The 242,967-nt window shown below is 40.4% G+C and overlaps 1 protein-coding gene across 4 annotated transcripts; it reads right to left on the reverse strand.

The window, feature by feature from the left end:
- Nucleotides 1-9,522: 9,522 nt before the first annotated feature.
- On the reverse strand, nucleotides 9,523-215,097 carry LOC125451272 (coiled-coil domain-containing protein 171-like). 4 transcript variants are annotated; one of them, XM_048528221.2, is made up of 25 exons: nucleotides 214,777-215,097; nucleotides 207,479-207,668; nucleotides 206,804-206,948; nucleotides 202,250-202,424; nucleotides 200,362-200,552; nucleotides 182,466-182,612; nucleotides 178,568-178,660; nucleotides 176,482-176,642; nucleotides 175,868-176,006; nucleotides 173,233-173,335; nucleotides 167,520-167,626; nucleotides 152,682-152,771; nucleotides 150,845-151,045; nucleotides 148,351-148,518; nucleotides 135,314-135,502; nucleotides 119,068-119,563; nucleotides 115,118-115,234; nucleotides 95,758-95,984; nucleotides 91,587-91,775; nucleotides 89,786-89,977; nucleotides 72,000-72,145; nucleotides 69,432-69,486; nucleotides 45,638-45,769; nucleotides 38,079-38,231; nucleotides 9,523-12,471 (listed from the first exon to the last, which is right to left on the reverse strand). In XM_048528221.2, the coding sequence occupies exons 2-25, from the start codon at nucleotides 207,637-207,639 to the stop codon at nucleotides 12,220-12,222; spliced, it is 4,029 nt and encodes a 1,342-aa protein (XP_048384178.2). In that variant the 5' UTR covers nucleotides 207,640-207,668; nucleotides 214,777-215,097; the 3' UTR covers nucleotides 9,523-12,219. The 4 variants fall into 4 exon arrangements, with proteins under 4 accessions (XP_048384178.2, XP_048384179.2, XP_048384177.2 ...); XM_048528222.2 differs by having other exon boundaries at nucleotides 214,756-215,097; XM_048528220.2 differs by lacking the exon at nucleotides 214,777-215,097 and adding an exon at nucleotides 208,016-208,122.
- Nucleotides 215,098-242,967: the final 27,870 nt, after the last annotated feature.

The following is a 242,967-nucleotide window of genomic DNA, read 5'->3' on the forward strand; positions in this document are numbered from 1 at the left end:
CCGAGCTGGTTGGGTCCTAAAGGACAGAGCACTCGACTGGATCTGCAGCAGGTGATGAGGAAACCAATAAGAGGGCAACATGTAATTGATCTCATCCTTACCAACCTGTTGGCTGCAGACGTATCTGTCCATGACGATATCGGTATGAGGGACCACCATACAATCTTAGTGGAGACAAGTCCTGCTTTCACACTGAGAAAAACCTCCTGCGTGTTTTGTGGCAATATTACTGTGAAAAATGGGACAGACTTCAAACATTAGCAATTCAAGAGCATCCATGAGGTGCTGTGAACTATTAGTGGTACTGGGATTGTACTCCTGCACACTCTGCAACCTCAAGGCCTGGCATATCCTCCATGTAATCATTACCATCAAGCCAGGGGATTAACCTGATTCAATGGAGAGTGCAGGAGGGCAGCCCAAGGCATGCCTACAAATGAGGCATCAACCTGATAAAGCTACCAAACAAAGCTATTTGCATGCCAAACAGCAAGTGATGGACAGACTTAAGCAAACCCATATCTAATGGATCAAATCTAAGCTCTGCTATCCTGCCACATCCAGACTTAAATGGTGGTGGACAATTAAACAACTCACTCGAGGAGGAGACTCCATAAATATCTCCATCTTCAAAGATGGAAGAGCCCAATACATCACTGCAAAAGATAAGGTTGAAGCATTTGTAACAATCTTCAGCAGGAAGTGTCAAGTGTCATCTTGGCCTCCTCCAGCATCACAGGTACCAATCTTCGCCAATTTGATTCCATGTGCTATCAAGAAATGGTTGGAGACACCGGAAACTGTAAAGACTCTGGGCTCTGACAACATTTTGGCAACAGTACTGAAAACGTGCACTCCAGGACTTACCATTCCCCTAGCCCAACTCTTCCAGTCCAGTTACAACACCGCCATCTCCCCGACAACGTGGAAAATTACTCAGGTATGTCAGGTATGTAAAAAGCAGAACAACTCCAACCCAGCCATTTACCACCCTATCTACTCTCAATCATTAGTATCACAAGTAAATTGATGGAAAGTGCAATCAAACAGCAACTACTCTGCAATAACCTGCTCAGTGATCCACAGTTTGGGTTCTGCCAGGGCCATTCAACTCCTGATCTCATTACAGCCTTGGTTCAAACATGAACAAAAGAGCTTAACTTCAGAGGTGAGGTGACAGTGACAGAATTTGACACCAAGGCCACACTTGAATGAGTGTGGCATCAAAGAATCCTGTCAAAACTGGAATCAATGCATATCCGAGGTCAAACTCTGCAGGTAGGAATCATACCTGGCTTGTTGGAAGGTGGTTGTGGTCGTTGGAGGTCAGCTGCAGGAGTTCCTCAGGGTAGTGTCCTGTGCTCAACTGTCTTCAGCTACTTCATCAATGAACTTCCCTTCAGCATAAGGTCAGAAGTCAGGATGTTCACCAATGATTACACAATATTTAGCACTATTTACGATTTCTCAAATACTGATGCAATCCATTTTCAAATACAACCGATCTGGACAATATTCAGGCTTAGGCTGACAAGCGACAAGCACCACACAAACGCCAGGCAATGACCATTGCCAATAAGAGACAAACTTACCATGGCCCCTTGACATTCAATGGTGTTACCATCACTGAGTCTCCCACTATCAACATCCTTGGGGTCACCATTGACCAGAAAGTCAACTGGGCTAGCCACATAAACACAGTGGCTAACAGCAGGTCAGAGGCTAGGAGTACTGCAATGAGTAACTCATCACTTGACTCCTCAGAGGCTATCCATTATCTACAAGGCACAAGTGTAATGGACACACCCCACACTTGCCTTGATGAGAATTGCTCCAACAGCATTCAAGAAACTCGATACCATCCAGGACAAAGTGGTTTGCTTGATTGGCACCACATCCACAAACATCCTAAAACATCCACTCTCTCTACCATTGACACGCAATGCTGCTACTATCTACAAGAAATACTGCAGAAATTCATCAAAGATCCTCAGACAGCACCCTTCAAACCACTACCACTTCCATCTAAAAAGACAAAGACAGCCAGTACATGGAAACACCACCACCCGCAAGTTCCCGACCAAGAGATTCACCATCCTCAGTTGGAAATATATCGCTGTTCCTACACGGTTGCCAGGTCAAAATCCTGGAATTCCCTCCCTAACAGCACTGTGGGTTAACCTACAGCATGTAGGCTAAAGTGGTTCAAGAATGAAGCTCACCACCACCTTCTAAAGGGCAACTAGAGCTAGTCAGGCTGCCCAGCCAGGGATGCTCAAGTCCTATGACTGAATTTTAAAAAAGTATGCCAATAGTTAGATTGGGTGAAGTGTTCCTCTAACAGTCAAAAGGCTGAGGGTTAATTGAAATAATTCAGTTTCATAGATAATTGTCAGGTAAATATATACAGATATGTGGTGCAAAACTGAGTAAATGTAGCTAAGGTTCAGATCAGTTACAGTCTAATTAAATGACAAAACAGATTTGTGAAGTTGAATGGTAAGGACGACATAAATATTTGTTATAGTGGAAGCCACATATGGACAAATGGCCATCAGATTGAAAGAAATAGAAGTATATATTGCGATAAAGTGGGTAAAGACTTGTGGTGACATAGACTAGTGGGGTTGAATTCTGTTGCTGCACTGTGAAATCTGACCTGAAATTGCTTTTATAACATTGCTTTAGACCACAGCAAAACTCTGATGGCCCGCTCCGCTTTGTTGGCAGGCTGTTGCCAATGATACTGAACAGCTTGATAAAATGGATGAAACATGACAGGGCAGGTCAGCAGTAACACAAAATAACATGTAATTCAATTTCAAAACCAGACTAATGTAAGATACCTGGATAATTTTCCACATGTCACCAGTACTGCTATGTGTTCTATCAAGGAACCATTCACATGTTGCGAAGTAAGACTTCACTGATCCAAGACTAAATGGCACTTCATACTTTCTCTTTTAACATTAAAAACATCTTTTCTTTGCCATTTATGTGATATGACATGTATAGATTGACTGTTTCCAAATAAAAATTCTTTTTCCAAGCAGGCATTTCTGATTTCCAGTCATACTACAAAGATTTGGGAGTGTATTATATATTCTGGCACTTTTAAAATTCACCGACAGTTCAAGGTTTTAATTTTATTTTACATTTGATTTATGCAGTTTGTCAAAGCCACAATTCAGTTTTAATAATCTCTTCAAAACAGTCAAAAGATAATTTTCAGAAACCACGTAAAAGTTATCTTTTAATTCTGAATCAACACAAAATATACTGTTCCAATTCAAATCACTAAAACAATTGAAAAGGTCTTCTTTGTTAATGTGCACTCTCACAAATCAATATGGATGTACAATAAGATGTTGGTATCATAATCTAAGCTCTTAATAATTTAACTACAATCTGCTAAACCACAAACACATTTCATGAAACCAAGGCTTTTTCCCTCTCTCCCTAAATTACATTCTCATGTCTGTGTTTCATTGAGACTTGAGTGTACATTCTGAATGAAATACAAGACAGCAAAGCACCAGGCCAGAATGGGTAATTCGGTACATTGATAAAAATTGGAATGTATAGAAACTGCTGATGTAGAGAAAAATGAAGGCTGATAATGCTGGCTTAGTGATTTATTGTGACCAAATTAGTGGCACCATCCCGTGAAACTATGCATGAAGCATAACCTTAACGCTATCTCGATGACAGAGAAAAAGGAAGTAGAATAAAAATTTGTATCGATCTGCCGATTGGAGCAAGCTGCAAATATGAAAGCAATGACTTCACTGATGTCATTTGAAGGAAGAAACACAGTAAGTGAATTGCCTGTATGTTTAAAAAAACTTTGGGATCCATTTAAAGCTTCTTCCCTTTCATGAATGTTGGAATATTTTACAAGAGCCACAACTATCTGGCTTGTTCCTGTTAATGCACTACGTGCTACTGCTTAATCTTCAGTGGCAACATAGAGACCATAATGCATAGAGACCAGATTGCTAGAGATTTATGGTTCAAACTCCCAACAAAATTTTCTTGTTTTTATGACTATCTCTGACACTTAACTATGGTTATTTAGTTGTTCCAACATAAAATGCTTGGCATCAATAATGCTAATTAGTTTATTCCATTAATTTTGCAGAGAAGCTGAACTCTCTTAATGATGATATTCAAGTGCTATTGCTTGCAAAGAAGCACACTTGGGGAAAGATGCAAATAATTGTCAAGCCCTTAGTGTCACGTGACTGACATGAGATGATGAGGTCAACTCCTAACAAGTAAGTTACTGTGGTTTGCCACTTTAAATATGCAGTTAATTGAAATGAATGACTTTCAAAATCAAACATGCTTGATCACAGATCTGTAATGTAAGACATTTTGCCTCTCAAGCCTGTTCCATCATACAACAAAAGCACACCTGATTTGATTGTGCCTTTAACTCCTGTCCACTGGAACTTTCAGCTGTCTTGTATCTCAAAAAAATCTGTTCAACTTAGCATTGAACGTATGACTCCACTCATTTCTGGGACAATGATTACCAAAGATTTATAGCACTCAGACAAGAAATTTCTCTTAAGGTAAGAGGCCCCTTACACTATAGCTCCTATTTCTGGATTTGCCAACAAGGGGAAACATCCTCTTAGCAATGACCTTGTCAAATGTTGTCAAGATACCCTTTGTGTTTTGAAGATGGAGATGCATTCAAGAGGTTTATATTTGTGCTAATTCTTTCTCCCCACAATGAGTTCCCAGTTCAGATACTCAATGGGTGAGGTTCAGCCAGATGGGACGGAAGGAATTCCGGTCAGTGGAATACCGACACAATCTCAATGTGGAGGCCATTGATGCGATTCACACATAAGATGTACCATACAGGAGAGAAACAAAGGACTGAATTTAATGCTTTCCCTCCTGGTGCCCTGCCGTCACCAAGGTAACTTTAGAGACAGGTGGACATTTAACTGAGTTGGCGGGCGCTAAATAAAATTTCTTGCCTCTAGCCTGAGGTAAATTCAGAGTCACACTTCCTGCCCTGCTACCCTGAGTGGCCAAGGTCTAATTCCATTGTCACTGCTATTCAAGTACTGGTAGGATGGTCCAAAAACAAACTCTGGGATATTTACTGGTGGACTGCTGGGTAGAGGGAGAGAGTCTCTAGTTCAATAGGCACCCAACCTCTCTAACTGGGACCTGGTGGAAAAAAATCTTCACCTTGCAGCCTACACCCATCTCCATACTTTATGGCTCACTTCTCACCTTTTACACTTTTGGACTAGGGCCCCTCAGGGGTCCTAGAACACTAGTGGGTGCATTACAAACAGCTGTCTTTGTTCCCAGTGACACTGTGTAAAGAAGAGCTGCTCAAATTGCTTGAAGCTCTAAAACCTTGCCCTGAAATACTTCTAAAAAACATTCCCATCACAGATGCTAAAATGGTATCAGTGATAATGGGAACTGCAGATGCTGGAGAATCCAAGATAATAAAATGTGAGGCTGGATGAACACAGCAGGCCCAGCAGCATCTCAGGAGGACAAAAGCTGACGTTTCGGGCCTAGACCCTACATCAGAGAGGGGGATGGGGTGAGGGCTCTGGAATAAATAAATTCAATATTAAACAGAGGTTCCCCTGCATATCTGCCAATGTGGTATACTGTATCCATTGAACCCGGTGTGGCCTCCTCTACATTGGGGAAACCAAGCGGAGGCTTGGGGACCGCTTTGCAGAACACCTCCGCTCGGTTCGCAATAAACAACTGCACCTCACAGTCGCGAACCATTTCAACTCCCCTTCCCATTCTTTAGATGACATGTCCATCATGGGCCTCCTGCAGTGCCACAATGATGCCACCCGAAGGTTGCAGGAACAGCAACTCATATTCTGCTTGGGAACCCTGCAGCCCAATGGTATCAATGTGCACTTCACCAGCTTCAAAATCTCCCCTTCCCCCACCGCATCCCTAAACCAGCCCAGTTCGTCCCCTCCCCCCACTGCACCACACAACCAGCCCAGCTCTTCCCCTCCACCCACTGCATCCCAAAACCAGTCCAGCCTGTCTCTGCCTCCCTAACCTGTTCTTCCTCTCACCCATCCCTTCCTCCCACCCCAAGCTGCACCTCCACCTCCTACCTACTAACCTCATCCCACCTCCATGACCTGTCCATCTTCCCTGGACTGATCTATCCCCTCCCTACCTCCCCACCTATACTCTCCTCTCCACCTATCTTCTTTTCTCTTCATCTTCGGTCCGCCTCCCCCTCACCCCATCCCCCTCTCTGAAGAAGGGTCTAGGCCCGAAACGTCAGCTTTTGTGCTCCTGAGATGCTGCTGGGCCTGCTGTGTTCATCCAGCCTCACATTATCACAGATGCTAAAATGATTGGTTTACACATATTTTTGAACATGGGCATATTTGTAATTCTCCAGTCTACTGGTACCATCCCTTATCTAAGATATAAAGATTAAACCGAGTAACTCTGCAATTTGCAAACTTGGTTTCCTCAGATGCATCTCATCCAGTCCAAGTGATTGATTAACTTTAATAACAGACTATATTTATAGTACCTCGGCATCAAGGCTGCATTCACCCATATGGCATCAAGTTTCCTGAGTAAATCTTGAATCAACAGGTTCAGGGAACAAAATCTCCACTGTTTGGAGTCATACCTGCACATAGGAAGACGATTGCGGTTGCTGGAGGTCAGTCATCTCAGCTCCAGGACATCACTGTAGAACTTCCTTAGAGTAGTGTCTTAGGCCGAACCACCTTCAGCTGTTTCATCGATGACTTTCCCTCCAATATAAGGTCAGAAGTGAGGATGTTCATCGATAATTGCACAATGTTCAGCGCCATTCACAAATCCTCAAATACTGACGCAGTCCACGTTTCCAATGCAACAAGGTCTGAATAATATCCAGGCTTGGGCTTACAATTGACAACTAACGTTTGTGCATCAAAAATGCCAGGCAACGACCATCTCTAATAAGAGACAAGCTAATCCCTACCCCTTGACATTCAATGATGTTGCCATCACAAACTCCCAGCTATCAACATCTTGGGAATTATTGATGTCTATTAACTCTACTGGACTCACCACATAAATACAGTGGCCACATGAGCAGGAACACTGCAGTAAATAACTCACCTCCTGACTCCTCAAAACCTGTCCAATTGCTACGAGGCATAAGCCAGGAGTGTGATGGAATACTCCCCAGATTCCTGGATGGGTGTAGTTCCAACAACATTCAAGAAGCTGGACACTACCCAGGTCAAAGCAACTGCTTCATTTGCACCACATTCACAAACATCCACTTGCTCCACCACCAACTCTAGGACACCACAGTGTACTATGTACAAGTTGTACTGCAGAAATTCACCAAACATACTCAAACAGCACCTTCCAAACTGACTATCACTTCAAACTGGAAGGACAAGGGCAGCGGATACATGGAAACACCACCACTTGCAAGCTCTATACTCATGAAGACAGCCTCAACTGTGATTGTGTGTCCATGTTGTGTTACTGTGCCCTCACCATAGTGTTCTGTATCTGTAAAATCTTCCTTACTGTCCTGTTTTGACACCATCACTTTGATAACTTGTTATGATCTTTCTACCTTAATTAGTTTGTATAATTTTGGATTAATTGTTTCTTTGCTTAGACCTCTTATAGCTCTTGGTTTGTCTCCAGCACTGCCTTATTTTTGATTTTTTGTAATTATCTCCCTGGCTCAATTAATTCAATTATATGTCATCCCTTCACTTGCTTTTCAGCTATTGACAATTTATTCACACCATCTGGCACTTTTGATCACATGCAAAGATTTATTATTCAGTCTGTTGACACTCCACCCATAACATTTGTGTGATCTTTTGATCTCTGTGCTCAATAAATTCTGTGCTTCTCTTCTTTTCACCTGACAAAGGTGCAGCATACCGAAAACTTGTGATTTCAAATAAATCTGTTGGATTATAACTTGGTGTCATGTGACTTCTGACCTTGTCCTTCCTAAAGGGCATTTTGGGTTAACTGACAGCATGTGGACTACCACAGTTCAGGAAGGAAGCTCACCACCACCTTCTCAAGAGCAAACAGGGCCAGATAATAAATACCAGAAAGTTAGCGATACCCACGGCCATCGAAAGAACAATGAAAAATTTCCTTTTCATCAATTTTTAGCCCATCTAGGGTCTCATCTACCTCCTCTTTCATTATGACTTCACCGCATGTTCTTTCATGGTCAAGGTAATAGTTATGAAACATTCAACTGCTTTTTCTGTCGTCTTTTTAAAGCCATTGCATCCAGCAGAATGACTAATTGCACATTTCAGACAGATAGAACTTGAGATCTAAGTGCTTTGTTTACATCGGTTTTCTGCCAGATTAACAGCAGAATCTCAGGTTTTTGTTCTGCTGAAGGATTTAATAAGCAATTAGCTAGTAGGGCAGGCAATTTTATCTAACACACAAAAAGAATAAATTTGGAGGATTCAAACAGAGTACAAAGAGATGGTAGATAATCAAATAGATAACAATTACTAAGGTTACTAATTTAAATTTCAAACAAATATGTTCCAAAATAATGCACAAATGAAATGATGGCTCGATCACCTTAAATCAATGTCATGACATGGCAAAGTCTGAATATCCGACAATGAACTGAAATTTTCTACCTTTCCTATGTCCCACATTGAAAGATTTATACAGCATTTATAATGTTTATGTCAGCTTAATAATTATTCAAGGAAGGACACCTTAGCTAAAGTGGTGAGTTGCACCTGTACAGAAACTTGACTGACTGTGCGAAAGTTCAAGTATGGAGGCAGCAAGGACTGCAGATACTGGAAGCCAGAGTTAATAGATGTGAAGTTGGAAAAGCGGAGGTCGGACAGCGTCCGAGGAGCAGGAAAGTCAACATTTCAAGTGCAGAGGGAAAGGTCCTGTGACTCATCTAGCACCACCAGCAAAGGATGGAGAGTAGTGTTTTGATTTGCATGCAGCAGAACACCTACACCTCAGGAGTTCCTTTCACCATCACCTCAATCACTTGCCTATTCAGCCTTAGAAACATTTGTTGATAGGCTAAGTTGTCTTTTAGTGCCCTGCTTTGTAGTGATCCTCCCCACCCTATTGATTATCTTCATTCCTTTAAGTTTAATTTACACATAATTTTCTCCTTCAAATTATTCCGAACATTTGACAGGAATTGCTCCCACAGATTTCCTGCTGAGAATATGATTTTGATCGTGATTATGGTTTCAATCCAAAATAATGGGTTGAGTTGAGATGGTAAAGTGGTATTACCATTGTTATTTAATCTGCTACCCTGTTGTTAGGGACTGCTGGTACTCAATGTGTAAAAATGACAATCATTCACAAATATCAGCACTGAAATGTAAAAATACCATGGTAGAGAATATTGACTGTAGTCCAGACATATGATAAAATAATTCACAGCTGCAATAAAACTTACAAAACATGAATTTTATATGGACAGCAACTTGAATTTTTTAATAAATAAAACACTCAGCACATTTCAACCATCATTGATGATAGCAAGCAAAGTATATAATGACATATTTACACAGATAAAGAAAACCAACCAAACCAATCACTGAATGAAAACAGGATAAATGCAAATTCTATAAATTAAATCAAAAGCAACTTGAGGATTTTTTAAATAAGATTTTAACACAATAATTAGAAATCCCGTAGACAAACAGGTTTCAAAATGATTATTTACTAGTCTGTGATTTAGTTTGGAAAACAGGAAATACCACTTATTTTATTGTTACTTTCTACTTGCTAGACCTGGATATCGAACCAAAATGCAAACTGAAAGTAATACTGAATTGGCCCATTTGTTAATTCATAAGCCTCACCAGTGGTCTCCGGCTGGCCAGAAACAACTGGCCAATCATAGATCTGCATCTTCTGGTTCCTAAAAAAAAAGTCAAGTTCTACACCTCAGAAGATCTAATTCTTTCTCATTTGCTTTTCACAGGTTTGGAGTCAGAGGTAAGGATGGGATTGGCATCGTGAGTCACACACTTGTCCTTTATCTGTGCCTCCTTTCAACCCAGATTAGGGCAAATGGAGTCCCCAATTTGACTTTCTCCCTTGCTAGATATAGATAATTGGGGAGGCAGCATATTGGAGGTCCTTTAAAGATTACTAAGTGATCACTTTAGGAGATGAATTGCTGATGAGTTGAGAAAAGCCCTAATGAACCATTTTGCCCAGGACTTAATTCATAAAGCAGAGAAATATCCGTCCAGGGTCAACTTGTGCAATTACTTCCCCTCGTTTTCATCTCCAGGGAGGGGAAAATTGTACCTCATTTTACCTGTTTTACTACACAGCCAATCTTTTGTTTGATGGTCAAGCCTGTTTTAAACTGCAAGAAAATATTTTGCATAAAACATTTCTCACAATATTTCAATAATTTAATGAGAAATACTGTATTGTATCAATGAGAAGACATTGATTTAAAAAAAAACGATTGTTCCAAAAATCAAAGACCAATTTAATTTCATGGTGCTCTCAGTGACTGTGTCTAAGAGCACAATATGACTCAACTGTTTAAATAAGTTTTCAAAAAGAAATCTTACAAATTCTTCATAGAGGTCCAGACGAAGTAATGCTTGCAACCAAGGGGTTAAAGACATTAACCAATAACAGTAACCCATTACACAAGGGACTATATACTGATGACCAAATGAATATCACTTCATAAATTGCAAACACCTAAAGGCTTTTCAAAGATGTTGCCAGAACCTGCCTTGTGGTTAACACTCAGCTCCTTCCTGCCTGACCTATTATTTGATATTTGACCAGTTGGTTGCAAGACACTTGCTCTTTCGAGCTGAAATGTCACAGGGGCTTCATGTCAACTCCCTGACATCTTGGCCTGACATGAGCCTTTTACTTGTGTGTGTTACAAAGCAGAAAATGCAGGGTAAAAGCTACCGTTCCAATACAGTGCCTGTGTTTGTTTTTGATGGGGGTGGGGAAGAGGGGATGTGTGGAGTAGGGGTTAATCAACTATGAGATTTGAAAATTCTTGTTTCTATGTTTTTCTTCTTTATTTAATCTCCCAATATTTAGGGTTGCTCCCATTTCTGGTTTGATGCTTCAATATATTCTCTATCAGATGTGGTACGTGGATAGGTTGAAAATTAAGAGGTATATTATCACTTCAATGAAAATGAATGGCGAACTGTACATGCTTGTTATGAAAGAAGGTGAACCCAGTGACATGGTTTTACTGTGTTATAACACTCCACATCTGGTACTAAAGTGTCTAAATTCAGAATCGGAGTTCTGCAGTGCCAGTCAGCATCTGGTGCATGACTCGGGTTCAGTGTGATTATCTTAACTGCAATGGTTCCAGGCCACTAAGCCAGTTTCTCTGTGCACAAAGGCCAAAGTAGCAATTACTTCAAAAAGTCTGCAAACATATTAAATGGATTAGTTGTAACAGTGACAGTCATTTAGGAACTGACCTTGCACAGTACATAAACATGTCATCTCCATTCCTCTCAGTACAGTTGTTTCACCTTTCCTTATCAGACAATAACTGATAAAGGGATGAGATTGAGGGTCTGTGGGGACCAGATCCAACAGTTAACTCCGTACATTCAACTAGGCAATGCTATCATCATGTAGCTTGGTGAGAGGCAATCTGACCTTCTCACATTGACCAGGAGTGACATTATTGTGTTGAGAAAAACCAGTCACATCATTTCTGCTCTGCACAACCTGTTTAAAGTTTGCAACTAAATGCTTGTCTTCAGTTCAGTTGACAAGAGAGAAGAGGGGGCTCAGTGAACCATGGCAGGGCTGCCATGAAATGACAGGAATCATTGGTATACATTTCAAATAGCTTTAGTGATCCTATTAAAGTGCTGCATCCTACTTTGAAACAGACATGTATAAAAACCTTTGATAGATAGAGACTGAAATGGTTTATTGATTTTAAGCCTATGCAAAATTACTTAAAATGTGTCACTCTTTTGCATTTAAAATACAGATATTCAATAATAAAATGAAAATTAAACATAAATAAGTAAGAGATGATCTGTTTAACCATACATACAAGCTCAAAAAAGGTTTTCAATCAATTATTCTAACACATTAATACAAGGTTGCTTATAATTGCCGTCATTTCAAAAGAGGTGATGTTTACTTAATTCAGCCAACTGCAAAAAAAAATAGACTTTACAACTGTAATCTAAATGTACTATGGAAACCATCATGTTCTGTTTTCAAGGATCCAGTGGAGTGACTAACACGCAGAGAGGATGAAGAGTAGGAAAGTGGTCTGTTTTTCCGTGGAGTGTCTCTCAGAAAACTGTATGAGTTCTCCATTTCTGGCTGCAAGGGGGCAAATTCCTGGCCGTTCCTCTTCTCTTGTGATAAGATCATTTTAGATGGGCAGGTGTATGGTTGATCTAAATGCGTTCCAATGGACTGAATTAATAAGAAAATGGGAGGCATGGGGTGGGATATGAGGATGGAGAGGTGGGCGAAGAAAGAAAAGGAAGGGGAAACACACAAGATTTAAACATATTGTATGAATGGTGCAGTTATGAATCTAGGTGTTTGCTTTCTTCTATGCAAATCTATTCTTCCCACAGAAGAAAAAAGTAAATTAACCATTTTGTACAACATGGGACCATTTACAAAAAAGATAGAAAATGCAAGCACAGAAAGTGACTAGAATGCTATGTAAATTAAGAACCTGCTACAGTAAACACTGATTTTCCAAAACGAGAACCCTAAATATCTGATCTCAAATCCATATCCTTCTGCAATAATGGGAAAGAGATGAGGAATGTCTACCTGACTGATAGTCATCACAACAATGTTATGATCAAGTCTCAGAAGATAACATACATTAGGTGTGAACTTCCTTACAACTCTCCCAACACACTAGCAAAACTGCAGTATAAAATGTGATTTTCTGCTGAAACTCCTGCAAAGGTTCACTGGAACAGCAGGAAAAGCATGAAGCAAATGTACTCCAGCTTTAGATTCCCCATTAAATTCACAAGTATTATTAAGTGTGCCTTTTAAACAACATTTTTGAATGGATTCCCGATAAAGCTACCTAAACCAGATTTATTCTGATTTTGGCCAATGAATAAAGAAGCAGCATCTGCAACAGTTGAAAGGGGGGTTGGGGGCGGGGGCGGGGAATGGAGTTTTAACCTGCTTTGAACCGTTTCCAAATAGATTTAGAGCTCCTGTGTGTGATAAATGAAACTTCCCCAACAGGAGACATCAAGGTAAAAAGCTGGGAGGCATAATTCAGAGTTAAAGGGGAATGTTTCTCCATCTGTTGGCAGGAATTTTTCCAAGGAGTATAATTTCTACAAGCTTTGCAGAGAGGCATTCAGTATACGTTCTCTTTTCACAGAAAATTTGAGCTCAGATCACTCTATCCAGTCAGACTGCCATCAGTGCAAATGAAAATACTTTAAATACAAGATTAATAAATAAAAACAATTTTAATCATGCTGTTTTCAGTAACATCTGCAAAATTATACCAAAACCTCTTTACAAAGTTTGTTTCTCCTTACCGAAAAAATTACCTCCATTCCATTTAAGTTCAATACTTATTAGATTACAAAAATATTCCCTGGTTCTTTTCCAAGTGGTACAATTTGGCCTCTACAGAAACAGTTACCTTGGGCTCTGGAAAAATAAGTTCCAAGACTTTTCCCCCACTATGTAAAATGGAAGATGTTAAGCTGAACAAAGAAAGTACAAACATAACAGTACAGTTCCAGATCCCCGCATATTCCTATACATACACTCAGTATACATTTCAACCATTCTGGCATACTTCTCTGTTATGACAAGATCGATGAGCTTGAAGTTGACATTATTATGTGTACTGAAAATTTGCCAGATTTCATCTAGGGAATAAAATTTTTTCAGTAAATACAAGAGCAAATAATTCAAAAAACAAGTCACATCTAAATATACCTGGTTTTCTTTAAGACTTGTTTCTCAACTTGATTTAAATGTTTTTAAATAATTCTGTTCTTTCTCCTTTATCACAGCACTGAAGTCACTGAAGTTCTCTTTCCTTCATTGAACTAGTTTTTGAATTGCATTTTACTGTCAGAACATTCTTTTCACATCAAATAATAAGAAGGGAGAAATTGGACCATTCACCATCAATGAAAAGCAATCTCTGCATTAGTGAGAGGGGTTGATTGCAGGCACATCTTAGCTGAAGATAACTTGTCAAATTTATTTTGATCTGATTTGTCTTCCAGACAGATTTGTGCAGGTAACATTCTGTTTAAGAAGACATTATTGCATGCAGAAATGAAATGCATGTCTCGAACATTCGTAGGAGGCTATACAAGGAATCTCCAACATGTATTACAAGTCAGACCTATCTATTCACTTCACCATGATGAATTCACACAGATGTTTAAGTCTAAATCAGCTGACGATTCAACTCAGCAGATTTCTTCATAATCAGATGTGCAACGTGATCCTTTCTGCCCCTCTGGGACAGTGACATAGTAAGTGGAGAGGCCGCAACAATTTCTATACTTTCTATACTAATTGAAATATACTATATTTCAATTGTCTACGTTTGCTGGCAGTAATTATTCAGATCTTGAATCCTTCTTTCCACAAGCATTTCCATTGTCAGACACAACGTTTCTGAATGCCAGTTAACAACTCCCATCATGTCAAAGTGAGAAATAGATGATTAAAATTTCACGTTAAACTTTTTCAGCTACTAATTGTTAAACCAGATTCTTCACGAGGAACAAGATCGAAAACAATGTTAAACTCCTTTGCATGGTTCACACATTGCCAGAATCTATGGTTTTGTCTCCAGGGTTCTAACATTTTTCACCACAGTTTGTGTTCCAAGTTAAAATGAAGCTGTGCAAACCACAACGTGCAAATTTTAAATAACATTAGAAGTTAATTGATGTAATTTACCGTGAAATGGTAAACATTCACACAAGAATTAAAGTTCCAAAATCTTAAAACTGTTTTTACTTTGTTTCTATAACTAATGGTATACTTTTAAACATTTCTATTGTCTGCTCGTTCTGTACTTGTTTTCTCTTTTTCCCACTAGAATAGGTGTGAAAACAGTTTATCTCTGTACAATTCTTTAATCTGGATTGGGCAGCTCTGACCATGGCTTTAAAATCAAGGAATACAGATTTTCCATCGCAGAATAATAAAAATATCACATGACGTGAATCACTAAACGAGTATAAGAAGTGTTACATATTTTACAATTTTATTCTGCAGTCATCTGTAAATTGCAATATTTAAGCGATATGAATTTAAGATTAGTCTTTTTATAGGATATGAGATGATTTTTACCATAAATTATGTTATCTGACTAACCACGACATCAACTGGTGATACATGACTGCAAGAAATGACGTTACTTCTATTGAGACTAATTGGAGAATTATATCGTCAAGCAACCTTCTCATACCAACTGATTCTTGTTGCTGCTTGATATACCTCTCGCAATAACATAAAAGCTAAAAAACTTTTAAAACAAAATGTAAAGTATGGTTGAGCTTTGTCACAGGATCAACAGAAATTATTTTTACTAGTTGATTATAAAAATTGGTCTATCAAAATGCAAACATAAATATGTTGTGTTTCTCTAGTACTAATTTTTGTAACTCTGATCATCCATTCAACACCAAAAACCTGGTCATTCCAGAAATTCATGAAGTCTCTTACAAATTTCTTTTCCATGAACACCTTTTTAAGAAATATTTAAATTGGTTTGGTATTTAGATGAGATCACAGCAAAAATACAAGATATAAAACTTCAAAGCAGAAATTTATTCAAAACTTGATCTAATTCCATAATTTTTGGAAAAATGCTGCACTTTCTTTCTTGTTGTTGAAACAAAGCTCATTATAAATTTTCTAAAAAGTTATCATTCAATAAGATTTGTTTAATTGTTAAGTGACCAAAATGAATGTGCTACTGAATAGAATATTTTCCACTTTGCAACAAGGCATATTATGAAGCATCCCCAGGTCAGATATGACAAATAATATAGATTATCCTAAATTGAATCTAAATCATGGACTTTAACAAAAATATTCATTAAACACACCACTCCAAATTATCTATTTGCAAATTACCAAGTAGAAATATTGAACTGGGAGCACATTTAATAGTATACTTGTGCTAAAGGCACAATTTATGTAGGAATAGATAGTGAAATTCCCATCAGAGGCCTTAGTAGCCATTAAGAGATTTTGGGCAAAATTTGTTTTTGACATTGGAGTGGAAATTGATGATAGCTATTTCATATTACACCCAGAATTATTTTCCACTGGCACATAACGGAGTGTTAATTTTCAATTGTCCATGGAAATCAAAGACCAAATCCACCCATCTGGTTGAAGTAGAATTGTTTGCAAACAATTCTGGTGCTGGCAGATGAGAGGAGAGTCTCTCTTATAGTGGACCTAAAACAGGAAAGGCTACATAATTTGACAAGTCGTTTACTTTTCAACTGACAAAAAGGAATGTTTAAAATTCATTGGATTTGGCTGTACTAATGCAAGTATATATCAATGACAATGAACCCAATAATTTGGCAAATTGAAATGAAAGATTTTTTTAAAAACAAAATCGCATTTAAGGAAGGGCATTCTTTGTACTGTAGTAAGCTGCAGTGCAGTTTAGATCTTAGCATTGCTTTGTAAAACAGAAATTCCCTTTACATTATTAGCCTTGGTGAAATACTGACTTAACATGTTACTACTTGGGTCATTAAAATGTTATTAGATTTGTAAATCTTTTCAAAAGCCCTCTTCATGTAGATTTTTAATATTATACTGTTTTATAGCTTGTAGCTATCTGTAATTCAAACTTTTTAAAAAATGCTCCATGGTTTATTATTTTAAGTGCTGTATAATGAGTTGAAGCAAATTTCCTGTAGTTTAAGATGCAAATTTTAATCAATAAAAGAGGATTGCATTTTTAAACTTATTTTTCCAATTTAGTAGAATCAACTAATATCCTATTTGATATTATAAATCTGTCTACAAATTTGCATTTCATCCAGCATATTTTTTTTTAATTTAATGGTGAATTTTGCAAAATTAGAATTATTAGTCAAATATTTAATTTAAAGAATGGTTGAATATAACTATTTATACAGTGGACCTTTGGGCTGTTTCAAGTAGAGAAAATACTTCTCTATTTTGTCCCATTTTAGCATTAAATTAAATGCATTCTTTTTCACTGAAAAGATTTAGTTACTGGTTTGGTGCTGTAAGAAAATAATTTATTTCTAGAAGTTTACATCATCAGGTATTGCTAGTCCTAGTGTAAATAGTTGAGTGGACAACATATTTCATTCATCATATGAACCCAGAATGTATTAAGTACATTTATTTGTATCATCTGACTCAATTATTTTGGTATGTAACAATATAGTTTAAAATTCTCCTTTCCATCAACCTGCCTATTTAAAATTTCACAGTACATTTTGCATAAGCAAAATGTTAGTAATAATACCAATGAAAATAGCTATATAAACCAAAGTGCCAACTAATCAGGTCTTTTTTTTCACTAATTCTAAAGGCAAAATTGTACAAATAAATAATTTTGCAGTTGTTTCACTACACTGTATTATGGTTGGCAGGTACTATAATATGTACGAAGACAATGTCAAGAATATATTAATAGATTACACCGTTTAAGAATCAATAGCTGATTTCCAAGTTTCAAAATGTAGCAAGTGGAGAAATTATTTATTTTTCACATAGATCCCTATTCATATTCTACTGAATAGCATATGATCTCATTCCACTGATATAAGGAACATTGAAATGCTTTGTCCAATCATTTGAATGCTGGAACTTTGAAGAACAGAAGTAAGAGTAACAATAGTTGACATATACAGTGTGAAAGCAGAGGTGTCTGCATGCAATAAGGCTAAATTCTGACACTAAACCACATTTCAGTTCTCTAACAGTGCTATAGTCCATATGAACTTTGTGACAGGCCTCTGTCTCCTCAGACACACTTGACTGGCTCTCACTGACATTCAACTGTCAGCTAGCATCCCTTTACCATGCCCCTAACATGCTCTACAGCTTCACCCAATTAACTCGCTTTCACATGACATTGCAGCAAAGAGCTTCATAATAGGTGGTCAAGGTGCAAGGCGCTCGTCTGGCCTCTGACTGTTCACTCAAAGCAAGTAGTTTAACTACCTTACTTCTGCTTGTTCATGGTGAATAGAAAGTATGGCCCTATACAAATCGCTTTCTTTTCATTTTCAAAAGGTCTTATCTAATACAGAATGGCACTAAAATGTAAATCTGTCAAATAAATCATTGTAATCAAACATAGGCAAACATTGTAAATTTTGGGTAAAATAAAAATCTCAAGTGTTTTTAGATTATAATTCATGGCTTCAATAAACCCAAGGGATTAATCACCTTAACATAGTTATTGAGTAGATTGTTAATTCATAAGCAGTTAAACCAATTCCTAATTAGGACTCCATTTAAAAATTCACCTTCAGACTTGCAAAATACCACTGACTGAATCCAGTGGGATGCAAAAGTTCATGGAGTTTATTAACATTCCATGGCAAAAGCTTAACTGAAATCGGTAAAGTTAAACATCATTACAACGTCCGAAGATCAACTGTATAATGAAGACAAAATCTGGTCAAACACTGATTTGATCTGTTACTTTGAAGCAAAATTCTTGATTAGAAATTTGAAGAATTGGACAATCTTAAAAAAAATCTATTTACATTTTTGGGAAGGAACATAGCTTGTAGCATTTCCTTCCTTTCTCTCAAAATGTTCTTCCATTTCGTCATGAAGATATTGCGAGACACTGGAGTATGGGCTGTGAACACGAGCAATCTCACCAAAGTTCCCATTGTTCTTGGGTGACTCTTGACAGCAAATAACATGCGACTATTTGACTGAAATAAGCATCGTACTGAAATCTGGTCTCGTTAGATTAGTTCACTTTACACACATTGTCATTAAGTATGGAAACAGATCCTTCAATCCAACCAGTCCACGCTGACAATGTTGCCAAACTAAACTGGTCTCACCCACCTAGACTCAGACCACATATCCCTCCAAATCCTTCCTTTTCATAAACTTATCCAAATGTCTTTTAAATGCTGTAACTGTATCACATCCTCTGGCAGTTCATTCCACACACAAACCATTTCATGTGTAAAAACGTTGCCCCTCACTTCCTTTTGAAGTCTTTTCCCTCTCATCTTAAAAGATGCCATCTAGTTTTGAACTACCCCACCCTAGGGAAAAGGTCATTGTCATTCACCTTATCTATGTCCCTCATGATTTTACAAATCTCATTAAAGTCACCTCCTCTAACCTCCTACGCTCCAGTAAAAAAAAGTCCCAGTCTTTCCAACCTATTTTTATACCTCAAACCCTCCATTCCAAGTAACATTCTGGTAAAGCTTTTCTGAACCCTCTCCAGTTTAATAATATCCTTCCTATAACAGGGCAAACGGAGCTGCACGCAATACTCAAGAAGAGGTCTTAGAAGAGGCCTCACCAGTGAAACGTACAACCTCAACATGACATCCCAACTCCTGTACTCAAAGGTCTGAGCTGTGAAAGCAAGCATGTTAAACACCTTCTATATCATCCTGTCTAGCTGTGACTCAAACTTCAAACAATTATGTACCTGAACCCCTAGGTCTCTCTGTTCCACAACACTACCCAGGACACTGGCATTAATTGTATAAATTCTGTCTTTGTTTGTATTACCAAAATGCAATCCTCACATTTATCCAAATTAAACTTCATCTGTTACTCCTCATCTCATTGACCCAAGTGAAAAAGATATTTTTGTAATCCGACATAACTTTCTTCACTGTCCACTATACCACTGATTTTAGTGTCATCTGCAAACTTACTAACCATGCCTCTTATACTCTCACCCAAATCATTTATATAAATGACATACAAAAGTGGGCCCAGCACTGATCCACGTGGAGCACTGCTGGTCACAAGCCTCCAGTCCAAAAACAACCTTTCACTATGACCCTCTGACCCATACCATAAAGCCAATTTTGTATCCAATTGGCAAACTGACCCCGAATCTCATGTGATCTAATGTTACGAATTAGTTTATTATGTTGAACCTTGTCAAAGGCTTTACTAAGGTCCAAGGAAACAACATCTACTGTTCTTTCCAGTAGTGGACCTTGGATAGCAGTCAGGAATAGAAACTTTCCTTAGTCCAGGCTAGGCAATACAGGAATTACTTGCCCTGCCCTATTATGAAGTAGTTCAGATTAATCAATTCACTCTAGATCAGTGTCCAACTTTGGAAGTTCCATCTGTAGGATTCTGTTTTGTACAATGTATGATACATACAATGTCTTCAAATAGAATTTTAGGGAATTTTCTTTGTTTGAGGCACTAATATACGTAAAAGAACATATGTCACAACATCCTTGATCTCTTAGTAAGTAATCCCCTTTAAGATTTTTGGAATAGTCAAGCTATCACTAACAGCCTTAAATACAGTTTGAAAGAGCTGGGCTGTGAAATTACAGTTGCAAAACTCTTCATCTCATTTGGAAAAATAACTCTCTAGATATAACATTTACAATGTAATTTGTACTTTTAGTGAATTTTCATCCTGATTAAGGGAGGAATTTTAATGGTAGCAAAAGGATCATTTTTCCATTCTGGGCACTATCGTCTGTAGTAAGCATTCCTAGGCCTGATACATCAGAGCTTAGATGAAGCTCAAAACTGTTCCTGGCAACGTGACTTAAAAATCCAACTCAACTCAGAAATTCCCATTTTTAAATGGTAGTGCTGTTTCAAGGTTAGCTCATAACAATCAAAATGCTGTGGATTCAAGAAGCTTAAATCAACATTGTTTTCACAGCTGTAATTAAGTCACCTAATCAGAAGCACATTTGACAGAACAGGTCTTGGAAATCACACACTACAATTACTTATTGTCCAGACAGCTGATAGTCATACAAGTGGAATAGTGCAGGTAAATGTAAATGAGGTTAGGAAAACAGTTGAAATTAAACAGTTCTCCTTTCCCATTTATTAATATTAAAGTGACAAGAACCAGCATTCACATTTCCTGCCCTTTTGCTGAGTCACCATTTCCCCAGTGACAGCTTTATGCAGGGAGGTGGGGATGGGCCAAAGTCAATAGATGAGCTGGCTATATGTGTGTTCCAGTTGTAAATTGTGCAAGTGACGAGTGAAAAAAACTAACACAGGATGTAGGCGATGCCCAGAAATGTTATTTAAAATAAAGCTTTTTTTTTACTTTTGGTAAATACGTCATGTTTAAAATAATAAACTACAACTGAACTCTTTGAAACTAGAAACAATCCTTATTTTCTAAAAGCTTAAGCTGCTTACAACATGGAACAAAAATTTTCCTTTTCATTCTAAGGAAGTATGAAAACAGACAGCACCGATGTCCCTACTGCAGCAAATTTTCAATTGCAAGTATATGTTTCCACTGTACATTTATACCACACCAAAACACTCATACTATACTCTACTAAAATATGAGGGATGCACAAGGCAACATTATCCTCACCTCTCTTACTTTGATTAATATGCCGTTTATCAGACCAAGGCATTGTGCTCAAAAAGATGAGATTACTGTTTTGGTTGGGGGGAAAAGAGGTTTTGTGACCTCCTTGAACAGTGTCACTACTGCAGGTTTGGCAGGCAGCCTACCTCTTCCTCCAGCTTTTACAGGAATGCTCAGCTTGATTTAATCAAGAATGGGCAAGTGACCAAGTAACGAACACTGGGGCAGGTTCAACTCTGCAAATACCACAGTACCAAGAACTCAAGCAAAGAAAGGAAAAAAAAATACACCACAGTGGAACAGAACCATATTGTCACAATTTGAATACCTTTAAAATGGATTGGAGAAAAATACAGATAATAAAAATGTGTCCATTACTGAAGAGAATATTTCCTTCTCTGGTTAGACCCCTACTGAGTTATTCAAGCTTTAAAACCTGCATTCAATTCTTATTGACAAGCTCCTGGGGGAAAGTATTTGCATTTTATCTACCTACATTCTTAGCCATTGTGTTTGCTCAGAACGTTGTTTCCACACTAACTATTTTTGCAAGTTATTTACAATTGGGCACAAGAACATGTACATCTCAAGAGCATTTGCCCTAGTAGATTATCATCCACATCATCTATTCAGTCACAAAACAAACTCAGTGATATCATTCACTACTATCAGACATGGGACTCAGCATTGGGTTCCACAAATTAACCTATTTTATTACAAATCCAGAGGTACCTTCCAAATTTCTCCAACTTAGCATTTCACAGCATCTCTTTCATGGATTACAACTGTGAAATATTATCACCTGATAAAAAAAGTTATCTACTCTTAATACACTCTGGGTGATTTGTTCACAATTACAAGCAGCAGCATATTGCTCAGAATGGACTGAAATGCCATATTATGCCAACCTTGACATTGGGGCAACATAAGATGTCTTTGAAATTGTATACCTTAATGTCATTACCTAACAGTACAAGAAAAGATTTTGTCCTAATAGCACAGTGGAAACACTGTAACAATCCATGGGGCTGGTGCAATCGACTGTCATTCACAGATGGTTAATTTATTATGTAGTTCAGCTGCAGCAGCAAATATGCAAGGCCGTAGGATCTAAGGTAGGCTATTCAGCCCATCAAGTCTGCACCACTGTTCAATGAGGTCATGACTGATATCCCTCAGTGCCACTTTCCTGCCTGATCCCTATAACCTTTGATTATCCTGCAGATTAAAAATGTCTATCTCAGCCTTAAATATATTTAATGACCCAGCATCTACAGCCGTCTGGAAAAGAATGCCACAGATTCACTTCCCTCAGAGAAGAAATTCCTTCTTATCTCATAAATGTACAACCCTTTATTCTCTGATTATGACCTCTGGTCCTGGACTCTCTCAGAAGGAGAAACAAACTTTTCATATCTACCCTATCGAGTCCCTTATGAATCTTGCAAGTTACATTAAGGTTGCTCTCATTTGCTGAATTCCAACAGGTACAGGCCCAATATGTTAAGCGTCGGCTTGTAAAATACTCCCTTCATATCTGCATGTCTCATGTCTCCAATGCCAGCATACGTTTCCTTAGAGGCTCAAAACTATTCACAGTATTCCATCTGTGGTCTGACTACTGCCTTGTACAATTACAGAGAATCTTCCTTATTTACTATTCCATCCCCTTTGAAATAAAGGCCAACATTCCATTTGCCTTCCCATTGAACTTGGATGCTAGCTTTTTGTGATTCATGCACAAGGACTCCCAAATCCCTCTGCGCTGTAGCTTGCTGTAGTATTTCTCCATTAAAATAACATTCAGCTCCTCTACTCTTGCAGCTGAAGTGCATAACCTCACAGTTACCCATTTTACATTTCATCTGCCAAGCTTTTGCCTATCCTCTTGCAGACTCCTTGTGTCATCTGCAACACTTGCCATTCCACCAATTTTGCATCATCTGCAAACTTGGCAATAGTAAATTCAAGAGATAACACGGCGTAGAGCTGGACGAACACAGTAGGCCAAGTAGCATCATAGGAGCAGGAAAGCTGACATTTCAGGCCTAGAGTCTTCAGAAACGTCAGCTTTCCTGCTCCTCTGATGCTGCTTGGCCTGCTGTGTTCATCCAGCTCTACACCTTGTTATCTCAGATTCTCCAGCATCTGCAGTTCCTACTATCGCTGAAACAATAGTAAATTCACTTTCCTCACCAAAGTCATTAGTACATTCTGTAAATAATTATAAGAATTTAAACAGATCCAGCTGAAGTGGAGGGAAGAGTGAAGAGACATAGGGGCCACAGAACATTCAACACAAAAGGAGACAATAAGAATGGGAGGTGAGTTATGAATCACAGTCAGAGCTTGCATGTCACTTGCACAAACATAAAGTTGGAACCTTGCCACACTGATTCAAAAATCAACTGTGCAATATGGTCTCAATGTAAGAAACGGTGCCTCCAAAATGGAAGGAGTAAGTTACTCCTTTTATCCCCCAAGGGAACGGAATGTGAGGCCCTCTACCAAGCTAGTCATCATGACTGTAGTGATTAAACAATGATATTCATCTGCTTTCAATTCATAGCTAAACTGAAAGTCAACATTCGTCAGAGCATCCAAATCTGAAATGCACTTATGAAGGAATCATTAGAAGTGCATTATACACACTGATTGTTACTTTGTGATCTTTGAGATCGACAATGGAAAAAGGCACTTTCTATAACAACATCACCTTCCCAATTGGCCAAGGGATAGGTCCAATGAAGGCAAACCAACAACATTACAATGCCCACATTCTCAAGTACAAAAGGAAACCTGCTAGGACATCACTACCAAGGTAGGTACGGGAGAGTGGGTATTGCTGATCAAATGGTGTCCTCCTGGCAGTTGCCTTATGCTGTGGAAACATGGACAATTTGTTGACTGGCCTTACAGGAGGTAATCCATAGCAGGTCTGGCAGCATCTGTGAAGGGAAAAACAGAGTTAACTTTTCGGGTCCAGTGACCCTTCCTCAGAACTGAGGAAGGGTCACTGGACCCGAAACATTAACTCTGTTTTGTCCTTCACAGATGCTGCCAGACCTGCTGAGTTTTTCCAACAACTTTGTTTTTATTCCAGATTTACAGCATTCACAGTTCTTTCGGTTTTTATCAGATAATCATACCTCACTCTAAACTCTTTGTCAGAGTACTTCATTTGGGTCTTTCAAATGGCTACACACTGCCCTCTCTGAGGATAGCACTCAGCTTCGTTGCCAAATATGTCAGGGTTCAGGCATGCCAAAAATAACAGACGTGTAAACTCTCAAGTGTCTTTTCATTTGTCTGCTTCAGTTTATAAAAAAACGATTAAGGTAAATCTAGCTGTTCTTCTGGCAGTGCTGATAATTTGAAGAAACAGATGCAAAAGACAGCAGAGGATACAACTTCTCCAGGCCCAACATAAACAACAACTTCCCATAGTTAGGAGATAGTTAGGACTGCAGATGGTGGAAGACAGAGTTGATAAAATGTGGAGCTGGAGGAGTGCAACAGGTCAGGCAGCATCCATAAGACCATGAGACATAGGAGTGGAAGTAAGGCCATTGGGCCCATCGGGTCCACTCCACCATTTAAATCATGGCTGATGGGCATTTCAACTCCACTTCCCTGCACTGTCCCCATAGCCCTTGATTCCTTGTGAGATCAAGAATTTATCAATCTCTGCCTTGAAGGCATCTTACGTCCTGGCCACCACTGCACTCAGTGGCAATGAATTCCACAAGCCCACCACTCTCTGGCTGAAGAAATGTCTCCTCATTTCCGTTTTAAATTTACCCCCTCTAATTCTAAGGCTGTGCCCACGTGTCCAGGTCTCCCCGCCTAACAGAAGCAACTTCCCAGTGTTCACCCTTTCTAAGCTATACATTATCTTGTAAGTTTCTATTAGATCTCCCCTCAACCTTCTAAACTCTAATAAATACAATCCCAGGATCCTTAGCCCTTCATCATACGTTAAACCTACCATTCCAGGGATCATCCGTGAGAATGTCTGCTGGACACGCTCCCGGGCCAGTATGTCCTTCCTGAGGTGTGGGGCCCAAAATTGGACACAGTGTTCTAAATGGGGTCTAACTGGAGCTTTAGAAAGTCTCAGAACCACATCACTGCTTTTATATTCCAACCCTCTTGAGATAAACGACAACATTACATTCACTTTCTTAATCACAGACTCTACCTGCAAGTTAACTTTTAGAGAATCCTGGACCAACGCTCCCAGATCCCTTTGTACTTCTGCTTTACGAATTTTCTCACCGTTTAGGAAATAGTCCATGCCTGCATTCTTTTCTTCCAAAGTGCGAAACCTCGCATTTGCTCACGTTGAATTTCATCAGCCATTTCCTGGACCACTCTCCTAAACAGTCTAAATCTTTCTGCAGCTTCCCCACCTCCTCAGTAGTACCTGCTTGTCCACCTATCTTTGTATCATCGGCAAACTTCGCCAGAATGCCTCCAGTCCCTTCATTCAGATCATTAATATATAAGGTGAACAGCTGCGGCCCCAACACTGAAGCCTTTGGGACACCACTCGTCAGCGGTTGCCATTCCCAAAAAAAGAGCCTTTTATCCCAACTCTCTGCCTTCTGTCAGACAGCCAATCCTCAATCCAAGCCTGCAGCTCACCTCAAACACAATGGGCCCTCACCTTGCTCAGCAGCCTCCCGTGAGGCACCTTATCAAAGGCCTTTTAGAAGTCTAGATAGATAACATCTACTGGGTTTTCCTGGTCTGACATACTTGTTACCTCTTCAAAGAATTCTAACAGATTTGTCAGGCACAACCTCCCCTTACTAAATCCATGCGGACTTGGATCCAAGGAACAGGAAAGTTGATGTTTTGGGTCTGGACCCTTCATTAGGATTGGGGAGGGGAAAGGGAGCTCAGAAATAAATAGAGGAGGGGGACTGGGGCTGCATGAAGGTAGGTGATATGGTGATAGATGGATGCAGATCGGGAGTTGTAGAGATTAGTCAATGGGAATGGTGGAGCGGATAGATGAGAAGGAAGATAGACAGTTTGTATCAAGTCAAAGAGGTGGGGATGAGATGGAAGGCTAAACATGGGATGAGGCTGGGGATAAAGAGATTTTGAAACTGGTAAACTCTACATTGAAGCCATTGGGCTGTAAGGTCCTGAGATAGAATATAAGGTGTTGCTCCTCCAGTTTACATGAGGCCTCATTTTGACAGTGGTGGCGGCCCGGGATGGACATGTCACCAAGGGAGTGGGATGGGGAGTTGAAGTGGCTGGCAACAGAAAGGTGGTGTTGATTGGAGTGTACCGAGTGCAGGTGCTCCGTAAATCAATTACCAAGTCTGTGCTTGGTCTTCCCAATATAGAGGAGACCACATCAGGATCCACAAATGCAATACACCAGGTTAGAAGACGTACAGGTGAATCTCTGTCTGGTGTGGAGTGCTTGTTTGGGGCCTTGGACAGAGGTGAGAGAAGAGGTGTTGGGGCTGGTGTAGCACTTCCTGCGGTTGCAGCGAAAAGTTCCGGCTGTGGTTGGGAAGGTTGGTGGGGTGTGTGGAGCTGACGAGGGAGTTGCAGAGTGAGCAGTCACTATGGAAAGCTGATAAAGGTGGGGAAGGAAGTATCTTTTTTGTGGTGGGGCAGATTGCAGGTGGTGAAAATGGTGGAGGGTGATATGGTGGGTTTGGAGATTGATGGGGTGGTATGCGAGGACCAGGGGACTCTATTCTTGTAATTGTTGGGGGGAGGAGTTTTGAGGGCAGAAGGAAGGGAAATGCAGGAGATACGGTTGAGGGCATTCTGAAACACAGAGGGAAATTATGGTCCGTGAATTTGGACAACACCTAGGATGTCCAGGAGTGGAAAGCTTCATCCTGGCAGCAGATGTAGTGGACGCGGAGGAATTGGGACTACGGGATTGCATTTTTGCGAGAGGGTGGGTGAGAGGACGTGTAGTTGTGGTAGCTGTAGAAGTCAGTGAGCTTGAAGTGGATGTCAGTGATGAGTCGATTGCCAAAGGTTAAGACGGAGAGGTCCAGAAAGGGGAGGGAGGTGTCAGAAATGGTCCAGGGTAAATTTGAGGTCGGGATGAAAGGTGTTAGTAAAATGGATGAACTGTTCAAGCTCCACGTGGGATCACGAGGCAGTGCTGACACAATCATCAATGTAGTGGAGGAAGAGGTGAGGGATGGTGCCAGTGTAGATGCTCAACAAATTGTCCATATTTCCGTTGCAAACCTTTCCACGTATCCTATGAAGAAGCAGGTATAGCTCAGATCCATGGGGTGCCCATAGCCACCCCCATAACTTGAAGAAAGTAGGAAAAGTCAAAGGAAAGATTGTTTAGGGTGAGGACTAGTTCCAGGAGAGGAAGAAATGGAGGGTTTCTAGGCCCTCCTCATGGCGTATACAGGTGTACAGAGACTGAATGTCTACGGTGAAGATGAGGTTGGGGGCCAAGGAATTGAGTCTTGGTGAGGGTGGAAGGCATGGGTTGTGTCCCATACGTAGGTGGGGAGTTCCTGGACCAGAAGGGAAAGAATGGGATTGAACAAATGAGTTCAGTGGAGCAGGAGTAGGCAGAGACGATGTATCAACCGAAGAAGTCAGGTTTATGAATTTTGGGTAGGAGATAGAACGGACAGTGTGGGTTTGGGGAACTAACAGGTTGGAAGCTGTGAACGAGTGATCTCCTGAGGTGATGAAGTTATTGGTCTCCTGGGGGACGATCGTTTGGTGATCAGGGGTGGGGTCATAACTGATGGGTTAGTAGGTGGTGGTATTGGAGAGTTGGCGTCTGGCCTCAGCAATTACAGGTCAATTTGCCATACTACCACTGCATCCCCCTTATCAGCAGGCGAAGTTGGGGTTGGAGTGGAGGGAGCGGAGGGCTGCATGTTCCGATGGGTAGAGGGGTGGAGAGATGAAGGCAATCAATGTCGTGACCGCAGGTGGAGATGAAGAGGACAAGGGAGGGGAGGAGAACAATGGGTGGTGTCCAGGAAGATGGGGTTTGTTGGAGGCTGGAGAAGGGGTCTGCAGAGGGTGTGTTGGATTTCCATTCAAAGAAATAGGTGCGGAGGTGGCAGAAAAAGAGTTTGACATCCAGATGTGTGTGGAATTCGTTGATGTGTGGGCATAGGGGAATGAAGAGTGGGAATGAACGTGTTCTCTGCGGAGGTCTGACCATTCGTCTTCAGTAGGGATGGTGAAAACCCGGTAAGGCTTGGGTCTGGGGCTCTATATTGGCGAGACCAATTGCAGACTTGGGAACCGATTCGCGGAGCATCTGTGCTTGGTACGTTCCAATCAACACCACCTTCTGGTTGCTAGCCATTTCAACTCCTCCTCCTTTGGTGACATGTCCATCCTGGGCCTCCTTCACTGCCAAAATGAGGCTACGTGTAAAGTGGAGGAGAAACATCTTATATTCTGCCTCAGGAGATTACAGCTCAATGGCCTCAACGTAGAGATCACCAGTTTCAAAATCTCCTCATCCCCAGCCTCATCCCATGTCCAGCCCTTCCTCTCATCCCCACCTCCTTGACCTGATACAACGTGTCCATCTTCCTTCTCACCTATCCTATCCACCCTTCCCACTGACCAATCCCTACAACCCTCTACCTGCATCCACCTATCACCATCCCACCTACCTTCACATAGCCCCAGCACTCCTCCCCTACTTATTTCTGAGCTCCCTTCCCCAGGCCCAAACTTCCTCCATTTATTCCTGAGCTTCCATCCCCCTCCCCAGCTCTGACTCCCCAGGGTTGGCTTTCCTGCTCCCCTGATACTGGCTGACCAGCTCCACATTTTAGAGAACTGCTCTTAGCTGCTGCACGGCATCCAAATTGAGAAGTCGAAGAACAAGACCCACCACACAGATTGAGAGCTCTATTGTGTCATAGTACCTTCAGACAGAGCAGCTATCTGCAAATGACTGAGGTACAGTGCAAAGGAGACTAAGGGTGGCTGGAGCTATCTTTCCATTCCTATGCCAATGGCTGAGTGATCCTTGTGCCTACAAGGAATCTGTGGCAATCCTATCCTGGCAGCCCTCAGGGTTACAAGTCACCTTAAAGAATTTTGTAAGTGAGTCATTAGAGAGCAACATTGGAATTTTGTCACATTTTACAGTCCTGTACTCGCTTGTGTACCCTGCAAGTTAATGTAATATTTGCCACAGTCTACCTATTCATCTCATTACTTCATCACACAGCTAGTCGGACACTGGTGACATTATTGGCTTTCCATAGGTTCAGGGTGCAATTGATCGTACAAAGCCTTAAGAGCATTCCATCACCATCCAATAGTGTTCATGAACAGAAAAGGATTCCACTCCCACACAGCAAAGGCAAAACACCGACCAGACACTTTCTGTAGTTGAGGTTCCAATGTCCGAACTGGTCAGGTAGTTCCGTGTAGTTTTGCCCAGGCAGGGCATCCCACATCACAGTGATGTGTTGCTGGAATAGGCAGGTAAGGGGTGGACATGCTAGGTAAGGTGATGGTGCAGAATTGAGAGAATTACCCGAGGAGGAAGATGATGCTGAGAAGATAGAAGAAAATCTTCAAATCAACAGAACAAGAAACTGGTGCCCAATTGACTAAGGTCACAAAATGGAATTTCAAAGTGAATGGCCCAAAAGTATTACTTCTTTTGTGCTGTTACCATAAACTTAAAAAGTGTCTAAAACTGGTGAAGGCATATTTGTACCTGAAAGTAATCTTGTAACTAATAAGGACAAGTAAATGTTTAGGTTAGCTCTCTGAAACTCAATCTATACTTGTAATTATCTTATAATTAATAAGTTAAAAGAGTACATCCCAAAATCTCACACCTGTACCATTAAAGTGCTCTCAGAATTTTTTTTCTTAACTTCCCTCTCACTCAATCTAGATGCAGGCCCAATTCCTGCAGCTGTGCTATGATCAAGCAACTTTGAAGTCTTGTGTGGTTGGCCCTAGCAGCATTCAGCCTAGAGGGTACTGACCTGTTGAGAGTCTCCTGCTGCACCTTCTCTGACTTCACCTTTTAAAAGGATTGGACAGGCAAGAGGTACAGGGGAATGGCACATCTAGAGTACCTGAAGAATAAGCTGCCAGGGTGCCTATCCATCTTTCCTCTTCCTTACTGGTAGTTGTTCCTTAAGGTTATTTGAAGGGAAGTTGAATCCCTTATTTCGCGCCGCCCTTGCATTGTCATCGATGCTGAGTACCCCGACCTAAAGTGCTGAAGAATGTGTCTGAGTCAATATATAGTGGTCCTGGCTCTCCAAGGCTGTTGCCAATTCTTCCATGAAGACAGTCAGATGCTCAAATGCTGGAGCCAACACAGTTATGAGAAAATGGAAGCATAATTCCATTTTATATTCTACCTATCTGACACAAGCGCCTGATGTCCCACACGTATTGCTGGGCAGGTTGACTATGCCACTTATGGCTGAGCAGGTACCTTGTCTCTAATAATTCTTAGGGTGCTGGAAACTGGGGCATTTCTTCCTCCAGTAGATGTGGACATGTATCAGGGATGTGTTGAATAGATTGTGCCGCCTCAATCTACTCCAGGGAGATTACCCACTGATATACCCTCTCTCCCTATTTATTCCAGTTCCCTCCCCCCATCCCCCTCTCTGATGAAGGGTCTAGGCCCGAAACGTCAGCTTTTGTGCTCCTGAGATGCTGCTTGGCCTGCTGTGTTCATCCAGCCTCACATTTTATTACCCACTGATATAGTAGTCTTTGTGCTGGTGGATACTGCTCCTCCTCTTAAGGTTCACAGTCGCCCTTATCAGAAATGGCATTGTCATAGCAGCAATCAGCCAAAGGCTTCTGTTTAGCTGATAACCAAGAAGCCAGGTTAGTGCTTCCAGCACAAGAAAGAATTGGTTAGTGAAGATAGAGAAAAGCCTATGTGCAGAAATATATTAAGTTTGATTCTCTCCCAAATGAAATAGAGCACAGCATTGCTCGCTGGATTGGTGGCGCATTGGTATGTTCCTGTCACCACTGGAATGGCCCTGAGCTTCTCCAGTTAGTTCGAAGATTCTTTCCTCAGAGGGAATGAGGAAACTGATGTCTACTAAAACGCCCATAGGTCTTGGCGCTCCTAACTTGGTTACAGGCCAATATCTCGAGTAATAAGATCAAGAGAAGGTTGAATATGATGATACAATGAGTACTGTAACATTTTGCAAGTACGCAAAATGGTGAGAATGAGTAGGAAGTGCTATGGGCATTAAGAAGGCTAGTAGTTTGAGAGAATAAAGTGTGGGAGAGCCTATCTGTAAGCATGATGCAAGTGATGCTGAAGCTGAATCCTGGTGGAGAGATGGATGTGTAAAGAGATTGCACATCCATGATAAAAAAGGAGGTGCTGGAGAGTGCAAACTGGAAATTCTGAAACTGGCGTAAAGCATCAGAAGAATCACAGATTCGTGGGCAGGGCCTGAACATGGGGGAAAAGACTGGAGTCAAGGTAGGAAGACTAGAAAGATGGTCTCAGGACTCTCCTTTCTTCCTGGAGCAAAGACCTGAACCATCCCCATCCACCACTTTCCTTCACTTGAGTGAGCTGGTCCTTGATCTCAACAACTTTTCTTTTAACTCTTCTCATTTTCTTCAGGTGAGAGGAATGGCCATGGGCACCCACATGAGCACCAGTTAAGCCTGTTTCTTCATGGGGTATATAGAGCATTCCTTGTTCTAGTCCTATTCCAGACCCCACCCACAACTCTTTCTCAGATATATCAATTATATCGTCAGTGCTACTTCCCTCTCTCATCCTGTTTTATCTCTGACTCCTCCCTTCCTCAATCTCTGTTTCCATTTCTACAAACCCACCTACTCTCTCACTACCTGGACTACACATCCTCACACGCTGTTTTCCATAAAGAAGCCATTCTGTTCCCTCAGTTCCTCTGTCTCTGTTGCATATGTTCAGATGATGCCAACTTCGATAAGGGAGTCTTCAAAATGTAAACGTTCCACCTCAACCAAGGATTCCCCAGCACTATTGTCAACAGGGCCCTCAAATGGGTCCAACCCATCTCCACCACTTCTGCCCTCACCCTCTTCTTCTCTCCTGCAATAGTGACAGGTTTTCTCTTGTCCTTACCTACCATCCCACCAGCATCCACATTCAAAAGATCATCAGGCACTATTTCCACCATTACCAGCAAGATGCCACCAACAGACACATATTCCCGTCCCCTCCCTTGTCCGCCTTTCAGAGGGTCTCTTCTCTCCAGGACACAATGATCCACAGTTCCTTCACACCCAACAAGCCCCCACAGCCCCACGGCACTTTCCCTTGCAACCACCAAAGATGTAACTCCTGCCCAATTACCTCCTCCTTCCCCAGTATCCAAGGCCTAAATATACCTTCCAGGTGAAGCAGCACTTTACCTGCATGTCATACAATCTAGTCTACTGCATTTGCTGCTCACAATATAGTCTCCTCTACATTGGGAAAACAAAACGTAGACTGGGTGACCGCTTTGTAGAACATCTACGTTCTGCCCATAAAAAAGACCCTGACTTCCAGTTACCTGCCACACCAACACATCACCTTGTTCCCTTGCCAACACCTGTCTCAGGCTTGCTGTAGTGTTCTATTTGATGCTCAACTCAGCACAAGCTGGAAGAACAACACCTTATTTTCCACTTGGACACCCTGCAGTCCTCTCAACTCGATATCGAGTTCAATAATTTTAGGTCCTTAATTATCCTATTTCCTAGCCCCCAATCCCACACACCAGGCGTTGTTATCACACAGTCTGCCATTACACATTACCTATTGTTAGTCACTAACAGTCCCCATTAACAGCTATTCACCCCCCCCCCCAACCAGATTGATGTCCACTCCTTTATCTAACCAACTGTTGTTCTCTCTCTTTGGGTTCTATCCCCACCTATCGTTTACTCCTTAAGCTCTCCCCCACCCTGCTGTCATGACTCTTGTTGTTAGTTGATCAACCCTATGACAAGTGCTCACCTGAGCTAAAAACCCACTCCACGCCATGGACAGGACCAATGTCATCTACAAGATCCCCTGCAGAGACTGCGAGAAACACTCAGACAAACAGGAAGGAAACTAACAACAAGAGTACACGAACATCAACTGGCTACAAAAAGACATGACCAATACTCACTCATCTCAATCCACATGGACAAGGAGAATCACAACTTTGACTGGGACAACACCAAGATCCTGGGATAGGCTAGGCAGAGACAAGCATGAGAATTCCTGGAAGCATGGCACTCCACGAAGCAGGCTATTAATAAACACTTTGAACTCGACCCCATTTACATTCCACTACAGAGGAAACCCGAAAGTCAGGCAATCCATCACAATGTACCCCAGCGTTTAAAAACCAGGCGGAAAAACACACCGACACTTCATCAGAGGCTGCACTGAGGATGTTATCAAGCGTGGTAATGAAACGTCTGAAGAACAACAAACCAGCTCGGCGAGCCAACCAACCTCAACATGGGTCTACTGTGGCTGGGTTTGATGGACTACTTTCCAACTGCCATCTTAAAACAGAACTAACAGTCCATTGTTTCCCAAAATAGTGAAAAGAAACACAACTCTCTATCAATTATTTTGAATAATTGGCCTGAATGTTAGGAAAACATCAAGACATAATTCATCCATTGCATTAAAGTGTTATGAGAATATTTCAGAGATTATTACATCAAAGATTCAAATGCAATGGAAGCACGAAACTTGTGGCATTTAGGATTACAAAGTTTCATCTACTGGATTTGAGGCTTTTTGTGTGACTACCCAATTTAACTGATATTAGCTACTTGTCAGCCTGGGATTATTTTTGCTGGTACAGATATCTTAAGATAGTGATATTCTGGGAAAATATTAACCAAGAACTCTCCAGGTTGAGTTGGATGCCTAGCTAAGTGAATAATGCTACTGTTTTGAAGATATCTGATCTCTTTGATGGTATGCTTCCACATTTTAGGTTCTATGTATAGGCCGACATGATGCCCTTACTTTGTGCACATAAACAAGGTTTCAAATATAAGATTTTGTCCTTTTCTCATAATCTAAGTTCTTCAATAGCTTCTATGCTTCTTTTTACTGGTTCCTGCTACAAACCCTACTGGTAAGTAACCTGAGCACCTTTGATCCTGAGACTTGCAAAAAGCTTCTTACTCCTGAACACTGAATGCTTAATTTTATTATAAACTAACCTGACATCTTCATCATAAAACCTGCAGATCTTACAAAGGTAATCGACGATGCAGTTTTCTTCCCTCCTAACTTCTTGGAAATATTAGTAAAATGTACACGGCACAAAATTGTATAAGCAACTGACCCTGTAGACTATTACACAAAAAGCCTATCCACTGAGGGTCATCAACTATATCTCCAGAACTAAATATTCTGTAAATCCCAAACGAAATTTGGCTACCACAGATATAAATTGCTCTGGTCTCCTTGTATGGAATGCCATTTTTCTTAACTGCTGGAAAGGGAAACAATTGGTTGTGGGGTGAGAAGAGACCTTCTTCTTCAGAAATTAATTGCTGAGGTGGTGGAAAGAGGACAAATATCTTTCCAGGGCCAACTGCCCAATTATTTACACCTCTTTCCACTTCTTTGCACCTCCAGTGAGGGGAAAATAAAACCCAAAGAATTTAGAATAGAAATATATTAAACAAACCTGTGCTCCTCATGTCTTGATCTTATCAAGATATAGGGAGGATAATAAAACAAGAATATTTGTGCATTCTCAAAGTCTAAAAATGCTAAATAGCATTTTTACTTCAAATCACAACATTGCAGTCCCTTGTTGCAGATGAAATTGTTTTTACTTTAACCAATTTATCAATAAAGTGCTTAAAACTGTTGTATCTACTGATTCTGAAGTTAGCATCTGCATTTCGACTTTAAAATTCTCATCCCTACTTTCAGATGTGATTTGGTGCCAAAATTCTGTTTGATAACACTCATGTTAAGTACCTTGGTTCATTTTACTACATTAAAACTGCAAAATAAATGAAAGGTTTGTTGCACTACTCGATGCAAAAATCCACATTATGCGCTCTCATTCTGCAAAGGACTTCTTGATGCTAGCCATAAATTTGGTTCTTTAGTTGTTTGAATCTGTGTCCTTTTGTAATATTTTCCTTTTTCTTTGATCATGATCATAAAATAGAATAAATTTCCAAAGGCCTGTAGCTACAAACTTACAGAAAGCTACTACTAAGCAAAGCAAAGCAAAAAAAAAAATTTGTAAGTACTAGATGTGAACAGCATGCTTAAAATTAATTTTCACACCATGAAATATTTATTATTTGCAAACTAATAGTTTGAAATAGAATTTTCAATATACCAAAATAGTGCATTGAAGTTGCCTCACAAAGCACAATTTTTATGAACATCCCTAATTCCCGTTCAGATTCTAATAGCTGATTTCATTTTATCTGTATACCTCAGTAAAGTATACCCCATAGAATTCTCTTAGCAACCAAACTAACCAATTAACTGGTCTTATTTTACATCCAAGATGACAAAATCAGCAATTTTCTCCATCCGAAAATGTCATTTTAAATGGCATTAATCTTAATCCAGTTAATATTTAATCTTGAACAAATCCATTCCATTTCATTTTCTAACTAATTTTTGGATCTAAGATTGAAAACCTTGTACTTATTTCGAAAACAGGAAATACACTGACCCAGATGATTTTGCAGTAGTAATGATAGCGACACCCTCAGCATTCACTGTAATTACCCCACTGAAGCTGTCAGCAACTTCTATAGTCTGCAGAATAATACAGAAATCTAGAAGCTGCTGTCAATGGATTTACATTATTCCAGAAAATGCGTTGTTGAGGCATCCTAGGCTCCACTTAATGAAAATCAATTGATTTGATAAAAACACCCGCTGTTGCTTAAAAAAGTTAAACCTTATTGAATGCTTTATGAACTTCAAATTTACTGTTAAAGACCCTCACTGACCCTGAAAAGTTATTTTTGTATTTGTAAATGCCAAATTTTTCCGTAACAACATTAAATTCAACTTTTTTTAAAAAAAATAAACTTCCATGACAAAAGGTTACCTATCTTTAATTTAGCTTCTACATTCATCCAGTTATAATCATTTAATTGAATATTTTCAGATAACAAATTTAATGAATATTAACTTTGTGATTTTGTTGTATAAAAGTTTTAATTTGACTGGCTGCTTAACATTACTGCTTCAGCTGAAGACCTCTTGTCCTTTGACAGAGTAAAATGGTGGTGTAGAAAAGTAAAATGCTGCAGATATTGCTAGATCTCTGTTGTCAGCTTTATTGTGAGGTCAACAGTGAGCATTATGAGACCAGCAGACAACTGGTCTATCCAAGATCAGGCAGTTAAAGCTAAACGTATCTCGTAGTGGATTCCTCTAACAAGCATTAGGTTGCTCATTTGCACAAAGGACTGAAGGTTTGCTTTGGGTGTAGTTGCAACACGCCTAAGTTTTCTTCAGTTTTTAGTAATATGGCGGTCTTCCCACTTCTGGCATGTGGTGAGCATGCACTTCCTACTAGTATAATTTGAGGCATTGGAAGTTTTTAAATGTAGCTACATTAGCAAATTTCATGCTGACTTAATTATTAAGGACCTAACAAACAGAATTTTCTCCAGATAATATGGCGTGAAGCTAGATGAACACAGCAGGCCAAGTAGCATCAGAGGAGCAGGCAAGTTGATGTTTTGGGTCGAGAAGAAGGGTCTCGACCCGAAACGTCAACTTTCCTGTTCCTCTGATGCTGCTTAGCCTGCTGTGTTCATCCAGCTTCACACCTTGTTATCTCAGATTCTCCAGCATCGGCAGTTCCTACTACCTGTGTAATAATTTTCTCCAGAATGGTTGTTTAATAAGTGATGAAAGTGCAATGGAAAACGTCCATGCATTTTTAGGGCAGCACAGTGGCTTGGTGGTTAGCACTGCAGCCTCACACGCTAGGGACCTGGCGTGATTCCAGCCTCAGGCAACTGTCTGTGTGGAGTTTGCACATTCTCCCTGTGTCTGCATGGGTTTCCTCTGGGTGCTCCAGTTTCCTCTCGCAGTTCAAAGATAACGCAGTTTAGGCAGATTGGCGATGCTAAATTGACCATAGTGCCCAGGGTGGGAAATGCAGGGATAGGGTAGAGTGTGGGTCTGGGTGGGATTCTCTTTGGAGGGTCAGTGTAGATTCAATGGGCCAAATGGCCTGGTTCACACTGTAGGGATTCTATGAAATTTTTTACTGTGGTAATCAAAATTAATGTCTTTTCACAGTATATATATTAATGATAAACCAAAATATATTTTGTTGAAGTCCAAAATGGCTGCAATATACACAAGTATTTGCTTATATTATAGAAAGTGATAGTCATCATACATCTGCTGCTGACAACTTAGGGGTGACCTACCTGCAAAGCATTATGTGTGAAAACAGACACTTACTGGAACTAAGCCATTATTTTCACGCAGGCACGCAGTCTGAAGTTCTGATTTGAGAGCTGCAATGTGTTTTTGATGTGAAGTGATTTCTGTTTCCAGAGCAGTAACCCTGGAGCTAGCCAGCTGGTAAATGTCCATGAAAGTCTGGGTTAAATTCTAGTGAAACAGAACAAAAATAAGACACAGGTAATTATCAACAATGACTAAGCTCATGCAGAAATATGTCACAAAGCATTTGATAAAGCACATTTTTAGCATTTTTTTATTGATAAGATAGAGTTTGAAAAATAATTTGACTGTTAGTTCCAAGTTTTAAACAACTCTATTTTGCAAATATCCTTCACATTGATTATATCACAATTCTTTTCAGCAAAGCACTCTATTTGTTGAGGTATGTGCTTATAATGTACAACACACAACATAGCATTATGGTGTAGGAATGTCAGGAGTCAAGATCCTGTAACTTTCTGACAGCAAAACTGTTATAACCGACAACATTATACTGTGACAAAAGTGTCTACCTGAACATTTTAATATGATGTCTTATCCTGTCGGTGAACCACACAGTAAAATAATTTTTCCTCATCATTTATAAGCTTGGTAAATTATTAGTTTTAAAGTGGCATACAGATATCAGAGCATAGCCTGACTACACCATGTCAAAAAATAGGAAATAAAATTCTGTTTATGTGTATTATGGAGAACTGCTGTCCCAACTGTATACTATTGATCGGGCAAGATAATAAAGTTAACTGCAGAAGCGAGTCAAAATGGTACAGTAGTGCTGGTAACTTTATATCCACTCATTACTATAATACAGTTGGGACTAATGGAGTTCTTCATAACAGGTGAACTATATTTCGCTCTTCAAAGAATTGTTTTCCCTTTGGAACTTTTCTACTTCCCAGCAAAAATTATTTTCCAAAGCTTTCTAAGTACAGTACAGTACAGTACCCCCGACTGTGCTAATTAGAGACTGCTCCAGCTTTGGTGCTTCTGTATTTGAAATCATGTACCATCACCTGAGGTAAAATTAGTCCAGATAATAAGTACATGTTGTATCGCCATACAACTGGCACTCTTTTGATATATACAGATCAAAATCATTAAAAGGAATGTTTATGCAACCTTAAGCTGGGAACACAGCTAATATAATGATTACACATGGAAACAGAAATTCCTCACAAGTTGGAATGTTATTTTATCAAGTATCATGTACAACATTAGACCACGAATGAAGAAAAACAAAGCATTATATTCAACAACAGAAGGGAAACCTTTACTGATGTGACTTAATGATAAAAATACATAGACAAAATAATCAATAGCTATTGTCTTAAAACAAGTTATTCAACAAAATAGTAATTTCATACAGCAGTGCATTCAATGATTAAATAGATTATAAATGCCAAAGCTTCTCCTTATCCCAATCACCATCTTAGTAAAACTCTTCTGTACTTTCACTATGCTCATGGCATGTTTTGTAAGGTGTGGTGTCCCGTGTTGAATGCATTACTTCAGCTAAGACCTAAATAATATTTTATAAAATCTTCTTCGCTTTTGTATTCTATTAATAAAGTCCAAAATTTCACTCTCGAAAAATTTAATATTCAACTTGTTCTGCCATCTTCATAGATTTATGTACATACACCCCAGTGTCTCTGTTTCAGCAACTGCTTTTAAATTATACCATTTGATTCATTATGTGTATCTCTATTCTTCCTGCCAAGAGTGTCACTTGACATGGTGTTGAATGTCATGTGCCTAGTTTCTGTCCAACTGACAAGCTCCTGAAGTCTGTTACTACCCTCATACTTATTCACTGCATTTCTGATTTTTATCCGTCTATAAATTTTAAAATGTCCTGTATGTCCAGTCCATGCATAGTTGCCAAATGAGCAACGGTTCCAATCTTGCTCCTGAAAAATCCACTGTATATGCTTCCATTTTTTTAAACCACTGCTCTGTTTCTTTTTGTCCCCTATTTGATTTTTTATTCAGCCTACAAATGTCCCTTAACCTCATGGGCTTCAATGTGTGTACGTTGAAGATCTAGTTTGCCGAAATGTTCACTGTATCAGTTCATTGCTGGCATATGGAGGGTTTGTACAAACGTGCTGATAACATTGGTTGGACCACCTAGCTCAAGAGGGTCAGTCATCAATCCCTCTCTCTCAAACAGCTGTGGCATGTTTGATTTCTTCATAATGAAAGCATAATTCACACTCCCTCACCATGCCAACAGCCTTGCACAGAGAAGAATGACATACATACACAAGAGTAGATTCTTTTTCACATATTCACAGGGTAATAGGCTTTATGTATAAATTTTCTGAAGTATGCTGTTGGTGGCACACAGACATTCACAGCTGATGCCACTGTGTAGTAACACAGAGAAAACAGCAGTGAGGAACTGGTGCTGCACAGCCAATTATTGTTCTTGATTATTGCTGTATCTTATGTAAATGGGGATACATTGTAACACACAGCTTTGTTTATTTATTTAGTAAAGTATATAAAGTATTTATATAGTAAAGTTCTACAGTAAAGTGAACAGCTCCTGGATGATTTGAGATCCATGTGATCTAAAACTCAAAAGCAGCAGTGACTTTCAATGCCGCTGCCAACAGAAGTTTATGGTTATCTACCCTGCAAACCTCTTTAGACCACGCTGCACATCTCAGTTGAAGCCATTTTTACTCTACTCATATAGCTGGCAATGACAGAACGGTCGCTCCAAATACAGACAGTGGAGACATGACATGTTGGTAATGTCACAGCACTAGTAATCTAAAATCCCAGGCTAATGTTCCAGTAACACGTTTTGAAAATGGTGAAATTTGAATTCAATAATATTCTGGAATAAAAAGTTAGCCTTAAGGCAACCATGTAACTATTAGTTCATTAATGTCCTTTAGGGCAGAAAATCTGCCATCACCACCTGGGCTGGCCTACACTTGATTCCAGACCCAAATAATGTAGTTGACTATGGGGAGAGGCTGAACTGGCTGGTGTTATTTTCTCTTGGGCTTATGGAGGTTGAGGGGTGACCTTATACAGGTTTGAAAAATCATGAGAAGTATAGAAAGGGTGAGTAAGGGGAAAAAAAGTCATTGCTTTTGAAGCCCTTTGTACTCCCAAAGTACATTCTGCTAAAAGGTAAAAATGGTAAATGCCAATTTATTGCATGTGCCACTTCAAATATTTGGCTGACAAGCATACATTTATTTCTTGCCTGCACAAAAGTCAGAGCAGCTACAGATCAAGCAGCAGTAGGAGATAAACAAACATTAGTACCAGAAGACAGGCACAAAATACAACTGGCTTGTACCGTTGAACTTATAAGTATAATGGAAATCATGCAAGTGATTGCTAGGTGGCATCTGGTGGTTGGTGGCTACTGATGACTCCTGCTATCTGGGTATTAATTGTGACTGGCTGATGGTTCCTATTGTCCCTTTGCTAGCTAGTTAGCTGGATTCAGCTACTTACTGGATAAAGTCAATAATGCAGCAGTAAAGGGTGACATGTATGTTTTGCTTTTGCAAAATGTTGAACTGTAAACACATCATCAAATATCTCCGTAAATATAAATGACATAATCCAAAATGTAATTTTACATTGATAATCATCTCTTTTGTGTGCTCTCGTGTCAACTGAAAATAATTCTGAGATGTAGAGCATACCATCTTCAAAAATGATCACATCACAACCGATACTTCTCTTACTAATGGGCACAGAATCCTTGTACCTAAATTGACAACTTCGACATTCTATTCGCCTTTCTCATGTTTGTAGTAATTCTGCAAAATTTTTGTCATCTGTGCAATTAAAGACACCAGTTCTCAGTTCCAATAAAGACATATTCACTTTTTGATTGCTATTCCTTGACAAATAATTTTGCATCTTTTTTAATATTGACCATTAACAAGATAAATTAGCCTTTTGAATTGTACTGATTAATTCATTTTTGGAGGGGAGGAGTACTCAAAGCAGAAATGACTATGAAAATTGGCATTCACTCTGCTTCGTTAAAACTATCAAAGACAGCATGTACATTCCAATAGCTTTAAAAATGTATTTTACTTTGAAATAATTTTAATTAAATGCACCATAATTGCATAGATTACAATGTTTCAAATTAGTCTATTTTCAAAAATTGCATGCCTATTTCTTTCTAACAAAATGGAGAGAATAACTCCCTTAAAAAACCTGTTCAAAGGAAATAAGAGGTATGAAACCACTCAGATTTTTTAAAAAACATTAATTAAAGAGTCACCATATTTATTGATGTCCCATCCAGGGTCCAAAACTGTAGAAAAAAAAATGGTAAGCAGAGATACGGTGCATTGAAACTTTTTGAATCTTTCCTAATTCAGTACACCAGATTTTCTTTATAATGAAGATTCGTTGCCACTTAACCAGTGGAGATGAGAGGCCAAGTTTACTTGTCGAACTATTGTTTGACAAAATTGCAAACTGTGCAACCAGGGAATGAAAACTGGAGAGACAAGGTCAAAATGCGTACATTTCAATACAAATAGTGGAGAATATACAGAACTTACTTCACAAAGAGCAGTTTTCTACTTCAATAGCAAGCTGAAGAGATTCTATTGGTAGATTAAGGAATTATGTAACACGAAAATGACTTGTGCAGGTAATGATTGGGGTTTGTAGAGGTAATGATTAGCAGCTGCTGGCTGCCCAGTCTTTGACTGGAAGATGCATCTAAACAATTTTTTGGAGGGGGACCGGAGGCATCTCAGTCAATCTAAGGAAGACGAAGGCATGTCTACTACAAGTTTAATTGAATTTAACCTGACAAATGTGAGGTGATGCATTTTGGAAGGTCAAATACAGACAAAAATTATACAGTCAATGGCAGAACCCTTACTAGTATCGATAGGCAGAAGGATCTAGGTATACAGGTCCACAGATCATTGAAGGTAGCAGTATAGGTAGACAAAGTGGTACAAAAAGGCTAATGGCATGCTTGCTTTTGTTGGAAGGGTCACTGAGTATAAAGAATAGACAAGTTATGCTGCAGCTTTATAAAACGTTAGTTAGGTCACACTTGGAATATTGCATACAGTTCTGGTCACCACACTACAAGGAGAATGTGGATGCTTTGGAGTGGGTACATATAAAGTTTACCAGGATATTGTCTGGTGTGGGATATTTTGACTGTGAAGGAGGTTGGCCTGTTTTCACTGGACGCAGGAGTTTGAGGGACGACCTATTAGAAGTTTATAAGATTGTGAATGGCATGGATAGAGTGGAAAATATGAGGCTTTCTCCCCCAGGTTGGAGGAGTCAATTATTAGGGGACACAGGTTCAAGGTGCGAGGGTGGAAGTTTAAAAGAGATGTCTGAGGCACGTTTTTCACACAAAGGGTGACGAGTGCCTGGAAGGCATTGCCAGGGATGGTGGTGGAAGCAAACATAATAGAAGCATTCAAAAAATACCTGGATAAATATATGAATAAGAAGGGAATAGAGGGATACGGATCCTGTAAGTGAAGACAGTTTTAGTATGGTAAGGCAAAAATGTGGCAACGCAGGCTTGGAGGACTGAAGGGCCTGTTCTCATGCTTCATTGTTCTTTAATAAGTTTGTGAATGGGACAAGAAGCCTACCTGATACTGGCAACTATATGACCAAGGAGGCCCTCTGCTATATGTCTGCAAATGGAGGTCCATCTGATATAGGTTTGTATATGGGCACAAGGACTATTTTGTATGGAACTGTAAATCAGAAGGAGAAACTAGCAAAACTGGTGGATGAGACATTGTGGTCTCACTCATTGTGAATATTTCAAAATGGAGTTTAATACTACCAATACACTCTCTTCCAAGCATTCCTGAGATATTACTTTTCTTACTCTGGGAATTGGCGAGAGGCTTATCTGATACAGGTGTGTAAATGGTGGAGAGGAACATCTGATATGACACTGTAGCCAAGTTAAAGGCTGTCTCTTACAAGTATGTAAATAAATGAAGGGACTGATTGATACAGGTCTGTGAATATGTGAGAGACCTGACTAGCACACATCTGTAAGTGGGCAAAGAGTTTGCTCGCTTATGGCGAGTGAGCATCTGCAAAAACACGAAGTTGCATCTATGCTCAGATGCAATTTTGAGGTATTTTACTAGTGGTGCACATTTTGTGTCCACACTATTTCCAGTAAGTTAAACAGTGGCTCTTTGCAGACACAACTGGAGATTGCTCAAACAAAAAAGTCGTCTCAGGAATCATTTAACTCTTTTTAATTAACTGGACCCCAGAGCAGAAGTTCTCCAAAGCCTTCTACCTGCTGAAACTAGACAGTGTGTATAAAGCCTGGCACCCTGAGTTTACCAGTAGTTTGTTGACCTTGGAATGGTTCGGGCATAATGCCAACACAAATTGACAGACTGTGCCCCCATGGTAAGTTTCAAATACTGGGATCAGCCAGATCATCCACAATGTTTTCATAACATGGAAATGAAAAGACCAATAATGAAATTTTCTCCAAATAGTTTTTGTTATGAGTGTTTGCTACATTAGATGATCTGTGATCTGGTCATGGTGCTGTGGTCATGATAATTCAAACCAGGCAGTTTGGAAAACACGCTATGACATTAACGTTTTTACAAAAAAAAGGAAGACCAGTTGGGTATGAACACATTCTTGTACTTACCAGTCTATTAATTTAACAAGTGGTGATAATAATTAAACAAAGTAGGTTGCTCATATCCTTGATTATATGATTGTTAAGGCAATTTCATGTCATTATTTAACACACTTTTGCCATTACCCATCTCTCCACTGGGGTTATAGGTTTACAGTTGATTTAAAATGTTTTCAAATGTTCAATCAGCACCTCTTTCATTCACTTTTTTTAAAAATCGTATTCAATCATAATTGAAAATTGCTAATAATTGATTATATATATAAATTTTAAATTCGGTGATCCTGTACAGAACTAAGCACCATGGTGTAATTACTGGGAGATTTGCAGGATCTCAACATTTTTCAAACTAACATTCACTAACTTATACAGCTGTGTAAATTTCCTGAGCCAATGGACAATCACAGAATTCTCTAAAAGCAAATAACCTGTTCATGAACTATTTAAAACATGCAATACATGATACAGTAATACTATGTATGTCTGATTTTTTCTCTCCTGATATTTTTCTTCACAATTTTCTGGTACAAGGTAGTAGGGTAAACTGTGTGTGTCACAGGCACATTTATATTAAGGTTGCTTTTTCTCAGTGTTCACAAATATTATATTCCAGCTTGATAACAGCGGTAGTTTTCATATTCATGGCAGCATTTCCAGTAACTGCTTTTGCTTAAATTACCATGCAGAATAGGGCAAATCAGGGTCAGTTTATGTCAGCTACTTCAATCTGGGAACTTCATCAGCCTTTGTTTCAAGGCATTATGCAAAGAAAACTGACATTAAGGGAGCTTTAACTGACAGCAAATGAAATCAATCAGTGAATCACTAAGCCATAATAAACAATCAGCTCCTGAGTTTGAGATTAACTCTATGCTCTGCAACAGACCCTAACCTGGAATGAAGCAACCTCGAGTCCATCCTTCGGCCCCTTTGCTTCGAAGGTCTCCAGCTGCAATTTGGGTAGCTGCAGGGTGAAGTCATTTTTTGCTGTCACAGACCATGACAGTGTGATCTGATCTCTGACCTGAGGAAGAGAAAACAGCATCAATGGTAATTCCCCTTCAGACACATTAACTAGGATGAACTGGGTCCCCTTGAGCCCGCTGAGTGGACTTGCATTGATCGCTGGGCCTGAAATCCATGAATAAATTTAAGACTAATTGATTTTTTGTTGCAAATAAATCAGTAATTCAGAACAGCCACTGAGAATTTTAAAAAGACAGTGCAGTATTATCTGACTGAATTATTTTTTAAAGTTGCTAGGAGTCCTTCTCAAGTCACTAGAATAGTTTTCTCAAACCCTTGAGCAGTTAAATTCTTATGACCAAGTCTACAACAAGCTTTTCAAAGCACTGTGGTTAAAGCAGTCTCTAGGCCATGTCCTTGCATGTAAAAATCTTGTACAGTAAAACATTAAAGACAAGCACAAGTTATGCACACACAGTAACTGGTTTTGATCTTGAAGCGTAAAATAAGCAAGCTGTTTGTATCACACTGCCACCCTGTGGAAAAATACTCTTTTTCATTAAATTATCCAATGTAATATTCTTGTAACCTTGGTAAGATGACTATTTTAAAAAGAAACGATAAGACTAATTGAAAACTCAATGAAGTTGTAATTTGCTGCTTTTTGCACTTTGGCATTCAGACTTAAAAATTTGGTGAGCCTTTTGAATAAATTACGCTTGACTAATTTGAATGCAAAGTATATACATCTTTGAAAATGTAAGTTGTAGTTCATAGCCTAGTCCAACATGAAAACAAAATACATCTGGACAAAGGCAACAATTATTCATTTTGTAATAGACTTAAAGGTACATTTTCCTGACTAATGTTATTTGGTATACTCAGTAAAAATAGATGCTTAATACTGAAATACTGCTGATGAAAAATAGAAATCTAGTACTGTTGATGTTAGCAGCCAATGAATATATTGGCATGAATTAGCAATGTGTTGATGTTCACAGCTTTGTAGCACTTAGCTTTAACTTACATCAAAATTAATTTTGCTCTGTATTATTCAACAGAATTGCAGACTTCATGTTCATCACTGTTTCTTCATGAAAGTCTTTCATGTTGCAATTTTAGAAAGAAATTTGTGACTTTCGTCTGTACTAAAAGCATCAGGTACATTCAAGCTAATGAGATCTATTCAAAAGAATTGCCTTTGCATCAGAGAGATGTACAAAATTATTAATTCTACTGTTAAATGTCAGCAATAAAAAAAATAGAAAGTCAGAAAAATGTGACAGATTTCAAAGTTGCCTGATCCTAGAGAAAGTAAGCAATATTACAGCCATTTTAGAGAAGATAGACGACCATATAAACTACAAACATACACATTTGAAATTTACAAATACGTTTCAAAGACTTTAATATGTAAAACCTAAAATCCGTACACATGATAATGATGTTTAAACAATCTAAAGGGACTTTTACCAGAAAAGCAACACTGCTTGAAAATAATTCCAATCTATACAAGTGCTCATTGGAATTGTTAAAGAAAATCAAGAATTCTGCTTGGATGTAAATTAGACCAACAAAATTACACAGCATCAGACATAGGAGACTTTGTTGCTCTTGCAAAAATGCAAATTTGTACTAATATGAGGATTTTGATTGTAGGAATACAACTTTTTTACTGTACAAATGATATATAACAGCTCTACCTATGCTCATCAACATTATGACACCTCACCGTAGTGTTATGTGAGAATATTGGAGCATGGGCCTTAGCTTTATTTTTTTGATAATGCATACCTTACTCTCATAATGCCCTTACTAGTACTTTGGTACAATATAAAATCCTGTCTCTTGTCAATTATTGAAAATGCTCGAAAGATATATATATATATATATAAAAACACCAGATCACAGAACTGATGGGTCAGAACTTTCCAGTCATCTTCAATATCCTTCCCTATGCTCACTACTTACATCACATTTACAAGGAAATGTGTGGTATTTGGAAACAAATTTCTGGAACATATCACATGCAATGGTGTTTTTAGCCTAACATTTGACTTAAAAGCTCTTCAGCTTTTAAATGAATGAAAATTATTGTTCAATTTATTCGACTGCCAATTCATTCTCTCCGCAAAGTTAAAAAATAATTTAAAATAATTTTAATCAAATTGTTTACACTGGAACAAAGCATAATGCTCATAGCTTGTCATGTTCCAGAAATGTTTGAATTAAAATACACTCTCCATTGCAGATATAAGGCATTGCCTTAAAATATTCCCAATCATATCAAAACTGTTTCTTCAACTGTGAATATGAGCCCTTGTACAATACTAAAAAATTGAGGCACAAGTGCTTTTTAAAAATTTATTCTTTCACTTGATGTGGATGCCACTGGCAAGGCCAGTATTTGAGTTTGAGTTTGACTTACTGTTGACACAAGTACCAAGATACAGTGAAAAGTGATGTTTTGCGTACTATACAAACAGATCATGCCATACAAAGTGCATCAGGGTAGCAGAATAGAGTGCAGAATACAATGTTACAGGTACTGTGAGAAGGTGTACAGAAAGAGAGATCGACATCAACATTCGAGAGGTTCATTGAAAAGTCTGTTAAAAGTAGGGAAGAAGCTGTTCTTGAATCTGTCAGTATGTGTATGCCAACTTCTTCATCCTCTGCTTGATAGAAGAGGGTGGAAGAAAGTATAACTGGGGTAGGAGGGATCTTTGATTATATTAGTTACTTTGCCAAGCCAGCAGGAAGTATAAATGGATTCAAAGAAAGGAAGGCTGGTTCATGTGATAGACTGGGCTGTGTTCCTGATTTTCTAAAGTTTCTTGTAGTCTTGGAAAGAGCACTTGCCACACCACACTGTGATGCATCCAGATAGGATGCTTTCTAGGATGGATCTTTAAAAATTGGTCAGAGACTTTGTGGGCATGCTGAATTTCCTTAGCCTCCTGAGGAAGTAAAGGCATTATTGTGTTTTTGTGACCATGGCATTGATGTAGATCGTCCAGGACAGGTTGTTGGTGATCATCATTCCCAGAAACTTGATGCTCTTGACCATCTCTACCTCAGCAGATAGTAGCATGCCCTCAACTATGATTGCTGAAGTGACCAGCTCCTTTGTCTTGCTGACATTTTGGAGAGATTGTCTTTTCACTACACCGCTAAGCACTCAATTTCTTTCCTGTACTCTGGCTTGTTGTTTTTTAAGACCCGACCTACTTCAGTGGTGTTGTCAACAAACTGTAATTGGAGTTGGGGTGAAGTTTGGCCACACAGTCGTGAGTGTGTAAGGAGTACAGTAGGGGGCTGAGTATGCGATGTTGCAGATGTTGAAAATTATCACAGAAGATGCGCTGTTGTCTATTCTGAATGATTGCAATCTATGGGTGAGGAACTCAAGGATCCAGTGCATAGGAGGGAGTCTAGACCTAGGTCTTGGAGTTTGGAAATAAGTTTGTTTGGAATTATGGTGTTGAAAGCGGATCTGTAGTCAATAAGTAGGACCTGATGTAGGTATCCTCATTATCCAGATGAGTGTAGGGCCAGGGAGATAGCGTTTGGTGTAGATCTGTTGCAATAGTAGGCAAATTGTAAAGGATCAAGGCAATCTGGTAGGCTAGAGGTGATGATGCCCATCCTCTAATGCTTTTGAACTGAGCAACTTAACTGCTCTCTGAAACCCTTGGCAAGAGTCATTAATATGGATCTGGAGTCACATGTAGGCCAGACTAGGTAAAGATGGCAGATTTCCTTTCCCTAAAGGACACTTAGGACAAGTGATGATATTTTCGTGGTCATCATCATGAATTTTATTAGAGACAAAAAAAACTGCAGATGCTGGAATCCAAGGTGGACAAAAATGAGGCTGGAAGAACACAGCCGGCCAGGCAACATCTGGAGGAAAGAAACAGTTAATGTTTGGGCTATTACAAATATCAGGTGTACATTCCAGATTTTATTATTGCATTTTGAAAAGAATCCATTAGCTCCAGTGCTGAGGTTAAAACTTACAACTTCAATGCATTTACCTGGGCCTCTGGATTTCTAATTAATTGGCCTTACCACTATTCAAAATACTTGAATGAATAATTACAAAAGAGAAGACTCATCTAGGATTGTCCATTTTGTACTCAAAGTATTCCTAATTTTATGCAGAGAAATAGCATCTTAAAAATATGCATTAATTTTCTCAGATGCCAAAAGGTATGCAGGTTGGAATTATTTTCCTGCATGTTTTCTCCATGTACAGAGATGTACAGGCTGTCATTTTAGATAATGGGATTAGAATTGAAAATGTGGAAGCGTACCATAAACACGTTGCGGATTCTGAATCCAATTAAATTAACCATGTTTGAGATGCAGGATTTTATTGGCCTAGGACATATTTAGACTCAATAGCATGCACTTTAATATGCATTCAAAATAAGCTGAAATAGTTTAAGAGTTAATATTATAGTAAGAATTTTATGATGGTAAATATCAAATAGCAAACTAGAAACAGAAATTACATTTTAATCAATAGCCACAAGCTTTAAATATTGTATGTTATTGAACTACCATCAGAAAAGCAAAACTCTGGCTCTCTCAGAAATCTTTAAGCTCTCTCATTGAGCGCCATCTAAAAAGGTACCATAGCATTATTAGCTAATTTTCCTGACATAAAGATTCAACAAACAAAGAATTCCTGACTAAAGAATAGCGGAAAAGATGCAGATCATTCCGGAAGACACATCCTGGCTGTAGTTTTGAGCATCTAAGCTTTAATGTATTTTTCTTATTACTTGGTTTATATAAGTTGGACTTGTATTTATTGGAACAGCATGCCATTGGAATTTTGTTCTGTTCAGGAATAGTAGTTGTTAAGGGGAATTGTTCAGTTTGCTAGTAGGTCTGTAAATTTGTTCACTATTAGAGTTAGATAAATGAATTGTTACTTGTTGCTCGTTGCTTTTTGAGTGAGTATTAGGGAGCTCATTTCATTTAACTGTCCCCTCTGCAACAGACTGGGGGCTCGAATTCAGAGTCTGGCCAGTTTGTGTACAGGATCTGAATAGATTAGGCCAGATTTGAACCGATTTGGGGTACGAAAGGTGCAAGCAGATTTAAACAGACTTGGGGATTAGTGTCCTAGATATTTAAATAAAACTTAGGTGAGAAGTCAAAGATCTGTTTAATTTGGTCAAATGAAAAGTGGGCGAAATGGCTTTTAATATTGCTAAAGAGGTTCTGAAGCTTGAGGATGCTTTCCAAATTTGTTAAGAAAGTTTAGAAGGACAGAGGAAAGATATACTTTAGGCTTAGCAAACAGGCTACATTTTGGTTTAACTAGGGATAAAGAGGAAAGCTGAAATTATAATGGCATTAACCAAGCATTTAGGTAAACCAGAGAAACAGTCAAGTGCAGTGGAATTGGAAAAAAATAAATTGCAAATGTGGCAGCTGGAGTTAGAGAATTAAAGGAAGGAGAGAGTGTTTGAATTACAGTTGAAAGCAGATTCCTAGCTAAGGCAGAAGAAAAGGGAAAATGTTTGAGTTGGAAAAGATGAAGTTGGAACTTGAAACAAAAAGACTTCAAATAACAGGAGGTAAAAGTACAAGACAGACGTGATGATCAACAAACCCTTCGTAGCCACCAGCCTGCTTGGAATATTTATATATATGTCCAAACAATGCCAAAATTTGATGAAAAAGATATGAGAAATTGGCTAAACAGATGAACCAGCCAGAGGATAAGTAGGTAATGTTAATTCAGACCAGTTGGTAGGCAGGGCTAGCAAGGTGTTTGCAGAGCTATCAGATGACGTTTCAAGAGAATATGAAGAAGTAAAACAGGCTATTTTGAGTGCCTACAAATTGCTACCAGAAGCATATAGACAACAGTTCCGAAACATAGAGAAAGAACCAGGTCAGACTTAAGTCAAGTTTGATAGCGCTAAACATAGCAATTTTGATAGATGGGTGAGAGCATTAAAGATAGAAAAGATATATGAGAATCTTGGAGATATTATTCTGCTGGAAGAGTTCAAAAACTTACTTCTGAAGATGATAAAATCTCATGTTGAGGAACAGAAGTAGAGCAAAATAAGATGAGCTGAAGAGATGGCAGACGACTACGCATTAATGCATAAATTGAAATCTAGCTTCCAACAGCAATGTAATTTCGTGACAGATGTAAATTAGGAAAAGGGAGGTCCTTCAATGGAAGGCAAAAAGTAAATCACACTGGTAACAGTTTACTACATGTGAGAAAAGAAAACCAAGAGAGTGAAAAAGGATGAAAAGTCTCAGGTGTTTCCACTGTAGTAGAAGGGAACATGTAAAGTCACAGTGCTGGTGGGATTAAGAGAGGCACTGGGGAAAATGTAGTAAAAGAGGATAAACTAGCAAGGGTAGTTGAGGCAGTGAAGAAAATCCCAAGAGAAATCAAGGAGCTGCAGGAGAGTGCACAGTCTGGTCATGGGCTGGATAGTAAGAGACTGCCCAATCTCTTCAAAGGCCTCACCTCTGTGAGTAAGGTTTACTCAGGAAGAAAAAGGGGAGAAAGTAAAGATATTAAAATATTGAGGGGTATTGGAGCTGGTCTGTCTCTAATTGTAAGAGATGAAGGTATTTGCACTCCTTCTAAAATGTTACCTGAGACAGTGATAATCTGTGGAATAAACGGAGACAGATTTAGCGTTTCTCAGTGTAAGATAAGGCTAGAAAGACCAATCAAGACTGGGGAAGTGACAGTGGGAATGTTTGAATGAGTGTCCATTCCAGGAATATAGTTTGTTCCATGAAATAACCTGGTAATCTCAAAGGTGGGAGTGACACCTCTTGTAGTGGAGAAGCTGAAGGAAAACTAGAGCACTGAAGAGTTAAAAGAAATACACTCTGGAATTTTTCCGGACTGTGTGGTACCAAGATTCCACAACCATAAGTTAAAGAAAGTGGGGAAAACCAAAGACAAAGACAAAAGAGATGAGGTCCAGTTATCTGACAATTTGTTTGATGAGATGGTAAAGGAAGAACCTAAGCAAGTAGAGAATCAGGCATTTGCTAAGCATAATGGATCTGTCTACCAGATTTCCAGAAGCAATTCCATTACAGGACGACAAGGCAAAATGGTTATGGAAGAGTTGCTTGCTGTATTTACCATTGATGCACTATCCACGGAGATTCAAATCAGACCAAGGGTCCAATTTTACTGCCAAATTATTTAAGGCAGCTTAGGCATCCAGCGCTTTAAATCAAGTATATACCATCCTGAATCCCTGGGAGCTTTGGAAAGGTGGTATCAGACCCTAAAGACCATGCTGAGGGCTTGTTACCAGGTGTTACGATGGGTGAATGGCCAAACCCCTCTGATAATTAAACTAAAACACAAGTCCTGATATGTTATGACAGGAGTCGAGGTTTCCCTCTAATAATTACCCCCAAAACACCCAGAGAAGTGCATCTTTCCCATCATAATCTATTAAAACGGAGGTTAAAAGAAAGACAATTCTTGATCTCCACTTTACAAGCAACAAGAATCAATTTCTTTATTTAACCCAACAATGAACAAAGTAACAAAGTTACTAACAAACCAACAATTTCCCCTTAGACTACTAACTACTCCCCAACTAGTCTAAATTCTACTGAAATACCGTTTAAATAAAGATAACTCTCACAAATATAAACCTAATTAATGAGACGCAGACTGTTTTCTGAAATATTCTGTTGTCTTTGGTATCTTCAAAAACACCTTTCTTCTGTTAATTCTGCTGTCAGGGGTGTTTTATCTCTATAACGTATTCAATCAGGACATTGAGGGCTTGAGTTATTGGAAGGTCAATGCCATGACTAATTCAGACTCGTACCCAATTCCAAGGCTGGAAGACTGTGTGGAAAAAAGTTGGACAAGCCATTTACATCACAAAGTTTGACATATTACGTGGTTACTAGCAAGAGCCTTTGTTGGAGACAATGAAAGAAGTTTCTGCTTTTCTAAATCAAATTTAAAGTAATGCCCTTTTAGCCACACCAAATTTCCTGAAACCATTTAAAGTCACTATTGATGCCAGCGATATAGGGGTCGGAGCTGTGTTGTTACAGGAGGATGATTGTGGAATTCAAAGGCCAATCAGTTATTTTTCAAAGGAACCCAATATCCACCAGAGAAAATATTCAACCAGTGAAAAGGGATTATTGAGTTTGGTATTGGCCTTACAACATTTAAATGTTTATGTTGCAAACAATATATCAGACGGTTGTGTAGTTTACTGATCAAAACCCTTGGGCATTTTGGAAAGATTTAAGGACAACAACACCAGATTATTTCATTGGAGCCTTATGATACAAGCATTTAATTTATAGGTTGTACATGTTGTAGGTCATGAAAATGTTATTGCAGATACATTATAGAAGGTTTAAAAAAGTGTGTATGAGATAGAAATGGTAATGTTCAATGTTATACATGTATGTAGAATAAGTATTAAATGAGTAACTCTAGATTAATGTATTATAGATTTAGTAATAATGGTGTTAAGATTTAGTAAAAATGAAGCCATCTTTTCATAATGATGTTTTGTTTTCTTAAGTAGAGAGATGTTGTGAAGTTGGGTAGAGTACTTGCGAATTAGAAGGCAGGATGTTAGAATTTGTTAAAAAATGATAGCCGCAAGGGGGAGGGGGAAGAGAAAGAGTGTGCCTCCCTAAAAGACGGGATGTGCTTTCCTAAGCTTGGAGACATTAAAAAAATGTCTACAAGCAGCTGCAGATGCACAGACAGTTCTGAAATTGAAACATATGTATCAAATGGCTGTGTAGTTGGCAACCTAGGCTTGTTTTCCTGTTAAGACAACTAGCTTGAATATCAGCCAGTTAATTTAAACAGGCCCTAGATAGCAAAACCTAATTAAATTTAAATCTGATGGTGTTGACAACCTAGGACCAATTCTGTTAAAAGAAAATTGACAGGTCACCAAGGGTATATAAGAAGAGGTTTTTTAAAATCAGGTGTGCGTGATCTGCCATCAGAAGAGCAAAACTCTGGCTCTCACCAATATCTTTAAGCTCTCTGATTAAGAACTATCTAAAAGGTACCATGCCACTCTTAGCTAATATTCCTGACTCAAGGATTCCTTAAAAATATTTCTGACTGAAGAATTCTGGAAGATGCATCCTGAATGTAGTTTTGAGATTTTTTATTTTTCTTATTACTGTGCTTCATTTGAATGGCATGCCATTAGAATTTTGTTCTGTTCAGGAATAATTAGTAGTGAAGGGGGAATTGTTTGATTTGTTAGTAAGTCTGTTAATTTGTTCACTGTTGAAGTCAGATAAATAAATTGTTAATTGTTGCTTATAAACTGAGTATCAGGGACTTCTTTCATTTAACCTTCCCTTTATAACAGGGAACTGTTATATACTTAGACAAGTATAAGTTATAAGTTATAACAAGTATCTGTTATAAAGGCAGATTTTTCCCATTTCCTTTAGCAGATTACAAGGCAAGGCAAGGCAAGTTTCTCAGTGTGATTCCATTTTAATTATCAGTGGGGTTTGATCTCCTCTCTGTAACAGCTCCACTAGACCAAACCAGCTTGAACGCAAATTGTAGCCTGGCTCAGTACTGTGTCATGGGGGAGGGAAAATGCTCAACAATGCAGGAAGATGAATAAACTTCCGCACTCTGCAAGGTTAAATGGCACCATCTCTCTGCTTAGTCTTCTTACCAAGGCCCATGGATTTATACTCTTACTACTGCATGTATTATATCTACTCAACAATCTCTTGCTTCCAAACTGCCCACCCATGCAGACCTTCTTACTGACTCACTGGGGATGTCTCACCACATCTGTTCATACATCACCACTAACTATCCTTCCATCATACACAATCCCTCCCTTTGTCTCATTACTGGAAAAATTGGCCCACTCCCCATATTACTCCCCTTTCACTTTTCACACATAGCCATTTTCTTAAAGTACATGCAGCGTGTTTGCCATGTAAACTGCTTGCACATGCACATGTGACATGGAATAGCACAGTTCTGCCCAGTGACATATTCCCCCCTTGACTGTATAGTGTTCCCCATCATTAAAACTGCTTGCCTGGCCATCTGATATAAAAGACGAGATTAGCCACAGAGGTTACAGCCTCTAACTAGGCACTAAAGACCCTGTGCACTATTTGCGGAAGTGGAGGTGCAGTGATAATGTCACTTGACTAGTATTCCAGTGACCCCAGGTCAATGCTCTGGGTGATCATAGGTGTGAATCCCAGTATGACAGGCATTGAAATTTGAGAAGATATATATAAGAAGGTGGCCTAATGACAACCACATAACCATAGCCAATTGTCATAAAAACCCACCTGATTTATCGACGTCCTTCGGCTGTCCTGATTTGGCTTACAAGTTACTCTAGACCCATAGAAATGTGGTTCACTTTTAACTGCCCTATGGGCAATTAGAGAAAGGCAATAAACACTATCTAGCAAGGCACACATCCCATGAACGAATATTAAAAAAAAGCAATGTGACTCTCATTGTAGTTCATAAGTCAGTGCTGACGTCAGTGAGACTGCTAAAAAAAAAGCAGGCTAAGAGCCATAAGATGCACCCTGTCTAATGCATGAGATCATGTCAAATGACCTGGAAGAAGTATGAGGGTTTTGGATGTTCCTGAGGTCCAAGGATTTTAAGAGCTGAAGTGTTGCGATAGATGGTTTGAGAGTAGGCTTAATGTCATGAGGCTGGTGGTTTGCCAGATCCAATGTCTGTAGATGAAGGGTTGTAGACGATGAAGGCCATGCAAAATGCAGAGATTTCATTGTAAAGCAGCTGTGGATGATGACTGGGACTAGGGATCGGTGAGCTGCAGGTGCCTGGTCTGATTTACATAACAAACATTTGCAACATCTAAATTCTTGGGGATGCAGACAAGAATTGGAAGTCTTATATAAATAAGACAAGTTATGGATTTAAATGAGATGAAAACGCACAGAAATAGGTAGTTGCTTTCAATGCTGGGAAGAAATCAAAAAACATTTTCTCAATGTCAAGAATCTGATCTTGTTAAATTCTTTCCATGGCAAACACACTGCACACGCTTCAAGCAAATGTGTGTAAAGCAAAGAGGAGTACTCTGGAGAGTTGCCAAATTTTCCAGCAATGAAACAAAGGGAGGGGTCGAAAATTCGACTTATTGCAGGGTAATTTTGATATCAAAAGTAAAGGGGAACATCCTGGAAAAGGCTCACCTTTTCTGAACATATGTTAGCATTCTTTTTGCCTAAATAACTGTTTATATGTTTTCCCCTGTGCAAGTTAGCACATCTGTGCTTGTTTATAATCCAATAATGAGAAAAGAAAACACCTTTGTTGCATAGGTGAGAATTTTACAGGACAGTTTAGTTTTAGAGCATAGATCTTAAAAAAGTACAGCACAGCAGGGTCATCATGGAATGTCTTGTTGCTGAAGCACGGCTAAGTTTGGGCGATGTTATGTAGCTGCTTTTAAATACTCTTTTTCTGCTTTACCCAATACTGCCCTGGTATCGATGTGTTGAGCCGCTTAGCAATACAGGGGTCATTGATGAAGAAAAATAGCAGGACAAGAGGGCAGTTAGTGAGAATGGAAAGGAGAGATATCTAAGTGGTGCTCATCATTACTTAAAAATGCAATTCTAAAATCCAATTTTAGAAAACAATGTTACTTGTAGAAAAAGTGACCGTTTTCACAGCATATTTTATAAAATAAATTAGTTTTCCTCTTTTATCATAAAACATAATCCTTTCTATTCTGGGTTTTAACTTTCGGAATTGGAATTTCAGATGTCCCCTGTTGTTCAAGTCCCAGCAATTATTTTGGCTGAGTAGATACATTCAAGATAGAAATACTGTGATGCAATTTTTATGGAAATACTGGGTCTTGAGCAAACTGGTTATCCATGCTCCGGGTTGGACACAAGGCATTTGTGGGTGTAGGGGAGCACATCCCTTAGGAGGTTATTGGACCAGCATACATACAAATTTTTTGCTGGTAACAATTATCACAAAAATAAATGCATTCAGCAAGGGCCTCCTCATCTTTAACTCTGTAGTAAATGTATAATTAAATATTAAAATACTTCTGAAAAAATCTTTCTTTAGCCTTTTTAACAGAAATTCAGGCTGATAAAAGGAAAAACTAAATTAAAGTGCTCAGATTTTATCAACATCAAACCACAAGTGATTTCTTTTGCAGTCTCCATCTCATAGCTACAGTCAATAGATCTAAATATTTTACTGCACCCTGGCCAATTTATTGTTTGATGTTTAAAAACTCACCAAAAATCAAAGAAAATTCATTAAATCAGAGCCCTCCAATGACTTGCAATCATTTTTGAAAGTTGAGTTTAACTGCAATATTGATAATTCTCTTTTTTCTGTGACAACAGCCACTAGGGAAATGTTTGGTGTCAGAATACAAAAGAAGATTGCCAATTACAGCAGAGAACAATGTACATATGACACGAAAGACCAAACAGTGTGGTATTCTAGACTGTCTTTCTGTCAATAATATCTGATTCACTACTCCTCTCTCCCTGCTTACTGATCCCCACCCAAAATAGATATTCTTTTTTCCCTTTTTCTACAATAATACCATATGGCTTTGCATTAGAATTCATTCATTATATGAAGTTGAGCTTTGCTTTGATACACAGCATTGGCGAAACTTATAGGCACCAACTTCTGTCACATTGAACAATGCATTTGTTCAGCATATTAGTAACTACGTGTTGTAAAGAGAACATATGTAACAGAATACTTCAGTTACGAAGCATTTTTGGTAGGATGACCAGAGAAAATGCTATTACAATGCGTAAACAAATGCTATTGCCAATGTTAAGCAGTGCGTTGAATTTACTGCATGTACATTTTAGTGCCAGATCTTCAATCATATTTGTGGATCTTAACGTACTTTTCCATCATTAAGCTGAAACAAATTCCTGAGATGGGACTAATTTTGGCCAAAATTGAACTTGATTTGTATGGGTGTATAATATTATCGAAATCATATTGTGCATTTCTAATGAGATGACAATTGTGACAGGAACTGAAGCAAACTTTATATCATGATAACTATAAGAATATACTCTGTGCTTATGGTATTGTGGGCTAAAACTATTACGGACTTTAAAATTGCTTCTAGAAATAGATCACACTATGTATTACTATGGAATAAGGGAAAAATCTTTGTTACTAAAATGCAATTTTGTCATTTCTGTATTGTGCATTCTGCTTTGCCAGATGAATAAAAATGCTACCACACATCTAACTGAACCTTTAACTTGACCAGTTAAACAAAAGTTACAATATCTTTATAACTTTTAAGATAATTTTTCCCCATTATAGGGAAACTATAAAAATTTTTAAACTGATAAAACTGCGGATGCTTTAAATCAGAAAAACAGAACAAAAAACTGAAGTTACTGGAAAAGCTCAGAAGGTCTGGCAATGTTTGTGAAGAAAAAAAAAATCAGAGTTAACGTATTAGGTTCAGTTCTGAGGAAGGGTCACTGGACCGGAAATGTCACCGCTGATGTTTTTCTTCACAGATGCTGCCAGATCCTGCTGAGCTTTTCCAGCAACTATAAAAATTTACTTGACCAATTAATATTTTTTATTACAAGAAAGAGAAGAAACATACAGAAAATCACTGACTATTTCTTATAGTATCTTCTGATACTATAATCTAAATACTTCAATCACTTTAAACCTTTTAAAAGCTTTAAGGGCTCGTATTTTAAATTACAAACTCAACAAGATTATCTTCGCTTCTAAAAGCGAAGAATGTTGCTGAAACATTACAGGATTAAAGTTGAAATTCTGCAAAATGTTTAATTGATAAATTCTATGATACAAGAGTTCATTTTAAGTGATCAATATCAGATTTTGGCCAAGCACTGAAGAAGGAACAACAATCTATCTCCATACTCAAGTGCCGTGTGGCTTAGGAGTTGAACCTGAAGTGCCTGTGCTCCCAGGGTGTCGCAAAACTTATAATTCTTGGTGACAAGTAAATGCTGACAGAATAAACTTGATGAACAATAAAAAGCAGACTCCAGCATACTTTGAATTTCTAAATAAGAGGCTGAGAATGAGGTCCGACTTATTGAGCTGATGTATTTGAAAGCCAGATCTACATGAACTAATCAGTGGTCCACAACTTAAAGTGACTATTGTAAATATAAAAGTCAACCAGTCTTTACAAAAATATTCTGGAACTGCAAAGTACAAGTGTGCACTTTACCAGTCCACATATAAACCCATGGCTCACAGTTAACCAACTTTTCAACCGTTCCTCCATCCTGATGGTTGCTTTCTTCAATCACACCCACTTCCAATCATTGAAATATAGCAGCCCACAATCGAAGTAGGCTTTTGCCAGTCAAAAGTGCGAGTGATGAAATCCAGTATTAGTTTAGCCTGGAGGCCACCCATTCAAGTGCATCACAATTCAAATATTGCACTCAGGAGTTCTTAAAAGCACACTAATCTTGCTATCATTTTTGATTTTTATTGTACAGAACTGTATTTGCAATGGTTAGCTTGCTTAATTTTTGTGCATCAATTTTTCCTCCATGACCACTACTCTTGATTTTTCATCCTATTGTTCTCCTCTGAAGATCTCCCCCACCAACAACCCCACAAACAGAGACACGCACGAGAATTCCTAGAGGCATGGCATTCCAACCGGAACTCCATCAACAAACACATTGATTTGGAGCCAATCTACCATCCCCTGAGAAAAAGAACAGGAAATGACATCACCAACCCAAGGAAACCTAAACAGATAAATAGAAAGCTGGACATAACACCAGCGCTTCACCGGAGGCTCACTGATGATGTTACCTAGAATGGTGACTGATTATCTGGGAACGAACCTTACAGCTCAGTGAACCAGCTTACATCCGGAACAAAACAAAGACCCACTCTTTTGTGGACTGAGAGGAGGACAGCGTGACTCTGTTGGAGGTGGAAGGAAGATGCCGGGTTGGCTGTGCATCCTTACAACTGGTGGATCTTAATGCTGGCTTCGGCCTAACGCTGGTTCAGGGGAGCAGCCAACCTGCAACGATGGCTACGGCGAGTGCTCGTGCCCCGGGTCAGGGGGTCCGGAACACCAACCGCGTTTCCGTGAAGAAGGTGGATGAAGGTGCACCTGTGGACCGCACCTTCTTCATGAAGAGGGTCCTGTTGAACTGTTGTGGGTTCACTGCTGCGGACATTTACTGCCTGCAGGATTTCCCTGGAGGAGGTTTTTACGATGTAACCTTCAGGAGTGCCAAGCTTTGCGAGCGCTTCCTGGAGGTTTTCAAGGAGAAAGGAGGTGAGGGCCCCCCTCTCTGTACTGACTGCTGTCCCGCTGTTCGTGATGCCGGTGCAGAGGAGCCGTATGGTGACTGTACACATGTACAACCCGCATGTGCCAGCAGTTATGTCCTGATGTTCCTCGGAAGGTACGTGAAGGTGGAAGGGGACCTAACCAACATCATGGGCCCCTTCGGGATCTGGACCAGTAAGAGGCAGGTCAGGATGACGCTGAGGACGGGCATGGATGGGAACATCGTACACCCACCGTCCAGCTTCGCGATCGGCGGGAGCAAGGGCTACCTGACCTACGCAGGGCAACCTAAAGTCTGCCATGCCTGTGGTAGGTCAGGACATGTGGCGGCCGATTGCAAAGCCACCATCTGCAGGGAGGAGGGACACCTTGCATAGGATTGCCCAAAAGAAAAAAGGTGACGAAACGTCTGAAAACTAACCTTCCAGCTCAGCGAGCAAACTCACATCCAGAAACTCCCATTACCTCTTTCTCCCATTCCCCCCAACTTGACAACAAATTATTCCTTATAAGTGTAGGATGGTAACAGAACTTCAGAACTGGGGCATCTCCATTGACATGGAATTTCTGTAATTTCATATGCTGCAATGGTCTGATGAATGCAGAGATACTCAACATTCCTTTACTTTCAAAGATCTCTTGAATGTGCTCTGTCGAAACTTACATTCCAATGAAAGCCAGGCAAGAAAATGTTAGTCAAACCTAGAATTTAAATTCCAGGACTGTAGTTGCTAGGCCACGTCTCAATTAATTCTAATTTTCACATATTAGGTAGCCTGACTGGCTTGTTTTATAATCAATTATTATTTTACAAATAAATAGTGGTCCTTAAAAGGAGCTCTAATGAAATATTCAAGTGAACATGATTTGAATTTACCAGCCAATATAACAGTATTTCCATTGCTAAACAGATAAGGGAAGAGAAAAAAGTAGTAAATTACACTGCCTGGAGCACTGTAATCCTTATGCTCCGCATGGATTTAGCCTCAAAGTCCACACTACAAATGGGAACAACTGCACATTTGCGATCTAAGAATTCGCATGCAACATCCCAAGGCCATGTTTATGATACCACATGAGACTACTTCCCATTAAACATGTACACTGCTTGGTGCTGTGCCTACTTGGTACTTTGTTTACTAAAGCTTTAAAAAGTAACAATTTAGTATTGGCCAAATGATAAACACGATCTTTGCACTAATGCAGCTGCTCAATCAACAAATTATTATTATGACACTGGCATCCCATTACTAAAAATCTAGCTTTACTTTTGAGGCTGTTGCTAAATCATTGTTTCAAAGAAGATGGGGTGTTTGAGCACATTAGTTAATCGTAACAAGTAGAAATTCTCTTGCTCTCTTTTTGGACTAACATAGACTGGTATCGTTGCTATGTTTTAAATAACACAGAATTCCTTCATCTCTTGATTGCTCAAGATCAATCAATGCCACAGACAAGGGTTCGATTCCACCCTCAGGCAACTGTCTGTGTGGAGTTTGGACATTCTCCTCATGTCTGCATGGGTTTCCTTCAAGTGCTCCGGTTTCCTCCCACAGTCCAAAGATGTGCAGGATAGGTGGACTGACCATGCTAAATTGTCTATAGTGTCCAGGGGTGTGAAAGTTAGGTGGATTAGCCATGGAGAATGCAGGGATAAGGTAGGGGGTGGGTCTGGGTGGGATGGTCTTCAGAGGGTTAGTGTGGAGTCAATGGGCCAAATGGCCTGCTTCCACACTGTACAGATTCTATGGAAAAAAAACGTAATTCTCTCCACAATCTTTAAAACCACACGAGTGAGAATCAATAAATTTGTAAGAAGGAACGTAATTAAATGCAGCCAATGAGTTTCTGTTCAGTTCAAATTATACAAGAGTAAAATAACAAGCTGCATTGACATAAGTTAGATTGAAATACGACTCTCACTAAATTTCACTTAATATTGAAAAGCCATGATGTGGAGATGCTGGTGTTGGACTCGTGTGGACACTAGGTTTTAGACCAACAGGTTTATTTGAAATCACAAGCTTTCAGAGCAAATAAACCTGTTGGACTATAACCTGGTGTCATCTGACTTCTGATATGACAAAGCTGAAATTTACAAAGGTGATGATCTGGACCATACATAGTATTGGCAAATGTAATAATTTAAGTGATTTGAGCCACAACTTGTCAGGTGGGTGCACAACTTAGAAACTAAAAAAAATAGGTTTGGAGATTAGGAGAATGAGAGATGATTTTATTGAAATATACACAATCATGAGGGGACTTAATAGGGCAGATACCAGAAGGATATGTTACAGTGACAGGATTGGACAGAGTCGGTATGGATTTATGAAACAGAAACCACGCTTGACAAATCTACTGAAATTTTTAAAGTATGTAACCAGCAGATATGCTGTAGTTTATTTGGACTTTCGGAAGGCTTTTAATAGGGTCAAACAAAAGAGCTATGCACATAAAATCAAAGCACTTGGGATTGGGGGCAGCGCACTGATATGTATGGGGAAATGGTTGGCAGACTAGTTTGAAACAAAGAGTACAAATAAACATGTCATTTTCTGAGTGGCAGCCAGGGACTGGTGGCATACCACAGGGTTTAATCCTTGGACCAGCTATTTGCTATCTATATATATTCATATATACACATACACAGTATTAATTTATATGTTAATGATTCAATATTTCCAAGCTCATTGACAACACAAAAGCTGGGTGAGAGGGTGAATTGTAAAGGGGATACACAGTGATTTGGAGAAGTTGAAAGAGTGGGCAAATGCATGACAGATGAAATAAAACGTAGATAAATGTGCCAGTATCACTTCTGTAGCAAAAACAGGGATATGGCAGATTATGCAAACAGTGGCAAATTTGGAAAACGGATTTGCAATGAGACCTGCGTGTCCTTGTACAATAGTCATTAAAAGTAAGCAAGCAGGTGCAGCAGGCAGCGAAGAAGGCAAATGGTATACTGGCCTTCAAAGCAACAGAATTCGAGTAGAGGAGCAGGGATGTCATGCTGTAAGTATACAGGGCCTTGTTGAGACCACACCTGCAATACTGTATGCGGCTTTGGTCTTCTTATCTAAAGAATGACGTACTGGCCATGGAGGAAGTGCAACAAAAGTTCACGAGACTGATTCTTGGGATGATACTTCTGATAATACAAAAACTGGCTCACTTAAGACTATATTCACTGGAGTTTAGAAGAATGAGGTTGGATCTCATAGAAAGCTACAAAATTGTAAGCGAACTAGACAGAATAAATAGAGAAAGGATGCTTCCAATAATGGGTAGTCCAAAATCAGGGTCACAGTTTAAGCGTACAGGGTAGGCTATTTAGAACTGAGAATGAGAAGAAATTTCTTCATCCAGATAGTGCTGAGCCCGTGGAATTCTCTCTCTGCCAAAGAAAATGTTTCTGGCAAAGATACTGGATGTTTTCCAGGTGGAGTTATTTATTGTCCTTAGGGCTGAAGGGATCAAAGATATGGGAGAAAGTGGAAAGCGGGTAGAGTTGGATAATCAGCCATGGTCGTATTAAATGACAGAGCAGATTTGAAGGGCTGAACAGCCAAATGCTCCCATTTTCTACATTTCTTCCTGTGAACATCAGAACTAGGTGACACAATTTGAGAGTAACAGATCTCCCCTTTTTGTCTCAGAGGATAGTTAATCTGCGGAATTATATCACCCAGAAAGCAGTGGAGGCTGGGTCATTGAATTTATTCAGGCTGAAGTCAATAGAGCTTTGATAGAAAAAAAAGAGCGTCATGGATGATTGGGTGGCAGACAGAAAGGTAGAATTTAGGTTTCAGTCAGATGAGTACGTAGGAGATGATCTTACTGAACAGCACAGCAGGGTCAAAAGGTTGAAATGGCTTACACATGCTCACAAGTCCTACGTTTCTATGCTCCCAAACTTCCAGGTAAGCTGAAATATTAGAAAATTCCAGCAATAATGAAGTATTCGTCACTTCTATTCTGCATTAGGCAGTCTTTCTTGAACTTCAGACAGGGGTATTACAGTACAACAGGCAGAATGATTGTTGAGCCTTTCTCCAGGAAACTAAATTATTGGATATATAAGTACATGCAAGAGTAAGCTGCTTTGCTAAGTGAATATAGAGTCTGCTACTCAAAATTACTAACATTACAGCGTCAAGATTTCTGGTGAGCTATACTATGAAATGACTACTGAGTTTAGATAAAGGGCAGAACATCAGGCTTGCCTATCTTTAACAATTTGAAGTAGAAAAATATTGTTAAATACAGTGATAGCATTTTTTAAACTTTGTTCCCCATTACTACATTCAAGATGTAACAATGGGCCCCAATAATACTGACAATATTACTGCCCTGCATATCCAAGCATTCCTCAAATAATTCAAGTAATTTAAATTGTTTTCTTCAGTGAGATGAGGGCATGACTGCATGTTGTAAGATTGACCCAAGACATTGTGTACTACCCAGCTGTTCTGTAAAAGCACAGCTTTGATCCATCAAGGTTTTTCCAATCTCTCTGCAGTTAAAAAATCCTAATTTTAATTTGAGTAGGTCAGAATGACATGAAGCAAAGCAACTAATGACACACTGTACAGTACAGCTGTTTGATTATGACAAGCTACTTTAAATATCTAACACCTGCATATCTCAGCAATTGATTATCAGAAAAATGTTCGCAACGTAAATTAGCCCTATCTTCCCAGATTGTTAGCCTTGACATGATCTAAGCAAAGTCAATTTTTAGTTGGCTTGACTTGCTCTCTGTCACAAGGATTCTATTTGTCTTTGCTACAGAAAATTAGCTTTACAATTATACACAAATATAATGATTACCGTACTAGGTTGCAGTATATTTAAGATGATGGCATTCAAAACAGGCTTTAAGCTGTGTCAAATGCATTTTCTCAAGCACTGAAAAAGTTGTGATGTTTTTGTAGCTATCATTTTTTCCCCATCATAGGCTCTGCTAATTTGTTAATGATTCCTTCCTCCTTCCTGGCAATTCTCTCAAGCAAACTAGATCATTTACATAATTTTCAGTGTTGATCTTAAGTTCATACCTAAATATACTGTTCTTAAAACTGCTCATTTTCACTTTTACATTTTCTGCCTCTGGCTCAACACAGAGGACTATCTTGTAAAGTTCCTATGTTGCAGCCAGAAATGGTTATTTCAACACTTTCCTAACTGATGTCCATATTTCCCTCCTTCATCAACTCCATACAGTGTCTAAATCTCTATGTATCACGTATTAAGCTGAAATGTCAATCAACCTTATCTTCACCAGTTTTCACTGGCTCCCCTTTAACAGATGTATTAATTTCCCTCCACTGTCTTTGTAAACTCGCCAATCTTTATAACCCTGTACCAACCAGATGCCAACTATTATCACAGTATTGTACATCTTGTGAAGAACTGTAAACAGGCACGAATGGCTTTCATTGGAAAAAAGGATTTTGGATTTTCCCTGTATGCACAGGATGCTGAACCTTTGGACTGTATAAATTCTACCTTAGAGCACTCCAGAAACAGTAGTTAGCATTATATGAATGAATTTAAACTATTCAATTGAACATGTAATGCATCATAAATACAAAAGCTATAAACAAGAGGAAAGGCAAAATTCAGGAGTTGCAGCTGGAACTTTCACCGTCAAAGTATGATGGCATTTGGGTATTCCACTTATTTCCAAAAGGAAATCATTTTCCTGAAAATGTCAAATTGATTTGCATACTTGTCATAGGAAAGCCTAGACAGAAACCATTTACCTTCCAGTTATAATTAGTCTTATAGTGCCTTGATTAAATCTGAAAGAACTGCACATGTTGTATAAATCAGAAACAAAAAGAAAAATTGCTTGAAAAGCTCAGCAGGTTCGACAGTATCTGTGAAGCAAAATCAGAGTTAATGTTTCGGGCCCAGTGATTCTTCCTCAGAACCATTCTCAAGTTCGATGAGGTCATGGCTGATCTGCGGCCTTACTCCATATATTGGACTTTTCTTTCAATAGAATCCCCACAGTACTGAATGGCCACTTTCTGCAAATCAAGTCCACACTGACTGTCCAAAAAGCATCTCACCCAGACCTAGCCCCTACCCTATTCCAGTATTTTCACATTTACCATGGCTAATCCATCTAGCCTGCACATCCTTGGACACCATGTACAATTTAGCATGGCCAACACACCTAACCTGCACATCTTTGGACTGTGGGTGGCAATTGGAGAACCCAGCAGAAACCCATGTGCAAACTCACACAGTCACCTAAGGCTGGAATTGAACCTAGGTCCCTAGTGCTGTGAGACAACAGGACTAACCATTGAGCCACCATGCCATCTATATCTTTGGCCCCTATCCCTTAACAACTGATCTAGCATCAACTGTCATTTGGGGAACAAAGGTCCAAACCTCTACCACCGTTTGCATATAAGAGTGCTTCTCAACATCTTTCCTGTAAGGTTGGATGCTAATTTTTAGACTATGTCCCCTAGTTCTAGAATCCCCAATCAGTGGAAATAGTTTATTTTTATCTACCTTACCTTTTCTTCTTAAGATCTTGAAGGTATACATAATAGGGATTGAAAATTAGAATTCCCTTGAAAGAACCATTTGAAGCTAGCTTTCTAAGCAGGGAACATTGATACCAAATCATTCTATATGTAGAGAAAACACCACTTTGGTTTTCAGAACCAAATCTGCAGGCATTGACCTCAGTTAACATGAACACTACTGTTACTTGGAATCAACTCCCAACGTCATCCATGATTTGATAAGTAAACCGTATTTGTTCATTACTGTTTACAAAGCACATTGTAGCACTCGCTAAATGTGCAACTACGGAACAACTGGAATTAAAGAAAGCGCCCCCATCCATCAGAAGAACCTTCAGTTGTATTAATTTGATTTAATAATCTGTCTCTGACATATATTCATGAAATCTTTTGATTACATCATGCCATGAATGATGTGATTGAATTTTACTATTATCCATCGACCTGATCATTGACAGATCTAGTACTTTATCATTCACTTTTAGATTGTGGGTGTTGCTGACTAGGCCAGCATTTGTTGCTCATTTCTACATGTTAATTCAAAGGAAGGGGAGAGAAAGAGGACTCTTAAAAGCAATGATTTCAATGACAGGAGTGATCTTAAAGCGTGGAGTTCATTAACTTTTCTCTGGAGAGTAATCACGGAGGAAAGGAAGATTGCCAAATTTGAAATTTTGCTGTTCATTCCTTTTGTTTGTCTGGGAGATCAAATGAGATAGAAATTCGACTGTTAGTACAAAAATGTAATTTTTATGCCCAGATTATACTTCAAAACAATATTCAGAAGGAAGACTTCATTTTTGGAATTTATACAACTCACATTAAAGCTGTTTAGTAGCTAATTATACTTTTGAAATCTTATATAGTTTCCTAAATAATAGCGCAGAGCTTCCTCTGTTTCTGGTGTCACCCAGACTTCACTGAGTTGTCATGGAAATTCTGTCAGCACAGATACAATGTTTTCCATTGTTTATTACCTGTGAATATTTAATCGATACAATACTTGTCCTATACACTTGGAAAACTGTGATGAGTCTGAAGTTAAATCTAAATAAACTCAATGAAATATTCAAGTGTTTGACCCTTTGCCTTCCTTTATGAATTTTCCAGCATCAAGACATCATTTGTTATTGTTTGTTGTATTGTTACAATATAAAACATTTTTCTACAATACAGCTATCAGAAATATCATTTCTAGCACTCCTGATTTGGGTTTTTACCCAGACAGATACTGTTCCAATAATGGATTTAACACAACTAACCTAAACTCAGAACAACACATTTTACTCCACTAGTATGACATTTTACTTCCCACACCATGCACTCTCACCCCTGTTCTGAGGCTAATTAATTCCAAGTTATGGAAAGTTTCTTTTGGTGGCTTCGCATCTGTAACTGACTGAGCAGTGGTTGCCCAAAATCATGCTCCTTAGGGGGCTTCATGATCAAGAGAAGAGATACTTAATTTTGTGATAATTGGCTTCAAAACAGCCAGAAGGATGTGAGGCATGGGAAAAGAAAGGTACTCTCGTGAAGCATGGGTGTTTTTGGATATTGGTTGAAGTCAAAATTGGAAGCTGTGTAAGTAGACTATCCTGAACTGAAACCTAGGTCCTGGGTATAAAGGAAATCCCAAAAATTATCTCATGAAACTGTTCTGTGAAATGCACTGTCAGTCTACAATGTTTCTCTTTTTTTAAATATAAGAACAAAGTATCATCTACCCGATATGTATTTGTTTGCTTTGTAAACTGTGTCAACAGTAAGCAATAAATTTAAAATAAATTTACACTACCTGCTTCAGGGTATCATCCACTCCTCTCATGTATCTAATCACGTTTTCTCTGTCTCTGTATGCAAAAAAAATTTCATCCAAATATGAATGTAAGGAAAAATCTCAATTTGAAGTTATTCCAATGGAGTAATAAATAGCTTATAACAAAGACATCATAATGCTGAAAAATGCCATACTATTGAATTTAGAGAAAATAGTAGAGTTTTGTGCATTGAATGTATAAATGATTACTTTAATAACACATGATCGTAGGCCATCTTAAATTTCAACTTAGTGCAGTAAGATTTCAGTACATTATCTGTACAATTACAAAGTTATGTCATGAATAATATGCACTTAAGAAGTATCAATGTATTAAAATGCCTAAAATTCTAAAGCAAAACCAACTCAAATATACATGCGTCTTATGTAAAACATAATTAATAGTTTGCAAAATTATACTATGAGTAGCAACTTCTTAAACAAACAAATGCGACAAAATTCCCTATCAATAAGAAGAATGATTAGAACATAGAGAACATAGAACAGTACAGCACAGAACAGGCCCTTCAGCCCACAATGTTGTGCCGACCATTGATCCTCATGGATGCACCCTCAAATTTCTGTGACCATATGCATGTCCAGCAGTCTCTTAAATGACCCCAATGACCTTGCTTCCACAACTGCTGCTGGCAACGCATTCCATGCTCTCACAACTCTCTGCGTAAAGAACCTGCCTCTGACATCCCCTCTATACTTTCCACCAACCAGCTTAAAACTATGACCCCTCGTGCTAGCCATTTCTGCCCTGGGAAATAGTCTCTGGCTATCGACTCTATCTATGCCTCTCATTATCTTGTATACCTCAATTAGGTCCCCTCTCCTCCTCCTTTTCTCCAATGAAAAGAGACCGAGCTCAGTCAACCTCTCTTCATAAGATAAGCCCTCCAGTCCAGGCAGCATCCTGGTAAACCTCCTCTGAACCCTCTCCAAAGCATCCACATCTTTCCTATAATAGGGCGCCCAGAACTGGACGCAGTATTCCAAGTGCGGTCTAACCAAAGTTTTATAGAGCTGCAACAAGATCTCACGACTCTTAAACTCAATGCCCCTGTTAATGAAAGCCAAAACACCATATGCTTTCTTAACAACCCTGTCCACCCTGATTAGTTTTTAAACACCTGGGTTACCAGATTCATAAAATAATTTTCAACAATCTTTATGGCCCAAAAGAATCTATGATAAAAGAACAATCTGGCCTTGATTTAACAGGGCAGCTTTTGTTTTCAGTGGCCTTGTCACACATTTAAAAAATTGTGAATAATACCTAAAGTTTCAAAGAAGACTCATCATACAAAAAATACTGAACATTTATCTGTGCATTAATGAGACAATCACATTCATCATCTGCATCCTTACATATCTTGTCCATACGTCTTTTAAAACAACCTCAGCCTCTTTCAAATGGCTATATCCATTTAACAGGAGGCTTAATTATTTGTATTTCTGAAAGACTGCTTTTACCTTGTTCTAATACCATTCTGAATTGGAGCACTGTTGACACAACAGCAAGTGTGTTTACACAGTAACTGACATTTGTTGTGTAATTGAGTTACTTTATCCCTACAAAGCTTTAGGAATTTATTTTACTTAAAGTGATTGGATTATATTTTTAATTGACAAAGGACACATCACAATTATTGAAACATATAACTAAAGCCACAAATATACAATTACATTTAAATAGTTCGTTATTGTTTACTTTTTGCTAGGAATAAAAATGTAAATGAATATTAAGTGCTCCTTCAAATACAGATACAACATCCAAAGTTCATGTGCTGCAGTACCATGAAACAGCCACCCCAATTTAATTGTCACTAGCCAGGTAAGCAAATGGAATTTGGAGGCTATAATTGCGGTGGGCAGAACAACGGCCAGCATTAGACTTGTGGGGACTGGGAATGCAATCTTGTTCCTCAGTGGCCCTCAAAAGTTCAACATGTACTTCTGAAGCTTCAATTCCAAAGAAATTTATTGAGCAAACACAGTAGGCCATGTCCAACTTAAATTGGCAATCCAGAGTTCTATTCGTACCACTGGAGCTCTGATTTCCAAATATGAAAAAGGATTTGGTCATCAGAAAAAAACGGGTTTTGGACACCAGGCAGGTGGGCTGTTCAAATGGAGTTAATCACTGCTTTGGTGTTAATAATGAGGACAATGCAATTGACAACATTACAAGGCTGGTATCATACGCAAAAATCAACCACTGTGTATTTTAACAAAGTAAAGAACATTAACTGCTGAAGATATATGCAATAAAGCACCTTGTATCACCAATGGATCACCATTTGATTCAATAAATAAGGCTACCTTTGAAGGTCACAATTCTGCAAGGTTGCAGTTTCAGAGATCCTTTCAATGGAAACGACCACTGAATTTATAATTCTCAAATGTGGATTCCACCATGTTTTAAACTTTACCCTCATTATTTGACTAAAACCCTGAGTACCTGGATTGATCCTAGCTTATTTCAGTATGCGCCTGCATCACCCCCACCCACCACCACCACAAAAGTTCCATGCTCACTTTGCTGCCTTGCAGAGGGCATTTTCTGCATCATGGATGCTCTCCTCAAGTTGATGTTTGTCCTGCTCCAGCTGGGCTAGATTTTTGTTCAGCTGACGTAAAGATTGATCTTTTCTTCTTAGCTCCATGTTTGCTTCTGAGAGACTCTGAAACAGGCAGAACAAGCCATGAGATCACTTTAATTTCTCATATTGAAAAATGTTCCTAGATAAAGTCCAGGCAAAAATGACAAAAACCACATCTTCACAATATTAAGAAGCTTAAATATCTTGAACATACAAGTGCTTCTGGATTAGAACCAAAAGCGATTTTTAAAGAAATATGCATATTGTCAAATTTTAACCAAAATATGGTAAGGAATAAAGAATTACTGAATTCATGTTTCCCTGAACAAGACTTTATTAAAGACTTCTTTACTATTCCACAGGTGACAAGGTCTTTGGAAGGTAAAGCATCATAATTTTCACTAACGAACTCTTCAGCTGAAGAAAAAAATTAACACAAATTCCCCTACTCTTCAAGAGTTCAGAATTAGACCACTGAAGTTGAATTATTTAAAACATGGTTTGTCCAGCTACTAAAATGTAATCAATGCTAACACACAAATTGATGTCTCCTCAGGTCACCAAGTACTTGGACTGGTATGCAATTGTGAAAAGTGTTATAAAATGGAAAGTGATTGGGCTGTGCCAACAGAGAAAATTCAATATATGTAAAACCTGATCTCAACTTTAAACGAAAGAGTGCAAAAAGGGGAGAAGTATTATTCTGTGGAGATGGCCTCTGTGTGGGGACATGGGGGGAACAAAAAACAAACATTTTCTATCTGCACACCTAGATAAAGAATCGAATCTGAAAAACAGTTTTCAAAAAATACAGCAAAATGAATTATGCTGGTATTGCGAAAAAAAGTCGAGCTTTGATGCATGTATTTTGAAATTATTTCAAAAGACAGTTACTTTAAAATAAACTTGTGAATTCAGTATATTCTAAAAGTGGCTATCTAATTTTTTGACTCTTCTGGTAGGCTGATTTCTTTCATTGCCAGAGTAGGAAACAGCAATGGGAGAATACAGCTGAAATTAGTCTGCTAATCATAAACAACCTTAGGAATCATAGAAAGCTTACAGCACAGAAGAGGGCCACTCAGCTTGTTGAGTACAAGTGGTCTCTGCAAAAGCGGTTCTGTAGAAATGCCCTCCGGCCCTTTTTCCCATAATTCTACATTTTAAAATATTCTTCAGGTGTTTATCCAATTATCTTTTGAAAACCATGATTGAATCTGTCTTCATCATCCCACATGCTGTGTATTCTATACCCTAAACATAGAATGCCTAAAAGAATACATTATCATGTCACCTGTAGTTCTTCAGCCAGTCAACTTAAAGCTGATCTTTAGACACTATTCCTCCCATGTATTAAAATTTTAATCAAGCAAATTTTCTGCTATTGCAAACAATTCTATAATGATGCCAGAATAATGATTATAACATATATCAACCTCCGTCCACCCTCACATTTCAACTACTGCAGCTAAATACAGAAGGAGTATTTTCCAGAAGTGGAATGATAATGCCATTCTTGAATCGGTCAAATTGTTTTGGAGGTCAAAACTTGTATAGTCTGGATTCTAACTAACCAATAAAAATGAGAAACATCATTAAAGTGCTTGAAGAAATTACAACAACATTAAAGCTACCAAATACTACCATATCTTGTTGATCTAATTATCTTTAGCATCCTACCAGTACATTCCCTTTTGCATTGCTTCGGTGAATAAACCAGTCCACAGCTCCAAATTAAATCTCCATTAACTACAGGAACCAAAATAAAGTCACTAAAAATGCATCAAATCAGTAAAACGTACAAAACCCAATGCCTTTATGTTCCTGAAACTTTCAGATCACGATTTTGATTTATCTCACTTGTCAGTGACCTCTAGGGGACTGCAAAGCAAAACAAAAACAAACTTACCAAATAACCCCCCCAAGAAGAAATCACCAAAAAGGTTTCACTTTTTGTAACTTGTACATTAACATAAATCCGAATTAACATAAATAAACATGAAATGACAGGTGAATGAAACTTCAAATAAAAGATTTTACTTTAAAACAGTTGATACATCAAAGATATATGTCTTACAGGGCAAGCATCCACATCATTTCTCACAAAACAAAATGCTGTTCTTTATTCACAACAGATAGATTAGGAGTTCAATTGGCAAAGTCTTCATCTTTGATCTTCGTGGATATGATTATTATCAGCAAAATACACTTTTATGAATTTTCTCTCGTTTGGGCCACAAAAGACCTAATGGTGTATTTTTCTAGAGTTCCTTTTCAACAAACCTACAATGGGTCAGGTCATTATTTGACCAATTCTGGAAAAACGCCAGCACTGTAGCATCATAAGGGTGTGTACACGGTGGCTCAGTGGTTAGCACTGCAGCCTCACAGCACCAGGGGCCTGGGTTCACTTCCATCCTTGGGTAACTGTCCGTGCGGAGTTTGCACATTCTCCCAGTGTCTGCGTGGGTTTCCTCCAGGTGCTCCGGTTTCTTCCCACAGTCCAAAGATGTGCAGGCGAGGTGGGTTGGCCATGCTAAATTGCCCGTAGTGTTCAGGGGTGTGTGGGTTATAGGGGGATGGGTCTAGGTGGGATGCTCCAAGGGGTGATGTGGACTTGTTGGGCCAAAGGGTCCGTTTCCACACCGTGGGGGTTCTAATCTAATCTAATTTTTAAGATATTCACATATCTATCCAAGTTTTAAACCTTTTCAGCGAGTTTACACAGTATCTCTAAGAGCACCTACCTCTCAAACAGAAAAACTAATCTCTACAGTGATTTGTGTCCTCTTGTGATAGCTCTTGTGTTCCATTTCTGTTCTTCTCTGCTTTGCATGTCTTTCTTTGGTGCACTGATCACCTTCACCCTCCAGCTTCTCTGCTTTGTGTTATCAAATACATACCCACTTTCTCAAAGGATCATATGGACCAGTTATTTATTCTTAATTAACAAAATAATAACTGATCAATTTACCATTAAAGCAGATTCTTAAGTTCTTTTCATATATTTTTAAAAATGATTACAGACTTCATAGACATCATTTAAAAATTACAAACTTCTTGAAACCCTCCGTGGATAAAGGCTGGTGCAGCCATCAAACTAGTACAAAAACTGGTTTTGGAAAAGTTAGCATGAATAAATCTAAGAATATTGCTATATTAATCAAATTTATGGTAGTAATTCTTCAATGAAAGGGAATTTGGCCCATTAAAAAGTAAAGTGAATGACATCCATTCTAAAGTGGTAAATTAATTGTAAAACCAAGTGCTGTAGTTGCTTATATCCAGCTTCACATCCACTTACTTGTCGCATGCATGACTTTAAAATGGTAAAAATTGTACTTGCTATAATTTTCCTCCAAAGGTAATCAGGTTTCGTTGTACATACAATGCAATAAACCTTCCCAAAGCAAACAACTGCTGATGATTTGATTCAAATGTGTGTGTAGAGAGCAGAGCAAAATAAACTGGATGTCATATGAACACATGAATTAGGAGCAGAAGTCGCCTGCTCAGCTCATCCAGCCTGCTCCACTTTTTGACAAGTGTATGGCTGATTTGTTTGTGTTTTGAATTCCATATTCCCACCTATCCTGATAACCTTTGATTCCCTTGCCCAACGCCTCTCCTTTAAAAATATTAATGACCCTGTATCTCTCACCTTCTGAGGTACAGTGTTCTAAGATCATACAACCCTCAAGAAAAAAAATGTAATTCCTGTCCTGAAAGTACAGACCCTAAATTTTTAAACAATGTCATCTTGTCCTGGATGCAAACACCCATGATGAACAGTTAAGAAATGCATTGGGTTTATTTCTTTTTGCACATTTATTTCATCCTTACCCAATTATTGCATAATTCAAATGTTCTACTAAATTCTACTTACTTTGTGGACAAAGGCATTATGATTCAACAGCTACATACATTTTTATTCATTTGTGGGATGTAGATATTGTTCCAGAGCAGTATTTATTCCCCTTCCCAAAAGTCCTTGAGAGGTAGTGATGAGTTGCCTTCTTGAACCACTGCATCTAGGTGGTTTAGCTGTGACCACAGTGCTGTTAGTAAGGGAATTCAATCATATTGACTCAACAATAGTGAACAAAATGGCATTTAGGTTCAAATTATAGTGGTGCATGGCTTGGAGGGAAACTTGCTTGTGGCGATGTTCTTATGTTTCTGATGACCTTCCACTTCTAGGAGGTAGAGGTTGCAATTTTTGATAGTGCTTTCAATTTTTTTGTTTAAATTGTATTTAAATCAGGAATTTTTAAAATTGTATTTCAATCAATGAATGCGAGGAGATTTGGGATTATGCCATCTACTCAGGTCCTGTCAGCAAATGATCTTTTGCTCAGTCTAGAATTTTATCATCTAGAATTATTACCTAAACAACAATGTTCAAAAATGAGAAGGGCTGACACATTGCTACCTGTTAAAATCAGGAACCAGATGGCATGAAACTGTTAAATAAAATATTGAAAAGTGATTAAACACTTATGAAAATATGCAAGAATTAATTATTGAGGAAAAGGAAAGAATATTATTAAGAATATTTTACAGGATTGTTTTTAAACTAATAATTTACGAACATGCTTCCATTTATTGTCACCAAATCTGTTAGAAACTATATTTCTTTTGTTGGTGAATGAATAATGCTTTGAAAACATTTTGTATGTAAAAAATACTTAAGCATTAGATTTCCATCACAGTACTGTCACTCTGCAAATATCCCCAACTATTGCAACTGAATTTTAGATTTTGTAGACGTCTTTGAAGGTATTAGCCCCGTTACAGCCAGAATTCTTTTTTTAATTCAAATTATCAATCCAAACCTGTAATAATCCCTCTGATTTAAAGGGTTTGAGTCTTGCCTTTATTGCTTGGCATTATGCATCACAGATGTGCAGTCAGTAAAACTGGGCTGCGAGGATCACACTTCTTTTACAGAACCTATCTGGCACTTCTCTATTCAACCTTCACTAATGAAAAATCAAGCAAATTCTGCTAACCTGCATATGGTGGGTACTGTGTGATTTTATTTTGATCCCTTCCTGGGCAAACAAAAAAAAATGTGTAGTTAATTTTTTGTTTTATATGAGTTTAAAACTGGTAGCCTGCAAGAATTTGGCACGGCTTCAGTATGGAGATACTGATGGATCTGAGGCAACAAGTTGTGATTCCAGAAAAAAATGTTGCAAACAGCATTTGTGATGATGGAAAAGGAAACCATTCAAAAGTACAGAAATCTCAGCTAGTAAGCCAGATAAACGTGCAGTTAATCAACATAAGGAACAAACTACAATTTATCATGCTGCAATTCAATGTGAAATTTTCAAAATCTTGCTTTAAAGGTTCAATACATTGGTAAGAGCCACAGGCCTCTCTTAGTCTGCAACTTTTATAGGTAATATCTGTTGCTTTGTAGTCAAGCTATAATATTTCTTAATAATAAATGTTTCCAAAATTTGCAGTGTTTTGCTTTCCTGTCACAGTGGTAATTTCTGACAGGAGTACTTGATCTAGATCGCGCTACAACCTTGTTCCAAACACAGAGTGAATGATCACATATATCCCACGCTATCATATCAGGAAATAGTTAAGTCCTTTTAGTTCATAAATATTTCTGTTCAACAGTTTTCAGAATTCTCTCAAATATTTGATATACTATTACAATTAGATAGCAAGCTACTATCACCCTCTAGTATTTGCTGGATGTAAATTTTCTAAATATTTCAATCTAGTTTAGAAATCTATTCCACCTTAATTTTTCAGTTTTCAACAACATTACAAATTTATGGGCAATTCTACTCATGTCTGACAGGAAAAGGAAGATAAAAGAACAGTGTAACAAGTGCATCATGATAAATGACAAAGCATACTAGCATGCACCAGAAGATATGAATACAATTGTCACCTGGAACAAACTAATGAAGTTGGTCAACTGGCTATTGCTGTGGTTTAAGGGGCCACACAAAGGCCGTGGTGGCTACCTCCATAGAGGTCCAGATATATCCAGTGCTCAAGAGGGGAAGAGGTCTGGTAATGCCAAGTTCCTGCTCATCATTGGTGCTAGAAGCCATGGTCTGGCATTCTTTATCAATGACACAGTGAGAATATCAGCGGAGTGAACATATATGCCAAAAGAGCAGCTGCCAGAACTACTCACAATCTGAGTTTTCCCACAAACAGTAGCAGATATAACAGTTGACTATTAATTATTTTGTTTATTATCAGTGGGCAATGCTGTGAGATACCATTTAATAATTTTAGGAGTTAACCTTTTTTTCCAACTCAGGCATCTTCCAACAAAATGAACATATGGTCCTTTGAGCCTGCTCTGCCAAACAACAAGATCATGGCTGATCTGATTTTAACTTCAGCTCAACATTTTTACATAACCCTGATAATCTTTTGTCTCCTTGATAATCAAAAAGCTATTTCCCTCTGCTTTAAAAATATTCAAAGATTCAGCGTTCATTGTCTTTTGATGAAGGATATTTCAAAGTCTCAAAAATCAGAGAAAAGCTGTTTCCTCATCTCCGTCTTAAATGAGTAAAACCTTATTTTTAAACCGTGACCCCTAGTTCTAGATTCTCCCACAAAGAAAACCATTTTGTGACACCCACCTGTTCAAGTACCCTCAGAATCTTTATGTTTCTACTAAATTATTCCTGATTCTTCTAACCATTAGAGGATAAAGGCCTAGCCTGTCTAGCTTTTCTTCATAAGGCAATCCATTCATTCCTGGTATTAGTTTAGGAAACCTTCTCTGAACTGCTTTCAACACATGAACATCTTTCCGTGAGTATAGTGACCAATACCATGTTCAGTACTCCAGGCACATTCTCACCAATACCATGTATAAATGAAGCATTACCTCCCCACTCTTCCATCCAATTCCCCCTTTTTTTTTAAGACATTCTATTAACTTTCCTGATTATTTGCTGTACCTGCATTCTAACCTGCAATTTATACAATTGCACACCTAGCCTTCTCACTATTTGGGTAATACCTTTTTTGCTGCCAAAATAGTCAATTTCACACTTTGACACGTTGTAGTCCATTTGCCAGATCTTTGCCCATCCACTTATTTTATCCACACCCCTTCATACAGCCTTCTTCATAACTCATTTTCCCACCTATCTTTGTATCATCAGCAAAATTAGCTACCACACCTTCAGTCCCCTCATCTGAATCATTTACATAAATTGTAAAAGTTGAGGTCCAGCTCCTACCCATGTAGTAAACCACACATGATACCCTGCCAGACTAAAAACAGACCCATTTAGTCCTCCTGTTCTAGCCAATCTTCTGTACATGCCAAAATGCTATCTCCTATAACCTGAGCTTTTATTATCTGCAATCACCTTTGATGCGGCACTTTATCAAATGCAAAAATATTTTGAATTTAATTCTTAGCACTTTCAGAGTTTGCCAAAGTGAATTAAATTGTCAATAGCTCCTAGAAACCAGAAGTCAGCTTAACCAGTTTTAAAAACATTATTTATTCAAAATCTTAGTCTCAGGAAAAGCAGACAAAGGAATAATTCACCAATAAATAATCCAACCAACCCACCCAAATATGAATTTATTTTAAAATAAGTTGTTGAATAATTTATCTCTCTGACCGAATCCCACAGCGACTCATTGTCTAATCACAAAAAGAAAGTCTTTAATATGATCTTCCAAGTCCTCAGAATACAATTTAAGCTCCTCATTTCCCCTCATTCATTTGGGAACTTGTCAAAACAGATTCCAATTAAGAGTTAAAAACAGTTAAGAGAATAGTGCATGTATAACACAAGATAAACTACATTAAAAAGTAAGACTGTTAGAGGTTGGAAATTTTACTCTTCCTCTCATCTCCCATTTCTTTTGGATGGTGCTACATTAATACATAAAAATTAGTAGGTCTAATGTATAGTAAAGAAATGGGGCTGTTGCATGCAACTTTCTTGAAAGTTACGGTTTCATTTCAACTTTGTGCTAAAAAAAATTGTTTTCACATAATGTGGATAAGTAATGAGATCACTATCAATCTATCACTTCATAGAAATACATTTTTTCCAGGGTGTTTTTGGAAAATGGCCATTTACCTCTATAACTCTAATTTCTTGCAGTTCTACAATTCTGAGTTAGCTGTGCTGCTTTGATTCTGGTCTCTTATGCATCCACAATTTTATTTGCTCCACTACCCTTTAAAGGGAAGGCAATGACCAAGGGATACTAACACTAGACTTCTAATCCAGAAACTCAGCCAATGCTTGGAGGAGCCTGGATCAAATCATAGCATGGCAGATGGTGCAATTTGAATTCAATAAAAAAAATCTGGAAATAATAGTCTAATGATGATCAAGAAACCATTGTCAATTGTTAGAAAAGCTCACCTGGTTAACTAATGCCATTTAGGGAAGGCAAGCTGTCAGCCTTTCCTGGTCTGGCCCACATGTGGCTCAGGACCCCAGCAATGTGATTAACTCTCAACTGCCCTCTAGGCAATTTAGTTTAGGCAATAAATGCTGGCCTAGACAGAGATGACCTCATCTCCTGAGAGAAGGGAAGGCCATGCTTTCGGTTATCGCAGCCTAACGCTCTAGAACTTCCTCTCTGTTTCACTCCCTCCTCCTTTAAGAAGTTTATTGAAAGCTACCTCTATGACCAGGTTCTCTTTATCACTGCAATATTCCTTCATGCAAACAAATGTCAAACCTCGTTAGCTCTTCCATGAAATGCATTGCGCACTAAATGTATGAGGTAGCCTATTCAAATCTTTGGAAGTATCCAGTGATAATTACATATGCTGCAAGAGTAATTACACTTGGGCCAGAAAGAGAAGTTGGGCAACCTCCACATTCCACCATTTTAAAAACCAATGGGGTACATTCAAATATATTTTCAAGGCTCAGCTAAAAAGAATTTTGGTCTATAAAGCAGCTAATGGTTACAGGGGACAGGCAGTGAAGTGAAGGCCACAATCAGATTCACCACAATGTTGTTGAATAGTGGGGCCAGTCCAAAATGCACTAATATTCCTGTCCTATTTCTTATGATCAAAAATGTCCAGAACAATCCTGTCACATCTTTTCTCTATGGATCTGAAGATGTTGTATTTTAATATCTGCTTTCATTTATTAAATATATTGATTTGATAACCTAAGGTGCATTTCCAGGTTGCTGCTTAAAAATGGTGAACAGCCAATCATACTTCTTTAAACTACCAAAAGGCAGCACTTACAACAACCACAAACACAGGAAAACCACACAACCAACTAGGTGTCAATCACTAACCATCACACGTAACAGATTAGAGTTTCTGATTTTAAGCTTGAATTGCAACTCTTCCAGTTTCGGTGCTGCAACACCTTTTAGTGAACAAATCATTCAATTTTAGATTTTTTGACATTTTCTGACATTTTCATTCTTGTTAAAATAAGATTTATCAGGGCAAAACAATTGTTTTTGAAAATCATGACTAAATTGCAATAAAATGTGCGGTTAAGCTTTTATTTTAATCCAGCAATGCATCTCACAAATCCCCATCTATAAAAAAAAATCTCCTAGTGTATTAGAGTTGCATCAGTCTTTCATCAGAAATTCTTGTGGCTTGTCCAAGTAACGATAATTCAGTATCAATCTACTGCCAGGGGAACCAGTTTCTTGATTCTGTAAATTTTCTCAAAATATCTGAACCAAGTAGGAAAGTTGATGTTTCGATCAGGACCATTTATGGCGAGGGGGAAGGGAGCTGGGAAATAAATAGAGGGAGGAGAGTTGGGTCTAGGGGAAGGTAAGTGGGATGATTCTGCCTGGCCAAATGTGTTAACTCTGACTTCAGCACCTAGAGTCCTTGCTATTTCTGAACCAAGGAGGATCTCAATAAGACAGCATTCTGATTTTGCTGAAGAAAATAGTTCCAGATTATCTGTAAGAAAGGATTTCTTGGCCAGCAAATTTCGCAGATTCCAAAAATGTCATCAATAAACTCCAAAAGAAATTGTGCAGACTCTGCAAGCATTGAGACAATACAAGCAAGATTGAAACAGTGTCACTTCTTTTGATAACTTTTATCCATGCAATGATAAATTATGACTTCTATCACTTCAGTAATAGTGCAGGTACAGGTTATTATCCCTCAGGGCAGATATCCAGAATTCCTGCTAAAGGTTTCTTTGTTACTCAGGAAGCCTCTACCAACCTGCTCAAATGCGGATTTTTTTAAAAATATGCCTGTAAAATCTGCACACTCATTTACACTATCTGCACATCTGAAAGGACACTTGTATCAAACATCTGGCATTTCTGTTAACATCATGACTCCATAAAGTATCTTTCATCTGGCAAGTATCTAGAAGCAATTAAATGAAAAAAATCTCCAAATCAGATTGCCCAAGTACCGTTCCCTCTTCTAGACTGAGACAAACACATATTTACATGCAGGATTTAAAATAAAGTGATTAAATTAATATAATTAAGCATTAAACTCCTCTTCCTGAAGTGGATAAGACATTTTTGAACTCTTTCATATGTTAGATTACGACAATTTGCATAACATGCTCATTAATCATATAACTTCTTCCCCTTGACTGTTATTATTGTGCGCTAAAACTTTTCATAGTGACTGATAATATGCCTGTGCAAAACTGACAGCAACATTTAAAGACTTCCTCTACTCACTAAGCCACATCATATGCTTTACACTGGCCTAATTAGACCCCTTGACAAACTTAAAGATTCTGAAATTTTTAACCTTGTAACTGAAAGTTGCTGCCTAGCTTCATGCAACAAAATAATGGGAGGTCATTGGATACCCACTAATTTCTAACAAGCGTGAGTTCATGGTCCTTCTCGAGTATGTGATGGTCTGATATCCAGCAAGCACTGCAGGAGAGAATAGGATAAATCAAGTTTAATAACTCGGCTCCTAATTGTTCCCTCAATGCTCAACTCTAATTACTCAGAGAACTCTCTCGACTGTCACCTGATATTAAGTTGTTGAAAGCTGAGCGTGGAACAGTGAGATAATCAATAAACATTTAGTGGGCAAAGGGATGAAGATCCTGTTTTACAGTGGGAACTTGCAGCACCCAAAGCCCTTCTGCTAATGATAAAGCCTATGGGATAACCCGACTGATTGCAAAGCAATAATCCAAAGCACTGTTTTAAGGTTCTGAGACCTTCTGGTAATTGTAAACTAGAAAGGAAAGGGTGAAGACGGTCATCCTAATTACAGCCCACTTTCATACATTTCACACATTAGCAAAGACAGGCCAATTAGGTAGAGAAAAAGATAAGGAAAGTTTTATTTGTATACTAATTAAACCCTGATGAAATTAAACTAAAAATGTACTGCATGGTAATTGTTTGTCTGAGATGAGTCAATATAGTACACTCGTTTGGACTGCATACAGTATTGGAATGCCACAGCTCAATCAAAGATAATACAATCACACCAAGAACCACAAAAAATTAAGCTAACCATGTAAATTCAGCGTGTTACATTTTTTGCCTTATTTGCGGAATTATAATCACAGCAGAGAAAGCTATCTATCATACCAGGGCTAATCATGTGGAGAAAAAGATGAGAAAATAACTAAGTATAATTCCATGTAACATTTACTTTTCAAAATTGAGTTTCAACTATGAAAAATGTGGTCATCTGAACCACAATTTTAGTGATGTTCCAAAACACCCCTTCAATGTAAAGTCAGGTTAATCATGTTTCTGTGAATTTATGAAAATGCTGATAGCTTAGTCAAATTAGGTGGTTTAATATTTCAAATCATGCTAAATATTAGGTGAGAACAGGTTCGTGTTGCTTCGAACCATCTTTGAAATTAACACGAGCAGCCCTAAGGCATATCAGAAATTCTAACTTCCGACCAGTATGTCTTGATTGCACAGAACTATAATATTGGAGTGAAATGATAAGACAAGATGAAAGTTATAATTTTAATGAAGCAATACGTTGCATTCGACATAAAGTCAAATCTAGAAGAATGGATAGCCCAGAGGTTTAGTACATTGTTTTTTGACCTCTAAGGCCTAGGTTAGAGTCCTGTGCACAAAAGTAAAACAAAAAGTCCTTGTTCTATTCTGGACTCCAGTATAAGAGTTTTTAAACACTCTGCACCAAGTTTCTGGATTGAACCAAAAACACAAGAAAAGTGCAAAAATGAGCATTCCAACTCGATGCTTTCTTAACACATTTTCATTGTTGATTTTACCATCTTTTCAGCATCAGCAAGATATCAAAAGAACAATTAAGTGTTCTGGTATTAAAGCTGCATTAAAGACTTTTTTTATTTATCAGTGTCACTATAATCAGCTGCACTGTTAAATTAATCAGTACAAAGTTTCAGGAAAAATAAACAGTTAAGTTATAAAACTGCTGGTCTCACTACACCAAGACTCTAATGATGAAAATAGCCACAAATTATCAGACTATTGAAATAATTCTGGGTGAGTTTTATAAACTTACAAATAATTAGATCAATAGTTGTCATAAAAAGAGTAGAATTAGGGAGAGAGATTTTCTGGGAGATCTTTCTAGGTCATGCAGGCCTTTTCAATGTTATTCATGCAAAATGAGCAAAATCAACACAAAAACAAAAAGAAAGAATTTTAAAGTGCAAATCTCCTCAAACACAAATTAAGAAGACTCCACAATCTTTTTCCCTAGTTTAAAATTTGTGCTGGAAGGCAGCCCTGCCCAGAAAGCTGGTCCTGCCCCCAGCTGAATTAATCACCAAGGCAAGTTTCCACTAATTATGCCCATTTGCAGGCCAACAAAAAGGCTCTTAAAATCAAGGATTTATTTTCTTTTAGCTGAAAAGGCATCTCTTAAATGCACTTAAATAGTAACAAACATACAATATACTAATTAACTTGTAGATATAAATTAACTAAATTGGTAAATGATTACATTTAAAAAGCTGAAGTTACTTTTTTGCCAAAGATAAGGACTTTTAATTGGAGTGTTAACTGCATCACCTGTGAACAACTTTATTTGAAACACAAAGTAACTTTAGCTTTTTAAATGTAATCATTTACCAATTTAGTTAATTTATTTTTAGGCTGTATTAGTAAAAAAAACACATCAGGCTATCACAACTGCAAATGCACTTGGAGCAGAAACTTGTGTAAAACATTCAAACTGAGAAACCAGTGCACTTGAGCACAAGTTCCCAGTTACACCCAAAATATAAACTCTACCCCTTCAAGTGCAAATGGCCTTTTATCCATTTCCTCAGGGTTTCTACTGAAATTTTGCTAAATTTACAAGAGGTTAGAAAATTGCAAAAATTCTGTCTTCAGACATTTTGAACACCAACTTGTTCTGAACTCAAGCTTTAAAATAGCAAATTACATAAACAAGTATGTGTATTTTCAAAGTACTACTGCCAATTCCTAATTTTTCATTCTGGATTATAGCAAGTCTAGCAAACTAAAATAAAATATAATAAGTGTTTTGCTTCTGTACCTACATGCATTTCAGAACACTGAAATCATTGTCAATGGAAACTCCCCAGTTTAATTGTTACAGTTCTTTAGGGTTGTGTACATTTATTTCAGAGCAATTAAAGTGGTTGACAAAGCCTTTGAGTGCAAGTCTCAGCATTATTGGCTAAGTGCAATGAATGATATGCCACTGAATCAGACAGATAAGAAACACCATGCTGAGTTAATCAATATTAAGCAGCAGTTGGGCACCACAGCTGGTCTCCATATCCCAGAGCAGAAAAAGAAATCAAAAAGGTTTCTTTTGTTTGCTGTCCAGTAGCTGGAAAATGCAGGTTTGCAGCTTTCAATCGAGGACAAATCGGAGCTTAACTGTACCATCAGCTGCTGAATGGACAGCAGATAACAATTGTCCAAGTGCAGACATCAAGCACAGACACTTGAATGAAGCAATGGAAGGATGCCAGCACCACAGATCTTTGCAAATTGAGTGTCAGCATCTTCAGGAGTTTAATAGCTAAGTGGGAGTGAATTGGGAGTGTTGTGGGGCAGGGGGAGGTAGAATTGGCTGTGGGGGCGGCAGGGAGGTTGGTGGGTAGGGAGGATGGTGGGAGCTGTGGGGCATATAGGAAGTTGGAAATATGGGAGGCATGTACCAGGCATTGTATAGAGAGTGAGGTGTGAAGTGCGAGTGGAAAGTGAACAAAATGTGGGAAATGGGAGATAGCATATGTATGGAGTTAAAAATGGGAGGGCAGGTACAGGAGTGAGGTAAGTGTAGGAGTGGACTGAAAGTAAAGAGGAGTGAGAAAAGGGAGACAACATGACAAATAAGTCGTAAGTGGGTGATGAAAGGGGAAGAAAAGGTAGATGACAGAGGTGAAAAAGCAAAAAACTTAACTGAGGAAACAACAGTATTCAGTAACAAGATTTTATAGCAACAATGTACTATATGTGAAAGATTAGCGACAGTTGCACCCTGAGAAAACAGTGACACAACAGCTCTTGTTGGCTGTAAAATCAAAGAGGCTATCCCACAGTGCACTGTTAAATCTGAAGGTCATCTCCAGAGAAAACAAATCCATGTAGCTCTTCATCAAAAGATGATCTTTGCACTTCACAGTACTCTGTGGGATGTCCTGCTTCTTCTTCCCCATTAAGTCTTAAAAAGTCTGGTTAAGCAGAAACTATATGTAACCAATGCAAGCATTATAAAGCAGCAATCTACAAACAAAAAAAAACAGCATAAGGCAAAACAGATCTTAAAAGCATAATCCATGAATTAATCAAGAAAAACAAAATATTTACAAAGCAGAATTTTTTAATTGCATTTTGAATGAAAGAGGGCTTGAAAATATTACCCTGAAGGGTACAGTATGCAACATTCAGACAATGATTGCTTCTAATCACAAAATACAACTAGTTTCAAGCTGCTCAAATTTTATTCAGTGAGCCACTGAGCCATACTGACCAGGAAAATCTCAAATTTGACCACTGGTCTATATCAGCCAATCTTAATCACATAAACTGGACTTCTAGTGCTAATAAAATAAAAACAGAAAACACTAGAGAAATTCAGAACGCTGGCAGCATCCATGGAGAAAGAAACAGCTAACATTTTGAATCCAATAACTCTGTTTCTGTCGCCACATTTGCTATCAAACCTGCTGAGTTCCTCCAGCATTCAGGGTCGATGCATTGTTTCGGAGTGAGACAAGTGGAAAGCTTCCAGGGTTCTGAGTTTTGATCTTTACTCACACTCTGCTACTGGCCAAGCTCCAGTGTGAACACTGTAAAGATACAGGAATGTGCTTCACCACAGTGAGAACTTTGCCAAAATTCATATTGTGAATGAGGTAAAACACTGGAGATTGACACTTGAATGTACCTCAGCGTTAAATCTACACTTAAAACTGTAGAAAGGTTATGGCACATACAATCTCTCTGTGCAGGGTGAAGAACACCTGAGGGTGGGTCACTGAATCTAAAACTTTAAGTCTGATTTTTCTCCACAGATGCTGCCAGACCTGCTGTGTTTTTCCAGCAATTTTTATTTTTGTCTTTCTTTCTACTTTATCTTACCCTATATGCTTCTGGATAGCTAAACAGCTTAAAAATGGCAGTACCAGTGTTTTTCTTTTTGGGGACATGTTTACACTACTCTCAGAATCTTTTTTGATTGCCTCCCACCTATTTGTTATTGAATTTCTCTCAAACACCTTTACTCCAAGTCCACTTTCAGCAGATCACTGCTCAGCTTCATAAAATTTGTCTTCCCCGAATGTGGAACTTTTACTTCAGCTCTATCTTTGTTGTTTTCTACAATGTGCTAAATTTAACTGTACCACAATTACCATCCGCAAAAGTGTCACCCATTTTTCCTTCAATCGCCTGCCCAGAACTGTTCTGAGGAAGGGTCACTGGAGCCGAAATGTTAGCTGATTTTTTTCTTCACAGACGATGACAGTCCTGCTGAATTTTTCCAGCAATGTCTATTTTTGTAGCTTAGAGGGAACATTGACTCTCAGCTTTTTCTTATTCCACTCATTATCCTGCCTGAGTATTTCACGTCCAGGGATGTTGAGCTGCTATCTTAAATCAGGTTTCTAATAATAGCAATAATATTATGCTCTTGTGATTATCTGTGGCCTCAGCACATCAGCTATGTATGCTTTTCTCATTGTCTTTAGTTCAAATCCTTACCAGCAGCAACAGCAAATCTCCGTGTTGATACTTGTTCCCGTTCTGTTGAGGATTACAGGCCCCATATTCCCCAGAATTAGTCCTAATGCCTCAGAAATCTGACGCCCACCCTCTTACACTAGCTTTCAAGCCACATGTTCAATTTTCCTACTTTCTGTGCAGGTGAATGGATTAAGATAAAAACACAGGCAAATGAAAAATTCAGAAGTTAAAGCCCAAAAGAAATTTTAGACACAAATCAAGATGGCAGGGATATTTTTATCATCATGTCCAGGCAGTATAAATTCCTGGGCATTATTTTAATATGATCAATGGCCTATCCTTCCCAACTTCATTGCAATTCAAGAAGCCAGACTTCATAGCCTCACAACTTTGAAGGTGAAAGGAGACATGTATTTTTTACTGTGCAGTTGCATCTTCCATTTGGATTTTTAATTGCATGACAATCTCTTTGCTTTAGCCAAGATAATTGAAAGGTCTGCTTTCTTCATGCTTCCCTGGAATCCCTATTGAAAAGGCCGACAGAAAGAAGGGAGCAACTATTCTCCAAAAAGAACGAAATATCCCCAAGCATCCGCATGACACTGGTCTAAATAAAAGTCTAAAGTGGTGGTTAGAAGATTCCATGCAGACAGCATCATACTCAGAACATGTTCAATACAGTAAGGTTCAATCAAATCACATAAGCAGCTGGGAATTCAGAATGAAGTCAGATACATTTACATCATCACTCCCTTAAACCCCAAATACAGCTAGCAATGTGAGAAATCAATTCTGAAAACACTCATGAGAATGCAATAGAAGATGTAGTCATCAGTATAAACAGTATCCTTCAGGATTTTCAGTTTTTGAAAGACAGCATATGATGATGATGATCTTTCACAATACAACACTCCCATGTCCCCAATTTCTGCAACAGCTCTTTAATATTCTAAACATAATCCCCTCTTCCCTTACAACCTACAACTTATTTCTCATATTTCTATTTAATCACTTGCTCGTCCTATCTTGACTCTTTCCACTTCTTAGCATTTACACAATATGCACAAGTCCATACATCAATTGCTATTTACCACATTTACAGGTTTCTTTTGCTGTCAAAGATCATATCTGTAGTGATCATAATGAGGTCAGCCATCCCTGATTGGAGCTGTTAATCTGGTCCAATCAGGGAGCCCTAGCTGACGTATTAAAAAGGATAAGTATCAGAGATATTGACACACTGATGCTGAATGAGGCAATACCAAAGTTAAGTACTGTTCATGTGTAAATAAAGGGTAACTTGGCGATGGTAGACCAGCGTCTGTTCAATTATTATTATATAAGACAGAATGACTATTCTTTTCCTGAAACAATTTTTTAAAGTTTGAAATGAATTTTTTGTGCTTCTTTAATTTGTAGCCCTGTAAAGAAAAAGCTAATAGCTGAATCATACAGATCTCAACATTTATGAGGGAATTGGAGACACCACATTTACACAATAGACTGTCTTATTGTTAGAAGAGTTAATTGGAAAATAAGATAAAGATTGTTGTACGGAAGTGGTAATCTGCTTACTTTTACAGCCTCAGATAGGGTCTGATCTTTTTCTGCTTCTTCATTGGAATGTAGTTCCAGTTGTAATCCCAATTCTTGCATCTGATGTGCTTGTTCATTTAATAGCAGTTGGGCCTGCTGTTCTCTGAGCAAGGCATTATTTAGCTCTTCGCAAATACTCCCAAATCTCTCAAATGGAACCATCTTCTGGGTCTACATGAATACATTATCGAAATAGTCTTTGAAAAAATGTTAAATGGATTGGTGCTTATTCGAACTTTACATGATAAACTGTTTGTATTGATAAACTCTTTCTGATTTTAATACTGTGCTTCATTTGTAAAAGTGTTGGTTAATTTGTCTTTAGTGAAGAATTTATTAGCTAATCATTGCCATCAAATTAATCCTAAAGACTGAGTTTTAACAATTCTTTGTTGTGAGCGCGGAGCATGGAGAGTGGATGTAAATCAGATGGAAATCATTCACAATATCTATAGGCATACATTTTCCACCAGGATTCATTGATTATTGATCAAAACACCCCTTCCATAGGGTAGAAATGCAGAAGGCAAATTATAAAATTTCTACAACAATCTCAGCCAATTTCTCCAATATCAGGTAACAAACCCAGGATTATCTTCATCATAATAGACATGATCAACATAATGAATTATCAGAAGATTAACATCCATTTGTGGCTCAAAATAGTTTCAAGGACAGACCTAATTTTGTCCTTAATTATTTTCAACGTAAAAGTTATGAAAGATATAGATAAAGCTAATGCCCTTAAACAAGATCAAGAATTTCATAAATCATGTGCATCACCAATGGATACAGCAGTTTAGGAGTTATTTTATAATATGAATTTTAAAAAAAACAGGTTCAAATGCAAACATGGCAACTTGAGAATTTGGATTTCATTTCAACCATCTGGAAGTTTGAAAAATGACAGCATTATCAAATATGTCTATATACCTGGCTGATTCTTGTAAATATTCAATTAGTCTGACTAATTATGCACCATCCTAAACTAAAGTCTTTTAACTTAAAGAACCACGATTCTACTCAGAAACCAGTAAAACAGGGAAAAAAGTATAATGAATGTGTGATTTGATACAGTCATCATTCATAGTATCATAATTTTTATGGTTAGTATACCAGGATAAAGCTTATACGATGGATTGTTATACTAGTTCAAATACAATCCCTATTTCAGTAAGAAATGTATATTGTTTTCAAGGTACAGTACACAAAGTCTCCTTGGATAAGCATATGGATGATGATGGGATAGTGTAGGGGGAGGGGCTTAGATTAGTTCGCAGGTCGGTGCAACATCGAGGGCCGAAGGGCCTGTTCTGTTGTATGTTCTACATATATATCATCTTGCATAACCTATTCAATGAGTTCATGTAGTAACTTTTACAATAAATGAGACGAAAATTACCTTGCATCTATTATTTAGCAGACTCCTAAAATCTCTTCATGAAACTTAAAAACCAATAAACGTGCACCATTCAGGAGATATTTTCATTAAATCAATGGTTACTTTTAATGTTTTTATTAATCCAACCTAGTTTTCTTTTGGCTTTACACTAAATTTGACAAATAAAACTAACACAGTCTGTTGGCTTATGCCGATAAGTAAGTTAGTACAAATGGCATGAAGATCTTAATGCCATCAAAAATACTGAGTTACATAATGCAAACAATTTTTAAGGAGTTCAGTGCTGACTGCTGGAAAATGCCCAGCAGGATTTTGTTTTTATTTAACATGAGATTTAAAAAAAAGGTCCAATAATGAACAAAATAAAGAACTGTTCACCTTCATAGACTGCTGGAGGTCATTTAGCTGCTTTTCAAGGGTGTGGGTCTTCCCACTTTCTCTTTTCAGTTCATTCATGCAGTTTTTGAGTTGTGTAAGCTCCAAACGCAACGAGCGACGTTCAACTTCTGCTGCATGTAACCTCTGAGTAAATTCAAGGATCTGTTTCTTCAATATTTCTACACATTGCTGATTGAGAACATTGCATTAGAAAATAAGTGTGTTTATTTTTTGTTATACTGTTTTAAAAAAGTAAAATCATGAAAAATAAAAACAGAAGTTGACTGGACTGTGCTAGACTTGCATAACGGAAATTAATTACATCCATTATATAAACTTTAGATCTACATAAGTTCCAGTATCCTGAAAACTTGAACTTTCTTATGAGTCAAATTAAGGCTAGCTGAGTATTTAATGCTGATAAATCTGAATTCAATCTTGCTGAATAATTATGCTTAAGTTAATGACTAACCTTCATAAAGTAAAAGGTTTTATTCTATAACCAATTAGGCACATCCTACAGAAGAAGGATTTTCATCACCTCAGGGGACCTCCCACCCACAGCCTCCAACCTCATTGTTCCCCAACCCCGCACGGCCCGTTTCTATCTCCTTCCCAAAATCCACAAACCTGCCTGCCCTGGTCGACCCATCGTCTCAGCCTGCACCTGCCCCACCGAACTCATCTCCACCTATCTGGACTCCATTTTCTCCCCTTTGGTCCAGGAACTCCCCACCTACGTCCATGACACCATCCATGCCCTCCACCTCCTCCAGGACTTCCAATTCCCTGGCCCCCAACACCTCATTTTCACCATGGACGTCCAGTCCCTATACACCTGCATTCCGCATGCAGATGGCCTCAAGGCCCTCCGCTTCTTCCTGTCCCACAGGCCCGACCAGTCCCCCTCCACCGACACTCTCATCCGCCTAGCTGAACTCGTCCTCACCCTCAACAACTTCTCTTTTGACTCCTCCCACTTCCTACAGACTAAGGGGGTGGCCATGGGCACCCGCATGGGCCCCAGCTATGCCTGCCTCTTTGTAGGCTACGTGGAACAGTCCCTCTTCCGCACCTACACAGGCCCCAAACCCCACCTCTTCCTCCGGTACATAGATGACTGTATCGGCGCCGCCTCTTGCTCCCCAGAGGAGCTCGAACAGTTCATCCACTTCACCAACACCTTCCACCCCAACCTTCAGTTCACCTGGGCCATCTCCAGCACATCCCTCACCGTCCTGGACCTCTCAGTCTCCATCTCAGGCAACCAGCTTGTAACTGATGTCCATTTCAAGCCCACCGACTCCCACAGCTACCTAGAATACACCTCCGCCCACCCAGCCTCCTGCAAAAATTCCATCCCCTATTCCCAATTCCTCCGCCTCCGCCGCATCTGCTCCCACGATAAGACATTCCACTCCCGCACATCCCAGATGTCCAAGTTATTCAAGGACCGCAACTTCCCCCCACAGTGATCGAGAACGCCCTTGACCGCGTCTCCCATATTTCCCGCAACGCATCCCTCACACCCCGCCCCCGCCACAACCGCCCTAAGAGGATCCCCCTCGTTCTCACACACCACCCTACCAACCTCCAGATACAACGCATCATCCTCTGACACTTTCGCCATTTACAATCCGACCCCACCACCCAAGACATTTTTCCATCCCCACCCCTGTCTGCTTTCCGGAGAGACCACTCTCTCCGTGACTCCCTTGTTCGCTCCACACTGCCCTCCAACCCCACCACACCCGGCACCTTCCCCTGCACCCGCAGGAAGTGCTACACTTGCCCCCACACCTCCTCCCTCACCCCCATCCCAGGCCCCAAGATGACCTTCCATATCAAGCAGATGTTCACCTGCACATCTGCCAATGTGGTATACTGCATCCAATGTACCCGGTGCGGCTTCCTCTACATTGGGGAAACCAAGCGGAGGCTTGGAGACCGCTTTGCAGAACACCTCCGCTCAGTTCGCAACAAACAACTGCACCTCCCAGTCGCAAACCATTTCCACTCCCCCTCCCATTCTCTAGATGACATGTCCATCATGGGCCTCCTGCACTGCCACAATGATGCCACCCGAAGGTTGCAGGAACAGCAACTCATATTCCGCCTGGGAACCCTGCAGCCTAATGGTATCAATGTGGACTTCACCAGTTTCAAGATCTCCCCTTCCCCAACTGCATCCCTAAACCAGCCCAGTTCGTCCACTCCCCCCATTGCACCACACAACCAGCCCAGCTCTTCCCCCCCACCCACTGCATCCCAAAACCAGTCCAACCTGTCTCTGCCTCCCTAACTGGTTCTTCCTCTCACCCATCCCTTCCTCCCACCCCAAGCCGCACCCCCATCTACCCACTAACCTCATCCCACCTCCTTGACCTGTCCGTCTTCCCTGGACTGACCTATCCCCTCCCTACCTCCCCACCTATACTCTCTCCACCTATCTTCTTTACTCTCCATCTTCGGTCCGCCTCCCCCTCTCTCCCTATTTATTCCAGTTCCCTCTCCCCATCCCCCTCTCTGATGAAGGGTCTAGGCCCGAAACGTCAGCTTTTGTGCTCCTGAGATGCTGCTTGGCCTGCTGTGTTCATCCAGCCTCACATTTCATTATCTTTTTATCAGTAGTATAGTGTTTCTATTGCAGAGTATGATGCCTCAATGAAACGTAGGAGAGTGCACTGGAAGTGTTTAGCCACAAAAATATTAGTTCATATATTCTGATTGCTAGATAATTGTTGGAGGAATACAGACTGTTGTTGGGACTCCTCAGGATCCTAGGCTTTACTGAGTCTATGGGAATTGGCAGGGAAATTGCAGACAACGCAATTCCCCTTTACCTGGACTGTTCCAAAAGAATCCATTAAATATAAAAAACACGTCAGGGTTGTGCATCCCTTAAGTTAATAAATTTCTTAGGAAATGTTGGATGATTGAAAATTTAGTTTAACTCCTATGTGATTATTAGGCTGACTCCTCCGCTTTACCATGAGAAATCCTCCACCAACCCCTTAGACACCCCACCTCCCTGACAACCATACATCTCCCCTCCCCACTCCCTCCAGATCCCAGAAAACAAAATTCCACCGCTGAACCCAACACCCCACCTTACCTGCTAGCCTTGACATCCCACCCTTACCGCCTTACCATTCCTGGTGTATCAAACCCCCTTATACTCCTCACCACCCCACCCTTCCCAAAATCCTGCCCCACTCCAGCCCCCAACTCCCTAATTTGCCTGCAGCACTCCCATCACGTACCTGGCTAGGGCACTAATCATCTGGAACCCTTAACCACACTTATTGTAGGTACTTTCACAGCAACTGTCAATGTCTCTGGTTGTGCTGCAGGACATTTAAACCACAGAACACGTCACATCGGCTCCTTCACATCGGACTGTGGTCTGAAATCCCCATCTATACCATGGTACAGAGGATCCATGTGGATTTTAGACATGTTCCTCATTTCTAAAGGACCCAGGTTAGGATGCCAGCCCAAAAAGTAAAGTTCAGTACCAATGGCAAAAAAAAACAGAACTAACTAGAAATCTGACTACAATTGTCATTCCTCTCATTATCCGATTAGTTAATTTATGACTTTTAAAGCAAAGTTTAGATTTAGTATACTCAAATTTAAAACCTGTTCTACCACATTGAGGTTGAGTTTTTCTCTTCATTTTGTTGTGCAAGTCTACATACAAATTGCAGCAAAATGTATGGTGCTAATCCACAGGTAGTTCAACTTTTAATGATTCAATCACAGGAAAATGGATTAAAGTAAATGGACCAAGTGCAGGGGTGAGGCAGGGAACAAGCAAAATGGATTAATTAATTAATTGATTTTATACGTGATAGTTCTATGAATGAATAAAAGCATAGCACTATTTGTACTATTAGCACATAAAAATTCAATAATTTGACTGATTGGAAATCACTATTTCTTAATAAATTCCAACATTTTAAATACTTAAGTCAAAAATCTCAAAATAATATTGAGACATCTGAAAAGAAGCACTTCAACTGATTTAAGCATTGAACAAGTTTAAAATATTGCTGTCTACATTATTTAACTAAAACAAAATTGTGCATTGTTAGACTTTAGCTTCAACAATATTCATAAAAATGATTGATTTGGTTAAACTGCTCAATAACAGAACTATTGACAATACCTTTATAGGCAATGTAACCTGTAGTCCTTCTTTCCCTGCTTTGGCATTGGCTTTACACAGTCCATCACCCAGTATTTGGACTAATGATTTTTTGTTCCCATATTCAAAGTGTCTATTACACCATAATGGAATATTTTCCATTTCCACACTTAGCCTGTCCATGAGTTTTGAAAAGGAAATCTTGGCTGCATTTTCCATTGAACAGGTTGAAAGATGATGATTTGTGTCTAGATGGAGAAATGACAAAAGCTTGTAAATCACTATGCTTTCATTTAATTCTTTATTTTATTTGAAAGTGTATTTAGATAGTCCAATCAAATACTGAAAATTGACAAATAATGTATTTCACTTAGAAATGCCTAATTCCATCAACTATCCCAATCCTTGGTACTATGATAGTTACCTCCAAGTTAAGATGTAACTTATAGATAACACAGTGTGGAAGGGTCCCATCCTCAAAACGTCAGCTTTCCTGTACCTCTGATGCTGCCTGGCCTGCTGCGTTCCTCCAGATACACACTGTATTATCTCGGACTCCAGCACTGACAGTTCTTACTATCTCTAAGATGTAACTTACCTTTTTGTTCCAATACAATTAGAACTTTATGACTCGCACCATTACTTATTTCCCTAATGGGAGTCTGGTAACTATCCTTCTCATATGATGGTTTTATGGCCTCAGCACAACAAACATGCTCTACATATTGCTAGTTTTGTCAGGTTTATAATTAATAAATGTGTTTCAAATAGATAAATGAAATTATCATGTGTTACTGTGTCCCATAAACTCTGCATTTTCAACTACCTTTGGCAATTAAGATATGTCTTTTCCCCCTTTTACAGGTCTGTGTTCCACAGAAAATCCTAATCCATCTGTTGTGATCACTATTTTAAAATATAGACATAATTAAGGCTTATATGTTCCATAGCACTGAAGGGGAGAAGCAGGTTGTGAAACAGTGTGTAGAGCTGTCATACCAGAGTAAAACTGAGTTGCATAATATGAGGTTTGAAATGAATACCAACCTGCTTGCCAAAAGTGAGTGATTAAAGAAGCAAACTCATCAAATTTACTAATTATTGTATTCAATATTATAGGGTTGATGAAACAAGGTATGATTGTTTCTTGCAGGGACTGTAAATGTGTGGTTACAATTCAACTTGAAGAACTGATATTAATATGGTTACACGTACAGAGATTGTGATGGTGAAGTTAAAGGCATTTTTTTCCATTAGCACAGGTGACAAGAACCACAGGTATAGATTTAAAGTAAGAGGTAGAAGCTGAGAGATGTTGAAGAGAAATTGTTTCACTTAGAGGGTGGTGGAATTCTGGAACTCGCTGTTCAAAAAAAGCAGGGTGTTGAGTCAGAAACTATCATATTATTTAAGTAATGTTAAGATATTCACTTACATTGCAACATGCTCCACAGCTATGGGCCAAAAGTTGGAAAATGGGATCTGGTTTGTCAGATCATTGTTGACTGACATAGATGTGATGGGTTGAATGGCCTCCTTCTGTGCTGCACACATCCAGGAGTATTCTGTCGCTTATAAAATAGTTCAACCTATATTGCCACACCTTCACTGTTGGTGGATAAAAATCCTAGAACTCCCTCACAGTACTGTATCAGACTGACACCAGTGGTTCAAAAAGATATCTCATCACTACCTTCTCAAGAGCTGGGCAACAAATGCTGGAATTGCTAGCAAGGCCCACAGCCCATGAAAGAATAAATAAAATGGTCCACCCACAGAAAATAATCTCTAGTTCCTTTTTGAAAGGATAATAGATTGAAATGAGCTCTTTTTTATACTGAAAATAACAGTTACATAAACAGAGAAAGAAATAGGAGAGCTGCAGGATATTTTACTAAAAGGATCAGAAATAATGTTGTTCCAAAACCAGGGAAAAGCCAATACACCTAATCAAGCAGAGCCACAGAATTAATTCCCTTTGGGATGTTGACATGAATGATGTAATAAACAAGTAGTATTTTTCACTTTAAAAAAAAACAGAAAAACGTGTTGTGATTGCTTTTACCTGTTGCACTGGTTAGATCTTAAGTTCTGGGACTACATGGTTCTCAAATATTTGTCTCCTGGCTTGATTTGGATAATTATTACATTCCTTGAGAAAGGTAGTATGATCAGACTTTAGAAATATTTTTGTGCTACCTGTTCATTAGCTGCATGGATTTTAAAAAATGTCTATTTTATTATATGCATTAAAAGCCTCTGTTTAAATGATTTCCAGTAACATGTAACATCAAATTCAAGTAACCCAAGTATTGGTGAAACACTAGCTCCCACCTAATGGTCATTGTCTGCATTACAGTTGAAATTGAAATAGTATTTTCTTCTTGTAAGCCAACATCAGTAGACGTTGTTTGGCAAGAAAATAGTACTAGAGTAGAATTTCCCAAATTGCACAACATAGTTTAGCATTATGCTTCAATTTTGACGCAATAATTTGGCCAATGCTGTATGATACAGGTCATATGCAATTCAATTACACCATAACAGGAAAAGATGCATGTGAAACAGCTGCCAAAACTGAGCCATATCTCCTTAACCTTTGCGATAATTTAACAGATCATTTGATGCTCTTACAATCATCGGGTAAAAAGTACCGTAAAGTTACATGAAAGGACTTTGGATATGACTAAGCCAAAAGCGCAACAAAAGGTTTCTGGTATCATCCTTCCATAAAGAAAGTATCATAACACCATTGCTGAAATATAATTTCTAAATATGCTTCAGACATATATTTCAGCCCTGCTCAGTCATATTCTCAACTCTAAATTTCACAATTTCATAGCAATTGCTACACCCTTATTATGTATAGAATTGACTGCCTATAATATTTAAAACCATTTGTAAAACTCAGCATTGTGAACCACAATACATTAAACAGGTCTTGAGAATACATGCTGCTCCAGGCATTTTGGACCTCTATTCACATTACCTCACTTAAACTTCAGAAGCAGTCAGTCAATGAGAGAGTGAGAGAGTGAAAAGATGCAGAGACAGAAAATATTATGTGACAAGCATTGTTTTAATATTGTACAGGTTGTGATGGTACATGCAAACAGTACTACATTTCAGTTCATGGCATTTAAAACTACAGCATTTAAAAATGAACCTTACACTAGAGCTACAGATAACCACCATTGTAAACCAGAGCCTGACAAACATGCAGGTTCGTTTACAGACTATGCCCGATTGCTGAAAGTGCATTCAGCAAGGTATATCTTCAGTCTCTCTGATGTCAACTTCATTCCTTTTTTTGTGGGCTACTGTCGAATTATCATCATGCACACTGACTGGTAATAATTCCCGTCGATTTAAATTAGGTCTATGATTTTTTTAATGCAATAAATCAATAAAGAAATTAAGGATTTTGTAGATAAGGCAGAAATGTAGAATACAGGAGTATCAGATCAGCCATGAGCTCACTGAATTGCAGAGCAGACTCACTGGGCCGAATGGCTTACTTCTGCTTGTATGTCTTATGGACTTAAATTCATCAGAGAAAGTATGAATGTTTAAAGCTAATTTTTTTTTAAACTTTGCATTGCAAATAAAAGTAAAGTTCTATATAATTGCAAGAGATTTACAAAAAAAATTCTACAGGTAAAATGGCCAATATTTATCTGTGTGAAGATTTACGGGACATTGACAGTCATGAAGGTCTCAACTGTTGCTAATGTGGTGCTTGTGTAATTTATGTTGGCTAAATTTATGATGCTTGCATTCAAAAAGCAGATTCAATCGTTCTTTTCTCATTCATGATGTTTTTGGGCATTGCTAGTAAGAACAATCCCATCCTAACAATGCTTTAGAAGGTGGTGAAAGCTAGGTATGTCATGGAGTCATACAGCACGAAAACAGACTGTTTGGTCCAACTTGTCCATGCCAATAAAGTTTCTCAAACTAAACTAGTCCCATTTGCCTATATTTGACCCATATCCCCCTAAACCTTTCCTTTTCACATTTCTGTCCAAATGTCTTCTAAACGTTGTGACAGTACCTGTACCTACCACTTCATCTAGCAGTTCACTCCACAAACAAACCACTGTGTGAGAATGTTGCCCCTCAGATCCCTTTTAAATCTTTCTCCTCTCACCTTAAACCTGTGCCCTCTAGTTCTGAACTCCCCTACCCTACGGGAAAGGCCTTTGCTATTCACCTTATCTAATGATTTCATAAATCTATAAGGTCACACTGAACCTCGTATGCTCCAGAGAGAGAAGTCTCAGCCTATCTAGCCTCTCCCTGTGACTCAAACCCTCCAGACTCATTCTTGTAAATTCTTTTCTGAATCTTCAATGTAATAATATCCTTCCTATAGCAGGGTGGCCAGAACTAAACTCAGTACTTCAATTGTGACCGCACAAATATCCTGTACAACCATAATATAACGTTGCAACTCCTATACTCAACAGTCCGAGCAATGAAGGCAAGCATAAAAATGCCTTCTTTACCACTCTGTCTACCTGTGACGTAATTTTCAAGGAACTATGTACCTGAACCCCTAGGTCCCTCTGTTTGATAACGCTCCCTAATGCCCTACCACTGACTGTGTATATCTTGCCCTGATTTGTCTTACCAAAATCCAACACTTCTCATTTAACTAAATTAAACTCCATTTGCCAGTCCTTAGACAATTGGTCCAACTGATCAAAATCCTTTTGTAATCTTAGATAACCTTCGTGTATGATACCACTAATTATGGTGCCATCCACAAACTATCTAACCATGTTTCCTACATTCTCATCCAAATCGTTTATTTAAATGACAAACAACAGTGGACCCAGCACCGATCCCTGGGAAACATTGCTGATCATAGGCCTCCAGTCCGAAGAACAACCCTCTAACAACACCCTCTGGCTTGTACAATCAAGCCAATTTTGCATCCAATTGGTAAGCTCTCCCTGAATCCCATGTGATTTAACTTTACTAATTAGTCTACCACACAGAACCTTGTTAAAGGCTTCACTAAAGCCCACCTAGGTAAAGTCTACCACTCTGCCTTCATCTATCTTCTTGGTCACATCCTCAAAAAAACTTAAGTGTGTAAGACAGGATTTCAAAGGCACAAAGCCATGTTGTCTATCCCTAGACATCAAGGTGTAGAGCTGGATGAACACAGCAGGCTAATGCTGCTTAGCCTGCTGTGTTCCTCTACACGTTGTTATCTCAGTTTCTCCAGCATCTGCAGTTCCTACTATCTCTGTCTATCCCTAATAGTCCTTGCCTCTCCAAATGCATGTAAATCCTGTGTCTCAGAGTCCCCTGCAACAACTTACAAACCACTGACGTCAGACTCACTGGTCTCTCAATCCCAGTCCTCTCCTTGCAGCCTCTCAAATAAAGGGACCACATTAGCCATCCTCTAGTCTTTCGGCACTTCACCCATGGCTGCAGATGATACAAATATCGCTGCTAGGGGTCCTGTAATTATTTTCCCAAGCTCCCCAATGTACCGCAGTGAACTTGATCAGGTCTTGGAGATTTATCTATGCTTATGCTTTTTAAGATCTCCAGCACCTCCTGTTCCATCAAGTGGACTGTTTTCAAGACATCAATATTTATTTCCCCGCATTCCCTAGCTTCCATGCCTTCCTCCACTGTAAATATTGATGTGAAATATTCATTTAGTATCTCTCCTATCTCCTCTAGTTCCCCACATAGATGACCTTCTTAATCTTTAAGGGACCCTATTCTGTCCAATAGTTGTTCTTTTAACCTTAATGTACTTGTAGAATCTCTTTGGACTATCATTATATGAGATAGCCTTGGCAGTTAAGATTACCTTTTCTCCCCTCCTGATTTCCCTCTTAAGAATATCCCTACTCACCTTATACTTTTCAACAGATTCACTTGATCCCAGTTGCTGACATATGTTTCCTTAACGTATTCTTGACCAGGGCCTCCGCCACTCCTACTAGTCTTACTGTTCACTCCAACAGGAACATACAGCCTCTGAGCTCTTGCTATCTCACTTTTGAAAGCCTACCATTTGGCTGAGACTATATAATGAATATGTTCCCACAGTGCTGTTAGTTAGTATGTTCCAAATTTTGACCTGGTACCTGTGAAATTCCAATTAAGAATAGTTTATGGCTTGAGGGGGAACTTGCAGGCAGTGGCATGCCCATGTACTTGCAGCCGTTTTTGTTCTAGGCCAAACAGACTCCTCGTTTGGAAGGTGCAGTTGAAGAAGCTTAAGGTAGTTTCTGCCGTGTATTGTGCAGATAAGTACTGTTGTCATTCTGCACAGCTGATAAGGAAAGAGTGAAATTTAATGTGGTGGTCCATCAGAGGGCTTCTTAGTTCTTAACAGTGTTGAGTTCCACACTGTAGGGAATCTAATCTAATCAATGGTGCTTCATTCCTATAGGCAAGAGAATATTCCATCATATTCAACATGAATAGCCCTTTGCAAGAAGCAGGTTATTCATCACATGATCCACAGCCTCTGGTCTGTTCTTGCAATTGCAATATTCACAAAGCTAGTCTGGTTAAGCTCCTAATCAACAGGATACTGATGGTGGGTGGAGGCTTTTATGTGTTGGTGTGATGGGGTGGGGTGGGGGTGGGGTTTGGTATTTAGCTAACCATCACAACGCCACTGAAAAATCAAGAAAAGATGGTTGCAATTTCCTTTCTTGGAGATAGTTATTGCCTGACACCTAAGTGGCAAGTATTATTCAAGTCATGAATCAGCATTCACGCAGCATGGACTGTTTCACTATCTGACGAGTTGAAAATGAAACTGAACACTGTTGTCACTGTGGCTTAATTCCATTTCAGTCAAATAGTGTGGTGGCTATGCCGATGGACTGACAATCCAGAGGTCGTATTAGTGGTCCACAGAACATGATATAAAACCAATAATGGTGATAGACTGGAACAACAAATAAAGGGGACTTGGGTATACTTGGACATTGGTTAGACAGGTGGTATTAGTTGCAGGTTTAGTCACTTTGATCCTCTCTGAGCTCAGAAGGACATGCCTGGATCTGCACCAGTCATACCTGAAGATGAGGTGTCAACTTGATGTACTGCTTGCATGCCAAACAGCATAGGCAGCAAGTGATTGACAGAGTTAAATGATCCCACAACCAATGGATTAGATCTGAACTCTGCAGTCCTGCCACATCCAGTTGTGAATGGTAGTGGATGATTAAACTCACTGGAGGAGGAAGCTCTACAAAGATTTCCATAATCAATAATAGAAAAGCCCAGCATGTCTGAGAAAAAGATAATAGTAAAATTCATAGTAAACTTTAGCCAGAAGTGTCGAGTGGATGATCCATCTCAGCCTCCTCCAGTGGTCCTTAGCATTACAGATACTAGTCTTCAGCCAATTCGATTCAGTCATTGTCATATCAAGAAATAGTTCGAGACACTGAATACCACAAGGACTACGGGTCCTGGAAACATTCTGGCAATACTACAGAAGACTTGTGCTATAGAACTTGCTGCTCTTCTAGCCAGTCATAGACTCTGATTATTCAGTTTTGCCATGAAAATTCGACAGATCTTGGCAGTCTCCAGGGCGCAAAAAGGTGTAATGCATGTACAATTTATTATTGCCTATACAAAACCACGTGTATGTTTTAATATTTTTGCTTCCAGCACATAGAAATACATCCCACTATGAGTCCAACTCAATCTTAAATTGGTTTTTGATGTAATTCTTAACACAGTGTGGATTATTTAATAAATGATGTCCACTGGCAGAATCTCATCTAATGATGAACGTACTGTTCTAGGGCATGCAACATGGTCTGGTTGAGCATAATTTGCTCACACTGCCATGTATCACATCTTATACAACCACCAGTTTAGACCCTGAACAGTGTCCAATCTACCTTATATTTGCCTGGCAGGGGAGAAGAGTCTTGAAAATTAAGCAACAATTCTGATGCCCCTGCTCTATAGCAAACCCACGAGTATTTTTCACTTTACTAAACATGTTACTGCTGTCAAGCCAAAAAGAGCAATGTGATACGAGTTTTGGTGCTGGTGTGATGCTAGGTATATAGGCCATACAGTCTCGCTAGAAGGCTGTTATCAAGCCACAGGTTATGTAAATTTGTACTTACATTATATGACGTTTTAAAAAAAAAAGTTGTAGACTGTCTATCTCTTCTGCATTCCAATGGTAACAGTAAGATCAATTAGAATCTACGTGCTTAGGCTATGAACTAAAAGCAACAGTTGATTGTTCCTGTTGTAGCTCCATGCCAATGTTGGCTAAACCAGTCAGTACCCTATTATCATACTGTTTAAATTGATGTCTGTTTTTACAAATCTACTTATTGCATGCTAGTCCTGATGACTGCATGATAAAAAAGCTTGGACGACTTGTCTCATTTTAGAAATGTCTACATTCTGTACTTTAAAGCATGGATTTAAATTGTGGTTGTCCTGTTGTTTAAATGGCACTGTAGTGCAAAGAAGAAAGGGTATACATAGTACTATCCACGATACAAATTAGAGAAAACCTCCTTCTGGGAGCCCTGGAGGAGAGTCCAAGGACAGCAATGGATTCAGGCAAATGAACAGCAGCATCATACAGAAGTTTTAGAAAGCAGCACATTTCCAGCTGCAAAATATTTTCTGCGAACCGACTACACGAGAGAGAAATGTTTGAAAGGAACCTGTATCAAGGGAGACTGTTGCATCAATCATTGTTCGACAAGACTGTTACGCAACTCTGCAAATGTGAACAATCTGATTGTTATTTTTTTGAGCATGCTTTGTCAAATTTGATGCCATCAGTTCAGTGCATGGACACAAAATTTGTGAGGACATAAATCTTAACAGTACGTATCTATGATTAACATTTACTTCCACAATACTGACCTTTGGTAACAATGTCTAGCATTGTCCTATGCTCAACCTATTCTTGTAATTCTAACTGCAAAGTTAGTGGCAGGACTAAATACATTGGCTATTTGATGTTCTACAGCAAGAACATAAGACTCCAGGACATGTCTGTTTTTTGTCAGGTGAGTTACGTGGTCACCTTACGATTGTTACAGTTTGGTTCATACGCTGACTGGCTTTTCCTGACACAACTACCACTTCTTCAGTTCCCTCAGCAACGAATGCATTCCAAAAGAAGAATTTTTTTAAAAATTTATTTATTTGTGAGATGTGGCCGTTGCTAGCTGACCAATATTTATTGACCTTGAGAAGTGGTGAGCTGGTTTCTCGAAACTGTTGAGAGTTTACCCACAACACCATTAGGGAGGGAATTCCAGGATTTTAACCCAGCGATAATTAAGGGGAAATGACATATTTCCAAGTCAGGATAGTGAGTGGCTTGGAGGGGAACTCAAAGGTGATAGTGTTCCCATAGATCTGCTGCCCCAGCCCTTCTGGATGGAAATGGTTGGGGGTTTGGAAGGTGCTGTCTGAGGATCTTTCATGAATTTCTGCAGTGCATCTTGTAATTAGTACACACTGCTGCTGAGTGTCAGTGGAGAGTGTAGATGCTTGTGGATGGAGTGCCAATAAAGCAGGCTGCTTTGTACTGGACAATGTCAAGCTTCTGAAGTGTCGTTGCAGCTGCAATCATCCAGGCAAGGGGGAGTATGCCATCACACTCCAGACTTGTATCTTGTAGATGGCAGACAGGTTTTGGGGAGTTTGGGGGTGAGTTACCCGCTGCAGTATTCCTGGCCTCTAACCTGCTCTTGTAGACACTGTGGTTAAGTGGTGAGTCCAGTTTCTGGTCAATGGTAACCACCAGGATGTTGAAAGTGGGGAATTTAGTGATAGGAACACCACTGACTATCAAAGGGACAGTGGTCAGATTGTCTCTTATTGGTGATAGTCATAGCCTGGCATTTGTCTGGAGCGAATGTCATTTTCCATTTGACAGCCCAAGCTGATATTGTCCAGATCTTGTTGCATTTGAACATGGACTGCTTCAGTATCTGAGTCGTTGAGAATGATACAACCAATGGCAAATATCCTCACTTCTGACCTTATGATGACGGAAGGTCATTGATGAAGCAGCTGAAGATGGTTGGGCCTAGGCCACTACCCCGAGGAACCCCTGCACAAATGTCTTAGAACTGAGATAACTGGCCTCGAAAAACCACAATCATGTCAGGTATAACTCTAACCACCAGAGAGTTTGCCTCTTGATACCCATTCATTCCAATTTTGCCAGGGCTACTTGATGACACATTCCATCAAATGCAGCATTGATGTCAAGTTGACACTCTCACCTCACCTCTGGAATTCAGTCTTTTGTCCGGTGTTTGAACCAAGGCTGTAATGAGGTCAGGAGCTGAGTGGCACAAACGGGGCATCACCAGCAGGTTATTGCTAACCAGGTGCTGCCTGATAGCACAGTTGATGAGATCCACCATCATTTTACTGATGATCAAGAGTGGAATGATGGGGCAGTAATTGTCCAGGTTGGGTTTTTCTTGGTTTTACATACAGGACTGGAACGGCTTGGCTAGAAGAGCAGCAAGTTCTATAGCACAAGTCTTCTGTAGTATTGCCAGAATGTTTCCAGGACCCGTAGTCCTTGTGGTATTCAGTGTCTCGAACTATTTCTTGATATGACAATGACTGAATCGAATTGGCTGAAGACTAGTATCTGTAATGCTAAGGACCACTGGAGGAGGCTGAGATGGATCATCCACTCGACACTTCTGGCTAAAGTTTACTATGAATTTTACTATTATCTTTTTCTCAGACATGCTGGGCTTTTCTATTATTGATTATGGAAATCTTTGTAGAGCTTCCTCCTCCAGTGAGTTTAATCATCCACTACCATTCACAACTGGATGTGGCAGGACTGCAGAGTTCAGATCTAATCCATTGGTTGTGGGATCATTTAACTCTGTCAATCACTTGCTGCCTATGCTGTTTGGCATGCAAGCAGTACATCAAGTTGACACCTCATCTTCAGGTATGACTGGTGCAGATCCAGGCATGTCCTTCTGAGCTCTTCACTCAGCAAGAATTTATCCATTGGTTTGATGGTTACGGTGAGGGATAAAACTGAGGGATATGCTGGGTCTTGATTACAGATTGTGCTGAAGTACAATTCTACTGTTGTTGACGGTCCACAGCACCTCATGGGTGCCCAGTCTTGAGTTGCCAGATCTGTTCAGTTTGTCTCAATTAGCATGCTGATTGCCCCACAGCACAATGGAAATTATTCTCAATGCAAAAGTGGGACTTTGTCTCCACAAGAATTGTATGGGGAGTCACTCTTACTGATACAGTCATGGACAGATGCATCTGCAGCTAGCGGGTTGGTGAGGATGAGGTCAAGTACGTTTTTTGCCTCTTGCTGGATCCCCCACCACCTGCCACAGACCCAGCCTAGCAACTTGATCAATAATAGTGCTGCTTAACCACTCTTGGTGGTGGACATTGAAAGCCGCCACCCAGTGTACATTTTATGCCCTTACCATCCTCAATACTTCCTCTAAGCGTTGTTCAACACAGAGGATTACTGATACAGCAGCTGAGGGTGGAGGGTTGGTGGTATCAACAGGAAGTTTCCTTGCTCTTATTTAACCTGAAGCCATGAGGCTCCATGGGTTCCAAAATCAATGTTGAGGACTTCTACGGCAACTCCCTTCTAACTGTATATCACCTCTGCAGGGTCTGTCCTGCTGGTGGGCCAGGACATATCCAGGAATGGTGATTGTGGTGTAAGGGACATAGTCATACTCATGGAATCTAACCTTATAGACAATGTCAGGCTACTGTTTGACTAGTCTGTGAGATAGCTCTCCCAGTTTTGACACTAGCCCCCAGGTGTTAGAAAGGAGGACTTCACAGAGACAACGGGGCTGTTTCTGCTGCTGTGTTTTCAGGTGTTTTGGTTGATGCCAGGTGATCCATCCAGTTTGGATTTCTTTCAGACTTCATAGCAACTGGCTTGCTAGGCTATTTCAGATGGTAATTGAGAGTCAACCACATTGATGTGGGTCTGGAGTCACACGTAGCCCAGACCAGGTGAGGATGGCAGATTTCCCTCCATGAAAGGCATTAAATCAACGAGATGGGTTTTTCCAAAAATCAACAATGATTTCATGGTCATCAGTAGATTCTTAATTCCAGAATTCTTTAATGGAATTCAAATTTCACCATTGGCCATGACAAGATTTGAACCTGGTTCCCAAAACATTAGTCGATTTTCTGGATTAATAGTCCAGTGATAATACCACTAGGCCATCACCTCCCCTTAATCGTACCAGACTGAAATTCCATTTCTCTCTCCACAGATGCCTAAGTTTCTCCAGTATTCTTAGTATTGGTTTCTGATATCCAGCATCGACAGTATTTTTCTTATAAGCCAACTGCATTACTTAGTTGTGCCTTGGTATGTATACATTTCTTTCAATCATTCCTTTTTATGATAGATGCTCTTCCAATCAAACCTACACTCACGCTCATTTGGTTTGATTGCATGGTCCTTCGCAGTACATAGGAGTGGCATCCGCACTTTTTGTTATCCATGGGAAGTCCACATCCATATCCGGAGATAATGAAGATTTGATGCAGTTGCCTTGACAAAGAAGGGTGAAGTTCTCTACCCAGTTTTACTCCAACCAATGCCCTTGTCTCTCCAGGTCAGGATTGAAAGTCTGGTGTAAACTGAAGTTGAAGATTCAGGAAGAGTTTAAAAGGACAAGTGGGAGTAGATGAAGAAGGGTTGGTGGAGACAAACATGGAGCACAAACACTGGATAGACCTGATGGGCAAGACGATTTCTTTACTGAGAAGTGGTATGTAATTTTTAAAAACTGCAATTACAGGGTTCAGGGGAGAAACGGCATGGGATCTCGTAGCATCTGCTGTCTTATTCATGGACAGCTTAAAAATTCATGAATGCAACCTATAGACATGGGAAGCTGTTCTGCTTACTACCTCTTCTCCTGCTTATTCACATTCACCTTCACAGGAGGGTTTCTCTTCTGCATCAAAATTTGTTATCCTCCTGGTCTTGAACCTCTTGAAGCAGCACAATATTTGTTCAAAGGTTTAGTTCAGTCCATGTCCCTAGAGAGCTTGCCTCCTCCCTGCTGATCCATGCAGCAGGAACAAACATTCATATTTTCAGAAAGTGACAGCTCTTTTTGAGCTACTGCTCTATAAATTTCCAAGCCCCCTTTCATTCATCATGCTCCTTATACTCATGAAGAAAAAGGGGAGGGAAATACATTAGTCAATATAATGAGCTGATCTTGTTAAATTAAGCAAGTTTAATATACTACTACATTAACATACCACTGACCCAGAGTTTTATTTTTGATAATCCAAGTGAGGCAGCTCACTGGGAAAATTTACTTGGAGGAGGGGCCAGATGCAAGAGTCAGAGAGAAGTCACAGGGACAGTTTGAAGGCCAGCCTCTGTTCCCGGCAAAATTATCCCAGCTGTTACAAACTTTTAAGTCTTCTCATCCTCATTTCTAATCCCCCGATACCTTGTATCTTTCCATGCCAATTTACGACCCCTGCCCACCCCAGCAATTTTATATTCTAATAATAACTCACATAGTAGTCATGCCGCACAGATCTTAAGATCCAAAAACCAGGGCAGTAAGAATGAACTCGAGCCTCCCGGTCTGTCTTGATCGCATTCTCACAGTAAAGATATCGTCATTTCAAAAAATCTTTTGATATGGACCATTTTTAAAGAAAAAAAACACAGGTGCTTAATTGCTTATAAAAGCAAACAAACATCCACCCATCCCCAAATCAAAGGCAGCTAATCCTTTAGCAGCCTTTTTGATCGGTCAATGAAGCTGAGCTTGGAACCCCTGGATAATATTGCTTTTTAGAAAGCAGCCATGCATTCTCAAAGATCCCATGGGAAAACACCAACAGGTAGCAACTACAACTGATGGAAAACAAGCAACAACACTGAACATATCAATCCAAGCAAGACAGCGGAATTTTAAAAAATTGTCACATCTCCAGACTATTTTATGTTTATTATCCTTAAAGGATGGATTCATACAGCTTCAAATTATGCCTGCTAAACAGATTATATTGCTCTTTAAAATGTTGACATCGGCTCCATAAATTCGAAAGTACAAGTTAAGACTCTTGCAGCCAAAATTGGATTTGTTTGAATATCATGCTCAATGTTAAGTTCAATCACCCATATTGCCATGTACTATTGGTTCTAAGTGATAATGGGAACTGCAGATGCTGGAGAATCCAAGACAATAAAATGTGGGGCTGGATGAACACAGCAGGCCAAGCAGCATCTCAGGAGCACAAAAGCTGACGTTTCGGGCCTGGACCCTTCATCAGAGAGGGGGATGGGGAGAGGGGACTGGAATAAATAGGGAGAGAGGGGGAGGCGGAGGCGGACGCGGACCGAAGATGGATAGAAAAGTGGAGAGGAAGGGAGGGAATAGGTCAGTCCAGGGAAGACGGACAGGTCAAGGAGGTGGGATGAGGTTAGTAGGTAGGAGATGGAGGTGCGGCTTGGGGTGGGAGGAAGGGATGGGTGAGAGGAAGAACCGGTTAGGGAGGCAGAGACAGGTTGGACTGGTTTTGGGATGCAGTGGGTGGAGGGGAAGAGCTGGGCTGGTTGTGTGATGCAGTGGCGGGAGGGGACGAACTGGGCTGGTTTTGGGATGCGGTGGGGGAAGGGGAGATTTTGAAGCTGGTGAAGTCCACATTGATACCATTGGGCTGCAGGGTTCCCAAGCGGAATATGAGTTGCTGTTCCTGCAGCCTTCGGGTGGCATCATTGTGGCACTGCAGGAGGCCCATGATGGACATGTCATCTAGAGAATGGGAGGGGGAGTGGAAATGGTTTGCGGTTGGGAGATGCAGTTGTTTATTGCGAACCGAACGGAGATGTTCTGCAAAGCGGTCCCCAAGCCTCTGCTCGGTTCGCAATAAACAACTGCACCTCCCAGTCGCAAACCATTTCCACTCCCTCTCCCATTCTTTAGATGACATGTCCATCATGGGCCTCCTGCAGTGCCACAATGATGCCACCCAAAGGTTGCAGGAACAGCAACTCATATTCCGCTTGGGAACCCTGCAGCCCAATGGTATCAATGTGGACTTCACCAGTTTCAAAATCTCCCCTTCCCCCACCGCATCCCAAAACCAGCCCAGTTCGTCCCCTCCCCCCACTGCACCACACAACCAGCCCAGCTCTTCCCCTCCACCCACTGCATCCCAAAACCAGTCCAACCTGTCTCTGCCTCCCTAACCTGTTCTTCCTCTCACCCATCCTTTCCTCCCACCCCAAGCCGCACCTCCATCTCCTACCTACTAACCTCATCCCACCTCCTTGACCTGTCAGTCTTCCCTGGACTGACCTATCCCCTACCTACCTCCCCACCTATACTCTCCTCTCCACCTATCTTCTTTTCTCTCCATCTTCGGTCCGCCTCCCCCTCTCTCCCTATTTATTCCAGAACCCTCACCCCATCCCCCTCTCTGATGAAGGGTCCAGGCCCAAAAATGTCAGCTTTTGCGCTCCTGAGATGCTGCTGGGCCTGCTGTGTTCATCCAGACTACTATTGGTTCTAACATGTGAATAGCAGAGGTGGGGTAATATTTATAGAAACATCTGAAAACGACGGTCAATGCTCCATATGCTGGGTTTTGTTCTGAATGAAAATGAAAGAGCTCATTTGTTTCCTGGAAAACAGAGTCTGTGGTAGCAATGAATGATGATTTAGCTCCAAAATTCCAAAGTCAACTTTTTTGTATTCTTGATTCACAGGCAAAGTGATCTTTTAATGGTTATTACACCTCAATTGCTGCTCTTTACTAGTGAAGTGTGAAAGTTAAAGACAATCCAAATGTTGAACCATGTCATTATCAAAAAATGGGCAGTTTGACTTGGAAACCATGCCCAGTAGACATTGAAAATGGATTTTAATTGTCATGTGTTTAAAATCTTCAACTTGACTAAATGTAGGCATTTGGTAAATTGACAAACGAGATAACGTATCCCTTCTGTTTATATTTGCAATGTGCCTCAATAACTACCTCCCAGTGGCTATGACCTCCATAATTATGAAGTGCTTCAACATGTTCGTCATGGCTCACATGAACTCTCGCCTCCCAGTCTGCCTCAATCCCATTGCAATTTACCTCGCAGCACGACAGGTCCATGGCTGCGCCATCTCCCTAGCTGTACACTCATCCCGGGAATAACTGGATAATAAGGATATCTGTATCAGGCTCTAAACTCCAAGACCTAGTTTTCAGCTCTGCCCTCTACAACTGGATCCTCAGCTTTCTAACCCACTGACCACAATTAATAAAGATAGACAACAACATTTCCTCCACACAATAATCTTCAACAACCTTGTAGATAACAAGTTTGCTAATGACACCATAGTTGTAGGCCAGATGTCAAACAATGATGAGGCAGAGGGATCGGTGTCATTGTGCAAAGATAATCTCTCCCTCAATGTCAGCAAAACTAAACAGCTGCTCATTGACTTAAGAAGAAAGGAGGAAGACATGCTACCTACATCATTGGAGCTGAAGTGGAGGGGATCAACAGCATCAAGTTCCTGGGAGTGATGATAACCAATCTATCTTGGGCCACCCATGTCAATGAGACATTCAAGATGGCACAATGCCTGTTCTCCCTCGGGAGACTAATGAAATTTGGAATGACCATAAAGGACACTCACCAAATTTAACAATAAAAGCATGGCTGGGTGTAGCGTGGCTTGGCATGGCAAGTGCTCAGCCCAGGACCTTGAGAAACTACAGAAAATTGTGAACATAGTCCAGACCATCACGCAAGCCCACCTTCCATCCATTGACTCGATTTACAGTTCTCATTGCTGTGGGAAAGCAACCAAAAACCCCTCCCATCCTGGTTACAATCTCTTCCAACCTCTCTCGTCAGGCAGAAGGTACAGAAGCTTAAACATATGGAACAACATATTCAAGAATTGCTTCTTCCCCGCTATTATTAGAACTGCTGAATAGACCTCTCAAATTTCAAATCAAATGCTCATCTTGCTTTGGTACACCTGTGCAACCGTAACTTTGTATGCCATTCTCAGTTCATCATATGGTCTGTATGTCATTGTATGTTATGATCTGCCTGTACTGCATGCAAAACAAAACCTGTCACTGTACCTAAGTACATGTGACAACAATAAATCAGACCAAAATCTATTTTTACTCTTTTTGAAATAGCATGTTGTTGATAATATTTTGTAGAAAAAAAAACATTTGTAGCATTGTCAGAAGTATGGAGTAACTATATCAAGTACTTAGGACTCAGAACACATCCAAAGAGAAATTAGCAAATGACTGGACATTCTGACTATTTTCCAACAAAAAAGGCAGACAAGGTAATCTCAACATGCTTAGGCCTTGGCATGATCTCCTTTATTGTTTCATACATGATTTGCTGTAACCAAAAGACAAGAGGCAGATCGCTTTAGTACTCAATATTGCAGTGACACAGGTGGCTTGGTGGCTCAGTGGTAAGCACTGCTGACTCTCAACACCTGGGACCCTGGTTCAATTCCAGCCTTGGACGACTGACTGTCAGGTTTGCATGTTCTTCCTGTGTCTGCATGGGTTTCCTCTGATGCTCAGGTTTCCTCCCAGAACCCAAAGATGTGTAGGTTAAGTGGATTAGCCATGCTAAATTGCCCATTCTGTCCAGGATGTGCAAGCTGGGTGGATTAGCCATGGGAAATGCAGGGTTACAAGGGAGTGAGTTTAGGCTTTGGTGGGATGCTTTTTGGACGGTTAGTGTGAACTTGATGAGTCAAATGGCCTGTTTCCACACTGTGGAGATTCTACGTGTGAAGAACAACTAATACTACTTGATGGAAATATTTTGTTTGAAATCTGCACAAAATACATTAAGTTTATGAGGAAGGGTCACCGGACCCAAAACGTTAACTATGTTTTCTCCTCCACGGATGCTGCCAGACCGGCTGAGCTTCTAGCAACTTTGTTTTTGTTCATGATTTACAGCATCCACAGTTCTTTTGGTTTTTACATTAAGTTTATTTCCTTGTTAGAAGCTAGAATTTATTGCTATTAACACATCCTTAACCTTCAAGAAATTACTTCTACCTATCTCAATCCTCGTGGCTTTGGCATAGATCTACCATTTTTGTTTCTCTTGTCCTAAATGGCCAAAATTATCTATTTGTTTGTGTTTGGCATTAATTGCCTCAATTGTCACTCCAGTTTCTTCAAATGTACACTTTCTGGCAACTTTCATTTTGTTATTTTGGTGTGCATTCTCAACTTGTATTATAAACTTCTAGATTTTATTTGATCCACAATATTTTGTAGAACCTCTTCTCAGCAGATCACAAGTTTGTTATGCTCTAACCTCCAATATTTCCCCCCCCCCGCCCGAGGTAAGTTTAATACTCTAAATATTTATTCTGTGTAGAGGTGCAGCCAGCACTATATTTAGCTGTAAGTTCACCAGTTGGCAGGAGCTTAGGTTATGAAACGGGTCTTGACAGCTGTACACAAAACAGTTTTATATTCATCATAAAAGTGGTTTCAAAATTTCTCAAAGCAGGGGATTGAGATTGTTGTATTCCACTGAACCTTTGAGTCAGGTCTTTTTAATTGGCTTACATTATATTTGGAACTCGGTAAGACATTTGCAAGACAGAAAACTCAGATTATGTACAATTCTGGAAAATACATGTTTTCCAAATTTGACATGAATGATTTAAAGCAGAATCAACCAATTGCTTGGATCCCTGTTAATCAGTGTGAGATGAAAATTAAACAATCTCAGTTCATCAGTTACATAGAATGCAGTTGGTAACATTTGGCTGCATTCAGTGCTACAGGGAGAAAGATGAAACATGTAACTAAAGCACAAAAACAGCTTTATGCTGAGGTCATGCATGACAACTTAAAAATATCGCTTTACCTCGCATTAAGGATTTGAACTTTATACAGTGAAAGAAACTGCAAGCCAGAGAACATGAGATCATACAACACAACGACTGAGCAGCAGTTAACTGGAGTATATTCACATAATGATCTCAACAAGCAAACAATCACAGAGTACATCTTGGACATTGCAATCAGTTAATAATACAGTGCAATAAATGAAAAAAGTCCTTGGAGAATTGTTTGCTGTACATTATTGAAAATTTTAGTAAACAATATGTCATCTACAAATCCATTTGTAACCATAGGTTCTCAATAGTGTTAAAAGTAAAGTTAAAATGACATTTTCCTTTTATGATCACTGTGTACATTTGGCCAAAGTTTTTAATTAGGTTGAACATGTATGTACAGTTGTAATATTAAAACAGACTGATTACAGGTTATTTTTTCCAGACTGAACTGTAGGATGACTTACTTGATTTAGTGATAACATTCTGTAACTCAGCCATAGAATCAACAACTGCAGCCAAAAGCTCAGAACTGGAAAACCATTCAACAGCCTTGATAAAATGCTTCTGCTCACTTTCCTGTCCTAACAAAAAAAAGAGTAACAAAAGTAACATAACAGTACATATAGTATTAGGTAAATGCATAGAATAGTGTATTGAGAAAAAAGTAAAACCTATACTGAAGCATTCTATGAAATTTTATTAACCATTTTTGTGAGAATTCTAGTAGAAGGAAATGTTTAATTTCAATATGGAATATGTTCTGCCTTAAAGTGTTTTTATACACTGAAGTAATAGAGCAGTTTCTGCTTCTTGGATATATTACTAAATATTGCCTATGTCTTCACCACGTGATAACTTGCCTTGTGCTAACAGTTCACAAAACAGTTTTCAGAATCAAAAGCTAAAATTCACAGAAACATCACTATAAAATTAAACAAAAAGATGACTTAGTAATTCCGGCCAAGATAAAGATAAAAACAACCAATTTCCAGGTCCTGAGCTATTGCAAAAAGTTTCTAACCTAGAAGGAATTTGCAATACACAATGATCTATTTTATGGAACTAAACTGAGATAACAGGACAGCTTGAAGAAAATTCACTTTTCACACTGCCTTTCTGAAACTGGGATTATGGTTTATAATTATTTTGGGTTTCCATTATTTATCCTCTTGGATACAGAAGTTGTGGTTACTCAGACCTGTGGTCTGTGCATCGAATTGTGCCCATACTGTCCAAAACCAAATTAAATAATCATACAAGCAAAATTTAGTGTGGGATGATGATTGCTGCCAAAAAAAAATCAGGCACAGATCTGCATGATCTGCTTGTTGTGACCACAAGCCAGCTGGAATTTGAGAGAATGGAATCAATTTTTATTGAGAGAAATGTCAGACTCAAGAAACTGGAATGCTGTCTACAGCATCATGGAAGTCAAGGAAGACTGCCAAGAATATAAAACCAAGTCCCCTCTCATCTTGTTTTGCTCTATCCTTGGAAAAACATACGTAGGATATTCCTTTTGATATGTGAAGTTACACCTGCTACATCTGGTACAATGGACCGTGAAGATGTTACTAAGGACATTTCCCTCATCCAAGAAAGGGCCTATAACACAAAAGAAAGTGACCTTCACGGCCATCAACCATACTGCCCATACACTACTCTGTGGCTAATGTGACTACGGCAGGCTAAATAATGATGATTTCCTTGAAGTGGAAGCACCTGAGGTATTGTTCTTCCAGTAGTTCATGTCAGAGAACTGTTCCCGGTGCTTTCCTCCTCCCTCTTAAAACTTTTCCTACTCTTTCCTCGGTTTCTTGCTGCTCTTCCCATTCTAGCCACAAAACCAGCTAATTAAATTACCCATAACTACAGTAAATATTAGAAAACCCTTCTCTGCAATTGCAAATCGGTCCTCCAGATTAGAAAAAAAGAGCAGATAATTACCAGAAGTTGGCAGCAAATCTCAAATGACAAACTAGCAACAAGTCTGTATGTAATGGATAGACTGAAGAATCCTTCCTGCCCATCAGCGCCAAGGGTTGCTGGGCAATTTGATCGAGCAGTCCAATATCACCAGATGGCCAATAGCAGCAGACCTGAATTTTAATCTTTTATTTAGCAATATAACAAGTTCCAGTGCAATTTGGAAGCCTGTGAAGCAACAATTCCAGTATGTAAGTAAGAAGGCATCCCAATCACCATATCAAATGCCTGGGCATTCTGCTATGATTGAGAAATGAGTGTGCAGTGACTAAATTTATAGGACTGTGCTGGAAAGCAACTATCCTGGGACAGACTCACTTTTTGCAAGAACAAGAAACCATCTACTGAAAAAAGACACGTGCTTATGGAACATTCCAAACTAAGATTAAACAATATTCCCTTCAGCACATTCAAAGAATCTAGATAATTCAAAAGAAGTGGTGTAAACTAATGAAGTATTTAGACAAGCTCATCCCATTGTCACAAGTAAAACTTGCTTGCATGGCAAATATCACCAAGGCCAATTGAACTGGCAATTGGTATCCAACATCTGGGCTTCATCTGGACCCGAGGGTATCATCATTAAGTACCTTGTTAAGTTAAACCTGTATGGATGGTTAAAACTAGAGCTTTTCCTCAAAGCGAAATTTCTTTATAGCCAAGAGTACAAAACATACCCAAGAAACAGTTGTGCTTCAAAACCATCTGTCCAAAAGAATGCTTATTGAATTTTTCTTATTATCACCAACATTCTATAGGAATTTAGTAATTCTTTAACTGCAAATGCTGGAAATATACAGGAGGCAACCACTTGGTCCATCATGTCAGCTCTTTGAAAGAAAATGGATTAATTTCGCTCCCCTATTCTCTTCTCTTCCCTAGAAATTTTCCTCCCAGCCAATTCTCAATAACTTGTCAAGCTTTCATGCATTAATGTTTCAGGTAGTGAATTCAAAATGGCAACAAGCTGTTTCCCCCAGGTTACCACTGCAATTTGTTACCTTAAATCAATTTTTCTAATTGTTTACCAACTTTGAACACCTGTATTAAAGTTCTACTTAAAGTTTTCTGTTCTTAAAACAATCGACAAGAAACAGAATAAGAATATATGGATCATTTTTGGAGTGGCAGGCAGTGACTCGCGGAGTACAGCAGGGATCACTGTTTGGACACCAGCAATTCACAATATGTATTAATGATTTAGATGAGGGAAATTAAACAACATATCTCCAAGTGTGCAGATGACAATAAGATGGATAGGAGGATGAGCTGTGAGGAAGGTGCAGAGATTTTGAAAATTTGAACGAGTAGGCAAAGGCATGGCAGATGAAATATAATGTAGGTAAATAGGAAGGCAGATAATTAACTAAATGGTGGCAGATTAGGAAAGATTACCAACTAGACCTAGTCACTGAAAGTAAGCATGCAGGTGCAGCAGGCAGTGAAGATGACAAATTGGATGCTGGCCCTCCTATTAAAATGATTCAAGTGCAGAGGCAGAGATTTCTCACTGCAATGGTTCAGGGCTGTGGTGAGAAGACACCTGTAGTATTGTGTGCAGTTTTGTTTTTAATGTTAGTTAGGTTTGAGCTAGTGATACAACCATCAACAGGCAATGGGGAAAAAAGTTAGCCACATTTCTACTTCAATTATTTCCTAATGACCCTTCTTGGAAAGATGAGAGATAAGCCAGATTTGAAGCATCCTCAGTTGCAATATGTTCTGAAATCATATGGATGGCTAATTCGTATAGCCTGGCTTGGCACAATGGGAAAAAAAATGACCAAAAAAAGGAAATTTTAAGATAGTGGCATCCATGAACTGTACCACCACATATCTAGCCTTCAGAATAGGAGGGGAGAAGTGGTAATTGAAATCTGAGGATAATACGTTTTAAAACAAAACCTGCACTTGCTTCTTACATATCATCTTTCAAGAATGTGCCGATTGAAATGTCCAACAGCTGATATTGAAAGAAGATAAATTCTAATGACACCATAACACACTAAGGTCAGACTTGAGAATAGGTGGCATCAATTGGGAGCAGTTGACACTAATATCTGACAGAGAAATTTCTGGCTGTCCGCAGATAATGCTTACTGGATCAACAAAAATATCAGCCAGTGTCAGTATCCAAAATCTACTGCATCAACAATAGATTAAATGATTAAAGATCTTAATTAAGGATTGGAATTCCCAACAGGAGAATGGAAACTGCCATTCACAGTTTCTCACAGAGCTGATGTTACACACTGATTTTGTTTATTCATAAAGAGCAGATTTCAAAACATTTATGATCACTTATTTTGAATACGTCTGATTTTGGAGCAGAACCTATAAAGATCAAATAAGGAGTTAGTAGTTGAAGATCTGTGGCTAAAATAGTAATAAATTGCAATTTCAAACTTACAGCCAGGTCAGTACTTACTTGAGTGACTGACGTAGGACTTGCCTTTGCCGGTGCAAATTGCAAGTCTTGGTTTATTATTAAAGCCTTCAGTCCAAGTAAATAGAGGCTTATATCCAAGACCCAAGGCTTGAAGTCTGTTGGCCGCCAAGATTGCTACAACACTTTTTCTGAAAACTTGTATCAATCCTTTTTGAGGCTTTTTTTTCTTCAACTTGCTTGGATTACTTTCCAGAGAAAGAACCTGGACAACAGTCCTGATTTCATTTTTGAAATATTCACAGGTATGTACTTGCCCTTGAAGGATGTTCTTCTGCACAGAGAGTTCACGAGATCGACAGTATAACGGGCACAATGCGCCAGCCATTAGAGCACAAGCTGCTAGCAAAGCAACATGTTCTTTCTGTGTCTGAGACAATCGTTTGTTCATAACAGACAGTTCAAGGGTTAACTTGTCCTTGACCTTTGTCAGACTGGATAATTTTTCTTTGATTTCTTCTGCTTCAAGATGGTATGACTGTGAAAAATTACAGAATTAAGTCAGCTGTAATTCTGAATTTTGTAATAAATAATTTGTTAATTCTTCTCATTATGAATCTACGGGAATAACAATGCAGCTTTTAACAACAATGGATGGCTCCAGCACTGCATTATATCTTATTTCTTTTAAAGACTTTAAAATGAGGTTTGAGTTAGATGTATTCTCAAGAGTTCCTTTGTCTTTGTAGGGACAACAGACAACCATGAATATTACCCATGAACCGGAATATCAGTTATTCAAGCATGAGAGCTTAAAGTTTCACAATCAGAGCCAAATAGACTATGCATAACTTGGAGATCAGGAAAACACCAGGAAATCATATCTTAACTATGTGAATGATAATATAGACTGATAATATGATTTCTTAGCCAAAGGGAAAGTACTAATTTGATCTTGTGTCTGTTTTTTCACCCTGCTGACCAGAAGAATTACATACTTGGTGTAGGTTTTTGCTATATCAACAGTTATCCTTCTTTTTTAAATTTGACCATGGGATATGGGCATCATTGGCTAGGTAAACCTTTATAGTTCTTTCCAAATTTCCTAGAGGATAGTAAAGAGTCAATCACATGTATACCAGACCAGCCTTCATATTCCTATCTGGTAATAACGTGAAAGATTCTATAGAATGGACTGTCATTGCAAAGACTTTGTTAACAACATTCTGCTATAATTTTGGATTCTATGTCATTTTATTTTGGACAGATTTAAGTATTGTCCAAGTCAGAGTTACTAGCTCTATTTTTATTTCGCTTCTGCATAAATTATTTTGACTTTAATTGAATTTAACTCAAAGTTGAAAAATACATTTGGGCTATGGGATATATTCTCTTTCAGTGTGAACAGGAGTTCATCATGGGAAACTCACTATGTCTGCTACAAAATAAGGCATAATGGTGACCATTATTATTGGAACTTCAAGAAAGCCATTGCAATATTAGGAAATTCTAACTGTAAAAGCCACAGCTAAAACTCAGTCCATATGACAATTCTAAGAAAGCAGAGGTAAGATAGAAACCAGATTCTCATTGGTCACTGGGAGCACAAGGATCACGCCAATACAAACAGTGGCAATTCTTCTTTCTACTCCTTCAAATAGGTAAAACAGCTCATTAAAATTACAAAATAGTTCTATCTATTGAATGGAAATTGGTCAGAATTTATTAATTAATTCATACATTATGCATTGAATAGTAGTAAAAGGAGTATAAATTATGACCCAGCTGTAAATTTGTCTCTGCAATCTCAGTGAAATAATAATAGTAATTTCTTTTATGGGTAGATTTCACTGCACTTCTTTTCAGGTTCTGTTTTTTTCCCAAACAAGGGTGCTCCCAGGTGTTGGCAAAGTTGTATCATTGGGAATAGGCAAAGTAATGATTCAATCCCTGCTTGAAAAAGGAACATTTCGTCCTGTTTAGAATGCCTACAAAACTGCATGGATAACAAGATCAAAAATTTAATGTGTTAAGAATCATGACCATACACTTATAGCTTACATGAACGTAATTGAATTTCTTTGGATCATTAGATGTCTGGTTTACAAATAAATTGCTACCTTTAAACTCTGAGCCAAATTAGAGAAAAAAAATATAAACTGCAGAATTTATTTTTGCTGTGTAAATAATTAACCCCACCCCCCCATTTACTCAAATATAGAGAGTAGGGGTGCAGATTTGTAAGACTGGGTACAGGTATTATGGATTTTCCAAACGAATACAGGAGATCTCTAGAATTTCACTGTCTAAACATCACATAACTTATTAATAAGGCTTCACTAACTTTCCAATTGTTTTTCAGCTAACTGCACACTCCTTACTAGATCATTGTGCAGAAGGGCTACTATATAGTTATATGGGAAAATATCAAAATTGAGAACAACAGATTTATCCCTCTACGCCCTCGCTTCGGCTATCTAGTTATTCAACAATACTTCCCTTACATAATGCAAACCTGCCACGTTCAGTTATCGGAATCTTAAGGTCATTCATACGGAGTCACTTGGTTTCTGAATCTACAATACAATAATATAATTTTGGAATGTCATCAATCCCAAAAAAGGCCAATTATGAACAGAGCATATGGGACAGTGAAAGTGATCAATAAATATTCAATCAGTATTGACAGTCTAAATGAATGGCCCATAAATTGCAGAATATAGTTTCTACTGTCTCCCTTGCAACACATTTTACAATATTACCCCTACACCTCAATTTATCCATAACCATAAACATAAAGATATAATCCATAGGAACTTGTATTAGTATGAAATACTACTGTACTGTTATAAAGGTGGATTGCAATAAAATATTTTTCTTCTTGTCTACTATTCTTCAAAGACTGCTTCCTGAAAGGATTCTACTTCTTTCTCCGAGTTTCTTTATTTCTGTCACATCTGTTCTGATAATGCTAATTTCCACAATGGTGTTTCAGACACATCTTATTTTCCCAGAATTACCCACTGCCCTTGACAGGGCCCTCAGCTATATGTAACCATTTCTCGCAAGCTTCTACATCAAAAGGCTCATCCTCTACCAACTGCACCAACTCCAAAAATGATGCCACCACCAAACTTAACTTCCCCACCCAGCATTCTGGAAAACACATTCCCTCTGAAACACCTTAGTCCATTCGTCCATCATCTCTTTTCTTCCTTCAACCCCACAGCACCTTTCCAGGCAATCAGAGAAGGTGAAATACTCGTCCCTTTACCTCCTTCCCTCTTCATCATCCAAGGCCCAAAACAGTCCTTCTGGGTAAGGCAGCAGTTTAAATGCACTTGTTATGAATCCAGTTTACTGCAATGCAGTCCCTGTTATGTTTGGAAAACCAACATCAGACTGGGTTACCACCTTCAAGCCATCTCCATAAGCAGGACACATATTTTCCACTTGCTTGACTTATCAACACTCCATCATCCTGCTCTCATGCTCACATTTCTGTCCTAGGTCAGCAACAGGTTTCCAGTTAATAGTGATCCAGGCAGAAGATCCTTGTGCGACATCAATAGCAGCGATAGGAGGTGAAAGCTGCAGCAGCTGAGAAATCCCCAGCTGTCAAGGCTTCTTTGTCACCAGAACAGGATCTATCTTCAGTCAAGGAATGTGTCTCTGCTGATGCGCAACAGCATTCCCATGTTAAATGATGTCCCAAACAAGACGTCCACCTGGAGGAGCTGAACCACCGTCACACACAACACACACTGTGGTGATCTACAAAAGGTGATGGAGACATGTTTAAGAAATCTGCAAGTCTCTAGCTTCAGGCCAGCATGTAGATCGTGGAATTTGATTTGGGATAGGAATAGGAGACAATCTTATAGCTTTTTACACAGGAAGCTGTCCTTCGCTCTGTTCCCCCCGCTCCCGTTCCCCCTTCCATGGGGAAGGAGCTAGAATAGTGGCGTAAAAAAAGCCTGCTCCGTCACCAACCTGGCTGGAAATGGGATCCAGCCAGCTCATCGACTTGCAATCTGAAAACCAAAGTGAAATCCAATCTTGGAGCCTGGAATGTATGAAATCTCATGGATACTGAGAAAATCAATTGTCTAGAATGAAGAACTTGTTGCCCATGAACCCAGGCACTTCAACATTGATATCATTGCCGTACAGGAAACTCAAGCAGCAGGGGGAGGGCAGCTGAGGGAAGAATGCAGTGGTTACATCTTCTGGAGAGGAAAACCCAAAGGAACAGCCTGGGACACATGGAATTGGATTCACTATTAGGAACAAACTCATCAAATTATACTCAGAGCTCCCTGTTGGCATTAACAATTACCCCATGAATCTCCATCTAAAATATGCCAAAAAGCAGCAGACATTGGTGGCGAGTGTCTATGCTCCAACCCTTGATGACTCAGATGAATCTAAAGAAAGTTTCTACACCACCAACATCCCCAAGGAATATAAAATTATGCTCATTGCAGACTTCAATGCCAGGGTTGGAAAGTATGCCCAACTCTGGAAAGAAACTATAGGAAAAGAAGGAATTGGGAATTGCAACGTTGGTTGGACTATCCTGCTTACCAAAATGTGTGGAACACCACTTGGTCATCACCAACGGAATGTTCTATAAAAAAGACAAGCTGAAGACTTCTCGGAGGTATCCATAAGCAAAGAATTGGTGCATAATCAACAATATCCTCATTGGATCCTGAGACCAAAAGGATGTCTTCATTGCCAAAGCAATGACCAGTGCAGACAACTGCTGGGCAGACCACCTGCTCATCCGCTCAATGTCCATCAAATATTGCCAGAAGCAGTTGAAGGTGAATAAACAGCTCAAAAGAAATGCTCCACATTCAGCAGCTTCAAGAGCAAGCAGGCCAGTGAACTATCAACAAAATCTTCACCAAAATCTCCGAACGGTTCATTTTAGTGGAATGGAGGAAATCTAGGAAGAGCTGAAGATGGCCATCATCTCATGCTGCGAAGATACCATTGGGTACAAGACCAAAAAACATCAAGTGTGGTTCAACGTAAATGACTACTTCACACACGACCTCATGGCAAAGATGGGTAAAGCTCTCCGTGCCTGGGAAAACAACATCACCAGTAAAGCAAAGAGGAGAACTTGAAAATATAGCAAAGGTGCAGTTACAAAGATGAACTAGGGAAATCAAAAACCAACGATGAACTGAGAAAGCAAAGGAGCTGCCACTCCTTGCTGACAAGCAGGACACCCAGGATTTCTTGAATGCCACAAACGCTGTATACAGGTCCAACACCCATGGCCTCAACTGGTGCAGGGTAAAGATGGACTATTTTGAGAGACAGAAAACATCAATCTTCAATGGAGAAAAAACTTCAAACAACTCCTAAATCGTAATACAATTGTCAACAAAGATACGTTAGAGGCAATCACCCAGTTCCCATTAAACATGATCCTGGACTCCTATCCAGTGTGGCAGAAGTTGAAGCCTCTATTAATGGCATGAAGAATGGAAAGCCACAGCAGAAGACAGGATTCCAGCAGAAATTTTCAAGTGCCATCATTTCCTCAAAATCTGGGACAATGAAACAATCCCTGCCAATCTCAAGGATACATCTATCACCATTTTCTTCATGACAGGAGACAAAGTGGACTGTGGGAACTACCGAGCAATCTTCCTACTCTTGATCACTGGAGAGATCATTGCCCAGATCTTCATTAGGTGTCTTCTCCTAGACTCGGAGGAAAGCCTTCCTGTAAGCCAGTGTGGCTTCAAACCAAGCCATGGAACTACTGACATGTTTTTCACTGCTTGGCAACTCCAAGAAATACCAAGGCCTTCATTGATTTGGCCAACGATTTTAACATGGTCAATCATGAAGTGCTGTGGAACATCCTGTAAAAGGCCAGCTGTCCAGTGAAATTCATCTACAACCATGTCTCTTCCATGATAAGTTGTTTGTGATGGTCTTCACTAATAGTAATATAACAGAATCCTTGGAAGTCAAGACAAGGATCAAGCTGGAATGTATCATCGTAGCCACCCCCAACACTCCCAACTCCCCCCCCCCCCCCCCCCCCCCCCCGATCTTCATCACCACCATGCTTTATCTTGTCAGGAACATGCTTCCCAGTGGTGTGGAAATTGTCTACAGCACAGACAGGAAACTTTTCAACCTCAGCCAGTTGAAATCCAAGAAGAAACCTCGCTTATGGAACTTTATTATGTGATGACAATGTATCTCTGCTTTCTCAAAAGTGCATCTTCAAGCCTCAATTAATGCCTTCACAAAAGCATACCGACAAAATGGTCACAGCCTATCCAACTGCATATCTTTTATAGCCTTACTTCAGTTGTGAGTAAAGTGTTGGAGAGGATTATAAGAGATAGGATTTATAAACTTCAAGAAGGCTCAAATCCTTCACCAATCCAGCCCATGTCATTTTCCGGTCCATCTCTCCATTAACGTCGTGGAGAAATTCTCCCAAACATAGAACATTTCTCCTACTTGGGAAGCTACCTCTCATCTGAGACTGACATTGAAGTGGAAATTCAACATCGGATACAATCTGCAAGTACTGCCTTCAGATCACTAAGGAAGAGAATCTTTGACAACTGTGAATCCGTGCTGATACTAAGATCCTTGTGTATAGGGCAGTTATCCTTCTGATGCTTCTTTGTGGCTCTGAAACTTGGGATTACATATAGATGTCAAGACCCCTGAGGAGTACTATCAATGCTATTTGAGATGGATTCTCTGCTTCACCTGGGAAGACAGGCATTCTATCAGAATCCTTGAAGCAGTTAACAGCATAGAAACCATGATCATCCAAAACCAATTCTGCAGGGTTGGCCACGAGCTTAGGATGCCTAAGTTTCAATATCAAAGGAAATCTTTTGCACCCAGCTCAAGGAAGGCATTTGAATGAGGGGAGGACAAAGGAAGCATTTCAAAGACTTCCTAAGAGCTTCCCTTAAGAAGTGCAAGATCGATGTCAATGCATTTGAGAAACTCATTCATAAGAAACCAACTTGGAGCAAATTCCAAAATATGAAGGGACACAATTCTTCAAGAACACACAGTAGCAACAGCAATATGGGAAAAGAAGCAGAGAAAGGAATGCCAATGATCTCAAGGCCAAGGATAAATTCCACCTCTCAGAAATCCCTGTCAAATGTGTGGTTGGAGAAGCCGCTCTGGATCAGGATCATCAGCCCCACAAAGGGTCCACAGGCCCTATGACCAGTGACACGGAATTTCTGAGGCAATCAAAACATACCCATTAGTAAGTTATTGCCAATGATGGTGACTACACTCATCAATTCTCCTTGTTTTCAGTTTAAAAATTACAACTAAGTTTTTAAGGTATAACCTTCCTTAAACCAAACCATGCTGACTATTCATGATTATTCTGAGCCTTTCCGAGTCACAATTGATCTAACCTTATTCAAAAAGAAGACATTAATAAAAACAGGTAACTATAGGCCAGCTATTAGGCTAATGTTAGAGCCTATGAAATAGAATAAACACCAGAGCATTTAGAAATACACAATATCATCAAGAGGTGTCAACATGGCTATATGAGGGGAAGTATTGTCTGGCAAATACATTAGAATTCTTTAAAGAAGTTACAAGCAGGAATGATGAAAGGGAACCACTAGGTGAAATGTATTTAGATCTTCAGAAGGAATTTGACAGGTACAACGTAAGAAGTAAAACTCATTAGGGCTGGTAGATTAGCATGAATAGAGATTAGCTGATCAATAAATGTGGAAAATTGAAATAGGGAAGCATTTTTAGGATGGCAATCTGTAAATAGTAGAGTACAACAGGGATAACTGCTGGGGCCATAATTATAACAAAATATATTAATGATTTGGATAAGGGAAGTGAATGTATTATCAGCAAGCTTGTGGGTGACAAAGTAAATGGGAAGACAAGTGATGAGGATGACACAAAGACACTGCAGAGGTATATACAAAGGTAAAGTGGGCAGGCAAAAAATGCGTAGTTTTACACTGACAGGAAGAAGTGAGGAGATGAATATTATTCAAATGGGAAAAAAAGAGTGTAGAAAGCTGCAGAACAAACAGATTTGGGAGTCCTTGTGTATATATCACAAAAAAAAGCTACGTAAATTCAGTGAGTAATCTGAAAGGTAAATGTAACGTTAGCCTTTACTTTAAAGGGAATGGAGTATAAAACTAGGGAGGTATTGCTAAAATTGTGACAATTTTTGCTGATATTACATTGATCTATTTTAACATTTTATCATATATGGTTTGCAGCCCACACAACCCAGGACACTACAGGACAATTTACCATGGCCAATCCAACTAACCTACACTTCTTTGGACTTTGGGTAGAAATTGGCATACCCACCAGAAAGCCACATAGACATGGGGAGAACCTGCAAACCCCACAATCAAACCCAGATCCCTGGCATTGAGAGGCAACAGTGCTAACCACAGAGCCAGCGTGCCACCCTCGGTTGAACAGTAAAATACAATATACATAGCCTAGTCCCAGCCCTGGACAAATAGCTCTGCAGGACCATTCCTAATTCTGCTTGATAGGCATCTTCATTATCAACTTATTCAGAGATGTTATTACACACCTCCAGAGCAGGTGAGATTTGAACCTGGACATCCTGACTCAGAGGTGGAGATGCTACCACTGAACCACTAGAACTCTTTTGCATTTTCAAATATCAAGAAGTGCTATCACACTCAACCAAATGGTTTTCTCCCAGCACCAAATCATTGTGACTTCAGTCTGTAACTATTAACTACTACAAGTAAGTCACCAGCGCAGTCAATTGGATATTTACTTACAAAACCTGTTACAACCAATGCAAGCCATAAAATGAGAGGAAATGATGATCCACTTCAGAGATTTTTTTTAAAATCTTCATGTATAGACATGTTATCACGTACTCTCGAACAGGTGAGATTTGAACTCATTCCTCCTGGCTCAGAGGTATGAATACTACCACTGTACCAAAGGAGGGCCCCATAAGTGAATAACTTTATAATTTAAAAAAAAAAGTTTAAACCTATTTTCTTAAATCAACCTGTTCAGAGATGTTATTACATACCTCTGGAGCAGGTGGGACTTGAACCCAATCCAGATGTAGGGTCACTGTCACTGCACCAGGAGGGGGCTTCCAGGGATCTGCTTTTTTTTAAAAAATGTAATGCATTTTTCTAATCAACCTATTCAAAGATGTTACTACACACCTCTCAAACAGGTGGGACTTGAACACAGGACTCTCAGTCCAGGGGTAGGGACACCACCACTGTGCTACAAGAGGGCTATCAGGCATCTCCTATATAATTTGGCAATTTTGACAGTCATGGGGAAGCTGATTTGATTTGGCTGACTGCCTCCATGTTGTAACATGATGAAAGGCACGAGTTGGACAACACGTAGAATACCATGAGCAGTGCAGGTCCTCTTATCTCAGGGAATATACTGGCATTTGAGGCAGTCCAGAGAGTTATCAATAGTTTGATCCTGGGTATGAAGGAATTTTCTAATTAGGAGAAATCAACAAGTCACACAACACCAGGTTATAGTCCAATAGGTTTAATTGAAATCACAAGCTTTCAGGTGTTATGTGGCTTCTGATTTTGTCCACCCCAGTCCATTGATGAGAGTGGATCTACTCACTGGAGTTTAGAAGAATGAGAAACCTTATTAATCCCAAGATTCTTACAGGACTTGACAAGACATTGATTCTCCTCTCGAACCAGAGGGCATAATCTCAGAGTAAGGGGTTAAGACGAAATGAGAAGTAAAGTTTTCTCTCAGATGGTAGTAAACCTGTGGAATTCTTTATCACAAGGGGTACAGTGGGTAGTTAAGTATATTCAAGACTGAGACAAACAGATTTTAAAATGAGTAAGGGACTCAAGGGTTATGGGGAAAGGCATGAAAGGAGATGAGAATTATTAGATCACCCATGATTTAATTGAATTGCAGAACAGATTTGATGGCCAAATAGCCTACATCTGCTCCTACATTAATTGGTCCTTTGGTTCAGCTGGGATATGTACTAGGAATTGTTGCTGTAATTGGATACTGCAGGAAGATTGGATTTTGGAGAATATTACATGAAAAGAATCCCTCAGAAAACCAGGTACTGGATTAATTCATTGATGTCTTATAACTGGTTTAGCACGGACTATATGGAGAAAACATTTCACAACTGATTCTAGTTTTTGTTATTCAACAATGTCACTGTTGATTAGGAACGGAGTACTAAGAAGTGCCAAGATCCTTGTAGAATGCGGAGAAGTGCTAATGACTATGCTAAGAGGTGGTTTAATCATCTGTTCATCAACTGAGGATTCAGAATCTTGTTCTTTTTCTTCAAATTGCTTCACAATTTCTTGTCCATCCCAAATAGCTTGAAGGATGTACTAAGATAATAAAATGTGAGGCTGGATGAACACAGCAGGCCCAGCAGCATCTCAGGAGCACAAAAGCTGATGTTTCGGGCCTAGACCCATCAGAGAGGGGGATGGGGTGAGGGTTCTGGAATAAATAGGGAGAGAGGGGGAGGCAGACTGAAGATGGAGAGAAAAGAAGATAGGTGGAGAGGAGAGTATAGGTGGGGATAGGTCAGTCCAGGGAAGACGGACAGGTCAAGGAGGTGGGATGAGGTTAGTAGGTAGGAGATGGAGGTGCAGCTTGGGGTGGGAGGAAGGGATGGGTGAGAGGAAGAACAGGTTAGGGAAGCAGAGACAGGTTGGACTGGTTTTGGGATGCAGTAGGTGGAGGGGAAGAGCTGGGCTGGTTGTGTGGTGCAGGGGGGGAGGGGGGCGAACTGGGCTGGTTTTGGGATGCGATGGGTGAAGGGGAGATTTTGAAGCTGGTGAAGTCCACATTGATACCATTGGGCTGCAGGGTTCCCAAGCGGAATATGAGTTGCTGTTCCTGCAACCTTCGGGTGGCATCATTGTGGCACTGCAGGAGGCCCATGATGGACATATCATCTAAAGAATGGCAGGGGGAGTGGAAATGGTTTATGACTGGGAGGTGCAGTTGTTTATTGCAAACCGAGCGGAGGTGTTCTGCAAAGCGGTCTCCAAGCCTCCGCTTGGTTTCCCCAATGTAGAGGCAGCCACACCGGGTACAGTGGATGCAGTATACCACATTGGCAGATGTGCAGGTGAACCTCTGCTTAATATGGAAAGTCATCTAGGGGCCTGGGATAGGGGTGAGGGAGGAGGTGTGGGGGCAAGTGTAGCATTTCCTGCGGTTGCAGGGGAAGGTGCCGGGTGTGTTGGGGTTGGAGGGCAGTGTGGCGCGAACAAGGGAGTCACAGAGAGAGTGGTCTCTCCGGAAAGCAGACAAGGGTGGGGATGGAAAAATACCTTGGGTGGTGGGGTCGGATTGTAGATGGCGGAAGTGTCAGAGGATGATGCGTTGTATCCGGAGGTTGGTAGGGTGGTGTGTGAGAACGAGGGGGATCCTCTTTGGGCGGCTGTGGCGGGGGCGGGGCGTGAGGGGTGTGTTGTGGGAAATGAAGAATGTACTGATAGGCCTCCCTGAAAGCATTTAAAACAGACCACTGTCAGAGGGCACTTAAGAATCAGTTTGGTGTGGGTCCGTAGTCACAAAGTCCAGCCTGTGCAAGGGTAGCAGGTTGCTTTTTCCCCAAAGGCACAATCAATGGGGTTTTTACAGCTGTTCTAAAGAAACAAAATGTTAGCTGTTTATCAACAGGCCCTACCAGGCCTGCTGAGCTTCTGCTGCATTTTGTTTTTTTTTATTTCTGATCTCCAGAATCTATAATATTTTGCTTTCATGTGTTTTTACAACTTACTTGACCATTTCAAGCTGACTTATTTGGAAAGCAGATATTTATAAACAAATTATTACTGTTATTTTTAAAGCGGAACTTAAATTTAATTTGTGCTCAAATGTTCCAGTCAATGCTTTGTGGTACCAGACCATGCTGTACAAATCCAGTGACATAATTAATCTACAAACCAGCAGTGCCTGTAATGAAGAAGTATTTTTCGATTGAAGTTGTAAGGTACAATATTGGCCTTTCTGGGTCCCACTTAAAAATATCGCCTAACCTAATTTTGAGTTAATGCAGAAAGTTCCTACCTGCCTTCTGATTGTAATTACAACAGAAAGATCTACCCATACTGGGTTCATTTTCTGGCAGAGTTGAGACACTTTTATTGCAGCAAAAACAAACACCGGAGGGAGGGAAAAGAAGGAGCAACAATATGACTGAAGGACAGAAGGCAAAATAATGCAGCTGCTGGAAGTGTAAAATTAAAAAAAAATAATGGAAATGCACAGCCAACAGCATTTGATGAGATGGAAACAGAGTTACTATTACATGACCTTCCATTCAACAAAGAAACATTCATTTTGATTTCCCACTCTCTGGAGAGAATGAAAACATTTCCAAAATGGAAAGAATGGGAAAATGAGCATTACACAGAAACCAACTCCCTTTTAACCACCTGAATGATTAAGTACTGTATCATAAGGACCTTAGGCAACCTTCTCAAACTGCCATCAATTAAGAGCCTTAAGTGGTCCATTAAGTTGCCCCCTGGCAGGCGAGAACAGCAACTAGTTTTTTTAGACTGGGCCACCATGGCCACCTGCCTGCCAGGCTGGTGGGTGCCTCCAATTGCTCCAGTCTGCATATGGGATATTTGGGGGCAAGGATGGGGGTAAGAGGGTGACTTCTGAAATCCAGCCACTGTTCTTGCTTCCAAACCCCAAACCACTCTCCTTGAATCCCTTCCAATAAACAACAAATTCTGGACAATGATGGCTCTCCCAAGGAATAGGTCAGCTGGCCCAGGTCTAAAGTCCCAAAATCCCAGAAACTTCCAGCCTCTGAGTGACCAGCAGCTCCTGGGCACTTGGGACATCAGCACTGAGGTCTGATTTGCCAAGAAGCACACCCAACCTCACTTGCCAGCTCTTAATAAATTGATATAGAACAACAACAAGAACAAAGAAAATTACAGCAGAGGAACAGGCTCTTCGGTTCTCCAAGCCTGCGCCGATCCAGATCCTCTATCTAAATCTGTCACCTACTTTCCATCTCTGGATCTGGATCTCTCTGCTCCCTGCCCATTCATGTATATGTCTAGATACAGCGTAAAAGATGCTATCGTGCCCACCTCTACCACCTCCATGGGCAAATCGTTCCAGGCACCCACCAGCCTGTGTAAAGAACTTTCCATGCACACCCCCCTTAAACTTTTCCCCTCTCACCTTGAAATCGTGGCCTACAGCAATTGAGACCCCCTTCTTGCTGTCCACCCTGTCTATACCTCTAATAATTTTGTAGATCTCAATCAGGCCCCCCCCCCCCCCCCCCCACCAACCTCCATTTCGATAATGTAAATAATCCAATCTACTCAACCTTGTCTTCATAGCTAGCGCCCTCCATGCCAGGCAAACCTCCTTTGCACCCTCTCCAAAGCACCACATCCTTTTGGTCATGTGGTGACCAGAACCGTACGCAGTATTCCAAATGTGGTTGAACCAAAGTCCTATACAACTGTAACATGGCCTGCCAACTCTTGTACTCAATGCCCCATCCGATGAATGAAAGCATAAGGTATGTCTCCTTGACCACTCTGTCGACCTGCATTGCCACCTTCAGGGTACAATGGACCTGAACAGCTAGATCTCTCTGCGCGTCAATTTTCCCCAGGGCTTTTTCATTTACTGTACGACTTGTTCTTGAATGGATCTTCCAAAGTGCATCACTTCGCATTTGCCTGGATTGAACTCCATCTGCCACTTCTCCGTCCAACTCTCCAATCTATCTATCTATATTCTGCTGCATTCTCCGACAGTCCCTTTCACTATCTGCTACTCCCCCAATCTTAGTGTAATCTGCAAACTTGCTAATCAGGCCATCTATACCTTCCTCCAGATCATTTATGTATTTCACAAACAACAGTGGTCCCAACACGGATCCCTGTGGAACACCATTGGTCATAGTTCTCCATTTTGAGTAACTCCCTTCTACTACAACTCTGTCTCCTGTTGCCCAGCCAGTTCTCTATCCATCTACCTAATACAACCTGGACCCCATGCGACTTCACTTTCTCCATCAGCCTACCAGAGGGAACCTTATCAAACACCTTAATGAAGTCCATGTATGCAAAATCTACAGTCCTTCCCTCATCTATCAACTTTGTCACTTCTTCAGAGAATTCTATCAATTTGGGAAGACATGACCTTCCCTGCATAAAACCATGCTGCCTATCGCTAATAAGCCAATTTTCTTCCAAATGTAAATACATCCTATCCCTCAGTATCTTCTCCAGCAGATTCCCCACCACAGGCTCACCGGTCTATAGTTACCTGGATTATCCTTGCTATCCTTCTTAAACAAGGGGACAACATTAACAATTCTCCAGTCCTCCAGGACCTCACCCATGCTCAAGGATGCTACAAAGATATCTCTTAAGGTCCCAGCTATTTCTTCTCTTGCTTCCCTCCGTAACCTGGGATCGATCCCATCTGGAGCTGGGGGCTTGTCCACCCTAATGCCTTTTAGAATACCTAACACTGCACCCCCCCATGCCAACTTGACCTAGAGTAATCAAACATCTACCCCTAACCTCAACATCCATCATGTTTTCTCCTCAGTGAATACCGACACAAGGTACTCATTAAGAATCTCACTCATTTTCTCCGACTCCTCGCATAACTTCCGTCCTTTGTCCTTGGAGTTGGCCAACTCTTTCTCTAGTTACATCCTTATGCACAAATAAAAAACTTTGGGATTTTCGTTAACCCTGTTTGCTAAAGATATTTCATAATCCCTGTTAGCCCGCTTAATTCCTTGTTTCAGATTGGTCCTACTTTCCCAATATTCTTCCAAAGCTTCATCTGTTTTTAGTCACCTAGACTTTATGTATGCTTCCTTTTCCCTCTTGCTAGTCTCGCAATTTCACCTGTCATTCATGGTTCCCTAATCTTGCCCTTTATATCCCTCATTTTCACATGGACATGTCTGTCCTGCACTTTAAGCAAACTCTCTTCAAAAGCCTCCCACATATCAAATGTGGATTTACCATCAAACAGGTTCCCCCAATCCACATTCCCCAGCTCCTGCCAAATTTTGCTATGGTTGGCCTTTGCCCAATTCAGCACTCTTCCTTTAGGACCAGTCTCGTCTTTGTCCACCAGTATTCTAAAACTAACAGAATTGTGATCACTATTCCCAAAGTAATCCCCTACTGAAAGTTCAACCACCTAGCTAGGCTCATTCCCCAACACCAGGTCTAGTATGGCCCCTTCCCAAGTTGGACTATTTACATACTGCTCTATAAAACCCTCCTGGATGCTCCTTACAAATTCTGCTCCATCTAAACCCCAAGCACTAAGTGAATCCCAGTCAATGTTGGGAAAATTAAAATCTCCCATCACCACCACCCTGTTGTTCCTACATCTTTCCATAATCTGTCTACATATTTGCACCTCTATCTCACGCTCGCTTTTGGGAGGCCTGTAGTACAGCCCCAACATTGTTACTGCACCCTTCCTATTTCTGTGCTCTGCCCATATTGCCTCACTGCTCGAGTCCTATAAAGTGCCCTCCTTCAGCACAGCTGTGATATCCTCTTTGACTAGTAATGGAACTCCTCCACCCCTTTTACCTACCTCTATATCCTGCCTGAAGCATCTATATCCTGGGATAATTAGTTGCCAATCTTGCCCTTTCCTCAACTAAGTCTCAGTAAGAGCAATAATATCATACTCCCAGGTACCAATCCAAGCCCTAAGTTCATCTGCCTTTCCTACTACGTTTCTCGCATTAAAACAAATGAACCTCAGACCACTTGTCCCTTTGCATTCATCATCTGATCTCTGCCTACTCTTCTCCTTAGTCACACTGACTTCATTATTTAGTTCCTTACAGGCTTTAGTTACTACCTCCTTACTGTCCACTAACCTCCATATTTGGTTCCCATCCCCCTGCCACACTAGTTTGTGTGAGTGACTATGCCATTTTTTTTCCCCAAGCAGTGGGAGTAGGATGCTAATTGAGACATAACACGCTTGCCCTCATACTTAACAAAATAAAAAGGAAAAATTCAGCTCTAACTATTTTTCACTATCTGCAGATGCTGTGTCAGACCTGCTAACGTGAGGACAAACTGGACATGTGCTGTGTTCAACTTCACTTTTCACATGTACACAAACATGTGGGTGTACACATTGGAAACAAATTGAGGACTACATAGGCAACTATCAGTCAATGTTAACTAAATTATGTCGGTAATACCTGTGCCCTCGAATGAACTTCCCCAAGGAGTCCAGAATAATGTTCCTCCAAGTCAGTCTTCTGTGTTTTCCAGCCAGCCTCTTGTTCCTTCATCTGTTCGGTTAGTTTATTGAAGGTAGCTTCTTGGCTTTGCTGCAGATGATGTATGGTTTCATCCTTATTACGACAAGTGCGCTCCAAGTATGACTCCTGTAAGTTCCAGAATTAAGATTTAAAACCATTTGTCCAATATGCCTTGTTCAGATCATAAATGCAATTCTGATCCATAAACTTTTATTTGAAAGAAATGTAGATTTCACAGTTGACTGATAATATCATATCTCTGTTCTCCAAACAGCCAAATGTGAACATGTGCAAACCATTAGCAATGTTCTTTATGGACACAAATGCATACAGATTCCTAATGTCAAATAACCAAATATGCTTTCCTTCATTTATACCATGAAAATCGATAATTTGAAGAATTAATGAGCAATGAATATGAAAGCAGTCATTCCCGGCCTGGAATGTAACATTCTACTGTATAGTAATTTCGAAATATATGCTTGCAACTTATACAGGATACTCTATTTTGCAACATATTTACCAGGCTCGTGTAGAAGAGGACCCTATTTTTTCCATTCTAAACATGATTTTGCATATACTGGTTTTCATGAACAAGTTAACTTTTTAGCCATGACACGTTATATGCACATTAAGTGATCTTTAAACCAAAAATCCCACCCTTACTTACTAGTACCTTCTAACTGGGCACACTAGATCGAGCATGTGTTGTGAAGATGTTTAAAAGTTCAAGACACATCCACCCATTGCATTAATATCAATGATATTTCAAAATGGCAACCACCCACAATGTCTGTTCACTTTTACACCAGGCTATAAGCAAATTTCTTTTTACAGGCTTAAAAAGCAACTTATAGCATATATCAGAGACAAATGGAAACTGCAGATGCTGGGAGGACAGACACGTCAAGGAGGCAGGATGAGGTTGGTAGGTGGGAAATGGAGATGCGGCTTGAGGTGGGAGGAGGGAATAGGTGAGAGGAAGAACAGGTTAGGCAGGCGGGTCGAACTGAGCTGGTTTTGGGATGCAGTGGGGGAGGTGGAGATTTTGAAGCTTGTGAAATCCACATTGATACCATTGGGCTGCAGGGTTCCCAAGCGGAATATGAGTTGCTGTTCCTGCAATCTTCGGGTGGCATCATTGTGGCACTGCTGGAGGCCCATGATGGACATGTCATCTACGGAATGGTGGGGGGGTTGGGTAAAATGGTTCGCAACTGGGAGGTGTAGTTGCTTATTGCGAACAGAGCGGAGGTGTTCTGCAATGCGAACCCCAAGCCTCCGCTTGGTTTCCCCAATGTAGAGGAAGCCACGTCAGGTACAGTGGATACAGTGTACTATATTGGCAGATGTGCAGGTGAATGTCTGCTTAATATGGAAAGTCATCTCGGGGCCTAGGATGGGGGCGAGGGAGAGGGAGGTGGTATGGGGGCAAGTGTAGCACTTCCTGCAGTTGCAAGGGAAGGTGCCGGGTGTGGGTGGGGTTGGAGGCGAGTGTGGAGCGGACAAGGGATTCACGGAGAGAGTGGTCTCTCTGGAAGGCAGACAAGGGTGGGGATGGAAAAATGTCTTGGGTGGTGGGGTCGGATTGTAGATGGCAGAAGTGTCGGAGGATGATGCGTTGTATCCAGAGGTTGGTGGGGTGGTGTGTGAGGACGAGGGGGATTCTCTTAGGGCGGTTATTGCGGGGGCGGAGTGCGAGGGATGTGTTGCAGGACACACGGACAAGGGCGTTCTCGACCACTGCGGGGGTGAAGTTGCGGTCCTTGAAGAGTGCGGACATCTGGGATGTGCGGGAGTGGAATGCCTCATCCTGGGAGCAGATGCGGAGGAATTGGAACTAGGGGATGGAATTTTTGCAGGGGGGTGGGCGGGAGGAGGAGTTTTCTAGGTAGCTGTGGGAGTCGATGGGCTTGAGGTGGACATCAGTACAGGAGCTGGGACATCATGTTATGACTGTACAAGACGTTTGTAAGGCCACACTTAGAGTACTGCATACAATTCTGGTTGGCCTCCTAAAGGAAAGATGTTATCAAACTGTAAAGGGCGCAACAGATTTACAAGGATATTACCAAGGCTGGAAGGTTTCAGCTGTAAGGAGAGGATAGATAGGCTAGGATTTCTTTCCCTGGAGCACAGGAGACTGACGGGTAACCTTATAGAGATTTATAATTTCATGAGAGGAATTAATAAGGTGAAGAGCCAAGCTCCTTCCCTAGAGTAGGGGAGAACAAAAGGTTCAAGTGGGGAAAGATTTAAAATGGATATGATGAACAACTTTTTTCACACAGAGAATGGAGCATAAATGAAACGAGCTGCCAGAGGAAATGGTAAACGCAGGTACAATTACAACACCTAACAGACATTTGGACAGATAGTGATAGGAAAGGTTTAGAGGGACATGGGCCAAATGCAGGAAAACAGGACTAGTTTGGGAAAACTAGTCTTCATGGATAAGTTGGACCAAGAGGCTTGATCTGTGCTGTATGTCTCTACTAGAGATAAACAGAAAGCAATTAATGCAATTCAGGATATTAAGCTGCAAGGCCGGGTCACGGGTAGGTTTAAGAAAGAAAAACAATAGCTATCCACCTAATTATATAAAACAAGTGTTTTAAATCAGTTTACAAATCCAAGCAGGCAGCCAATTTATAAAATATGACAAGGTCATTTAAGGGAAAAGAAAATTCATATAATTGGACCCTGCCTCATTGAGGTGTAGTGTTCGAACAGTTTGCAACAAACAGTTTTTAATGTTGCTACAAATGATTGAAAATGGTTTTCTTCCCACTTTTAACAGTGTTCCACTATTTCAATATGCATGTCACCCATGGTTCAATTAGTATTACCCTTGCCTCAGTGCCAAAAATTCATGGGTTTGAGTCTTAGTTCAACACGAGTACTGAGGGAATGCTGGTGATGTTGTCTTTCAGTTGAATCATTAAACCAAAGCCAAATTTGCCCAAAAGATTGGTGGGCACAAAAGATTCCATGGCACTATTTTGAAGAGCAAGGGAGTTATTGCTTGTTTCCTGACTAATCTGCTTACTTCAAATCAAATCAAAGCAAGAAAACAGATTATCACATTCTTCAATACAGACAAGACAACCTGGAAGATACATCATGACATTGCTGAAGTGGAGAAAATTCTGAAGCATGGATGGCTGTTAGAGTGGATGATTGGTGATCTTGGGCCTGAAAAGACAGATGAAAGCCCCTTTACATTGCACCTCCAGTCTCAAATGAAAGATCTGCTCCATAATGAAGCAAAAGTAAAGCCGTGAATTAACTTAATTCTACAATCAATATCATATTGCTATTCGTGGGAGTTTGATGTGCAGAAATTGATTACTGAATTAAATACATTACAATAGTGGTTACAATTGAAGAATGCTCTATCGGCGATACAACGCTTTAAAATGCTCACTGGTTGCAAACAAAGCTATATAAAAGCAAGTAAATCAGAAGAAACCTCTTCTTAAAGAGAGTGTGGCAATGTGGAACTTCAAACCACAGAGAGTGGGTTAAAGAGAATAGCATAGACAGGCATGTAAGGAGAAGCCAAGCAAGTATAACAGGGAGAAGAGGTCGGAAGAGATGAGGGGAAGCTCAAGTGCAGCACCAAAACCAGCATAAATTGACTGAAGCCAAACAGCCTGTTTTCATTGTATATCCTATGTAACATAAGTATAAGTTGTGAGCTGAGTAGATCATTCAGCCCTTTAAGCCTACGTTCTTTGATTGTAGCAGGGACCCTCTACTAAATCAAAAGAGGTCATTGTGCAAAATCTGTATACTTGACAGTAGCAGACTCCGAAAAAGTAGTCAGCAGTTGCTGAAGTTGCACATTCGCATCTGAAGTGGCAAAAGTTAGAAACTTGTGGTCTTTATACTATAGCAACCCACTTAACCATCACTAAATCCACTTCAAAATGAATTTTTAAATGAAACTATGGATGAAGTGTTAGAAACAAACATCTGACAATAAATTTGATACTTGACAATGCAGCTTTGCTCACATCCATAAATCTATGTGCCAGTTCAGTCATGTAGCATACAAAATAAATTCTGTATATGATGGAGGGCTCTTTTTTATTTCTGATACTAAAAGTAACAATGTCAACTTGTGAGTGCCATGCAACAATAAACATATAGATATATAATAAATATAAACCATAGAGAACGTTCGGCACATCATACTGCTTCTGGGCAATGGCTATTTGCATAGGAAGATTTTTTTAAAATTGGCTTTTTTTTTAAAAAGTGAACAGACTCTGAAAACAATACTATTAATTACATTTTAAAAGAAAAACTCACTAAATAACCAATGAGGAGTTAAGTCTTTTGATTTGATAGTTTCGAAAACAAATATCAATGTGTAGGCATGGCTTTCATAAACCCTACAAACACAACAGTAAAAGAACAACAATACTTGTGGCGCTAGGTGTCATTTACAAAATTTAAATTTCAAATCAATTTCTTGTAAGTGGACAGCTTTAGCCAATCAACACTAAAATTAAAACTGTACATCAACATCAGCATTCTGTGTTGCTTTTTGCAATCTCTATCTCAGCATTCTTTTCTCCAGCAGGTTAATAATCATTGCAGTTTTGCCACAAATATATATTTCGCCATAGAAACTCATGAGTTTCTTTCATTTCAGACAGAATAACTTCTATTCTGGTGGTTAACTATATTAATTAACAGTAATAATGAACACGAAATGCAAATTTTATTTTCCTCCTAACATTGCAACGTTTCAAGCAAATTAGGTGCTTACTTACACAACGGCAAACACTACACTTCAAAAGTGTTGTATATCTGCCTTGGTTCCGATCCAAAAACTTGTTTAGCAGTGTGAATTATGCAATAAAATTCCCTGCTGTCAGAGTTAATAAGATTTAAATCAAAATTAATAAATTTGGTTACAGTTACAGCATGAAAATTATACCGATACGTTTCAGGTAATTTTGCATGTACCTGGGTTGTGCAGCCAGAGAACAGATCAAATTTCATCAATTGGTTAGAGTATCACCATTAAGGACAGTACTAATTATTATCTGAAGGTTTTGTGAGAAGGCTGAAATTTCCAAGTTAAAAAAATCAATGTAAAACAAAAGCTAAATATACAAGCATTTATTAGATTGCTTGGAGCCCTGAACCTGTCAAGTTTAAACTGAAGCAAGGATGCAGATGAAGGATTTTTGAAATATCATTTTATACAGCATGAATGATAGATTGTAGTTTTTCAGTAAGAGCATTATCAAGTGTAAGTACCAATACAGCACAAAACAATTGTGAACTGACCTAACTTTTTTTTAAAATCAACTGATGTTGCTGATTGCTTACAGCGTAAGTTTGAGTTGGCTGATTTAGGAATGTGAAATTTAAATTGAACAAACAGAATGTAACAAAAAATCTCAGGATAATATAGTATATCATGCCTATTTTCTTAATATAGCAACAGTTAAGTTTAATAGTCAATAGTATTGTAAAATTCAAACTTCTGAAAGAATTTTTTCTCAGAAAAACTTAGACCATTACTTAGCACTCACCTATTTGTAATCTGCAAATATAGTCACCAAAAAGAGGGAGAGTGAATTAAATTATTGTAATTATCTCCCTTTCTGTCCATGAATAGATGTTTGTTTAAATTTTCTTCCTTTAATTCTTGAAAAGGCTATTCTGCATTCCTCCCAAAACCATGTTTGTTTGGCTCTTTTTAAAAGCAACCTGCAGCAAACCCTTTGGGTTTAAAGCAACGCAGTGGATTCATGCATGCAAATCCAGGGGCTGACTGTTATAATATACACAAAAGCATACAAGAAAGAAAGTAAAAGGAAAATGGTTGGAATTAACAATAGCATAAGAACCAAGAGGTATACACATAAATTCACTCAATTTTCATGTGTCCAGTCCAGGTTATTTTCTATCAGAGTTCAAATCGGGAGGGTGCAGTTGGCTAAAGTTTCAGAATTCCTTTTGAAGTTGATGGAGGTGCAACAAGATGATGTTTTCACACAGACATTGTACATTCAATAGAAATTAGACAATTTTATCATAATTTTTCAAAGAGGTTGAGATATGAAATAAGCTCAGTCAGCCTGGAAATTAGTTATGAAGTTAGCAGGCCTTAGACTCTTAGCAGATTGATGCTAACAATAACTCAGTCCTCACCAGATAGAAATAATGGTAGAAACTGCACTTCACGGTGTCAGCATCAGCAGTGGCAAGTAGGTCTAGAGCAGACTCATGGCAGTCAGTGAGTAGGCCCAGTGCAGACTCATGGTGGCAGAGTCAGAAGAGTTTGGGTTCTTGGGGGCTTCTGCATCAACGAGGCAGTCCTAGTGCCGACGCCTGGCTGCTGCATCAGAGGTGAGTTTGAGTTCTCAGAGGCATCTGCATCCAGTAAAGATTCGTTGAGGCAGAGGTGAGTTTGGGCCAGTGTAGCACCCAGTGGCATAAGTGGTGTCTGCATGGCAAGATCCAGTGAGGATTCAGTGGTGATGAGATGGCACTTAAGAGTGGAAACTTTTGTTCCAGTAGCAGTGGTATGGCAAAGCGACTTGTGCCTGGCCACCAGGCCCATGGCTAATGGCAGAGCACCTAACAGGAAGGGCTGTAAAGTTGAACACTTTTTCTTTATTCTTCTGCCATTATATTCTATGCTTTGGTTTATTTTTCTGTGTTTTAAGATGGTGCTGGAGAGGGAGGGCGCTGTACAATATTCTTTAGTTGACAGTAAGTAAATCAAATCAAAAAACTCTCCAGAAGCCCAAGGGTGATGGCAACAGGTAACTTGTCTATTTAGAAGTCAAGCTCATTTCAAAAATTTGTTTATATCTCTGTTACTAGCCATTCAGTATCCACATAGTTGATAAATGGAGCTGTTTGCACCTCCCCAACAATATCATGGTTATGTTTCTATACCCCTGCTAAACCTATTGTTTGTTTGTTTGTTTGTGATAAACAGAGATATGTTGCCACTTCAGGCATAAGTTTCAATGTTGATGCTAGGAATTGCTGATTGGAATCCTTCCAGAAATTGTATTCAATTTGCATCATTTGATCCGTGATATTTATTTTTTAGACCAACAAAGCTCATTATAAATTCAAACAAGAAAGTACAGCTTTCAAATAAAAAATAGGAGAAGTAAACCATTCAACTCCTTGGACCTGCTCCACCATTCGTTCAGATCATAACTGAACTATGTTTCTAATTCTAATTTCCCATCTATACCTGACCATACTTGATTCTTCTCAATACATCATTATCTTAAAAATATTACCTTGCCTTCATTGCCTTCTGGAGGCAGAGTTCCAAAGTTGCAAAGTTCTCAGAAAATAAATCTTCCTCATTTTTGTCACAAAGAGCAACCTCTAAATTTCAACCAAGCTTTCACTCCCTTCATCTACAGTTCTGCCTTCAACGCCAAAATTTCAAACAAACTCATCTCTAACCTCCAAGACTTACGTCTCAGCACACTCCCCTGTAACTGGATGTTTGACTTCCTGATCCAAAAACTGTAAACAGTAAAACTAGGCAATGACACCTCCTCCACCATAATCCTCAACATCAGTGCCCCGCAAGGCTGCATACTCAGCCCCCAACTATACTTCTCATACACACACTATTGCATGGCCAAATTCAGCCCCAATCCTATTTTCAAGCTTGCTGACAACACCGCCATTGTGGGTCAGATTTAAAACAACAGCAAGACAGATTACAAGAAAGAGACTCAGTGCTTAGTGGTGTGGTGTAAAGTATCAATATCAGCAAAATGAGGGAGCTGGTCAATGACTTGAGAGAGTGGAGGCTGCATCTCTGTGCTGAAGTGGAGATGGTTGAGAACATCAAGATCCTGGGGGCGATGTTCACCAACAATATGTCCTGGTCCATCAACGCAGATGCAACAGTCAAGGAAGCACAATGTCTCTATTTCCGCAGGAGGCTAAGAAAATTTGACATGTTCAAAAGGACTCAGCAATTTTTACAGATGCACCATAGAAAGTATTCTACCTGGATGCATCACAGCATGGGATATAGCAACTTCACTTCCTAAGGCTGCAAGAAACAAAGTCATGAAGAAAGCCCAGTCCATCACACCAACTAGCCTTCCATCCATACGTCTCGCTGCCTCGGGAGCAGAAACAACATAATCAAACATCCCTCCCGTGTTTATACTGTCTTCCTCCTGGCAGAAGATATAAAAGTTTGAATACGCATACAAATAGATTTGAGACCAGCTTCTTCCCCGCTGTTATCATAATTCTCAAATGATTAAATCTGATTGTGCTCCCTCTCGCTCCCTCTCGCTCCCTCCCCCTCATGCACCTTCTCTGCAGCTGTTTCACTGTATTCTGCACTCTGTTCTGCTACTCTGATGCACTTTGTATAGTACAATCTGCCGGAATAACACGAAAAACAACATTTTTCAATGTACCTCAGTACATGTGACAAAAATAAAATCACTTAATCAATCTAAGTCATTGATCTAAATTTTAAAATACTAATGCCCCAGCGCTTCACTTTTAAGACAAATTGTGTTCTCTCCATGTCTTGTGATTATGTCAATATTCAGTGTAACCACTATTATAAAAACTGAGAGACATTTTTTAAATTCACTTGTGGGATGTGGGTGTCGCAAGTTATTGCATGTCCACAGTTGGCCTTAAGAAGGTAGTGGTGAGCCTGCCTTCTTGAACTGCTGCAGCCCACATACTGTGGGTTGACTGACAATGCCCTTAGGAAGGGAATTCCAGGATTTTGACCCAGTGACAGTGAAAGAACAGCAACATATTTCCATGCCAGGATGGTGAGTGGCTTCCAGGTGGTGTTGTTCCCATGTATCGGCTGTCCTTGTCTTTCCAGATGGAAGTGGTTGTGGGTTTGGAAGGTGCTGTTGCTGGATCTTTGGTGAATTTTTGCAGTGCATCTTATAGATAGGAGCACAGCGTGTACTGAACATCGATGATGGAAGGACAGGATGCTTGTTGATGTGGCGCCAAGTGGGCTGATTTGATCTGGATGTGTCAACTTTCTTGAGTGTTGTTGGAGCTGCATTCATCCAGACAAGTGGGGTGCATTCCAACACACACCTGACTTATGTCCTGTAGATAGCGGTCAGTCTTTGGGAGTCAGGTGGTGAATTATTCCCTGTACTGTTCCTAGCCTCCAACTTGCTCTTTTGGCCACTGTGTTTGTGTGGTGATTCCAGTTAAGTTATTAGATTAGATTCCCTACAGTGTGGAAACAGGCCCTTCTGCCCAACAAGTCCACACAGCCCCTTAAAGCATCCCACCCAGACCCATTCCCCTATAACCCACACACTCCTGAACACTATGGGCAATTTAGCATGGCCAATCCACCTAATCTGCACATCTTTGGACAGTGGGAGGAAACCGGAGCACCGGAAGAAAACCCACGCAGACACGGGGAGAATGTGCAAACTCCACACAGACAGTCAAGTTTCTATTCAATGGTGACCCAAAAGATGTTGATAGTGGGGGATTCAGCAATGGTAACATCATTGAATGTCAAGGCTGGTGATTAGATTGCATATGGCCATTTTATGACATTTGTGCAGCGTGAATGATACTTGCCCAAGGATCTCTGCCCAAGCCTCGTTATTGCCCACATCTTGATGTATTTGAACATGGACTGCTTCAATGTCTGAGGAGTCGTGAACAGTGCTGAACATTGCGCAATCATCACTCACTTCTGACCGTATGATAGAAGGAAGGTCATTGATGAAGTAGCTGAAGATGGTCGGGCCTGTGACACCACCCTAAAGATCTCCTGGAGCTGAGAAGACTGACTTCCAACAACCACAACCATCTTCCTATGTGCTATGAGCAGGGAGTTTGCTCGTTGATACCCACTGATTCCAGTTTTGCTTGGGCTACTTGATGCCACACTGAGTCAAATGTGACCTCTATGTCAAGGGCAGTCACTCTCACATCAGCTCTTTTGTCCTTGTTTGAACCAAGTCTGTTAAGATATTAGGAGCTGAATGGTCCTAGCGAAATATAAATTGGGTGTCGCTGAACTGTTACTGATAACATGGTGCCGTTTTCCAAATCTGAATGCAATCAGTTTCTTTTTAACAAAATGCATTTGTTGTTTTCTCACAAACCACAAAATAAAACAGTAGTATTTTTTGAATGGTTATCAATTCAATTCGCAGTTGATAAATAAAATCTAGAACTGAAATTCTGAAGCTAAACAGCAGCAAGAATGATTTTTTTTCTGTTTTATGATACCTGCAAGTTTTGCTTTTGGGGCTAGTGCAACAAAACTGTGAAAAATGTCAAATTCACAAATTTATTTTAGATAACAAGGACATTACAGAATGGATCAGATACAAAGTAACTTCCCCTCCTCATTATGCTGCAGTGCAACCTCAGTAATGTTCTAACTAAATTCATGTGGCATCCAATTTTCATCCTTAAAGATTGATTTTAGCCAATTATTAGATCTTCCATTTTTGACAGCCACTGAAAGCAGATTTGAAACAACACACTCAGGGCAAAATTTTCTCTTTAGGAGACCTATTGTAGGAGCTGGTGTGTTAATCACTGACTGGTCACCCAGCTGCAAAGAAAGTTCACTATATTTCATGTCAGTTAGGTTGATAACCTATTTAGGTCGTGCTGACGTCAGCTGTTATCAACTTCAAATACCTTTTGGTTGAAGTCACTCCTCAGGTGAGAAGGTAGAAGAAGCTTTACTTTGGTTCTCCAAAGGTGGAAGTCACAGGTACAGGGTGGACCAGATGATTTGAGACTAAGGTAGGGATTGGCATTCAGAGCTGAACATCTTGTTCCCTATCATTGCCTCCCATTGACCCCAGCCCACGCAAATAATGTCGCACCCCTCAAAATGGCAAGCAAGTCTCCTGGTTACCTAGTGGGAAACCAATCATTTTACTTGCCTGCAAAGACCACTTAAGAGTCTTAATTGTTGGTGAATTCAGAAAATCCAAAAGGGCCATCTTGCTCAAAATTTAATTGGTGATGTGGCGAAAACAGCGCAAGTATTGCCTAATTATTTCCACTCGTGTCACCTCCAGGGAGGACCCCAGATCATTGGCTCAGTCTGAACAGGAATAATGTTTAGGCCCTAGATATGTCTGTATAACAATCCCTTGTATCAAAAACATTTTCTCAACCTATTTTGCATTCACATTAGTAGCAGCATATTCATGCTGTGGATTATCCTCAGTATCAGACTCCGAAAATAATCTGTAAAACCAGCTCCAATTAATTATGCTAATCTTCTGGATCTCAAGTTGACTCCTACGCCAGTTTGCCTTACCATATTCTTCAAGCATGAGTGGAAATGGTGACTTGTAAATTACGAGGCAAACATCAAATACATTACAGGGTGATATCAATACTATTTATGGTCAACATCCTCAAATTGGGCACATTGGAGGAGAGCATGGACTTGCATACGAGATAACAAGGTGTAGAGCTGGATGAACACAGCAAACCAAGCAGCATCAGAGGAGCACGAAAGCTGACATTATGGGTCTGGGCTCTTCTTCAAAAATGAGGGAGGGAAAGGGAATTCTGAAATAAATCGGGAGACGGGGATGAGGCTGGTAGGTAGGATGTGGGGGCGGGAGGGTGGATAGTGGCGGGAGGGTGGATAGTGGCGGGAGGGTGGATAGTGGCGGGAGGGTGGATAGTGGCGGGAGGGTGGATAGTGGCGGGAGGGTGGATAGTGGCGGGAGGATGGATTGGCGGGAGAAAGGACGGACAGGTTAGGAAGGCCGGGGCGAGCTGGGCTGATTTTGGGATGTGGTTGGGGAGGGGAGATTTTGAAGCTTATGAAGACCATTTTGACACTATTGGGCTGCAGGGTTCCCAAGCAAAGTATGAGGTGCTGTTCCTGCAACCTTCGGGTAGCATCGTTGTGGCACTGGAGGTGGCCCAGGATGGACATGTCGTCCAAGGAGTGGGAGGGGGAGTTGAAGTGGTTTGACTAGGAGGTGGTGCGTGAGGACGAGGGGGATTCTGTTTTGGTGGTTATTATGGGGAGGGGGTGTAAGGAATGAGTTGTGGGAAACATGAGAGAGGCGGTCAAGGGCGTTTTCGACCACTGTGGAGGGGAAATTGCAGTCCTTGAAAAACGAGGACATCTGGGATGTCCGGGAGTGGAATGCCTCATCTCGGAAGCAAATGCGGGGGGAGGCGAAGGAATTGGGAATAGGGGGTGCATTTTTGCAGGAAGGTGGGTTAAGAGAGGTCTATTCTCGGTAGCTGTGGAAGTCAGTAGGCTTCAAATGGATATTGGTTTCCAGGTGGTTGCCAGAGATGGAAACAGAGGTCCAGGAAGAAAAGAGCGAGTGCACGCCAGAGAAAGAGCGCACGGTATCGGAGATGATCTAGTTGAATTTAAGGTTGGGGTGAAAGGTGTTAGTGAAGTGGATGAACTGTTCGAGATCCTCGTGGGAGCATGAGGCGGCGCCGATATAGTCAGTCATCGATGTAACAGAGGAAGAGGTGTGGATAGGGCCAGTGTACTTGTATAAGGACTCATCCAAGTTATTTTGCAGGTGTACATTCTTATGTATTGTGCATGAGATTTTGTTTCATTACTAAAAATGCATAAAAGATTTAAATTTCCTTCTTGATAAAACTTAGATGCATTTATCTTTCTCTAATTAGGTCCCTGTGGCCAATTCTCAGTAGTGGGATTAGCAAACCTGGGAAAAGTACAGAACAACATTCAAATCTGAGAGACCAATGGCACCTGGAGTATTCACTCAGACTTCAGTAGCATTTGTATCCCTTCAGATAAGGAAACAAAAAACTGTGCCAGAGACTAATTATAATTAATGTTTCTGAATTACTAAATAGAAAATTCCTTTTGAAAAATGTTGACTGTCAACCTGTTTTAAAACAAACCATGCTGTGATACAGACAAATGTCATTGGCTAAATGAGTTGCAACATCAAGCAAGTTACCTTTTCATTAGCCCTGTTAAGATCTGAAGTAAGGATGTCAATGTTCTCTTGCAGAATTGTGCACAGCTCTGGCCAAGAAAATTTCGCCAACATGCCATTTGGTTGCTTCATTACGACACAGCCTGCTACTAGTTGCTGGTACAAACTATGAAGGAAGGTCAGTTTCTCCTGTGAGAAAAATGCCAGTGTATTAGAATAATAGTCTAAGAATACTGTAAGCAAGAACAAAAGCTTTAAATATAATGAAGGAGTAACAAAATAAAATATTTGAACATACTTTTCTAATCAATATTTTGTATTACTGCTAAACTATTTCAGAGGCTCGCAGAAATAGGTGACCTGGCATGAGGACAAACTAGCTATCAGCAAATCTATCTGGATAATGCAAGTGTTTAGCAATTTATACCTGCAAAGTCTATTTTTTCCCCTACAACTTGCTACTACAAAAAGAGTTGTATTAGATTCCACAGCAATCTTTCAATCACCCTTTCCAGAATAAGTAATCGCACTTATGGCCAGGTACTTCTGATGAATATATCAGCAAGCATTAGACAGTGTAGAAAACAACATTTTCTAAATGATAAACTTGTGTACAGAGGTATACAGGTAATAGAAGCTGCAGGCACGATGGGGGGAATGTAAGAGAGGTGGGGACTTAGCATAATTGATAAAGAAAAACCATGAGTGCAGCAATAAGAGAGGATATACAAGAAGGATCTTCAAATGAGGCCATCTGGGTAAAGCTTGAAAATAAAAACATGACCATTACTTTGCTAGGATTATACCACAGGCTTCCCAAAATTCAGAGACAGGCAGAAGAGCAGATATACAGGCATATCACAGAAAGGTGTGAAAGAAAAAGGGTTACAGTTGTCAGGATTTCAACTTTGCTAACATTAACTGGGATAGCCTGAGTGTGAAAGGATTACATGAGGCGGCATTCTTAAGGTGCATCCAAAAGACCTTATTGCGGCAGTACATAAATAATTCTACTATAAAAGGGGGCAGTGCCAGATCTAATTCTTGGGAATAAAGCTGCTCAAATGGTTGAAGTTTCAACGTAGCAGGACACAGAATACAGGAGCAAGGAAGTCTTGCTATAATAAAACTTTGTTTAGGCCATAGATGGAATGCTCTAAAAAGTTTTTGTCACCACTCTGTCAGAAGTTTGTATTGGAGAGGATGCAGAGGAGCACCAGGACTTTGCCTGGAATGAAAAATCTCATATGAGAGATTGGACAGGCTGGGTTTGTTTCCCTTGGATCAAAGGAGGCAGGAGGGGGGTCTGATTGAGGTATGACAAAATTATGAGAGCCAGAGACAACATAGCTCACGAGAATCTTATCCTCATGTCAGACATGTCTCAGACGAGAGGGCAGAAGTTTTCAGTGAGGATTAAGTGGTTTAGAGATGATTTGAGAGAGAAAAATAAATTCACCCAGAGGGTGGTAGGAATTTGGAACATGCTGCCTGAAAAGGGGTGGAGGCAGGTACTGTCACAACATTTAAGAAGCATCAGGATGAGTACTTTAAATGCCAGGGCATTATAGGTTATGGACCAAATGCAGATAAAAGGAATTAGCATGGTTTAGCTTTGCTGGTCAGGGGTGAAAGGTTTGTTTCTACACTGTCAGGCACGAGGGCAATAGCTGATTTCTCGATAACTTTCTTCCAAAAATGAATACACTATCAAACCAATGTAGTGTTATAAATCTTCAGGTTCATTATTAACTTTATGATCACCTAGTTTAAACCCCAAAGGCTCAGAACGGTAAGTTTGAAAACCCTTATTTTTAAATTAATAGTTGGCAGTATTCTGTCTAATCATGAAGTTTAGGAATACTTACCACTGGCAACATTTGCCTAGCACATGGTGACATGGAGAACAAAAGTCAAAAAGCCACTTTGAAAATTCACAATGCCAAAACAAATCAATGTCTTACTAAAAAGGAAATAGTTCTTATAGCATGCATGGGTTCAAAATTATTTGTGGTTAGGAGACATTCATGAATGGGAGAATCCAGAACTAGGGGTCATAATTTAGAAGTAAGGAAGTGTTCACTTAAAACAGACTTTCTTTTCCCCCTCTCAGAAGGTTAAGACTTTAGTATTCCCTTCTTCAAAAGGCAGTGGTGCAGAATCTTCAAATACCGTTAAGACAAATGTAGATTGATTCTTGATAACGGAGGGGATAGTACTTCAGGAACAAACTATCAGAACATTTGCATTCTCACTGATACATTCTCTGGCAGTTAACAGCTTCACTACAATAAATCTATGCATTAGGCCTGCCTTGTTATCGATAAGGAAAATTAAAGACTAATAATTACATAAATGAACAGATATAATAACCTCACTACAAAACTTAAGTCAAGTGCAAGAGCTGCCAAAGCAAGTAGTAGTAATAACATGGGCAATGTGGAATGATGATTCATATATCCAACCAATAACAAACATTCAGTTTATGAGAATACCTTGCAATTCATCACATTACCTCTGCATCCTTTTGATGTGCCCTTGCAAGTTTCTGAATTTCATTTTTAGCCTCAGCAACAGAATTTTTCTCTCTCTCAAAGCTACGTTTCACATTTTGTAGTTCCGTGCTTATAGTGTCAATCAGCGCATCTTTTTCAGAACATTCACTGCGCCAATGATTTAACATTTTGTTAGTTGCTGTCAGGTCTTCATGAACTTTCTGAAGAACAAGAGCCCATATTAATTAAAATCAGAGATCTTCCAACAAACTTTATCGCTTAGTATTATCAAGTCAAATTTTACCATTTCAATTCCAACATTTCAGCTTCTTCGGCAAAGAAATTTGGAGCTCTAACTGAATAACTGCCGGAAGAGAATTGAGAGTAAGGATTGTTATTTGTTAAAAAGTTAGTGAAATTCAAAAACCACCTCAACAGGAACCTGGCACACAATTTAATGAGGGGCAATTCAATTACTAGTACCTGCAGCTCACTCATTCTTCTGGAAGAAACCAATGGCATTTTACATGCTATTTATTTCAGCCCACAAGATTACTTTGACTGAATGAGGAGTACATAAACCAACTCAGAAAAGAACACATATCCCTTGGTAAAGTTTGAGGCATATGTAAAAAATATTTGGATTTCTAAGCCCCTTTTAATAAGACTCTGAAATGAAGCATTTACCGTGAAACAAGACACTTGAAGAACTATACGGGCCTCCAATATACTTTTTGGCATAACCAAATCACTATTCTAATGTGAAGGTTTTATAATAATCCACAGTATGACACATGCATGATGAAAACATACAAGTCAAAACTTTAAATTTCAGCCTAACATTTAGTTTCCACAAAAGAAGCTGATAACAAATAGTTAATAATTACTCCCTCTTAAATATGAAATCGTCCGAGAGAAACCTATTGGATTTAAGAGCAAGGATAGAAATCATGGTGCTGTTCCTGGTCTGGACCACCTACCTAAGCATCCCAATGCCCCTAGAGCCCCAGGATTTGGGCCATGATTATGTTTAAATGATGTTAACCTGAGCTATATGTTAGCCATGTAGCTCAACGAGCTAATAGCAGTATTTGCTTTTTTGCTGCAAACATTATGATTTGCTGTATCTTTTGTTCCATGACATATTAGTTATTTAATCTTTCTGATTTGTACCCTATCACAGATACTCCCATTTGTTCTTCCTTCCTCTTTTCAATGGCATAAAACAGATCACATATTCCACCTTCCTTTAGTTCTGAAGAGTCGTATTTGACTTGAAAACATAATTTAGTTTCTCTCTCCACAGATGGTGCAAAACCTGCTGAGTATTTCCAGCAATTGCTGATTTTAGCAAAAAATATTGGACTCAAATAAATTGCTAATGTAGTCAAAGACCTAGAATTATTTGTGGGTGTGAATCAAAAAATTAAGGCTAAAAAGCATGATGTGCAACGCTTTTGGCTCAATCCTGTATGCGTCGTCATAGAGTCTGAGGGTACACAGCACCTTAATTATAAGCCCATTGAAAATATATCCCTAGCTATCATCAGAGACTGGAAGTGTGGGTTATAGTGCAAAACACATTTGATTTCCTACATCCTCAAGTTCAGAACTGCTATACTGCAGAATCAATATATTGCTGCAATTTTTCATACTTAAACCCACCTGCAAAACGTTGTTTTAAAAAAAGTACAACTAATCTGTAAATACTTTCCAAAACAGAACTTGACTTTGTTTCATACCATATTAGTGACATAGAAATCATAATTTCTACATTAAGCCAGACACAAACAGCCAAGTAAAAATACAATAGATAAAACATATTTATGTCCAAAAACAGATCAATAAAATTACTACCTCGCGATTTTCGTTCTGCGACCTGATTAACTCTTTGTAAGCTTCACATTGCTCATTTATCTTCTCATAAAAATCTTTCATTTTATTCAGCTGAAACAAAAACAGGCAAATAGTTTTACAGCTATGTTCACCTTCATTCATTGTCATTTCATTTTAATTGTAAAGTGTGATCCAAGTCCACATGAGAAGATCATCAGGCATGCTCACAAAGACTCCTGTTCCTCTTGATACTTCCAAACCTGACTGAAAATTTGCTAATTGTTTATAATGAACTGTCGAGATCAAAAAAAGACAGCCTTGTCAAAACGAGTTAGCTTTTTAGCTCATAAAATTTCTACTTTTGTTAAGTTTCTGAATTGATGCCACCATGAAATCTTCTCCAAAGATGGTTTATCTTTATTTTATTACTAACTTAACAGATCAGATTTTTTAAACACTTGCACTGGCCACTGGATTGCAATTGTGTAGATCAGATTGGAGAGTGCAAATCCATTATTGTATTTACACCTTGTTTCCATCACATCCCCCTTCTTTAACCAAGTTCCATTGTTCAATTTACACTGTTGATTGAATTGCTCAGTTAACATTTCTGATTCAAAGTGGTACCCATTTGAAGTAACCGTTAAGCAAATAAAACTAGACTTCTTCCATTTTCTTCTCTCCTTTTGTGCAAACAGTATGAAAGCTTATATGGCAAATGGAATCAAACTGATGTGGTAGCAAATCTGCTGTTTGCACTTTTGTGCCTTCAAATTAGTCCCAGTATAGACCTGGTCTCTGCAGTGGTTTACTTCAGGCCAAAACTGATTCAAATCTCATTTATAATACAAAGCCATGCTCAAAGAAAGATCTGTATTTTTGCAGTTTTGCCTCCTGTTTGTTAAACAGCCCAACACAGATCAGCTCAGTTTTTTCCCCTTCTTCTGGTACTAAAACACAATACTCCCAGAAACCCAAATATTTCCAAATACGTATGCATTTCAAGGCAGCTCCAGGAGTTGTTCTCATAGTGGTCTATAACTGATCGGTTAAAAGTAAACAGATTCCATTTATTTTAAAAGCTTGTAATTACATCTGCACATACACACACATTGTCAGAGAAAGTGAAGAGTGGCACTATGCCTTGTGCTCTTAAATGTTGTCAACCTTTTGTTCACTTGCAGATATACTCACCTTTCTTTAAAAGATGCTTGAACCAGATTTTACCTTTCATGACAGGCAATTCTGCCTTGCAAACCTACCTCCATTACCAGTTGTACAGGGGTGTAAGGATCAAAATGGTTTGAAGCAGGAAAGTGCCAATAAGCACCACCAACTACAATGATGTCATATAGACTTGATTTTTTGAGTGTGATTAGGAAGGATAGACAGCTTAGACTCTCAAATGAGTAACACCTACAATCTGGGCTTTCAACAGTCTTCAAAACATGTTTATATTACATCATTGTGACTTGTACTTATTTGGTATCAGGCAATAAACTACACTGTAGAGCTCTTTTGGTATAGTGGTAGTGTCCATACCTCTGAGCCAGGAGATCCAATGTCAAGTCCCATTTATTCAGAAGCCGTCGAACACCATTTCTGATCAGTTTAGTTAGAAAACACTGTATTAATGAATTGCATTGTATTTTAAAAAAGCTTTTATGATGAGACTATCAAGTAGTTTTCCTCTACCACAACAGACTGAGTCTATAGCAAATATAAGATGCTGATTTGAAAGGCATCAATCACAGAGTGCTTTTACTGTAATAGTGAGCAAGTTTTATTTCTGAATTTTCATCAAAAATAAATTTCTGGCCATAACTTCTTTCATTATCATAGAAAGCAATACTTCATGACTGTGAGACAGACTTAGTTATGATGAAGATTTATTTTATTATTTCAGCTTATGTTTCCAAATAGTAAAGTAAAAGGAATATGTATAACTAAGTTTGAATTATATTTCCGTATGGAATGTTAAAACAGGGAGGACAGTCAAGTTTAATTTTAGAGCGGCGCTAGCATTTCTATAACTAGTTTGATAGCACGCAATTTACAAATGTGGTTGAAAAAAAGTTATAAGAAAAGCTGCCCTTGTCTAACAAGATGGCTCCTGTAACACAAAGTCATAACCATCCAGAAGAATGAGGGCAGTATGTGCAGGTTTCAGGAAGAGGAAAAGCCTGTAGCAACAGAATGCTGGTGGTTCAACTAGTCTCTAAAACAGTCTGGATTGAAAAGAAGTCAGTAGCTTAAATGTTAGCAATAGTAAATCTATATCAACAGAAGGCCACACAAGAGATGGTTTAAGGAACACAAATAATAGGTGAGGTGAGATGTCAGCTTCATTAAGGGTCTCAGGAACAGATAGATAGAAAAACAGGACAAGGTAAATGCAGAAATTTATCAAAGCTATTGTTGCAATCACACCAAACAAACAAACAAGGAATTTTCAAGCAGAGGCAGGGTCACCCTTTATTTAGGTGGAAACATCTAAAATGTCGATGTTAGGAATCAAATGGTTAATATTTTTCTTGATGACATTTGTAATGAACTCATTTCAAAAGCTTCTTTTGTAGTGTAACATAATTAATGTTTAACTTACATATAATAACATTACATGCCCTTTTGTTACAAATACATTGACAGCATCTGACCACCATGGTAAACAAATAGCAAAAATATAATTCATGGCTTATCAAGCTAGATTTCATTGAGATCTGATGAACAACATTACAATCCCAGCTGAAAATAACAGCCTGTATCCATTGTACTCAATAAAGCAAAACCAAAGAGTACTAGATAAATTCTGATCATTTGGCAACTGGAAAATTCAAATAAATCAAGAGTTAAAAACCAACCTTGTGTATAGATGCTAAATTCAAGTACATTTCACTCAGCTTACATGGATGCATCTGTTCAAGGAGTTGAATTCTATGTGGTAAGCTTTCTGAATATATCCTATATAGTTGATGCACAAGGTTTTTAAAGAAAACATATCACTCAAAAAGAAATCGGAATCAAAAAAATGATTGCATCAGACTGTTTGTTCTAACATTTTTAATTAACTGATTTTGCTTTTAGAAAACAAAGAGTTGGGCAGTGTGCTGTTCACATTTCTCACTGCAGGATTCTGAGGCTGCAAGCTTGAGCCCTGAGGGCTGCTCTGTGCCCAAGGCTGCAGCTTAATCATATACCACAGTGATTTTTATTTCTCTTGCCAAGCGCCTATCACCCTGCTGTTTTCATTAGTTCAAAAACCATTTAGTACAAATGAACAGTCAAGCTGCTGTGATAGTAACCAATATAAATGAAGTTCATGTTGAATTTCCAAATACCTCAGAAAATTAGGGCACTTGTTAGATTATTAAGGAAGATTTAAGAACTATATTGATGAAAAGTCACTGGACTCGAAACATTAACACTTTCTTTCCAGAGATGCTGCCAAGCCTACAGATTTTCATCAATTTCTGTTTTTGGTCAAGAACTATATTGTTTGTGCATGTATGCCCAAGTACTCTGGATGCCGCACCACTTGCTATTGCATTACAGACTGAATACATTTGTTAGTTCAGTGTATTATTCTGCAGCATATGGGGATCTTGAGAAAGTACAAAGTCAGCTCCTGTAATTGTGTCTAAAAATATGATTATATTGAACTTCTGGAAACTTTAATAGTGTTGCTTCGAAATGTGCTTGAACCATTATTTGACATTATCAAAAAATTGAGTGAATGAACTGAACCACCAACAACACATTTCTTGCATTTACCAAATTCAAAACTTACTTTGAAGTCAATTTCTATTTAAACAACTTTAATAATTAATTTTAAAATATTGTGACAAATCATGCACTCAGAATATAAATATAATAAAACAACAATTTGACCCTTCAAGCCTCCATTAATATTTAACAAGACAGCAGTGAACTATCATGGCCTCAAATCCACCTTTTTTGCCAAAAAAATCATAACCCTCAACTCCTGTATCTAACTTGGCCTCTATTGTTCCATGCAGTAAAGAATGTTAAAATGAACAACCATCTGAAAAATAAATTCCTCCTCATCAGTATTGCACTTGCCAAAGAATCCCTTGCGATATTGTATATCGTGAGCAGTTATCTAAGGAAGCATGTGCTGGCTGGGGACACAGAGGAGATTTACAAGAATGATCCTGGAGACAAAGAGTTTGTTATATAGAAGGGATTGAGGACTTAGGGTCTTTACTGGATGGAGTCTATAAGAATGAGGAGGGGTCTCAGTGAATCTTATGGAATACCTACAGGCCTTGGTAGAGTGGACATGGAGAAAACGTTTCCCCCTAGTAGGAGAAACTAGGACACATGGGCACAGCCTCAGAGTGAAGGAGTGAGCCTTCAGAACTGAGACAAAGAGGAATTTCTTCATCCAGAGAGTGATGAATTTATGAGACTCATTACTGCAGAATGTTATGGAGGCCAAGATATTGACTGCATTTAAAACTGAGATAGGTAGATTCTTGATTATGGGGATAAGGCAGGGGAATGGCGTTGAGGAACCTAACAACCATAATTAAATCGCAGAACAGACTCAATGGGCTGAATTGCCTATCTTAAGATTATATATAGTTGTTGGAAAGTAGGAGATAGAGGCGGGCTTTGTACTATGCAGGAACTGGGGTCCTCCCAAGTGGTGATCTGTACTGGAATGTCAGCATTTCTGTATTCACATCAATAAACTGAATGAGGGATGAAAAACTGAATATGGAGATATGTTTTATGATCTAAATGTGATAAAGTAGCTTTCAATCCCTTCCTCTCTCACCAATGTTTACATTTCACTTCACTTCAAACACACCCCATGATCAGGAAATTTCACATTGTCACCAGCGAGTGGTGACAATGAAAATTTCCGAATTCCTTGTTAGATTTCTTGATGGCCCTACATTTTGCTCTTGCACGTAAAGAAGAAAAAAGACCCAGCCTAATCATTCTTTCTTGTGATGTATGATCTAGTAGTTCTGATATTAACCTTGTCAACAATTTCCACTTCATCTCCAGTTCATTTACCCTTTCTCTAATTTGGTGACTGGAAATGTACACAGTGCTCCAAATATGATCTTACCAATGTTAGATATAAGTTTAGCATAATTCCAACTTTTTAAAATCTCTGGAAAATGCTAACACTCACTTAATTTTTTACTATGTTTACCGAGATGTGTGTTTTTTTCCTAGATACTTTTCGTCTCAGTAAGTTTACCTTACAGGAAGGGCGGCAGTAAACTTCTAGAGAGCTGGGTCAGATGGCCCCCTGCCAGGTGGGGAGATTTAACTGAATATACATGGCCTCCCAATAGCAGCCTAAATGGGAATGAGGGTAATTCTTTCATTCAAAGAGGGGTCCTGGACCAGGAAAGCAGCCATTATGATTAAGCCAGAGGAACTTCCTCCCCATAGACATAGTTTTAAAGATTTTCAGCTTCTCTCATGTAGGCTTCAAGGCTCCTGCATGCTTCTGCAGTCACAACTGCTTTTCTTGGTGATGCTGAGACAGTTGAGCTGCCGGCCCTTTGAAGGCAGCAGCTGGCTGTCCTGCACAGGGCAACAAACACAGCCACAGCTATTCATAAGCTGCCACCAATAAAACTGATAGTGGAAATCCCACCAGTAATTTTAAGATTGGAATTCCATCGCTCTCCTGAGTACATTTGAGACCTAGACTCTAATCAGACATTGGATCACCATCTTCAAAGGCAAAATCTGTCCCCAAGCAATTTGTGATTGCCTTACATTTTGCTAAGAAAATTAATGCCTCAAAACTAGTGACGCTGAAATTCATGAGCCAATTATGTGCCTCTTCCGTAGAGTAATGTCTTCTTGTAATTCGTTACAGTCCTTTCTACTTTTCAATGCATTCTGTCCATTTCCAAAGGAGCAGAAGAAAGTAGGCCATAGTGTATGCCTCTGGTTTCACTCAATTTATTCACACATTTTGTAGCATTAACTAGCAAAGTGTATCACTCATGGTGAGAGAACATCCATTCAAGTCCAGTAATTAAAAAGAAAGTCTGTGTGCAGCTTTGTACCATGGCAGATATGCTTCCATCTAATCCTTTACTGTGTTTCTAGTTTTGAACGGTGGGCGTTCTCACCCATCCAGTTTAACATTATTAAAAAAAATTTCAATCCCCTGGTAACGTTACGTTACTCCAATTACTGCCTTTCCAAAAAAGCTATTTCCCTATCTCCAGCCTGCTTCACTGTTTAGGCTTTGGATTTGCAAACTCAGATCTCGGACACATTTACTAAAACATCAATGCCATCAATCAAATGGTGGTATTAATTAAACATTCCAGGGTCAATAGTAGAAACATAGTTCATTAATCAAATGCAGCTATTTATTCATACTAATTAAAAGTGTACATAGATAGCCATACAATTAAGACTAATACACCAAGATAAAATGGTGTTGTTTCCCAAGACAGTAGTGCCAAAGCTTATTTCAACAGATTTACTTTGAACATTGACACTAGGCTAATTTAAAGTGGGCAGCCAGCTAACTGCCTCATTAATTCCAAATTTCACCCACTCCTCACATCTACTTACTAGTGCCCACCCCCAGAACTTACTGATTAAATGAACATTCCTCAATGAAGGTCAGACTAACAATATTTATTATTCACTCTCAAATTCTCATTATTGCAAAAGCAAAAATTGCTCAAGACGTTTATTATTTCGTAGCCTGAGATATTCTTTAAAATGTCATGCAAACACCCTTTTCATGGGTCAGTTGTACATAATATACTTATTTTAGTCACTGACAAAAGCTTCAAGTTCAGACAGAAAATGGCTGCTTCCTCCTGAGGTCAAAAAAAAGTAAAGTAATTGTACATTAGCCAGTCAAAAATAGCTAAGAGATGAAGACTAATTATTGTGCCCTACACAAAGCTTCAATTCTTGTAAAGGAAACATACATCTTCATCAATGACTCTACAGGTAAATGCAATATGTTATGTGGTCCAATGCCTTACAAATTAGGTAGTCTTGGATTCCATTTCTAGTCAAATGCATGTTAGATAATCTCATTTATACAAGACTTTGGGAAATTCGTCATTGATTCAGGTATTACATAGACAAGGGAAGTTATGGCAATGCCATTGGAAACAATGGTGTAAAATTCTCTAGTTACATTGATACTAAGATAAAGATCAGACGGACCTGTCCGTCTTCCCTGGACTGACCTATCCCCTCCCTACCTCCCCACCTACACCCTCTCCACCTATCTTCTTTACTCTCCATCTTCGGTCCGCCTCCCCCTCTCTCCCTATTTATTCCAGTTCCCTCCCCCCATCCCCCTCTCTGATGAAGGGTCTAGGCCCGAAACGTCAGCTTTTGTGCTCCTGAGATGCTGCTTGGCCTGCTGTGTTCATCCAGCCTCACATTTTATTATCTAAAGATCAGGCAAGTTTGCTTGCATAGCTAGAACAAAAGAAATAGAATGACTTGCTACTTTATGATAAGATTAGAAGTGTGAATGAGAACATGATACCACCAATGGGTGAATTCAACAATTCCAAAATCAGAAATAGTCAACAGGAAACAGCACTGAAAATACATAGGGGCAGCAGGCAATTTGCCCCTGCAGTCACCAAAACACTTAGGAAAATGTCAGAGCTACCCAATCTGAGAAAACCCACCTACTTAAGTAGAATGAATAGAATAGATGAGAACTGCTCCTCTTGACTGCTTGCAAGAGATAAGCAGTAAATGTGCGAAAGAAATAGCCTAGAAGCAAAGAAGCAGTGCGCAGGCAAAAGAGAAAGTAAGCAAGTGTGTTTTGTGGCCATTTTGTTGATTCATAGGTTTCATGATCTAGATACCTAACATAGGTAGCTGACAATCTGCAGCAATTTTCTGATCATTTATTTTGAGCACCAGCAGTTTAGAAATGATATATTAGTTAATTAGATAAAATGTACAGTTGTGGCAATTGGAAATAGCTCACAAATACCAGAGGACACATAGGCTGTTGACGACATGTGTGTTATTTCATTAAAATTATGCATCCTGCTTTCAAGCCAAAAAGTGTTAAGGAACTCTTGCCAAAGACTGGCTTCCTTTCTTCTGGTCCATTGGGAGAAGACAGCTCCCTTCAGGCCACATGATGAGGGCTACTGCCTACAAGGTCTGCCTGGTGAGGACTACTTTCTGACCCTGAGGACTTATGGATATACCCAATTTCTTGGGGCAAGTAGCATACGTTGTGCCAATCAATTGTCTGAATCTTTTAGGTCAATGAACAACGTAACAGCTATTCATGATGTCAGGTGACCATTGTCACCTTGCCCATCTCCAATTCAAGGTTACTTTTCATTCCTTCTAAGGACGAAAAAATCTTTCTTATTTTGGAAAACACCGCACTCATAACAGTAGTATGGTACCTGATAATTCTTTCATTTTGAAGGCTAAATAAAGGTAGAAGGGGAGTTACTGCTGTAACACAGTTAAATACTAAAAATGGAGCAATGAAACTACAGCTTTAAAGGGGACCCCAATTTTTAACAATTTGGGAACTAAAGGCAGGAAGAAGCAGGTTGCTGAAATAACTCAGAGGCCAGTGTCCTGCTACCAAGTTACCCTTTATTTACACGTGGGGAGTCCTCGACACTGATAGAGCTCCCACAGAGTGAGCAAAACCTCTGCCACACCTGTTTATATTTTTCAGCCGGGGCTCCCTGATCGGTGCTTGTAATCTGGTCCAATGAGGGAATTGATATTCTATCCTCAACTACCTGACTCACCTCGTTACGATCACTACCACCACCGCACTCCTCCTCCCACCACAACCAGGTCCAAGGACAAAGGCAGGTTCTTTTCTTTTGCAGCTCTTCCTGTGGTGTTTTAGCACCAAGTCCAACTCTGCCTCTGATATGGGTGACATGTAACACACAGTAGCTTGCCTCTTGTGCCCGCTGTGTGTCTGAATAAATTCACTCTTCACTTAGGTGGCAAAGGTGCGACGTGGCGACATCTGCTGCATCCATCTCAGATTCCAAGGTATTTTCAATGCTTAATGGAGAGGGAGAACCCACAAGTTCCAGAATAGTTGGAAAGGCAGTTGAGGAGTCGGGCATGTTTTGCTCCTGCACTGTTTGCAAGTTTGCAGTTTTCATATGGTACACCTGCTTGTTCAGGAACCTTACACCTACCCAAAGTTTACACGTCATTGGACCTGACCTCAGATCGACCATGCCTCTTACCCATGCAAGGCCATTCCTGTGGCTGCGACACCAAACGTCACCCCCTGAAGTAAATGGTGTTTCTTGCTTCGAGGAGTCTTGTGTCCAGCATTGGTGTTCCTGATATCATTTCATACACGGGGGTGGTCCTATCAATCAAATAGGAACCAGGCCAGATTGGTATCTAGTGAAGCTGTAGGCTACTTCTTTAAGCCTGCCTTTAAGTTTTAGATTGCTCTTTCTGCCAGACTATTGGATGATGGATAGACCTGTCCTTGAATGACAAATACCATTCAACTTTAGGAAATACTGAAATTCCCTGTTGGCCATCCCTTCTGGGAGTCCATGTATTGCAAAATACGCAAGTAGTTTTCTATCCCAATCCCCATGTTTGACGAATGAACTCTGTGCACCTCCAGCCACTCCGAGTGGTCATTCACATGACTTAGAACTTTGAGGCTATGAAAGAACTTGTGTCGTCAATGTGTAACTGAATCCAGGGTTTACTCAGCCATTCCCACAAACGTAGGGGAGCTGCTGGTGATAATTTCTGTCCCTATTGGCAATTTTTGACCTTGTTGGTACTGTGGGTACTGCTCCACCAATACAGATATGTCTGCATCCAGTTCTGGCCCCCACACAACTTCTCACTGACATCTTCATTTTATTCACCTCTGGATGACCCCTGATGGAGGTCAGCCAGTATTTGGCAGCAATCTTTGCGTCCCATAATAACATGCCATCCTCTACTGTAATCTCTGGGTCAAGAAAGGTTTCAATTCTGGTTGAGAGTGTCTTTTGGCTTCCCCCATTATCACCAACACCAGATCTTTCTGTGTTCAAAGTCTGATTGTCAGGTTTGACTGGAAGTGTGTCCAGAAAGTGTAAAACCACAATGGACTCTTCCAATGGCAGGATTACCAGCAGTGTATCTGCCAGCAGCAGGCAGCTCAATGCACCACATATGCTACTTGATTTCTCGGACGGTGTTCCAACTTGTAAGTATACGCAGATACTATTAGAGCGCAATGCTGAATTTGGCCTGAAGTAATGAGTGGTACTGCTTTGTACTCCAAGTATTATTACAAATTTAAGTTGATAAAAAGGTATTGGTGGAGCTTTCTGACTCCAAATATAACCACCAAACCTTCCTTCTCTATCTGGTTGCATTTAGCCAAAATCCAGGAAGCGCATGCTACTGGCCTTTTCTCTTCATAGGACCACCTAAAAAGTCATATTACCCTGATGCCATACTGGGAGGTATTGCATGTCATTATGGGATCATTGTGGGCCAACACGTTACAGAATGAAAGCTATTTTTTCACCTCTGAAAGTTATGATTTGGCTACATGACCATTCCTAAAGAGGATTTTTTTTAATAAAAAAAAACTTAATACAAAGGTGCCAGGATGGAGATCAGGATATGAATGAACTTTGCATAATCATTCACCAGCCTAAGGAAAGACCTAAATCTCTGATACAGGCATGGGACTGGAGCACTTTTGTTTGCCCTCACTTTTTCTTCCAACAGGTGTAACCTAGTCTTGTCGCCTTTAGCCCAAGTAGGTCATTTGGGAGTGCCCTGAACACACACATTTCCCTTCCAAGTGTACACCCACCTGGGAGAAATGTCTAAGGACTATGTCCAAGTTTTCTATCTGCTCCTTATTGGTCATCCCTGTCAGTAGCACATCACCTCAATAAATGGCAACCTGGGACAGACCTTGTTAAATGTTCATCATCTGAAAAACTGCACAGACTGACAATACCCCAAATGGCAGTCTCATATATTGGTACAAACACTTATGGATATTAACTGCAGCACACTTCTGGAAATCCTCACTCACAACAATTGCAAGTATGCATGGCTCATGTTTAACTTTCTTAAGAACAGCATTGTTATGCATACAAATCCTCTATGCAAGGGATTGAGTATTTATCCAACTGCGAAAAGCAGTTTACTGTTTGTTTAAAATCCCCACCAGGGCAAATCAACATGTCAGGCTTCAGAATCAGTACGACCAATGCTGTCTATTCTGCAAAACGGAATGGTTTGAAGATTGCTTTTCAACCTTCTGATTTCTGCCTCTACTTTTGCTCGTAAAACAAATGGCCTGGGTGGGGCATGCAAAATTGTGGAATTGCTTCCTGGTCAACATGCAGGTGGCCTTGGCTCCTTTGGTAGTCCCTAGACGTTCCTGTAAAACATGCGTGTTTTTAAATAGGCCTTCACTCAGGCAACCATTTTCACATTGAAAAACATTGACTCAATCTAGGTGGATCTTTCTCAAACAATTTCAACTCATCAAGCTTGGCCCAAGCCTTTTACTACAATCACTGGTGACTGAATCAACATAAGAGGCCAAAACCAAAGTTGTATCCTTAATTTGTAAAAGGTTCCCCAGTGTAGGTTCTCAGTCTAACTGAAGTCTTGTGCAAGCATAAGTATTAAAGAGTCCAGAGCAAATTTTCTTAAAGGCAGGTTCTGTGATCACTTCAACTGCAGTCAATGACAAATTCTCCAGTGGCTGGAGTCATATCTGGCAGATAGGAAGATGGTCATGGTTGTTGGAGGTCATCTCAGCACCAGGGCATCTCTGCAGGAATTTCTTCACAGGAGTCCCCCACACCCAACCACCTTCAGCTGCATCAATGACCTTCACTCCATTTGAAGTTCAGAAGTGGGGATGTTCACTGATGATTGCTCAGTGTTCACCACCATTCACAACTCCTTGGATAGTGAAGCAGTCCACGTTCAAATGCAACAAGATCTGGGCAATCACCAAGCCTGGACTGACAAGTGGCAATGAACATTCGGGCCACACAAATGCTGGGCTATGACCATCACCAGTAAGAGACAATCCAACCACAGCCCCTTGAATTCAATGGTATTACCATCACTGAATCCCCCACTACCAACATATTTGCGGTTATCATTGACCAGAAACTTAACTGGACTCATCACATAAACACAATGCCTACAAGGGCAGGTCAGAAGCTAGAAATACTGCGGCAAGTAACTCATCTTCTGACTCCCCAAAGCTTGTCCACCAGTTACAATGCACAAGTCAGTAGCGTGTCCCCACTTGCCTGGGAAAAGTGCAGGTCCAACAACACTGAGGAAGCTGGACACCATTCAGGACAAAGCAGCATCTTGATTGGAACTACATCCATACCCTCGACCACCAACAGTGTGTACTATCCACAAAATGCACTGCAGAAACTCAAAGATCCTCAAACAGCACCTTCCAAACCCACAACCACTCTAGCTAGAAAGACAAGGGCAGCAAATGCATGGGATCATCATTTTCAAGATCCCCTCCAAGCCACTCACCATCCAGACTTGGAAGTAAATTGCTGTTTCTTCACTGTCACTGGGTCAAAATCCTGGAATTCCCTTCTGAATAGCATTGTGGGTCAACCTACAGCAGATGAGTTGCAGCGATTCAAGAAGGCAGCTCACCACCACCTTCTCAAGGCCAACTAGGGACAGGCCAGTGACACCCACATCCCACAGATGAATAAAAACTGAAAATAAAGGATGGACTGTCCTAGGAGTACAAGCAATGACTTGGTGAAACATTTACAATCATGAGGGGTTTTGACAGAATGAACAGAGAGGGAATGTTTCCTATTATGGGAAAATATGGAACTAGATGTTCACTGTTAATAACAACTTTCATCTATTTATAACAAAATTGAGGCAACATTTATTCTGGGCGTTTAAGAGTCTCTGGAACTCTTCCTGAAAAGGTGATGGAAGCAGTTTTTCTTAATAGTTTTAAGGCAAAAGCAGACAAATATACAGTGGAGGGGAGTGCGGAGAAATGGATGCATTAGGGATGGGGTCCTGGGAGAGAATGCACTGGAAATGCAGAGGAAAGGATGCCACGGGGTAGAGGGGTGCGAGGATCCAGTGGTTTAGTGGGCAAGAACACAATGGAGACAAAGGGAAAGTTCTGTTTTAGAAGCTTCACTAATCTCTTTGCTAACAGTTCCAAAATCTCAACATGACATGGAGGGTAATGTCAGCTTTCAAGGACAAAAATGGCCACTAATGTAGTTTACCTCTTGAATAACAGCACGTTAGTAGCCTCTTCTATACACAGATGATTGCACATATGCAAGAAATCAGACATGGCCTTAGGTGCCAAACTAGCAGTTAGGTAGTTGCAATATGTCAAAGAGAACAAATGCGGCAGAACACAAAACAGATAAACAGATCACAAGGTTTGGTGAGACCACTAGTGTACTGTGTCTGGACAGTGCCTTTAATATGTTAGTTATTGATTACTATATCATCAACTGCCAGAGGTTAAGCTTGGTAATGCCACAGGGTTTGGACATTGTCACTGAAGCTAAAACAAAGCCTAATCAGTACAATTCACTAACTGGTGCATCTGAGGCATTGAATTCAATAGAAAAGCAATGGAAAGTGGGGACAGAATAAGCAGATGGCCTGTCCAATATGTTCCATTTCACACTACGCTACCCTCTAATGTAGCAATTACCCCTGATAGACAGTGTACACACTGGAATCAAGAATGTTTTAAAAGTTATTTTTTTTTTTCAAAAGCAGCATCTTTTGCAATAGCAGCTGACATTAGTGCCTTTTTTAATCCAAATACAATATTAGTCAGTTCCTGTTTCACTGCGACACAACTGTGGGGTCAGTCACATGTCACTGTACTTGGATGTCGAGTGGCAGATCATCAGTTAGATGCCACAGCTTGCAATTTATTTTCTCTGACAGTTCATTCTTCTTTCTGTCAAACTATTCCCTTTTGCTTTCACTAGAGCCACCCTCCCAGTCTCCTCTCTACTAACTCTGGCACTGCTTTGTAACTAAGAACATTTTTGAGCCAAAGCCTGCTGTGTCAATCCCTCCACACTGCTGGGGATCATGTGACATTTATCTTCATTGGTAACAATTCACCACGGGTAACATGTTCTTAGTTACTTTGAAGTTTCTAGTTTCAGCCTTGGCAGAATTTTCAGAAACATATTCACTATACCATTTCACAGGGCTGATTCAGGAGGATCAAAAGATTTCTGGAGCAGTTAGAAATGTAATTATTTTCTTGGTTACCTAACAGTTTACAATTCCACTTGAAATTCCCAAAGCCACCTTAATTGTACTTCTTGAAACAAAGAGACAGATGCGATGAACACAACATTATGAGCTGCTTGTTAACAACCTTCAAAAAAAAATCAGTGGGTCACTTCATACACTAACATGGTAACAGCAATTTTGCAACAAGTATTTCAAGAAAATATGTATTGTCAAATCTGCTGCTCAGAAACATGCAGTTGCATATACGCCTGTTGAGCAAATGGAAAAGGAGTCATCAAGATTTTTCTTTTTACCCCATTTCACAAAATAAGCATTATAATTCAGTGAGAAATTCTTAAAAAGGTGTTCTAAATAAACAGTATAGTCCTGTAAAACTGTTTGATTTCCTTGGATTAAACATAATGGTCACATTTTATGTTGTTTCCGCAGACACTATAGGTAACTGCAAAGCTGTCAATCCTGGACTCCCTGTGGTCACTGCAATCTCCCATGACCTTTGTAATGAGTGGGTAACACATACAGCTGCAGGCCAAGGGCTGCATCTTAGGCACCAAACAGTGCAAGTGTTACCTCATTAGATGTGTCTTCTAGCCTGCTCTGGTAATCTGTCAAGGTTTGTCTCAAATTCTCAAGGACGACAGAGGGGCTTAACGGTTTTTCTTTGTCCTTGCGACTGCCTAAAGGAGGAAAAAAGGAAGACATGTAAAGCTTTTAAATATTGCATTATAATACTGCAGTTAGAAAATAAACATCGTGCCTAAAAACCAGTAAATTTCACAAATTATTCAATATTAATCGCTGTCAGTGCATTGATTTATTTATTGACCAGGGAGATACGGAATTCTTAATGATCTCAGAAGTTATGAACAGTATACAGTATAACCAGATTTATACCAGTAAATATTACCTTTATTTCCATGTTTTAAATTGTCATGTTTTCAATAAGTCAATCTACTAACATGCACTATTCTCAATTCCTCTTTACAACCATTCAAAAATGTAACAGTGGTAGCAGTTTCATGGTGACAATGTTGTAATAATGATAGAAAATGATAATGAAATAATTAGTATTAGAATCAGGTATGCATTGCAACATGGTATATCAGAGATACAACACTGAAAACATTGAAATCTATTTGGTCACCCTATCCTAACAGCACAGCTATTTTTTAGTGAATGAGGCAAGAATGGCAAAGGCATTTTTCCCCCCAAACAACGTTTTATATTTATACAGAGTTTTTAAACATAGACAAACACAGGTTTTTAACACAATGAAACATCCTAAGGTTCAGCACCAGGCAGTAAATATCTACTCAGGTAGATAGCTAAAAGGAATGGTCAAATGGATAAGTTGTAAAGAGGAAAGAGAGGTAAGGAGGCAGGGACATTCACAGAGGGAATGGTAGAGAATGGATCCACAGCAACATAATGTATACTGAGCAGATATCTCAGGTAGTTATAGAGTAGGAGGAAACTACGAAAGTAGGAAGGGTTGAAGATATGAAAACAAGCCAGAGAGTTTTAAAAATTAAATCAGGAAGCGATGCACGTCAGTGTGCAGAGGGAGGATGGGTGTTAATTTATAATGTGTACAAGTTTAGATATCTTCAAGTCTATGAAGAGCAGATGATGGAAGCACAGTCAGGAATTTGTTGGGAGTTTGAGATAACAAAAATATGGATGAGGGCTTCAGCAGATGATGTTCTGAGAAATGGCATTTGGGTAATGTTAAATTGTTGAAATGGACTGTTTAAGTGATGCCGTGAATATATATGGTTAGAAGCGCTCAATTCAGAATCAAATAGAACAGTCAGATTCAGCCTCCATTCCATTGACTTTTTTTTAATTCATTCATAGGAACGTGGGCATCACGGGTAGGCCAGCATTGTGGGTGCAATGGTTGGGGGGGGGGGGGGGGGGTGCATTGTGCAGTAAACGAGATTCACAATGCTATCAAGAAACAAGTCCCAGCATTTCTGAAGAAGCATCTTCTTCGAGGCTTGAAATGTCAGCTTTCCTGCTCCTCTGATGCTACTTGGCCTGCAGTGTTCATCCAGCTCTACATCTTGTTATCCCAGAATTTTTGCCTGGTGATACAAAGATCGATAATATAGTTCCAAGTCAAGATGGTATTTGGCTTGGAGGGTTATTTAGAAATGGTAATCTTCCCAAGTATCTACTGCCTGTATCCTTCTAGGTGCTGTAGCTTCTGGTTGGAATTGGAAGTAGGGACTGGAATCAAGTTTAATCTTCCCAATATTTAGAGGAAATTTCAACTCCTAAATACGAAGCAAGCATGGGTGCAGTGCGTTAAAAGGACAGTAATGATTTCAGAAAGCAGTAGGTTTGTCTCTGGAGTATTCTGCGCATTAGTTGAGATTACAAATAAAATTATTTCAATCATCATATTTTCTTCCAGTTATATGCATGGAACTGGAAGGCAGAAATAATCTGAATGCTACAGCAAGAGATGCTATTGACTTTTCAGTGTGCAAAAATGTTTGTGATTATTGGGAAAAAAGAAACCAATGTTAAATTGCTGACTTCAAGAATCACCCTCACTCTTTGAATGCAACAACCTCCTCATAAAATGGATTCTTCCAACATCATTTAGCACCATCATCATTCCTAAAATATTAACCAGTTTTGCAGTATGAATGCTAACTAGTTGAAGGAGACAAGTTGAAAACAATATTTACTTATTGAGTAGACTTGTCACATTAAGATTCAGTGACTTCAAATCATCAAAAGACATTGCCAAGAGTAGCTGCTGCCCTGGGCTTTTACTGCATGGACTGTAGCAACTTTTGTTTAAAGAACTGCCTCATACTTTGAAACAGATATTTCAACATTCCGATCAAATGTTTCATTCCTCTTAAAAGGAAAACATGGAACTGTGAAGCACAAAGAGAATCTGCTGGAAGGATCAAAGATGTTCACATATACAAGGACAGGGTCTTTGCATCTGCAAAAGATGATTTGTCATAGTTCATTAGTAAATGGTTCGTAAAAGTTGAGACTATTTGATGGGATAGCAATCCCAGATCTCTATTCCCCTTTGTCTAGCCAGAGACAGATATTGCAAGGATAGCAATGCATGTCACAAGCCATTTGGCTCATTTATATTTTCTTAAAAATATATAAATGTTAACTGATAAACCCACTTAATTAGTCACTTAGAAGTTGTTCATCAAGGGGCAAGGATGGACAGTGGCAAGCTGAAAGTAAGCGTACACGTGCAGCTGGTGCTGAAGGCAGCAAATAGTACGGTGGCCTTCATAGCAAGTGGATTCAAATACAGGAGCGGGAGTATCTTGCTGCAGTTATACAGATCCTTGGTGAGACCACAGCTGGAGTACTGTGTGCAGTTTTGGTCTCCTTACGCAAGAATGGATGTTCTGGCAATGGAGGGAGTGCAACAAAGGTTTACCTGATTGATTCCTGGGTTGGCAGCACAGGCGTACGAAGACAGACTGAATCAATAGGGCTATACTTACTGGAGTTTAAAAGAATGACGGTGATCTCATAGACACCCATAATATTCTAATTGCATTAGACAGGATAAATGTAGGAAGGATGTTCATATTTTCTATGTTTCTATGCTTCTCTATAAATTACCAACAAAGGTGGAATATTGATTGTTAAATGCCTTATTAACAGCTCAGCTCACCTCATTCACATTCCTATTTTACCAAAAGCAACAAACAAGCAAGGTATTGAGAAAGCTCGACGTGAAAATTAGAGTGGGTACCCGGCCAAATCAGCTTGCTACTTAATTCAAATGAACTCCATGCATCTCAGGGCAGAATCCATGGGCACCAGCTGCATGTACCTCTCCTCCAAGGATACTGATAGCAGGAAAATGCCAAAACTTTCACAACCATCAAGGTACTTCTGATACACTGGCAGGGTGCTCTGATGGGTTGGGTGGAGACCAGTGAAGGTGTGAATCTAGAGATTTGTGGGAAAGGTGATTGGTAAGGGAATCTTGAATTTTGGGGGCTCACAATACATAAAGACAGAGGCTGTAACCCACTGACCAAGGAGCCCTCACTGCCAAAAGTGCACAGTAGAAGAGAAAATGGCTGTGACTGGACTCAGAGTGGGTGGTAACTAACTCAAATAGTGAAGGGCTGCAGGACCCACCAATGTTCAGGCTTTTAAAGAGAAACAGTATTGCGCACAGATCCATGAAACATAAAAAGACACAGATCAGTGTGGTCCCTAATCTTTGGTAACTGTAATGCATTGGCTTCCCAGTCAGTTTTGCACCTTTCTGCCGCAGACATCAAAGACTAATACATTCACATTAACACTTTTAGACAAAAAAGCTGGGCATGGATAGGGATGTTATAAGATAAGTACCAAAAGATACCAGCAGCACCCAATCCCTCAATACACCTTTTCTTCTTGCATCCATATGTTCAATAGGTTCTCACCAGAAATATCTGTCCATGGTACATCATCTGTGGTCACAAAGTTATATCTTATGCTGAAACAATGACATCTCGGGCAACACAAAAAGACAAACAAGACGACACAAAATGAAAGTAGTGGCGCTTATAAACAAAATTGCAAATTAGCATTGCACTGTCACCCAAGCCACCCAAGTACTAGGTCTCCTGTGCCGCAGCTGCGAGTGGGCTCTTCCACTCTGCACCGCCCTCTCAACCAGGACATCCAGGCCCCTGTCAGAGAATCGCTGCGCCATCTTTCCCCTCTGACATCTTCCAGAAACATCCTTGATCAAGCAGAGCAACTTCAGAATACCAAAGCTTGTCTGGGTGCACAGAGCCTTTTAAAGCTGACACAGGTTCAAGTGATATCAGTCTTTTAGCAGATATCCACTGATTGGCAAGTTTTGTGGGAACGGCAAGTTTTGTGGGAACGGCAAGTTTTGTGGGAACGGCAAGTTTTGTGGGAACGGCAAGTGGCAAAATGAGGCTGGAATCAGATGTGACAGATGTTATAGGAGTCAAGTAAGTAGCTAATGAGGCAAGTTTGATAAGATGTGGCAAGAAAACTCACTAGGCCTTGTGATGAAAATTCTTTTTAAAAAATGTCAATGTAACTTGGACTTTTGTCACAAAAGATTTAGCCTGTGATCTTTAAAAATAAAAAGAAAATAATATTAAGAACATACAATTTGGTGACATTAACATCGCCAACTTTGAGCATTCACTTTTTAATATTATCTACAATGGACTATAATTTTAGTAGTCCGCAGTATAATGTTATACTTCACCTTCAGGTGGCTGGCCTCCCTGAAGAATTCATCTTAAATTCACATCTGAGGCAATGCAAGCAATGGGTAACTCGAAGAGTCAAGGTTAAATGACAGAATATCCCAGAGATGTAAATAAAGTGGAGCTCCCAATCAGTTGGTCACTCAATCACCTTATGTTGAATGCGCAACTTATATTTTTATTTTAATCACATATTATAAAATTGGCATTTTGCTAATGAATACAACTGTCTTTTTCTGAAACATTCCTTTAATAATTGCATTAACACAAAGATTTAGATAAATTCTCAGTAAGTGTGACTAGTACAGTGGTGTTTCTAGATTCTTCATTATAGCATGTTCCTTTACGATAGTAGCCTCTCCTTGTCTCCTCAAAATGCAATAAAGGTGTGCTTTTCCCTGCAGAAATGCTCACTACATCCAAAAATGAGCAGGCACTATTTAAAATGTCTGATTACTTTCAACTGGATCCTTACACCATAAGTCCAAAAAAAACCAATTATTTACTGAAATGTAAATTCAGAAAGAAATGTAAATACAGGGCCCACTACAGAATTTATTTTTCAATGCCCAACAGAGCATTTGCTCTTATTTTAAAAATGTTAATGTAGGACTCATTGTTGTCCTAAATAACCTTCCTGAATTGACAGTTACCAAGTGGCTCAAAATGCTGCATTATTTTGGCTCGAGTTACATTAAAAAAAAACATCTGGTTCCTTTCCAGGTATTTTACTTAGCAATCTGTGAGGGCCTCAGTTCCCTACAGGAATTATAAGCCATCAAGCTTACTCTTTACTGCCTGTCAAGTTGACCCTGGCACTTGTAAATCAAGCTCTAGCCCAGCAACATCAGGCCTACATCCTGTCACCTTTTCTCAACCTGCTTAGCCACTGCACTGCTGTGAGGACCACTCTTATCTTGTCATCAGATCAGTGCATGTTGAGAAGAGGGATTACAGCAGCATCTGCAGAATTCCCACAATGCAGTGGCTTCTGGAACACTGACAGCTGCGTCTGCCATTTCATATCGTCAACTAACCTGATGTCCTTAGGCCTGACACAGCAAAACTGCCCAAAAGGAGTTCGAGCTCTCTCATGCTGCCCCCATATGTTTCTTCCAGGAAAGCCTGCCGTTTCCTTGCCTTGTAAGAAGAGAATTAAGAACAGATTGTGTTTTTAAAAATTACCATATTACTGCAAAAGACTACTTTTACATATAATATGTACATTGAATAATATTTTCAGGTTAAAACAGAACCAAAAGATGCCTATGTTTGAAAGCACTTGAGAGACAAGTAAATAAGTTGTATAAACGCCAAGACCTCACTTGGTTAAATATGTAGGCACATATTTTTGAAAAATTAAAAATTGCACAGCATAACAATTTAAATAATAAATAACTTTGCATGAATATCATCCAGAAATATTTCTATACATGTATCGTTACAGTAAGTGGGCCAGAATAGACATTTAAACTTCACCATTGAGATTCTGCATCAGCTATTGAAAATATCCACAGCAATATTTAATTCCATGGAAAGCAGGATCATGAAATCTATTGTTATTGAACAATGTTTCAAAACCACATAGAAACTTAAAAATGTTGTGTTTTGTTGATGAAATTTAAGTTTCAAAAAGTCACTATAATGACTGTGTCAAATTATTTAAGGATATAGCAATTCTTTATTATTCCGCTCATCTTTTTTTAAAAATCTCCCATTAATGCTAAAAAGGTGGAAATTCCAGGATCAATCAACACCCATATATACCAACTACATTAAAATCTAATGAATGTAAAATACGAATACTACTTAAATGGTAAAACAGTTGGACCTTTAAAAGGTTCTGTTCAGTCTTTCGGTGAACAAGCTGCAGTTAATTCTATGACTCTTTTCTAACAGGAGGTACAGCTGTTCCTGGCAGGGTGACCCATGCAGATGTTTGCCTCCTACAGCAAACAATTCTGTTTGTTACCCAAGAATCAACAAAAATAACTGAGGCATAGCTTACACTTTTAATATTAAAAAACAGCCTTGTAGTAAGATAGTTTTGACCTTAGGAACAGCCTAAGTTAATTATTATACAACTATATCTGCAGTATGTCTCTTTCTCAATTTTGCAACAAATTTCTAAAATTTAAAATTAAAGGTCAAGTCTGATGTTATACAATAAAATCACAGTGCTCAAAAACTTATAAAAAATTAACAAGCTTCAAAGTGAATGAAAGACAATTTGATGGATTAGCTCATTTTTTATAATAGTACCTCATTTGACATCTTTGCTCTCCATTGCCTTCCCCAGCCCCTACTCAAAAAAGTCCTCACTAAGATATGTTCACAGCTTTCCTTTCTCGACCTTCACAATGAGTAATTCCTCAACCTCAGTAATTTTGATCTCCATCTCAATTCATCATACTTCCCTTTTCAATTGAATTTTTTGCCGTCCTCAATCACTAGCTCCATTTAAGTTTACAAGCCATTTTCAAAACCACCATCACCATTCACCCTCTCACCTTACATCTGTCCCCGATCTGGTCACCTCACAGGATCTCACAATTGCCATTACATCAGTCAAGATAAGCCATCTAATCACTTCCTTTCATCATTCTCCACACAGAGACCTCCCTACCATTTACTCAATCCCAACTGTAACTGCCCCAGAGAGCACATAATCTACGTGCAATTGTGTATTCAAAACCCCAGCTGGCCTTTGACCAATCATGAACAATAACACTTCTACAGCAGCGACCTGCTGAACTACACCTTTACCTTCACTATCAATGCCTCACTTCAATTAAAATCATTACTTTCTCTCACAGTGCCTGTTGTCACTCATTCAGCCCTCCATTCCATTCCATTAATTTCAGAGACGTAGATTTAAATGAACATGGTGGAAAACTGAATCAACCGTTCACCAGACCATTTTGGGCTAGAAAGTATCATCAGGTCCCGTACTTATTTAACGGCTTCAGTATTCCTGATATTTACTTCCCAACTTCCACTCCTTTCTACTACATTAACCAAGTCTCAAGTATTCCTTGTTCTGAAGAAGACTCAATTGACTGTTTCTCTCTCCATAGACGCTGCTGGGCGGGAGTTTGTTTAGTATTTTCCGTATTTATTTCAAGTATTAATGAATCTATGTTTTCACTATATATAGTCTCCACTTCCCTTGTTGGTTGTAACATATTAATCCACCCGTGACGGTGCTGCTTGACAGAGGATGCATATTCAAAATATAAACATTTTCACTTTCTCTACAACAACTCTGTGGCCCATAAAGTTTTAACATTTTCTGTTCCTGTTGCCTGAAAGTGTAAAACGTCAGTTTTGCAGTAAGTAGTAGTAGTTTAGTAAAGTAGTTGGAAGCTGTGTGAAAGCTGTTAAACTGCAAAATGAAACTCCTAAACAGCAGCCAAGATCCAACTTTAAAAGCAGCTTTGAAACAAAGGGAGTTTACTCAAAACCTGTCAAACCTCAGTTCAATTACAAACTTCACATGCGAACATACATATATGCAGACTCAAGTGTCCACATGCTTTGCTACAGTGTGCCATCCACTCCTATCATTCCAGTACTTATGACAGATGCAGCCATTCTAACCTTACAATTAAATTGACAATGCTGAAACTGCGGATACTGTAGAGCTCCATTTTCAATAAAATTTATCCTTACTTTTGTTAGCTCATCCTGAAGATTTTCAAAACTTCCCTCATGGTCTTGAAGCATTTTTGAAAGGTCAGCAATCATATTATTCTTTTCTTCAATTCCTGCTGTCAATTGTTGTTTTGTTTCTGTAAATTCTTTTTGCAATCTTAAGGAGAAAATGGCAGGTTTAGTTAATATTTGTAAATTTAAAATAAAGTAAGAGCAACTTACAAAAATTATGTTTCCATAATTTAACAGGTGTAATCATTAGCATGTGCAATTTAGCAATGAATCCTTTCTTATTTGACACCATTCTCAGAACATAATCCCAAAAAATGGAGCAATTGCACATTACAGGACATAACCACAGGTCAATACTCTGATTTGGTTTTGAATCCCACTGTTTAAATTTGAATTCAATAAAATCTAAAGTGGAATAAAAGGCTAGCTTAATGGTACCCAACTAACCACTGTTGATTTTTGCAAAAACCTATCAGATTCAATACTGTCCTGGTCACTAATGACTCCAAACCCACAGCAATATGCTTGGCTCTTAAATGTCCTCTGAGCAATTTTAAAAAAATGCTGGCCTAGCCAGCAACTCCAACATCTTGTGAATGAATAAAAATACAAACTCTTACTTCTGTAATTGATTAGTTGTTTCTGTAGCTTTTGATTTCTCCCTTTCATATGAGAGTTCTATATCTCTGAATTGCTGTTTGATCAAGTCCAAATTTAACGCTGCATCTGCATGGCTTGACTTTTCCACTTGCAACATATTTTCAAGGTCTCGGATGCGCAACTATAGAAAAAAAAATATTAAATATTAAAGATAATTCAAGATGTAAGATAATTATAATAGGTACTAACAGCAACAAGTCCTCTCAGAAATGCCAGTTTGTGACACTCACCATCCAAACATATAATCACAAGAAACAGTATTCTGCATTTTACGGTGAATAGTCATTTATATACTCTTACCTCAGAAACTGACAAAGTAAAACTAACACTGAATTTATAAGGGATGGATATTTACCAATGTAAAAGAGACGCAAGGAATAAAACTAGTCCTTGCAAAGCAAGCTGATCACAAGTCAGCAGTTAATTTCCACCACATTCGATCTTATTATCATTAAAGTTCACAGGCCAATAGTTCAACATCTTTTGCAGACTCATTTAGTCACATCACTTGGTGTGAAATTAAAAACCTTGCCAACATTTTCCAGGTCAATGCCAGTTCAGTAGGAGGCTATTTCACACTGCTGATAAAAACAGATTTCAACCCTACCTGTTCAACCCTCTCTTCTTTCCTTCACAGATGCTGCCAGACCTGCTAAGCTTTTCCAGCATCTTTGTTTTTGTTCCTGATTAACAGCATCAGCAGTTCATTTGGTTTTCAACCCTACCTTATGTTTTAAATTTGTAGCATACACTGCCTTACAATAAATTGTTTGAGAATAAATTATATGACAATCAATTAAATATTAATATAAAAAGGTGCTAAGATTTATTTGGCCATACTGTTTAACAAACTAAAGACATTTCTACTAACATTTTAATAGACAGAAATGTTCCATTAACAGGTGACCATTGTCACTAATACTAAACCATGCAGACAGTTCGATGAAATAATTTTGCAATATGGAGGATGACTTTTCACATTTGTCTTAGCCAATGTGTGAACTTATGTTAAGCATTATACTGATTAAATGCAAAGTGGAGATCCTTTTATTCAACATGCCACAACACTCATAATGTAGACCAAGGATCATCATAGTGCACAATACAAGATTAAGAATGGAGGGTCAAATCACAAGATCTAACCCACTGAAAATTGAGCAACATATTATCAGTGATTCAAATTCTGTTATGCCCTGGCAGGTAGCATTCAAAAGTACATATGGTAACATTCCATTAGACATAATTGTGTTGCTCAATAAAAGGGGGTCGGTTAGCTCAGTTAGCTAGGTGGCAGGTTTGCAATGCAGTTCAATTCCAGCATTAGCATGAAGAACACTCCTCTTAATCTCTCCCCTCGCCCAAATATATGGTGCCCCTCAGGTTAAACCACCTCTAGTCACCTCTCTCTCTCTCTCTATAATGAGAGAGCAGTCCTATGGTCTATTAGGTAAGAAAATGTTTTGCATTCAATGCAGATCAGATATTCCACATGGGTCTGTGTACTAAGAGTAAGTGCCCAGATTCAACAGATTTCATGGGACCCTCTGGTAATTCCACACTCCACCACACAGCGCAGACATTCTGTCAAATATGCAAGGATAACTACAATAGATATTGGTACATATGGAAATCCATAATTTTGCAAGTACTCCAACACATCCCTCTTCTTCTGAAGCAGCTGAGATAATCTAATTAAAACCAAAAATCAGAGGTCGATACTTTGGCACTGTGATTCTTATGAGGGTTTTAGTCAAGTACTCATACATTCCAAAGCAAATGAAAATCTGTGTTGTACTGTGGCATCTTTTACTGAATAGTGCTGAGCAAAACTTGGGCCTTTTAATGAATTTTCTGCATGATTAATGTTTTAGGCACAAACATCAAACAAAAATACTCAAAAATATTGTGCAGAAGTTAATAAAAATTTCAGATTCTTGCATCAAAACAATAAAAATTATTTTGTAATGAAGAGATTTGTATTTGCTGCATGAATAATTTGCAAGATTATCTAACATCTTAAACTTGAGAAGGATAATTTAGCTTTACCTGAATAATTTCCGAGTTAAATTTTGATTCCAGATGTGCAGCCCTTTCTGCTTCAATATTTTCTTCTAATGTCTTCACTCTTTGCTGCGATACCTTAAAAACCAAGCAGCTATTGTATTTACTAATTAAATAAGTTTGCAGGCAATTAGTATACTTAAATAAATTATTTTCCTTTGTTCCCAGTGTTATAAAACCTCTGGGAGACCAAAAACCTAAAGCAACTAGATATATTGAACAATCCCCAAATTAAAAAAATATAAAATCCCACTTTTCATAACCGTTTCTTTATTACCAACCAATATAGCAAGATGTTACAGAGGTCGAAGGAACTGCTGATGTTGGAGATTCTGAGAAAACACGGTGTGAAGCTGGATGAACACAGCAGGCCAAGCAGCATCAGAGGAGCAGGAAAGTTGATGTTTTGGGTCGAGACCTTCTTCAGAAATGGGGCATGGGGGGAGCAAGGGGTTTCTGAAATAAATAGGGAGAGAAGGGGAGGAAAATAGAAGATGGATAAAGAAGAAGATAGGGTGAGAGGAGACAGACAGGTCAAAGAAGTAGGATTTGAGCCAGTGAAGGTGAGGAGTTAGAGGGGAGGATAGGTCAGTCCAGGGAGGACGGATAGGTCAAGGAGGCGGGATGAGGTTAGTGGGTAGGAGATGGGGGTGGTGCTTCAGATGGGAGGAATGATTAGGGAGGCAGGGACTAGCTGGGGTGGGTTTGGCATGTGCTCGGGGGGAGGGGAGATTTTGAAGCTTCAGGTATCAATGAAGCATTGATACCTGTGGGTTCCCAAGCGAATGATGCAGGAACAGCATCTCATATTTCGGGTGGCATCATCATGGCAATGCAGGAGGCCCAGGATGGGCATGTCGTCAGAGGATTGGGGGTGGGGAAAGAGTTGAAATGGCTTGCGACTGGGAGGTGTAGTTGTTTGTTGCGAACTAAATGTAGGTGTTCCACAAAACATTAAAACATTAACAGATGTGCAGGGGAACACCTGTTTGATGTGGAAGATCTTCCTAGGGCCTGGGATGGGAGTGAGGGGGGAGGTGTAGCACTTGCTTCGGTTGCAGGGAAAAGTGCCAGGGGTGTTGTTTCTGGAAGCGAGTGTGAAGTGGACAGGGGAGTCATGGAGAGAGTGGTCCCTTCAGAGAACACATAAGGGTGGAGAGAGAAAAATGTCTTTGGTAGTGGGGTCAGATTGCAGATGGCGGAAATGTCGGAGGGTGATATGTTGGATTTGGAGGTTGGTGGGGTGGTACGTGAGGACGAGGGGGATTCTGTTTTGGTTATTATTGTGGATAGGGGGTGTGAGGGATGAATTGCAGGAAATGTGGGAGACACAGTGGAGGGCATTTTTGATCACCATGGAAGGGAAGTTGCAGTCCTTGAGGACCTTGAACAGTTCATCCACTTCACTAACACTTTCCACCCCAACCTTAAGTTTACCTGGACCATCTCTGACACCTCTCTCTCCTTCGTGGGCCCCTCTGTCTCCATCTCTGGCATCCACCTGGACACGGATCTCCATTTTAAGCCGACCAACTCCCACAACTACCGAGAACACTCCTTCTCTCACCCACCTTCCTGTAAAAAGGCCATCCCCTACTCCCAATTCCTTCACCACCGCTGCATCTGCTCCCAAGATTAGGTATTCCACTCCCGAACATCCCAGATGTCCTCTGTTTTTCAAAAACCACAACTTCTCTCAACTTAAGCCCAACAAAAAAAAAAAGCAGTCATCCTATTTCTCCAAATAACTGAGAAATAGAACGAAGAAGTGTTGTTGAATAACATTCTTCTTTTTAAGTTGCCGTGATTGAGATTTATGTATAATTACTCATTTGTTTTAAGGTTTTCACAAATTAGTAAGGGAGATAGTTCAGATCCTTTCTGCTATTTTTTTCAGCGGGGAAGAGTGTTTTGCATAACTCTGTTCATGGTGTAGAAGTAACAGGGCATTAAGTTTCAATCTGACAAGGTACAATATTTTGTGTGTAGTGAAAAATTAAAAGCTGTGAGGAAGCGAAGGAATTTGTATGTTGATGTACGCACATCACAAAAAGCTAGTGCACAGTTACAAGTAAATTCAAACCAGCTAATGGAATTCTACCTTTCGTCTCAAAAGGATTAGGAATTTGGTAGGAAAGCATTAGCAATGTTGATTGGAGTAGGAATTCATAAAAGGGACTTGCATTCAGTACTCAAATAAAAGCAAAACACTGCATATGCTGGAGATCAGTAATAAAAACAAAGTGCTGGAGAAACTCAGTTTGCCAGCATCTGTGAAGAGCAAAACAAAGTGAACATTCGAATCTTTTGTCTCTTCTTTGGAACGCACGTTGAAATTACTTAGATTAAGTAAGTGCACTCTAATCTACTGCAATGTCAATTAATCTGAGATAATTCACTTTCAATCCAAGATCGAAAAATCAGAATTTTTTTAAGACTCTGGAAGACAAAAATCTGTGAAGGAGCAAAAGGATTTGAACATGCAATTACACAAATCATCAAAAGTGAATGCATATTTATCATAAGATTTATTTATAATTCCCATTCAAAGTAGCTGGAATGCAAATGGGAAAAAAATATGCTTTAGTTGTCTAGAGCTTTGGCCAAGCCCCATATGAAAAACAAATTTCCTTCAAAGTGGAAATCCAGATCTAAATGGCATCATCTTAAGTTTAGAAGGCAACCATTCAGGAACGAAATGCAGAAGCAAAGTAGCAGTGACTAATAACCATAAGAAGCACTGTGAAAGTTTTGGAATTTGGGTACAGGCTTGTGAAGGCTACACAACTCTGGTATTGCATCCTTGAAGTGCAGCATTCTTAAGCATGTCCCGAAGATTACTGATATGTACACTTTGGGAAGTTAAGACCTGCCAAAGGTTCTTCTTCCCTTGCTGAAGATGACTCAACTTACTGCTGCAATTCCTCCTCTTCCAGCCAGAGCAAAATTCCTGGTCGGTTCTACATGACGGCAAGAGAGATTTTCCATTGTCAAAGCTGTAGCAGCAGTACAGCTGCAGAAGGATCACAGTGCAAACCACAACGTATTCACAAGACAAAGGTTTTAAAAGGTGTCCTAGTGGTCTAGGAAAGAACAGCTATGGATTCAGTTATGCATTATGTCTTCTCTTGACTTGTACAACACATTTTTGGGTGGGTTGCAAAATATTGACAACAAAGCAAATGGCAACTGAAATGACAATTAAACCTGGAAACCAGCACAGGACTCCAATATACAAATGTCTATAATCTAGAAGCTCTGACTGCTTATTTTTAATCCCTCTTGAACAAACACATGAAGATCTCTGGTGTAATTTCCAATGGGCCTCTTTACTCAATATTCAAGCTGCCTCATTCACAGCAGAAAAAAAGAGAGACACAGGAGGCAAATGAAAACCACACCTTTCACATTATTTTGAAAATACACCTTCTCCTCTTTAAGTACCTAGACTAGATTTTACACATGCGTGGTTAAGGAAAGGCATATAGATGTGTTACAATATTTTTTCATTTAACCAATTTACTCTCAAACATAAAATTACTTCGGCAAGAAAGTTTAGAAAGAATTTTTAAAAATCTAAATCAAATACTTTTTTGGAGATTTAATATTAGATTTTACACTTCGGCATGACCATGTGACATCACTTAACATTACAGGAATGTGGGAGAAAACACAGATCAACTACATGATAATATCAATTGTGTCAGGTAAGAAAACAGATTGGTATCAGTCCGATCCCCTATTAAATAGGCTGACAACTGTAATTTTCTCAGACAGAAAGGTAAATTCAATAAGAAACGTACCTTAAAGATAGGTAACAATTTGGTTCCAAATCAATAGTGTTCCACAAATAATGCTGCAATATCCTGAGATAGCAATTTACCTCCAACTCCCTTTTTAGTCTCTCCTCTCGGTCATTCCTATATTCAAGTTCATTTGTCTGGCGTCGCAGTGCCTCTGTGAGATTGTTGCGCTCAGCTTCTAGTTCCTTTAATCGCTTCTGCAGTTCAACAAATGTTTGTTCCTGACCCTTTGTGAAAAAAATAAGATGTCACCAATTTTAATGGCAACATTCATTAACTGAATTACGATTTTCATCAAGGTTCATACTTGAAAAAAAAAGTTATTGTCCTTTGAAACAAAAACAGAAAATGCTGGAAAAGCTCAGCCTGTCTGGCAACATCTGAGAAGTGAAATCAAAGTGACCCTTCCTCAGGAAGGGTCTAGGCCCGAAACGTCAGTTTTTGTGCTCCTGAGATGCTGCTGAGCCTGCTGTGTTCATCCAGCCTCACATTTTATTATCTTGGATTCTCCAGCATCTGCAGTTCCCATTATCACAGAAAAATTTGGCTTATATGCAGAAAACAGAGTGGGGGAGGGGATAAGGAGTAAACGATAGGTGGGAGTACATCACAAAGACAGAGAAGCCTAGTTGGACAGACAAAGGAGTAGATAACAATCTGGCCAGGAGAGCGAATAGCTGTTAATCAGGACTGTTAGTGACTAATAATAGGTAGTATGTAATGGCTGATTATATCATAACAAGGCCTGGTGTGTGGGTTTGAGGGCTAGGACATGGTAGAGTGCAGGCCTTAGAACTATTGAACTCAATACGGAGTTTGGAGGGCTGTAGGATCCCCAAGTGGAGAATGAGCTGAAACACTGCAGCAAAGCTGAGGCAGAGATAATCAGCCAGCGCTGTAGAGTTCTATATTCTATGAACAGGTTGGTGTTAAATTGGCAGCAAGCTGGAATCCCAGGCTCTTTTTTGCAGGCAGAATGTAGATGTTCTGCAAAGCGGTACCCAGTCTATCTTTCGTGTCTCCAGTGTAGAGAATACAATATTATGAGCAGCAAATACAGTAGACTAGATTGCGTGAAGTCCAAGTAAAGAGCTGCTTCACCAGAAAGGTATATTTGGGCCTTTGGATACTGAGGAGCAAGGAGGTAAAGGGCAAGTGTTACACCTTTGGCAGTTGCACAGAAAGGTGCTATGGGGCTGTGGGGGTGGGGGTGGGAGGATGTTGGTAAGAGATAGAAGAGTGGATCAGGGTATCAGAGGGATCTCTCTCATTCACACACACATACCGAGAATCTATGGGGTGATTTTGTATTCATTTTATTTGTTCAAAAAGCGCACCATTTATCAACAGTCAGTCAGTGTATATGGCATTTTATAAATTCCTACTTTAGAAATAAAACCAGTCTGACTCCAAATTAAATTACAAGCAGGTTCTAAACAAGGTAACATGCATTGTCTGACCTAAAATGTCACCTCTTTTTTATGTTGATAAAACCTTTAGTTCTCTCAGGACAGTGACTTAAAAGGAATTTGGGGATTTACACATACATATTACTCAATTAAAGCCTTCTAACTGATTAAAAAGAGTCAATAACATCGTAGGTTTGTTCAGTACAACTTCAATGGTGCAAACCTTTGATCTTTTACTTATAAATTCTGTGTCTGAAACCACCTCTCTCACTAACACCTGAAGGACAACTGAGGCTCTGAAAGATTGTGTTTTCAAATAAACATGTTGGCCCATAACCTGGTGTTGTGATTTGACCTTGTCCACCCCAGTCCGACACTGGCACCTATACGTCATGGCAATGAATGGAGTCACTTGCTCCACGTTGGCTGCTCATTGTCAGCAATCCTACCAAAGCAACATCATGTCAAGAATTCCAGATAAGGAATATTGTCTACTTCACTTCTGTAAATAAAGACGTATTTAAAAAGTCAATTCTTTTTTGTTCCTTCCTTAAATAAGCAATGGTGGTGTATCTTCAGCCACAAGTACTCAGTCCACATTTTACTCTGTCTTTAAGCAATGGTAGACATCAACATTATTCGTTCTAGTCCAGAAAGCTAGCCAATAAGAGACAGACTGTAGACTGTCACTCTTAAACTTGAGCTTTTATTTACAGATATTCATATTGCAAACATACACTTGCAAATTCATATTGCAATTGCAATTTGTCCTATTTAGAGGAGCACAAGTGAATCCTCTGTTAATGCGCACCACCTGCTGATGATTAAACACAATTTGTTTACAATTAATATTGCTCAGCTCTTGAAAGAACTCCCAATTTCTACCCCATTGTAGCCATTGTGCACAAAGCCAATTGTGGCCACAATTAAACAAACACATATCTGTGGTGTTTTAATACTCACTTTGTATTATTAGAAATTTACAATTTCCTGTCTTATTTTGTACTACAAATATCCTAAGACTAAAGTTAATGTAAAACTATAAAACTACAGCTTCTTTTAAAGCAAAGTAATGCCACACAGTTTTACTATGATTTCAAATTGCTCACAACACATAGCTAAGTTGCTTATATAATAAATATCATCTCCTATAGATTGGCTATAATAATTGTGCATCTGTTACTTCACAATCTGTTTTGCAGTCAATAAAATTCCCATTTTTAGCTGGGAGGCGGTTTGATTCCACCCTTGGGTGACTGTTTCAGTGGAGTATGCACATTCTCCCCACATCTGTGTGGGTCTCCTCCAGGTGCTCCAGTTGCCTCCCACAGTCCAAAAGGTGTGCAAATTAGGTGGATTGGCCATGCTGAATTGCCCATATAACGTTCAGGGATGTGTAGATTAGGGGGATGGGTCTGGGTGGGATGTTCTGAGGGTCAGTGTGAGCTTGTTGGACCAAAGAGCCTGTTTCCACACTGCAGGGATTCTATAATCTATGACAAGGTCAGCTTATGTTTCACATGTCTAAATGTCTACTGGAAACTCTTCTGATATTTTTCAACCTCTGTTTTAATTCTTCACCAGTAACATCTTTCATAAATAGATAGAGGTTTCAAATTAAACTTGAGCTTAATATTGTCATCTGATAAAACATATGGCCAAAACATCATGAGAATCATAAAGTCTAATAGGCAAGTAAAAATGGAAGTTAGAAAAACACAAAAGAAAATAGTAAATTTAGTTTTTTTTTTAAATGGTATAATAATGCTAATAACAGAGCTAAGTGTACTCAGATCATTGTGTTATTAAAAATTTTGATCAGTTTTCACAAATGAAACTGGAAGGGAGGACATGAAAAGAATGTAGATAATGCCATGGAAAATGAATCACTTCTGAAAAATTAGTAGAACTCAAGGTGGATACATCAGCAGACCAATGTTAGCATGTATGATAAGAAAAGGAGCTGGCAGAATTTTTAAAATTCTTCTCAAGATCATATCAAATGATGAGAGTGCACCGAGCATAAAATTGGTATTCAAGACAGGACAGGAGTAACAATACAACAGTTAGTCCAACATTAGTTGTGTGAAAATTCTTAGGCCACAGTTTTTCAAAACCAAGTTACTGAGTGCGTAAAAAAAATTCCCTTTGAATACGTAGAATAACCCACAAAGATTTGACAAAGAAAAACTGTGCTAACAAGTCCAAGAGTTTTTCATATGATGAACAATTGTATGGACAAAAGAAATACACAGTTTAAACAAGTTTTCTCAAAGTATTTCATAAAGGTTCTCAAGAGGCTTGAGAGGAGAATACAGACTGTTGATATAAAAGCAGCGATGTGCTTCTGAGGCTTTATAAAGCTCTAGTTAGGCCCCATACCTCAGGAAGGACATACTAGCCCTGGAGCATGTCCAGTGGAGATTCACACGGATGATCCCTGGAATGGTAGGTTTAACATATGATGAATGGCTAAGGATCCTGGGATTGTACTCATTAGATTTTAGAAGGTTGAGGGGAGATCTAATAGAAACTTACAAGATAATGTATGGTTTAGAAGGGGTGGATGCTAGGAAGTTGTGTTCGTTAGGCAGGGAGACTAGGACCCGTGGGCACAGCCTTAACATTAGAGGGGTAAATTTAAAACTGAAATGAGGCGACAGTTCTTCAGCCAGAGAGTGGTGGGCTTGTGGAATTCATTGCCACGGAGTGCAGTGGAGGCTGGGACATTAGATGCCTTCAAGGCAGAGATCGACAAATTTTTGATCTCAGAAGGAATCAAGGGCTATGGGGAGAGTGCAGGGAAGTGGAGTTGAAATGCTCATCAGTCATGATTTAAACGGCAGAGTGGACTTGATGGGCCGAGCGGCCTTACTTACACTCCTATGTCATATGGTCTTATGGTCTAAAAGGAAAATGTAGCAACATGGAAAGAATGCTGAATCAGAGATAGCAAGAACTGCCGATGCTGGAATTAGAGATAACAGAGTGTGGAGCTGCAGAAGCACAGCAGGCCAGGCAGCATCAGAGCAGCTGGAAAGTTGACGTTAAGACCCTTCTCCAGAAATTCAGAAAACATTTTTGAAGAAGGGCCCTGACCCAAAACATCAACTTTCCTGACCCTCTGATGTTACTTAACACAGTGTGGACCTGGAGGAGCACAGCAGGCTATCTATGGTTAGAATGCTGTTGATGGACCTGGAACAGAATTAAGTAAATGGGTGTTACTCTGTGCAAATGAGGCATCAGGAATCAGTGTTAGAATGACTATATATAATATCTAGGTTTTGCCTTCAGTATGCAGAGCTAGTGCCAAAATTGGGTGAACTAGTTAAGCAACAGCCTGACGTAGTAATACACACGGAACCATATGTTACACTCAATGTCCTGGACAACGCAACCACCATTCCTGGGTATGTCATATCCAATTAGCGGGACAAACCTAGCAGAGCTGGAAGCGCAGTGGTATTTACTTAGGAGGGAGTTGTATGGAAGTCCTCAACACTGGCTCTGAATCCTATGAAATCCAATGGCATCAGATCAAATGTGAACAAGGAGACCCCCTCCTGATTACCTAATTGCACTCTATCACTTTTGGCTGGTGAATCAGTACTCCTTCATGTGGAATACCACTAAAAAGAGGGAGCACAGAGAGTTCCAAGGATGCAGGACATATTATGGATAGACGCCTTCAATGTTCATCACCAAGAATGGTTCAGCAGCACCGTTAATAATCGAGCTGGTCAAGTCCTAAAGGACAATGCTGCTCAACTGGGTTTGCAGCTAGTGAGGAAACCAACAAGAAACAAAATCGTATTTGACATTAGTCTCACCGAGCTAAACTGACAATCACACAGTCCTCATGGAGTTGAAGTTCCATCTTCACATTGCAGAGGGGCTCCATCATGGCGTCACAGAACATCACTATGCTAATTGGGATAGATTGAACAGATGTAGCAACTGAAAACTGGGCATTAATGAGGTATTGTACACCATTAGCATAATCAAAATAATCTGCATCACGGTCTAACATAACCCCACTCTGCCATTACCATTAATCAACGGGATCAAGTCTAGTTCAATGAAAAGTGCGCAAAGACATGCTTAGGAGCAGCACCTGACATACCTAAGTATGGTGTATTAACCTCAAAGCTATAAACAGGTCTAAAAAGTGCTAAACAGCATTAATCAAAAAGTGATAGAGCAAAGTAATTCCAACTAACTGATCAGGCCCAAACTCTGCAGTCCTGTCACATGCAGCGATAAACGGTGGTGGAGATTTTAAAAAACTCCATGGAGCAGTAGGCTGCACTAATATTTCCATGGTCAATGATGGGGCACATAAAAGATCAATCCAAAACAAAAGTTCAAACATTTGTACCAGTCTTTAGTTACGAATGTCAAGTGGATGATCCATCTTGGCTCTTTAAGAGGTCTCCAGTATCACAGATGCTTAATGTCACCCAAATCAATTCACTTGAGATCAAGGAACAGCTGGTGGCAATGGATGCTGCAAAGGGTCTGGACCCAGAAACAGTCGGGCAATTCCGGAATAAGGTAGGTGAGCTTGCAGCAGGGATGGGTACCTGGGACTTCGATATTGCGGCCATTTCAGAGACATGAATAAAGCAGGGTCAGGAATGGATGTTGCAGGTTCCAGGGTTTAGATCTTTCATTAAGATCAGGGAAGGTAGTAGAAGAGGGGGAGGTGTGGCTTTGTTGTCAAGGACAGTATAACGGTGGCTGCAAGAATTTTTGCCGAGGACTCGTCCACTGAGGTGGTATGGGCGGAGGTCAGAAACAGGACTGGAGAAGTCACAATGCTGGGAGCTTTTTTATAGGCCTCCACAAAGTTCCAGGGATGTGGAGGAGAGGATTGGCAGAACAATTCTGGGCAGGAGTGAAAGGAACAGGGTGGTCATTATGGGAGACTCTAACTTCCCTAACATTGACTGGAATTCCTACAACTCTAGCATATGTTGGATGGATCAGTTTTTGTCCAATGTGTGCAGGACGGTTTCCTGACACAGTATGTCGAAGGGCCAACAAGATGGGAGGCCACACTGGATCTGGTACTTGGTAATGAACCAGGCCAGGTGTTTCATTTAGTGGTAGGTGAGCACTTTGGAGAGTGTGACCATAATTCGGTTATGTTTAGTTTAGCGATGGAAGGGGATAGGAATGTGCCACAGGGAAAGAGTTATAGATGGGGGATGGGCAATTATAACGAGATTAGGCAAGACTGAGGACACATGGAATGGGGTAGCAAAATGCAGGGAACGCAGACAATCGAAATGTGGAGCTGGTTTAAGGAACAGATACTGCGTGTCCTTGATGGGTATGTCCCTGTCAGGCAGGGAGGAAGTGATAAGGTAAGGGAACCGTGGTTTACTAAATAAATTGTATCTCTTGTTAAGCGGAAGAGGGAGGCTTATGTGACGATGAGACGAGATGGTTCAGATGAGGCGATGGAGAGTTACAGATTAGCTAGGAAGGATTTAAAGAGAGTTAAGAAGAGCAAGGAGGGGACATGAGCAGACATTAGCAGGTAGAATAAAGGAGAACCCTAAAGTTTTCTATAGGTATGTGAGGAATAAGAGGTACTAGGGTAGGAATAGGGCCAGTCAAAGACAGAAGTGGGAAGTTGTGTGTGGGCCCTGTGGAGAAGTGTTAAACGAATACTTCTCATCTGTTTTCACTGAGGAACAGGAGAATATTGTAGAGGAGAAGACTGAGTTACGGGCTACTAGAATCGAAAAGATTGAGGTTAGTAGGGAGGAGGTGTGAAGGTAGATAAATCCCCTGGGTCAGATGGGATTTTTCCGAGGATTCTCTGGGAAGCTAGGGAGGTGGTGGCGGAGCCTTTGGCCTTGATCTTTGAGTCCTCATTGTCTACAGGTTTAGTACCAGAGGACTGGAGAATTGCAAATGTTGTGCCCTTGCTCAAGGGCAGTAGAGATGACCCAGGTAATTACAGACCTGTGAGCCTTACGTCTGTTGTAGGAAAAGTTTTGGAAAGGATTATAAGATATAGGATTTATAATCATCTAGCAAGCAACAATTTGATTGGAAATAGTTAACATGGATTTGTCAAGGGCAGGTCGTGTCTCACAAACCTCACTGAATTTTCTGAGAAGGTGACCAAGCATGTGGATGAAGGTAGGGCAGTTGACGTGGTGTACATGGACTTCAGTAAAGCCTTCGATAAGGTTCCAAATGGTAGGTTATTGGAGAAAATACGGAGGCACGAGATTGAGGGAGATTTAGCAGTTTGGATTAGAAACTGGCTTTCTGTAAGAGGGCAACAAGTGGTGGTTGATGGAAAATATTCAGCCTGGAGTCTGGTTACTAGTGGTGTGCCTCAAGGATTTGTTTTGGGACCACTGCTATTTGTCATTTTTATAAATGACTTGGACACAGGCATAGGTGGATGGGTTAGTAAGTTTGCAGATGACACTAAAGTCGGTGGAGTGGTGGACAGTGTGGAAGAACGTTGCAGGTTGCAGGGAGACTCGGATAAACTGCAGGATTGGGCTGAAAGGTAGCAAATGGAGTTCAATATGCGGATAAATGTGAGGTGATTCACTTGGGAAGAATAATAGGAAGGCAGAATATTGGGTCAATGGGAAGATTCTTGGTCGTGTGGACGTGCAGAGGGATCTTGGTGTTCATGTACATAGATCCCTGAAAGTTGCCACCCAGGTTGATAGTGCTGTTAAGGCGGCTTACAGTGTGTTAGGTTTTATTCGTAGAGGGATTAAGTTCCGGAGCCATGATGTCATGCTGCAACTGTACAAAACACTAGTGCGGCCTCACTTGGAACATTGCAATGCAGTTCTGGTCGTGCCATTACAGGAAGGATGTGGAAGCATTGGAAAAAGTGCAGAGGAGATTTACCAGGATGTTGCCTGGTCTGGAGCGAAGGCCTTATGAAGAAAGGTTGAGGAACTTGGGTCTGTTCTCATTGGAGAGAAGGCGGCTAAAAGGGGATTTAATAGAGACATACATGATGATCAGAGGATTAGATAGGGTGGACAGTGGGAGTCTTTTTCCAAGGATGATGATGTCAGCTTGTACAAGGGGGCATAGCTACAAACTGAGGGGTAATAGATTTTAGACAGATGTCAGAGGCAGGTTCTTTACTCAGAGTGATAAAGGCGTGGAACGCCCTGCCTGTCAATGTAGTTAACTCAGCCACATTAGGGGCATTTAAACAGTCCTTGGATAAGCGTATGGATGATGATGGGATAGTGTAGGGGGATGGGCTTAGATTAGTTCACAGGTCGGCGCAACATCGAGGGCCGAACGGCCTGTTCTGCGCTATACTGTCCTATGTCCTAGTACTGAAGACTTATACTACAGAACTTGCTCCCAGCCAAACAGTTCCTTACAGCTACAAAACTAGCATCTATGTGGCAATGTGGAAAATTGGCCCGAGCACAAAAAGCAGAACAAGTCCAACTTGGCCAATTACTGCCCCAGTCTACTCTCAATCAGTAATATCATCAAAGTGGTCTTCAACAGTGCTATCAAGCAGCATGCTTAGTAATAAACTGCTCACTAATGCTGAATTTGGATTCTTCCAAGGCCATTTGACTCCTGACCACTTTACAGCCTTTGTTCAAACATGGAGAACCTAGAGAGATGGAGGTGAGAATGATTTCCTTTGACATCAAAGCCACACATGATCAAGTGTGATATCCAAGAACCATAGGAGGACTAGATTCAATGGGAAACAAAAAAAAACTCTCCACTGGTTAAAGTCATACTAAGCCAAAAAGAAGATAGTTGAGGTTGGAGATTGCAATGATCAGCACCATTCATGAATGCACAGATACTGATGAAACACCCCTTGTTCAATACAGCAGAACTTTGACAATGTCCAGGTTTGGACTGAAAAACAGTGGCAAAATTCAAATGCCAGACAATGGTCAACTCCAAAAAACTAGAGAGAAGCTAACTTGACTGTTCATTGCTCAATCCACACCAAGACCCCTCACACGCCCACTCCCAATAACTTTGCCATTACTATTGACCAGAAAATGAACTGGATTAGCCATGTAAACAGTGGCTGAAAGGGCAAATCAGAGGCTAGGAATATCACAGTGAGTAACTCACTTCCTAAATCTCCAAAGCCTGTCAACCATCTACAAAGGTACAAGTCAGGAGTGTGTTGGAAAACTCCTGACTTGCGTGGATAAGTGCAGCTCTAACACCATTCAGGAAGCCTGATACCACAAGGACAATGTATTGTGACAGACTCCATTTTGGAACAAAAATAAGGAATGTGAGAAGATACTCACCGAAGAGACGCTGAAGGGTGAAAGGTGTTCAAATACAAAATGATCTGAAAGTGCCAGTGCAGAGAAGTAAAACCATTATAAAGAAAGCAAAAGCATTTGGGATTTTATAAATACTTATGTAAGAATAGAAAGAGTGCAGAATAACATTTGTACAAAGTATTGGCTATTTGACAGATAAGATTACGATATATAGTTTTGGACATTAAGTTACAGAAAATATACTAAAAAACAGAGAAAGTAGACCAATGTAAATTCAACTTGATATTTTTGGGACAGGGAATGACAGTCAGAGGGGAATCTTGTTACACTAAAAACATTGCCTTTTCTACTCCAGTGTGTATTCTTCAGGAGAATAGGAAATGGTTATCTTGATTGGTTAGGAAATCAGCAATGAATTCACACCAACTGCAGAGAGAGAGAGAGATTAAAAGAAATTCCTTTTCATGAAGGAATTTTCCAGGAACATTAAATGATTTGCCAAATGGAGCACTTCAGGTAAAGACCATTGTATGTTTAAGCAAAATTTAACTTAATAGCTGAATCTGAAGACGACACAGGTTATGGGCAGAAAATGTATCAACTACTCCTATTATTCGTTCTTCCATCACAGATATGATGGATCAAATGGCCTTTTATGTACTATAGATTTTTCTGGATTTTCCCTTGTTTAAGTATTTTAGATTAAAGAATTTGCCAATAGTCACAGCCAAGTTCAAAACAATAATGTCATCAGTTGAGTTTTTGATCAGTTTTAAGAAGATAAGAAATAAGAGATGCTGGAAGTCAGACCTATTGATTGTCTCAATAATTTCTGTTTTTGTGTTCAAATGATGACTGGTATTGACAGAGTAGAAAAAGTCTATTTCATCTGACAAGTGGGTCAGTAATCTAAGGACATAGAATTAAAATCAATGGCAAATGATCTAGAAAGGAAACAATCATTTCTTTCAAAAAGTTTGGAGGTTCAGAATACCCTACCTGAATAAATAATGCTAATGGTTCCATGCATAATTCGATAAACATGTTGGACAGGAACTTAGAGAATGAAAATTTTACAGGGTGAGCAGACGATTGAGCACAAATGTTACCCCAGAGACCTAACACATGTCAGATGGCCTCTTTCTGTGCCCTAATTCTGTGAAAAATCAGAAATCTCTTACCAAATACTCTAGATCTCATTCTTTGTCTACACTAATGATAAAAGTTACCAGTGCCTAGTCAAATGGAAGCATAAATTTGGTAGTCCGATCCTGGATCATAAATCACACCTAGACATTTCAAAGCATTTTGTGGACAATGAAGGTTAGGATGAGGTTAGTAGGTGGGAAATGGAGGTGCGGCTTGAGGTGGGAGGAGGGGATAGGTGAGAGGGAGAACAGGTTAGGGAGGCAGGGACGAGCTGGGCTGGTTTTGGGATGCAGTGGGGGGAAGGGAAGGATTTTGAAGCTTGTGAAGTCCACATTGATACCATTGGGTTGCAGGGTTCCCAAGCGGAATATCAGTTGCTGTACCTGCAACCTTCAGGTGGCATCATTGTGGCACTGCAGGAGGCCCATGATGGACATGTCATCTAAGGGGGAGTTAAAATAGTTTGCGACTGGGAGGTGCAGTTGTTTATTGCGAACAGAGTGGAGGTGTTCTGTAAAGCGATCCCCAAGCCTCCGCTTGGTTTCCCCAATGTAGAGGAAGCCACACTGGGTACAATGAATACAGTATACCACATTGGCAGATGTGCAGGTGAACATCTGCTTAATATGGAAAGTCATCTTGGGGTCTGGGATGGGGTGAGGGAGATGGTGCGGGGGCAAGTGCAGATCCGGAGGTTGGTGGGGCGGTATGTGAAGACGAGGGGGATTCTTTTAGGGCGGTTATTGCAGGGGCGGGGTGTGAGGAACGCGTTGCAGTAAATGCGGGAGACACGGTCAAGGGCGTTCTCAACCACTGCGGGGGGAAATTGCGGTCCTTAATGCGGATGAGACATTCCACTCCCGCACATCCCAGATGTCCCTGTTGTTCAAGAACCGCAACATCCCCCCCCACAGTGGTTGAGAACGCCCTTGACCGTGTCTCCCGCAACACATCCCTCACACCCCGCCCCCACAATAACCACCCTAAGAGAATCACTCTCATCCTCACATACCACCCCACCAACCTTCAAACATACACTTGACCCCACACCTCCTCCCTCACCCCCATCCCAGGCCCCAAGTTGACTTTCCATATTAAGTTGATGTTCACCTGCACATCTGCCAATGTGGTATACTGTATCCACTGCACCCGGTGTGGCTTCCTCTACATTGGGGATAGCAAGCGGAGGCTTGAGGGCCGCTTTGCAGAACATCTCTGCTCAGTTCACAATAAACAACTGCACCTCCCAGTCGCAAACCATTTTACCTCCCCCTCCCATTCCTTAGACGACATGTCCATCATGGGCCTCCTGCAGTGCCACAATGATGCCACCAGAAGTTTGCAGGAACAGCAACTCACATTCCGCTTGGGAACCCTGCAGCCCAATGGTATCAATGTGGACTTCACAAGCTTCAAATTCTCCCCTCCCCCCGCTGCATCACAAAACCAGCCCAGCTCGTCCCCACCTCCCTAACAGGTTCTTCCTCTCACCTATCCCCTCCTCCCACCTCAAGCCGCACCTCCATTTAACACCTACTAACCTCATCCCGCCTCATTGACCTGTCTGTCCTCCCCAGACTGACTTATCTATACTCTCCTCTCCACCTATCTTCTCCTCTATCCATCTTCGGTCTGCCTCCCCCTCTCTTCCTATTTATTCCAGAACCCTCTCCCCATCCCCCTCTCTGATGAAGGGTCTAGGCCCGAAACATCAGCATTTGTGCTCCTGAGATGCTGCTTGGCCTACTGTGTTCATCCAGCTTCACACTTTGTTAACCTGTGCCTTTTAGGTTGCTTTTCAGATACTGGCCAGGAGAGGTCATTATCTGTTTAAGAAAATGGGTTTCAAAAGCAACTTTCACACACAATATTTTGTCATCCTGTCTGAAAACATTTTATATTTGCTGTATAAAATGGCAAAATACTTCAAACTAAAAAGTATCCCATTTGTATTTACTGTCTCTGTAAAACTTTGCATTTCTTGAAATTATTCTTTTCTCGTGATATTTTACTGATCTTTGTGTTTTTAAAAAGAAAATAATCACACATCAACATATTTAAAAAATGAAATTAGTAACAAAAGTTCAGTCAAAATCTGTTCAACAGGTTCAGTTCAAGAATTGACAATTTTTGTTTTCCAATCCCAAGGAATATATCGTGTTTCTGGTAAACACTGCAGAGCTGGAAGCCAAAGAGGCCAGTTGACACTAGTATATAGATAACACAGTGTGTAGCTGGAGGAATACAGCAGGCCAGAGAGGCTCATTTCTGAAGAAGGGCTGCGATCTGAAGAAGGGCTGCGATCTGAAACATGAGCTTTCCTGGTCCTCTGATCCTGCCTGGCCTGCTGTGTTCCTCCAGATCCATGCTTTGTTATCTTTGACTCCAGCATCTGCAGCAACAAAAACAAAATTGCTGGAAGAGCTCAGCAGGTCTGACAGCATCTATGAAGGAAAAAACAGAGTTAATGTTTCGGGTCTGGTAATCCTTCCTCAACACACACTTGCTCAGTTCTAAAGAAGGGTGACCGGATTTGAAACTTTAACTCTGTATTTTCCTTCACAGATGCTGTCAGACCTGCTGAACCTCTCCAGCAGCTTTGTTTATGTTCCTGATTTACAGCATCCACAGTTCCTTCGGTATTTAGCAAGAACTGCAGAAGCTGGATATCTCTCTGACGCTAGCACGTAATTTGAAGCTCAGAGCAACTTGCCTAATGATGCATTTTCTTTGCAAGGTGTCAAATTCATTTGATGTTGGCATGAGAAGTCACAGCTGTAGACAAATACACAATATGCCACAATACAGGACTCTTTCCAGATGACAAGTGCTAATGATACAACAGATTGCATTTATTTGGAATATCTTCTCTACTGTAGAAAGTGAAAGTTTATTTACACATTTTTTTTGGAAAAGAAGTTCCAAAATTTTAGATAACTTTTCAGAATTTTTACGTGATTCATTAAAGATCACGCTGTGTGTATGCTTCTATATGAGTTCCATCTTACTGCTGTGGTTAAACTGAGGTTTTATATCTATATATGTATTTTGATGTTTTTGCCACGAGTGTGCATCCTTGAAGTTCTGGGGTGAACATGGGATTTGTGTGTGTTTAGAGTTGACAATTGACTTTTGAGGGGAATGAAAACTACAATATCCCACACTTCCAAGCAACAAAAGCAAGTTAGGGAACTAGCCAGAGGGCTTATGTACAGAACTTTCCAGATTCAGTCAGCTTGTGCTGGGAATTGTTCAAGAGAGAAGAGTGCATTAAGCTCCACAGTAATGAGAAATCATTTGGTGAAGTAAAATGTGCTAAGCAACATTCCCAAGAAAGGGAGTTTAAAGAAATTAATAATCTTAATACTTATTTTGTTAGTCCCAGGCCAGAGTTGGGATATAGTCAGTAGGAACAAAGTGAAGATTTTTACAAGTTTAAGGGCAAAGAGAAAAAGGAATTGAAAATGTAGCAGATATAGTACAACAGTGGAAGGAAACAAAGTCAGGACATTGTAATAATAATAATAAGAGTTATCTACAGTGCCCAGCTGATGAATTGAAACTTTAATCACTTCAAGCCCAACGAGCTATTAGAAGCACATGAAAAACATTTTAAGAAATGAGCCGAGCTGGACTGGGTCTTGTTAAAAGTAAATTCATTTCTGTTGTTAACAATAAAATGAAGCAAACATTTATCAAAACAAAGGCTGCAACTTATGTGCTTATGTTTTACTAGATGATCACCTCGGGACATTTATTTAAAATGACAATCTGTAAAGAGTATCAGTATGTACTATTTTCTCTTTTGTAGATCTGACAGCATCCTTGCATGTGCGATTAAAAGTGAAAACTAAGAAATAACCCAAGCAATTCCCCTCGCCTCCACATTGTGTGCTGGTAAAGATCTTGAAGATGGAGATCTTAGAATTCTTTTGAACTGATATGAACTGCTATTTCTATGCTATAATCTAACATGTTACACGAAGCTTGAATTACCCTTGTTGAAAGTTGTGTAATTCTGTTCTTAAATAGTGCAAACTGTCAAAATTATGATTAAACTACTTCTGAGCCTGACAAATCTTGCGTTTGTGGAAATAGCAAATTTGACTTGAACAAAACTATAAATTTTTAAAATAATGTATTAAATATTTACTACGTTCTAGCTTCTATCTCAATCCTATCATCTGTGACCAAATCTTCACTTGCTTTCGACAATGTGATTGAAGAGTGAGCGAAAGTGTTTTTTTTAAGTCTCCTGTTTTACCCTTGACAGAATTCTTCATGTGATTTGCCATTTAGTCCGCTTTATGAAGTTGCTCTTGTTACATGCTAGAGATCTTAAACAGCTGAAGCTGGAATGAAATTAACAGTCAGGAAAGTGAAATTCAGGCCACCAAGACCATCAGATCTTGAGAGCACAACTTTCTTGGAAGGCAGTTGTAAGAACCTTCACTTCAGCTCTGACAATACAATCTGGACACAACTCTTCCACTCCGCAATCTTCACGTTTAGACAACAACAATAACTACAATACATTGCATCAGAGACCAAAATCTGATGCACGTTTGTAGTATTGGAGCTCTTCAATACAAAACAAAAAGATATAACAAAATTATGAATATGAAAAATAAATCAGTAAAAGGTAAGATCAATAGTTTACAAAGAACTGTGGATTCAGCAAGTCTGGCAGCATCAAGAACACATTCTGAAGGAGGGTCACCGGGCTTAAAACATTAATGTTGCTTTCTCACCACAGATGCTGCAAAGTCAGTACCTGCCTGGCTATTAAAAGACTAAATTTATTACCTTAATTGGATGTCTAAAATTTCTATATGTCAGTAGAATTGTTAGCATCAGAAAACCTTCTAACTGATTGAAAACTTGTACTTATTCTGAACCATCCAGCATAACTCTAACAAAACAGCTATGGCAATCAAACTTTTAACTCTGCAAACTGACTTTGCCACAGGTTTTAAAAATGGGACAAAAGTATGTGTTAGCAAGTTGAGAAGATTTGTAGCTCAGGTTGAGGTTCTGGATGTGAGTTTGCTCGCTGAGCTGGAAGGTTCATTTTCAGACGTTTCGTCACCATTCTAAGCAAGCTTCATCGGAGGCTCACTGATGATGTTACATAGAATGGTGACGAAACGTCTGAAAGCTAACCTTCCAGCTCAGCGAGCAAAACTCACATCCAAAAGTATTTGTTACTCATCTACTTTTTTCACAAAATCACTGGACCACTGAATTGAGCTGTAATCCCAATAAGCTATGGTGTGGCTTAAATAATCATTGAATCGCTTACAGTTTAGAAGCAGGATATTCAGCTCATCGAATACAGATGACCTTCTGAACAGCATCCCACCCAGACTCACTTCCCACTAACCTTATTCTTTGTAATACTACATTCCTCATGCCTGATCCACCTAACCTGCACATCTTTGAACTGTTGGAGGAAACTGGAGCAGCTGGAGGAAACCTGCGCAGACACGGGGAGAACATGCAAACTCCACACTGTTGCCAGAGGGTGGAATTGAACCCAAGTCCTTGGTGCCATGAGGCAGCAGTGTTAACAACAGAGTCACTGTGTTACCCCTAATTGTCTATATCACTCAATTTCCTGCAATTTCTTTCACCATAATGCAGCATGTGATATGAATAGGCTGGTGACGTGCACAAACGAAAAAAAGCACATACACAAATAAGATCAAGTGAACTATCCACCTGGCACCTTTATTATTAACAGAGAGCATGGATTTAATAAATGTTAAATTCAACATTTGCAGTACCTGGCCACTGTATTAATTTAAAATCACCTGCACTGAAGGATGCCAGGCAGGTGATAGGGGTCATTTGTTGTGGGTTCAGCTCTCCTCAGAGAGATGTGGTGGCTCTAAGAAACTCTGACTTTAGATTTTTACACTTTCCACTTTTATTTCTTGGCTGCAGGCTTCAATTGTTTACTGTCTTTTGGTTTCTTCGCATTTTCACTGCTTTCCCCTGGGTTTCTTTTTTGGGTAATTTTGAAGAAGCCAGAATCAGCCTGTCCCTTTGTCTGCACTGGGGAGCTTTCTCCACCTATTGCCTGATAGAGAACTTAATCTCAGACCAGAGCTTCTCCCCATTGATCCACTACCAGTTGAAGCTACCTTCATGGCAGCCAGACAAACCTCTGTTATCACTGCAATCTGCCACAATGTTATTGCTAATTTAGAGTCTGAGTAAATGCTATAAATGCTAAGAGAAACCAGTGCCATCTGCACACGCACAGACTATAGCCATCCTGACATATACACTCAGCAACCAATAACCAAGCAATTTTTTCAGCATATTCAGGCCCATGTGTCTTAAACAGAAAGGAAAATAAATGAATTTCTTTCAGAAAACAGCTAACAAATCATTTTAAACTTGCAATGCTGTTTATTTGCAATTTTTAAGGAAATCACTATCAGAGGTCTCATGGTTTACAGCAGACTAGAGCTGTACATCTGCCAAAGCAATGATTTTGACAAGAGATGAACATTGAAGAGACTTGTATGACATAGGAGATTGAACCAGCTTTGTTTTACTCAATTTCTGCTCGAAACAACACACTGATGAGCCTTGTTAGCTGTTGTAAAAGGTATACCAGAGAAGAGGAGCAGTGCACGGAAGTAATCAACTCACTTAATTTTATTGTATGTCCCAACAGCAAAATTGTGTTTTTTCCTCTTTCGTGGAGAAGGGAAGGCAAACATTTTTGTATAGCATTTAGAAATTCAAACATTGAACTTAAAGATCTAGAGACTGAGGCTGTAGAATATTTCAGTGGAACAGAACATTACCAACATTGCTTAGTTTTCTATATATCAAGACCACTTCCTCCCTCAGGAACAATGAATCCCTTAAGATTTAAAGGGATTAAAGACATCAGATAACTTAAAAAAAACAAGAGGAAAATCCCTTGTTCACAAGGACAAGGATGTTGCGCTTGTATGCAGTGGGATGCTATTGTTATGCAATTCTACACCAGCTCAAACATTGGAAACATTTCTGGAAAACATGAATGAAGTTATTACTGTAGTATGTTGTAATCCTGGGCAGTTTACAAACAAACACACACACAGCTTTCAAAAGAAGTATTTGCTATTATTTGGTACCTGCAGGATAGCATCAATTCGATTCCTCTCAGTGGTAAGGAATTCATTTTCTGCATTACAGGTCTGAATAATTTTATCCCTGTCCTCTTGGTCAGTTTGGAACCTCTGGTGATCATCTTCCCTTGCTTGTTTACAAATTTGTAGAGTTTTTTCCAATTCCTTCACTTTCTGTTGAAGTTCTGAATTTTGCACTGTTAATTACAAAATAGAAATTAATTTAGATACTCCCTTTATAAAGCATTTACAGTTTTAACATACAGCGTAGCAAAATTGCAAAAACACAAGTCATGTGATTAAAATACATGTTACTTACCAGCTTGCATGTGTCTATCTCACCATTTACCCACTGATTAACTGGTGATTTTGATGATAGTTAACCTTTTGTTGAGAAATTTCAGTAAACATTCACAAGCATCTCAAAGATTTCCCATTGAAATCACTACATCATGCTGGGATAAGTAATCTATCAGACTGGAATGATCAAAATGCTGTAATTTCATTCTGCAAATGATTTGCAGATTCAATGTGTTGTTACACCCTTTCTCTTCGGTGTCTCAAGAGTGAAAATACACACATTCATAAATACTGATTTTGCTTGCACGTGTGAAAGATATTACTTTGCAGTTAATGGGCAAGCGCTGGTTGTAAAGCAGTCAAATTTCATGATCAACTTATAAATCTAAGACCTACAAAAATTTATTTGTTATTACTGAACAGTTTCTGGTGTTCATACAGGCAACACGAGTGATTCATGCATCACAGCAGTGTAGCAAATTCAATGAACCAGCATATCAGGCCCAACTGGGATCAAGTAAACTATTACATTCCCTGTTTATACTGAAAAAGATAGAGGTTTCAATGAAAATACATCTCCCATGCACAAAGGAAAGAATTTAATGCAGGTATTGGGTGCCTTGCTCACCAGCTGGGCAGCAGATGAGGACCTTGCATCACTTGTAAGAAGGGTTAACACATGCATTGACTGTTGTTCAGGCTTTGTGCTCCTTGATCCCAAGGAATTCCCACACTTGGCAGCTAGAGCCTAATTTCATATCCAAGGTAGGAAATTATCTTTCAGAGCTACCAGGTCTCCCAGAGCACTGTGCAGTGACTCAGTAAATGTGTTCATCATGGAAGGAGAACATATTGTGATAAAGGCCATACAAGCCAGTGGAAGAATTTGACAAGTTGGTTAGGAATCTGAGTCATAGAATCATACAGCACAGAAACAGCCCCTTCAATCCAACACATCCATGCTGACCAGGTTTCCTAAATTGAACTAGTCCCATTTGCCCAAGTTTGGTCGATATCTCTCTGAACCTTTCCTATTTATGCACCTATCCAAATGGCTTTTAAATGAGATAACAAGCGTTCAGAGACAGCATGTTCCTACTCAGGTGAAAGGCGGAGCTGGTAGGCATAGGGAATGCTGGATAACTACAGGAATTGAGATTTTGATCAAGAAGAAGAAAGCATGTGTCAGGCACAGGCAGCAGAGATCGAGTCAATGAGGCTGAAGACACGATCACTGAGCTGGTGGGTTTGGTTGCAAATGTTTCGTCACCCTGCTAGGTAACATGGTCTGTGCACCTCCAGTGAAGTGTTGGAGTTCTGTTCCACTTGTTATTAATGTGTCTCTGTTTGCTGGGGTGGTTGGTATTACCTCTGGTTCTGTTTCTCAGTGGTTTATACATTGAATTAGAACCTATGTGTTTGATTCACACCCCCTTATCAAGTTATAACAAATGTAATCCGAAATTGGTGTGCAACTAATTTCTTTTAATAATTTACAAAGATACTAGCTGTACAACGTGTTGTATAAACTACTTCAGGAAAAAGGCTTTAACACCTTATAATTTTTTTCTGGAAACACAAGAATTTCAAGTACCTTTTAATTGTGCATGTACTTTATGAATAGAATCTATTCTGTCTTCTGAAGTACATTTTACAACGCTGGCTTCCTTCTTGGCCACAGCTAGTTCATACTCCAGGGTCTGACGCAGTGCCTCTCCTTTCTCCAGCTGTGCTCGCAGTCTAGTAATATGGCTTTCAAATGTTGCACGCTGTGAAAGTGAAATGATATTAACAAGGCAATGCATTTTAAAACTTTAACGTGCAGCATTATATTGGCTAATACTGAATCAGAACGTTTTCTGCAGAAATAGTCGGAAAATATTGCAACAGCATGGATGAAATACAAACATGCTTGCATGGTGGAATGATATATCCATGAAATGCAAATCTTTGCTGTTTTGGTAAAAGAAAACTATGTTGTTCCCTACTCTATGCATTATGTCTTATTTCCACAAAACACACTCTGAAAGAACAGTACGTCTTTTATTTGCTCCAATTTAATCTCCAGGAGTTCTATAGATCAAACATAGTAGGTATTATAAAAGTTAAGACAGAACATGAAACAAAAGAGAAATTTCAAATAAGTCAATTCATCATCCTCAAGGAAGCTACTTAATATTTCAGATTCTGGATGTAAGTTTGCTTGCTGAGCTGGAAGGTTCGTTTTCAGACGTTTCGTCACCATTCTAGGTAACATGATCGGTGAGCCTCCGGTGAAGCGCTGGTGTTATGCTCCACTTTCCATTTGTGTTTAGGTTTCCTTGGGTTGGTGATGTCATTTCCTGTTCTTTTTCTCACAGGGTGGTAGATGGGCTCCAAATCAATGTGTTTGTTGATGGAGTTCTGGTTGGAGTGCCATGCTTCCAGGAATTCTCGTGCGTGTCTGTTTGGCTTGTCCTAAGATGGATGTGTTGTCCCAAACAAAGTGGTGTCCTTCCTCATCTGTATGTAAGGATACTAGTGATAGTGGGTCATGTCTTTTTGTGGCTAGTTGATGTTCATGTATCCTGGTGGCTAGCTTTCTGCCTGTTTGTCCAATGTAGTGTTTGTCACAGTCCTTGCAAGGTACTTTGTAAATGACGTTTGTTTTGCTTGTCGTCTGTATAGGGTCTTTTAAGTTCATTTGCTGCTGTTTTAGTGTGTTGGTGGGTTTATGGGCTACCATGATGCCAAGAGGTCTGAGTAGTCTGGCAGTCATTTCTGAGATGTCTTTGATGTAGGGGAGAGTGGTTATGGTTTCTGGGCAAGTTTTGTCTGTTTGTTTGGGTTTGAAACCCAACAAACCCAACACAACACGTTTCTTCCTGTCCCGCAGGCCCGACCAGTCCCCCTCCACCGACACCCTCATCCGCCTAGCCGAACTCATCCTCACCCCCAACAACTTCTCTTTCGATTCCTCCCACTTCCTACAGACAAAGGGGGTGCCCATGGCCACCCCCATGGGCCACAGCTATGCCTGCCTCTTTGTAGGTTACGTGGAACAGTCCCTCTTCCGCACCTACACAGGCCCCAAACCCCGCCTCTTCCTCCGTTACATTGATGACTGTATCGGCGCCGCCTCTTGCTCCCCAGAGGAGCTCAAACAGTTCATCCACTTCACCAACACCTTCCACCCCAACCTTCAGTTCACCTGGGCCATCTCCAGCACATCCCTCACCTTCCTGGACCTCTCAGTCTCCATCTCAGGCAACCAGCTTGTAACTGATGTCCATTTCAAGCCCACCGACTCCCACAGCTACCTAGAATACACCTCCTCCCACCCACCCTCCTGCAAAAATTCCATCCCATATTCCCAATTCCTCCACCTCCGCCGCATCTGCTCCCACGATAAGGCATTTCACTCCCGCACATCCCAGATGTCCAAGTTCTTCAAGGACCGCAACTTTCCCCCCACGGTGGTCGAGAACGCCCTTGACCGCGTCTCCCGCATTTCCCGCAACACTTCCCTCACACCCCGCCCCCGCCACAACTGCCCAAAGAGGATCCTCCTCGTTCTCACACACCACCCCACCGACCTCTGGATACAACGCATCATCCTCCGACACCTCCGCCATCTACAATCCGACCCCACCACCCAAGAAATTTTTCCATCGCCACCCTTGTCTGCTTTCCGGAGAGACCACTCTCTCCCTGACTCCCTTGTTCGCTCCACACTGCCCTCCAACCCCACCACACCCGGCATCTTCCCCTGCAACCGCAGGAAATGCTACACTTGCCCCCACACCTCCTCCCTCACCCCTATCCCAGGCCCCAAGATGACTTTGCACATTAAGCAGAGGTTCATCTGCACATCTGCCAATGTGGTATGCTGCATCCACTGTACCCGGTGTGGCTTCCTCTACATTGGGGAAACCAAGCGGAGGCTTGGGGACCGCTTTACAGAACACCTCCGCTTGGTTCGCAATAAACAACCGCACCTCCCAGTCGCAAACCATTTCCACTCCCCCTCCCATTCTTTAGATGACATGTCCATCATGGGCCTCCTGCAGTGCTAACAATGAGGCCACCCGAAGGTTGTAGGAACAGCAACTCATATTCCGCTTGGGAACCCTACAGCCCAATGGTATCAATGTGGACTTCACCAGCTTCAAAATCTCCCCTTCCCCACCGCATCCCAAAACCAGCCCAGCTCGTCCCCTCCCCCCACTGCACCACACAACCAGCCCAGCTCTTCTCCTCCACCCAGTGCATCCCAAAACCAGTCCAACCTGTCTCTGCCTCCCTAACTGGTTCTTCCTCTCACCCATCCCTTCCTCCCACCCAAAGCTGCACCTCCACCTCCTACCTACTAACCTCATCCCACCTCCTTGACCTGTCCGTCTTCCCTGGACTGACCTATCCCCTCCCTACCTCCCCACCTATACTCTCTCCACCTATCTTCTTTTCTCTCCATCTTCGGTCCGCCTCCCCCTCTCTCCCCATTTATTCCAGAACCCTCACCCCATCCCCCTCTCTGACGAAGGGTCTAGGCCCGAAACGTCAGCTTTTGTGCTCCTGAGATGCTGCTGGGCCTGCTGTGTTCATCCAGCCTCACATTTTATTATCTTGGATTCTCCAGCATCTGCAGTTCCCATTATAACTCACACAACACGTTGTATACCTTCTTTACCACCTTATTCACTTATGTTACCACCTTCAGGGAAATATGGATTTGCACCCCTAGATCCCTCTATTTGTCAGTGCTCTTAAGGGTCCTGCCATTTTACTGTATGCTTTCCTCTTGCGTTTTATTTCTCAAAATACATCACCTCACATTTGATAGATTAAGCTCCATCTACATTTCTCCACCCAACTTGCCAAATGACCCAACTCGCCAAATGACCCAACTCCTGCTATATCCCTTATCAACCTTCCTTACAATCCAGAACACAAATCTTTATGTCATCTTCAAACTTACTATTCAGCACACCAATATTTTAATCCAATTTATTTAAATAAATTACAAACAGCAGTCCCAGCACTGATCGCTGCAATATCAATTTGTTTCTTCACAGGAGAAATATTTTGTTCAATGAAATTTACCAATTAAACACTTAGATCCATCTCAATCTCCACCTTCCCTAAACTTCACCTTGACTAAAAATTTCCAAAGATGACACTCTGTACTGTACTAAACCCTGTTCTCTAATTCTCCTTACTCCTTGACCTACGGATCCTCAAAATCCCAGTCTACAAATTGCACAGCTTGTTACGTAAAGCTTCACCACTTTGTTCCCTAACCATTCCATTCTGTGCATCTCAGTCACAGTCCACTTTCCTCCTTCATACCATACCCTTAACTGCCTACAGGGAAAATAAAATTGTCTCTCAGCCTTAAATATATTCAGCAATGGAGCATTCATAACCCTCTGCAATCATGAATACCAATGATTAACAATCCTTTGAAAAAAGAAATTTCTCATCTCAAATTGATCCTTTATTCTGAGATTATGCCTCAATGTTCTAGATTCCAAAGCCAGGGCAAACAACTCCTCAGTTAAACCCTGTCTAGCCCCTCCAGATCTTGTTTCAAGAGAACAGCTCCTAATGTTCTAAAGTTCAAGGCATATGGGTCCAACTTTGTCAGCTTCTCATCACAGAGCAACCTGTCAATGCTGGGGCCAATCTAGCACAGTTTTGCCATACTGTCTCTAGTGAAAGTATGTTCCTTAAGTATGGAAGTCAAAATTGTGTGCAGTACTGCAGGTATGGTCTCAAAACCTTGTACGATTTTAGTTAAACCCTCTTTAGTTTTCTACTCTAATGCCCTACAACAAAAGCCAGCAGCATCATGCATTGGTTCACTGCTCACCTATTTCCTCTTTCCAAATGTCTTGAAATTTATTTTTTCCTGTTAAATTAAAATGTACTATATAAAAATCAATACCATGAGACAATCCTAAGATAAAGTCTGATCTTCAAACGTAGAAGATCCAGAAAGGCCACCCGTGCAGAAACCAATATAATTGGGAAGATTAGCAAACTGAAGTTAGCATCATTGCACAAAATTACAATTTTCTCCAATTCACACCACTGTCTGTGTGTCGTGCAATAAAGGTATTAATTTCATACGAACAAGACATTTTTACAGATAGCTCTGCAAGCTTACCTCTTCGTTAAATTTGCTACTTAGTTCTACTTTCTCTTTCTCCAATCTGTTCAGCTTCCACCTGAGATCAGTAGAACTACTGTCACCATCCCCAGGTTGCAACTGTTTCATTTGATTCTGGAGTTGATTAATGGTGCTCTGCAATCTAAGTAAACATGGCAAAATAAAATACGTTTCTATAATCTGATTTACGGTATCTGTAGATGCATCAGTCTGACAACATTTGAAATTGTAACTAAAAGAAATATGGCTGCTAGTTTACCTATATCAATGTCACACAACAAGCAGAGATAAGTGAGCAGATTGATCATGGTTGTGAGAGGCTAGTTTAGAGATAAAAGGGCAGAACACAGCAGAACCTCACTTGTTTCTTTTCCACTCATGCCCAGACCTTCTACACTTACCCATATGGCAGGGAGGTTTGTTTAATGTCAATTGAAGGATTAGAGTTAGAATCAACTCCAGTTGAAAAATTAACTTTTAATCACGTTAATTCCCAATCATACATTAATGAGATTTTTTTCAGGGCATTTTTATCCAGTCATATTGCTAACACTACTTAAAAACACAATGTCCGAAATACCATCTGATCATTTATAATCTGTTTCCCAAAGACGAATGCTTAGTTATCTGACCAGCAATACCAATTTGTATGAATCTCTACAGATGCATTACCTCTCAATATCATGAGCAGTAGAATGCTGCTTTTGCGGTGAAGTCAGTTTGGGGATTAAATTCCTTGAATCGGCACTGGCTCTCAATTGAATGATCGGGGTGCTGTTGTCCGTCCCTTCAAGGGAACGTCGCACAGGGTCGTGCAAATCGGCTGCAGACATAACCTCTTTCCCCCTACATGTTTTAAAACCTTGAAGATAACAAAAATAAAAATGTTCCGAGATTTTAAAAACAAAATCAGCGGATACTAGGGAAATCACTTGCGTGAGAAATCTTGCCCGCATTCGTGTCGAAATTGCCTGCGTAAAGCAACACGTGAAAAAATTCATCATAACCTCAAATTCTTGAAATAAAAGTTCGATTCTCATTTCAACGAAAGTTTGTTCTGGTTAGCGCGAAAAGAAACTCAAATTGAAATTGAGGAGCTATACTATCCGAGCTGTGAACGATCCAGTACCAAGACGTACGCACACTGATTTCGTTTGGGTCAGTTTAGAAAAAGGAGGGCTAAGAACCTCGAACCGGAGACAGACTTACTGCTCACTTCTCGGCCACCAATGAACTCTCTCCGGCCTCGCGACCACTTCGTGCTGGAGAACACGGAAAAGGTCGTGTTTGTAACCAAGGACATTGGGCTCTCACCGTTGTTGAGTCGAGAAGGAAAGCAGTATCAAGAAACAGATCAATGGAGGTGCTAAGCACAAAACTGTTGTATGGTATTGTAAGTGGGGGAGCTGGTGCAGGGTAGCACCAGAGCGGGGCACAACTATTGCGTTTCAGTCGACCATTGTGAACAAACACGCCCGCACAACCCTGTAACCCTGCCAGATGCAGGTGTGCAAATTAAAATACTCAAAATCCAGCAGTGAGATCAAACTGGCCACATCTGGAGGGGCTCAAAAAACACAATAAGAGAAAGGAGGTAAAGGGCGCCGCATGGGCTGGAGGTCTACCAGGCAGAGAGGGAATGATCAGGGGAAATGGTTGCTGGGCAAACAGTAGGGAGTAGGGTAGGGGTGTTACAAGGGCAAGAGGGCATCCATGCAGCAGAAGGGAGTGGCAGCCAGTGGAGATTATATAGACGGGGACGGTCTGGAGACACGGGTTTCAACTGTTGCAGCACAAACTTTTCTGACCACCTCACGTTTAGGGCATGTTCCACTGAGAAACCTAACTTCCTCAATCCCACCTGTCTCTCCTTCAACAGGAATGCGGGATGGAAAGTTAGCTGCCAAGATATACGCTGGGATGAGTTGGTGGTACAGGCACAGTTACAGATATGCTACCTGCTCGGAAAGATGAGTTCAATTTTTACAGCCTAGATTTAAACTAAACTAACCTGCAATAAAAAGCCAGCATGAGCAAAGCTTCACCTAACGTTAAATAAAAACCGAAAGAACAGTGGATGCTGTAAATCAGAAACAAAGAAAACAAATTGCTGGAAAAGTTTAGCAGGTCTGGCAGCATCTGTGGAGTGAAATCAAAGTTAACGTTTCCTCAGTTCTGAAGAAGGGTCACTGGACCCGAAACGTTTACTCTGATTTCTGTCCACGGATGCTTCAGACCTGCTGAGCTTTACCAGCAATTTTTGTTTTTGTTTCAGCTAATGATACTTCACCAAGCACAATCTATTTTTTCGACAATACAGTCCCTTCAAGACTGCTCTGCAGCTGCTCAAATGCACTGGAGCCTTTACACTCGGGTACTTTTCCGTGCATTCCACGCAACTTTCTAGCAGATATTGAATTGGTGTCTAGTGTACTGTCTTGACAAAAGCCCATTTTATTCATTAGTATAATTTTGGGAGGGATAGCTATATCGTTACACAGTGAAGCCTGTACATGACCTGCAGGTCCATACCAATGCTGTTAAATCTTAACTGTTCTCACAAAAGACATATCAAGCCACTCAATACTGTCAAACGACTTTGGAAAACGAAAGAATACTACCTGATACCAACCTAGAAACCAGATTTGACAAAGTTGAATAATCTTGGTAGAAACCAAATTTCTATTTAAATCACGTTGAACTCCCAGTTATTAACTGAAAGTATATTGTAACATTTCACACATTAAACAAAAACTCCCATGATACAAGAGTTGAATAAAACACGTGCCACTAACTTTGCAATATTTTGCATAAATAAATACTTTAAAACAAAATAAAATTGACAGAACATCCCTTATTTCACACAAGAGGTCTCCTGCTTTTATACTAATCTTGAGGGCCCTTGCACTTCTACAACTGAGATATGCCATAACACTCAAGATTCTCAAAAGGTACAAAATTCCTTGGCATCCTTACACTAGCTCTGTCAGTGTACTCCAGGTCTGCTCCACAATAGGATATGGGAGCAGAATTAGACGATTCAGGCCATCAAGTCTGCTCCACCAATTTCTCAACTCCACTCTCCAATACACTCCTCCTAACTCTTGCCAATCCCCTAGCCCATCAAAAAATGTCTCTCTCTCTCTGTCTTAACGACAAAGAATTATTTGACCTCCACAGCCTTCTGCAGCAATGATTCAGCCAGGTATGAATGTGGACTCTCCAGCTGAAATATGGGCTTCACTGCATTCTTTTTCAGGTGAGTTCAAATCAGAAAATACTTCTGAAAGCCCTCTGCAACTGACTTACAACTCTGGTGGATCCTTTCTCTGTCGATTTCAGAGCAGCACCAGGCCCAGACTTCATCTGCCTTTTTTCATGCACAATCACAGAGATGACCCAAGATCGAAAAATACCCTAAAATCATGGAACTAGCATCCCTGGAATATCCTAGCAATTGATTTAAAATAATTGTCTCCAACTTCCAAACTTTCCCTTAGTTCTAGGAAAATCACAAATAATTTAAACCACTTATTGAGGCACTGTAGACTCTGTCTCCAGCATGAGGCCCAGTGAAGGGTCTCCCATTATTTTATTGTATTCTCATTTATAACTCTGACTTCATAAAACAAAGAGGTCACCATTTGATTCATAATTATTTTGAGTCTGTTTACTGGCTTCTCAAAAGAAGGTTTTCCATTCAAGTTGCATTTAAAAAGTGTCAATCACCAAGTTAAAACGTTGTATGCCTAAAACATATGAATCATAAAATAGATATTCAATAGAAAAGGCACATCCAGCCCAGTCAATTCTACAAAGTCCTCCTGATTACTGTGCCAAACACATGCTAAAATCAGAGGTGCCTCACGGACTAAGTTTGGAACAGCTTGACATAGCCACACTCTCAGAATCATATCTTTCAGAGTTTTTCATGACCCTACCCAAGCGTGCCCTGTAACACTAACGAACTAGGTCCAATAGGAGGGAACAGCTGACCCCAGAAGTCCATAAAATTGACTCTCAATCCTATGAAGTCAAATGATATCAAACCAAAACAGGCTAAGGAATTCCACTGTTGATTACTCCTTACTGACCTCATTCAGCTGATGAATTGTTACACTTCCACATCGAACATCACTTGGTAAAGGCACTGAGAGTAAGAAGGCTAGTCTAAAGTCATTTCAATTCACTCAAGAAAAATAACAGAGCACAGTGAAATTCTGCAAAGACTCTGAGTCCCAACAATGTCCAGCCTATAGTGCTGAAGACTTGTGCTCCAGAGCTAACTGCATATCGAGCCACTTACCTGGATAAGCTAACAACACTCGAGAAGTGCAATACTATCCAAGAAAAAAAAAACAGACATTTGATCAGTACACTACCACCTCAAACAAATATCCACTCAACTTCAGCACCAGGCTACTGTAGCAATAGTTTGCACCATATACAAAATGCATTGCATCAGCCTGTCAAACCTTCTCAGCACCTCCCAAACTACATCTCTTCCAACCGGGAGCACAAGAATTAGGAGCAAGAAAAGGCTATTTGGCTCATCAAATCTGCTGCCATTTTAAAATGTATGACTAATCTGATTGTGGCCTTCACTTTCCTGTCTAACCTTCCAGAACACGACTTCCTTGTCAATCAGAAATCTTCTAAGTCAATTTTGCATATAAAGTTTGAGAAAATTTGTAGCTCAGGTTGTGGATGAGGTTGTAGTCATGCTCACTAAGCTAGTGAGTTTGGTTGCAAACATTTTGTCACCCTACTGGTAACATCGTCAGTACACTTCTGGCAAAGCATCCTGGTTCTCCTCCCACCCACAGCCTCCAACCTCATTGTTCCCCAACCCCACACGGCCCGTTTCTATCTCCTTCCCAAAATCCACAAACCTGCCTGCCCTGGTCGACCCATCGTCTCAGCCTGCTCCTGCCCCACCGAACTCATCTCCACCTATCTGGACTCCATTTTCTCCCCTTTGGTCCAGGATCTCCCCACCTACGTCCGTGACACCACCCACGCCCTCCACCTCCTCCAGGACTTCCAATTCCCTGGCCCCCAACACCTCATCTTCACCATGGACGTCCAGTCCCTGTACACCTGCATTCCGCATGGAGATGGCCTCAAGGCCCTCCGCTTCTTCCTGTCCCGCAGGCCCGACCAGTCCCCCTCCACCGACACTCTCATCCGCCTAGCTGAACTCGTCCTCACACTCAACAACTTCTCTTTTGACTCCTCCCACTTCCTACAGACTAAGGGGCATGGGCACCCGCATGGGCCCCAGCTATGCCTGCCTCTTTGTAGGTTACGTGGAACAGTCCCTCTTCCGCACCTACACAGGCCCCAAACCCCGCCTCTTCCTCCGTTACATTGATGACTGTATCGGCGCCGCCTCTTGCTCCCCAGAGGAGCTCAAACAGTTCATCCACTTCACCAACACCTTCCACCCCAACCTTCAGTTCACCTGGGCCATCTCCAGCACATCCCTCACCTTCCTGGACCTCTCAGTCTCCATCTCAGGCAACCAGTTTGTAACTGATGTCCATTTCAAGCCCACCGACTCCCACAGCTACCTAGAATACACCTCCTCCCACCCACCCTCCTGCAAAAATTCCATCCCCTATTCCCAATTCCTCCGCCTCCGCCGCATCTGCTCCCACGATAAGACATTCCACTCCCGCACATCCCAGATGTCCAAGTTCTTTAAGGACCGCAACTTTCATCCCACAGGGATCGAGAATGCCCTTGACCACGTCTTCCGTATTTCCCGCAACACATCCCTCACACCCCGCCCCCGCCACAACCGCCCCAAGAGGATCCCTCTCGTTCTCACACACCACCCTACCAACCTCCGGATACAACGCATCATCCTCCGACACTTCCGCCATTTACAATCCGACCCCACCACCTAAGACATTTTTCCATCCCCTCCCCTGTCTGCTTTCCGGAGAGACCACTCTCTCCGTGACTCCCTTGTTCGCTCCACACTGCCCTCCAACCCCACCACACCCGGCACCTTCCCCTGCAACCGCAGGAAATGCTACACTTGCCCCCACACCTCCTCCCTCACCCCTATCCCAGGCCCCAAGATGACATTCCACATTAAGCAGAGGTTCACCTGCACATCTGCCAATGTGGTATACTGCATCCACTGTACCCGGTGCGGCTTCCTCTACATTGGGGAAACCAAGCGGAGGCTTGGGGACCGCTTTGCAGAACACCTCTGCTCAGTTCGCAACAAACAACTGCACCTCCCAGTCGCAAACCATTTCCACTCCCCCTCCCATTCTCTAGATGACATGTCCATCATGGGCCTCCTGCACTGCCACAATGATGCCACCCGAAGGTTGCAGGAACAGCAACTCATATTCCGCCTGGGAACCCTGCAGCCATATGGTATCAATGTGGACTTCACCAGTTTCAAAATCTCGCCTTCCCCTACTGCATCCCTAAACCAGCCCAGTTCGTCCCCTCCCCCCACTGCACCACACAACCAGCCCAGCTCATCCCCCCCACCCACTGCATCCCAAAACCAGTCCAACCTGTCTCTGCCTCCCTAACCGGTTCTTCCTCTCACCCATCTCTTCCTCCCACCCCAAGCCGCACCCCCAGCTACCTACTAACCTCATCCCACCTCCTTGACCTGTCCGTCTTCCCTGGACTGACCTATCCCCTCCCTACCTCCCCAACTACACTCTCTCCACCTATCTTCTTTACTCTCCATCTTCGGTCCGCCTCCCCCTCTCTCCCTATTTACTCCAGTTCCCTCTCCCCATCCCCCTCTCTGATGAAGGGTCTAGGCCCGAAACGTCAGCTTTTGTGCTCCTGAGATGCTGCTTGGCCTGCTGTGTTCATCCAGCCTCACATTTTATTATCCTGGTTCTGTTCTGCTTGTTATTTATATGCCTCCATTTGCTGAGGTGTTCAGTACCACTTCCACTTCTGTTTCTCAGTACACACGGTTTGTTTTTGTTGACGGAATTCCAGTTGGAATACCAGGCCTCCAGGAACTCCCTGGCATGTCTCTGTTTGGTTTGTGCAATTATGAATGCGTCATCCCAGTGAAATTTGTGTCCACCATTGTCCATGTATAGTGAGACAAGTGAGAATTTTGTTGTGTCAACAAACACATTGAATTAGACCTTGTGTACAAACTACTGAGTAACAGAACCAGAAGTGGTACCAAACACATTAACAAACTGAGGCATATAAATAACAATCAGAACAGAACACCAATGCTTTACCACAGGCACACTGATGATGTTACCTAGCAGGGTAATGAAACATTTACAACCAAATCCACCAGCTCAACAAACATGTCTATAACCTCAATTTTAATGACCCAGATTTAAGCAGGGGTGGGGTTAATAAGCATAACACTTCATGAGAGTACTCTCACCTCCAAGTTTTCTGAAATACATCCCTGTTCCTCCAACCCACATGGATCAAAACCTTGGAACTCCCTACCTGACAGCATTGTAGGAGCACCTACATCCGTAAAACACAAACAATTTCTTAAGGGCTACTCGGGATTGACAATAGCTGATGGGTCATGCCACCATCCCATGAATGTATAATAAAATGGGAGTGAAGTTCCCAGCGAGGGGCAAAATATCAGCCAGTGAAATAGTGAAGGGAGTTGGGGTGGGTGTTTGGAGGCAACTACACGGGGAGGGGGATTTACAGGACGTTTGTCTTACATGGGCGAGTGTGAAATTTCTGGATGCAGAGGAGTTTGGGGACGAGGGATACAGGAAGGCAGAGCGTAGCAGTTTGGGATTAGTTTCCAGGTGTTTGATGGACGGAGGAGGAAGCAGAGTGTGGTACGTGGTCGGTACCGATGGGTTTGAGGTGGAAAGTGAATGCGGAAGGGAATTAGTACATGGGCGTTTGGTGTTAGTAACCACGGGTCTAAAGTACGGAAGAGAAGTGCAATAGGAGCTCAGTACCCAAGAGTTTGGGATCAGTACCATGACATGGAGGAGGAAGCAGAGTATCGTAGGGGCTTGGTACCCAAGAGTTTGGGTTATGCGCCCGCGAAATCACAATCTATGAACCATCGGGAGGTCGTCCATCTTCGGCATCACGTTCGTCAGCCCGGCCCGTCAAACAAATACAGAAAGAACGGCGTAAGGGATCCGGCCAATCGTAAGTTTCGACAAGATTCTAACTTCTCTCTCGGACAGGCCGTGTGTTCAAATAGCGCGCGCGGCACCTCCACCACGAACCGGGCAAACACGGGATCTCGAACGAGGCGCAGCATCGGTTTAAAACCCAACTGACAGCCTCTCTCCGCCACTTCCGCCCCGCAGCCCCACCTCCTATTGCGTAGAGATCGGCAGTGAAAGAAGAGCTCTCCATCCAATTGGAGAGTTGCAGATGACGCCAGGGGAATAAACGTACTCGCGGACATGACGCAGAAGGGGGACGGGAGGACGTTGCCTGGTAACGGAGTGTGGAAGCCACGCATGCGCACTGAGTGCTGCCGTCTGTCAGGTGCCGGGGTTGCGCGGACGCGAATGGTATTTAGCGAGAGAGGGAGAAGGCCAGTTGTCCGAGACAGTGTCCGGCAGGTCAGACATACACCGAACGGCATCCACCATTCATCCGTTACATAGCTCCAGGCGGGACTACCCACGATACAACCAGATCCCCTCGGATTTAATTCTGACAAGTGTTGCACTGCTGGAGCATCAGTACAGAATGTGTGCTGCCCGATTGAAGAATCAGTGTTGAAGGAGCGCTGCACTGTCAGAGGGTCAGTGTTGTAGGAGGACTGCACTGTCGGAGGATCAGTGTTGTAGAAGCGCTGCACTGTCGGAGGGTCAGTGTTGAAGGAGCGCTGCACTGTCGGAGGGTCAGTGTTGTAGGAGCGCTGCGCTGTCGGAGGGTCAGTGTTGTAGGAGCGCTGCACTGTCAGAGGGCCAGTGTTGAAGGAGCGCTGCACTGTCGGAGGGTCAGTGTTGCAGGAGCGCTGCACTGTCGGAGGGCCAGTGTTGTAGGAGCGCTGCACTGTCAGAGGGCCAGTGTTGAAGGAGCGCTGCACTGTCGGAGGGTCAGTGTTGCAGGAGCGCTGGACTGTCGGAGGGTCAGTGTTGTAGGAGCGCCGCACTGTCGGACGGTGCGTGTTGAAGGAGCGCTGCACTGTCGGAGAGTCAGTGTTGTAGGAGCGCTGCACTGTCGGAGGGTCAGTGTTGTAGGAGCACTGGACTGTCGGAGGGTCAGTGTTGAAGGAGCGCTGCACTGTTGGAGGGTCAGTGTTGAAGGATCGCTGCACTGTCGGAGGGTCAGTGTTGAAGGAGCGCTGCACTGTCGGAGCGCCAGTGTTGAAGGAGCGCTGCACTGTCGGAGGGTCAGTGTTGTAGGAGCGCTGCACTGTCAGAGGGTCAGTGTTGGAGGAGCGCTGCACTGTCGGAGGTTCAGTGTTTTAGGAGCGCTGAACTGTCGGAGGGTGCTTATTCAAGGAGCGCTGCACTGTCAGAGGGTCAGTGTTGAAGGAGCGCTGCACTGTCGGAGAGACCGTGTTGTAGGAGCGCAGCACTGTCGGAGGGTCAGTGTTGTAGAAGCGCTGCACTGCCGGAGGGTCAGTGTTGAAGGAGCGCTGCACTGTCGGAGGGCTAGTGTTGAAGGAGCGCTGCACTGTCGGAGGGCCAGAGTTGTAGGAGCGCCGCACTGTCGGACGGTGCGTGTTGAAGGAGCGCTGCACTGTCGGAGGGTCAGTGTTGAAGGAGCGCTGCACTGTCGGAGAGTCAGTGTTGAAGGAGCGCTGCACTGTCGGAGGGTCAGTGTTGTAGGAGCGCTGGACTGTCGGAGGGTCAGTGTTGTAGGAGCGCTGGACTGTCGGAGGGTCAGTGTTGTAGGAGCGCTGCACTGTCGGAGGGTCAGTGTTGAAGGAGCGCTGCACTGTCGGAGGGTCAGTGTTGTAGGAGCGCTGCACTGTCGGAGGGTCAGTGTTGTAGGAGCGCTGCACTGTCGGAGAGACAGTGTTTGAGGAGCGCTGCACTGTCGGAGGGTCAGTGTTGAAGGAGCGCTGCACTGTCGGAGGGTCAGTGTTGTAGGAGCGCTGCACTGTCAGAGGGCCAGTGTTGAAGGAGCACTGCACTGTCGGAGGGTCAGTGTTGTAGGAGCGCTGCACTGTCGGAGGGTCAGTGTTGAAGGAGCGCTGCACTGTCGGAGGGTCAGTGTTGAAGGAGCGCTGCACTGTTGGAGGGGCAGTGTTGTAGGAGCGCTGGACTGTTGGAGGGTCAGTGTTGTAGGAGCGCTGCGCTGTCGGAGGGTCAGTGTTGAAGGAGCGCTGGACTGTCGGAGGGTCAGTGTTGTAGGAGCGCTGTGCTGTCGGAGGGTCAGTGTTGAAGGAGCGCTGCACTGTCGGAGGGTCAGTGTTGTAGGAGCGCTGCACTGTCGGAGGGTCAGTGTTGTAGGAGCGCTGCACTGTCAGAGGGCCAGTGTTGAAGGAGCGCTGCACTGTTGGAGGGTCAATGTTGTAGGAGCGCTGCACTGTCGGAGGGTCAGTGTTGAAGGAGCGCTGCACTGTCGGAGGGTCAGTGTTGTAGGAGCGCTGCACTGTCAGAGGGCCAGTGTTGTAGGAGCGCTGCACTGTCGGAGGGTCAGTGTTGTAGGAGCGCTGCACTGTCAGAGGGCCAGTGTTGAAGGAGCACTGCACTGTCGGAGGGTCAGTGTTGTAGGAGCGCTGCACTGTCGGAGGGTCAGTGTTGAAGGAGCGCTGCACTGTCGGAGGGTCAGTGTTGAAGGAGCGCTGCACTGTTGGAGGGTCAGTGTTGTAGGAGCGCTGCACTGTTGGAGGGTCAGTGTTGGAGGAGCGCTGCACTGTCGGATGGTCAGTTTTGAAGGAGCGCTGCACGGTCGGATGGTCAGTGTTGAAGGAGCGCTGCACTGTCGGACGGTGCGTGTTGAAGGAGCGCTAGACTGTCGGAGGGTGCGTGTTGAAGGAGCGCAGCACTGTCGGAGAGTCAGTGTTGAAGGAGCGCTGCAATGTTGGAGGGTTAGTGTTGTGGGAGCGCTGCACTGTCGGAGGGTCAGTGTTGTAGGAGCGCTGGACTGTCGGAGGGTCAGTGTTGAAGGAGCGCTGCACTGTCGGAGGGTGCGTGTTGAAGGAGCGCTGCACTGTCGGAGGCTCACTGTTGTAGGAGCGCTGCACTGTCGGAGGGTGCGTGTTGAAGGAGCGCTGCACTGTCGGAGGGTCAGTGTTGAAGGAGCGCTGCACTGTCGGAGGGTCAGTGTTGAAGGAGCGCTGCACTGTCGGAGCGCCAGTGTTGAAGGATCGCTGCACTGTCGGAGGGTCAGTGTTGAAGGAGCGTTGCACTGTCGGAGCGCCAGTGTTGAAGGAGCGCTGCACTGTCGGAGAGACCGTGTTGTAGGAGCGCAGCACTGTCGGAGGGCCAGTGTTGTAGAAGCGCTGCACTGTCGGAGGGTCAGTGTTGAAGGAGCGCTGCACTGTCGGGTGTTCAGTCTTGTAGGAGCGCTGCACTGTCGGAGGGTCAGTGTTGACGGAGCGCTGCACTGTTGGAGGGTCAGTGTTGACCGAGTGCTGCACTATCGGAAGGTCAGTGTTGAAGGAGCGCTGCACTGTCCGAGGGTCTGTGTTGAAGGAGCGTTGCACTGTCGGAGGGTCAGTGTTGTAGGAGCGCTTCACTGTCGGAGGGGCAGTGTTGTAGGAGCGCTGCACTGTCGGAGGCCCAGTGTTGAAGGAGCGCTGCACTGTCGGAGGGTCAGTGTTGAAGGAGCGCTGCACTGTCGGAGAGACCGTGTTGTAGGAGCGCAGCACTGTCAGAGGGCCAGTATTGTAGAAGCACTGCACTGTCGGAGGGTCAGTGTTGAAGAAGCGTTGCACTGTCGGTAGGCCAGTGTTGATGGAGCGCTGCTGTGTCGGAGGGTCAGTGCTCTAGAAGTGCTGCAGTGTCGGAGGGTCAGTGTTGAAGGACCGCTGCACTGTCGGAGGTTCAATGTTGAAGGAGCGCAGCACTGTCGGAGGGTCAGTTTTGTACGATTGCTGCACTGTTGGAGGGTCAGTGTTGACGGAGCGCTGCACTCCGAGACAGACATATGGTGGACGCAGTGAAAATGAGTATCGGACATGCCAAAACCATTTCTCTAAAACTGCAACTGTTGAATTGTTTCCCGGCAGAAACAGGTTTCAATAAGAGGGCTTAGCACTTCTCCTCAATTGTGCTTGGTTTTGGTTTAGTTCACTCAAAACCAGTCCAGCCACTATATTACATCACAGAACTTTCAATACAAATTTGCATTGGTGCAGTTTAAACTTTCTTAATCTTGCCGGACAATTTTTCAAATATTTCTCCGGAAATTCTGGGTCCACAAAACAACTCCCCAAGGTTTAATTATTTGCCATTCTAAGTTTCTCTGAAGTGCACTCCCTTTCAGACCTTCAAATGTTTTCAAAGCTTTCAATAACATTTTAAAACTTACTTCGTGTCTGAAAAGTGTACTCTAAGCCAGAAAATAAGTTTGAATTTTTTCAAACAGTCACAGAAACAAGAATGCAGGAGTAGGCCATTCAGCCCTTCAAGCCTGTTCCACCATTCGATATAATCAAGTTTGATAATCCAACTCAGTACCTTGTTCCTATTTTCTTCCCATATCCTTTGATCTCTTTAGTCCTGAGAACTATACCTACATCCTTCTTGTAAGTTTTTTAATATTTGCCTACAACAGTTTTCTGTGGCAGAGACTACCACTCTCCTGGTAAGGAAATTTCTTCTCACTTTCTCACCAAATAACCACCTTCTTATCCTTCATACATGATGCCTTGTTCTGGTCTCCCCAGTCATAGAAAACATCCTTCTTGCGTTTACCCTGCCTAATCCTCTTAGAATTTTATAAGTTTCTGTGAGAACCCCTCCTATTCTTTAAAATTCCAGTGAATATAGTCCAAATTGATCCAGTATCACCCCATACATTAGCCCTGCTATGCAGGAAGCAGTCTGTAAACTCCTCCCTTAATAGCTAAAGTAGCACTCCTCAAATAAGGAGACTAAAGCAGTATACAAAACTCCATGTGTGGTCTTACCAGTGCTCTATACAGTTACACCAAGAGATCCTTGCTTCTGCACTCCAATCTTGTCACTGTAAAGGCCAACATACCACTTGCCTTCTTTACCACCTACTACCCCTGCACACTTACTTTCAGTGATTTGTGTACGAGGAGATCATTCAGATAATAATTTGCCTGCTTGTTTATGCTACTAAAGTAGATAACCTAGCATTTAGCCACATTATACTCCATCTGCCATGTGCTTGCCCAAGTACTTAATTTGTCCAAATTAGCTTCTCTACATCCTCCTCACAGCATATCCCCAAGCCCATCTTTGTGTCTTTGGAAATTTGGGAAACATGATGCATAGTTTCCTCATGTAAATCACTAATATGTCTTTTGAAGAGTTTGGGTCTAAGTATTAATCCCTCGCCACCTCCCTGATCTCCGCAGTATCCCACTACCTCAGTAATTTAAAGTTGGATCACAAAACGTTGAGCATTGACTGTGTTTCCATATGTTTAATTTTCATGATAAACACAGCTTCAATTTATTAATCAAATCACAGATTACCATTCTTAAAAGACAAAACAAATTATTGTGGAGCAATTTTTTAGAAAACTTACATTTTAAAGCACTACTCATTTGCTCGTGTTAATTGCAGATTTTTTATTTGTGAACATTCAAATCAATCGGAGTAGGAGATTATAGAAAGGTAAAACATCGTTTTCATAATGGGTATAAATTTTGGATGCATTTTGCACCAGAATTACCAATTACACACAAGTTAACATGGAAAGGGATATGATTAAAATGAACACATCTAAATATGATAGAAAAGTAGTGGGAGAAAAAAGATACACAAGAAGTTACTTTTAATAGTTAGGAGAATGGGCAAAGAAGTGGCAGATGTAATGGGAAAGTGTGAAGTGATGCACTTTGGTAGGAAGAATAGAGACATGGACTATTTTGGAAATGGGGAGAAAATTCAGAAGGCTGAAGTGCAAAGGGACTTGGAGTTCTAGTCCAGGATTTTTTTAAGGTAAGAGTTGTGGGTTGAGTTTGTAGTTAGGAAGGCAAATACAATGTTGGCATTTATTTGGAGAGGACAAGAATATGAAAGCAGGGATGTACTTCTGATCTTTTATAAAGTTCTGGTCAGACCACATTTAGAGTATTGTAAGCAAATTTGGGCCCTACACCTCAGGAGGGATGCACTGGCCATTGATCGAGTCCAGAGGAGGTTCATGAGAATGATCCCAGGAACAAAAGGCTTAACATATAAAGAATGTTTGAGGACTCTGGGTCTAATCTCGGAGTTTAGAAGGATGAGGGGCAATCTAATTGAAACTTACTGAATACTAAGTACTGAACACCCTGGACAGAGTGGATGTTTGGACGATGTTTCCGTTGTTAAGAGAGACTAGGACCCAAAGGCACAGCCTTAGTGTAAAGGGAAGACCCTTTGGAACAGAGATAAGAAGAAAGTTCTTCAGCCAGGGGTTGGTGCATCTATGGAATTCATTGCCATAGAAAGCTGTGGAGGCCAGGTCACTGAGTATACTTAAGACAGAGAGAGATAGGGAATCAAGGGTTACTGGGAGAAAACAGAAGAATTGGGTTGAGAAACTTATCAGCCATGATTGAATGGCAGAGGTCTGAATGGGCTGAATGACCTAATTCCTGCTCCTATGTCTTATGTTATTATGGTCTTCTAGAATAAAGAGAGGTCCATTTTTCTAACAGGTTACACGACCAGGCAATATATTACAAATCTATTTGATCCAAAGTGATGTTAAGTAGCGATGTGGCAGTACCATGTCTTATGACTAAAATGAAGGTGTGTTGAAGTATAAGGTCATTAAATGTTCAGGCAATACTTTAGATCAAAAACTGACCTAAATTGGTGATGGTTGGCCTTCTGATGTACCTCCTACTGTTTAGTATGATTTGCAAATGTGTGGTTGCAGTAAAAAATATGTTCATTAAATCTTGAAAGTTAACTAGTCTCTGGCATCCAACCTTTTCTTAAGACTGGGCAGAAAGTCCTGTATTGTATCAGTACAACACTCAACAGGAGCAGGCTGTTCTGAATACGTTATCAAAGGCAGGAGTAAGGAACAAAGCCTGACCATTCTAATGTCAGGGTGTCAAAGGAGTAAGATCTCTCAGGTGGAGGGTGAATAGGAAACTCAGCACAAAAAGCTATATCATTATGGATAAAGCAATAGCCTAGAAAATATCCCAGCCACGGATATCTTCCAGAATATTTTCCGGGACTGGAAACCTCCACCAGCCACAGAGGTGGAAGAACACAAAACACATCAAAAACTCCAGAGCTAAAGAAACAACAAATTGTAATATACTCCTGCATCTGTTTGACTCAATTATGATATATATTACTATTAGGTTCATGCTAGGTTAGAGCAATTCAATTTCAATGATGTCACATAACTCATAGGGACAAGTAAGGTATTTTAATCCTCTAGCAATCTCTATTCACGTTCATAAATTAATTGGTTTCTTTGAGATGGTTTTGACAATAAATGTACAAAGTTGCTTTGAAGTAAACATAAAAAACATAAGAAAATTACAGTAGTAAATGTATATCTTTCCGACAGCTCAGTTTAAATATGTTGGGCATATTTCAACAACTGATGCCACTAACGCATTCAAATTTCCCTATGGTTATTATTGTTTTATCCATACTATTACATTCTTTTCTGATATTTTTGATAGAAAGCAATGTGAAGGAGACAGACGTTCCATACTGCTCATTCTGCCCTTCCAGTTTATAGAAGTAAATTTATCTGTGCATGATGGAGATTGTTAGCATTAAAGAATTACATAATTCATTACTCTTAGAAGCAATTGATAAGATTTCTGAAGGTGACAAGGGACAGTTTACAAAAGTATCCCACAGCCTGATGCAAAAACTAAAGACTGGGGAGAATACCAACAATACTGGTAAACTGGATGGAAGAGCAAGGGTGAAGGAAACCACTGTTGTTTTACAATGCAGTTTTCAGCTGACAGTGATGTTCAAATGTCAGTGAATGTATGTTCTTAAGGTGAGAGTTAAAAATTTGCTTGCTAATGTTTTCAGGAATGAGAGAACTCTGCAATGTGATTAAACAGCAAAATGTAATCATTTGTGATTATACTTCATTTGGGGAAAAAAGGGAGGTATGAATTCAAGCGGGTACAGACAATTCAGTATAGCCTGTGTTCTCAATGGTATTAAAGCTATACAACAAGTAATACATATCTTTTAGTGAAACCTTTGTTTGTCTCCAGAAATAAACCAGATTTAAGAGAATAGATTAGAAATGAAAGTTAAGATATTGATCTAACAAGGACGGAACTTATAATATCTCTACTTGACCTCCTAATACAATAGAAGCGATTATTGTACAAAATTTTGCCAATTAAATTGCAGCTTAGCATCCAATTGAAAGGCAACTTTTAAATATATATGTAAACATTGAACTAATGTCTGATACATTTTAGTTTCTGTAAATTATTATGTCTGCCAGCAGTGCCTATCGTTTTGAAACATTCTTGTGTCCGTTGTGGTGTTATTGGTACACATTCTATATTGTTAATGCAAACAGCCTTCAATCTCAAATCGTACCTTTCTGCCATGCTGGTGTGGTGCAGTATGTCAGTTTTACCCTCATGTTTCAACAAGTTGCTCTCCACTTCCCAAACTGCCAAAATGTTGTCCTGTTTGGTCTTGACTCATCATGTACAAATTGCAGGACATTCATCTGTACATTACATGAATAATACAAAATGTCAAAATCTGTTTCTCACTTTTTGTATGATTCCTCTGCATCTGGTTAAGTGTTAAGCTATCAATGTTGGCAAGCTGTTAAGTATTCAGGGCAAGAACTTCCACAAGAGCTCCTTCCAGAAAAAAATAGTACATTTAACCCAGTTAGAAGATGTGTGTACAATTATTGATCTTAAACACTAATATAAAAATATAAATCATGGTTTAAGCCACTGAAAACTGACTTGAACATTCTGACCAGCAGCTGAGATGGTGTGATGATACAAGCTTTAAATAAAACTGCCTACTAAACTTGCATTTTCAAAAGTGATTTTGCAAACAAGACTTGTACCAAGTGATACCCTACCAACAATAAATAATTGAGAAATTTCATACTTAAAAGACACCACAAAAAGAGCAAATCCATGGAAAATGGCCAAAAAAGATAGTAGAGAATCTACATGCATAAAACTTTGGAGTGATGTTTAATTGTTAAGCATTATGCAAAAACAAATGAGAAAGAGAACTTCGGTCAGTTGTAAATATGCTAATAGATAATGTCAGAAAATAAGCCAAAGTTCACAAAAATTACATTAACACATTTAAGCTTGTCTGGTACAGCTTCTCTGGTAAAGCTATGGATGGTGTCATCAGTGGTAATCAGCTCACTAATGCCCAGTTTGTGTTCTGCCAGGGTCATTCAGCTCCTGAAACCATTACAGCCTGGTTCAAACATGGACAAAAGAGGTAAATTTCAGAGGTGAGGTGAGAATGACAGCACCTGACATCAAGAATACATTTGACAGAGCATGGCATCAGGAATTCCTGGAAAACTGGAATCATTAGGTATCAGGAGAAAATTTGGAGTCATACCTGCCACATAAGAAGATGGTTGTGGTTGCTGTAGGTCAGTTATCTGAGCTCCAGGACATCTTTGCAGGAGTTCCTCAGAATAATGAGTATTGTCTTTCGCCCAACCATCTTCAGCTGCTTCATCAATGACCTTCCCACTATCGTAAGATAACAAGTGGGGATGTTTGCAGATGATTGTACAATGTTCAGCACCATTTGTGATTCCTCAGATACTGAAGCAGTCCATGTTTGAGTGCAGCAAGATGTAGAAATATCCAGGTTTGAGCTAAGTGGCAAGTAACGTTTGTACCACACAAATGTCAGATAATGTGAAATAATTGAGTTATACAACATAGAAATGGACCCTTCGGTCCTACTGTTCCATACCAACCAGATATCCAAAACAGGCCTAGTCCCATTTTCCAGCATTTGGTTCATATTCCTCTAAACACTCCCTATTCATGTACCCATCCAGATGTCTTTTAAATGTTGTAATTGTACCCACCACCATCATTTACTGTGGCAGCTCATTCCAAACATGTACCACCCTCTGTGTGAAAAAGTCGCCCCTCAGGTCCCCTTTAAATCTTGCCCCTCTCACCCTTAAAGCTAGACTCTTTAATTTTGGACTCCCCTATCTTGGGAAAGAAACCTTGGCCATTCACCTATCCATGCCACTCATGATTTTGTAAGCTTCTATAAGGTTGCCCTCAGCTTCTGGTGCTCCATGGAAAAAGCCCCAGCGCATTCAATCTCTCCCTGTAGTTTAAACTCTCCAATCCCGGCAAATCCTTGGAACTCTTTTCTGCACCGAATTCTGGAGACCAGAATTGAACACAGTACTCCAAAAGTGGCCTAACTGATGTCATGTAGAGCCGCAACATGACCTCCCAACTCCTATACTCAGTGCGCTGACCCATAAATATGAATGTGCCAAAAATCTTTACCAACCTATCTACCTACAACTCCACTTTCAAGGAACTATGTACCTGCACCCCACAATGCTTTGTTTGGCAACACTCCAGAGGATCTTACCATAGCTCCTTGAATTCAGCAGCGGGAGTGTTGAGACCTTGAGCCAGAAGGCAGCTGGGAAGTGAACTTATATATTCGTGCATTGGCTAAACCTAAAACACTGCACATGCAGTGCCTCCCACCCAAACTCCTCTTCTAACCAAAAAGAGGGTTGATAAGGTAAGCTTTTTCTTCTTTATTCTTTTGGCAATCTAGAGTAGAGGGAATGGAAGCTAGGGCAGTTGCATGTCGTCTTGTAGTATGTGGCAAGTAAGGGTCACCACTCGTGTCTCTTCTGACCTTACCTGCGAAAAGTGCACCCAACTCCTCACAGACTGCTTTAGGAGACAATCTAACCACCACCTCTTGACATTCATTGGTGTTGCCATCTCTGAATCCCCTGTTATCAACATCCTGTGGATTACCATTAACCAGAAACTCACCTGAACTTGCCACATAAACACAGTGGCTACAAGAGCAGGTCAGAGGCTAAGAATACTGTGGCAAGTAGCACACCTCTTGACTCCTCAAAGCCTTTACACCATATGCAAGGCACATGTCTAGAGTGCGGATCGGTGTGGCTCAACAACATTCAAAAGACTTGGCGCCTTCCAGAACAAAGCAGCCTACTTGATTAGCACCACAACCACAAGCATCCATACCCTCCACCATTGATGCTCAGTCACAGCAGTGTGTACTATCAACTAGATGCGCTGCAGAAATTTACTACAGATCTTTAGACAGCACCTTCAAAATCCATGACTACTTGCATCCAGAAGAACAATGGCAGTGGATACATGGGAACGTCATCATCTGCAAATTTCCCTCCAAGCCCTCAGCATCCTGACTGGAAATATATCACCATTCCTCCACTGCTGCTAGGTCAAAATCCTGGAATTCCCTCCTTAAGAGCATTGTGAGTCAACCTACGGCACATAGACTGTAGCAGTTCAAGAAGGCTGTTCAGCACCACCTCCTCAAGGGCAGTTAGGGACAGGCAAATAAATTGTAGCCAGTCAGTCTTGCCCTCGTCCCATCTGTGAATAAAAAAAACACTTTAGACTGAAATGCAACTTTAAATAACAATGTAGTTGAGTATTTTCAGATGTTAAGTAGGGGAAGGGAGGAAAAAGTTTGGTTGCGTTTTTGTAAACAAGACAAGAAGCTGGTTAATTTGTGATTATCTGATAGGTAATTCAGAATTATTTAATATCCAAGTCTCAAAGTATTTTGAGCAAATAAATTAGCAGGCAGGAGAGGATTAAAAGTGCAGATCATGAACCCTATCTAAAGTGAGATGAGTGGCATAGTGCTGTCACTGGCCACACAGTTACACAAGTGCAGGGAAAACAGCTGATTAGTGAAATTTTCCAATCTTTACATCACGAGTAAGGTCTTCAGTTTGGTCTCTAGACTTTTCTTTCGAATTTTTAAAAATGGCCTGACTATGAGATTGATACTGATGTAAAAAAATAACAATCGCTCAGAAGAAATTGGGTAGTCTTCACGTGTAAAGAACAGGCACACTAGAATAAATAATAAATATGATAATGATAATAGGACAAATGATGTGTTGCAGTTGTAGCAGTTGAAAACTGTGAAACACCAAGGTGATCCAGAGCAAATACATTTGAACTAGTTGCTTGCAACTGAAGCAATTTTGGTTCCAAGTTGAGGATGAGGAAATAAGGAATTTACAAGGGAACATTGGTTGAATGAGTGGGCAAAACTTGACAGATGGAGTTTAATGCAGGAAATTGTGAGCTCATGCAAATTGGTAGGAAGAATCAAAAGGCACACTGTTATTTAAATAGAGATTCCAAACAAGTGTAGCAGAGAGCACAAACTCACTAATCAGCTACTTTCTCTGACTCATGTCATGTTGTGATATGTGACAGCACTGCCACTGTTCTTGTGCGTGAAACACAAAAAGTTAACATACAGGTGCAACAACTAATTAAGAAGGTAAATGGAATTTTGGCCTTCATTGCTAGGGGGTTGGAGATTAAAAATGGTGAAGTCAAGCTACAACTGTAGAGGATTTTGGTGAGGCTATGTATAAATTTGGCCCCTACACTTAAAAAATACTACACTAACATTGGAGATAACAAGGTGTAGAGCTGAATGATCACAGCAGGCCAAGCAGCATCAGAGGAGTAGGAAAGCTGTCTTTTTGGGTCTAGACTCTTCTTCAGAAATGGCAGAAACTTCTGAAATAAATAGGGAGACAGGGGGAGGTGGATAGAAGATGGATAAAGGAGAAGATGGGTGGAGAGGAGACAGACACGTCAAAGGGGCACGGTTGGAACCAGTAAAGGTGAGTGTAGGTGGGGAGTTAGGGAGGGGATAGGTCAGTCCAGGGAGGATGAACAGATCAAGGAGATGTGATGAGGCTAGTAGGTAGGAGATGGGGTGGGGCTTGAGGTGGGAGGAGTGGACAGGTGGGAGAAAGGACAGGCTAGGGAGGTGGGTATGAGCTCGGCTAGTTTTGGAATGCGGCCACGGGAGGGGAGATTTTGAAGCTTGTGAAGTCCACATTGATACCATTGTGCTGCAGGGTTCCCAAGCTAAATATGAAATGCTGTTCCTGCAACCTTCAGGTGGCATCGTTGTGGCACTGTAGGAGGCCCAGAATGGACATGTTGTCCAAGGAGTGGGAGGGGGAGTTGAAAAGATTCATGACCAGGAGATGCAGTTGTTTGTCGCAAACCGAGCATAGGTGTTCCACAAAGCGGTCCCCAAGGTTCAAAAGAAATACACTAGGCTGATCCTTGGGTGAAAGGGTTGACTCATTGAGAACAGCTAAATAAGTTAGACCTTTGTTCATTAGATTAGGGTTGGCACGGTGGCACAGTGGTTAGCACTGCTGCCTTACAGTGGTGGGGACCCAGGTTCAATTCCAGCCTTGGGTGACTATGTGCAGAATTTGCATGCTCTTCTTGTGTCTGCATGGGTTTCCTCCCACAGCCCAAAGCTGTGTAGGTTATGTGGATTGGCCATGCTAAATTGCCCATAGTGTTCAGAGAGGTATAGATTGGGTGGGATGCTCTGAGGTACAGTATGGACTTGTTGGGCCAAAGTGTCTGTTTCCACACTGTCGGGATTTCATGATTTTAGAAAAGTAAAAGGTGATCTTATTGAAACATACAAGATTTTGAGGGGTCTTGACAAGGTAAATATTGAGAAGGTTTATCTACAAATGTGGGAAGCTTGAACTCGGGGACTAAATTAAAGGAATAAGGAAATGCTCATTTAATACTGAGATTCAGAGGAATGTCTTCTCCCAGAGGCTAGTGAATGTCTGGAATTCTTTACCTGAGAGAGTTTGGAGACAAGATCACTATAAGTATTTAAAGAGGAGGTAAACAGATTATTGAAATGTCAAGGAGTCAAGGACTATAAGGAGCTAGCATGAAAGAGGAGTTTAGGCCTATGGCAGATTAAACATTATCTTATTGAATGGTGGCGCAAGTTTGAGGGGCTGAATGACCTACACCTGCTCCTATTTATTATGTTCTTATTCCTTGTGTCATTTCTTGCTCCTATCATTCTCTTAACATTCAATTGTCAGCGACCAAATAGTTAGTCAACAAGGTAAAATATACATATGGAATTCTCATTTGAGATTAGAGCAGAACTTCTAAAAGATGATATTCTTGAGAATGATTAGGGTGTGCATTAAGTACTAATCCAAAAGTAATGTATGCAGATGCTGCAAATCCAAAATAAACTGAACACATTAGAAATGTTCAGCAGGTTTAGATTAGATTCCCTACAGTGTGGAAGCAGGCCTTTTGGCCCAACAAGTCCACACCGCCCCTTGAAGCATCCCACCCAGACCCATTCCCCTATAACCCACACACCCCTGAACACTATAGGCAATTTAGCATCACCGATCCACCTACCCTGCACATCTTTGGATTGTGGGAGGAAACTGGAGCACCCGGAGGAAACCCACTCAGATACGGGGAGAATGTGCTGCTCACAGATAGTTGCCCAAAGCTGGAATCAAACCTGTGTCCCTGGTGCTGTGAGGCTGCAGTGCTAACCACAGAGCCACCGTGCCATTTAGACCACCCAAGTGTCTGAAAAGAGGTGGATGATACTATAGTAGGATCGTTGCCCAAAATCCCCCAAATTTTGAAAAGTTGCCATTGATTTGAAAATAATGAATGTAACTCCTCAATTACAGAAAGCAGGGAGACAACAAACAGGAAATTGCAGCCAGCTGGAACCTCAACTACTTACAATTTATTTAAATGAATTAAATGAAGAGATCAAAGCCTGGAATTTTCTGTGGCCAGATAGTTGTTTCTGCAGCATAGCTGGAAGTTGCACATTGGCCCTGTGTGGAATTCTAATGTAACAGGCTCCAAGGAAATTGCTTGGGAAGTAAAAATTTTGATGGACAATTCCCCTAAGTCTGGAATTCTCCAAAAGTATCCATTTAAATTACAGAATGTGAAAGAGTCCATTTCAGTTGAGTAAATAATTATTCAGAAGAAGTTTGACCATTAAAAACCTATTCCAAATCCTTGTAACTGTTAAACTGACAACCAAATTAAATACACTCAACCAGCTACACCTCTCCCATCTCTGAGCTGAAACCCCATTGCTTCTCTGGGTCTCGATATCCACCCTCAGCATTGTCACTGAAACTGATGACTCCCTTCTTCCAGCACTCTGACTCTCACGCTAACAGACCTAACCCTGCTGCCACTAAACCAAACAACCCTCTTTTACCCTGGGATCTGACATCCTTGCCCTCTCTAGGACCCTGCCACCACCCGCTCCTCCCAGGTCCCAATATCCTACCCCACCAAGAAAACAACACCTACCACCATTCTAACCCATCAAACTCTCTGTGGAATCAATATATCCTTCTCACATCCTTACCCAAAACACTCCATCATGTACCAGGCTGCTTTTCTGCGATGCACCCTTGCATCACCCTATCTGGCACCTGACCACCAACCCAGCTAGACCGACCCTGACCCAACTGGCATCCTACCATCCTAGAATTCTAATCTCACACTTGCCTTATGTGGTTATTGTGTCACATAAGCTATCAAAGTCATTGTTTGTGATGCTCGACATTTTAATCACAGAATAAGGCAGGTGCCCTGCAGCATGAGGGACCTGTCAGATTTTCCTTTCCAAAGGAACCACTCACAAAAACAGGAAAGAATGTGGCTGAGATGAAGCATTAGTCAAAAATAAACCAAGGATTTGCCTTCAGGCAGAGCACACATAAATGAATAGTTCATCTAAATTTTCCTAGTCAATTGAGACCAGGGACAAGATTCTTTAAAGTTCAACCAGTTGACTGTGTATACATTTTAAGCATCTTCATATGCCTTTAGAAGCCTACTTTTACATAAATAAATCACTAACATAAACTTTGCAAAATAGATGATTGAAGGCACTCTATTCACTCAATAATTCAGCACAGAAATATATACTGAATAGTCACCATCTGTTTCAACACATTTGGCATGATATAGAAATTGTTTAAACTTTTTAAATGTGCATACAAGCCATAAATTTGTGTTGCAGATTTCCTGAGGGCTTTTTGCTGAATGCCCATGTCACTCCAGCTGTTTTTAAAACATCATCAGCCTTATCACTTAGGAGGTTTTAACATCTGCATATTAATTTAATCCCTTTCAAATTACCCTCTTGAAATCTGACTAGGCCATATGCCCATAGTACCCCCGGATGTTTTCCTAAAATTTGTGGAAAAGGATGATTCAAAAATGCGAATACTTCTCCTGAGAGGAAGATATTCTAACTTTCATTTTCAGATTTGTAGTCTTTTGGAGACTCACAATAGATTGCGCATCATTCTTTCTGGAAAGATCTGTTCTGTTAGTGAGTGCAGTTGAACCATCTTTCAGCAGCACCTTAAAATTTTGGATATTAGCTCAAATCCTCAATGCCATGCAGATGTTCTGAGATATTGTAAAAAAAAGCTTACATTTTTAAAAAATATTGATAATTCTTCAGAAAGTATATTGGTTGAAAACTATCATAGTTACCCTTTGTTACAGCAACTTGGGTATAAAGTACTCACCTTACTACTAGCAAGACCACTCAGCATAGGGAGGAAAACGTATAGAGAAAATCTTCAACTGAGTTTAGTTGTTAACCTACCCAACCCTCTTCTTCTTAGTTAGTCCCATGAGATTGAATTTACACTCTGGTGTTATGGTCCCTGAAGTGACGTAACATTCCAATGCTAGATCTGCAATTCTTATCACTGGTGAGGCAGGTGATGCTTGAAGAGGCAGGTGACTGGAACACTTAGGTTTTCACCTGCTCCTTCACTGTTTGTGCTTTGCCTCCACCTAGACCTTTTGCAAATGCTCAATTTGGTTGCAACTTTGCAGATGCTTCTTCATTGGTTTTGGTGGTCGTGGACAAGAAATTTCCATGACCTAGTGTGGGTATTGCATGTTTTCAGGGAAACATTGAGATTATCCTTGAAGCATTTTCTCTGCCCTCCTGGTAGCTGCTTGGGGTGACGAAGTTTGAAGATGTTGCATTTTGGAAAGTCAAACCAAGGTAAGACTTATACAGTAAATGGTAAGGTCCTGAGGAGTGTTGTGGAGCAGAAGGACCTAGGAGTACAAGTACATTGTTCATTAAAAGTGCTGTCACAGTTGGACAGGGTGGTGAAGAAAACATTTAGCATGCTGGCCCTCATTGGTCGAGGTATTGAGTATCGGAGTTAGGATGTTATGTTACAACTGTATAAGTCATTAGTGAGGCCATACGCGGAGTATTGTGTACAGTTTTAGTGACCCTGTTACAGGAAAGACATAGTTAAACTGGAAAGCGTACAAAGAACATTTACGAGGATGTTGCCAGGAATAGTAGACCTGAGTGAGAGGGAGAGGTTAGTCAGGATAGAACCTTATTCCATGGAATGTAGGAGAATGAGGGGTGACCATATTGAGGAGTATAAAATCATGAGGGGCATGGAAAGGATGAATGCACGTAGTCGTTTTCCAAGGAAAGGGAATTGAAAACTAGAGGGCAAACGTTTAAGGTGAGAGGGAATAGATTTAAGAAGAACTTGTGGGGCAACATCTTCACGCAGAGAGTGGTGTGTATATGGAATGGGCTGCCAGAGAAAGTGGTTGAGGCAGGTTCAATTGCAACATTTTAAAAACATTTGGATAGGTACATGGATGGGAAGAGTTTAGAGGAATATGGACCAATTGCAGGCATTTGGAACTAGTTGAGTGGGCACCATGGTCAGCATGGACCAGGTTGGGCTGAAGGGCCTGTTTCTATGCTATATTACTTTATAACTGTGTGACTCTAAAGGACTTGTTTTGGATCTCTTGTATCAGGCATGCAGATGATATGACACGTCCAGTGCAGCTGATTGACAGTAACCAGTGCCTCAATGCTGGAAATATTGGCCTAAGGATTTTGGGGCAGCTATTTTGTCATTGGATTTGCAGGATTTTCCGAGATATTGTTCGTAATATTTCTCAAGGAAATTAAGATGTCCACTTGCAATGTCCCTGTCTCCAACAGATATAGAAAGTCAGATAACATTACTATCCTATAGATCATGAACTTGATGTCAAATCTGAAGTTTTTACCATCAAACACCCTGTTCCTCATATGGCCAAAGGCTGCACTGACATATTTGAAGGTGATGGTGAACTACATCATTGTTGACTGCCCTTGCAGAAAGGAGGCTCCCAAAGTATGATACTTAATTCATGTTGTCCAGTGGTTCGCAGAGGATCTTGATAGTCAGGGAACAGTGTTGCATGGTGGGAGTCGATCCTTCAAGAACCTTTTGTCTTGTGAATGTTTAGCTTATGGCCTATTCTCTCATTTGCCTCCATGAATGTGTCAACAGTGGTTCACAGTTCAGCCTCTGAGTGTGCACACACACAAGTATTGTCTGTGTATTGCAACTTGAAACAGAGGCCAAGGTAGTCTCGGCTCTGGAATGGAGATAATGTAGGTCGCACTGTTTTCCAATCTTCCTGTAGAGATGCTCTCCTCCAATGGGAAGTCTTGGAGTATGGGCAAATGTTGTGGCAAAGATGATGGAGACAAGTGTTGATGTGATGATACAGCCCTTGCTTGACCCCGTTTGACCATATTAAGCCTGCGTTGGATCCATTGGTGAGGATCATGGTTTTCTGTTATTGTTGTGGAGTCTATTCTGTTCTCACGGTCTGCCATAGATGTAGTGATGAATTGTTGACTTCGATAGAATGGTTGTACCTGATGAGGCATTATTTAGCTTCCTTGACATCAGAACTAGACCTGTCTGGCGTAGTACTCAAAGATTTTAAACACTTGTATTTTCAGCTCCTAGCATCTACATATGTAATACAAACACTGTCATTGCTATGTCTGGACTAGTACTGAGCAATTCAGTTAAAAATTGTAACATGCTTCCCTTAGCATCGCATACTATAATTGGCCCCAATAACATGGCGACTGAGATCTTTACACCATCAGGTCATAGGCCACGATACCACAACAAAATCATGAATGTGTGTCCTCAAGTTATATTGCATACTAGATGTGTGAAGCACATAGGGGAAGGATTGAGGCGAGTTTCTGCACACATTTTAAACTCTATTTTGACCATAGATTCTATGATAACTTTATCATCCTGGAATTGTTTGTGGCTATAATTTTTCACACATAGCAGGATATTGATTACTAATATCACTTAAAATTATGGTAAAACAGCACTTGCAAGGAAAAGTAACAAATTTAACTGAATGTTGTAGTGCCATCATTGGGCTGGCTATTTCATTTTCCATTCATGAGCACTGACATCACAATACTTGTGGATGCTGTCTTGTATAAAAAGCAACAAACAAACTGCAAATTAACCCAAGAATAAAAAGTCACATAACATATTACTTGCATTATCCAGTGTGTTTGACTAACTGTAAAATCATAGCTCCCCCACCAATAAAAGTTAGCAAAAAAAAAGTATGTGGTCAACTGCTGGGTACTTTGCACACTGTGCTTGTACTGTACCATGATTTACCATTTATTTTCTGCATGAATCACAATGTACCTGCTGATTTCCCTTTAGGTTAGGCTACATCATTAACATAAAATATTGATACATTTTTGCTACTGAACATAATAATCACATCAAATACAATTCTGTAAGACACATACTGATTACTGTATGTTTATCACAAATGAACATCACATTATTCATACCATTTCCTGAATGTGATTCACAGGGGATGAAACTGTTCACAGTAGGTGAGTCACAGATAGGAATACTAATAAGGAAATAATTTAAAATAAGTCTGCACAAGCTACAACAGTTTAGCATTGCTGTCAGATGTGGAGATACGAAGTGGCTAAGACATAAAAAAGTAAATCTTTTATTACGTGTAACTACCATCACAATAATACCCAGAGCATATAATCTAAAACATAGAGGTAAAGAGCAATCTATAAATGTTATAATTTTAGTCAAGTATTCTTTTGAGGGGACAGTTAATGCTTCTTCTCCACTCTTTCTATACGCTTAAAAGATTCAGTTGTCTTCATTTTTTGTGATCAGTGTGCTTTGGGGAGGCAGTAACAATAAAATACTCTTGCAGACAAAAATGAAAATTCTGATTGGTCCTTCAGAGACTTTTATTTGCAGTATTTACATATATTAGATAAATCAATATGTATTCCATGTCACTGTAACTTCAGAGTGATAAACCTTCTGTAAATACTTCACAGGAAGTTTTCATAATGAGATTCTATTGCAGTTAGTAAAATGCCATAACAGCATGTAAACACTTTCATACATACTTAATCATGTGGGTCACTTATTTAGGAAACTTCATTTTAACCTGAGTAAACAGTTCTAATATGAGACTGTGCCAACTCTAAAGTATAGATCAACTTACTTTGTGTGATAACTCCTGCTGCATTAATGGGGAATCGCTAATTAATATCCCTGTGATGTTTGTGGTATGAGTTCCACTGGAACAGGCAATGCGCAGCACTGCTGAAATTCATCACCTGAATCCTCTCTAAGGCACACCCTCACCATGGGGTATACAGTGCTCTATTTCCCTCTCCAACTCCATTTTGATTTAGTGTCTCCCTACCTCTACCTCACTTTTAATGGTAAGTATTGAATTGACTACAGCCTTTACTGCTGGTGGCTAGCAGTTTGAAAAAAGGTCAAAAAATCGCAACAATTTTAGTGGTGGGCAAGTTGCTCAGCTGTGTGTCATACCACTTTTGGATAGAGGCAAAAAAGGCTCAACCTGCACTACAGGGATACATTTCTTTATTGACCCCTGCAATTCCATCTTGATTTCATCCCTTCCTCCTCTCCCTTCCTCCCCATCACTTTTGATGGTTTGCATTGTCCATGATGGGCTTTGCATGTAAATGTGAATTGGCTGCATAGACAAGATCTCTAAAAACAGTGGTTCTGTTGCTCCCAGCCCAACTGATTATTTTTTATCTCTATGGTGTCGGTGGACCATGTATGTATTGGTTGTAGATGATTGTGCTCCCTTAACAGTTGATTGAAAACTTCTTAGTTGAGTTTTTGGTTGCAATTCAGCACTACACTCCTGATCTTTGGACATCCATTGCAGAGAGGTGTGGGCAAATCAGAGGATCTCCTCGTGGGTCTTCTGTGGGCCTTGCCAGGCTGGCTATAATCTGGTCCAGGCAGGGGACTGTGAGGGGTCATCTCTGCTGATTGCCTGCCTCTCTATTGTGGTTATGTTTGTACCCATGTGTCACGGGAGAGGGAGCAGGTGCTGTCCATCAATGACCTCAATGTCTTTAGGGAGAGGAGGGCACCACAGGGGTTACTGTGCTTTATTTTCCCCTTTAACTCCATTTTGATTTAGCCTCTTGCCAATGTCCCTACCCCTCTTCACTTTTTTGATGGTACGCATTGCCCATAATGGGTTTTGCTTATAAATATTGAAGTGGCTACACATGATTACTGGCGGTGATGGTTAACAGATTTTTTAAAAAGAGTCACGGTGATCTGGTGGTGTGAAAGTTGTGTGCTTTTTGGTATTAAAAAAGATATAAGGGACACTCAGTGGGTGTTGCACCAGCAGTACTGTGTAACTACAGACTGTGGTGGTTCACAGAATTACAGTCCAGCTGTTGTTTTGCTGTGCTGTGGAGTCCATGGACCACACGTCTAGTGGTTGTGATTGAGTGAACCCCTTTTCAGTTATTTGTAAATCTTTTGATGTGCTTTTGGTTGCACTTCAGCCCAATGCTGTTGATCTTTGGGCATCTAGAATGGAGGGATGTCGACAGACTAGAGGATCTCCTCATGTGTCTGCTCCTGGACCTTGCCAGTCTGGCTATTAACAGCCCAGGCAACAGGCAGGGGAGAGGTTCATAGCTGCCAACTGTCTACCCCACTTCTGTGGATCCATTTGTGCCTGGGAGTCATTGGTGAGGGAGTATGCAGTGTTCATCAGTGTTGTTGATGCCTTTCTAGAGTGGAGGGCATTGCAGGGATACAGTGCTTTATTTCCCCTGCAATTCCATTTTGATTTTGTCCCTTCCTGCTCTCCCTACCCACCCACTCACGCCTTCCTTTTGTTGGTTCACATTGTCTGTTATGGGCTTTGCATGTAAATATATAATTGACTGCATGGTTGATTATTGGCAATGGTTAATAGTTAAAAACAAACAAAAAGTCAGAGTAGTTTAGTTGTGGGAAAGTGATTTGGTTGTGTGCAATAACAATTCCAGATATAAAGATAAGATACATGGCACACGCTCCAACCCCATTTTGATTTGTCCCCTTACACTCTCCCTACATCTCCCTTGTTTGGAGTTTGGCAAACACACTTCTTTGAAGAAGTATCCTCTCACCTTGCCTCCATTGAAGGCCAGTATGTGTTATCCTCAGGGGATTTTAACTGCAAACTTGAGAAACAGAATCATGGCAGTGCCCAGACTGGTCTGGCATCTGGAAGGAGGTTGATGGGCTTGGTTAAATCTTTCAAACTGCTGGATTTCTGGTGAAATCTCAATCCTGATTCCATCACCTTCACTTGTGTGAGGTTTCAGTCAGAGTATCAAGAATTGACATGGATGTATGTCTCCTGTGTTCCAGCAGCTTCTATGCAGCAGGAGCTGTGCATGGATCACTGCCATCGTCCATCTTGGGACTCCATACTGGGATCTCTTCCGTCAGTTCAGAGCCAACGAGAGAAGGAAACTGGGTCTTCCCCTCCTTGAGGTTATGATGGGACGTGGTCAAGTTTCAAACCCAAATTTTCTGTCAGCAGTATGCAAGGGAGTCGCCAAGGAGGCAGGAATCTAGGATCAAGGAGTTGGAGAAGGAGGTGTTCAACCTGGAGTCATGTCTTGGTCAGTTGGACGTGGAACTGGCTCTACGCAGAGTGGACAAAGAGAAGCAGGCAGCACTAAGGGTCCTGGGGTATGTATGTGTAGTCACAGATCTCATTTCTTGATGATCAGAGCCATCGCTTCCCCTTCTTCTACTTACTGGAAAGAAGGGAGGGGCCTGTTAGCAGTTCCTGTTGCTGTCGATGATTGTTCCTTCATCTCGGATGCAATGGGCATCAGGGCCCAGACCACAGATTATTACATGATTCTGTTCTCTCTGGGTTTGTCCAGCAAGGATTTCTTTGAATTCTATGGGAGGACCTGCCACAGGTCAGCCCGGAGAGCATTAGGATGATTGATACCCAGGTCACATTGGATGAACTGAGTTGTTGAATTGTACCCTCACCCAGTTCTTGAGGGGCAACACTCTGAAGTTGGACGGGCTGACTTTGGAGTTCCTTAGGACATTCTGGGACATCCTGGGGAGCAACTATGCACTGGATGTTTTGGAATGTTTTGCTGCTGGAGAGTTGTCCTTCTCTTATTGGAAAGTGGTCATCATCCTGCTGACGAAGAAGGGGGACCTTTACTAACTAAAAAATTGCTGTCTGATCTCCCTCCTCAGCTCAGATTACAAGATTTTTGCCAGGGTGTTGTCATCTCACCTTGGATCCATACTGGATCACATGCACGCTGATCAATCCTACATTGTACAGGGCCACGTCTTCCTGTCCACTGATCAGAAGATGTTTAATAGTGTGGATCATGAGTATTTACTCGGGCCTCTGCGAGCATTTGGGTTTGAGATGTACTTTGTCATCCGAATCCGAGTTCTGAACGCTGCTGTGCAATATCAGAGTAAATTGAACAGGTCCATGATGGTGGTCCTTCATTTTGGAGAGGAGTATGTCAGGGTTGCATAAAGCCTTCCCTATGCCACTATTGGAGGAGGTTGTCAGGATTGGCCCTGCGTGAGCCAGGCCTGGAGGTGGTTCTTGTGGCCTCTGCCAACAAGGTTTTTCTTACGTATACCAACTCGGCAGAATGTATATACGCCAGATGGATTACCTGGCCAAATCTTTCACCAGGATCGGCCAAAAGTTCCAGAATCCTGGTCGGTCTGTGGCACGTAGTTTCCTTGACAAAGGAAAAGCAATTGTTCAGCCAAATGCATTACCCATCTCCTTTATCTGGATCTACCTGAACCATGGCTAAGGAATCCTGGCCAGTGAATTGGCAGGATCTGGAGGCCAAAGTCTCTGCTTGGCTAGGCCTCTGGTCAGGACTGCACCAAATGCTATCTTACAGGAGTGAAATACAGGTCATGAACCAACTAGTAGTCTCCATGCTGTGATAGTGGCTGGACCCTTCAACCCCTCCTCCTGGTTTTGCTGCAACAATTCAGAGGATGTTGGTTCATTTCCTCTGGGACAAGAGGATGTACTGGATCACAGCAGAGGTTCTAAGCCTCCCCTCATTAAGGAGGTTGGTCAGTTGCTAGTGTGGTTCCGTATCTATGTGATGACTTTCCATCTTCTGTCCTGCAGCAATACCTTTACATCAAGCCTCCTCCCAGATGGTGTGCCCTAGTGATGTATTTCTATAGTGATGTTTGGTGCATGATCTAAACTATGACTTGCAACTCTTGTTCATTGACCACAAGGGTCCTCAGGTCTCTTCAGGACACTGCCTGTCTTTTACTCAGACCTGATCAATATCTGGAGCATGGTTGGCTCATGCAAGGCATTATGGCCATCAGGAGTAGCAGTTACGGTCAGTGAGCCATGGCTCAGGAATCCGCATCTCCATCATTGTGGCTTCAAGTACCTGGTGGAGTTCCACAGCCATGGAGATGACCAGAGTTGTAAATTCCAAGTCAGTGGCAGAGGCCTGGGCTGGACGGTGCCACAGGAATTAGTGAACAGAGCGGTGGTAGATAACCTGCTTGCAACCAACGCCATCCATCACCTGAAAACGGTGGTGCTCAGACACAACATCATGCACCAGTTGGAGGATGCTCAGGTGTGCATTGGAATCCTATCTGTGCGTATGGATGGAATTTCACATTGGTCCTTGTGACCTTCCCTCAGGAGCCAGCACCCCGCAACCTGAGCTGACTTTGGGAATGCCCTCTGTGACTTTTTACCTCGCAAAGAGGCATTTTTTTTGCGCAGGCTGCTGGTGCGCACCATCAATTTTGACTCTTTTGTTTTCTGGACGTGCACATTTTTTGTGCTTATTTGTTGCTGGGCATTGAAGATCCCAGTGATGGGCCCTCTATTTGAGAGACTTCCCATCTTTCCATTGGGAACCTGAGGTGGAGGATGTTCACGCAGCAGTCCTACGTAACTGCAGATTACGGCAAATCATGGACTCCCAGCCCAGCTGGTTATTTTGCAGTGCTGTGGAATCCATGAGTCATATATATGTTGGGTGTGGGCAATTGTGCTCCCTTTCTAGTTATTTGGAAAATCTTTGTTGTGTTTTTGGTTACACTTCAGCCCCACATTCCTAATCTTTGGACATGCAATGCAGAATGGTGTAGGAATGGTATAGGAGAACCTCCTCTTGGGTCTGCTCCTGGGCCTGGCCAAGTCAACAACTAACAGGTTTAGGCAGTGGGCTGTGGAATGGGCCTTTCCTGCTGACTGACTGCCCCTCTTCTGCGGCTACGTTTGGGAAGGAGAGGGAGCAGTGTTCACAAATACTCACAGTGTCTTTAGAGAGGCACGGATGGGAAAGCAGGGTGTGGAGTGCTTTATTTCCCCCTCCAATTGCATTTTGGTTTGGTCTCTTCTTGCTGTCCCTACCTCCCCCTCACCTTTGATAGTTAGCATTGCCCTTAGTGGGATTTGCACATGAAAATCAAATAGGCTACACAAATGATTTACTGGTGGCTGTTTATAGGTGGAGAAAAAAAAATCACAATGATTTGGCAAGGGGAGGGGAGCAAGACCATTCTGTCTTATGTAAGGGAATGTCTGGATATGAAACAAAGAGATATTGCAGAAGCAGATAAAATTAGTAGCTTTCTTTTGGCGTTCAGCAAAAAATGATGTTCTTTTCTATTTGGGCTTCCCGAATTATTATACATGGGTTGCAAAGGACTTAATTTTGACTTTAGCGTTGAGATAACCAGCCAGACAAGATTTCTGGCAATACAGCAACACTGCATAACTGTCCAAACTCCTGCATTACACATAGAATATTAACTAATACCACAAGCTCAATTTTCATCCTAAATATTAGTAATTCCAAATTCAGAGCAGTACAAGAGTTTGCTGAGGTTTTTAAAATGTCTCACTGCACAGTGCTCCTGTCACAGAGTAATGCTTGAAACATTGAAAACATGACTTGCGTACTTTAGACTTTCTCCTGACAGGCCTAAAGTTTGCGGTCCTCTGGAGGGGCAAGTTACCTTTTTTTTCATAGAGACAAGATATCCTTTTAGAAAAGACCAGGTGCACCATCTTTGGGAGGAGACAGGTTTCCTTTAGTGTTAAGGTGCCATTTTGGAGAGTCCCTTTTCCTTTGGAAGAGGTGAGGTACCTTTTTAGAATTGTTAGTTAAATGTCGTGAATGAGTTGTTTTTATCAATGAGGATGTTTTCTAAACAGTGAATTGTTCATTTGATACTTAGAACTTAAAATAATAAGACAAAAGCTGAATAGTCTACTTCTGTTCCTATTAAGTCTCCAATACTTTTCAATGAGATCATGGCTGATCTGATAATCCTCAACTTCACCATCCTCCCTTTTCCCATAACTCTGGATTCTCTTACTGATTAAAATCCGTCTATCTCAGCCTTGAATGTACATTAGTGACCCAGTCTCTACAGTGCTCTGTGGTAAAAAATTCCACAGGTTCATTACCTTCTGAAAGAAGAAATTCCTCCTCATCTGTCTTAAATGGGTGACCCCTTATCCTGATTATGCCCTGTGGTCCTAGTCTCTACCGTAAAGAGAAACAACTTTACCCTCCAAGTCCCCTAAGAATCTTGTACTTTTCAATAATATTGCCTCTCATTCTGCTAAATGCTAATGACTACAGGCCCTACTCAATTATTCCTCACAAAACACTCATTCCATGCTCGGGATCGGATCAGCACAGTGAACATTCTTTGCTGCATCCATTGCCCTAGATAAGGGGCCCAAAATTGTACACATTATTACAGCTGAGGTCTGGCTAGTAGTTATATAATATCAACAAGACCTTCCCAATCACCTGCTGAATTTGTATGCTAGCATTTTGTGATTTATGCATGTGGATTGCCAAATCCCTCAATGTCGTAATTTTCTTAGTCTTTCCCCATTTGAATAATTTTCAGCTCCTCTATTCATGCATCCAAAGTGCCTGACCTCATATTTTCCCCGCATTCTATTCCACCTGCCAAGTTTATTTAACCTGTCTATATTCGTCAACAGAGTCCTTGTGTCATTGCCTCCACTTGCCTTCCAATCAATTTTGTGTCATCTGCAAACATGGTGATAGTACACTCACTTTCCTCGTCCAAGTCATTGTTTATTGTAATAGTTGTGGCTCCATCACTGATCTCTGTTGCACTCCATTATTTACGGGTTACCTTCCTGAAAATGCTCCCCCAAACTCACCTCAGTCTTTTATCAGTTATTCAGTCCTCTATCCATGCTAACACGCTATCCAACAGCATTGGCTCTTAGATAACACGGTGCGAAGCTGGATGAACACAGCAGGCCAAGCAGCATCAGAGAAGCAGGGAAGTTTGACGTTTTGGGTCGGGACCCTTCTTCAGAAATGGGGGAGGGGGAGGCGATTCTGAAATAAATAAGGAGACAGGGGAGGCGGATAGAAGATAGATAATGGATGGTGAGACAGGTAGGTCAAAGAGGCAGGTTCAGAGCCAGTGAAGGTGAATGTAGTTGGGGAGTTAAGGAGGGGATAGGTCTGTCCAGAGAGGACGGATCGGTCAAGGGATCAGGATGAAGTTAGTGGTTAGGAGATGGGGGTGGGCCTTGAGGTGGGAGGAATGGTTAGGGAAGCGAGGACTAGCTGGGCTGGTTTTGACGTGGTCCGGGGAGGGGAGATTTTGAAGCTTGTGAAGTCCACATTGATACCCTTGGGCTGCAGGAGTACTCAGGAGTATTGATATGCAGAGGGATATGGAGGTGTAGGTCA

This window comes from Stegostoma tigrinum, chromosome 3 (genome assembly GCF_030684315.1).
Source record: "Stegostoma tigrinum isolate sSteTig4 chromosome 3, sSteTig4.hap1, whole genome shotgun sequence".
Lineage (NCBI taxonomy): Eukaryota > Metazoa > Chordata > Chondrichthyes > Orectolobiformes > Stegostomatidae > Stegostoma > Stegostoma tigrinum.

Excerpts from the sequence above, each read along its gene's own strand:
- LOC125451272 (XM_048528220.2), bottom strand. The coding sequence starts at position 208,109 with ATGTCCTTGGTTACAAACACGACCTTTTCCGTGTTCTCCAGCACGAAG. Across the intron at positions 72,146-89,785 it reads CCCTATCTGAGGCTGTAAAA|AGTCTCTCAGAAGCAAACAT; the intron begins GTAAGCAGATTA and ends TGCCTGTTTCAG. Across the intron at positions 12,472-38,078 it reads AAAATAATGGCTTAGTTCCA|TCCATTGGAACGCATTTAGA; the intron begins GTAAGTGTCTGT and ends TTATTAATTCAG.